Source organism: Phaenicophaeus curvirostris, chromosome 1 (genome assembly GCF_032191515.1).
Source record: "Phaenicophaeus curvirostris isolate KB17595 chromosome 1, BPBGC_Pcur_1.0, whole genome shotgun sequence".
Classification (NCBI taxonomy): Eukaryota; Metazoa; Chordata; class Aves; order Cuculiformes; family Cuculidae; genus Phaenicophaeus; species Phaenicophaeus curvirostris.
In genome coordinates, this window is record NC_091392.1 from 39,023,218 (window position 1) to 39,311,575 (window position 288,358).

Consider the following 288,358-nt stretch of genomic DNA (forward strand, 5'->3'; position numbering starts at 1 on the left):
AGCACTCAGATCTTGACAGGCTCAATATATTAACACAATTCTTCAGTGCTAACGCATGCTTCAGTGTGTTCATATATTTTAGATGCAACAATAAATTATGATTGCCAAGAAATCTGTCAGGTTCTTGAAGGAATCTACAGCCTGTGCACACAGTCCTTTCAAATGACATACTCATGACAAAATCTGGATTGTAACAGATTACTTATATGTCAGTGGAACCTGGTTATCAACTCAAGGGAACAGTTAGCCCTATTTTTCTGCAGGGATAAATGACCTGATGGATGTTACACAGAGACATGATGAGAGGCAGAGAAAGCAGATGACCCCAGGTGTTGAGATGTACAGCTTCTAAGACTGCCTTAAGGAAGACCATGCAAAAATTGCTTGTAGAAAATCTATTTGTTCAAAGTAGGATAAGAACTTGATTCAAAATATCCTGCTTAGATCATACCCATGTCTAATGTCAAGGGTGTAATTTCACAGTATACCACCTTTGCCAGCAATGCAGTAAGTGCTGATACAGCTATTTGGAGGTAAATGCTGTAAACTGCATCACTGCAATAAGAACAGAGAAAAATAACCCTTAAAAAGGGTAGAATTTTGATCCAAGTGGACTCGGTGACCTGGTTTATAGCATGGCCACAAAACCCAGCTGATGGGTGAAAATGCACAACAGATGGATGGAGTTTCATCACCAAGACCAGCGTATTGTAAGACTAGGTCTCGAGGGAGCTGCTGAAGTAGATTCTCCAGGTCTTATGCTAAGGACTGCAGCGGAAGAATAAACAACTGACAACTTTCATGTTAGATCTGGAACCTATTTTCATAGCAATGCAAAGCACTCTTGCCACTACTGACTTTATCCAAAACTGTGAGGAGAGTGATAATTCATATCCTAAATATGATCATTTTTCCAAGTTGATATCATAGCTATAAAAACTGTAAACTAAGATTTGGATCCCATGGGAAAATTTGAGGATTATCCGTTCTGGGATACACAATAACAGATCATGTGATTCTAATGGATGAGTTCATGGAAAAATATTAATGGAACGTACATTTAGGCAGTCAGAACAATTATCTAGGAACAAAAAATATCTGGGCACTTTGTGAACTCAAGGATCTCAGGTCAAGAATGAGGAAGACTTCTTTTTCTGAAGCACAGACAATGCTTCAAACATAATTCATCCAAAGCAGTTGTTCTAGATTTGATTAAAAAAATTGCTTACCACAGAGAAAATAAAAGTGTTTCACCATCTTAGTCTAACCTTTACGGGCTATAGAAGAATATACCACTAAGAGGAGGCTTAGCTTCTCAATATACTACGAGAACCATCTTTTTTAAAATGTTATAAAGTTCCCCAAGATTTACCCATTCACTTAAACAAAGTAAGGGCACAGAACTCAGTGTTACTCGTTAATGAAGAACGGCAAAACATTCTCTTCCCAAAATCTGTGTGTGAGGGACAAGACAGGCATTATGTTGTGAAAAGATAGTGGAAGTCATGTATTCCCTTCTCTATTGATTGGTATTTACTTCTTTATGGTCTGTGAAAAAGTCCACATATGCAGCAGTGTTCATACAAAATCACTGAATAGAAGAGTGGGAGGCTGAAAGAAAGCACTTGTGTTCTGACACATGGTCAAGAGTTCCACCCTAACTTGCTGAACTTTATTAGTTTCCCCAGTTCCCATGACAGTATCGTAGGGAAGATACCACTCCAAACCACTTGCATCTAACGCACCCTTTCTTCTACAGAATTAGCAAGAGACAATAAGTACCTTAAGTAATTGGCGAGGTGTTTTGTGACTAGAAGTGTACCCAGGTCCAAGTACAGCATTCCATACAAAGAGCAGCTCTCTTGCCATCAGAGACATGAGACATTTCCTTATTTTGTGTTAGAATGCAAAAGGAAGAGAAGGCAGTGAAACCCTCAACCAGCTCTTCTTCGAGGCGAGCATCAGTTTGCTGCTCCTCCTAATACCACCATAGAACAAAAACCAACTCACTTAATCTCATATTAAGCATCCAAACTTGAGTGTCAACTAAGTTACAAGATACATGTTAGAAAATACACAATTCTTGTTCTCTCGCGGATTCTTAATCACACAGTTGTGATCTAAGGAAAAATGAAAGAACAAGAGGGAAAAGCAAGTATGCTGTTTAAACAAAATACTGTCTGTTGTTAAGTAGTCAGATAATTTTGCTTTGAGAAAATTACTTCAGGACATTAACAGAAATATACAATCAATCATTAGATCAAATCAACAACTCTATTAAGGTTCAATTTACAAAAGGTTAACAAATAATTAATAGCTGTTTTAATAAATAGGTATTTACTTTTCATCTATTCTCAGTCCAACAGAGAGGTTCTATCTGTCTATAGTATTTTCTACTGATGCGCTTATAACCCCCCCCAACATATGCTACACACTTCTCTAACATGAATTACAACATCTAGAAATCATTTATTAACCCTTCATAAAATGCTAAATAAACCTTAATATGAAGCATAACTAACTTTATACTATTTCAGCCCCAGGACACATCAAATTCTAGCTCTTTCAAGTTTTTATTTAAAATTCTACGTTGTAGCTGAGAGCCACATCACCAGCCACAACTCACAAATGCCTGCAGCGGCTTTACCAACACATTGCAGACACAAGAAGTGAAACGAAAGCGGTGGGGGAAGATCACAGGGAAGAGTTCAGGTTCTTCCAAAAGAAATAGTCTGGTTTTCTTTGATGGAACAAACATTGATATCACAACAACAGAATCAAAAAGCAAAACCCAAAGTTTGTTGTAATTCAGTACATTGTTTTTCCTTATTTTTAGAAAAAAACCCCAACACAATACATTCATAATACAAATAAATAAAACAGAAAGCACAAAGGTAAATTTCAAACCACACCGCTAGGATCTTAAAAAGGCAACACCCAAATATTTCTTGGATGCAGACTAAACTTCTCTTACCTGCAAATTTTCAATTTATTTAGAAGTCCTATTCAGTGTGTCAGACTTAGGGAACAAGATCAATTATATTTAGGTGTCTTTTTTTCTTTCCCCATCCAGTATTCTCCTCTACCTCATTTTTTTTTCCATCAAATTGTCTGCTGTTGGTTTAACAAAGTTCAGCTCAGATTTAAGCTTTTCCTTCACTTTCAGAACCTCTATCTTCATTCTCACAGTCCTCCACAAGGTCTTCACACTCCTGCGTGTTCTCTTCCTCCTCCTCCTCCTCATCTCCAAAAGTCTCTTCTTGCATTGTGGTAAAAGTGAAAGACCTGGCAGCAACCTGTGCAGCCAGACCAGATGTGAAGTTTAAATCAGTTGATATGCGGAGCTGGGCCAGCCTCTGCTTGATTTTTGAATGTAATGCATCCTTAGAAGGAGACTGCAAAACCCCTACTCCATCCTTATTGCTTGGCTCAAGTTCTTCCACTTCTCCTCCGTGCTGATAATAAATTCTTTCTTCAGCCCCTGTAGAAATATCTTCATCAGTAGTACTGTCTTTGTTTTTCTCCATCTCAGGATCTTCATACGAATACTTCGTCCTGCTTCTATCAGCAGCATCTACTTTTGGATTAGAGTCTCTCTCTTCAGATTTATCACAACTTTGGCTGCAGTCCTCCTTTTCTGTATCTGAATTCATATGTGATTCCAAATTATTTAGTAGCTTCAGTGGTTCTACAGGAGACAAGGGTTTCACTGCAGCTTAAAAAGGGGAAAAAATTAAATGATAACTAAAAGCAAGCTGCTATATGTAAATAATTTATTTGTGTTTGAAAATATGCAAGATTGTAAGGGTCAAAATAGATTAAAAAACCGACAAAACAACAGAAACAAAACCCAAAATCAAAGAAAACTTAAAATAAACCAGTGTTTTCTAACCACAGAGACTGAAGTGCAACATCACAGCTACTTGTTGTGATTACTCCTTAAAATCTGTGATGTAAAGAGACAGCATGACATTAATGATGTTTAAAAACAGCATCAGACACAGATGATGCATTCAGTGTTAATGTATAAAACAAGTAAAACTACTGCACTGTATACAGATTTGAACTATCTTTGTTTTAAATAACAGTTTACCTAATCCAGTAAAGACAGCTGTGACAGGAAAAAGTACTTATAAGCAATATCTAGTCTCATAGAACACAACATATAAATGCAACACATATTCATACAGTCAGGTAAGGTGTCCTCACAAATAAAGTGTGGTTTAATTTAGCCTCTCTTGAAGTTAGTAGCAGCAGCGAGCCCCATTGCCAGCAACGGGATGCTTGCCAGGAAGTCTCTCCTCCCAGTGTTAAGGGTTAGTATAACTCGGTACAATCCCTTCTTGAAGAACAGACGTCTTTCTTTTTAAGAAAACGATATAATGTCCATTTCCAAGTAACAGATTCCCTAAACTGCAGTAGCTCCATTAGAGTAGCAGCACGAACATAAATGAGAGCGGCAACAGCAGATTCCCAAGTGGCATTTCCCTTTCTAATTCCATTCTGACTTTACCCCTGTAAGCAGAGATGAAAATAACTCTGGGAAACACACAAACTTTTCACGGGAAACAAAATTTATTGTATGAGGCTTTTTCCATCGCATCCTATTTCAGTAACATTTACTTTAGCTAGCTGAAGGCAGGCACATCATTATGGTTGTCACATGGATAATTACTGTCATTAGCACACTGAAAGACTGTGGCTTTGAATTGTATTTTATTGTTTGTTTTAAAACCTTATATACCAAGGGAGCACTGCACTAGACTCAACTCAATTGTTAATGGGATACTTCTTTTCCCATCTTGTAAAAAACCCTGTTGCTGCTTATTTCTGCCCATTTCATAGAATCATAGAATCATAGAATAACCAGGTTGGAAGAGACCCACCAGATCATCGAGTCCAACCATTCCTATCAAACACTAAACCGTGCCCCTTAGCACCTCAAGGCAGGTTGAAGAGGCAGGAATATACACAGTAATACTATCATTTGGGAGCAAACTTGTTGCCTGCTTCCTCCAAAGAACACTTCCAAAGCCAAAATTTCTGGAAAAATAGATACTTCAGTTTGGTAGCTGGCCAATCTGCCTAGTTGATTAGTTACTAAGCAAGGTGCAATTCATCAACATTCAGAGTGTAGCTTTCCAAATCTGAGAAGCAGGTGTAAAGAACTGTTGCATGGACAAGGTGGAGGAAGGGAAAACAGCTGGGAATAATGCAACCACCGACAATGAACTTCTTTTAGGGGGAGAGCTTAGGGGAAAAGCTAGAAGTGAATTTGCACCAGAAGAAAGTTATTTTACAATGTTTGACAAATGAAAATGAAACCACTAACAACTTCACAGACCTCTACAAAAGCACTTCCATTTTACTGGCTCAACAAGATGCCAAAAGGCTCAAAATACAAGCTGATCTACACTCCCAATAAACTAATTACTGCCCAGGCTGTAAGTTGTATTGCCATGCTGCTGGGCCTGGGCAATACTGGTGCCCTGCTAAGATGATGCTTTACTTCTGGGATCCACCCTATCATCTTCAGTTGTCATGCTGTGTTCTTTAGACATATCAGCTTGTTTGGAGATGACCTCTTTTATGTGGAAACCCTCACCAGCCTCTCCTTCAATGAATCAAACCCCCTAACAAATCAGAATGGCTTGCTTGGGTGCCTTAATTGGCAGATCATAGAATCATAGAATAGCTCGGGTTGGAAAGGACCTTAAATATCATCCAGTTCCAACCCCCCTGCCATGGGCAGGGACACCTCCCACTAGATCAGGTTGCCCAAAGTCCCATCCAACCTGGCCTTGAACACCTCCAGGGATGGGGCAGCCACAGCTCCCCTGGGCAACCTGTGCCAGTGCCTCACCACTCTCATAGTGAAGAAATTCTTCCTTATGTCTAGTCTAAATCTACTCCTCTCCAGTTTATAGACGTTGTCCCTAGTCCTGTCACTACAAGCATTTGTGAACAGTCCCTCCCCAGCTTTCTTGTAGCCCCTTCAGGGACTGGAAGGTCGCTATGAGGTCTCCTCAGAGCCTCCTCTTCTCCAGGCTGAACAACCCTAACTCTCTCAGCCTGTCCTCATATGAGAGCTGCTCCAGCCCTCTGATCATCTTTGTAGCCCTCCTCTGGACATGTTCCAACAGCTCCTTATCCTTCTTATGTTGAGGATTCCAGAACTGGACACAATACTCCAGATGATGTCTCACAAGAGAGGAAAAAAGCCTTTGAGTATTTTGGGATCTTTATTCACAATAATCACAAGCTAGGAGAAAGCAGAATTACTGAAACAGTATCATCCTGTGAAAGCAAGATTAAAGAGGGCTATGGAAGTGTGATATCATGGCTATCCATTGGCTTGGGCCAACGAAGACAAGAAAATGAACCTTTCTGGGTTTAAATCTTCAAGGTAAAGCAAGCCAGAAATGTGGAAAGCACAGCTCACAAAAATGTTTCTTTAAGGAATGACTCGTGTGCAAGGATAAATTAAAGTCTGCAGCAGTAACGTGCCAGGGTCCATCATGTGTTTAACAACTTGTGTTGCTTTTGAAGAAATAATGAAGAAATTCCTTAAAAACCCGTAGAAGATGTCACGTCTGCTGTCCATAAGAGTCTTTCAGATTAGACACACACAGTATCTGAGCCAAAAGGAGACAACATTAATTACTTCAATGAACAACCTGCCCCTCACATTTTCCAGTTTTGTGCAGGATGGAAGTAATCAATGATTTGTCCTGAGCAACTGGAGGAAATCAGAGTTTCCTCCCTCCCCACCACTGAATCTCTAATCCTAAACCAATGTGATATCTATACATGGAAAGGAAAGCAACCAACATGAGCCACAAGGGCTTCCAGGTGAGCAGTTACCGAAGAATCCAGGAACCGGATGACTCTTTCCAGCTATGGCCACAAATGGCCTGAGGATATACCCATGTGGACAGGTATCATCCGCTAACCTAGATATGGAAATATCCTATCCAAGCTCTCCTGACAAGAACTCTTTCTGCCGCAGCCACTAGATCTGTCAAAACCTGAACTGGAGGTTAGGACTCTTTGTCCTCCCTTCAATGGGCAGGAAAGGAAGACCTGAACATATTTCTGTGAAAAGCTGTGTGGTGTCACATCAAGCACCACAAGGACAATACAGAAATCCAACTCTTGAGCAGACTCTGATGCAATCTCATGTCTTAAGTTGTTTTAACTTAACTAGAAGAGAAGTCAAGCCCAATGGCCAAGTGATTTTTTTACTGTAGTTGTAGCTAAATGGGCATAAAGAAGAAAGTTGTGAAGTACAAATACTTTTGTCAAATGTTTTGTTTGATGCCAGAAAAAACAGTCTCATTAATAGATATGGTGTGTTACTGTGTCTTCCCTCTAAATTACAGAAAGACACAATCCATGGTCTTTTTTTTTTGGTCGACACTGGCAGAGGCAGAATTCTGGGATATGTTGCCAGACTTGAGGTTGTTTTTCATACCACAGAACATGAAGTGTTTCAGAAGGCTTTTCCTAACCTGTCTTTAAGACGAAGAAATGAAAATGGGAAAAAGAAGGGGAAAAGGAAAAGACAAACTACTGCCAATTTTAAAGATAAAAAAATCAAACAACTGAAGGAGTGAAAGGAATCAAGTTATATCCAGTCTTGTTGCTGGAACAGACACAGGCTGTCTTGTTGAGACAAGAGAAATTTTCATATCCCTGCCTTCAAGCACAAGAGGATGGAGCTACCTAGCAGTCCTCAGAGCTAGTAAAAGCTGGTTTGGAAGAACTCAGCGCTAGTTTTTTGGGGTTCTTTTTGTTGTTTTGTTTTGTTAAAATCATATTCTGTATACTCACTTCCATGGAAACAAGAACTAGTCTTGCTTTTTATGAGCCTTTAATATTTTGAAGTCTAGCTCTTCACTTTAACCTATATATTTCTGTCAGTCTGGAATAATTTCTGATAGTTTCTTTAAATTCAAAAAAGTAACTTATTTATGCACCCTAATTAGAATTCAGATTTACTGCAAAGCCATGAAAGAAAGTCAGTTCAGTTTGCATCATTTACAGTCTGACAGCTCTCTTTGTGCTGTCTTCATATTTTGTGTGTTTAATATTTTAGCTCAATATTTTCTTTAGAGCCACATTCTAATTTCTCTGAGTTCTCAATATATAGTAAAATAATTGCTACAAGTAATACAAAGACATGGAATAGCAAACCAAGGCCACACAGCTCTATCAAAGACACTACTACAGCTAAGCACTGTCCTGATTCTAACATAGTCAGAAGTTGATGGCAAACAGACACCTACCCTTTCTTAGAAAGGTATTAATTTTCAAAAGCAATACTTACCATGGTCACTGAATAGCAGCTGTTTCCATTTCTGTCTTTCTATTTCTGAAGCTTTAAACCCCAGTACAGATTTCAGTTCTTGTAACACCCTTTTAGATTCCTGTCTCTCTCGCTCTTGTCTCTCTCTTTCTTCCTGGGAAAAGCAGTAAAAATCTTCCCTTTTGTAATCATTCTCTGTATCTGAATAATCAACATATGCTTCCAATTCCTATAGAAAGAAAGAAAGGAAAAAAACCAACTTTGACCTTCACCATCAGTGTAAACCCTGTGCTATGATCTCACGCAAAATCAAGTGATCTCAAGACAAGCCAATCTCAGCAACAGGATGGAGCCCTGTTTGAGCAGAGCCAGTGGATTTAGCACTGCACTCAGTTATATTTGTATAATTTTGGAGGAAATTCACTCATTGACTGCAGTCACCTGAGATTTACTTTCATATGCAAGTATGGTCAAGCAATATACCTTGAAATTGGAAGTCCCTTTCCCCACAATCACAGGTGGAAGTTGGCAACATCGATGTGTGTTTTCTTTTTTCTTTAATTCACACTATAAGCAAATCTTCCTCAGTCAGGCACCTTGCTAATTTAACTTCTATAAATTCACACTAAGAGAATATTGAGAATAGCAAACTCCTCCTCCAATTTTGACTATATTGGCTTACAAGCACAAAAATAGAACTCCATTTATGTTCTAACAGAGAGCCAGTAGAGTTATTAGTCCCAGCTCTCTGATATGGACAAAAATCTATAGAGAGAATACATGTGGGGTAGGCTTGGGAGAAGGTGAAGGAGGGACAGAGCGGACTGTGGGTATTCAGTCTGCTTTCAGAATCCATCTACCACTCAGTTCTGGGTGGCCTTCAGTCTCTCTTCAAGACAGCTCAACCATCACATATGAGTTCCCCAAACAACACAAAACTGTTCAGTGTCAGTCTGTTTTAGGTATCCAAAAATGCAGAGATTACTCAAACCACAGACAGGCTGGCTTGTTCTGGCACTTGTCACTTTTGCAGTTGTCTCAGTTTATCTAACAATATGCGAGTAGGGCCTTTTAGCAATTTAAATTGTCTTCTGTATTGTGTTGTTGCTCTATTTTTTGTCACTTATTTCTAATGAAATGTATGAGAATGAGTGAATGCTACTGTTCTTTTTTCCCAGAATGGAGAGTAGCTCTCCATGGAACAGCAAATGGAATATACACAATTTTTTACTATAAGTCCATTATGAAATGGCAGTGGCTACCTACTTGATCTGTCTTGGCAAGGCAAGAAGGACACAAGCAACTGGAAAAAGGAATGGATACAGAAAGCAAGCCCCGACTGTTAATTTTAAATGGTCCTATTATTTTTTACCTGCTCTTCAGGGATTGGGTCTTTGTTTTCTATGTATATGGCAGGTTGTGTTAAAGGTACTGCAGTACGCTGTAGGTTGTCATGGGAAACTTCAAGTTTGCCTTTAGGGGAAAGAAGAAAAGGGATTAAAAAAAAACAAAAAAAATTTTGAGTGTTGTGTGATGGTTTTGACTCACTCTGGCAGGGTCCAGGCATTTTCATTAGGCATGACTGGCACTCACAAAAAAAACTGTTGAGAAGGCTGGTTAGAATACATTGAAATACTGTGTTAGAGTGCATTTAAATAACTTAGCTATTTTGATTTTAGTTGGGTCTGATGAAACTCATCTTGAAACACCTCCGCTTACAAATCTCAACATTTTTATAGACTTTGAAACCTACAAGAAAAACTGGTAAAACCAGAAAAGAGACTGGGTACCTAATTTTAAAAATAGAAGCAAAATAGTAAGATGATAGGCAAATCAGCTTCAAGTCATTGGAAAATACTGGAAGAAATAACCAAGCAATATTTACAGGAAGCTACTTGGAAGGTAGCAAGGAGATAAATGACACACAGTGGTTACCATTTTCAGACAGGAACAATATATTAAGTGAGGATTTGTCCCAAGTCCAATGCACTTTAATATTTCCAATGAGTCAAAGAAAAGTGTTTAAGCTCATTAGATCTGCTGACATTCGGATTATCTACAAGGATACTGAAGGGCAGAATCAGAAGAGAAAATAATACTGGAAAATCAGAAATAAGGCCAAGGAAGAACTGGATTTCAGATACAGCAGCTTGGCAACAGTGCCTACAAATTCTTGTGCTTTGGAATAATCAGATGCACAAATACATGACAACTGATGGGCAGCACCACTGAGAAAAAGATGTGAGGAGCCTGGTAGTCAGCTATACCCCTCTGCAAGCAAGAAGCCAGACTACACACTAGAACATATAAACAGCAGTGACTGTTAGACACGTGAAATTACATTTCAACTCTGGCACAGATCAAGCTGTGGATGGAACACAGTGCCCAGTCTGGAGCTCCTTCATTCAATAATATTGTGGACCAGCTAGAGGGAGTCCAGAGGAAAGCAATGGAAATGTGGACAGAACTAGATAAAATATAGCCATCAGGAAAGAGCTGAAGGATACAAAGTCATGCAGGGAAGATAGAAAGAAATGTATTAGCTGTCTTCAAAAATATAAGAGTGATAAAGAGGAAATTAATTTCCATTGTGGTGGATCAAAAGTACCACTTTATAAATTGCAGCCACAGAGATAGATATCTATTCAGTAATAACTTCCTCTACTAGTAATGGAGTTAAGTGCTGGAAGAGATGCCTGGAAATACTGTAAAAAGCCTCTAAAGAGATGTTTTCGGGAACAGGCAAATACCATTTACTCATCAACAGTAACTTACCCTTGAGAAGGAAAATAGGCTAAATGACCTCACCTATGCCTATTTTCAATTTCTAACCTATATACCGAATACTTAGGGACGGCATTCTGAAAGTAGTAGTTCATAGGAGTAACAGCTTTAGTGGTGCTCAGTTACCTGCTTTTGCAAACAAGTGAAGTATGTAATTCCCTAGTTGCCTGGGCTGAACTACAGATCTGACATTCCAGAAGTATCTAAATGCAAAGTTTAAAAGAAAAGTGAAGTGTGTAATGAAATTTAAAGTTGAAAATTGATACAAGGTATTTATTTTATAAATATCACACTACTGCCTATGTCCATTGCACAACTCTGCTTTGGAATAAAATGATTTTAATAATAAAAACAGCATCAAAAGAAATAGGCTCGTGAAAGTATAAAGACAAATTTGGAAGAGTATATAGAAGTTACCAATTAAAAGCTTTCCTTCCCAAAACAGAGAAGTAAACCAGCTGCTCTAATGTGTACAGGCTGCTCTGTTTTGGGAAGGAAAGCTTTTAATTGGTAACTTCTATATACTCTTCCAAATTTGTCTTCAAAAGACAGTTTAAAAGGAAAAAGAATGGAATTCAAACAGTTTGAGGAATATTATTTCAAAGATCATTAAAACAACACTGTAACTAGCCATCAAGGGTATTCAGTTCTGTAAAATTAGAAGCAGATTACTACATGCTTAAATTGACAAGGCCTTAAGAGTTAAATCAGTTTTACCCATGGCAGAAAAAGGTGAAAGAATAAATGAAGATGGCTGAAAGTCCAAAATCAATTTGCAAGTGAGCAAAGATCTACATGCAGATCAATGATAGGTAAGTTTATCGTTGACCAATGAGTTGAAGTAGAGATGAATCCCCCTCAAGGTGCTGAAGCCCTACTTGCTCTCAGGCTCTGTCTGGATCTGACAGGATTAGTGACTAATGGCACTGGTCTAGAAATACACCGAGTCTTCTAAACAAAGCAGTCAAATGGCACTCACTATAGTAACCATATACTATAACATATAGAGTATCACCCCCCACGGAAGGCTGATGAGAGTATATGAATATTCAATCAGCTAAACTTCAAAGACTTCATTTTGACAGTTTTACACAATGAAATATTTAATGTAGCTGTAAGAATTCCACTTTGATGCAGAATGATTCAGGGCAAGAAGCATGCAGTGCCTGCTGAAGGAGATCCACCTGTTTATACAGAAAAGAATTAAAGATAAACAAAACTGCTCTGAAAATAAGTGATAGGCAGCTACAGAGGTTGTCACAACAAGGACAGCCCACAGTTCAAAACAGCTCTTTGGTGTCTGGAAACTTTCACTCTCTGATTGAACCACAGCACTTGATGATGGATGGAGCAATGAGTTCCCAGTTTCTTTCTCTCCATAGAGCAACATGAGCCCTTTGCTGCAACTGCTGAGCTGACTTCTGCTTCTCATGGCACGAAACCTTCCCAGGCTGAGGGTAGTAGGAACCAAGAGGGACAAGCAAAGCTACATTTTTGCTCAGTATACAAACATGGCAAGAATGAAACCCAGACAAACAGTAAATTTAAATACTGGATACATTTTGCATTTATAGGTGAAGAAGCAGAAAAGGCATTTTGTTTCAATACTAAGCACAATTATGAGATTCTGCTAGAAAAATTTAGCAAATACATACAGCTTTTATGTAATGAAATATTTGTTCTGAAAACTGGATCCACCAGAAACCGCTGTCTCTTCAACAGTGTCCATAACTGATATTGAAAATGGTATTCTCGTTGCTCTAATGGTTGAATGAGTTAGCTGAACTAAACACCTATTGCAGCAGAAGTGCTGGGCATCCACTTAGACACAATGTTCGACTACCGTGGGAATTCTTGCTATTGCCAAAAGATTCATTTGGTTTTGGATAATAACGTATAAAGATAAAAGAAAGATGTGCTTAGCTGTTACATTATTTCAGCAGAAAGGTATCTTCTTCCAAAGAGCTTTCAGGGAGCATTGAAAAAATTCTGAGATAATTTAATGAAGTAATTCAGATAATCATGATCGAGAGCCCAGCTGTTAAGATTTGTAGAAAGACAGCAGAAGAAGACTTGTTTTCACACACAGCTTGAAAAGGCCAACTCACAGGAGCTGGACTGCTCAGAAATACATCATGAAAGTCAAATATAGTCAGATAAAAATAGTTTTCAATGACGAACTTAATTTAAATGTAGCTCCTGTGGAGTAATTCAGTAAACTTGTTGCAAAATAGAGATTCAAGCCCAGCACATTTCCAGGAAAGTCACTGGGCAAAAGTGAAAGTGAAGGATTTCCAGTTTCCCGTGCAATCCCTCCCTTCTAGATCATACAATATGTTATTTTTGTACTGAACTTTAAATGGAAGCAAGTTATAATAAAGTGCCTGCTGAGAATTTTATATACAAAGTAAAAATAAAACTAAAACGACTAAAAATACTATGGGATGCAGTCTAGAATGAACAGTAAAGGGAAGAGGACACAAAAAAGATGAGTGCGACTGTGGGTTGTGGACCAACAAAACACAACAGGCTGGCACACGCAAATGGATCAGGCTACATCTCATAACCTCACAGGCTGTTTTATGCAGCACTGAGAGGGAAGCTGTAAGACTGACCTATCAGGCAAAGTACACACAATTTTGGTTATACGGTGTCTGGACCTGCACAGAGCCTGCTATAGGCCTCTCAGTGCTCCCAGCTTTGATTTAAACATGAACAAGGTCAGCTTGCACACCTCTAGGCCCAAAACACTATTTGGCCATCTAATGGATAAGCCATTAAAATCTTAGTTCACTACAGATTCAGATTTCTGTATGTAACTCGCTGATATCCCAAGTCATGATTTCCCTAATGCAGTTTCCATTACCAGCATCATTCAGATGCTAGGCTGTGCCTTTCTAGGACAGCAAACAAGCTCCTACAAAAAAGAAACATTAGAAAATATAGGTCTGACTTCATGGCAAGAGAGTCTAAGTTCACTTCCATTGTTCACAAAGAGAATGGCATGGGCACTACAGGTCACTAAGGAGAGGGATACAAGGAAAAACTTCGGGATATGTGGCTCAGTAAGACCCAGAAGATTAGCCTATTCTCTCTGGAAGAGCAGATGACAGTTATTACTTGCTCAATACATCCTCTACAATTTAAAATGTTCCAGAAAATGTCATTGTCAAGAAAGTTTCATGACAACACCACTTTCATTTCAATTAACCATGTAATTTTTATGCAGTAAATAAATAAAAATCTTGGGGTCAATTCATCAGAATCCTACTCCTTCACATATGATTCACCAACTTAAGGCAAAAAGCCACTATTGGTCTACGCCTGGAAATGTAGCAACCTGAATCCACAGGTCTAATAGACTGAATTAATGCTTAGATTTTTTTTCTGAAACAAAAACTTCAAGTTCATCACAATGAAAAAGTCTGACATATGCACATAGTTTTCCAAAGTGTGTGCCTGTAAGAGCTTCTTCAGCTAAAATTTTGACACATGGGCTGAGTGCTGTCCTTGATCCATTTGTCCATTCCATCTCTAATGGACATCCCATTAGTTTCTAAATTAATCCATCACACTTACCTTTTTTATTTGGGTTTCTTCCACTCATTTTTTCCACCTGAGAAATGGCTTCTTCCCAGCAGCTGTTGCTTGCCTGGATATGAGGCTGAATAAACTTTAGTTTTTGTTCCAGAACCTGATGGGCTTCTGTTGTCAACTCCGGTGTCTCCTTAGTGCTAACAAGTTTTTCAAGTTCATCCTCAAGAATTATTACCCTAAGTGATGAGGAGATGAACAGAAATGAGTAATAAATATTTGACTTCACCACTCCTTCAAGTATTTCATTTAATATCCTGTTATTTTCTTCAACTTTTAAGGAACTAATTCAGTTGACTCCTCAAAGATACCTCAAAACTGTAAACATAAGGTCCTTCTTTCCACATCAAAATACATTGCTCAGTTACATTAATTATAGTAATTCTTACACGTAAGATTAAAGGAGAAGGACAGATTCAACTGTTTCAACAAGGCAGTGATGAATCTTTAAAAATACTTACTAGGCAGTTACCTCAAGCTGAACTTTCTTACAAAGCATTTAGTATGTGGCAAAATCAATGAAAAACAGGTACTTTTCAAAATTTTTTCAAGGAGTGACAAAATTGAGGTGCTATATTAATGCACTGCTTAGCTTTGATTTTTCACCAGATACTTGTAGAATAACCAGAAAAAAAAACCAGATTCCATACTGAAGCAAGGATCTTTGACCCTATACTGTGTGAAGATTTGCCTATGATTGCAATGACTACACGTATCTGCCTTTTTTGTTTTTAATCTGGGATACAAGATGACAACCCAAAGAAGTCAAGTCTGAAGCCTTCTTCCTACAGGCATATTCTCTTAATTCATGTGTAAACTTACTCATTGAGCAGTGCCTTGAGATGAAGCTGCAAGCTGCGTACCGCTGTCTGAAGACTGTTCAGCTCTCTTGACTTCTGCTTTGTTCTGGTTGACCGTTCAAAACCCGACTGATGCTGAGTTTCAAAGTACCGATAAAACTCATAGCTTCGCTTAAGCTCCTCTAAGCAGGCAGCGTGTGTGTGAGGTAGGCCCTGAGTCACATCAGACAAGATATGATGAGGCAGCCGTTCGGGGGAGACCAAGGTCTTAGGGGATGCATTGGCTGGGGAGAGGAGCAGCACCAGCCTCCTGAAGAACTCTGAACTCTGCCCTACCCAGAGCTGAAAGAGGACCTGCAAAACAGGGTAGAGTTAGCTCTGTGCACCTGGGAAGACAGCCAGCCTCTCCAAAGTAAACAGATACATCATGATAAAACCCTCTTTGGCCAGCCACAGAACTTTGAAACGCTGAGAAAATCCGCTGAATGTTTTTGAAAGGTATTCCAAACCTTGCGAGTTTCAGATCTTGTGAACCTTAGGTGACTGCTAATTCTTCTGTAAAGGATTTTATTTGCAATTAGGCTCAGAGGGTTGTCAGAAGCCTAAAACCTCATATTCTCATCAGGAAATCTCATTATTTGTTATAATCTCCACATACCCTACAGCTCATAAAGGGCTGCCAAAATTCCAGTGGCAGCAAAGGCATTTTTTCCTTTATAACACCAAGCTATCATTTCTGCAATCTACTAACTACCATACTGCCTCACACTCAACTTGAAACACAAGTTAATTGTCCTGTACTTCAACAAAAAACACTCCACATCTGAAAAAAAGCTGAACTGCTGACAATTCTTTTCAGCTGAAGTAAGAAACTTCACCAATGCCACAAAGGAGGAAAGACTTGAAAGAAATGAATCAATTGACAATGTTACACAGGGTACAAAAGAGGTCAGTCCATCTCAGAGCAAGGAAACCCACAATTTCGATTTCTCAAGAACTTCCACTTTCAATGAAATGAAAAGAACTGTTTTCTTAGTGTAAAGAAGACTGTTGGCTCAGTAGATCATGACAGAACTGAAGTATCTTATATTTCTAAAATGAAAAGGAAAGGTTATGGCACTTTTCTCTGCAATATTAGTCCTTATAAAAAGAATCAACTGCAGGTGAGTATGAAGTGTAGTCTGAAATCTATTCTCAAGTATTCCAGAGTGAGAAAGACAAAGTAATTATTCATAATGCATTTTTCTGCCCTCCTCAGCTACAGAATAAAGCTAACAATTTACTTATTCTGACCTTTTGGAACTATAGGATTTATAACAATATATTTACATCATCGTACTCATGCTACTAAGGACAAGTAACATTTTTTTCCAACGTGCAAACAGTCAAGACCAAGATATTAAAAATATTAACACAAAAAATTAAATTACTTCAGACAGACGTGGTGCAATATACCCAAGGGTATATAAAAAATACTCGGATGCAAACTTATAAAATATTCCAAAAAAGAAAAACTATTCTCAATTTAAAAAAGATGGCTATGAGAAGCAAGAACACAGAATGCTAATAAATTAATTTGGGGAACGTGTGCAAGAGAGTGATTTGGCTGGGTGCTAAAATAAAAAACAAACAAACGGGCAATAATCACCCAAGTGTCCCTTAGGGTGTGGCATCCTGGACAGAAAGCTAAAAGCTCACGCTACAATAACCACAAAAGAAAACCAATCCGTTCCACCAGACATAAGACAAAAGCAGTGAAAAAGTAGCACATGAAAGCAGTGAACTTGAAGAACAGATAATAACAATCCAAAACCTACCTGAAACAAGGCGCAATGATGAGAGAAAAAGAAATTCTGAATCTATTAAGGGTTGCAAACAGCTTGTTCTGCTAATGACTTTTGATGATTTATACTGGTATTTAAACTTCACCCAAAGCATCCAACTGGCTCTCTTCAGCTTGGATTAGTATTTAATTTCGAACCAAAAATTTTCACTCTTTAAAGCGGTTTAGTTCAAGGACAGGGTATCCAAAACACACAGGCTGTATTTGTCATATGGTCAAGACAGAGCTTGAATGAAAATTAATATATTAACTAGATCTGGATACATGTGTTCTACCTGCATTTTAAAATAACTGCAAGATCTCTCAAATTAAAAAAAAAAACACAAACCCTGAAGAGGACTGCACATAAAGCCAGGGTTCACAACACAAGTATGTCCCAAGAATATCGAAGTATATCTATTTTGTTATCTAAGCAGGAATCTGCTTAGGATTGATTTATGTTCCTTTAGCTTGGTTCAACTACACCACACACAGCCCACATTACCATCTGTTACCAGTTAAGGTAAACTGAGATTTAGTAGTTGTGAGCTTAGCTTTACCCAGAAAGCATCCCAACCAGTCTAACTAAATCAGATTTCAGTGAAATTATTGTAAATTGTAGGTAAACAAAGATTTAGCTTACAAGCCTGGGCAACTCTGACTGGCTTCTTGTGCTTAAAAAGAAGTGGGTAAGTAAGTGGGCTTGCATGGTTGCAATTAGAACTTCAGCTAATGAAAAGACAAGAAAAAAAAGTCCCAAAAACTTACATATGATGTAGCTCTTAGCTTGCAACTAATTACACAAACCCTCAAAGCTTAGCAACTACTATTACTGGTAACATTTACTGTTAGAACAAATGTAGTCAAGGTCTAGGAATTAAGTGAATAAAATGCAACAAAAGCCAACCCTGTAAAAACACAGAAGTCACACAATAATGGAATTTTCCATTCAAAATAAAATTAAAAGGGAACTGACTCAGTAGAGAACCATTAGAGTGTAGAAGGCTTGCATTCAAATTAGATCTTTCCAACAGCAAACATTTACTCATGCAAATTAAAAATACATAATATCTCAAACCAAACTAGATAAAAAGGCCATTATATGCTTGTCATTCTGTTCGGTTAAATGCTTTTCAAAGATCAAAGGACCACACTTTTTCATGTCAGCAGGGGTCCAAGCTTATGATTTCCACTCCTCCATGTAATTAAATGCAGCTATTCCCTTTGGTAATTACAACTAATTTATATCTTCAGATGTCCTCTTTTCATTCAAGTAAGAGATTAGCTGAAAAAGACAAGATTAGCTAAAAAAGATGTAACTACAAACCTGGAAATTGTTTTATTCAGTTGGGATCAAGTGAAATCAGAGAGCAAAAAATCACGTTTCAGAAGGAGATTGATCAAGCCGATTATAAAACACTGACTTGAATTCCCATGATTTGCGGAAAAAACCCTAATGCTGCATTGTGTGACTTCTCTGCAACTATATGCAAAAAGAAATCACCTAAATGCCAATAAATGTAGAAACACATGATATGATACTGACTACATCTCCCCCTCAGGTGACTGCATTACTATTGGCTGGTTTGTACAAGACATAGGGCTTCACGACAACTGAAAGACATTTTCACCAGGATGTGTATGTCCTTCTAGGAGAGATTACCTTGAGTGCAGGCAAGCTGAAGCCATCAGTTAGGTTATGTGCCTCTTCTTCAGAGACCTGCTCTTCACTCAGTCCCAGACCCAGCTCCTTAAAGGGGACCACGCAGATGTAGCTGGTCACGTTGTCACTCTCTGAGTTTAGAGGGTAGGTTTAGCTGGAGTTAAGGTGGTTAACAAAGCAACTTTTGCATTAAATACACAGAAAAGGAAAAAAATACACCTAATAAGGTTTCTTATTTCTGGCAATTTGTATGAAAGCACATACATTCCACCGACATCCACCTGAATCCTGTTTAAGCAAATGTTTTGCTGTGTTTTTTCAGAGCACAAGTTTTAAAGCCTTTTAGAAGGATGAGAGAGAAGACGTTGACAAAACACCCTCATCTAAATACAAACACATAAAAAGAAACAAAGCAGACTTACGAGAAATCCTTGTATCCCTTTCGAGTGAGGAAAATATTTTACCTTTAAATAGTAAAGATAAGAGAGACCAGGGAGACCTTACAGCAGCTTTCCAGTATTTGAAGGGGACCTCTGGGAAAGCTGGGAAGTTTTATCAGGGAGTGCAGTGACAGGATGAGGGGAACAGTTTTAAGCTGAAAAAGAAGATATAGCTTATTATGCCTATTAGGAAGGCATTTTTTACTCTGAGGGTGGTGAGGCACAGGAACAGGTTGCCAGAGAAGTCATGGATACCCCACCCCTGGAAGCGTTCAAGGCCAGGTTGGATGAGGCTATGAGCAACCTGCTCTGGTGGAAGGTGTCCCTGCTCATGGCAGGGGGGTTGGAACTGGATGACCTTCGAGGTCCCTTCCAACCCAAAGCATTCTATGATTAAGTTTGCAAGAAGTAGCTCATGTCAATCTTAAGCCAGAAATTATATATTTAACAGAGGTTAAGAGGAGAACAATTGTGCAATTTTAAGTTTCAGAGGTAGCCTATGTTATAGACCAAACTTGGGATGATGTGAATTCCCTGTGAGTTCTGTCTGTGGAGCGACCACTCAGAGATCTGTGCAATAACTGCTCTTTGACTTTTCAGATAGTACTGTAAAGAACAGTAGCTCCCAGACTGTCACACCATTTTATTGATTATATTGCGGTAAAGACTCCATGGTCTTGGCAGAAACAGTGGCAAACTGTTATCTACCAACACTACTCAGCACATTTAAATTCTGAGTATGAAAATGTACATTACCAGTCCCAGAAACGCTGAAAAAGTAGGAAGCAAGTACAATATAACTGATATCAGAAGACAGATAAAAATAATTCACAGACTAGGCAGAATTTATTTTAAGATAGCACTAATTTAAGCTACCCTTATGCTGGAGAAGTGGGGAGAGGAACAGTTCAAGATTTCTGCACATTCTGAATTGTTAACCAATCACAAAACGATGATCGGAGGGCTGAATCACTTCCCATATGAGGGCAGGTTGAGAGTTGGGCTTGTTTAGCCTAGAAAAGAGAAGGCTCTATGGAGAACTTACAGCAGCCTTTCAGTGCTCAAAGGGAAACAAGAAAGCTGAGGAAGGGCTCTTTATCAGGGAGTGCAACCATAGGACAAGAGGTAATGATTAAAGGCTGAAAGTGGGGAGATTTAGGTTAGATATTAGGAAGAAATTTTTTACAGTGAAAGTGGTGGAACACACTAGAACAGGTTGCCCGGAGAGGCATCCCTTGGAGGAGTTCAAGGCCAGGCTGCATGAAGCTTTGAGCAACCTCATCGAGTGGAATTTGTCCCTGCCCATGACAGAACTAGGTGATCCTTAAGGTCCCTTCCAACCCAAACCATTCTGTGATTCTAGGAAGACAAGAAACTTTGCTTACAAAGTTATGGTCATAAGCACTTTTGTTCTACAGAAATATATAAATATATATAAATAGAAATATTTTCCCCTTCAATGTTTTGATTTACAAACTGACCAATCTAATGTCTTGGGGCACATAAAGCTGATCAAAAGCACCTGTCTCCTGTCCAACTGCTGTGTTTTCTGACGAAGTTACAAGTTCCACCCACCTTCGCTCCTAAATTTTCCACCTGCTAAGTTCTCACAGGATTGAACTTGTAACAGTGATTTACCCAAGAAAATTTTTACCACTTGAGTCAAAGAACACTGCATAAAATAAAGAAACAGCAACACTGGATGCCCAGGCTCTAATCAAATAACTATATTTCTCCTTAATTTCTCCCAGGCTCAGGAAGAAAGGAGCCTAGTAAGGGTTCTCCAAAAGTACGAATGCAGACAAAAACCTGCAATGCAAAGCACTCTGAAACACAACACGTTGCCACCAGCTGCTGCCTCACATAAATGTGGTGTCTATTCTAAATTAACCTGATAGCATGCCCAGCAGATGGAGCACATGGAATGAACATGGTAACACCATCAGGGATTGAAAAGTTAGGTCAAAACCCTTCAGGACCAGTTATCTCGGAGCTAATTATATTCCTTGTCACTCTTTTCCCACAATAAGACATTTCCAACAGCATGAACACCATAAGAAGCAGTTTGGACACATGAATTTCTAAGTCATGCTAAAAAAAAATTCCAGGGAATGTGTAGTTTGACAAAAGGGGCTCTTATCTATGTTATGTCTTAGCTAGGTATTCCCAGTGGACTCCCGCGTGTCCTGCCTTGCCCTCCTCTTTTGTAGCCCTTCCATTCCCAATTCTGTGTTAGATAAAAAAGAGAATTGACCGCATGCCTCTATTAGCTTCCTAAGGAGTACGCCTTTAGAAAGTTTAAACACATAGATCATATACACAAGCACATCTCCTCCATGTGCTTTGTTCAAAAATGCAAGTGTTTTTAAAGCTAATGTTTTCTGTTAAAGCCTCCATTGGTTAAATTTTTCTATGTCTCCATGAAAACACTTTTATCATCTGTTTAACTTACATTCCTTATTAGCTTGGAAGAAGAGGCAAAGCTATTTAATAATAAACTGTCCCATCCATAATAAAATATCTGTACAGTGAATATCTAATCTCTGCCAGAAGACCAGTTTTATTTACCTACAGAAAAGCAAGAACAGTAATGCGCCTCTGTATTTAACAACTTAGTATTAGCAGCTTGCTCTTTAAAGCACATTCCCATCTAAAGATCTAACAGGAAGGCCTCACAATAAATACCCCTGAGAAATCCAAGCTGCTCTTTTATAATTCTCACCTGCTCAAAAGCCAGGATGGGATGAACAAAGCTGGTGATGAACCGGCTGGACAGCAAAGAATCACAGAATCATAGAATGGTTTGAGTTGGAAGGGACCTTAAAGCCCAGCCAGTACCCATCCCCCTGCCATAGCCAGGGACACCTCCCACCAGACCAGGCTGCTCATCCAAGCTGGGCTTGAACACCTCCAAGGGTGGGGCATCCACCCAACTTCTCTGGGCAACCAGTTTCAGTGCTTCACTGCCCTTGCAGTAAAACATTTCTTCCTAATATCTAATCTAAACCTTCATTCTTTCAGCTTAAAACCGTTACCCCTCATCCTATCACTACAGTCCCTGAAAAAGAGCTCATTCCCATCTTTCCTCATCACACTAAAAGCACCTTTAGTTAGACCTTCCAGCAACCCTGATTTCTCATTTGGACTTTTATGACCCAAAGAGGGTACTGCTTTTTGTTTAGTTTACTGTTTTCTTGTGTGAGCTTTCTCTTTGCCAAGTTTAAAGTTATGTATTCTTCTAACATTTCATGATGCAATAACTACATTTTTAGAGCAGAAGGAAAAAAAAATTACTAGAGGAAATTTGATAGTTTCCCTGAGCTCAGTACATCTCAAAGATGCAGAATGTATTTTACATGCATTCCACCTTTATGAGGTAAGATATCATTCCATTTTAAATACTGCTATGTCACGTCTGTTCATGCCTTTCACGTCTGTTCGTGCCTTGCCATCAGAGAATGACATGTTGCAACAAAACTAATGCTGCTTAAGTTCATATGTTCCAACCCCCAGGTCCTGGCTATCAATACAGCTCAATGGAAATGGAGTATCACACCATCTTGCAGCAGCTAGATTATTAACATCATCCACTAACATAAGCTACAAAATTTCCTCCATCCAGCTAGAATACCATTAAATCAGTGAATAAATCATAGAATCCTGTGATGATCAATCCATGAGGCTCTTAAGTATAAAATATTAGGCAACTAGAACGCTGACTGAATTATTTACTTGTTACAGAATTTGATGGGGTATAGTGCAGAAATCTGTTGAGCTAGATGTGACTGGTCTGCACAATATCCTGTAAATATCTAACCCAAAATGTCTAATTTCTAGCTTAAGCTTTCAGCCCTTGTATCCTGCTGTATCAGATCATAAGAAAAATATTCGTTTCTTTTCTCCCCTTTGCTTGTCCTTCTATGAGGCTGAGCAATGGACTCTTCTTGACACAAACAAATCAGAGTAAGAACAGCAGGAGAAAATGTGGAATTATTTCTGTGAGCACCTGACTGTCATTTCACATTAAATGTAAGGAATATGACTTTCCATCTCATGAAATGTTACTGGTCCAAGAAATTTGATACAGATATCTGGTGTTAGGCAAAGTATAATTGTGCATTTTTTCTGTTTTACATGGGAACAAATTATAATTAGGGCAGCACTAATTTGTTCTACTTGCTGAAGCAGCTGCCTAGCTACAAAGGAGCACACTAGCAGCAAGCAAATATTGCTGAACGCCTAGCCTTATTGAAGTGAGCGATGACAACATTCATCTGTATTGCCATAAAAAAAATGTAAATTAAGATTTTTAATTCTTTATAACAGGTTCACCAGACAGATTTCTTTCTAACACATTTGAGATCTACATTATGAGAAAAGCCTAATTTCCTGCAGATATTTTGGTGGGAGAAATAATACTGATGGTTAGATCATCTACTTTTAATGGATTAGCATGGATTAGCATAGATCAATATATCCCTTAACATTTAAGGTGTATTTACTATTTTTTTTTTTACTTAGTCACTCATTTATGTCTATGATTAAGATTAATACTTAGGTTGCTCAGTTTTTAAGACAGCCCAACAGTTACCAGCTCAGCCCTTCAAGTACATTTCTTCCTTGTTTCTCTTGAAGGTACACATAGACCAAATAGCTAAGTTCAAAGCAGCTTCTCTTTGGCTTCCAGCAGGATTAGTCTTACTGATTCAAAATATGAATTTCATGCTTATCTCAGAAAGAATCAAATACATTAATGTATATGTTTAGCAACGTACTTAAGATTACTAACAAAAAACCCTCTCAAGGCAGTATAAAATAAAGCAACAATAAGCTCTGTAGTTTGCATTTGTTGACAAAATGCAATACAAATTCATAAATGTTTTTAAGATAGAACATTTCTCAACTTTACTGAACAGTTTTAAAGGTCTAGATTTAAAACAATTTAAGCATGAAAATTCACAGCAGAATTTAGCCTAAACCTATGCCTGTACAGCACCATTCACCGAAATTACTTTCTCTGGAATAAAAATACCCCATTGAAATAGATTTTTGCTTATATCTGAACATTTTTGACTAAACATTACATACATGCAATCTGTCTTAGGAAACAGTTCCTGTAAGAGGATGTTTAGCTGATTGTGTTAAGTACATATAAATGCAGCACAGATAAAATTATCATCCCTTATTAAGCCATAAACAAGTAAATTGATCTTATTGCAAATTCATTTTGTAAGGGATATTCTGACATAGTAAGCTGGAAGAATAGTTCAGCTACAGATATTTCTATTTAGTTCTCAATACAGAACAATATTTTAAATGGAAGGTTAACTTAAATCAAAGTATACCTTTTACTATGTTAGTTAATTTAATACCATTTTCTATATTACTTTAACTATTATATATAATAATAGACATGTCTTGGTTCAAGACGTTTCCTGTACCATTAAGGCAACAATTAACTTTGCTGCATTATGAATTTCAGTCTCGGATCTCTAGGTTTATTATAAAAATAAAAAACACAAGGATGAAGGAAAGCAGGGCATACTTCACATTATCACCCCTGTGTACCCACTATACCATTCAGGAGACCCAGTCACAGACTAGGACCTTATTTTGATCACCAGACATCATACAGAAACAACCTCTGGAATCAACAGCTCACGAGTTTTGTTGAATGACAGGCATCAAGCCCAGCTAGCAGTACCAAATGAATGCTGCCAACCAAGGAAAGCAAACTGTAATGTGGAAGTTCATTCCCTATTTATACATGCATGTAAATGTTCCCACGAAACGCATACTCCGCAGTTCAAAGCAGCGCCCGTCCTATGTATTTGCTCACACTCTTAAGAAATTATTACTTCCTTATTCTTCAGAGAGAAAAATGTCCCGAAAGAAGGATCAGTTAAAATGAAACTAAGCTTTGATCCTCAGTGTATTAGATGGGAAGATCCAAGGTTTGTTGCCCTTGAGACTAGGAGTTGATTCACATACTAAATTCCTACTGAAAATTGTTCTAAGCAAAAATACTAAAGTTTTTCACTTGTGTAAATAAAGAGATACATCGTCTCTGCTACAAAAATACAGAGCGATATCCAGTAAAACAATAATGCTTATTTAGACAGTATTATGACTAACCAGGGAACATAGATTTTGCTATTTAATGTCATTTCTAACATTAATGTCATTTGTAATTTTAAATATTTGGAATGTTTCTCTACTATCTTTTTCTCTAATTAAAGCATTTTGGTTTGATGTGGGCAGCGTAAATCACTATTAGTGCTACTGGATTCAAGTCTCTCATAATGCTCAGAAAAAGCAAATTTCAAATAGCAATTCATTAGTTTATTCTCAGATAGAGGAGTTAAAGTAGAGAAAATCTGATTTTGTGCAAAGAAGAGCTTACTAAAAAGAACTGTAAAAGTCAGAATTGAGATCTCATTTCATGACTCTGGCTGGAAGTTCCCTTCCTTTAACTTATCAACATTCCTTTCCTTCAATTTATCACCTCATTCCTCTGTTCAGTCTCTCCAGTTTCTCTTTCTCCTTGCTGTAGGCCAGATTTGAGCTAATAATCTGATGACGGATAAGGGCATTAAAGTTGTCACAAGTCGCAGCTGTGAATGCTTTTGACATGAAGGAATCTTTGGCCCCTCCATCATACAAGTACTATTTAACTGCACAAGGCATTGGAACCTGTCTGAAAGATGCTCCTTGCCATCAATGTCCAAATAGTATATGTAACATTTTCAGGCATTCATGATATGAGGGAAAAAATTCAAACTAAGGCAACTTGGAAATACCTTAAAGCTGCTCTTAACTATCCTGGTGGGGAGAAGGAATCTTTCACTCACCTTCCTTACATTTAAATTCCTTACTTTTAGTTTCCACGCACTGCAGAGCTGACCTAGCTTGCATCTCAGCTCACATGCTGCCACTGTTTTTGCCACTGCACTCTGCACAAAGACAATGTTTCTCTTTCCCTTTGTCAAGAACCTATACACATGCAACTTCAATACATTTTTGGCCATTTCATTCTGCTGGCCCTTATTGCTGTGATATCTGTGTGATAATTTGGTACAATGGAACTTTCATCCTAAATATCTTCCAAAGACAGATTTAAATGTCAAATAATCCCATGTAAACAAAAGACTTTCTTCTCTCCAGTTCCTTAGTTTAAAATCCATTCCTTCAATTTAGTGGTTACAAAAATAGTGGACAGTCTAATACACACCAGTATCCCTTGCACCTCTAATATCCCCAGCCACAGCAAGAATTTATATACCCTTCATAACCACTGCTGGACTTATTTGGGAAGGCCATGTTAACTGATCCCATTTTCAGATCTCTACCCATTTCCTTAGAACCAATTCTTGATTATTTCCAGGTGAGGTTATTAGTTGCTCTTACGAACATGTCTGGACCAGTCAAAGCATTATCTTCTTTCTTTACACAGCAAATGCACCTTATTCCTCAGAGCTAAGAATGAAGTCTTGAGCCCAGAATGAGGATGCCTATCCCTACACAAGTGATTATTTTGCAAACAAATACTCATTTCCTTCAAAGCGAATGCATGAACCTGTAGATTTGTGTGTGCCTCTGTGTTTGTATGTGTCATCACTCGAAACACCCATCCACTTTCCAGGCAAGTTATATTAGTCAAATATTATGGTTCCAGGAAGACAAAACAAGTCACATCAGATTTTCAACACTCGTATTACTACCAGCTTTTGTTTCCTTGCATGTTTTTCTTCACATCAGGAATATATGTTTTATTTTTTGCTATAACACAAGATGAAGACATTGTTATTATCTACATAGTACAATACAAATAGGCAAAACCCTTGAAATGCTAATGCCATTAAAGGAAATAAACAATTCGCTGAAAAAATACAGGTGGCACTTCACAAAATGGAATCTAAACAGAGTGTTCTGCTTTGAATCAGAGTAGAAACTCCTTGCTCTTAAATGTGCCTTTTTACTAATTAGTGTAATCAGGAGTTTCACGCAGCTTGTCTGAAACAGGAAACCAACTTACCTTTGAACGTGGGGCTGTCAAGTGAAAGGCCATCCTGTTCAGACAAGAGGGTATTTTGGTGCAAAGGAAAAAGAAAAGGTGGCTCAGAGGAATTATAAAACAAAATCCTGAAGGGATCCGATATGAGTTCTCAGTACTTATACCAAAAGTGTGGGTATGAGCAACTGGGACAAAGTTTTCTGTGCAAAGAATCATACCTCACATTGCACAGTGCACAAAACCACAAAAATTTTAAGACTGTTTGAAACCAATTTACTATACTATCTTTCCTTTATCTTGTTTAGACATGCAATTACATAGTATATGTTTCTAGACATGCCAACCCTAAACACTGCCCCAATTACAGGTAGGTAACATGGAATATTTGAACACAAGGGTTTTTACAAAAAGGATATTTTTTCAGCATGTATAGAGTAGCCAGTCTTGAAGCTCGAAAGTTGGCTCTGACAGATCGATACACAGCTTTCCGGAGACCAATGAGATGCTGACTAGGATGCTGTCCAGCTTTATTAAATGGGCAAGCGGCACTGACCCTGTCAAGCAAACTTGAAAAGTAAAATGTGATACAACTGTACAGATGTCCTAAAGTATTTTTAAAAGACAGTACATCAGATTTTGTATTCTATTACTTAGAAAACTTTTTCAAACCACTCAGTAACTATGAGAGCACAATTCCACCCCCCCCAGCCCCAATCACGTCAATGATATATTTAATCAAGATTTTAGATAAGTAGCCAGGATTCCTCACCAGACAGCTTGATTCTGTTCTTATCTGAGCCATGGTAAAACTCCTAAGGGTGTTTGTTTTTACCAGAGTTTTCCAAAATGATACACTAAGAGTAGACAGGTCATAACATTACCTCTGCTACAAAACTATAGCAACACCACTCTAAGCTTTGGATGTTTTAACATACAGATATTCAACATATACCTCTTCATATGCAAATTTGTTCTTTGAATGCGGTTTGTTGTTTTTTTTCAGAAAATAAGCGCGACTACAGTGCACAACTATAGTGCTTTTTTGCGCAAAGCACTATATTCTTTCAACCTTCTTCATGCAGAATCTTCCTATTTCTTCAACAGAAATATTATTTGAGTGGTGACCCAGATTTTTATCAGTCAGGCAATGAATGACAGCTGTTTGTGGGAATCTGACAGGAAAACACATAAAATGTATGCAACTAAGCTATCATATTTGAAAATATATTTTGGTGTCCACATGAATACATCATTTAAAAGGAAATGTGCCATTTGCCTACTAAAAAACTGGAACAGGTTGCCCAGAGAAGTTGTGGATGCCCCATCCCTGGAGGTGTTCATGACCAGGCTGGACAAAGCTTTGAGCAGCCTGACCTAGTGGAAGGTGTTCCTGCCCATGGCAGGGGTGTTGGAACTGGATGATCTTTAATGTCCCTTCCAACCCAAACCATGCTATGATCCTATGACAATGTGCTTCAGAATGGCTTTAGAACTGTAAGAAACTGTCTCATCTGGAAAGAAACTGAATTGTGAACATTAAACACGTCTGTGTAACATTAAACTGTAGAAAAGGAAAGAAAAAAAGATTAATTTTCAGTTATATCTATTCATATACAGTCTGACGCCAAATCTATGAATAAGACACTGAAAACAGCCTAGGTGGACAGTTCATCCATTCCACTTGCTGGGATTGCTTTTACTGGAATCAGCTCAGGAATGGACACAGTGCAGACAACAGGACAATGAATTGCAATGAACTTTTTGGGTAGTGGGAGCCTGCTTCTGCTCCCACCTTTCCCAGGGCACACTGAGGAGCCGATTTCAGGTCAGAACGCACTTGAAAAGGAAAAGCACACAGCGTGCCTGGCAAGATTGGGGTGGTTGCTGCACTGGTAACTATTTTTTAGCCCACTGACTAAACCAGCAGACCTGACCCTGCTAGAAAAGTATCAGTTCTACTGCATATGCCCAGCCAGACTGTGCTGCACATTGATTGGGAGGGGAAATAGCTCACCACCTCCACTGTCAAATGCAAAAAGCAATGCAGCCTATAAAGTAAGCAAGGCTGGACACATAGCAGTATGTTAAACGCAGTTAACACAGGGAGATTCACATCCAATACAACAGACTGAATACGCTAAGTAGAATACCATATTAAAATAATTGCATATCACATTAAATTATATGACTGACATTAAAATGGTTTACATAACAACCCATAAAGTACTTTAAAACTCATATAAAATAAAACCAAACTGTGTTAATTTCAATTTCTAAATTTAAATTTAAAATGCTAGGCTTGCCATACATTTCACTAGAGAACACAGCATGTAATGTAGTACATGCCAGTCTCTAATGTTTTCCTAGATTTTGAAGGTAACAACTGGAAATGCTTATGGATAAACTCTCACATCAGTTTGTAGACTCAAGCCCTTGGTGAACTGTCAGAAGCAGGCTCAAAGAAAAGGCATAAAATTCTTCTACCATAAAGAGAGAAAAAGATCTATTTCTGCTACAGCGAGGTAACCATTTCCAGCTCCAATAAAGAAGAAATATAGCACAGCTCCTGCACAGCATGTACTGCCAGTATTCAGTAAAGCTATTTGCTTTCCTTCTGGGATGACTTGTTTCAGTGTTTTTTATAAAATAATTCTTCTTTATTCCTGTAATTTTAAATTAGTATAATTTGCTTAAATGTCTATGTGCCAGACATTCCATATCCCTAAATTCTTAATGTTCCATTTATCTTCTACATTTTTCAATTGGACTTACAAAATGTTATCAGCTTTGTGTATCAGTCACAAACAGCAAGAAGAAAGAAAGGTTAAGGGTGAATTTCCTCTTTCCTACTGCTCCAAATATTTTACTTCTAAAGAAGAGTGACTTATTTCTCCATTATCTCACAACCCAGATTTTAAATGGGCTCTCAACTTTTAACAAACTCATACAGGTACAGTAATAAAAACCTTAATAAACATTAATAAACACCAATATGTGTTTGTAGAGTTTGATTCTAATTTAAAATACAGTAAAAAGGGATAATTTTGGAGAAAAGCTAATTATTTCAGTGACAGACAAGGAAATAACAACTTGCTGCTTATTGCTGCAGCCTCTCATTATCTATTCCTACAGCTTTCATTCTATAATGTGCAAGACAATGGACATACTTTCATTACCCAGTGGAAATTCCAGCTGCAACCTGTAATCAGGTTTCATTTGGCTAATTGCAAATGAAGCAATTAGACAGGAACACTGCCATTCTGCCCGAGTGGAGCACTGCCCTACCTCAGCTACACAATTTCTGTAATCCAAATTGCCCTGGTGAGGTCTTGGCACATCTCTGCGTCACAAAGCTTGTAGCATGCAGACATACCTGAAATGCCAACAGCAGCGTTAAACACTTCTGAAGGCCACTCTGAAATCAGAATATCCAGTTGCTTTTGAGAGCAGCTAATGTAAGAGAGGCTTGACAGGGCCCTTAGTTCCTTTTCTAAGTAGCTGTCGTGGGTTTCTTTTTGGGTGGGAGGGGAATGAAGGCAAAACAATGTCTGAACTGGTTAAACATATAGCAGTCACTACCACACAGTAGAAAACCAGTGAACCAGTGGGGAACTGACCAAAACCTCATCAAGAATAATCTAACATTTACTGAGACAGTCAAATATCGTTAGCAAGGGACAAATAGCATAGAATAAAGCAAAACCATAGATATTATAAAGCATACATAAATCAGCCTGTGAGAACAGAGCAATGGATGGCGCAACGGGGAGACAAAAAGAGAAGTGGAACACAACAAACTTCAGGTCAAAGCTGCAGACCTGGGCTTGCCATATCAGAGTTTAGCTAAGTATAGCTAGCCAAAATCTGAACTCAGTCCTATTTAAATGTCAGCTTCAGCACCTTTCCATTCACAACATGGTTAATGCACAAACCAACCCATGCTCATCTTGCAGTATATTAAAACAGCAGTAAACATATCACTGAACAGCATGCTGTGCTACCTGGTTGAAATCCCATCCCTTCAAGGATGTAAAATGACACAACAAGACACTCATTAACTTTTCAGGTGCAACCACTTCTATTGCCACATAACTCTTTCTGAACAAGACTTTGACAAGGTTACTACAGGAGAACATACTAAACCTTGTTCTGCTAAGGTTTATTTTAGCAAATTTCTGGAAGAAAAAAAGAGGTGGCTAGTTTTTCGGATTACATGTGAAGTGATGAATTCCATGGTGTCCCATGCAGAAACATTTCTTGCACATGCAGATGCAAAAAAGGACACACTGGAGTTGCAACTTCCTTCAGTATAAACCAACCCAAAACCTACCTATCAGGTTACCTTGGGTAACTTGATCTAGTGGGATGTCCCTGCCCATGGCAGGGGAGTTGGAACTAGATGATCTTTAAGATGATTCTATGGTTCTATACAGCACTGACTTCCTCGTACTGGACAGTTGTTCCAATGAGGATGTTGGAACAGCCAGATTTCTATCACTCCATCCATACTCTCAAGTCTTTTGAAAAGCTTGCCAAAGTTTTAAGTAAAGAGGCTATTAGACCAAGCATCAGCTTAAAGACTAATCTGTTTTTTGTTAATCTGTTATCTAAGACACATAGTAAAAGAACAAGGCACCAGCAATTTAGACATTGACCACAAGTTCATTTGCTTAAACCTAGGAAAAAATCCAAATGTTTTTCTCATCTGTAATTTGGACAAGCCCTAACAATAATTTCTTTTAAGAACCCGTTCACAAAGATAAGGCTGTTTATTGCTTAACTATATGCTTCCTCAGCGAAAAAACAGACCAAAACAAACCACATAGCTAGGCAGACTGAAGACACGCTTACGCATTCCAAAGGGAGAATGCAACATTTCTTCAACGAAGCACACAGAAGGTATCTCAAGCTAGAAAATTAATTCAAAATGTTAAGTCTACAGTTTCAAGATTGCATGTAAAAACATGTACCTGAGTGCAGAATAGTTGGTCTGGCACAAACATTTTCTTGGCCCACACAAGGGATTTTTTTATTGTTATTAGAAAGAAGTCAACTGGATTTTAGCTGTCAGTGTTTCCTACCTCCTTTAACCCTAGGCACAGGTACATATCTAACCATAGGCTGTTGCAAGGCAAAAGCACAGATGGCAATAAGAGTGCACAGAAGCGGGTCTGTTGGCTTTGGGATCATTGCATGCACTGAACATACTCTAATGTCCTCTCACACGGCAAATAAGCAAAAGTTACCAAATAACTACAAGAGCTAAATAACCAGGAACATTTCCATATCCCTTAAGCCGATCGGAGGTAAATCCAGCAGTAAATAACTTGAGAATCAAAACATCTCAGCAACTGTATGCAAGAAAAAAAGGGCAATGTAAACTTTATTTGAGGTGGGAAATGATCTTTGATGGTCTTTGCTCATTACTACATTCTCATCTCTTCAGACTGTTACTTATTAAATAAAATGGTTTTCTTGTCATCATGTTTTCAAAAATATGAATGATTATCTGCAAGTCAGGTCCATTTATTTGCATAATAATAAGATACAAAACCCCCTCAAACAAACAATCCTCTAAATGACTTCTCAAAATCATTAAGTAAATTGGTTCAAAATCCATTTCTTCATGTATTTCATTCCAAAGCAGGAGATTTCAAAGGCATACAAGCGTAGTGAAACTTAATTCTTTATGCTACAGGGGCTTAACACTGAGTTGTTAGAATTCATACTTCTAGTATGAATGGTAATTATACTATTTTATGTAAATGAAAAGTTTTAAGTATTATGGTTTTCAGTAATTCCACTTGTTATGGAAGACTGTAACAAGACAATTTTAGAAGACATATGGCTTGAATGGGTCTCTATTAAATAAAATGAAATGCAGACTCACAGGGTAAATCCTCTGGAAATTACTTCAGTCTCTTGAATGAGTCGTAGAGCTTTCCTCACAAGATTAGTAAAAGCTCGGCTATTTGCCACTGTTTCTTCCAGCTGGATACAGTAGCTTCGCAGGGACATTTGCAGCTTGGCTGTCTTCCATGTGCCCCACACTCGAAAGACTGCATAGACAAGCAGAACAAGTCCCCACAGCTGCCACGACGATTCCTTCCACCACGAAGGAAGTATAAGCAGCGCACTTACAAAGGCAAGCAACAGAGAGACGTCCCTGCAAATGGAGAAAGTATCATCAACCACAAATTCCTGAGGTCAAACAAGTGGGAAAATCACGAAGCTTTTGGTTACATTTGAGATTAGGTCGTCTTATTACAGGGCTTTAATGTAGGTCCTGAAGGGAGCTGTAAACACCAAAAACTACTCCTAGTGGCAGATTTAGATGTATGTGTACATGATATTACATGGTCTGTATACTCTAAGGAAACATTATTTGGCTTTTTTATGGCACGAGTAAAAGGATAATGTATGCCTTTGAAAGGTCAACTTCTCTTACACATATAACTTGGAAAAAAAAAAAGAAAAGAAAATAGAAAAAGAAAAAATCCTGACTACTCAGCATTATGAGCCAGGGTGGGTAGGAACTGGAATAGCTGTACTTCCAGGTTCAAGAGTACAGTAGGGAAGGGCATGTTTCTTTTGGTAACAAAACCCTCAAGTAATGCCAGCTTTATTGTTTCCAGATTCTGACTCATTTAACTTGGACACAAACACATCACTATTTTTTAACATGTTTTTATAAAGATGGCTTGAATAATAGTTTTAAATAATTCGGCAGCTTTCAAAAATCCTTAAAGAAGAGAGTTACTGGTATCTCAGTTCAGCTGTTTCTCAAGGACATTTCAAAAACTTCATAAAGCTGTTATTTTCATACAGAAAAATTCAATAAAAATACATAACTGCTAGAAAATACAGTGATTCATATGTAGTCTAATAGTTGTGGTTTTGTAAAATTATGACAGTCTCATGGAGATGGATGGGACATGGCCTTCATGGATTGGATATGGGCGTCAAGGTACATGACAACTTTTTTCAGAATTTCCTGAAAGAAAAATATTTGCCTTCTTCACCTCTTAAATCTGTGTATCTTGTATTTAGTTTTGGAAGTACTCACAAGAAGTATTTTCCCATTTCTAAAATAAGACATATCTTGGCTTGGTTTTCTACAAGCTTTACAACTGTTAAGTCTTCAGGGCTACTGGAAGGTTTCAACAAAGATCCAGGGTTAAAATATTCCAGCTATGTAATTAACTTTAAAATGGGCAGACATGAAGTCTATAACCTCCTTGGTACATTTAATAAAAAAAAATGCACACACACGAAGAACTACTTACAACAAAAAGTCTAGAAGGTATTTAAGAGCTCACTTTGTCCATTTTCAGTTTCTGGTTATTCTAGATCATCATGGACAGACTGAAGAAGGAGCTGGAGACCCCATAACCCACCCAGGTAGCTAAGTATCTTCAGAATTCAAAAGATTTTGCCTAAGTTCAATCTGAATCATTGGCAAATGTATTGCATTATTTTTCCTCATATCTCTCCCTTTTCTGAACAGAATAAATGATAACTGATCACTACCTTCTTATCTACCTTCTACTTATTGTAACACTGTTCCATCCCACTTTAATTTTCTCCATTTTGGCCAAACAACCCTAGCACACTCTAATGTTTCCAAAAAATTACATTTTCTAAATTAATTCTTCTTTAGAAGTTCATAAATTAATCAAACATGTTAGTTCTTCCTTACAGCATATATTAGGGTTAGGAAGTATCTGTTCATGTAGGTATCTCAGTTTAAAACTCACTCTTTCAATAAAATGCCCAAAGGGAAAAAAACATGTGTTTACAAACATGTGGGGATTAGTGAACGAAAGACTCAAAGACCTGAAGAAAACGTAGTTAACACACAACATATTTTTTGCTTGTTTCTCAGTGAATACAGTGGGAGATACTCTCTGTACAATACCAAATATTAGGAGTTGCTAGGGAGCGTAGCGTTGGAAGCTGTCCATTTTCCTGTTGCTTACACTGCCCTGCAGACAGGATACTGGGGTCAAGGAACTCAATCAGTTCCACATCCTCCTGTAGCAGAACTTCCTGTTGCAGGATGGTACGGAGCGTGTCAAACCGAAATCCAACATCCTTACCACGAATGGGCAGGAGAAAAAACAGGCATTAATAAAGAATATGCAAATTCTTAAAATTAAGTTGCAGAATAAGGAAAACACCCAGGCATTCTACACTTCACTGACAGCAATCTGTTCCCAAAGACTACTGGAATGTTTCAGATAAATCATAAGTAGCTTCTTCATTTTTATTAAAATTGCTTAACTTCAAAAACTCACATTTCCTAACAGTTCAGACTTGCAGGATGCATCGGACTGACTTTGTGATCTGACCTAGATAGTAACAATACCTGGAAACATGCCACAGATTATGCCAACATATTTGCGCAAGAACCAGAGGGGGACTATTATCTATTAGAAGATCATTAATAGAACAGCAAACAGTAAAAGTATTTGCTACCTTTTTTTTCCCTAGGGCTATAGTTCTTCAAGACAAATACACAGATCTTGAAGATAAATATATTCACTAGAGAAGCCCCCTGAAATTTTAGTTTGCATACTGAACCAAACTATAATTACAAACCACTTCAAGAATGTCATAATAAACCCCAACAAACACAGAACACGAGCATCTTCGCATCTAGTGAGATTACAGGAGGGAAGGAGAATCTTTCTGTAAAACCCGCTAATAGAAGTTGTTAAAAGAAGTTTGACATTTCATAGCACAAAATCTGTTTTGTTCTGTCACAGATAGAATGCAACTGTACTTATGCAGCCACAAGAGAGCCAATCAAAAGTTTAATTCCATACAGTGATTTCACTCATGATGACTTGCATTCTGCCTCTAATGGAAAATGTTTGTTTCATGACTGTGTGCTAGAGGAAACTGCCCTCCTCCAATGCATCCTGAGTTACTTCAGTACCCTACTGCAGCATGCAGGAGAAACATGTTTTCACAGAATCACAGAATCACAGAATCACAGAATAACCAGGTTGGAAGAGACCCACCGGATCACCGAGTCCAACCGTTCCTACCAAACACTAAACCATATCCCTCAGCACCTCGTCCACCCGTGCCTTAAACACCTCCAGGGAAGGTGACTCAACCACCTCCCTGGGCAGCCTGTTCCAGTGCCCAATGACCCTTTCTGTAAAGAATTTTTTCCTAACGTCTAGCCTAAACCTCCCCTGTCGGAGCTTGAGGCCATTCCCTCTTGTCCTGTCCCCTGTCACTTGGGAGAAGAGGCCAGCACCCTCCTCTCTACAACGTCCTTTCAGGTAGTTGTAGAGAGCAATGAGGTCACCCCTCAGCCTCCTCTTCTCCAGGCTAAACAACCCCAGCTCTCTCAGCCGCTCCTCATAAGGCCTGTTCTCCAGCCCTTTCACCAGCTTTGTTGCTCTTCTCTGTACTCTCTCCAGAGCCTCAACATCCTTCTTGTGGTGAGGGGCCCAGAACTGAACACAGTATTCGAGGAGCGGTCTCACCAGTGCCGAGTACAGAGGGAGGATAACCTCCCTGGACCTGCTGGTCACGCCGTTTCTGATACAAGCCAAGATGCCATTGGCCTTCTTGGCCACCTGGGCACACTGCTGGCTCATATTCAGTCGGCTGTCAACCAACACCCCCAGGTCCCTCTCCTCCAGGCAGCTTTCTAGACAGACTTCTCCCAGTCTGTAGCACTGCATAGGGTTGTTGTGCCCCAAGTGCAGGACCCGGCATTTGCCTTGTTAAACCTCATGCCATTGGACTCTGCCCAGCGGTCCAGCCTGTTCAGATCCCTTTGCAGAGCCTCCCGACCCTCCAGCAGATCGACACTTCCACCCAGCTTAGTGTCATCCGCAAACTTGCTAAGGGTGCATTCGATGCCTTCATCCAGGTCATTGATGAAGACATTGAACAGGGCTGGACCCAGCACTGAGCCCTGGGGAACCCCACTTGTCACTGGCCTCCAGCTGGATTTCACACCATTTCCCACCACTCTCTGGGCCCGGCCATCCAACCAGTTTTCCACCCAGGAGAGTGTGCGCCTGTCCAGCCCAGAGGCTGACAGTTTCTCAAGCAGAACGCTGTGAGAAACTGTGTCAAAGGCTTTGCTGAAGTCCAGGAAGACCACATCCACAGCCTTTCCCTCATCCAGTAGCCGGGTCACTTTGTCATAGAAGGCGATCAGGTTAGTCTGGCAAGACCTGCCTTTTGTGAACCCATGTTGACTGGGCCTGATCACCCGGTTCTCTTGCATGTGCTTCATGATAGCACTCAAGATCACCTGTTCCATGACTTTCCCTGGCACTGAGGTCAGACTGACAGGCCTGTAGTTTCCTGGGTCCTCCCTGCGGCCCTTTTTGTAGATGGGCACAACATCAGCCAGCCTCCAGTCCAGTGGGACTTCCCCAGTCTTCCAGGACTGTTGGAAGATGATGGAAAGGGGTTTGGCCAGCACATCCGCCAGCTCCTTCAGTACCCTAGGGTGAATCCCGTCCGGCCCCATAGACTTGTGACTGTCCAGTCGGGCTAGCAAGGCTCTGACCACCTCCTCTTGGATCATGGGAGCCTCATTTTGCTCCTCTAGCTCCTGGGTTTGTACACAGGCGGAACGACCCTCCTTACGACTAAAGACTGAGGCAAAGAAGGCATTAAGTACCTCAGCCTTTTCCTCATCCCCTGTTACTGTTGTCCCTTCTGTGTCCAATAGGGACTGTATGGTCTCCCTAGTCCGCCTTTTATTATTTATATATTTGTAGAAAGATTTTTTGTTATCTTTCACTGACTTGGCCAATCCAATTTCTAGCTGAGCCTTAGCCCTTCTGATTTTTTCCCTACACAATCTCACTTCCCTCCTGTAGTCCACCCAAGAGGCCTGTCCCTTCTTCCAGAGGCCATAAACATTTCTTTTCTTCTTGATATCCCTCAAGATCTCTCTATTCAACCAAGCTGGCTTTCTCCCCTGCCGGCTTTTTTTCCGGACCACGGGGATGGCTTTCTCCTGAGCTGCTAGGACCACCCCTTTGAAGAGCTCCCAGCCCTCCTGGGCTCCCTTGCCCTTGAGTACTGTCTCCCATGAGACTTCACCAACCAGCCTGCTGAAGAGATCAAAGTCTGCCCTCTGGAAATTTAATGTTACCGTCTTGCTAACCACTCTCTTCACTTCACCTAGAACAGAAAATTTTATAATCTCATGGTCGCTTAGTCCTAGGCGTCCACCTACCGCCACATCCCCTACAAGGCCTTCTCTGTTCACCAACAGGAGGTCCAGGAGGGCACCTTCCCTGGTTGGTTCATTCACCAACTGTGCAAGGAAGTTATCTCCCACGCACTCCAGGAACCTCCTAGACTGCTTCCTTTCTGCTGTGTTGTACACCCAGCAGATATCAGGCAGATTGAAGTCTCCCACCAGAACGAGAGGCATCGATCTAGAGATTAACCCCAGCTGTTTATAGAAGAGCTCATCAGCTGCTTCTCCTTGGTTGGGTGGTCTGTAACAGACTCCCATCACAAAATCTACCTTCTGGTGGGCTCCTCTGATTTTGACCCACAGGCACTCAACCTCCTCATCTCCACAATCCATCTCAGTGATGTCCAAGTCCTCCCTTACAAAGAGGGCTACCCCACCTCCTCTCCTACCCTTCCTGTCCTGCCTGAAAAGCTTATACCCCACCATAGTCGTACTCCAGTTATATGAGTCGTCCCACCACGTTTCCGTGATGGCAACAACATCATAGGCCCCTTGCCCTACGACAGCTTCCAGCTCTTCCTTCTTATTTCCCATGCTGCGTGCATTGGTGTAAATGCACTTCAGCTGAGCTGCCGAGCCTTCAGCCCTCCTAGAGGGAACAGGGTTCGTTCCCAACTGCCTGGTAACTGGATCAGTTGACACCAGAGTGCCTGCATCTCCCTTAACACCCCGAGGTGTGTTCTCCCCCACTTTTTGTGCGGTGAGGTACTGGTGGTCCTCGCCCGCGCACCCTCTCCCAATCACCAATTCCCCACATCCAGGCTCATTCCTGTCTAGCCTGGGCTCAACCCCCTCCCCCTTCACATCTAGTTTAAAGCTCGATTTATGAGCTTGGCTAGGTTTCTGGCAAGGGCTTTAGCCCCCCTAGGAGACCCATGTGTCCCGCCCTTAGCGAGAAAGCCTGGGGGTGCATGAGCCCCCCCATGATCAAAAAAACCAAAGCCCCTCTCCTCGCACCAGGCTCGGAGCCAGGTATTAATCGAATTCTTCCTCCTGGCTTCCCCCTCCTCTCTATTTAGCATTGGGATGGAGCAGAATACTACTTGTGCCCCAGAGCCCTCCATCACTTTCCCAATTGCCCTGAAGCCATTCTTGATGGCTTTGGCCTTTTTGTTTGTTAGGTCATCATTACCAGTTTGGACTACTATCAAAGGATAGTAGTCCGTCTCGTGAACCAGGGAAGGAAGTTTTCTAGCTACCTCCTTCCCTGATGCACCTGGCAAGCAGCAGACCTCTCTGTGGAGCGGGTCCGGTCTGCAGATGGGTCCCTCCGTTCCTTTTAGGAGGGAGTCCCCTACAACAATCACCCTCCTCTTTCCATATTCTTTGGTAGTGTATCCATCTCAAGAAGGTAAGGCTAAAAAAAGCTGTGAAGATAATACCTTTGATTCATAGGGGAAGAGGGAGGAAAAACAGAAAAAGACAATCAAAGATTAGTAACAAGATGTTTTGGAGGAAATTTTGTCCTCTTGAGATAAGGGAGAAGAAATAGCAATTGGACTTAGCAGAACTCCCTGAGAAATGGAAAACTCTAACTTCTCATGTTTCTCAACATTTTTTTTAAGCTACATTTGAAGACATCATCTGTATACCACAGTAGAAAAAAAAAAATCCGAATTCTAACTTTCAGATTGTGGAACAGCATTTGCAAGCCAGACTAGGAACCTGAAGCAGCTCGGTGCGAGTTAAAGCAGATCTCAGACCAGCCCAGGCTAGAGACTGAACAGGCTAGAAAGTGGCATTGCAGAGAACAGGTGTAAAGGCAGCATAAAACTTGTTTTTAACTACCCGGGGGAGAGCTACTACCCTTCAGGTCTATCCCACACAGGCTGACCTGGGCCCTAGAAGTTCCTGCAAGCTCCAGGATAAGAATAATACAACTTCTGCTGAGGCAGATGGATACCAAACCTGTAAACCATTGAGATAAGAGCACATAGGTAGTATAGAGTACTGGTTTTGGCCCTCCCTACAGCCCAACTACTATACAGATACAATCTGCTCCTAATGCGTAACACTGTTCTGACACATTATAACAGAGATGCCTTAATTTGCTTCACTTTTCCCAATTGCAAAAGCACTGTGGAGACCAGTGAAGAAACAAATAGGCTAGGACGGGTCAAGGGGTAGTACAGCTGCACTGTGTTTCTGCTATGTCTGAACTAACAAGCTGAAACAGAGGGGGAAGCAATACTCAGATGAAGCTCTAGAGCCTTGAGCTGTGTCTGCAAGGTGCTAGGTTGCACCATATGGACATTCTCAGTCAGTGCCTCCAGACTGCCTTCCACCAAATGAGGTAGCTACACTGCAAGTTAACTCCCTTCAGCTTTCAGGAATTTGTTTTATTTCTTCAACATTTTATTTTAAATTCTCTTCCACATTTTTAACATCTTCAAGCTGGCTACCAATATTTTTCCTGTCCTTGTGTGCCAAATGTGCCTGGCACAGTAAGTCTGAAAACCCAAATCAATATTATCTGAAGAAGTAAAACTCTTAGAGACAAAACCAACAGTACAGACCAAAGATGGTGCTAAGAGGATGAGGTACAGAGGAGAGGAAGTCTTGTGGATTAGGAAAGGAAATGGGGAAAAAAAGAAAGTGATCACTTACCAGTCGGTGAAGTATGTCATCGTTTTTCTTATATTGCGGAAAAGGAAACCAACTTCTAAAGAACCCAACTAGTTTTGACAGGATGCTTTGCTGAAGGGAACAGAAATTACTCCAATTAAAAAAAAAACACAACAAAACAAGACAAAAATAAATAACAACAGGCAATTCTTTTATTTCTGCCCTTGTTAAGTCAGACCCAAGTACCTGTAAGGAAGTTTCGCTTACTGTATCTGGCCTAACTTCAGAGTAACTAAGGGAACATCTGCTTCCCGTCAGTTTGCCTGGTCACAAGAGCCTGAAATAGAGCTTTTGGTAACCCCACCTATTAGGAGCATAATGAATTGTTATGTTGTACTGTTAAAAATAACTACAGTTAGAAGTAGCTTGATCTCAAGTTGGCAGCTATTGATACGAAAGACTTTCTCTCTCCTTGAGGATAAAAAAAAAGCAGCGAAGTTAAAGGGATGACAAAGACTGAAGAAAAGTAAAAGATCAGAAGAGGAACACCCTCTCTTTGATAGACCACTGCAGCTTGAGGACAACACTCTGGAGAAGCTGTGAACAAGGAAGGGTGACTGTAAGAATAGGAACTGTACCAGAAACTCCCTGTCCCAACCAGCTGTGCTGTCAGGTATTTGTCTCCGTGCTGCTTCCTGTGCAACCTAAATCCCCTCTTTCATCTAAACTGTAAACAGAACTTCAATCACCATTAATCAGAGGGACTCGCTCTTGGTCATCACACATTTCACTCATGTATCTTCCTAAAACAAGATACATAAAGATTGTCATTAAATAGATGCATCATTTTGCTTGACTCTGCAGCTGCTAAATGAAATAAATGGAGTTTTTGACACACGCTGCATATCCGCTTTCCTCAGACTGAGCTGACAGGAAGTTTTTTTCAAAACATTTACTTACGCATATTTCATGAATTCTGAGGCCCTTCTTCTTAATCTTCAAACTGCTGACATGTCATGCAATCAAATTAAATGCATGCCAAATACAATTAATGTGAGGTGCTTACATTTTGTGGCAAACTGTTTCAAAATAAAATAAAAAAAACCCCAAAAGATTACAATTGCTTACTGCATAAAGGGTGTCTATATTAAATCAGCTTCTGATTTTCTGTTGAAAAAGACGTTTAAGATCACCTGGTCCAACCACCGCTCCAGCCCTGCTAAGTCCGCCACTAGACCATGTCCTAGGTACGACATCTACTTGTCTTTTAAACACCTCCAGGGATGGTGACTCAACTACCTCCCAGGGAAGCCTCTTCCAATGCTCAACAACCCTTTCAGTAAAGAAATGCCTCCAAATATCCAGCCAAAATCTCCCCTGGCCCATCTTGAGGCCATTTCCCCTTGTCCTGTCACTCGCTACCAGTGAGAAGAGACCAGCCCCCACCTCACTACAGCCTCCTTTTAGGTAGTTGTAGAGAGTGATAAGGTCTTCCTTCAGTCTCCTTTTCTCTAGACAAAATAACCCCAGTAAAACCAAGCAATAGGAGCTTTGCAGTTAGCCCTATGATCAGCCCAACAGCTCTCTGAAAGGCAGCATGACTCAAGTTTGAAACAGCGAGCCAGGGCAGAAAGGCTTTCAGTAATTGTCACCTTAAAGCCCTTATGCTTCACAGAACAATTTTTGAAATAACTTACTTCTGCATCCATTTAGGTAAACTAACTCAAATTCTTCTTTATGTATGCCTCATCCTTCTATGTACAGATAGAATTGCAGATCTATGTCAAAAGGAAGAGTTTTTAGGTCAGTGGAGAGACAAACCATTAATAGGGGTTTCATAACGATAGCTCTTCCTGACACACAGAAATCACTGTGGCTTATTAGGAGGAGCTCTCCCAGCAATCAACACTTCTTACATTATGGAATAAATCCAAGCAATTGCATTTTGATGTTGCTTAAGGGCACTGACATAAGTTAGAAGATGAGTAGGGGGCAGCACTAGATTATCCTCCAAAAGTCTTGTAAAGTGCAAAATAAAACAAAATTTTCCTATTACAATTTGTAGAAAACTGAGATGAACTAAACAAATGCCCTTGCTCTGTATTTGAGTTGCAGACAGATACTTCACAGAATCATAGAATAACCAGGTTCATAATAACCAACTTCATTCAGAAGTACTTTTCCCAGTACTTTGAAAGTGAAGTACAGAGTTTACTACTTTACCATTTTCTAATTAAAATTACGCCTCTTGGAGCCTACTGACCACTTCATAAGTCCTTGGGTTTCTATCCTGAACATTTAAATCCACACCAAGGTTAATTTTAAACTGCTGCCAGCTGACTAAACTAGGCTGGAATTACTGAAAAAAAACCCCCATTCTAGTGTGCTATGTAAGTGTCTTTTGGTTTATTTTCCCTGGTCTAGTTTAAAAACAAAAATCTGAGTTTGCATAAACACTCAACAGGCATGTCAGTGCTTGAAAACGCAAAACATGACAACCCACTGTCTTGGGCTGTGACCCAGTAGAGTACAGTAACACATTAGATTATTCAGATCCTTGGAGCAGTGCCTCACAGTTTGCATTCCCACTGGGAGTGTTACTGACAAGTAAAACAACTTGCATCAACACACAAGTCGGGTCATGTCGCCAATACTTCTGGAGTATTCTTCCTGCAACTTTAGAACACTGCTGAGACAAATTCTCTGTAAACTGAGTGAAAAAGATGTATAACTCCTTACATTTTTTACAAATAGCATAGGACATGCACATTTTAGCTACATTCATTGGAATCTAAAATATAAGAACTTCTATAGGACTTCTAAGGACTTTCTCGGTTATCCAGGATGAACTTGAAAGAGCAAATTAGCAGGTATCTAAAATATATCATCATTCACACTGACACCTTTCAATTCTGTGCACTTCAGAAAGAAGATAATGCTACAGTTGTTCAAGGCCAGGTTGGATGGGGCGTTGGGCAGCCTGATCTGGTGGGAGGTGTCCCTGCCCATGACAGGGGGGCTGAAACTGGATGATCTTTAAGGTCCCTTCCAACCCAAGCCATTCTATGATTCTATGATTTAGCACAGTAATTATAGATATAGTGGTCCTGGCATCACTCAGCACTGAACATCATCAAATCCCTGTGATCATATTCTGCATTACACTAAGCCTAAACTAAGATAATTGTATACTAGGACTGTGGATAGGTACATGTTCAGAACTCAGAAACCATTTGTTTCCCAGACATTTATCATTTCAGTAGACTCAGCCAGCAAAGTCTGAGAGAAGGGAAGTGCTAACAGTCTCAAGTAAAAATGAGGAAATGATTGGATTGGAACACAAACGATTTGCCTGTACATCACAGAGAAGATGCAACAAAGCCTCAGATCCTCCAAAATCCAGTGTGGCCAGCTGCCTCTCCATCACTCTCTTTCCTTTCGAATCATCCTACCAACATGAGACACAGAAATTAAATGACAAAAACCAGACTTTCTGACCTCAGATTACTAAAGAAAAGCATTAACGTGCCCAAACTGGTACTGGAACAGCAGCAGAAAGAACCTATAACATTTTATCATCAGTACACAGAGGTTTCTTCCTTATTTTCACTATGTATCCCTGTCTAGACAGAGATGAGACAATGTGAATGTCATCCTAGTATTTGTAAGAAATGGGCAGGTCATTTTTACACACCACACCCTTCAAGCTGAAAGGCAAACCATGACAAATTACTTCTACATCTGACACAATACTAGAGGGCTTGCTCCCAACACAATAAAATCAAGTGTAAAATGCTTCAGGGGAATAGAAAAAAACCCAGAATGCTTGAGGCTTTTAAAAGCAGTGTATCTTCATACTTTTGAGGTCCTTAACCACCCAGTGCTTCTGTATTAAATTCACACAAGAAATTGAAATTACACACAAGAACACAGCATCAAACTGCTTTACTGACTTCCACAAAAGTAACGATGCAGAATGAAGTAATGCAGCTAATAAGCGATAGGCCATGCATTTCTTCATAGTAAAGAACTCTCAGCAGCTGATGACATTTGTCACCTTAATTTTCAATTAACAGTGGTTTAATTAAAGTCTTCCTGCACTAAGTCAGAACAGATATCTTCAGTGTAAATGTACCACAAAACTGCCAATAGCTTTAAAGAGAAAATATATTTTCAGGTGTTTTCTTGAGAGTTATTGCGAGCCAGCTGACAATTCTGAAAAGTTAGGGTAGTGGGCTTAATATTTCCATGAATACTTTTAAAGGTAGTTTAAATCAAAGTAGAAAAACTCTGAATTAAACCCTGAATTAAACACAGCCTTGCCTTTCAACCACTGATAGAAGCAATCATTTTTACAAATGCAATAGCTACCCACATCAACAGTAACAGTACTCAATTTATTCATTACATTTGAAATAATCTTGCATTACAGAAGCCAGCCAAGGAAGCATGGAAACACTGCAAGAACCACTTCTCCTCCTCCCCTCAGCTAGTCTGTTTCTTGGGCTCACAAATCCTCAGCACACAAGACGGGAGTTCTGTACAAGGCTCCGTCATAGTTTTTTTCTACAAGATTGCCAAATATTTTGAAAAGCTGAAAACCCTACAAGAACAGTACTAAACACAGGGATTCTTATTATTGTATGATTATTTTTACAGACTCTGTCTAATCCAGATGCTGGCCACATGGTGGTACTTAACAGGTCTGCTCAATGGACACACACCCTGTATCTTATCTTTGTGGTCTTCTTTGATCAGAAGTGGGGTGTGAGAGAAGGGAGACAGCACACTCCCAGAGGATTACACTTCTCAGAAAGTGGGGATCAAAGCTGTGAAGCAAAGTGTGCAGTTCACCTGCCCAACAGATGAACACAAACTATGACTGATCTATCCATGAAGAAAGACTTCAAGGGGAATGAAAACCAAAGCAAATTGTTTCATGTTTTATTACGCTGCCTTTTCAAATGGACTAAAGAGTGTGTGAGGAAGTTTACAGTCTATGCAGAGTCGCTGAAACCAGTATCACTATATGAAAATATGACCTACCCACACTTCTCTGAATACTGCCAGATGAATAAGATTCACACTGCATCTTCTAAATTTCAGTTTCAAAGTCTGCATGTCAATCCTGGCAAGCACACCATACTATTCTAAACATTTTAAACCCCACACATTCTTCCCCCACATCAGAAAAAAATTGATTGTTGTTATTCAATTCATACACCTCCGAATTCTACCTCACCTAAGATCCTACATAGAACAGATTAAAAATACCACAAGAAAAAAAGTGTTCTGACCAAAAACAAAGGAGAAACAAGAGGAACATGCATGAAAGTGGAAAGAACACTTGAAATAAAGCCTAACTAACAACAACTTTTACCTGCACAATTCCTTGAAGCACCTTGGGAATTGAGTAGTGGATATACGTTAAGATAGTATTATTTGTGAAAAGATCCTAAGAAAAGCATCAGTTCTCCTCGTTCGCCACACCTACCATTTGCCATATCTCCCATCCACCACAATCTGCAGAGAGACCTTACAGAGATCACAGGGCCACTCATGTACTGCCCGTGTTTAGGAAAAATAGGATGCGTCCCCAGCTCACTGTCAGCTAATTAGGAGGGTGGAACATTGTGGAAGAGGGAAGCAGCAGAGCTTACAAATGATAGAAGAGGTTGTGAACTTCTGATTTGAAGATAGCTGCAGAGGTACAAACCAGGAATGGACAACAGGCAAACTGAAGGTTAAAAGCCACAATGGGCAAGAATCAGATGACCTAAGGTGCACAAAGATGGAAGATACTATGGACGGTGGTGAGAGAGGAGAAAGAAAATCCTCAGAGGCCATGTGTCAACCCGTGAATGCTTGGTTTGTATTCTCACCTGCGAGGCAACACACACCTCAGCCTGCAGTGGCCAGGACAAAGAAGTCTGCTTAGAAGACAGATTGACTACTGAATTTTCAATATACTTGTTGCAAAGAGATTGCTACATTAGCTGCCTCAGTAGGGGAATTTCTTCACCCACACTACAGCCCCTCATCTCAGTTACATGGCCTTTATGCTACCAGTAACAGAAAAATACCATTTATTTTTAATAAGGAAACCAAAAAATGTGTAGGCCATATTAGGTGTTAAATGGCTGAATTCTCAAGCATCATTTTAATACCAAAATGATTTTAAAAAATCCACGTGCCTTCACTCAACAGTAGAGAAATAAGAAGTCTGAGCTAATCAAGTTGATGATCTCTGTCAGCCATTACTGTTAGAAAACTGCCATAACTTAAGCACAGTTCTACTATCTTATTATGATTGGTTACTGTATTCACACTTCCCAGAAATCCTCTTTCTTAATATGTTTTGTCACAGAGTAAGCAATATTTAGCAACTAAATGCCTGAGAAGGGCTGGGAACTATAAAATTTGTTGTTCCAACAAATTACAGGTTTTGTTCCCAGAATGTCACACTAAGATAACACAGTGATATCTAGTAAATAAGATAATTTAGAACACTCAAAAAATTTCACTATCAAGGTCTCTTGCTTTCTTAGCTTACGTAAGTGGAATGAAACACTTCAAATTATGCTGGCAAACCATGCATTTCCAAACACATTTGTAGACAAGGCATGACAACTCGTTGGGTTTTTTTTGTTTGTTTGTTTGTTTTCTTTCTTTTTTTTTAACTACAGTAAGATATTTATTTTTTTATCCCCTCTGATTTTCCCTTTTTGTGAAGTAATGCCATTCTTTTTTGAGAAGGTAAATACTCAGGAACAGGAGAGCGCTCACTTTCTGGGGAGCATGCACAGTCCGCTCTTTTTGGCTTTCTGCTGCTGCACATTGTTCTGCCTTCTGCGACACTGAGGAGCATACTTCAAAATCTGTGTGTCCCAAATCCTGCAGATACTGGTAGAGTGGGGAATTCTGAAAGAGAGTTAAAAAAGAAAAATGAGATAAAACAATGTTAAAAACCATTCCCCATTTCCCACAAAACAAAACTGTGAATATAGCAGCCACACAACTAGCAATGAATGGATTGAGAGCAGCTGTGCAGAGGAGGACTTCAGGATAACGGTGGATGAAGACTTGGACATGAGCTGGCAATGTGCAATTGCATCCCACAAGGCCAACTGTACCCTAGGCTGGATCAAACGAAGCGTGTCCAGCGTGTCCTTTACTCTATTGTCTTGTGAGACCTCACTTAGAATCCTCCATCCCACTCTGGAGTCCTCAGTGCAGGAAAAACACGGATCTGTCAGAGCAGGTCAAGAAGAGGCCATGAAAATAATCACAGGGACGGAACACTTCTCAAATGGTGAAAGGCTGAGATAACTGCAGTTAATCAACCTGGAGAAGGCTCCAGGGAGACCTTGTGGTCTTTCAATAATTAAAGGATGCTTAAAAGAAAGACAGACTTTTTACCAAGGTCTGTAGTGAGGACAAGGCGTAATGGGTTTAAACTAATAGAGGGGAGATTCAGATTAGATACAAGGAAGAACTTTTTTTTCAGTGAGGGTGGTGAGGCACTGGAACAGGTTGCCCAGAGAGGCTGTAGATCCCTGGAGGTGTTCAAGGCCAGGCTGGATGAGGCTTTGAGCAACCTGATCTAGTGGAAGTTGTCCCTGCTTAAGGGAGGTGGCTGAAACTATGTGGTCTTTAAGGTCCCTTCCAACCCAAACCATTCTGTGATTCTATGCAACAGGAAAAAACCTAACAGAGTTAAGCAAGAAAGCCAAATTTTTCCTTTGAATACCTTCCTTAAGTTTTACTCTGACCATAAGGAAAGAGGCTGCAGGAGAGACAACATACCAAACCATGTGATAAGAAACAAGCATGCAATCAACCAACTTTTCCCATAGGACTATTTTTTTCTAGGTTACCTGATAGGGTTCTTTATCTTATAACTTACACGTTTTCAATAGATAAATTATTTTTCTGTTAATATATTTAAAAATATTATTGTGTGACTCTGAAGCACTTAATGGTTTCCTAAAGTTTATAAAAATTGAACAGATTATACTTTGAATCACTTCTATGGAAACAAACTTTAAAACTAGAGCACTTTTCCAGCTTCAATAAATACAGCCTCAGTGTAACCTGATTAGGTACCTACAGAATATTTTACAGAAATGGAAAATCAAATTAGAAAAAGGTTTCTCCTCTTTCCGAGGATGGTACTAGCACTTCTGGCAAAGGAGTATTGCATTTAAAAAAAAAAAAAGATAACAACAAAAACATTCAACTTTTTAAAGCTGCTGGTAAAATTACTAATTTACAAAAAGTCCTTAATTTAACTTCAAGAAAGTATAGGATTGCCATTGCCAGAGAGTGGGGTTTTGCATGTTTAGATGTTTATCTATATAGACATCAGAAATTTCTTGTTATCATCTGCATCAGGTATCTAGATTTACTTAACTCTCATTTTTCTATTTACATCCACATATGTGGTAGTACATAGGACAGACTGGACGGAAAGAACATTTACACTAACTCCAGTTCTTCTTGGGACACATGAAGAGACTGCTTTTTTAATAAAACCTGTCAGCAATCAATCTGAAATATCCTGGTTAGTCAGGGATTCATTTTGACGTCTGAAAATTCTTATCAACATCCCACACCAGCATGCGAACAAACACAAGCAAACTGCACAGGAAGAACACGAACCATTGTAAGAATTATAATGTAGGACCAGTGAGATAACAAAAATACTGTACAGAAAAAGGAAAAACTTTACAGGCAACGCACGGTTTTGAAGGTCTGCAGAAACTACCATCAACAGAACACCTACTGCAACTTGTTATATTAACTATTAACCTGCTGGTGCAAGTTGTGAAGGTGGCCCAGCTACTGTGACCATGTAACAACATGGGCAAATCTCATATGACTGCTTGCCATACAATAAAACCTGGAAGTAATCATTCATACCAGCTGAACAAACCTACTTGTTACCTCTAGGGATTTTTTAACTCCATCACCACAGTGCTATTTTGATCACTCTTACCTATTTAAAGCATGCAAATTCATACTTTTGCACACTCCCCCTGAGTTACTCACAACAGATTCAGTACCCAGTCATGACCTGAAACTCAAACACTCGTACCAATTCATAGCTCTGTGCACATACAAACAATCTTCCTTATCCACAATGACGATCGTGCAAAACGCTAGGATAGGTTAATGACTCATTTCCTTGTGGGAATTCTTCCAGTGTGACAACCCTATTCTCTTTTTTTTTTTTTCAAGTACCCCTCCTCCATGGTTGAGTACTGGTTCAAATGCATCTAGCTGTACTTAAACAATGTTCTAGATCGCCTGGAAAGAAGGTATGTTTTTTTTCCTAAGTAGAACATGTTGGTTTACCAGAACTACTTAATTAAAATGGAAATGAAAACATAAATAAATTGGAATACTTCTCTTATTTAAGACACTGTTAAATTCCCTTAATAATTTAAGGGCAAAATTCAGAAAATGAATTGATATGCATAACCTTGTCTTCTGAAAATGGCCTTCACAGAGTCAGGTTGTGCGCTGTGGGCACACCCGGAGCAACCTGAACACCCCCACACAAGAGGCGTTAGGGTAGCATGGGGGTTTCAGACAGAACCAGCCAGAATTTTCCCCATGCAGATAAAGATGTATAGGCAAAACAGTGGGTGAACATAATGTTTTATTCAGAATCATAGTTTTGATGCTTGTTCCAGGCAGGACTCCAAGGAAATCACATCCAGGCTCTTGAAAGTCCTGTCCATTGTCTTGACCACACTTGTCCATCACCTTGACCACACTTGTCCATCACCTTGATCATACTCGTCACAAGCAAGGCCAGTCATCATTTGACACAACCATTCTTGTATTTTATTGGTACACACAGAGACCTGGCAAAAGAATCCAAATATACCAAGCAGTTTTTCAAGCAGGATCTCAGGGTGCACCTAGCCTGGGGTCCATGATAAGTTATTTTTTCAAAAGCTGATCAAGAAAGCTGCTCTGATGATGTTTAGATTGGTTCCATTTCCTCATAAAAATGCATGAAGAAAGGCAAAGAGAGAGACGGAGACACTGTGCACTGAAGACAGAGAAAATTAGCTGAAATCCTGAATACCGCATCAAGTAAATCTATCACACAGATTTAAGAATGCCTGATTATTCTCTCTTACTGGGTATTTGGCAGCACCAAAACTTTCCATCTAACTGTAAACAGTGTATTTCCTACTCTATAGAAATAGTAAAAAACACATCATCTCTCCAAACATTAATGAAGCTTTAGCCCCCAGCTAGGATGAATAATTTTATTTGTTCTTGTAATAAAAGTAGAACATGGGCACCTTACTAGGTTTTACATAAATTCCTTCCCATTAAACTTTTTGAAGGCTTTTACAGGGTCTCATTATGGACAGATTTACAATTTTTTACCACTGCTTGGAACCAGAAATGAGTTTTCTGATTGTTGAGTTAGCAAATGATAACTGAATAAAATTTAACTTGAATGTTTACCACATATTCCTCCAAGTACTTCCTCCTCTTTCAGTTTCTCAGAAAGTACTCAGGCTATGACAATCCTCCTCTGGCACATTTCTCTGGCTCACATGCTTTCTCTTCCCCACTCTTTTTTAAAAGATTATTAGTATAACTTAAGTGCACATTGGAAACCCTCATTTTTTATTAGTTTAAATGGCCATGAACTATTCTGTGCCTAAAATCCCTTATGCTGTAAGTAAACCCACCATTGTTTCCTTTCTGTATCCATTAGTAGAGTGTAGGATGTGAGTAAAGAAAGTGCTGAACAAGAAGTGAGTTAAGGCCTTTGTGAAATTAGATTACAAAGAACCTTAATTACAAAGAACCAGAGAATTCTTCCATTAAGCGTGAGTTCTCTTACATAGCATACTCAGCTTAACATTTTGCTCCAAAATTTTGAAGATGACACTCCTCTTCTATCAGAAATATCACTGATGGCATACACACATTAGCCTACATTAAGACAAAATGCACACATTATTTATTTGTTACATTTAATGTCCTAGATATTGCTCAACTTTAAATTACACTGATAAGCCTGTCACTTGTAAAGCTGTGTGGCCTGTATAACACCCTAAGGATGTCTCCAATCATCTATAGCAAATTTTTCCCATGACACCTATAAGTAATGGCTAGAAAATCCAGTAAAGGAATTTTAAAAGTTTAAGAGTAGATTTTATGGATGTGAATATTCACATAAAAGTTCCAACATTGTCAAAGAATCAAAATTATTAATAACGCAACTACAGAATTACAATATGATAGTATTAAAAAACCCTACTCTATATACTGCCAATTTCAACACAAGATAGAGAAGTATTACACTTAAGACTTACAAAGCCTATTTTCATCTTCAGCTATATAAACAATAACTAAATCTCATAATGTGTCTGATGTCCCACAAATTATAGCTCTGTATTTCTAGGTTACATATAAGCCTCTCACTCCTAAATGCCTTCTTTCCCATCACAAAAGATCACAGATATACACATATTCTTGCACAAGCACTTCTAACTGTGAGAAAAGATTCCTGGTTTCAATTCCTGCTGTCATCAACAGCACTGTCAGGCACAGCAGGTTCCACCTGCAAATGCCAGGATAACATTAAAAAAAAATCTGTTTCTTCATTGGACAAAATAGGAGGGATCTGCCTTTTCTCCTCCTAATCTTGTTTGCCAAAAATTCAGGCATTCATTTTTTCAACAGTCCAATGCTGAAAAATAAAACAACAATTTAAAAAAGAACAACTGATTTTACATTTCTACATAGGTTGTAGATACTATGCTTTTAGTTTAAGAAATTCAGGACATACCAGAAAGTTTATCCCTCCAAGCAGTAATAGGTTTTAATTAAAAAAAACCCCAACAAAACCATAATTTAAACTCGAGAGAAAGCTTTTATGCTAGAATATGAGGTAAAGGGACAACAAAGTTGTTTCAGTAGACAGCATGAAAAGGAAATTTAAAATGTAAAATATCACCTTCCTATTAATATAGCACCATATTACTCTAGAGGGTTCTATTTCCATATATTTTTGAACCTTTACTTTCAACCGCTCAACTTCGATACTAACTAGACTAGTTAGTACCACTCATGTCCGAGAGTCAAGTTCATTTGTTTATTTCTAGTTTTCTCTGGCAGAACGACACAGTAATGAATCATTTACAAAGTAGAGAAATAAAAAAATAATTCATTTTATTGTTATGTTACCATTGTACTGCCAATTACTGATGGGAAATCGAATCTAAAGTAAGTGAGGATACCAAGACAGCGTTTTTCAGCAATATGCTGTATTTATTTCTGAAGCTTTTTCTATGTTTCTTCTTTTAAGTCACTTTCTGAGACCACCTAGATACAAGAGACAGGCAATACATTTACAGCCAGGCCATTTGTTTATTATGCTACTTGTCCAAAATGTGTGCTGGAAATAGAAACAGTTTCAGAACAAACAGAAGACAAAATGTCATTATTCTTTGGTGCACTTTGTACAGATCATACACAGAAAATCTTGTTAGTAAGGGAAGCAAGAAACTGTCGATGCACGGAGTAGGAATATACTTTTTGAAAATGTTAAGAATTAGGTTTTCAGGGGACTCAGCGGAGACTGACAATGAAAAAACACATATATTTCTACGATTTTTCTAATTCACTAGAATCAGTTACACTGCAAAGCCACTGAGTTGTAACTAGCTATTTACAGAATAGTACAGTATAGGTTTACATAAGCTCCAGTTTCAAGAATCAATACAGAAAAACCTTTCCCCCTCATTCATAACTCCTAGAGCTTATTTATTTTAGATTCACACTACTAAGAACTATCTCACTCACATATGTATGTTAATTACAGTTCTCCTTTTTTCATTTTTAGAACTGGTCGAGTCTCATTCTAAACCCAGGATACATTCTGCAGGATTAAAGAATAGTCTACTCAACTTGTTTTGTTCTTAACCCCTTCCCAATTCTTATTTTAATGCCACTTGGCATACAGCACTGACTTGGTTAGAAAAAATCACACCTAAACCGAAGACCAAACACTGTATTTGCAACTCGCAGCCTACAGTAAAAATAAATACAAAAAATCCAAGCCAACCATCAAAAGATAAATCATGCATATATAGCATTGTGTATTGCCATCCTGTGGAAAGGTGGTCACAGAAGAAAATTCCCCAGCCTCAGAAAAGAGCTCACTTATTATAGATATCTACTCAAATACTTAAATCTATTGTAGCCTTGCACGCAGAGATATTGCATTTTAGTAAGTGGGTCATTTTGTGCATATTCTGAGAAAAACCTTTTGCAATCACAAATTTGGTTAAGACACTTCTAGCTTTCAGTCTTGTTACAGTAGCAGTTGGAAATCAAAGCCACACCCAAATTATTTTTGCTGATGCATCATGAAGTAAATGACTCAGGATTTCTCCATTAGAGACAGACAGGGGCTTCCCATACCCAGCGTTCTTTACTACCATAAAATTTAATACCTCCTAAATCCCTGATCTAGCTTCCAACCATAGCTAATGGGGCAGATTAACTTTAGAAGCGATATTTAATGCCATTGCACAACACAAGAGGTTCATAGATCTCTACTTAAAATATGGACGTGTTTATCTAAAGCTGATGTTTCTAATATGCCAAAAACACTGTGGGAGCTTAAATTACCTCCAAAATAACAGCAAGTTATGAATTATCATTTGAAAAAAGAACAACAAACAGATTAAACATTTCTACCACAGCGACAGCAAAGGCTAAGATGTGCTGAACAGGGAGCTAAACTCAGAACAAAATAAACAGTATTGAAAGCTCCCCTTTCTCCTCAAAGCACAGATTCAACGAAGTTAAGCTAACACTCACAGACAGCGCGATCTTTGTCTCCTGGAAGAGGGCATTCCATTTTTCTCTTCGGTACTGCTCCCATGCACCTGACAGAATCTCGCCTGCCTCCCCGTTTCTTTCTGTTTGTCCCTCCAGGATGACCTGAGCAGAGGATGTGAAGGAGCCGTCACTGTAATCGCACCTGTGCCCCTGCACAGTAGCATTTTCCTGATGGCATCAGCAGATGCAGTTTGAAACTTCCCAGGACCGTGTGATTTCTCCTGACTAATGTGGCTTTCTAACTAGGGGGGGAGGGAGACAAGGATGACAGATTGCTAAAGGCTTTTAAAAAGATACTGCTTGAAAGAATTATTGCACATCGATCTCCTATGCAGCCATTAATAAGGCTTTCCAAGCAACAGTATTTAAAAGCCTTGGTCATATTCTCCTGGCTGGTTACCACCTCCTCCTGTGCTCTGACTGACAAAGAGCCAGGCGCTAACAGAGCTGATTTTAGACAATGACTTCAAGGCAGGAAAGAGTAATTCAAATTTCCTATTCTGCTTTCACCTCGCCTCCCCAGGAGCATAGCTTTGGTATCTCCAGTGCTACTGTATCATCTGATTTAGAAGCAGGCTCCCAGAACTACTGTGAAACCATTCGTTTATTACTGCTCCTGGATATCTTCTCCATGCACCCACGTGTCCTGAAGGGTTAGGAAAGTTTTACAGCCTGTGTATAGCTCCATATCACTGGATCAGTGCAAGGGAAAGCTCTTTTCTTTGCATTTTCAACAGGTGGTTGCCCTCGTGGAGAAGTCTTAGAAAGAAATATTACTGGACAAAGCCCAGAAACTCATCTGCAAAGGGATCCCTGGATTATTTACCTGTTCAAACGTGGACATGCAAATATAGGTGAAAAGCTGAGCGGGACCTTTCTGACAAGAACAGAGATGAAAAATGCTTGAAAAACTACAAGTGGTAAACTTTACCTTCCCTGGAGGACAGGGTAACAGGCCAGTCAGACTCTGTAGCCAGAGCTTTGGGTGGGAAGTCACTGATCATGCAGGTCATCAGACTAGGCTGATGGAGGAAAAATGATCTGGTTTATGCCAGTCACTAACAACTCACAGATTCTACCCTTCACTTACATTCAAAACTGAATTAATGAAATTAATGCATCTGCCTGGTAAACTAGTGGCGTATTTCCAAAACATTTCAGAAACCTCTTTAAAACACCATCTCCAAAGAATTAACTTGTTTATCCATTATAAGTCATGTTAATTTTGACTCCTAATGATAAGGCAAACATCTTTACTGAAGTGCAAAGTGTCCAAATAACAAGAGGCAGTCACATTATAAGGACCAAAAGAATTAAAAAAAGTGATTCACTACACTTTTCAAGTGTCTCAAGGAAGATGATTCATGACTTAAAGTTGTGAAAGCAGTACTAAGGTTGTAAGTCCCACAGACATGACCCCAGAGTAATTAATAAAAAGGAGGATTAAAAATTGTTTGGACCAACAGACCTAAACTTTTACTATGGATCAGCAAGTACTTTCATCTTCAAATTTTCTATTAAAAACAATAAAGGGAATATGGGTTCACACACCACGTAATCTTGTTCTCTATCTACACCACCAGTGTTATCCAAAAATGCCTGATGAGCTTACTTGGCCTCCACAACACCCAGACAGCTCTTTACACAGTTTTAAACCTGCAGTTTCTTTTATTTTCTCTCCGGTATCGTCTGCCTCCTGGTAATGGGATGAGAAAGAGCACAGCCTGTCCACCCCTTCCTCTTAGCAGACTGCTGAGAAACAGGATATCCAAAATAGTCCTTTCGTCACTATTCCAGGTGCCTCCCCAGCGCGCTGCAATTTGTAGCAGAGAGATCTCCCCAGGCTGCAGTTACACGGTCAATTTAATCTGCCGTTCCCAGTGGGTGAAGATGAAAGCTGCAGTACCATTTTAAAACACTAATGGTAACATTTACATAGCCAAACGGTGAGAGGGAGAAAGGAACTTATTTGATTGTAAAATAAAAAATAAAACCCATCTCTCCTGTTTCTTTCTTAGCCAGGTTAGTTTATCATCAAATCAGTCTCCTGAGCCAGCTTACAGCATCACCCACAAATCCAGGTGCCACCATAGGGAAGAAGATGGGAATACGCAGGAAAAGAAGAATGAAGTCCCAACACCTCTTCTGCCAACAGCCGACACTTCAGGCAGACAAAGTGCAGTCTCAGAACCAGCTCGGAAAACCGTTCTTTTGGCAGAACTGTGTAATTCAAACCGGCTTTCTTTCATGCATAGGTATAAAATGAAAGTACTGCATCTTTAGTCCACCCAATATCTGGTGAAAAAGGCCTGTTGAGGGAGCATTACTGACACTACCATTGAACATGTAAGTATTCTTTTTTCATCTTCTTCTTTTTCCTAATTTGTAATGTGTGAGACATTAATTTTTAGAATACAACACATTTATAAGCCTGATGCTTGGCAAAAATCACACTACCTTGCGAGTCCTAAAGTTTTCAGTTTTTTTAAGAAAATGTGACTTAAAATTTGCATCACAACAGAAAGTTTCTGAGGTCAGAATTCCTGGGGTTTTCATTTGGGTTTGTTTCTTTTCTTTTTTTCTTTTTTAAGTAATTCTAGAACAGCTCAATTTGGGTGAAGAAAGCATACGTGAAAATAAACATCACTGAGTGTTTGGATAAAAGCTACCTTTGTTTTGAAAGGGTTCATATGAGGATTTGAACACCTCAACTTAGTGATGCACTATTATTTTAAGCAAAGAAACACCATAATTTAGACATGTTTTGAATATAGCTGTGTTATGCTGGGAAATGGTGACACCTCTTGCTGGAATCTCTTAAATCTTACAGAAATCTGTACATTAGAACATCACATGTAGACATCATCCATGCCCTTCAGCACCAAGAAGCATCTTGGCTGGTTTTGTAAACGCACAACGAGAGTTGTCTTGCTGAACCTGCCATTTGAACACATCATGATGTTGGCCAGTACTTCCCAAGCACCTCTGTCCCACATCCCTCCTAAAAAGACTCCAGCATTCCTACCTCCTCCCCACACAGGGCAGACCCACTGGCTGGTGGGTTGCCAACTGTGCTGAGCCCTGGTGCTTCCTATTTCTCTCTGATGGTATGTTGCTAGTAAAGTACTTCTCCCACTGCCTTCAGGGCCTGTTTTTCCTCTTAGCTTCTTCCACTACAGCAAGAAGACAAAGAACGCAGACCTGCCCTCTCCAAGCTCTGGAAAGGGTAATTCCATTTCTGTGCATCTTTTCCCCCAGTGATGGGAAGATGACCACCTGGGTGAGGGCTGGCTGTGAAATGAGAGCACCTGATATACGTCAAAATCTTTGTTCTGAGTTTGTGGATTCTAATTCTAGGTTCAGCAGATCTGTGTTCAATATTTTACTCAGAAGCAAACTTCTGAATTTGGACATGAGATTTTTTACTCTCTTTGCACTCATCCCCAGTTTGTTTTCTTTTCAACGACAGATCAGTATGGATTTTGAGATTGATGCAGGTAGGCGAGCCAAAGAAAGTCTCACTTTATTAATTTGGTATTCTCTAATTTGCACAACATAAAAACTGAAGTCAGGAAAGATCACATACACGACATAAATTCTATTTTTCAGTCTGAGATTTGTACCGAGACAAATAATAAATCCCAGATTTAAATGTCTAGATTCATACTAATGATCAAATACCCTCGATCTAGAATAAAGATTAGATTCAACAGTGACACCACCACCATGACACAGCCGGCCTTTAGGTGGGGCTGTTCTTCAGTGTGTATTTCCAGTATTTACCAAAATAGCTAGGGAACAGCTATTTTGGTAAATAGTATGTAAATAATATGGACAGATCTGGTTGTAGGTATGTCACAAGACTCATGAGTTAATGACGGAGATGTCTCAAGTGACAAAAGCTTTCTGTTCCTAATTGAAATTTTAAGAAATGGAGAGAAAGGTTTGTGACAATGATAGTAAATCGGTACAATATTTTACACAATTCTATATGCAGAGCTTTATATTTCAAATGTGTGAAAAACCCTTAAACATCTAAAGTGGTGGCAGTTTGACACCATGGGTGTCAAAATCTGATTGTTTTTTGCACAACCTGGTGAAAAATCTTGCATGGATTAACTTTATTCAGCAAACCCAGCATTAAAATGGAAACCAACAAAAGTCATCTCCAATCCTTCTGTCAGAACCATACAGCAGACAAAGTCAGGAATGTTTTCTGGGATCAGATTCCAACAACTGTCTGGATGAACGTGAAGGAAGGAGCATCACACACATGAGGAATAGCTGAGAGAGCTGGGACTGAGAAGGCTCAGAGAGAATCTCATCAGTGTATGTAAGTACTTGAAGGGAGAGTACATAGAGGATGGAGCCAGGGTCTCTTCAGCAGTGCTCAGTGACAGGACCAGAGGCAATAAGCACAAACTGAAGCACTGGAGGTTCTTTATGCACATCAGGGAACATTTTACTGTGAGGATGACCAAGGGTTGCCCAGAGAGGCTGTGGATTCTCCACCTTTGGAGATATTCAACCACCACCTGGACATGGTCCTGGGCAACAGGCTTGAACAGGGGGGTTGGAGCAGATGACCTCCACAGGTCCTTCCCAGGCTCAACCATTCTGTGATTCTGTGAGTACAGCTTTAATATCTATCAAAAAAAAAAAAAAAGAACTTGCACAAGCTCATTAAAATATAGGACAAATGACTTAGCTGGAAGCAGAACTCAGGAGCTGAAAATGCACTTAAAGAGCAATGTTTGCATCACCTTCATCCCAGTGCTCTGAAAGAACAGGCACAAGAGATCAAAGATCCAACAGAAAGGATTTTTAATAAACCTATAAACTCACAAGTGGAAAAAAGCGAACACAGTGCCTATATTATAAAAAGGAGAAAAAAAGCAATCAGGAACATCTCAGATCTATAATTCTGATCAAAAGCCAGCATGCCACTGAGAGTAAGTACTTCCTTGCAAAATTCAAAGACAAAGAAGAAAACAGATGATCATCAAAGAAGATATCATACAGGTTCACCAGAGGTAGATTGTGCCAAACTCACTTGACATCTTTCTTTGGTAAGACAGTGAATTTTTCTAGATAAAGGAAATGCAGCAAGTTTATAGGGACTTTTTATACTGTGCCATATTGGGTATGGGCTTTTGATACTGTGCCATATCAGTTAAGATGGAGAAGATGGGAAAGGAACCAAACATGTAGATGGCAGAGACAACTGTGAGTTATGCTGAATGGAAAGCCATCAGATCAGAAGAAGGTTACGTGTGGAGTTCCTAAAGAATCAGTCCTAAGCTTTTGCATTTTCCTTAATTATCCTTATACCAAAAAAGCAGGCTAAGGAAATTTCCAGTTAACACTGTATATGCAGAAAAGGATTTAAACATCATACAAAAAGAACAGGATGACATTGAGTAGGTACTGAAAATGGCATGCAATTTGACAACACACAGAGGGAATAATGAAACCAAATTCTCCAATAATGTGGAAGCCATTGACAAAAATAAGGACAGACATAAGTGGTTAACTGATCGCATAACAATCAAGTTAAACAGTAGTAAGACTTGAAAAATGTGTTTGTAGGCCTAGGATACAAGAAACAAAGTGTTCCCAGCAGAAGCAAGTGAAGACAATTGTACAAGACAAGATACTAGCAAGAACTAGGTAGCATGCTGCAAGGTCAGGTGGAGAAAGATGAACTCAAACTGAAGTAGATGTAAAAAACCAAACTGAACCACGACACCAAAAATGAAGAACAGGAAAACCCCTTTTGTAAAAGGATGCAAAAATACACTGGATTATTCAGTTCAGCAAAATCCTTAGCCAGGAGAAGACTGCTTTCTATTAATACATTTGGAGAGGTAAATTCCAGAGAAATATAAGAACTAGGTAAGCTAACGGGCAATATTAGCAAAAGTGCAAGTAGGTATAAAGTGGTCATAAAGAAATTTCAATACAGAAATTAGATGGCAGTTATTAACAATCAAACCAATGATGTTCTGACAATCTCCTCGCTGGAGTATTAATACAGAAATGTAGCCAGTTTGAACAAGGAGCTTCTTTAATTTATATATTAAAGAAAAAAAAACCAAACAAGAGGCAGATGCCATTGTCCAAGCAAAATAAATACCAATGCAATTCCAGTCTCATATCAAAATACACAAAACTGCCATTTTCCAGAGGACTCTGGGATACAATAGCTTGCACAGTAAATTCTCTTAAACAGAAACTACTGCAGCACACTGCATACTATGCTATAACGACACCATCCTGTCTTCTAGCCCACCATGGGTGGTAAAACTCATCTCAAGTAACTTAGCATCAAATTTCCTCTATTCTATCTCGTGATTTTCCTTAATAAAATAAGAAAGTATTAATAAAGAATGTTATTCATTGTTTCTTCTTTTTTTTTCCTATAATGTGCTCTACACATTATAGGAAATTTTTAATTTGACACAGTGCTAGCACATGAACCCATGTCAAAGGTATCAGGGGCACCTCTGTGCCTCTTGGGTTCTGTAACTTCTCCCCACAGTATTTGCACCATTTTAATTACAAGATCAACTGATTGTAAAGCAGAACAAATGCAAGAACTGAAGTGCTGAGGACTATGTGATCAGCGACTGAAAATCGCTGGCTGCTGTAGGAATTCATGTACGAACTGGGTGGAGTATAGGATCACTTACTGGACAGAGTAGAATGACCATTATTCATTATTATTTTACCACAGTGATATGCAATGGCTTTTCAACTTCTGATGGAAAATACTGCTTTCCTGGAGCAGTGGTACCACCTTGCGCTTCTCCTTCTTCAGAGATACATTCATGTTAAAGATTGGTAATGAGAAAAATTATAGGTCCTTGGAAGCTCATAAATATCTATCCATGGGCTATCATCTATTCGATGCTGCAAAATTTGTAATGCAGGCAGCTGTCATTCATATATTCAGGGCCTGTTGGACAGAGCTCTGACTTGAAAGATGTGCAGAAAATAACCCTGTGCATAATTGTGATGTGGGACAGGTGAAGCATATCGTGCCTCTCTTGTCTCTCCTACCCATTCTGTCAGGCATGAAAAACATGAAGGAGCACTTCCTTCTTGATTATGCATTTGTTAGTGCACCACTTGGCTTATAATACTGACAAATATCCTGTTTGCAAGAGCTCCAACAGTACAGAGCGCTGCTCACAGTAAACTGGGTCTGTACGCTGAAGGCCTCCTTGCAACTGTAACTGCTAAATAACAACACTGTAAGTGATCTGCTGAGGTACAGGAGGAACGTAGCTGCTTCCCAGAAACCACAGATAATTAATGGAAGTCTGGGGCCCAAGAAAGAAATTAAAACAGTAACTAAAACACAAATATGTTGAAGCATGAACTATCCAGATGCTTTTCCGCTCCCTGCCAACTCCCACCGCTGGCTCATCTGTGTGCAGGATGTATATAATTCTCTGTGGAGCCTTCATTTTACAGTAGCAGGAACAGTCCTCAGCCCTTATGAAGACAACTTGCATGGTATTGCAAGGTACTCATTATTATCAGTGGGTATCTTTCCCAGATCTGCTCCCCAACCAACCAACAAGGCAAAATAACTTGAATTTTCTTACTGTTGCTTATCTGATGTTATAGCTTTCGCTCGAGGAGAGGCTGAGAGTTGGGCTTGTTAAGCCTAGAGAAGAGAAGGCTCCAGGAAGACCTTACAGCAGCCTTCCAGCACTTAAAGGGAGCCTACAGGAAAGATGGGGAGGGGCTCTTCATCAGGGAGCGCAGGGATAGGAGAAGGAGTAATGGTTTTAAGCTGAAAGAGGGGAGATTCAGATTAGATAGTGGAAATAATGTTTTATTGTGAAGGTGCTAAGGCACTGGAACAGCTTGCCTGGAGAAGTTGTGTATGCCCCATCCCTGGAAGCATTCAAAGCTGGGTCGGATGGGGCTTTGAGGTCTGGTGGGAGGTGTCCCTGCTGTGGCAAGGGGAGTTGGAACTGGATGATCTTTAAGGTCCCTTCCAACCCAAACCATTCCACAATTCTATGACAGTTACACTCTAATACATGAAAGATACGTTACTAGTCACGCAGTATACACACAAGTGTGTGTATATATACACAGAGACACTGCATATAGTAATGAACCAAACAGCCTTTACTAGTGATGGAAATCCATTCCCAAAACACAAAGAAAATAGCAAAGTGTGTATTGCATATGCGGGGAGATCTGTTACTCCCAGTGCAGCAGAACTTTTTCAATCAAAACAGTAACGGCTGAATGAACTGTGGAACTGTAAAATTAACGCTATTTTTACTACACAAAAAAATGCAGAGAGCAGGCATTGTACCTGCAAAGTAAGGATTACCACGATGGATTTATGTCATTAAAGAAAGTGTTTTAACATAGCAGAAATACCAATAACGAACTTCATTGTTAGGATTCAAAGTTGGTTGTGGATAAACAGGAAACACTGTGGTACAGACCAAAGCCATGAACACCTAGCACTTCCACAGCTAAGAAAAAAACATTCCTCATGGAAGGAGCTTTTTGTGCACTGGTAAAAGCAATGTAATAGTATTGCAACAATTAATCATTTTAAGGATGGTATTTCTCTATAACCACTTTCTCTGTACCCCTGCAAAACCAGGCATATCCTGCACGAAGACACAATTACATTCACCCACTGCAAACTCATCTGATTTTGTCACTGAACTGCCACAGCAGATATATTTAACCATTGTGTTAAATAAGGCTGACATGGACAGGCTGAGAGAGTTGAGGTTGTTCAGCCTGGAGAAAAGAAGGCTTCAGGGAGACCTTATAGCGGCCTCCCAGTACCTGAAGGGGACCTACAGGAAAGCTGGGGAGGGACTTCTTACAAGGGCATGTAGTGATAAGGATGATATGGATGTTTTCAAATTGGAAGGGGAAAGATTTAGACCAGACATTAGGAAGAAATTTTTAACTATCAGGATGGTGAGGCACTGGCACAGGTTGTCCAAGGAAGTTGTAGATGCCCCATCCCTGGAGATGTTCAAAGCCAGGTTGGTTGGAGCTTTGAGCAGCCTGATCTGGTAAGAGATATCCCTCCCCATGGCAGGGGGGTTGGAACTGTATGGGCTTTAAGGTCCCTTCTAATCCAAACTGTTCTATGAATATATGATAGTGTAGCCTTGCAACATTCTAGAATAGTTTAGTTTGGGTTGGAAGGGATCTTAAAGATCATAGAGTTCCAACACCCCCACCATGGACAGGGACACGGTCAGTATATCAGGCTGCTCAAAGCCCCATCCAACCTGGCCTTGAACACCTCCAGGGATGGGGCAGCCACAGCTTCCCTGGGCAACCTGTGCCGGTGCCTCACCACTCTCATGGTGAAGAAATTCTTCCTTATGTCTAGTCTAAACCTGCCCCTCTCCAGTTTATACCCGCATCTATTGAAAAGCAACAATGTATTCTCTACCTCCTACTCTAACCTACGACCTATGGAATCTCAGAAGACTTGGTACAGCTGTCAGGGTTTTACCCAAACCCCTCCAGCACCGCGCACTCTGGGGAGACGAGGCAGCCCCAGCACCTCACAGATGTAGCAGCGGGGTTCATCACCCCCTTCCCCGCCGCCCCCCTCACACCGGGGCCGGGCACGCGCCGCTGCCCCCCGCCAGAGCCCCAGAGCGGGATCCCCGCCGGGAGGCGGAGCCGCCGCACAAAGGATCGTCCCGTCCCTTCGCCCCCTCCCGCCGCCTCCCGCCCAGCGGCCGCCCCAGGGGGCACCACCTCCGGCCGCCCCCGCCGAGGGGCGGAGAGACGGGGAAGCCCGGCCCGGCGGGTCGCCCCCGCGCCCACCTCAAACACCACTTCTTCGTCAAACTCCGGTGTCATCCTCGTCCGCCATGCCACCCCCCGCGGGCACGCTGGGAAACCGAGTCCGCCGCGCCGCCGGCCGCCCGGCCCGGCCCCGCGCCTCGCGGAACTACAGCTCCCACAAGGCACCGCGCTCGACCGCTTCCGGGCGGCCGCGTGGGGACGGCGCCGGTTGGCGGGGCGGGGGTGGTGGGCGGGGCCGCCGTCTGCGGGCGGGGGCTGGGATTGGCGAGGACGCCGATCGGTGGGCGGGGTTACAAGTGGTGGGCGGCGCTGATTGGCGGGCGCGGTGATTGTGGGCAGAGCTGATTGGTGGGCGGGGCTGGGATTGGTGGGCAGGGCTGCGCTGCTTGGTGGGCGGTGCGGATTGAGGGGGTCGGTGGGCGGGGCCTCGATGGGTGGGCGGAGCTGATTGGCGGTGCTGTGCGTGGTGGGCGGGGCATCAGCTGGTGGACGGCGCTGATTGGCGGGTCTTCGGCCGGTGAGCGGGGCCTGAGCCGGTGGGCGGTGCTGATTGGTGGGGCGGAGTGTGGTGGGCGGGGCCTGGGCCGGTGGGCGGTGCTGATTGGCGGTCGGGGCGGTGCCGCTCGGCCGGGCCGGCAGGGGGCGCTGGGGGCGCCGGGCGCTCAGAGCGCTTAGCGCGCCGGCAGCCGCGGGGCGGGATGCGGCGGCGGGCGGGGGGTGTCGGTACCGCTGCCGGGGGAACAATGGGCTCCTTCTCCTCGGCCCTCCGAGGGGCCGTGGCGTAAGGGAGGAGGAGGAGGAGGAGGAGGAGGAGGGGGAGGACGGCGCGTGGAGCACCATGAGCTCCGCCGGTGAGTTCCCGGGGAGCGGGCGGCGCCGGGGCTGGGGTGGTCGCTCTGTTCCAAAGTTCGCGAGCGGCTCCGAAAGCGCCGGCGAAGGAGCCGCGAGACTCGTTTCGGGGTCTCGGAGCCGGGGAAACGCGAGGGAGCGGGACGAGAGCCAGGACGGGCTGCGTCCCCCGGTTAGCTGCACGTGTATGAGTTTTCCCGGGAATCTTACGCGTGTTCTGTTGCTTTGCAAGGTCTGATTTTAGTGTCGTGATGAGCTTGGCGAGTCAAACCTCTTGGTTCGAGGGCTCCAGCCCTGTTTCGGCTCAGGAGGGGCTGGGAAGCGTTGCCCTCGGGCTTTCCAGCTGCCGTGACCTTCCGTGCTCTCCTTCCCTTTCATCTCCCTCACCCGCTGCCAGTTCTGCGGCTAAAACAGCTGTAAGGCGAAGGGTTAGAACCACTGAATCATAAAATAGTTTGGGTTGGAAGGGACCTTAAAGCCCATCCAGTTCCAGCCCCCCTGCCATGGGCAGGGACACCTCCCACTAGATCAGGCTGCCCAAGGTCCCATCCAGCCTGGCCTTGAACACCCTGGAATGGTTGGTGGGAAGCAAGAGCTCCACGTGTGAAAGGAGTTGTTGGTGTTCGCTCGGAGCATACACGGTGCTGGCTGTTTGCGCTGCTGCTCGCCCAGCTGTCAGATTAGCAGATTCCTTCCAGTCTGCTTGCAGGCAAGAGTAGGAGTCATAGAATAACCAGGTTGGAAGAGACCCACTGGATCATCGAGTCCAACCATTCCTATCAAACACTAAACCATGCCCCTTAGCACCTCGTCCACCCGTGCTTTAAACACCTCCAGGGAAGGTGAATCAACCACCTCCCTGGGCAGCCTGTTCCAGTGCCCAATGACCCTTTCTGTGAAGAATTTTTTCCTAATGTCCAGCCTAAACCTCCCCTGGCGGAGCTTGAGGCCATTCCCTCTTGTCCTGTCCCCTGTCACTTGGGAGAAGAGGCCAGCACCCTCCTCTCTACAACCTCCTTTCAGGTAGTTGTAGAGAGCAATGAGGTCTCCCCTCAGCCTCCTCTTCTCCAGGCTAAACAACCCCAGCTCTCTCAGCCGCTCCTCATAAGTCCTTTCTGCACTGAAAAGATGTCATCTGTAAGTTATGATGAATTGGGTGGAAACACGATTAATTACACAGTAAACCTGAAGTGGCCAAGTGCTTCCTCTGAGGATTTGGGGGGAGGATGTTCAAAAGAAGAAGCAACACAGGCACCAAGCAAAAGCGTCATCTAATTCTCAGTGTTTTCCTCTTAAATATGTCAAACTGCTACCGAGTCCAGCATTAATTATCTTGGCTCTCTTAGCTACTGGAAAATAAAAAGCTATTTAATGCCGCTTTCTGCTTCATTTCATATATTTTCACTTTAATATCATAAAATCATAGAATAATTTGGGTTGGAAGGGACTTTAAAGATCATCCAGTTCCAGCCCACCCTGCCATGGGCAGGGACACCTCCCAACCTCCCACTAGATCAGGTTGCCCAATACCTATATGACAGAACTCATTTAGATCTCAAAAACATGTTAATGAAGCAGGATATCATCTCTGCTTAACAGCTGCATTCTATATCTACGTTTTTTAGTAGTGCTGCTGATAGTGCAATTCACTGCTGCTCTTTTAAGAGTTAAACAGCTGTGCAAATAAAAGATGTGTTAGGGGGTGCTCAAGAGCTTAGAGCTGGGCTGTTAAAATTTGATATGGTACTAAGTTTCAGAAACTTGGGCACATTTTCAGCACTAAACAGTTATTTCTGGACTTCTAGAGCTGAGGTTGTGTGACTGAGTCTTGTTTTAGTTTTTGTTTGGTGTTTGTGGGGAGGGAAAGGAGGAAGGTGTTTTGGTGAACAAAGTCACTTAGAAAGCAAAAGAGAAAGGGATGCTGAGGAGTATCAGTAAGAAGAAAGTGGGTTGGTTTCATGGAAAGTGTGAATTTTAGCGAGGGATTTGAAGGGGAAGGTGTCAATGGAGTCCTAGTGGGCAGGAAGACGTAAGCCGAAGGGTATGTGAAGAAGGCTATTGAAGAAGAGCTGAAGATTATTTTATGTGTGACGGATTATGTAAGGATAAAAAAAATATATGAGGAACAGGTGAAACAGGATCAGAGATACACGGTCCTGCTGACAGCGTCATGACAGCTTTTGAAATTTCTGTTAAGGATCTCGTAGGCAGGGTATGAGAAGACAGGACTGCCAGAAAACTATTCCAAAGGTTTAACATCCATCTCTTTGTATAGCTGGAGAATAGCTCCTGAAACGTACAGATATGCTTTATAAAGACTTACCAACTCCTATATTTTAATTTCACTCCCGTGTTCTATAGGATCTGTTTTCTATATTAAAATAATTAAACAGTGAATTCAGTTGTTGCTCCAGCTTTTGCTGTGTAAGCTAGCTTTCTGACAACTAATTGGTAATGCAGCATTTCAGTAAAAATGTTTGAAGGCTTCAGATGGAACTTGAAATGCCTGGAAATCCTTCTGCTCTTGATCCAGTATAGCTCGAAGCGCTTGCTTTGAGTGTGTCTCTCTTGTGTCTTCTTTTAACGTACCTTTAGAACAGAGCGATCTGGGACATCATCGTCAGTATTGATTTAATTTTTTAAACTAGGATTTGCATATATGAGTGACTTCAGCCTGATATGCAGAATGCTGTGAGAGTTACTGGGCTCCTTGAGGGGACCATGGTATGGAGAGAAATACCAAACACAGTTTCTGTCCATGGACAGAAGTTGTGAAAGGTTCAGCATTGATAACCCAGCCTTAATTCCATGCCAGTCTGCTTTCTGCCTTTCTAAATAATGCAGTGCATACTTGGTTTCTCTCTATACATCTTTCCTAGATCCTCTACCAAATTGTCTTGGTGCAGAGCTGGACATAATTCAGTGACAGGTGAAGGAGTTCTGCCATAGCTGTTGCTTTCATATTTGAGGATGTGTATGTAAATCTGGACTTGTTAGAACTAAGGAACAATAACACTTACTTAAAATTCTTTCAGGTAATTTAAAAAATGTTTTAGCAATCAACTCGTGTGTTGTTTTTCAACCTTCATAGCTATTCTCTCGCTGCTTTTTCATGTAGTGCATGTTCTATATATACGATACTGATGAATGTGCATTTACTCATTTACTGCCTGGAACTGTTGTGCTGCCTTCAAGTAAGTGCTTTGGCTTTAAAAGGGAAAAACAAAAACTCAGAGTTATGAGTTTGACGTTTATTGTTTCTTGCTGAAAAAACAGTCCTTGTATGTGAATCTATACAGCTTATTTAATGTGGGCAGAAAGTACAGCTTAGATTTGAAATCTGATCTGACAACAGCAATGAGAAATATGTGGTGTATTTTAATGTCAAAAAATGTAATTCAAAGGGAAAAAAAACATTGCATGAACAGAATAAACAAATTCAACATGACTTTTCCTATCAAACTTCATTGCTTTCAAGGATTGAAAACATGAGGCCTTACAGGGTTTAGTGTCCCTTTAACCCTCTAATATGTCAAGTCTCATTAGAGTTACTCACCTCTATCTCTGCATGCAGTCTTCAATGGTTGTTTATTCTCTTGCCTTTACTCTAAAGTTATACCCAACTTTCCTGAACAACTTGAGATTTTGAAACTGTTTTCCCTTTGCAGTTTATTTAGTGTGTTTTGGCTTGGAAGCCATCATTTTTCCTTGTATTTTAAAAACTGCACGTGTTATCTTCCGGGATGTCATGACTCATTCCTTTTTTTGTTTTCTTATGGTCACTCTGGCACCTGAGAAAATCAGAGCCTCTGCATAACGAGAAAATAAATACACATTCGCAGGAAAGAAATGAATGATCTCAGAATACCTTTTCTGAGGTGTTTACCTAATGAACTTTTCTTTGTGTAACTGAAGGCAAAGTAATTAACTGAAAAGCCTTGTTGTGAGTCATTAAAGCTTAAGTTGCATACTCCAAATACTTTATCTGTGTAGTGTATTAACTGCCATCGCGATAATCTCTGAGTGTATCCCAAACATAGCAATAATTATCTCTCTCTCCACACACCCTTTAGAAGCTGGATGGGCTTTGCTGTTTTGTGTCTGAGTTGTGGTGTTTTATGCCAGAAGCAGTCCTGGGAACAGTAAGTTGGCTGTAGGAGCAAGCTCTTCCTTCACAGAACAAGTAACAGCACATCAGTCCCTGGCTAGATACCTTCTGGGTATCGTATTATTTGCATACACAGCCCGCAGATGTGATTTCCTAATTCTAAGAATACAGTATGCATAGGTAAACAAAGTGCCATGGGAAAGCCAATATGTACATTGATAGCAGGCCAGCTGCTAAGCGGCTGCTGTTTCAAGCCCTTTTCTTTTCAGAATACATTTGAACTAGGTATATGGAGTAGTTTGTGAAATAGATTTCACCGCATAGGTGAAAAGGAATAAACCACCTTGTATACTGTGTGGTATATGACCCAGCAGTGTGCTCAGGTGGCCAAAAAGGCCAGCAGGATCCTGGCTTGTATCAAAGATGGTGTGACCAGCAGGACCAGGGAAGTCATTCTGACTCTGTGCTCAGCACTGGTGAGGATGCACCTCAAATCCTGTGTTAAGTTTTCGGCCCCTCACTACAAGAAGGACATTGAGATGCTGGAGCGTGTGCAGAGAAGCTGGTGAAGGGGCTGGAGAACAAGTCTTATGAGGAGCGGCTGAGGGAACTGGGATTATTTACCCTGGAGTAGAGGAGGCTGAGGGGAGACCTTATGACTCTCTGTAACTATCTGAAAGGTCTCTTCTCCCAAGTGAGCAGCCACAGGACCAGAGGAAATGGCCTCAAGTTGCACCAGGGGAAGTTTGGATTGGGTATTAGAGAAAACTTCTTTACCAAAAGAGTAGTCAGACATTGGAACAGACTGCTCAGGGAAGCAGTGGAGTCTCCTTCCCTGGAGGTGTTCAGAAAGTGGCATCATGACATTGTTTAGCCATGTCACCACACATGGTGGTGTTGGGTTGATGGTTGGACTTGATGATCTTAGGGGTCTTTTCCAACTTTAATGATTCTGTGATAACAGTATACACATGGCCAGCCTCCATAGAGTAGCTAATGTGTTAAATTCACACCTTGGCTTACCCCATAGTACATTGATCGTGTACTTGTACTGTAAATTTAGGTCCAGCTGCTGTCAAAACCTTGATAGTTTTACTGTCTTTCTACTGTTTTGTGGTTCAAAAAGGATCCTGCCACGGGGATACTGCTTGTTTGGCTAGAGACAGTCCTAGAGGGGACCCTGAACAGCAGAGGAGAGGCCTCTGTTTGTGTGGAGCATTGCAAGGAAAGAAATATCAAGATAGGTTTGCATGACGGTGTCCAGAACCTTTTGTGCCTGTTTCTTGGACAGATGCAGGGGAACATAACTTGTTCCTGTTCTTTTGCTGTTCTCAAATGTAGAAGTTATTAACATAATCTCAAAAGTATGGGCATAAACATAACCTGGGAAAATGTTTCTTTAGCAATAATCAGGTTTATTGCAAAGAGATAGAGCAACTTGATTTTTTTTATTTTATTTTTGCCTCACTTCAACTTCATCTGTCTTCTTTTCTTCCTATTCCTATGCTGGGCAGGCCAAGATAGCAAGGGGTAAAAATTTGAGAAGATTTGAAGCTATGTAATAATAGTGCTTAAGACTACACCGTCTCATTGGCTTTTCTGCTCATTCATGATATAGTATAGAAGACAGATGAGCATTTTTAAGTAAGGTCCTCTGTTGCTGAATCCTATCATCTGAAGAACAGCAATGGACACTTTAAGGCCAAATAATTGAGAGAAGTTTCTCCAGGGTGTTCCCATCTTCCTCTAAGACAACTTGAAGGTAGGACAGGAAGGTGCACTAGTCAAGCAAGAATGAGCATCAGTCACAGAGGAGCTGAGCAGGATTCGAATTGGTATTGCTTTTTCCTCAGCACACTGGAGGAGGCGATTCACCAAACGGACAAATGTCTATTCTCTGTGGTATGACCTGAAGTCAACAAAAAGTATATGCAGTGACCTGCATAGGTGGTGCTAAAGGCTACTTATTGTTAGAAAAATAATGCCCTTTTAATCCACTATTTTGAAGGGTGTTGGGTGTGTTGGTATTTTTAAGCATGTTTTTTTCTCCAGCACTGAACACGATGTTGCTATTCCTAGATGAGCAGCAGATTTCCTGTTGGTGAGGGCAGCTTTGTTAGTCACTTTGTTTATGGATTTCTTCCTTTGTCTAGGGAAGCAAGTCATAGGATATCTCTGTCTGCTTCTCTGGCTCCTAATCATTTAATCTGTTTATGCAAATAAAACTTTGTTTCTGTTCTTATGTTTGGGTTTGTTACTGGTAACCCATTCCTGCTAGTCTGAATGCAGGGATCCTCTCTGAGGAATGCGGTAAGGTTGGAAGGAGGAGCAGGGGAAATCATAGTGATTCTGTCGTCTAATCTCCTGGGTAAGAAAAGCCAGAGAATTCAATGTCCAGTCCAAAATTTCCTCTGAAACTTCTACACTTCTCAGAAAGTGACTTTAGGTTGACTGTAAATGCTGGTGACTCCAACACAACCCTAGATGAGATGTTCCTGTAGTTAGTTGTCCTTTGGGTTTAATAACCATTGTGAAGCTTTGTTTCTAGTTTGTAGGACTTTAGTGGTCAACTGTGACATCTTGTTGCACCTCTTTTTTTTTTTTTTCCTCATTAAAGTCATCTGTTACAAAAAGTCTTTCACATATGTGTAATTATATGTTACCATCTTCTTAAATACCTGGTTAAATTAAGTAGGATGAGGTTTCTTGGGATCTGAGGCATGATTTTTAGACCTTGAGTAGTTCTGCAGTTATTTCTTGCATTCGTCACAAGTTTTCATCTAAGAATTCCAGAAGGTGACATAACATGTCACAAAGTCTGGCAGGTGCTGTGTACAGAAATATTTTAAGCTCCCTTCATGTTTTTATATACATCTCCTTGTCATTCAGAGGATGATTTACCACTTAGTTGCAGACCTACATGAACCTCATGGAAAATAACTGTCTACAGTGACATCCAAATTCTCTTCAGTTTTTATTCTCCTAAGGGTAACCAGACATCTCTGTTCTTAAGTGAACAGTTCCATTTGGCACCAGGAAAAAGCCTGTAGTCCAAACAATTTACCACTCCATGCATTTGTTGTGTAATGTTTCCTTGATTATATTTATTGTTTTTCACCAGAGTGGCTTGCTTATGCTTGTCATTTAACAAAAAAGTCATTCTCATATGACTTCCAGTCATTCCTTACATCTTTATATATAACAGTTGCTTCCTACTTAGTTTTCTTTCTGTTCAGGATGGAAGATCATCCCTTTTAAAGCACTGTTAAGTGGAAACTCTTTCTCCACATATGGTGAACTAAATTAGCTGATCAACTGAACTTCAGTTGATTTCTCATGGCAATCTAACGTTCTTTTACCCTTGCCTAGCTGCTTTTATTTTTTCTAAGAAGCTAATCACTTGTATTTTTTCAGCAACTTAAAGATATCTTGTTGAGGGAAACTATTGGTATGCATTCCCTTCCTGAAGCCTTTCTTCTCACGTCATACTTATGTTTGAAAGGGCTGCTCGTCGCATTCCTTCTTGATTGAGCATTTTACTGCAGATCCGTTTTGATACTGAGACTGTAATGTGATTGTTAATACATTGACCCATATCTATCTACTCTAGATGAAATGAGCAATTACTTTAAAGCAGATAGTGGTGTCTTTATTACACCACACAACTTGCTCTTCTGTCTATCCTGATGCTTTTCAACGTTGAAGTAATTTGAAAAATTCTAGTATTGAATTGCACTTATTATCTGAAGGGAATTTTTCTGCCTCTGTTCATGATTCACGTTTCCACAGTTGGCATACAAACAACTGCTTTGTTTTCTTTGCATCCCTTTACATTTTTGTGGTTTGGTTTTGAATCTTCTGTTCAGGCAGTGGTATTATATCATACCTTCTGGGTGTCCTCCTAAATGAATACTATTTGAAAGTCCTGTTGAGTAACCTATCCAAATGTTTTGCTATCCAAAATGTTAGGCAGTCTCAATAGAAAGGGAGAAACTTCCAAGGTTTATGGACTTAAATTTGTGGAGTGGAACAAATAATCCACAGGGTATCACTTACCTAGCCAATGTTTAATCTCCTGTATCTTTTGCAGTCTGTTTCTCTCATTTGGGCATCAGGAGGGGTTCCCAAGCAGACTGTCTCTCTTCTGTTTTCAGGGAGCTTTAACATCTTAATAAATATACCTGAACACTGTCCAGGTATACTACTGTGTTGTGTTCTGTGACAAGCTGGGCATCCCTTTCTTGTTTTTCACTGTAGGAAACAGACTCTTTTATTGCTATCACTTCATTCTCCAACTGAATAGGCAGTTGCCTTGTCTGAAAGTGAGTGTACAACTCTCTTTTGCTCTTCAGGATTGCTGGTTGCCAATCCAAAGGGTTAATTTTTTTTTTTTTCCTAGCAAACTATTGACTCTTCATTGTGTGGGAAACCTTAGTAGTTGAAGGTGCTTCATTCTTTACAGTAGCTGGTAGTTGAGTTATTCTTTGCTGTTATTGGTGGCTATAGGAAGCTGTACCTTTGGAAAGAAATTCTGCATTCCTATGTGAAAAAGGTCTCAAAAATTGTCTCTGCCATTGGGTTTACCTCTTTACTAATGTAATTGCAGTGAGGGCAGCTATTCTAAGTGTGAGTGGAGACAGTCTAGATACTATTTAATGATTCATGTCCTAGGAAAACATGGTTTTCCTGTTTCTATAGTAGAGACATTGTTTCTGGCCATCTGCTTAGAGCAGTGGCTTGCTGTTTGGGAAATGTTCGCAGCTGAGGACACCTACTTATGGTTTTTTTTACTCTCTAGATTTCTTTCAAACAAACAAAAAAATCCAAAACAAAAATTCCCCCAAGCCTGAAACTTTATTTTCGTCTTTCTAGGCTAAAGATTAGGATATAGCTGCACATCTATAGCAATAATGGTGATCAGAAACAAACACCAAACCAAGAGTTCACACGCAATAATAAATCAATGGCTTACCCAATCTCTTTGCATGTGAACCGTTAATTAGCATGTTTTCTTGAGAGTTTTATTTAACATGTGTATGATTTCCTGAAAGTATACAAAGATATTATTCAAAACCAAAGTAATAAATACAGGGGTAGTACATAAAAAATAAGAGCAGAATGAGAAACTTGTTTACTTCATAAATTAGTTTTCATATGTTAAAAAAAAAAAATCACTCAAAGCGCTTAGAAATCTGAAATTATTTCAGCATATGGAAACAAACTGGTCATAAAGGATCTGCAATATTAAAATACTTCAGGACACTTCCCCCCCCTTCCCCAATAAAACCCCAAATAAATAAACTCCAAACACAGTCAAAACTCCGTAATTTCTAAGTTCCTTGTGTGGTCCTTTTCCTGCTGTCCACTCTCCCCAGAGTTTGTTGTCTTGTGCTGTCAAGTGGGTCATAAGTTTTGGCAGTGGTGACTGTTTCTAGGTCACACAGTAAGATGTTGGGAAGAGTAATTTTATAAGATGCACAGAAATCTTATTTTACTTTTACAGTAGGAAAGTACTGACTTGGTATAAATTAAATTACTGTGTTAACCTCACACCACAGACTTGTTTCACTGAACTGAAGGTAGTGATGTGTCAGTTTTACAGCTAGTGCGGTAAACTCTCTCTCTATTGTTTGAAAAGAGGAAGGGAAAGAGGAATTTTGGGTTACACATTTCCAGAGGTTGTAGGGGAAGGAACCGAACTGTTATCTTTGTGGCTTATTATACTCAAGACACTTGGCACGTTTGCATTTGCATCACTTTTAAAAGGTATTATAGTAGTTCGAACTGCAAAACCAGGCTAATCCGCTTTGGTTTTATTAGTGTCATACTTCAGCATCTGAGCAAGAGCATGCGCTTTTATAAAGTTAAACTGTCTTTTAACAAACAAGTTACCCTTGACTTTTCCACCCCCTCCTTGATTGTGCTTGTTAAAGAAAGTCAGCTAGTGGAAAAGCGGTTGTAAGGAAGGGAAGAATGCTTATAAGAGAAAAATGTATGCATATACACGCTGAGATCCTGTAGATTGTGAGTTAGATGTTACAAAACCTCTAATAATACTGTGATGCAGGTGAAGTTATTCTATAGGCTGATGGTGACTAAAGTCTTTGTTTTCCATTCTTCCTAGAGATTAAGAAGCCACCGGTGGCCCCCAAACCAAAATTTGTGGTAGGACACAAGGCGACGCCTCCCCCTGTTGCACCGAAGCCTGACATTGTACTTTCTGGTGTTATACAAGCAGCAAGGAAAACCAAACCAGCAATTGCACCAAAACCGAAGGTTCTCAAGAGCTCATCTGTTCCAGAAGTTAAACCTCCATTGTCTACAAGAAAAAACACAAAAAGTTTTGAGGAGCACAGGGGAGATTCTTCTCAAACACTAGACCACTTGAACTATAAAAATGAAGCCTCAGAAGGGAGTACTGATAACACAGCATATATACTACCAATGTCGTCTTGCAAATTTGAATGCCTTCATAAGCTTGGAAATGGGGAGAACAGCTGTAAAACTCAGATCCTTTTTGAGCACTTTGAAAACTTAGAGAACATCAAAGTCAGTGAAAAAAACATGCTGGCTCTGGGCGATGGTCACAATGAAAAACTGGCAAACACAAGTCAGGTGGTTTTGAAAGCCAGCATTTTGGAAGAGAAACTTAAGGATGTTCTAACTCATAGTGTGTTTCCTAACAGCAGTCCTGGGAGGCACAGGTATGCAGACAAACTTGACACAGGTATTAGCAGCAGTTCCAAGAACAATGTTAAAATAGAGTTTATGGAACTTGTACAGTCTTCGTCATCTTCCGAGGTGGCTAATGGGAAGCAACAAAATACGGACAGTAAGCTCACTGCTGATGAGTCTCAGATGTCTGAAATTTTTCCTAGTTTGACTGAAAAAACCCACAGTTGCTCTTGCCCATTGGACCAGGAAATCCTGGAAAATGAAAATTCAAGTAGCAATAGCACATTTTCACATGAACTGGGTATGAAAGCAGATGCTGATAAAACCTCCACTGAAATGTCTTCAGTCCTGAGCTCAAAAGTGCTTCCTGTCCCTAAGCCGAGGAAACCACGTGCTGCGTGTCTAGTCCGTCAGGATGGCATAGACACCACAGGAGAAGGAACAAAAGAACCATGTACTTCGGAGAAAGATTCCTTTGGGCTAGTGGAACAAAACTTTAAGAAGCCAGCAAAAATTAATATCCTTGGTCAAAGTGTTTGTTACAACAATAATACGGAAGTGCTTCATCCTGAAAAATGTGAGATAACTCAAAGCAGTGCAGAAAAAATGCATCAGGTGAAGGAACTCGCTAAGGAGGAGTCAACTTCACAAAACCTTTTGCCTCAGTCACACAAAACTTCTGATTTGGTGGAAGATGGTGAATGTTTTTTAGATGCAGGCCATAACTTAGTTAACTCTATGGATGAGATGACAGATGATAACAGTGTGCTAGATACTGTGGACAAAAGGACTAACTTTGTCAGGTGTGATACTTTGTCCATGAGTTTGCCAAAGCAACTCAAATTAACTAGCGTTCAGCACTTATCTACTTCCAGTAGCCTCCATGTTTCCCCTCAAAAGTTGGAAGACAAAGAAGTTAAAATAAAGGATGAAAGTTCTCCAAAACCAGTTCCTAAGAAACCACAGAGGCACAGCCTACCAGCTGCTGGCGTGCTGAAAAAAGCTGCATCAGCAGAGCTTGTGGAGAAAAGTTCTTACACCTCCAGTGAGGACAAATCAAACAGTGTTCTGGAAGGATGTCACTTCACGCGTCCACCAGCCAAGGAGCAAGGCACACTGTCGTCCTGTGACATACCCAAACGTTCCTCTGAAAAACCTGTTTGGAAGTTACCTCATCCTATTCTTCCGTTTTCAGGAAATTCTGAATCATTAAAAACTGCTAACTGTGCTACCAGCTTCAACCACCTGACTGTTGTGACAAAACCTAGGGCTAAATCTCTTTCTTCTGTGGACATGGAAAGGACAGACAAGCCTTGCAAAGACCATCAGAAAAAAAATAGCTTGAAAAAGTTTCTCAACATGAAACTGTCGGTTTGCTTAATGAAAAGTGACTTCCAAAAATTTCTATCTAAAGGCAGCCAGTCGATGGATAGTGCTATTTCCAACCTTTCCACTGGTGATGGGTATGGAAGTGGTAGCAACCGGAATATAGCATCTGTAGGCAGTGAAAGGAAAGCTAAATCTGCCAAGGCGTATTCTGTAGAAATAAGTAGTCCGGCATTGCAGAAGAAGAGGCAGAGGAACAGAAGTCAACCTGATATGCGAAGTAACCAAAGGTTGGAGTTTTTAGATGGGCATGTACTTTCAGGAGTGAATTTGTCACAAATACATTTGAATTCTGTAACCAGAACTTGCACTCCGGAGTATGAGAACGTGCGTCACTATGAGGAAATACCTGAATATGAAAACTTGCCTTTTGCTATGGGTGCTGGGAGAAATCACTGTTTTGAATGGCAGAACTCCAGCAGCGTGGAAAACCAGAGCCCTGGCTTCTATGAGGTCGAGGAGCCTTGTGAAACTACAAACAGACGTTTGAGACTTGACAGGTAAACTAAAGAGAAAGGGAAGTTAAACAGCTCTGTTGTGACTCTGTTGATCGTAAACATGTTTAGATGATGACTTGAGAGGCCGTACCCATTTTGTTGAATGTCAGCTGGCCAGTTGTTGCTGTCTAAATGCTTTTGCTGTTTTGAAAACTGCACTTGGTAGAGTGTCAAGAGGAAAAATAAGCCACTTATTCCTCATATGATAAACTGGAAACTAACATCTGTGCTTTTCTAGATTTAAAGCAAATCGGGTACAATTATATACTTGTATCCAATAATGCTGTGGAGGAAAGAGCCTTGCCACAGACTCAGGATGAACTTGAATAAGCGTCCTTAGAGTGTGTACTTGCTAGGTTTGTTGGGGGAATGAATATACTTTTAGATCAACTGATAGAGCTGGGAAAAGCAGACAAGCTTTTGAGTATGCAAATTCTTCATCAGGTCTTGTAAGCTTTTTGGGTATAACAAAAGATGTTGTCTCTCCCTGAATATAGCAAGTCTTCTGTATCTTTCTGTGCTCTCAAATGCAATGAAGGTGGTAGTAGTGAACAAGTTCTGGCTGACTTGCGCTTACTGAAGGGCAGGATTTGGTGACTGCAGATTGCTGCTGTGTTTCCTTATCTCAGGAGGTGGTGGAGACAGAGAATACCAGCAGATTCAAAAAGGATTCACACTGATTCACAGATATGTCCAAAACAGATGCATGATGGAATAGGCAGGAGCAGATCTTTTAATATCTGTAATACTGTAATTGTGAGTTCCAAGAAGAGGAATGGGCCATAAAGAGTGGCCGTGCTCATGTGTTCTCACTAAATGGAATCACTTACTATGTCTGTCACAGTGTGATAACAGCTGAAGCATTGTTTTGACCCAGAATGGTACTATTTAGCTTACTAGCCTCAGCTAATCGCTTGGTCTAAGATTTATCTTAAACCAGCAGTAAGGATTGGAATGAAATACACATCTTGTAGATTTCCCTGATGAATGGGAGAGTTAGATTTATAACCACTGTCAAAGGCATCAGTAAATTTCATATGATGTCGTAAAAGTGCAACTTAACAAAGATTGGCGAAGTTCATTCTATTTATTACTGCATGGAAAAACATGCAAAGGAAAACAGAGTTAAAATTGAGTTCACAGAGAAATCAGAGACACAAAAGAGTAAGGAAAACCCATTGAGTCATGAGGTTCAGGGCAAACCTTGTTTTCTAGGCTTCTCAGAGGGGAGTCTAGGTGCAGCTAGGTTCAAACTTAGTATCAGACTTTGTCAATGGTTTATGTTTAATGAAAGAAATACAAAGAGTAAGGGAGACCCTCCTGTTGAGTCATGAGGTTCAGGATGGGACCCCCTTGCTTTCTAAACTCCCCAGAGAGGAGTCTAGGTCCAGAGTTAGGCATAGAATTGGTCAGTGGTTTATGTGTAAAGGATTATATATGCAAACTTTATAATAATTAATACTGAGTAGCTGCATGGTTTAGTAATGTTTCATTAGCATATATTCAGCATGCAATCAAAGTTACCAAGGCAAAATGAAAGTTACTGTACTACAAGGTTACACGCAATATTGATTGCTTACCAAAGATCCGCTATTGTTTAAAGGTCTCTCTGCCTGGAGGAGCAACATTGAGAGGTGTCTCAGCTCAAGGGGAGTTCACCACCTTGCTGCCTAGCTCAAAGAAGGCTCACTTAGGCAATCTTATTTATGGAGTAAAGAGAATGGCTCGTAGTCAAGCTACATGCAACAGGGAGAGGTATTCATGAGACTCCTTGTACCCACAACTTTATTTGTTCCTTGATAATTGAGTCTTGGAAAAGCCACCAGTTATTCATGTGTTAATTGCATGATCTGTGTTCCAAGCTCATTTGCATCAATGCTTGCTTTGCACAGGCATTTACCTCCTCTGGAGCCTGCACCAAACCACCAGCCTGGTCGAGGGATCGAGCACACCCCTTGCAACTGCATAGTCCCCAGGAAACTTCTTTCCGCTGTTGAGAGTGCATGCATATTGACAAGAATAAATGATCTAGCTTGTAGATAGTCGCATTTAACTTAATTTTCCACTGAGAATTACTAAGCTTCATTTCCTCTTGGATGTGCGTGTAGCAGTTGTGCACTCCAGCGCATCTGAGAGCTGGCCATTCTTTAGAGGAGTATGTCCTCTTCTGTGTGAGAGACAAATATTATAAGTGGTGTCTTGTGTTAATGATTGTTTATAGAGTTGATATTTTCAGCTCTGGGCTATTTGATAGAAAGCATGAAACCTTATCATAGGAAGTAGGACTTCTGGTTATGGACTTGGTATATTCATTCATGTGGTTGTGGAGTATTTTTGTTTACAGTAGGGTGCTTCTTGGTTTTGTCTTAGTACAGTTTAAGTTCTTGACTAAGTGTATGCTTTTTGTTTAAATCTAATATTTATGTATCTTTGAGGGGTTTTGACCACACTTGCTTGGTGTTCCCTTGAATTGGTTTACCTAAGAAGGGTGAGACCAAACATAAATAACTATATGTTTTATGTGTTCATGTGATCTATTTTGGATTGTGTTGTGGTTCTGCGTCTGGTGAGTGTATGTCTCTGCTTTAGAAAAAGAAAAGGACTGTTTTGCTATACGAAGCATGGTAGGCATGAGACTGCAGTTGCTTCTTGAGTGAAATTCTGTAGTTTTCTTACCTCATGGAGTAAAAGAAGTTTGTAGTTATTCCCTCTCCACACAAACCTTCCCTAGTAGCAGTGCTGTTTGAAAGGGTTTAAATGATCCTTTGGCCCTTGGCACATTTGCAACAGCAGCTGCTCCCTAAACTGGATGTTCCTGACATAACTGGCTTTGTGTTGTGGTTTTCTTTTAACAGCACACCATAGAAACCCATATCCAGAACCCTTTGTGTGTTTATTTTAATTGGATTACACAGTCAGAAACTACCTTAGGAAACAATGTATGCAGTTACTTCAGATCTCAGAGAAATCCGTAGGAGAAAAAGGGACACAACAGGGCAGCGGAGACCTGACTGTGATCAGCAGCCACTAGAAGAGCAGGTACAGGTACTCATTTTGGTTCTGGCTTGGGAGGTGCAAAGGTCCTCGCCTGGCAAGCAGCTGCCTCAGTTTTCCCATCCGTTATTATCTCAAATCCTTTGAAGCTTCATTATCAATGTTGTCTTACCTTTTCTGCATAGTTCTTTAAGAGCCTTTTATCATTTCCTGGGCAGGTGGTATTATAAAACCGGTTAGAGAAACAGTGCTGATGTTATTGAAATAATTACCCTTCGCATTTTCCCCAGCCTGTCAGAACACGCACTTAGCTCTTTTTCATACATCGTGGCACATAAAACTCCTGTAATGTGCTGCTAATGGGGATCTCAAAGCAAATTATCTTTTGATTAAAGCCAGTGTACATATGAGATTGTTCTTCTGAGAAACTCATAGGCTGATTGCCTAAGCTTCTAGTCATACCAGCACATCTGTGGTATATTAAGCCTAAATGCCAGGCAGAAGAGTTCAGTGGTGTCTTTACTCCAGGTTACATTTCTTTCTGGAGGAAGAAATAAAATTTTCATAACATACCCAGGGTTTCAGTGGTTACTGAGAAATTTCCTCCCAGTCCCATCTGGTGAAACCAGTATGCTTTAATGGAGAATGGTAATAGCTTCTGACACTCTTGTCCTAACTACTTATATCTTATTAAATTCAGGTACATTTTGTTTGCTTGGAACTTCCCTCAGGGATTTAAATGCAAACGCCAGACCCACTAAAAACCTGGGCAGTTAATAGAGGGTATCAGTTGTCACTTAGCACTTGATTTTTGAATTATTTGATGTCAACCTCCCTTCTACTGAAGGTGGGATTGACTTTGAAAGGAGGAAAACAAGGATCCTGATATGGTATGTGAACCACTGAGGTGGGACAGGTGCTGCTGCTGACGGATTTTGCTGATGGGTTTTGCTTGTGCTAAGTGGTTCAATGAAATATTTTCAATGAAGAAAGTAATGACAGTTCCTTGGGAGGAGATAATCCATATTTTCTTTACACTGTTGAAAAAAGTCTCTTAAATGTTTTCTAAGGATTGTTTATTTGTTCTAGTCTACCTGATTGCCTACCAATTAAAATGGATAATAGAGGTGAATGTGTTATTATGAAGACCTGGTAAACAAAGTGAGTGAAGAATAGATGCTGTGAAATAGAATATGTACTGCTAAATGTAAAATGTTTTAAATATCATTATCCAATTGTACATAACAACAGGGAAAGCAGCTCTCTGGTTTTGTTTTTTTGAGAAATGAATGGTTCAGGCCTGAAAAGTGAGGTGAAAAGTCACTGCTGCTGGTACTGCCACAATTCATTTTAATGTCGTCAGAAACCAGTGGTTGAAATGGTTCTGTTCTGAAGCAGCACGGTTTTTTTAAAACCTCCTAATGAAGGAGAAATTATGCATTTGTTGTCCTCTTTTTTAATGGATAAACCTTTCTTCTGAGGAGGAGAGCAAAATCTTCCTTAAAACCAAAAGTAAAATTGAATGTACATTTGTCCAGTAATTTAAGGATGCAAAGGAACAGTGTATATGCCTTAGAACATCTGTCATGCTGCAGAAAACAGAAACTTGAACTTTTCTGGATCTCTCTTTTGATATTTGGTATGTTGTTCGAGGCAAGAGAATTATACTCAGGTTGAGTGAGTCTGCTCCTTTACCCTTCAGGGAACAGTGCACTGTATTTACTGACTACTTTTGACAGTGTTCCTTCAAGATGTTGCAATTGCACATGACTGCTAATTGATTTTGGAGAAATTTATAGCTATGTCATTGTGTTTCTGGCTAGGATTTTCCTTTGGAAAGGGCTGGGTGTGGAGTACCATGTGACAACAATCCTTTGAGCCCTTAATGCTGGTTTAATTAAATACTGCTTCCTATTTTTCCCACCCCTGCTGATTTAGAATAATCCATTGGTTTTCCAGAAATGAACAACTCGATGCAAAAAAAAAGTTTAGTTTTCTGGGCTAAATTCTACTTTGGTGACTGAGTCCCCAGAGGTCAGTTACATGTCCATGAAAGTCTTCCTGGAATATTGAATTTAGGCTTGAAATCTGTGTGGCTAAACACTTTGATACATATTCCTCTTTGATTTACTAAACTTTGTTAGGGTTGAGACATGCCTCTGATGAGCGGTATTGCACCAGATAAATGTGATGTTGTTTAGGGATTGGCTATGTTAGGGAAGGTTGTTTTTGCAATTGCAAAATTCCCATTCAAAAACATTTTAAGAGAAAAACTAAATTCATAAAATATTGCCGGGTCTAAATGGCAGTTTTCAAGTATTACACTGAGATTTGAATGCACCAAAATATACTCTAGATACTGAAGGTGTTATACATTAAAAAACACATTTTATTGAAATTTATTGAAGCACATATAATAATTTCCTAATATGTAGAGGTCAGAAATGTAGATTTTTTTTTTTGTAGTTTGTCTGCTTCTTAAAGATGGTAATGGATTAGTATGTAATCTAAAGAAGGGAAGTTCTTTTTCCTCCATCGGCTCTGCAGTCTTATCCTGTCTTCTGATCTTCTCCTGTTTTCCTAATTGGCTTTTACCCCCCTTGGTTGTACATTAAATTCTTTCTTTACAATTATACCTCAGGTTTTCATGGAATAGCTTTGATAATGTGCTATTTAGGTTTCCTGTCAGGCTTCATTATCTTTTGTCATGTGTTATTCACTGGTTCGCTTTTTTTATTCTGCTTCCTTGAGCCTGCCTTTTCAGTTTCCCCTCCCTACCTCGCTTTCTCATGTTATGCATGGCAACCTTCTGCCAACTCCAAGGGCTTGTCAGTAAAGGGTGAGCCAGATGGCTCCGATCTCCACTTCCCATCCCCGGTGAGGCTGGATGTGAAGCCTTTTTGGCAGTCCCAACTATGGTGCTCAGGAGCAAGGAGGTGGACAAACCAGTCCTTGGCTTCCAGACATATAAGGAAGATGCCGTCTTGCTGACTTCTCCTGTTTCGCTATTTTATGGTTTACGGGGTGTCTAATGAGGTTCCAAATCAGAGAGAAATGGAAATATTGGTAGCACCGTTGCTTGGGAGTATTGATGTTCTGACACAAGGAATGGGGAAGAACTGGGTGCATGCAGCTGGTGGGACCCTCATCCTGGGGCTGTACACTGCTCTTGGAGCAACTTTTCTTTCTGAGGATCAGTCAAATGTGAAACTACATGAAAGACTTGCAGTGAATTTTTTTGCTCAGGAAAGCATATGGGGCGATGCTTTTGTTTTGGTTTTTTTTTTTCTTTTTCGTCACAAGAATTTTTAAGTGAGTCGGTGCTCTGCTTTTGTAGTAAAAGAAGGAGTTTCCTTTAATATTGGGGTGGCTTTCAATTGTACAGCTTTGTAGTTTGGCCTGATACACAACCTGAGATAAAAAGTTTTAAGAAGATACACACTCTGGGAAAATACTTAAATTTTCTAAAGCAATCTGGGAGAAGTACACCAAACACCACCCCAATCGCTCCCCACCCCTCCCCATTCCCACCCTCTTTTTTTAGAAAACAGAATAAATAGTAATTTACTTTAGAAGAATCTTGATGCACATTTGTGCATGTGAGATGTGCTGATTTCATATGGTTTCATGTTGGGGAAGATTCTGAGGTCCAATACTCTCCCTCTCCAATGAGTGAGAGAAAGTTGTTAGAGGACTGCATTTTTCCAATACCAAGTCCATTATTCCAGTATAGAATCCGGTCTTGGTAAAGTTTGAAAGGTCTTAGGAAATGAAAACAATTGTGAAGATTGTCATGAAAGAGAATTTTTATCTTTGGCATTTCTTTCGTCCCTCTTTTCAAGGGCTCTCTGCTGATTTTGCTGAAAGAAAGAGGTAGGTGAAGCAAGTTGATGTGGACACAGCACAAAGGGAAACTTTTCACAGAGTTGGAAATGCAATAATTAAAGCCTTCATATATATCAGAGGCTATTACAAGTACTGCCTAAAGATAGATGTGTTTTAAGTTTTTGACATTATCTTTTTAGTGTAGCTGGGGCTGGGGGTGTGTGTGAGTATGAAAGGGAGCAAGTTGAGAGTGGTGAGACACATGCTGCTGAGGTGTGCTGCTTGGCTGCTGGGTGAATCCCTCTACCATTCTCCAAAACATTTGGGGGTTACTTTTATCACATTAACTTTGGAGCACGTACAGTCCATATGCATTAAAAGAATCGTTTTGAAGGTAAACTGCTATCCTTTGTTTCCCACTGAAGAAGTGCTCGCCACACATGGCAAAAATGTCGTAACTGTGCTGTTCCCATCGATACCTCTGGTACAATACAAGGATGTTCTCGTCCTTCCTCCCGGTGACGTCGCCTCAGCTCAGCATTTTGGCTCTCGCCTTCAGCTGAAGGGCAGCTTAGCGAGACGTGGGGAGAGCCTGAAGGAAGCAAGCAGCACATGAAAACTCTGCATCCTTTATCCTGCTCCCTAACCCCCTTGTTTATGGATAACAGGAACTTGGGTGTCGCGCGTTTTCATAAATTAATCTCCAATACTTTATCTTTTTCTTTCCTCTTTTATTCAGTGGGGTTTTTTTTCCTAGTTTTGGCATTCTTCTTGTGTATTTCCTTTTCCTTAAGATGGGGGAAACATAAGTTAACCCTGCATATTTGTCACTGGATGTTGGCCTGTCTCCACACCTACAACACACATGTTCTGCCTCTTGTTGCCAACCGCGGTTTAAATTGCGGGTTAACAAAATGTAGCTCCAGAGAGCATCTCAGATGTAGAATGGAGAGTCAAATGTGACATGAGAATTGATGAAGGACCCATTTATATGTTCAACAACAGCCTTTTCCTGTGGGTTATTTTCAGCATCAGCTCAGGAAATGTGTTTGTGAAGCTCTGTAGTTTGGTTTGTATGGTGATATTTTAACTGCAGCAAGGTCTAATATTATTGTAAATGTAGAACAGTTAAGATATTTGGGGCGTAAAGTAAGTGTTGGGAAAGAAAGCAATCAAAATATTAACTTCAGTTTTTATTTCAATGCCAACAGTGATATTGCCTGCTTTACTTATTTATATTATTATTTATACTTGATCCTGTTAAAAATATTTTTATGCATAGACTTACAAAACCATGCAGCTGTGTTGTTTCAGTGGACTAGACAAAACTTAGGCTAGGGACAGCACAGGAAGGATGTAGCTCTGTTAGAGCAAGTCCAGAGCAGGGCTACAAAGATAATCTGAGGGCTGAAGCACCTTCCCTGGAGGACAGGCTGAGAAAGCCAGGGTTTTTCAGCCTAGAGGAGGCTCCAGGTAGACCTTATAGCAGCCTTTCAGTGCTTAACGGGGGCCTACGTGAAAGCCGGGAGGAGCTCTTTATCAGTGTGCAGCCTGGTCAGGTGGATGATCTTTAAGGTCCCTTCTAACCCAAACCGTTCTATAATTCTGTGATTCTGTGAATGCAGGCTTTGTTTTAAATGTTAGAATCCAAGAAGTTTCTTTTAAAAATAGTAAGTTTATACAAGTTTTTTTCCTTATCGTATCTTTGTGCTTAAGAAAAGCGGCTCCACTTCAGTGAACTGAAAAAAATGGATGTAAATAAATAAAAGGAATTTTTATCAAAACTGCCATTTTGATAATGACAAGCTGAGCCTTAGGGCTCAGTGATTTCAACTGTGCAGAGTTCAGTTGATTTTTCTGTTTTGCTTTGTGTTTTTTCCCCTCCCAGTAGTGTTCCTAGGGGCTGGTTGTTGAGATGAGCTGAGAAGTTTAGAGTAAGTGTCTAAATCCCATTCTTCTAATCTGTGCAAAAGATGAGAGGGAGAACACAAGCTCGATCTTGCAAATAGCTCAACTATTCTTTACAGCTAGTGAGTGTTGGTTTCAAGCAAACTATTTCAGCCTGTTTTTCACCAGACTACCCAGACAGCTACATCAGCTCCCGTGCACGCAGTCATGTGTTTAAAAGTTAAGTCTCTCCATGTTTATTTTAAATCTAAATGACTACTTTTTGAGTACTCTGCTATTAAAATAGCTAGAAGATGACAGAAAAAAATGACATGTAAAAATGGAATGTGGTAGGTTGTGTGTTGTTTCTAGATTGAACAACTTTTTTAGGAGAGGTGTTGCAGCTTTGATTTCAGGGACGAACTCCCCCCAAAAGGCATACAAATAATGATAAGTCAATATAGAAGGTATTTAGGGCCCTTGATTTTAATGGAGCTGAAGCAATTGAGCATTGGAATGTTATGGTAGCTCTGTCAAGGTAAAGTTAGGGGTTTTTCTGACATGAGTATTAATAGGAGATTTGTTTCTCACTTGATCTGAGGCATTTGGTTTGAGATTTTTGTCACATTTTTATTATAGTTTTCTAGAAGTCTGTTCAGTATGTACTGGAGTTGTTGGAGGGCTTTCTTTTTCATGTGACTGGAAAATAAAGTGTTATTTTTCTTCTTATCCTGCTGTCCTTTTCCAATAAATGTTTTCCCACTAGGGTCTGTGTTGTGAAGTGAGAGAAGTTAGAATAGCAGGTCCTGGCTGTAAAGGAGTACTGTGTATTGGTGGTCCTGTTTTGTATTGTTTGTTTTCACTTCCATGCCAGGAATTTTTCCCAAAAGTCTTGGCTGCGAGTATTGTTGATGTGCAGCTCTCCCTCTGAAGTAGGGCTGGAAACAAGAATTAATAAGAGAGGGCAAGATGCTGTAAATTCTGCAAAGATTTCCCTCTTTTACCTACACTGGGAGGCAGATGATTTCTCATTGCTTTGAGCGGATGATGGAAAGAATTGATGCAGTGACTGCTCCCCTTGTACAAGTCTCCAGGCAGGGGTTTAAACCCTTGTGTTTCGTAGCAGGCTTTCATTTTCCGTTATCAATGCCCAGGGCTGTTCCCTTGTATCCTCTTGGACTGTGTTGTGCTACGTGGGCTTAATCTCCTTTGGTATTTTTTCTGGGACAGGGCAACACGACCCTCTCTCCTGCTTGTCTCAGTGTCATCTGGGCAACGCTGTGCAGGAGCTGAACTGTGGGTACCAGTTTTCTTGAAGGCATTTAAAACTGAGACCTATTTATTTATTTATTTATTTTTAATGTGACTTTTCTATGGCAAGTGTGGAAACATCTGAAGCACGCATGTGTGTTTATGTTGAACTTTCCAAGGAACTGAGGAATTGTCAACAAATGGTCTCGTTGCTCCTGTGAGCATGGGAGGCTGCCTGCAGTGAACGTGGTCCTTGGGTGCCTCTGGCCACGGGAGCTCATGTTTTCAAATTGCAGCTAAATGTGGAGATAATTTGAGAGCTCTTTGCACCTTTTTTTTTTTAAATTGTGTTTTTTAAAATCGTGCAACAAAGTGTGTGCGTGACTGGATTGATCATAGTGTGCCTGACTGAATGGATTTCTTAAAATAAAGGTACAAAACTTATTAAGCGTGAAACACATGACAAATGCCTTGCTTATTTTTTTTTTGCTTAGGATGCAAGTCAGACATTATTTTTCTTCTTGTTGAGGAGAGAAATAAGTGCTGTCTTGGCCTGAGGATAACAAATGCTGAACTAAGTGCTGCTGGCTGCAAACATCAGGATAACTTGGTTCTAGCAAGTCAAGTGTTGCGGTTTGCAGCACACTCAGCCAAGTAGAGGAGGAGCTGCCAATGGCATGATCTAACAGGCTGAATGTGGTGGCAGCTCTCAGGGGTATTGGTGATATCCTCCTTGCACAGAGAACCCAGGTGTGGGCAGGGAGCACCAGAGGTAAAGACCGAGACAAAGAAGGTGTTTCTTGGTGTTTCTCTTGGCAGGAGCAAACTCCTAGTGTTCCCCCCAAGCCTCTCTCTGCAGCCAGCCCTTTGCTTGGGAGGCAGCAGACAGCTTGGGAAGTGCAAGCATCTGTGTACCAAAATCCAATTCAAATAGATTGTCTTGAGCTTGTCTTTTGACAGTGTATGCTGCCATCAAGGGTCCTGACTTCCTATAAAAAATGTAGGCACTTAGGCAAGCATGCAGTACATATGATTCTGTTTTCAAGAATTGAAGAATTATTTTAGTCTTTAAATTGCAAGTTGAAAAAGTAACCTGATAAACATAAGGTATTTTCTGTTCAAGTTGCTCAGCTGGATGCAGGTTGTTTCTGTTTTCTAGCTGTGATTCTTGAGGAGCGCTTATGTTTGTAATTGTATCCTCAAAGTTCTCTAAATAGCACAGAGAGGATGTAACGCAACAGTTATAAGGGATGCAAATAACCATGTATTCATTGTTTTAGTTTGTTTGCCTCTTGTTTTGTGGTGCTTTTTTTTAAAGGCTGTTGTAGAGGCCTATTTCATTCCTTGGCCATGTCACCTGTGGAAGGATAGCTTGCAGAAGGAGCTAATGAATCTCACAGGTGCCATCTATTCAGGTAGTCTTAAAAAGATAGATAAAAGGAAGGTCAAAATTAATACCTGCCATATTCCTTAGCATGAGACCAATAAAAACTACTAAATGTTACTTTTTTTTTGTTTTTATTAGCTCTAGTAATACAAAGAGCTTATTAAAATTGAGTTGTTGCTGCAGAAGAATGAATTGTGTAACTCTCAAGCTATCGTGTAAAATACTGTTTGAGAGGACATCTTGCTATCTCACTTTCTCGCTGTGAAAAAGCACCATTTTTGGCTGAGAAGCTGAAGCCCAAGCAGCTTGGCTGGAATAAGGCAACCAGTCCCGGGCGCTGGCAGACAAACCAGCATTGCGAGAGCCGCAGCGGTATCCACCAGCCTTTCTCTCACTGTCTGCTGTACCCAGAGAGGAGAGACAGGATCTCAGCTTCAGCTCTTTCCATCATTGCATCTGTCATTAAAGCAAAGAGGTGACTGATGCTGTAGGAATAACTCAGATAAGTAAGCCACCTGGTCCAGGCTGCGTTTCATTCTCATTTGCTGCTTAATGGTCCAGTAAACCTGAAGGAGAAATGAAAAGGCAGGGGGACATGAAGGGGACGATAAGGGAGAGAATTTTTTAGCTGTAATGGTAGACAGTCGCTGCTGTTCTGAGAATCTGAAGTTTAAATGATGAGATGAATATAATGGGTTAGGGTCCAGTTGCATCTGGAGTGATATGAACTTGATCTTTGTGCTTTCCAGACTGGTTTGCAAAAGGAAACATGTGCCTATGTTGGCTTCTTCAGGCTGTTTGTGGAGGTGAGGTGTTGCAGCATAATGTAACTCATCCAAAAAGTACATTAATTGATGTCTTTATTAATCTTGCTGATCACTAGTTCTATCATGTGTTTTCTTAAAACTTCCATAGCAGCTCACTAATGCTCTTCGTTACTATTCATTATTATTTTTGTGCTTTGCCAAGTATGCTTGCTTTCTATAACTGACTTCCTTCTTTCCAAAAACCTGCAGTAAATGAATATCAGATCAAGACATAGAACTGTCTTCGATAAAAAGTAATAAAGCAAAAGGAGATTCAGTAAGCAAACCCAAGCAATTATTAACCAAGCAGTAGTTTCACTTTTGCTTTGGCTTTCCAAGAGCATTTTCTGTTGTCTTGAGCACTCGAATCAGATAATTGCTTCCTAACTTATTTCAGGATCTTAACTTGATTTCTATATTTACAGCTTTTCTTTGTACCTCAAAAGGGACATTCTGAATTTAGACCTAACAGAAAAGATGCCCTAGACCTTTTCTTTTTTTCTTTTCTTTTTTTTTTTTCCCCTTTAAATCTTTTATCCTCGGGGTTTTCCGGAAGCATACAGCTAGGTTCCTTTGAGGGAATTGGTCGATGAGGCATGCTGCCTTACCCATGGCTATTACAAGTATAAGGCACTATGAGAAAATGTAGTGGCTTTATCAGCATTTGCCTCCACAGAGGGCCAGTGTGCTTTTAGGTCTTGAAAACAAAGCAACTGAACATGCCTTAATTATTGAAATTGATTGCAGAGACTGGTGATACTGAAAATGAAAATGGATGAACAGCAATAGTAATTTGAGATGAAGTATTATAGCAGGGCATGCTTACTGGCTGTTTGCCAGTTTGGTGTGTGATTTGATAGTGGGTCAAGAACTTGAGTTTGTGTACTTTTGCCTGTATGTTGAAGGCTTTCTTTAAAAACAAACAAAAACATCCACCAAAACCCACAATGATATATTGGAGGAAGAGACAGAAGGATAAAGATGCTGGGGCACTCCTACAAAAAGCTGAGTAGAGTGGACACTTTAAAATAACAAAAGGATGAGAAAAAAAGAATTTAGCAGTATTGTATGCAAGGTTCTGTTCATTCAGCATCCCTACATACTTTTGATTACTTATTGGAAATAGAAAAACATCTAAATCTAAAAATAATGAAGATTGTAAGGAAACGTGTGTAAAAGTAGCAGCATGGATGAATGTATTTTAAAAAATTATTTGGAGCTGTGGAAACTTGCCTTTTAGTAGTTATGGTGATGCGAACACTTGAAGTAATTCCAGTATACTCTAAAATACTTAAAGTTGGGGCATTCCATGGCAGAGAATCTCTCTGAATCATCTCAGTCAAGCTTAAAATACACTTTGCCTTCTAAATGATTTGGAACTGAGACTGAAATGTTAATTGTGACTTCAGGCCATAGTGTCCTATCCAGTGCCTAAATCAACGGTGCCTGAAAGTGAAACCTCTGGTGTATTTGAAGTTTTTGTAATAATACAAATAAGCTAGTCTGAAGTAGTCTTGGTCATCTTTTAAAGACAGTAAGAGGTTTTTATGCTGATTAGAATTTATTTTTCTGGCTGTAATAGCTTGATGGCTGTTCTTGAGTTTTGACAGTTTCTCTTGCCGTATGTCTTACAAGGACTGACATGTTTTCATCAATGTTATACTATCGCAGTATGAAAATAGAACACAATGTATGTGTTTCATCCCATAAACTGCTCATTCTAAGGCAAACTAACTATCCCTTCATTTTTCTGTGTCAAATAAAAAAGCCCCGTGTCTATATTTAGATAACTTGCTCACAAGATACAGCAAGTTATTCTTACTCAGCGGGCAGCACAGTGAGTTGGCGGTGATAGTGTTTCACATGACTGATAATGCAGAAGTTTCTCTTGGTAGTTCTGTGGGTAGGACAAAGAGTCGTGATGAAGAGGGAACAAGATAGAGATACGACACAATATCCCCAAAATACTTATCAGAAGAGCTGCTTAAAAATAGCCACTACTGCATGCCTGTGGTATTATTTCCAAATTCATTTAAAGGCTACCAGGGATTTTGCTTTGTCCAGAGATAACTTTAAGGGAACTATATATACACTCAGGTTAGAGATGACTTCAGAGGTAAAAGTGCAGAAAGAGTAATCAGTAAATAAAAAACTGCTTTCTGTTTTGACAGAAACCCCCTAGTATTTATGATGAAAGGTTAAGGCACAAGGTACAAGGAGAGTCACATATTCTCGAGCACATGGCTGATAAAGGGAGATCAACACAGTGACTTCGTCACCATCTCTTCTGAAGAAGAGGACCTTACGGCTGATACCACCAGACACACCAGAAGTGTGTCTACCCGTGGCTATGGTATCACATCCTATCCTTGAACTTGTTTTATTCTGGAAAATGGCTGGGTGTGAACTGACTTTTGATCACTAATCATGTCAACGTCCACTATGGTTTTAAAACCCAAAAGAATAATAATAAATGAGAGAGAGGAGAGAAGAGGAGAGAGAGATGAGACGAGAAGAGAAGAGAAGAGGGAAAAGAGAGGAGAGAAGAGAGAGATGAGACGAGGAGAGAAGAGAAGAGGGAAAAGAGAAGAGAGAAGAGAGGAGAAGAGAGAAGAAGAGAGAGATGAGACGAGGAGAGAAGAGAAGAGAGAGATGAGACGAGGAGAGAAGAGAAGAGGGAAAAGAGAAGAGAGAAGAGAGGAGAAGAGAGAAGAAGAGAGAGATGAGATGAGGAGAGAAGAGAAGAGAGAGATGAGACGAGGAGAGAAGAGGGAAGAGAGGAGAAGAGGAGAGAGGAGAAGAGAAGCGAGGAGAGAGGAGAAGAGAAGAGAAGCGAGGAGAGAGGAGAAGAGAAGAGAAGCGAGGAGAGAGGAGAAGAGAGACGAGAAGAGAAGCGAAGAGAAGCGAGGAGAGAGGAGAAGAGAGACGAGAAGAGAAGCGAAGAGAAGCGAGGAGAGAGGAGAAGAGAAGAGAAGCGAGGAGAGAGGAGAAGAGAGACGAGAAGAGAAGCGAAGAGAAGCGAGGAGAGAAGCGAGGAGAGAGGAGAAGAGAAGCGAGGAGAGAGGAGAAGAGAAGCGAGGAGAGAGGAGAGAGGAGAAGAGAGACGAGGAGAGAGGAGAAGAGAGGTGAGAACAGAGGAAGAGGAGAGGAAGAGAAGAGAGAACAAGGTCCCCAGAAACCTCTCAACAAAATATACTAGGCGGTAGAACCTCAATGCCATGTCAGGCTGTGAGCTGAGTGCATACAGGATAAAGGTGCATAGGGATTACTCTGAGGTGGTTTGGCTGGTGGGGCAGACACTGCAGTAGGCAAGATTTGGTAGATGTTTCTCTTGGCTCTCATCGTTTCTGTTACATGAATAGTAGGTGCATACACACCAGAAAGGCAAGAAAAGGAGCTAACTCCTTAAACATCGCTGTGATTCACAGAAGTAAAAAACCATATATATTGGGTGGCTGTCATCTGTGGACACTTACTAAGCATCCTAAATAACCAGTGGTTAATAATTAAAAACTTTAAGGGTTTTTTTACTGGGAATTTATTAAATAAGCTGAATCTTCACCCAGCACTGGCCAACTAGTGTGACCTTCATCCTTCAGTGGTGGAATGGTTATATTTGTGCAAGCAGAATACAGCCTCACCTAGAAATATGCTTGCTTCTCACTTTAGAAAAGGGGCAGGTTTTCTAAAATTTTAGGTGTTAGTACAGTTGCCCTGAAACAATTAAATCGAAAATTATAGCAAAATTTGGGAGCGGGCATCCTGTAGAACATGCTTAGGCAAAAGAACTGTGATTTTGCAAGTGTGGAGAATAATGGTTTTTTTGGTGGGAAGGAATCCTAGTTAAAGGATAGAAACAAGGGCAAGAACATGTACCTTGACATAAGAAAAGGTTACCGAATAAAGGACTTTAGAAGTGAATTCCAGTTTGATTAGAGATAAAGCACTTAATACATTTTCAAGCGGGGGGAAAAAAAAAATCCCAGATCAGGTGTAGATTCAGTGACAGATGTGGATAGCAAAATTGTAAATAATATAGTTAAGGAAAGAGTAGTAGTAGTAATTTCTGTTGCACATTTTGATTAAAGTAGGGGGGATATATACACTTCATCTAGTATTACAGGTGAGATAAAGAGGGTTGTCATCTATGTGATAAGAAGATATGAAATGGCATCTGCTAAAATAGATCTTCTCAGGCCAACAGGTCATTGACTGGGAAGTAGGTAGACTAGACAAGGACTTTTCTGAAATGCTTAAGTTAACAAGTAACTGAAGAAGCCTTGGTGTTCTGCTAGTGCAGTTCCAGGGGAAGCTGCAGTGAAAAGCCACTTCTTTTGCATTTCTGAAGCTCGTGGAGGCTCCATGCACTGTTGTCATCAGTGCTTGTCTCCCTGGTAGACACACTCTTTCTGCATGCAGTTGGTAATTTCTAAGCTGAGATAACCGAGTGTCTCTGTGCATGCTGGTTGCGGCTGTCTTGGCTCAGGGTCTCGCTTGAACTCAGTGATGAGCTTGCAATCTCCTTCCTCTTCCACCCCATTCAGTTCTGGGAGGCAGCAACATTTCGGGTGTCTCCCGAGTCCTTCCTATGTTGTCTTAGTAGAACCAAGCTATTTTAATCCTTTGTACGTCTTCGTGGCTGACCAAGTTTGTCCACAGGCCAACTTACCTTGTCTTCATCTCTAAATGTATTTCTACTTGTGATCAACAATTGTATGCTGTTTTGTTTGTAATTTTTTTATTTTAACTCCAGCTTGAGCACTGAATAATCAACACCTTGTGGCTGCTTGAGCAACTTCACATAGCCAGTGTTCCTTACTTCTGCTGTTCTTCTCACTGGCAGCCACTTCCCATGGGATCCATGCTGACAGGTTTTCTTGCTAGTAACTACTGGAGGTGGTGAATCTGAAGAGTTGCCCTCCATCCCTGCTTTCTTGTGATTCGGAGTTAGGAAAAGATCAGTCGTGACCATCCCTTGCGTAGGGAAGCAGAGGGCAGCTGTACGGAGCAGGGTGCAGCCCTGATGTGTTGCCTGCACGAAATGAGGTGTTGATCAGCACGACGAGATCTCTGCTGGCTGCAACAGCTTGGGGGCAAGGGCTTCTGCATTTGTTTTTTGGTTTGTAGGGTAGTAACCACTTCTGGCTCATATCATAATAAGCCTGTGACCGCCTAGGATCTTTTTGTAGGTTTTGAACACAGATTATGTGAATTTTGACACGGCTTTAGTGTAATTGGTAATTATCAGATATTTTTAGGGATTAGAAGTAGGAGCCCAGGGATTTGCTATGTTTCTGTGTAACTTTACCAAAACCTCAGGCTCCATTTCCTCTAGTCTCTTTATTCTTCTTATCTTTCCCTACCCCCTTTTTTTATTTTCTTCTAGAATTGCGTTTCTTAAATCTACTGAAGTTGTCAAGACTAGTTAGATGAAGAAGTTGTGTGGCTGTCTCTTGCAATTTCTGTGTTGCAAATACAGATGAAACTAATGCAGAGAGACCTCTATAATCACTGTACAGGAGCAGAACAAGGTTATATTTTACAGGCTTGACAACTACCTGGAAGGTGTATATCTCCAGGGCATGGGAGATTTAACCATAAAAGGTTCTGCTTTATTGTTTTTAAGAAGAATTATTGAACAGGATGGTTGTGATATTGCCCTCACCAATGCAGTTGTTCAGTGTAGGCATGGAGAAACAACCCTCTATATATAAAATTTCAGCCATAAGGCTGCAGTCTGAGTGCCATATCTGGAACAAGTTCTGGTGCTGTCAGACAGGAGAGCAAAATGGCTATGATCTATCTTTATCATTCAGACTTACAGTTCAAATGTTGCACTATAGATGCCGACAGCAATAAGGGAACAGATTTATCAAACTTTGTTTTTGGACAAGAATAATGTAAATAGTTGAAAGGTACTGTGGCATTTGCTTGCTGTGAGCAAGCAGTGTATCAATACTAGCTAGATAAAACATTAGAGTTATGAGTCCATTGTGGGAAAGCCTAGCACTGTCGCCGTCATCTTCAGATTACCCAGTACTGTTTTCAATGCTTTGGATACACAGTAGACTACTTATTGCTCTTGACATAAATAAAGTATGGTATGTTTTTTGATTTTACGTGTTTTAATTTTAGGTCGTTAGAAGAATACCATGATCATCCTAACGTAGTAATGGGAGATCTTCAATCAGACGAAGAAGATATCATGAACAGTTCTGATGAAGATGATGACACAAATTCCGATTCTAGCAAAGGGGAGCCAGATCTTCAAGAAGATAAGCAGGTATCTTCTTATCGTTGTCTTCTGAAACTATTCCTCACTCTTGCACTATTTTGTAAGTAGAAACCTTTTGGGATATTTTCAAATAAAAGACATTGAATCAACGTAACTTTACTTCTTTTTGTCATTCTTATTGTTTAATTTTTTTTTCTCTAAAATTTTTATTTAATATGCCTTGTGCCAAGAGGTCAAGTTTAGAAATATCCCACTAGAAAGTGTGTATTGCTTGGCATATTTGTTCATAACGTTTCACTGAGTCATGGAGCCATAGATCCTGCCTGCCATGCCCCTGTAATAGAGCTAAGTGCACAGATCAATGTTTAGAGATCTCCTGTTTTGAGGCTTCCAGATATCTTATAATGAGGCTGTCTCTGCGTCGCAGACCCTAGAGTGCACGGTGTCTCTTGTGCACTGAACATTTAAAGTCAACCTTTGATTTGTCAGCCTCGGTGAAGCCTGAGGAAAGGTGCTGGATGAAAGCTGCAAGGTCTGAGAAGGTCCTTCTGAAAAATCTCTTGGAAGCTGTAGTTTTGCCTGGATGTTCCTATTTCAGGGGTCCTGGCCATGAGCAAAAGCTATGTTCCAGTAACCACCACTGCTTGGTGCACGGGGGACAGATCAGAGAATCATAGAATAGTTTGGGTTGGAAGGGGCCTTAAAAGATCATCCAGTTCCAACCTCCCTGCCATGGGCAGGGACATCCCACTAGATCAGGCTGCCCGAGGCCCCATCCAGCCTAGCCTTGACTGAAACAGTTTTTAATTCTTCCTTTCCAACGGCATAAAACACAAAAGGCTCAACCTGCCTTTCAGCATTTAAGTTCTTTAATTCACTCCTTTGGTGCTGAGTGGAGACTATTGGTGTGTGTGTGTGAGACCTGTTGTTGTAGGTTTGCAGAGCCACCTCTATGGCTCTTGGAGGACTGTAAGCCACACTTGACTGTTGTGGTTGAGGTCTGACCTTCTGCTAGCTTCTGCGTGTGCCAGCTTGGAATGATTTCCCCTATTTTTAACCTTATTTCTTCTTCAAATGAGGAGCAGGAAGGCAGTGCTAGCTACTTAGAATGAAATTAAGTCTAAGTGTTCCTATCCCTCTTCTTGGGGATACCCGCTTTCTTACTTCTCAGTCCTGGACACTCTGACACCAGCCTGTCTGTAGACCAGTGGCTCTCCTCACCATCAGTCCTTGCAGCTCCGTTTCCTCTGATAGTAATTATATTCACTTCCATTTCCTAAAAATGAATAATTAAAAAAAAAAATTAAAAAAAGAATGAAACTTTTTTAGTGCTGGAATTGATGAAAACATGTCAGAGCTGAATGTCATTTAACTAAATCTTCTGAGAGGAATAGTAAATTGGAGGAGGGAAAGTAAATCGTGGAAAAAGCTAGTTCCTGTGAAACTAAGCAGGACTTTGCCTGTGTAGAAGCTAACTTAACTTTCTTTGCCTCTAGAAATGCCCTCAGCTTTTCATGATGCAGTTTTACAGGAAAACATCCCTATTATGAGGCTTCTCAGGCAGGTTCCGCAAAGTAAATCAGTGCTTGTTGTGCAGCATCTGCTCGTCTGTTTGCTTCAGCTGCCTGCGGCACGTGTGGCTGGCAGCTGGGGATTAACAGCCCACATCCTAATGGGGAGAGCAGCTGCGAAGGAGAATGAAGCCAGTCTCTGCATTGGTCATCAGCTGGGCTTGTTTTTATTTTTCCTTACCACAAGCATCTGGCTGATTTGATACTTTTTATCTCTTAGAGCAGGTACAAGGTTCCTTTCCAATGCCAAGCCTGAAAGCCCCATTTGTATCTCTTCGGTTCTACCATTAGAAACTCTTTTAAGCCCAGCGTCTCTTTGCCTGAGCAAACGCAAAGTGGCCTTTTCAGCGCCAGCTGGTATGGGAAAGCCTTTCAAATGGAGTTGAAAACAGACTCTGATATTTCGTTTTGTAATTGTTTTGTGTTAGCATCTTGTTCTCAAAATATTAATTTTTCTCATTTGCTAGTGTCACATCTCCAGTGATGGGGAATGCCTTGCTCTGCGTAATTGAGTTAGTTGTAAATTCAGTCTTGTAAGGAGTGTCAGCTGTGCTTCGTATAAAGGCATTGAGATCTGAGGATGGGTGTTAGTCTGGCCCGAGTCTGACCCTCACAGATTTAAGAGGGTTTTTTTGGAAATAAGTTTAATTTTAGAAGTAAAATCCCAGCTCTTTGTGAAGGTGTCTATGTAGTATAGAACATAAGTAATGGATTTTGCTTATATGCGATGCAACAATGAATTATCAAATTTAGAAATAAATTTTAATTTATTAATTTGGCACTGTGTCAATTACATTAAAAAATAGATTTTTTTTTTATTATGACTTTGAATATAACAATAAATAAAATAAAATAAAACCAACCTGTGGATATAATTGGTTCCATGATTTGATTTCCAGCACTTGAGACTTGTTTCTAGGTTCAGAGAAGACCTAAAACTCCAGATGAGTCTTGCAGCATTAGTGCTTATGGACCAAAGGTTCATATGTGCAATGCCACAGATACCTGCTTTTCTAGATAAGCTGTTCAAAGCCATGATAAACATTTTCTAGATAAACTGTTCAAAGCCTATATTATGCTGCCATGCTCCATACAGCTTCCCCAGGACTTCCATCACACTTGTGTTGTATCTCCTGTGATGTTTTAGTGCTCCTCATCCACGGTCTTTCTTTGCAGCCCATTGAAATGAAAGCCTGAATATCTAATAGCTGTGGTGACAGGTGGCAGCAGAGAAGCATATGGCAAACCATGAGAGCTGTTGTGGAGAAAGGTGTTTTGTCTTAGGGAAATTGCATACGGGAGTCACACTGGGTGGAAACACGCTTGCATCCTACCACCCACCCCCCTTTGCTTTCTTATACCTGTTCCTTCTATCTGATGTTCGACTGGAGCATTGATTTTTTTTTTTTTATTTTGTAAGCCAGATGTGTGTGCATAAAAACCAACATCATCTCCACAGTGTCTCAGGTAGATGATGAGACTCACACTTCTACATCTTTGTAGTATGGTTGCTCTGTATTCAAGCAGCTGCTTTAGTAGATAGTCAGAAGCTGACTTTTCTTTGTGATTTTCTTTCTTTCTTTCTTTCTCTCCTTTCATTTTCTTTTTCAGTAAAGAAAAATGTGTATTTCTTTTAAGATGTTCCTGAAACCCATATTAGTTTACTGCAAATATTACTGTTAATTAGTAAAAAACATCAAATATCTGTACTTTACTATTTTGGCTAAACAATAATTGTCACTTGGTAGGGCTTTATTCCTTATGGGCTTGAGTGCTTCCTGTAATAATTAAAGAGAAAGGCTGATGGTGTTATAAAAACTACTCTTAGCTAATATTGTTGTTTCTAGCTGCAGGCTAAATTGATTTTCTCACAGGTCCTGGGAAGCTGGAAGATTTCAAAGCCAAGAGATTTCGAAGTAGTATAAAAAGTTTTTATTAAAAATAACTGTTGAATAATTATATTGGATTTGAGGAACTACTAGCAGGAAATGGTTCTTTACAAGTTTTAGTAGATGCATGTAATTTTGTATAACATGTAATTTTATTTGCAGAGTAAGGCAGCTGGAAAGAAAACAAAGGTTTACCATATTGCCAAGGAGATCATGAGCTCAGAGAAAGTGTAAGTGTCAATGCTAAACTTAACAGCTACTGAATTTCTTTGAATTGGGCAATTAAGATGTGACTGTTTGCTTTTCTTGCTTTTTTGATAGGTTTGTGGATGTGCTAAAGCTCTTGCACATTGTAAGTACCAAAAAAAAGTTGTTTCCTCTTTTATTTGTTTAATCTGTTAAAGTTCTATGTTTAGGCTTTGTTGTAGTGAATGTGATTTTTTTCTGCTGTATCTACATATTCAAAATATAAAAACAAATTAATTAAGCAGAACTTTCAAGTTTTGGATTTCATAAGATGGATAAATATTTTGGTGGTTCCTTCTGCATTTCTTTAATTAATGCATGCAGTCTTCCAGCTGAATGGGGGTATTGCTTGGATATTGAAAATGAGATATACATCCATTTATGTTAATCAGCCATGTATCTATAAGCCAGCTTGTACCATAGCAACTAAAATAAAAATCTTCAGTTAGAATACCTTTTAAAGTAGAGAGGGGGGCAGTATCAATTTAGCTTTAGAAATGGTAATGGAAACACACATTCTCTGCGTAATCTAACTAATTAGCTCTAGTGGTGCATCTATCACCATGGCAGCATATTTTGGGGGGCTGCAATTCTTTGACAGATGCTTGATTTCTGATAACAGCTGTGATGTGCAATGTGTTGTCCACAACCAGGTTTAAGTATTTAATCCATGCTTATGCAGACCAGTCATCTGTTAAACATGCTGTGTTGAAGGTGATAATAGTAAATTACAGAATAATTTAGCTTTCTCTATCTCCGTTTTATGTGTTTTCTGTCGACTTCTAAGTGAAATGTGTTGGTACCATTTTGTCACTCTATTAAATGCAAGCATAGTGATTTTTTTTTTTTCCTTGAGCAATAGAAGTGGTTATATTGCAAACAGATGCGTTGGTCTCTCTCGGTCTCTTGAGAAACATGTTCTGTGAAACTGGGAACAAAGGCTCTTACAGATGGATGTATACAGTCCTGTAATATGGAGATCTTTCAGGGAACAAAAAACTGGCCACACCACTTGCTGATTCCTTTTTGCCTTCCATTTTAGTAACTGATTTTCTTATTCTGTTCAAGCTTGGTTTTTAAAAGCTGGGCCAGGCAGTTGCAGCCAGCGTATAGTTTGTTTTTGACATGGCTTTTAGTCCAGAACTCAAGCTTCAGTACTGGTTAAAGGAAGAGCATTGTCCTAATGAGCATGGACAAGTTTTAAGCTATATGATTTTTAATTTTCATATTCTTCAGGCGTATAGCTTATCCCTTAAAGGTCTCTTCACTTTACAGTGTACCAGTTCTTCAGGAACTTCTACTGGAAGAAGAGGCTGTTAGTGAGGAGGATGCAGTCAAGCAAAGGAACAATGGGGGAGAGGGAAAATAGGGAGTTTACAAAGTTTCTGGGATAAACTTAAGGTTGTCCATGCAGTGGTATTGTGCGGTGCTGTAGGATGTGTTTTGTTTTGTTTCAATGAATAACTCACAACTCTGTTCATGACAGGACACTAGTTTCTAGCTGCCAAATTGAAACCATTAGAAATGTTTTTGTTGGCTAGCAATAACAATCAACATGTACTTAGCCTGCTGTAACAGAGAGGATGTTAGGCTAGGAGTCAAGGCAATACTTTGTCCTCAGCATGTCTCTTGGCTTGCAGCAGGACCCTTGGTGAGTGTCCTTGTCAGAGTGGGCACCAGCTTTGAGGCTCTGTGTGTGCATTCTTCATTGAATAAAAATTGCCATACCTGAGAACGGTTGCAGAAACATTTTTTTTTGTATGTCCACAGAGTGGTATGCCTGAGGATTTGTGTGTGTTCACCACAGACATTATTGGATCTGTTTGGTTAATCATGTATTTTTTATGGCTAATATTTAAACATTGATAAAATGATCCTTTCGATTTCACCTGCCCTTTGGCTCACTAGTTTCAGTTTCAGGATTATCAACTGCTAGTCAAGCAGCCTCTGACAGATCTCTGGAATGAAAAGTTAGATTCTCCCTAGGCTGGGCTGTTTTACCCATAAAAAGGTTGGGCTAGTCAGGGAAGGCTCTGTTACACCTTCTGAACTATCTGTTAGTGGTTTTCCAAAGACTAAATACTCAAAATTTAGTGACTAATTCCATTAGCAACGATCTAAGATTAATAATGTTCTCCTCAGTCTGTCTTACCAATTCCAGTTAACACAGCCCACGGCACTTAGCACAGCCAGGGAACAGGACTGTTGATGTCAGAAAAAGATTTTTAAGTTGCTACTGCCTAGAGCATTTGAAGTGGAGTCTACAGCAACTGAGAAGGTGGGAATGTGATTGAAAAGTGGTTACAAGTACCACTGAATATTTTTCTTTTAGCATTCTTTTCTTTTATATTTACAAAGTCAAGTTAGGTGGAGCAACTCTTCCAAGATACCAGGGTGCCAGTCTATTTGGACACTCGCACTTGACTGCTTCTGTTGAAGACAGAGTACAAAATTTCTCTGGAAAATTATAAACACTTGGAGACACTTCTGTAAGATGACATAAGCTGGTCATAACAGAGATAAGGTACTTAACTGGCTTTGCACACTGATGCTCTCTCAAATGTATTCAGCGAATAGGGTTGCTTGAGGGAGTATCAAACATGAGATGTAATTTTGAATTCTCTGTATTTCTGTGACTGTCCTAACGCTTTTTTAGAGGACAAGATTCCAGTAAAATGCTGTTAGAAGCTCCTGAAAACAAACGGGCTTAAATTAAACCAGCTCATCTACATGCGTCTTTGTGAGGTGGCTCATGCAGGGCTTCCAGAGGATAAACAAGGGTTGAGAAGATGGAGAAGTGCTGTTTCTTCCCTAAGGGCACCCACAGTGAAAAAGGAGCAGTGAACTGGATGTAAAACATAAGTGACAGTAGGAGAAACAAGCTTGTCACTGCTGTCTGAGATGCTCTGTGCCTGAAAAACACCTTATTTTCCTGGAGGAGTAAGGCAGGATTGCTGCCATTTGTACTTCTTTGGTGTGGCATTCTTTGGAAATTGTTTGCTTTGCACGAAGTGAGAGGAGCTCTTCAGCAGCACCCTGGTGCCATAAGGGTAAAGTGCCTGGCTTATTTCCTGTCATTTCTATTGTCCTCTCCTTTCTAAATTTTGTTCTTTTGCCAAAACTCACCACCCTGTTTGTTCTCCTGTCTTTTTGAACTTTGTTCATTGATACTTCTGGTCCAGCAGAAAAACGTACTTATTGGAATGGCCTCTTCCACTGCAAGACTTTGTGTATAACTTTTGTGTTGTGTGAGCAAAGAAAAACTTGGGCCTGTGGGCTTTTGCCTGAGCCTGTAGATCTGCACTTCTGACTTAGACCCTTGTTCTGTCCTTATTAGGACTCTGAGGGCAAGTAGGAAGTTGTCAGGAGGCACTTCTAACTTTTCTGCAGCCACAAGATCAGCCTTTTATTGAAGAAAGCAGATAAGAGGTCAGACATCTTTCTTCATTTGTTCTGTGTCCTTCCAGAGACACTTGTAAGAGTCAGAAAATCTGGTTTAATATGTTTCTGTTTTCAGAAGACAATTGCAGAATCACATATACATTTATAAAACCTTAGCCTTTTTGTATAGTAGAGCCAAATATTAAGAAAAATGGGAGATTTGAAAAAAGAATATAGTGTGCACACTAAGAAATAAAATACCTATGGGTTTTGAAGCAAAGGAAGTCACAACCTCTGGTCCTGGCTTACAACACTGATCTACTGTTTGGCTGTGAAAAATTCTCTCAGTTTCCAAGTCCTTTTTCTCCAACTGTAAAACTTCAGTATTTTACTGGTCTGAGGTAAATATGTTGATAATTTTTTAGTCTGTGCAGTGCTTTAGAATTGCCGATTGAGGCATTTGACAATGAATTGCAGCTGTAGTTGGCTTAATTGGAAAACTAATGAAATAGTTTTGGTTTGGAAGGAAATGTTGTTCTGCTACCCAGACTATTCCTTGAAGTAAGACTCTGGGAATATGCCACTGTTAAATCATTGGTTATTGTACAAAATTAACTGTCTTGTATTGTTAAACACTTACAAATGATAGTTCCTAAGAGAAAAAAAGTTGTGTAACTACGTGGCAGCTTTCCAGAAGCAATCTCATATGTTTGAAAAATGTCATGATCCATGCTTACTCATAGTCCTTATTAACTGTTGTTGCTATAGTTTAGCTTAACAGTTTATGGGTAATAGTCTAACTGCCTATTTATATTTTAAATAATGCATTTGTGAAATCTTCTGTAGCTGTATTCCTAGCAGTCGTGTTTACAGTTTGTCTTGTAACAGCCTGGATGTTCCCTAGAGCGTGAAATTTCCCTTCCCTCCTCCCCCTGTAGGGTGTGTGTGTTCCTTGAAAAGCATCCAACCACAAGCATACTTTCTTACTTAAATTAAACTGATATTTGAGCTGTCTGCAGGTGTATTTAGCTGGGAGTTGTACCTCAGCGGAAGGGATTATGGCTTAATTTTGCTTTGCTGATGGTATGTTCTTGGATAACAGATCCAAGATGAATATTGGTTGAAGCTTTAGGAGCAAAATACGTGACCACGTTTAGATCACACAGTTCTTTCTTTTCCAGTTAAATTTACAAGATGTTTTAATTTAACCCACTTCAAATCATGGTCAGTCAGCTATGAGATAACTGAAGGTGCATTTAACCCAGCGTGCAGCTGAGAAAGGATGTAGTGTGTTCAGTACCTATTTTGGTTTACAACTAGACTTGTTCCTTTACTCCTTAGACTGACACGGGCAGGTCCCTTTGCTGCGCGCTGGGAATCCCTGGATGGAAAGAACTGAGAGAGATTGTGAGTCAGGGCCTTTGCAGAGGGGAAGTGCATGGGCTGATCACAGATGATTCATGACAGGGTCAGAAATATTTCAGATATTATGGCCCTTTGCTTATTTAAGGAAGCTGAATTGAAGGAGAGGTGGGAGGGAAAAAAGAAGCAGCAATGGTAGTATCCTCCTGAAATTCTGTTTAAAAACCGCACAGCTCTAGGGGGAATGTGTGCTAATAGGATAAGTAAAATTCTGTAAACACTTTCAAGTTGGGAATGTTTTATCAGGCAGAAATTCAGCAACAATATGTTCTCAGAAGCCTTTAAAAGTGCTTAAACTAAATTTTCATATGGACACCCAGTGGGATGCTGTCTTAGTCTAGAATGAATTAAGATAGTTTATGGTTTAGAAAGAATGTGCTTTCCAGGGACAGCGAGTGCCATCCTCTTAAAGTAGCTGTGTGAGGACAACTGCCTTCATTTAAGCAGTAAAAGGTGGTATCAGAAGATTATTATTGGACCAGAATATAATGTATAACTAGAAACTGTAAATCAGTGCTTCAGAAAGAGCATGATAGCTTCCCCCTTCTGAAAGGAAAAAAATACCCTGGTAAGGAGCTGAGTCGATTCAGTATGACTGGCATGATCTTCTGTTTTCTGTTGTGCAGCATAGGAAGCTTTAGACTAGAGTTGCAAATGGTGCTTTTCAGTAAAATAAGCAGGTTAATTCCAAAGCATGGAAAGGGTTTTTTAGTAAGTAAGATTGTAATGCTTGAAAGGCTCACTTTTAATTAGAAAATCTCCCTCTTTAAAATTGACTGTAATGGATTGCTGCATTGCTTCACACCGAATAATTTCTAGGACAACTCAGGTGTCTGTAGAGAATGATGAAAGCAGTGCTTTTCAGCAGTGTTATATAGTACCATTATGCTAAATTTGTGATATGAAGAACTTCTTACAGGTATATATAGATATCACAGAAATGTATATATTATTTGCAACAGTGATTCTGTTTTTATTTAGTAGAGAACCAATTTAGTTTTAGAAGAAATTAGTTTCTGGTGCATTAAATGACTAATACTGCAATTTCTAATTCCTAAGTCATTCCCACAGTTGTATAAAAAGTTGTCCTCGTCTGAATACCTTCTACCCTCTGGAGTGAAATTTTAGGGTTTACTTTTTAAGCTAAATATTTTACATTTGCTAATTAAAACAGACTTTTTCTATGTTTTGTCCTTTTGGATAAGAAATTACTTTCTCAGAAGGCCAGTACCTTCAAATGTAAACACTGTTAACTTGTAGCCTTACATTTGTTTGACTTCTCCTACCCCTACTCCTCAGGCATGTGATCTCAGCCTTCAACTCTTAAGTTTATCTCAAGATGAACTTGGCATGACAGTTGCTTCACACCCACTGCCAGGTTAAAAATAAATCTTAATATGATTACAGTGACAAACGTATTGTACTGCTTCTGTAGGGAAGACTTGATAATTTGGGGAAAGAAAAAGCGAAAAAAAAAGCATTGAAGTTTAGTTCTTTTGTTGTTAGCAGGCTGGTTTATATCATTTGAAAGCTTTGTGTTATCTATATTCCCTGTGTTTCCTCTCAGCAGGGCTTCTTCCATTTACTGAGTTGTGGAAGAAGGAGATGGAGAGGGTGATGAAACAATTTTGGTTGGCTGTTTTAATGATAGTCTTTCATGGTGTGATCCAAAGCCTGCCAAAGCTGATGGACTTTGGATTGAGCTAGTTGAAAACCCAAATCTGTATTTGGAAAACATCCTGCAGGCTTTTTGAGTGCTGTATCTACAAGTTAAATAAATGCTCTTTGACTACAAATAACATTCCTGTCTTATCTACTGGTGCTTAAACCTGGCTCCCTGCTCTCCTTTTATTGTTTGGTTGGGCTGTTGATTATACCTCAGACAAAACTGCTTTTCTTTTCATCGTGCAAGTAACCTTATAACATTCAGACAAAATTCTTGTTTCATCCCATGGCAGTGTACATAGAGTATATTGTGCATGCACGTGATTTGGGAAGGGGAGAGAGTATTATTGTAATATGAAGATGCATTTTGCATGAAGCTCTCCAGAATGCCTCATTTGAGCTTTTGCCATTGTAATTCCATGTATCATATCAGTGTTAAGCAATGCCCTAGGGTCAGGAAAATCCATAAGATGCAGCTGGTAGTTAACCTATGTGTCACTAGCCTGCACAGAGGATGTAAAACAGAGCATTTCCATATGAATAACGCCATCTGTTTTTTAACTCTCTTGCATTTAATTCTCAGCCTTCCCCCATCACAGCTATTGCCCTGTATCTCCTTTCAGTTTCTTGTCATAACTCTGCCCAGTCACAGCCTTGGTGACCCAGAGGGTCACAAAGCAAGAAGTGTGTCTGGAGCTCATGCTGCCCAGAGCTGATGTAATGAGGAGAGAGGGCAGGGGAAAATTGAGACTTCAGTTCCAGAGACCCTAAATAGTGCCAGATGCTGGACTGATTAGATAGCTAGGAAGTCCTGTAGTAGTAGACTGGGAAAGGGGTAGGGAAGGGGGCAGGTGTAGACCCCATGCACATTTAAAATACAACACATCTTTGTACTTAGGAACATGTTTGATCACCTCTTTCAGTCCACCTGTAAATTGTGCATATGTGACCAGATATCAGCAGACCACAACCTCAAAAAGTGCTATTGGGGATTGTCTTTTTTTCCACGGTTGCCCAAATTGAACTGAGAGACGGTAATACAGCACACCACCCAACTTGAATTTTCTGTCAGTTCAGACAGTGTTACTTTTCAACTGAAATGCTAAATTGCCAGCCTTTTCTGAAAACTGGGCTTGCATGTGACTAGGGAAAGTACCTAGCCTAATGGATGCTGAGTTATGGATACAATCCTGGCTATACTGACTTGTATGGGGCCAAGATTTTAATTCTAAATAGTTTATTGAGGAGCAATATGCTTTAGCTCTGTCCTGCGGAGCGCAGCTCGTAACATAAGAATGCTACAAGAAGATCCTTAAAATGTAGGTGGGGTTTTCCTCCTCCCTGTAAATGTAAATGCTTTGAAGGTACAGCTGTTGATTTTGACATTTATTAACACTTGGAATCTCATGGTTCCTGTGTGTTGTTACAATCTGGTTTTGTTAGATGTTAATTTTCCTGAATGTGGAAGAGCTATGTATGGTAACTTTGTGATGCTACACTTTAATTGGAGTGGCACATCTTCCAAAATGGCTTTCATAAATGACTTATGAAAGCTAGTATGATTTTAAAATAAGTATGATTTTATTAGCTGATATAACATTTTTGGGTGTTTTTTCCAAATCTTAGCAAGAAGATACTCAGGGCTACCAGTACCTTTGAAGAAAGAAGCTTCCCCCCACCCAGCAGTGCATTTATATGTAGTACCAGCATGTTTCTTAAGGGCACGTTATAAAAATAATTAACAACCTCTATGGTATGCATACAGGAGCAAAAAAGTAAAGCTTCTGCATCAAACCGAAGGGATTAAGACAGTCCCAGGAGAGTAGGTTGAGGCTACAGAGAAACATGACCCAGATGGTGCACACGTTGCCTTCAGTAATAGGGAGAAGCTATTAGGAGCAGCGCCTGGAATGTCTGCAGAGAAAACTCAGTTGTCTGTGTTGCTGCTTTGAAGGCTGTTCGCTCATGGGAAGGGGGTTTCTGTCCTTTGTACTCCGGCAGGATTTCCGGGACGCTGTGGCACATGCCTCCAGGCAGCTTGGAAAGCCAGTGATTGAGGACAGAATCCTGAATCAGATCCTGTACTACCTACCTCAGCTCTACCAACTCAATCGGGACCTCCTGAGGGAACTGGAAGAGCGATTATCGCACTGGTGACTATCAATGAGGGGACACCGCTCCTTTGATGTTGTTGAAATTATGTGGGGCTTATGTGATTCCATGTGACCATGGTTCAACTTTTATTTGTGTTTCATGTGACAGGATTGACTGTGAAGGTACAGGAGATAATCGTGCATTTAGGTGTACTTTCTGCCATTTAGATTTAACTGGGAATGTTCAGAAGGCACACAGCTACACGTTCTTTATTTCAAATTTTGTTTTCAATTGTAAATTCTGGTGCCTGCATGGGGGACCACACAGGTTCTCCATGATAAATGGACTGGTGGGTGGGCCTAAATCAGCCATACAAACCCTGCTGATAAAGGCACTGAAATGGGTGAGGACTGCGATGCCGCGCTTCCTAATTAAGGGATGGAGATGGAGACAGTCTTAAGATCTGTCTCCTAAGAAATCTAGCTTGTACTAAAGCATTCAAACAGTTCAAGACCATTTTAAATAGACTCTTTATTATTAAGTGGTTCTCATCTAACACTAAACTAGCGTATTGAGGTGTGCCTGGTAAGGTTTTCCAGAGTAGCTGCTGAGATGGATGCTTATCTGCTAAATTATAAACTTTTTGTTCAGAACATAAACAAACATCTTACTGTGAAAAAGATCAATGTTTTGCTTAGGATTGAGATGCACATTCTTCTTAGCTCTTTCTAACTGCTCTATTTTTTTTTGGTTTTAGGCTTGAAAATCAAAGAATTGCTGATATATTTGTTAAAAAGGGTCCCTACTTAAAGATGTATTCAACTTACATCAAAGAATTTGATAAAAATATTGCACTATTAGATGAACAGTGTAAGAAGAATGCAGGTTTTGCTTCAGTAGTCAAAGACTTCGAGGTACTGTAGTCTTTTGTAAGATATATGCTGTTCTGTGGCTTTTCAGCAGTTGTGATCCTCCATAAGGCTTTAGAGACTATCCTCCAATCTTTTTTTTTTTTTTTTTGCCTTGAGGCTTCGTAAAGTGGAGGTGGAAAGAAGTAAATTCACATTTTGTGAAGCAATTAGTGATTTTGGCTGCCACTGTCAGAAATGGTTAAGGACCTTGATTTTCAGAAAATGCAGCACTTGCTACAAATTGTATCAAAGAAATATTTACAAGATCTCTAGCAACGTTCTATTTTTTTTAGTTTTATCTCCTGATCATACAATGTACTGGTTAACTGTCCTGTTTTAATCAGGTTGATTTCTCTACCATATCGTAGAGCAGTAGGTCACTCATGGGAATGATTTTTCATTTCAGTTAGAAATATTAAAAAGTGATTTTTCTCATTTGCATGTTTCTAGAAGTTTCAGGCCCAGCACATGCAGCAGTCAGATGAAAGCTGATTCATGTCTCTAAAAGCATTGCCAGATTTTTACATAACTCCCTTAAAACAAATCAGAGAAGAGATGCAAGCTCCCTAAGCACACGATCCATACCAACTGTGAATTTACCTCCCCTTAAGTGGGCTTCTCCTTGGGTGATCCCTGCTCTCATTGCTTAAGAGTGGTTCCAAAGGCAACTTACAGTGGGGAGAGGAAGAGCTTGAGGTGGAGTCAGCAGAGACAGGAAGATGAGAGCCCTTTTAAAGGTCTCTTGTTTCCGATGCACGTATTTTTGAATGCAGTCTCAAGATAGTTAATATTTTTGATGCATGGATCTTTTAATTCTGTATTGTCTTTAGAGGTGTGGATTAATTAAAACTTTTGCAGTCAGCACTGTTGTCTTCTCTTCCTTTCTGCCTAAAGGACACTCACAGCAATTACAAAGGAGGGTGTTGCCCTTGCCAGTGGTGTTTCCTTTATTTCTGGGAAGCTTCACCTCTCTTCCCCATAAGCCAAAAGACCTATTCTGAATTTGTGGAGAGTAGGAGTGCTTACTGATGGCTTTTAACTCGTGATTAATTTTGCATTCAGCCTTCCACACAGGAAAATACTTGCTCTATAGTGCATTTAACACTGTGGTAGTCACTGCTTTTAAAGATAAACCTCATCCAATGTAATCAGTATTTGTTTGTAGGTGTGCTTTCTTGTGCTGGAACCTTTGGCTACAAGAGAATACTTACTTCTTTTGGGTGTTTCTTTCAGATGAGCCCCCGCTGTGCTAGTCTGGCGCTCAAGCACTATCTGCTCAAGCCAGTTCAGAGGATTCCCCAGTACAGGCTCCTGTTGACAGGTACAGTCAAGCTCTTTCGCAGGCTTCAGAAGCCAGTCTTCACACGTCCCAGGAAACTTGTTTTCAGGCGGTTGTATCCATCTGTAAAATGTGTTAATCTGACTTGAGATGCAAAGCCTTTTTAAAAACATGAGATCTGAAAAACATGGGTTTAGAGGCTTTCCTTTGTTAATGTTGATTGTAATACGATACATAAACGAGGTGCTAATATTCCCAATGTTGTGGTGTGTTCTCTGATGTACTTGGAAAATATGAAACCTGTGGTGGTTTATGTTTGTTTCTGTGGTAATAAAAGCCTGTAATTTCCTTGGAGGGTTGGAATGCTCATGTTTTGATTTGGGGTTTGGTTTTTTTGGGTTTGTTTGTTGGGTTTGTTTTCATACGAAGGAAAAAGGTGGTATGGAAATTTGGAACTAGAAGAAGGAAGTGAAAGATGTCTATGCAACTGTGAACTTCTCCAAGTAGCTTCTCCATTTCTCCCCCACCCAGGTGTTTGTCTGCAAAACCCATTCTCTTTTAAAGGCAAACCCTGTGTTCTTAGCATACATCACTAGTAAGTGCGTAAGACTTGTTACAGGGGCAATGTAAGCTGAAGAGTTGGCTTGGGACTAGGAAATCTGGGCTCTATACCACTGGCACTGGCATGTTAGGGTGACCTTGAGCAAGTCATCTCCATGATACTTTCTTTTCTGTAAATGGAGGACAATGGTAGAGGCCTCCCTTGTGAAGTATTTTGAGATGTGTTTGTTGTAAAAGGGGGATGGCTCCTGTAAGGATTTGGAAATACTTAAGGTATTGTTTTTGAAAGCGGTTGCTTCTTGATGAGCAGTTTAAAAATAGCCTCTGTTTATGTACTAACTGAAAAATGAAATGCTCTGTGACCTTTTTTTTTGGCTCTGTAGCAGCTTGTTGGCGTTTCCCCAGCAAATGCTTAGACTAGCGATGCTGTGGGAGATACAGACTTAAGTATTATACAGCAGTTACCAAGTTATTAATGTTGGCTGTTTTCATTTTAATAATTTCATTAAAGTCACAAGTGTTAAAAAGGAGAAAAAGCTCTTATTAAATGAGCTACTTTGTAGGCGAAAACATTAGTAACTCTTAATTGATAAAACCAAACCACAGAAAGGCATTTGAGGAGTTGCTTTATTTTGAAAGGACACTGACTTAGGACATAGCGTAGTCTTGTCATACACTCCAAAATCAGCATAGGTTTGGATAAGTCCAAAGGTTTTAATTAAAAACGTTGAACAGCAGATCAGGATGGAGTAAATGCTTTTGTCAAGGTACAAAGTGAGAGATGTCAGGGTTGAGTGGCACTGAAACAAAACTCAAATGTTGAAGGAGAATTCCTCGTGACTACTAACTGTCATTGTGGCTGGGACAAGCTGTTTTAGACCTGAAAAAATTCATTCCATGGAAGTGGGGGTTTCTGTGGGTGTTCCCAGTCTGCAGACCTTACTGTGGCTGTCTGGCTTTAAATACATTTCTAAATGCAAATGCTGTTGACAGGAATGGGATTGCAATGCTGGCTGCTGATTTATAAAAATAATTTTTTATTATTCTATGGGAGCAATAAAAGAGATTGGACAAAGAATTTAATTATGCTGGGTCTATGGGGTGTTATTCTGGATCTATTTCATTTCCAGTCTATTCCATTTATCATGCATTTCTGTTTTCCTTGGGATTCCTCTTCCATATCTCTGTGAATGACCCATCTGCTTTGTTATCTTACAGCAGCTCTGTGTAATACTGAGTCATCTCTGTGTAAACTTATGCTTCAAAAACCTCTGGAGGACACACAAAATATTTGAATCTGTTGTTGCAGTGAGTGAGATGCAGTGATGCAGCAGCTGCCCAGGCTGAAAAGGGCGGGGGGATCTGCTCACAACGGAGGAGGGGGCAGCGGGATAAGAGCAGAGGAGCAAAAATAATCCAGGAAACGAAGCCTGAGTCAGCAGGGATTTCTTCCTATTTAGATGTTCTGTGTCAGTGGAACAGCTTTGTACTGGTAACCTGCTGCTACATGGTCACATCACAAGAAAGTTGCCTTGCTTTGAAGTGGAGTTACTTTTGTGCTAACAAAGCGGGAGCAGGTGGACTCATAAATCAGCCAAGGAGGGGCACAGCTCAGCTGTGTTTCTGTTTAATTATACAGCTCTCCAGTCCAGCAAGGGAACTTCCACTTCTTCACATACTGGCCCTGAGCCCTTCACAGCACATATTAGAAGGGATTTTTGGGGAGGTTAATTAGAGGCCTATGATTTCTAATAGAAGTGAAAGAGAGGTGAATCTCACCACCTGAGAACTTGTGATTTGAGTAGATAACTTGACACTGTACAGTATGAACAAGCTCTTCGTTGTCATAGGATAAGCCTCTCTCTCTTTCTCGACATAAGGTTTGCAGAGTGTCTTTTACTCTCCCGAACTGAGTTATAGTGAGGGGAGGCTGAGTGACAAATAAGCCTCTGAGCACGCTGCTCTTTTGCAGGCTGGAAATAAAGTTGTCAGACTTGAGGCCAATTATGTGTTGGGGAATGACTGCTTTGAATTTAACATAATTAAATTAGACAACCTGAGACAAAAAGTAGTTAATGAAGCAGAAGAGAATTTTTAGCAGGAGCAGTGGTAGTCGCTGCCTCCCAGCAAAAAGGAAGAGAGAATTGCTGGCTGCTGTCAGGTAGAAGCTCAAGGCATTAAGAAATCGTTTGTCACAGAAACATTACATGTGTGCTTTTGTGTTGATTTTTTTTTGTTGTGTTTTGGGGTATCCGTCAGAGTTATGAATTTTAATTTCCCAGTCTGCCTTTCTGAAGGTATTCTTCAGTCTGTTTCATTTTCAGTTGGTTCAATCTGTCACATTTGTTTTTCTTGGGATTCTCACTCTTCCATATCTGTTTGGATGACCAGTCTGCTCTGTTACCTTCCAGCTCTGTATCATATTGAATGGTCAGACTAGATCCTCTTAGTCTGAACAACTGAAGCACATTTCAGAGGGCAAATTTTTTTTGGCAAAAGCAGTAGATGCCATTCCACCTTAATATCTAACTCCTGTATTTATTTTATGTAGGAATATTTTTGCTAAATTTTTACTGTAGTGTTATTCATGTCAGTCAAATCCACTTGTCTTTATATTCTAAGTCAGTACCTCCAGAAAGTAGTTGCAAGTACAGAATTTCCAGTGTGTATTGACAGAAGAAACTAAGAAGATCTGTTCTGATGTTTCTGTAAAGCTGTTTTGGCTATGAACAGAGGTCCACTTACTGGATATATATAGAGAGAGTGTTAAGATAAAAATTATGTGTTTATCACTTTCAGGATTTTGCAGTTCCATGTTTTATTGGTAGCTTCAGTCTAACAGTGCAAAAGCAGCCTTCCTTTTTAAATACAGAACTTTAGAGTAATGCAGTTATGTTAAACTCTCTAGTTTTCTCTCTTCTATTCAATGATGATATAATTTTAAATGCTAGAGTATACCCATCCAAAAATGTTTTTGAGCAATGTGAAGTGGTGATGTTTTGGCGAACATGTCAGAAAGCATGAATGTGCCAAGAAAAAATCAGTTCCCATGTTGGGTCTGTGGTTTTAAGTATCCACTTTGAATATTAAATTGGATGTCTCCATGTACAAAGGACACTTTTTTCAGAGTGCCAGCAGTACATTTGCAGATGAATGAATTATACCCACCTCACCTCTTGTTCCCAGCCTGTAGAGGTGAGTGTGTGGATGGAGCTTTAAGCAGCTGGAATGTCTGTATAAGCTGTAAGGACTCATTCTGGGGTTCTGGGAGAACATCATGAGGTTCATCAAGGCCAAGTGCAAGGTCCTACACCTGGGTTGGGGCAATCCTCACTTTAAATACAGGATGGGGGGGTGATGTGATTGAGAGCAGCCCTGCAGAGAAGGACTTGGGGGTGCTGGTCAATGAGAAGCTTGACATGAGCTGGCAATGAGCCAATTGTGTCCCAGGCTGCACCAAAAGAAGCATGGCCAGCAAGGTGAGGGAGGTTATTCTGCCCCTCCATTCCTCTCTGGTGAGGCCTCATCTGGAGTATTGTGTCCAATTCTGGAATCCTCAACACAAGAAGGATATGGAACTGCTGGAACAGGTCCACAGGAGGGCTACAGAGATGATCAGAGGGCTGAAGCACCTCCCATATGAGGACAGGCTGAGAGCGTTGGGGTTGTTCAGCCTGGAGAAGAGAAGGCTCTGAGGAGATCTTATAGCAACCTTCCGATACCTGAACGGGCTACAAGAAAGCTAGGTGGGAGTGTTCACAAAGGCTTGTAGTGATAGCACTAGGGGCAATGGGTATAAACTGGAGAGGGGCAGATTTAGACTAGGCATTAGGAAGAATTTCTTCAGCATGAGAGTGGTGAGGCACTGGCACAGGTTGCCCAGGGAAGCTGTGGCTGCCCCATCCCTGGGGGTGTTAAAGACCAAGTTGGATGGGGCCTTGGGCAGCCTGGTCTGGGGGAGGTGTCCCTGCCCATGGCAGGGGTGTTGGAACTGGATGATCTTTAAGGTCCCTTCCAACCCAAACTATACTGTGGTTCTATGATCCCTCCTGGAATCCTTTGTGCTGGCCCTGATGAAGATTGCATTGCAGTTATAAAGCTTTCACTTATTTGCTTTGTGGCGGAGTTCTGAGAGTGCTCTGGCTGGGCAGTGTGGCACAGCTCGAACTCGAGAAAGCACCCGCGTGCAGGCTGGGCACGGCGGGCGGCTCTGGGAGTGTGTGAGGCATAGGTTCCTCCAGGTTAAACCAAGTTAAAAACAGTGTGAATTCTTCTCAGCTCCTTTCAGAATACCTTCTATTGATACTGTTTCTTCTCTTATTTCAGCTTCTTAGCAGTATAACCTGAGGCTGAGGCAAGATAAACTTTGCTTTTAATGGAATATGTGTCAACCTAAATATTGCACCAGAATGTCTGGTAGTTTCTGCAGCACAAGATCTTGAGGGACATGAAGGATGCAATGTTTATGGAGCATAGCCGGAGAGATTTTGATGCCATGTCAGACTTGTCTTAAGAGATCACACGTAGACCAGCGCCTGCTAACGCTCAGACCAAACGAGGAGAGCAGAAAGCTGTGGGTGTTCCCTTGGCCCAGCCAGCCAGACCTCCCAGTGCTCCCTCCCTGCTTTCCTGCAGGAGACCCCAGCTGGTTCCTCTTCCTTCACCCTAAACTGCTCTTCATGCTTCTCTCTTGGATCCTCCCTTAGGTCTTTGCCAAAAAATAAATTTTCAGTGCCAAATCTTTCTCTTCCTGTGATTCTGTTTTCCTCAAAGGTTTCATTAACTGTGACCAAGATTTCTCACTTTTTGTAGCATTTCTGCTGCAGAATCATGTTTCATAATTCCCCCTCCCCTTTTTTTTGTTTGCATAAGGAAAAGATTACAATATACTGAGTGGTCTCTGAGGGGCATGAATGAAGCAAGACATCTGATGAAGGCAGGAACAATTTGCTTCTGATCATTCTTGAGTAGAAGGATGAATTTGGGTTGGGCGAGCATATGGGAGTTGAATTGTTTGACTCCTACGTATGACTGTGAAGCTAAAACTGAATGCTCGCCAGATCTCATAGGATTAGTTTTGAGTAGATCTGTGACAACATTAGTACTGCATTTAAAAGGTAGTTACAAGTCTCTATTTGTTGATACTGTCAGTCTAATGTATATTTTAGAAGTTTCTAATTTGTTTTTTTTTTTAATTTTAAGCAGTTCAAAGCTGCAGCTTGCAAAGTAGATGGTTGACATTTTACTGAGGGCATTATATTAATTTTTGACAGGATGCTATACTTTTTGGTGAACTAGATGCTCGACCAGAGAATGGAAACTCAAGGGGGTGTTTCCTTGTATAGTCATACTTTTGGAGTTAATGTTAGCTAAATAAAATATATTTTAAAACTACCAAGACTTTAATGGATCGATGGTGCCATCTTGTGGTTGAGGAACTGAATTTATAATTGAAAGCCAAAAATGCCTTCTTGACCATTGTGGAGGTTGGTGTTTGATATTTTATTGTTAAAAAATATTAATCACAAACAGATCTTCTGTAATGACTACTTTTTTTTTCCTTAGCTCCTATAGACAAGTTAGGTGCGCAGGCAAATGTCTGTAATCTCGAAACTTTTTGCATCAGCTTAAATGTAAATGATTGCGAGTATATACTCATTTTTCACTTGCTTGTTTTGTTCTGGGTAATTTATACAACATATCATTTGTCTTTGGAGAAGGCTTCAATAACTTTCTCCAAGCAAGATATGATATACTTTAATTATAGAAACACTATTTTTCCTTTTGTTACTACTTTAACAGATTTGAAAGATTAAGTAGTACAGCTTTGTGGCATAGATCAGTCTGAAAAAGCACATTTCCAGGAAAAAGATGGTTTTTGCTACTTTCTGGTTCTGTTTATTTCTTTAACAAAACTATCTCTATTTTTTTTTCTTTATACAGATTATTTAAAGAATCTTGTAGAAGAATCTGCAGACTATAGGGATACCCAAGGTAAATTCCATTTTAGATTAAAGAAATAACAGCTTATATACATATGATAAAGGATTCTGCATTTTAAATGCATGCAAAATGCTAAGCCAGTAATAGAAATGTGTTCTTTTTAGTTCTAAATTTCTAAGGCAGAGATACTGAAAGACTGCAAATGAGTAGTTTCAAAAGGGTTTGGAGATGGCTGTTGTATTGGCTCACCCTTGAGTTGAAACTAAGAGATAAGAGTGAAGTTCCACAGGCATCTTAAGCAGATATTTTGGGCACTGCTGTTGAAGGAAACAGCCCTTGTATCTGTAGACCTTTCATGATAGGCAGTCTGGTCTACCAGCTGCTCTCCGTGAGCCAAGAGCCTTTCTGGATTTATCTCTCTTTGTGCCAGGATATAAGTGTTTCTGTGGTGGGAGTGAACAAGATCAAGGAGACACTCTGGCTTATGTTTAACCTGAGGAGTTCTCCAGTTTGACTTGTCAGAAGTTGCACAAACAGAAGTGATTTCCATAAGTTTGTTCACATGTCAGGGAGAAGGAGAAGAGATAGCTGGTGATGGAAGAGGACAGGACTATGTATTTCATTTGGGATTAAGCTGGTTTAACTCAAGTGTAGCAATGCAATGCACATTCATACTGTTTTATTCCACGTGTGCCTCATCAGTACTAAAAATGCTCCCGGTTGATGTTTCCATTTCATTTGTATGAGCCCCTGTGATTTATTTGTCTCTTTAGTGACATTTGTGCAGATGTGGTTGATTGGACCGCAATAAATGCTCTGAGCCAAGTTTGCTTTCTTATAGCTTTGTCTGCTGATACAGTACCATAATATTTATTAGTAAATATTTTTCTTTAGGCATTTAGACGTATTTGTTTGAGTATGTTGAAAATATAAGACAAATACATTTTAAATTATGACTTTTTAAGAGAGAGAAGGATTTGTCTTGCACTTCCTATGGCTGTGAACAAACTAATGCTTGCATTGTATATTGAATAATTAATCATTTGAAAAGTAAGCAGGTTAAATATGTATTTTACTTTACGGTTTCTTGTGACTTTTCCATCTTCTGTGTTTTTCGTAGTTGCCTCTTCCACAGTATTTTTCTCTCCCATCGTACATCAAAGATAAAAGGAAAAACTTAGTTGTAACAATAATGGTGTTAATTTTAGGCATTTGACACGTTTGATAGTCTATCTTTGAAACCACTTAAGAAGGGAAGATCTAATCTTTACTTGTCAAAACTCTTTCCTTGTGATAATTAAGCTTAACTTAGTTGTGACTTTGCTTATGTGTTTAATTCCATTGGAGGGCAGGATGCAGGGAAGACTATATTTGGTTTTGGTTCTTGGGAAAAAAAACCCGAACAATACAATTCTTCCTGATGTCCTTCATTGGAATACGTTCCTCTAGCTAAGTATTATGGGAAATGGAATGGTCTTCCATGCCAAAACCCACTTTGTTTATGGACTTTGACCCTATGGAATATTTTGTGTTGTTGAGATTTGTTTAGACTTGGCTATATAAGTAGCTCTGAGATCCTTGAACTTTTCCCTTCAATAACCTGCATGTTTTCTCTAATGTTCTTCAATTTTCTTTGAAGTCAAGGAGTAAAATTTTAAGTTTTTAATAGATATAATAGCTGATAGATGAAGCAAGGTATATATCAAATATATCAAACCTGGGTACTCATTCCTGTCTTCGTGAGTTTAGCTGAGCTTCCCTTCCTTTTCTTTCAAGCAGATTGGAGCTGGGGAGTGTTTTGGCTGGAGCAGCTCTGTTTCCTACTAGGAGACCACCAGCTATTTTTCAGCAGGCTCAGTTGACATCATGACATCTATATCTAAACTTAAATTTTGTTCAAATGCTTGTTGTGCCTTTTAACTGTTTGACTCCTGTCCTTGCTTTGCTTTGCTTTGCTTCATGAAAACCTTGAATAAAATTCTCATTAGATTCACTTAGAGGAGCTTCATGTTAGCACCTCAGTTTAGTTGCTTACGTTGTTTCATGACCTTCTGAACCTTCCAGTTCAGAAAGCTGTATCTTGTAACATGCTTTCTTTCTGAATATGAACTCAGCAGTAAAGGAAGTATATACATTCTACAGTACTAATACACTAATGGTTACCTGGAAAAAAGAGACCCAAGGCTTTGGTCTTACCTGGTTTGATAGCCTTCTCTGTGGGCTTTTAAGCAAATGTAGCTCCTTTATTTAGAGTATGTGACAGCGCTTCAGTTACTCAGAAGGTGCTAAATATTTTATAGACTACATTTTATCAGAGTAGCTGTTTTAGCTTTCGATTAAATGAGTCTTTTTTCTACTTAAAGAAATTACAGGTTTTGGATAAGATCCTGTCTCATATGCACTCACTATTCAGTAATTTAAATAATGCTTTTATGTAACCCCTTTTGGCAGTTACACCTTAGCATGTATTACTGTGGACTTGCTGGTTATTAAATATCAGTACTTAATAAAATCTCTCACCTTTAACTCTTCTCTTTCAGAGATTTTTTTTTCTCCTGGTATTGAAAGATTAAAATCTAGAAATTTGATCTTTATACTGTTATCTTGAGGTGCAGCAAAGCTAAGGGCAGGAGAAAGAAATCACAAAGGTTTGGATAATCCTTCTTAGTAGTCTTCCATGTTTGGCACTGGAGGCAGTTGTTTTAAACAGAAAAAACTTAACATCTACGTAGTCTCAGTTAAAATGTTGTAAGTAGAGACATTGAAATTAAAGTAATTCTTTGTGCGGGAAACTAGAATTTAATTTTGCTTGGGGACTGTTTTGATTAGCTGTCAGAAGTCATTGACACCATTGGCTGAAGGATTGTCTCGCTAGGGCACAGTTATTAAACCATGATCCAAAGACTCTGGGATCTATGGGAAGTGCTCCTGAATGCAGTGGGTGTGTTTTATGTAAGAGCAATGCTAACTAATCTGTATAACAAAAGCATCATTTCTTCAATCCTTCAGATGCTCTGGCTGTTGTCATAGAAGTTGCAAACCATGCCAATGACATCATGAAGCAGGGAGTAAGTATTTTGACTTCTGAAGTTGGCTGAGTAAAGCTTTTCTTCTTTTTCTTTTTTAATAAAAAAAAATCCCACGCATGGATGCAAGGGCAATTACTTACCTTTTGCTTTTTCTCCCTGTAGGATAACTTTCAGAAACTCATGCAAATTCAGTACAGTTTAAATGGACACCATGAGATTGTGCAGCCAGGAAGGGTAGGTCCTCCAGATGGCATTCAGTAGATTGCAGTAAAAATGCAGCACAGATAATATGCAAGCAAAGTACTGAAGCTGGCATATACTGAGAAGAAACATGGTCCATTGCTTATTTACTGAGTTCTAACAGTCACATGAATGCTGCCTCTCCATACGTGTGATTTTGGTTTTAGACATCTATCTAATGAAAAGTTACTGTTTTTAGAATATGATTCCTTGCCAGATCTTGCAGGCAAGTTTTTTTCCTCAAATTTAACCTTGTATTTGTCATGGTTTCAAGTGCAGTGTGGAAAACTAATACAGCCATTCACACTTGCTTTTAGAGAAATGTGAGAAAGGGAACCTTGAATCCCAAAACTTCACTGCAAGTATAGTGGTAGCAGCAGTGGTAATGATGGAGAAGTCAACTTTTTTGTACAGCTTGTGCCCTGAAAAGCTGGGTTTTGAATTGGTTGTTTTCATTTGCTAGGTCTTTCTGAAAGAGGGAACGCTCATGAAGCTGTCCCGGAAGGTCATGCAGCCACGAATGTTTTTTCTGGTAGGATGCTCTGTATGTTGTTGTGTGTCTAGCACTAGTGTAATTTAAGCAGTTGAAACATTATACCATAAACAGAAGTAACAAGTAACTTCAGGTAGTGGAAAAAATGACCAATTATTACTGTTCTACTTTCTCAGCTCTACTTTAGCGAGATCATCTGTTGGATATGCACTAATTTTAATGGAAAACCAGTTCCTTCTCTGCCCCTCTCCCTTTCCTTCTCCCCCCTCTCCTCATGCCTGCTTGCATCCTGAGTGGAGCACTGGGCTTGAAGTTGAGTGCTGGTTTCTCTTTCTGTCTCTGCTGCTGTTTTGTTTTGAAACTTCTGTGCATCTCTGTTTCTGCTTGAACCTTTTTTCTCTCTGCTATTTAGATAGCAACTGTTGCTGAGTGTAATTTGTGGCATTACTGGTCCACAGTCCTGGCTGAAATCTGTCTTTTAGTTACTGTAGTATGAATAAGTATTTTCCTAGGTAGTCATGGAGAATGTATTCTAAGCTTCCAAATGCCTGACTTATGCTCTTGATTTGACTTTGTAGCGTATAAAGCACAGAGATAACTGCAAATGGTATCAGATAACCCTCTCAAAAAAACGGTGCTGTCTCAAGCTGGACTTCGCAAATTGGATGTTCCTAATTTGAGCGTCTCTAGTTTGGATTTTCTTTGTTTTGGTTTTTATTTCTTTGGAGTCGTGATTTAGCTTGGGGATTTTTTTTTGATATAAGAGTGTTTATACCTTTAGACACTTACGCAGTGGTTTTTCCATTGGTCATGTTGTGCGGATTTAGGAAGGCTTGTGAAATGGCTATTTTGCAGAGAACCTTACAGCTAAGACTTAAGAGACAGTTCTGCTTCCTGGTCTCTGTTTATCTACAGTAAATTTAGTTTGGAGCCGTGTGTTGAGCAACACAGAAAAATAAATGTAAAAAAATCTTAATAGCTGATTGGCGAGTGCACTGAATGAAGCCAAGTCTGGTAGAATAGGAAATAAACAGAAGCTGCATGTTTAAACTGGTAAAATTCACATGGTACATATGGAAAAGTTTGTCTTATAATCATAAATTGCTAATTTTAATTCTGCTCTTTCTGAGTTTCTGGAAAGCTTTGCTTTATTTGAGTGATTAATTCTAATGTCCTTTTAAAGTAATTTGTCACACAATATAGCCGTGTACGCGAGAAACATTTTTGTCCTTTTTGACAGCCTTTTCTTTGACATCCATGCACCGTTTACTCGTGTCAAATGTATGTTTACCAAGGATGATATAAATAGACACCTATTGTTATCTGAATTCATACATGAAATGTTTCTTGGGTTCCAAGTGGAATAATAGGAAGTAGAAGATGCCCTTCTGGACCACTGATCTCAGTGCTATATGAGTTCTGCACTTCCATAAAATTCATCTGAAATTATCTGTTTCTAAATAGTCTTCAATCATTAAAGTGTTGCTTCTGTATTACAGTTCAATGATGCCCTGTTGTATACTACTCCAGTTCAGTCTGGGATGTATAAACTCAACAACATGCTGTCATTGGCTGGAATGAAGGTGAGTCACTTGCTAAAGTGAGTCTTTCTCCAAATCTGTTTAAATTCAGGCCTTTACTTGTCAAAATACAGCTATGTTTATAATTGGAAAGAGGAACTAAAGATGCTTATGTGGCAGAGGAATCCTACAGGCTTAACATTTCTTGCATTATATGATCTAAGTTTCTCTAAGAAACTGTGTCCCAGGATCATCTCACCTGTATCTCATCCAGTACTGGCCTTCTCTGAGGTAGCCTGCATATTTATTTTTGTGTTGTATTTTTGCTTAAACTACCTCACTGTTGCCTTTGTAACTGCTTTTTATTGCCCACACCCAGAGATCTCTGCCTGATGAGTGTATATGGTGGATCAAATCTGCTAACTGTGAAAGAAGATATGGCTTTTGTTTCTGAGCCTTTGTGAAAAGCATCAAAGTTAAGCCCTGAAGCCCTCTGGGTTGTGATAGGGGACGTACGTGCCATATATTGACTTGGTCTCTGACATGACAGTTAGTGAGAGCAGCAAACCATTGCCTTGGGAATCGAGTAACACATCTCTGGTCCAGTCAGAGAAAAGCACCAAGTCTAGCTGCAGCACAGATCTGGTGCCCTGGCCCACGCTTTCGCAGGCACAGCTGCAAAATCTCTTCTGCCAGCAGATGTCTCGTGGTAGCTCAGAACCATTCTTAACTTTTAAATTTCCTTGTGTTTGAAAGTTGGTAGCTCAGGAGGATCAGCAGGGACATTGGGCAGATGCCCACTCTGGGGAACATCAGCTACATCTTGTCCTTCAGCAGTGCCTTTCTTTGCCCAGTTCCAGGAGGTGCTTAGAGGGCGGTGGGCCTGGGCGTGTTGAAGCTCGGTGGGAAGGTGCCTCACAGCTCTTGAGCTTCATTCCCCAGCACATCTCCAGTGAAATAAAATGCTGGGCTGCATGTAATCTTAGTGTAGCTGGGCCTTCTGGACTGGTATATGATCTCCTGGTTTTGAGATTTTTATGTCCAATGTACCTCTTCTACAATAAAAATATAAGAGATTTTACAATAAGTAAAACTAAAGCAACTATAAAAGTACCATTTCTGTTTCAATGTAAAGTTTTTTCTCTTGACCGAAGGTTAAAAAGCCAACCCAGGAAGCATATCAGAATGAACTGAACATTGAAAGCGTAGAGAGATCCTTCATTCTTTCAGCAAGGTAAGTCTTACAAATTAATAATAATTTAAAAACAGGGTGAATTCAGATAGTCTGTGTAAGCTTTTTATAGCTTATTTTGCACTTGATGTAATGAAAAATTACCCTTGACTAGAGTAATTACAGAATAGAGGGAATGACAGATGAGTTTCTGGAAACAAGGTAGGCTTTGTTCTAATTTAGTTTTGTTCACATTTAAGGCTGCCCAGGGAGGTGATTGAGTCACCTTCCCTGGAGGTGTTTAAAAGACGGGTGGATATGGTGCTGAGGGACGTGGTTTAGTGACTGATAGGAATGGGTGGACTCGATGATCCAGTGCGTCCTTTCCAACCTAGTGATTCTATGATTCTAAGATCTGGACTTGAAAATTTAAATTAACTTTTAAATGGATTGGCAGAACAAATGCCTGGTCAGAGGTAGTGAGTTTCACAGGTACCATATGAATTTGTAGTCGAACACAGTTCACCCGGACTTTTACAAGTCAGAAGGCTGCTGATGGTAAAGTGATGGATACAGTCATAAAAGCTGTGGTTTAGTGGCAGATAGGAATGGTTGGACTCAATGAGCTAAGAAGTCTTTTCTAACCTAGTGATTCTATGATTCTAAATGCGGCTGGTATTTGAGCAATTTGGGCTTAAGGCTGCAGCAGGGATTCTGCTGTCCGCAAGACAATTAACTGTTAATCAGATTGAACAAAACTCTTGCTTGGTTCCTCCTTTTCAGCTTAGCTACACCTTTGGAAACTTTAAGGAAACTGAAATATTATCCTCTCACTGCCTTTCTTAAGGGGAACAAGAATTAAAATTGTTTCACTTTGATAAATGTTAGGCTTTGCTTTTCAGTACACTTTCTGTTATTCCAAAGTTACCGATATGCTCTGTTAGTGCATTGATAGGACAGGATATGAAGCATGAAAATACGTTTCAATATTATTATAGGTAACAAATAAATTGGAAGAAGTCATCTTGGTCTTCCAGCTAAAATAATGGTGTAATTGAAACAAGAAATGAATCTCAGTGAACCTGAAACTATGGAAATGGCAGAAATTACTGGAATGGTTCTTGTCTTTACCAGAAAACCAAATTCTCCATGTAGCAGCAAATGGGTACACGGCTACTAAACCAGGCAGCTCTGGTCTGCCTGCCTTCATGGAGATGCCTTCAGCAAAGACCTGGTTTTGTGGATTGTTGTTTTGCTGTGTCTGAGTTGGAGTTTTATGTGTTCTGACATTTGTGACAGTGCTAATACCAATGAATGCGGACGTGTTTTCCCTTCTGTTTAGCAAATCTGAGCAAGGGTAGACTGCTTCTTTTTTGTGTGACCTTGTAAATACTGACATGAGGATGTCTGCACAGAGACAGCAGCAGCTTTCGCTGAGGGGTAGACTAAGGTTAACCTTGTCAAGGAAGTAGCTCAATTGTCTGAGCAGTAGTTATTTATAACAACAGGCTTGAAAGGAGTATTTTTGTTATATTTTCAACAAATGTAAATGTTTCTTGTGGTTCTTTTGCATACTGGTAAAAAAAAAAGATGCACTTGACAGTTTAGCGTATGATTGTGCTGCAGTAAAATATAAGCAGGTCTGTGCTGCTCAGGTGCTTTGGTGACTGGGTGTCACACAGTTATATGAAGAGAGCTGTGGGATGGCAGTAGGCATTGTGGGTTTATCTCTGCTTGACTTGAAACAGCATTTCACCTTTAATTCAGTTTTTTTAATAATTATGTAAAAATCACCGGAACTTGTGAAAAGATTATGATCTGGAAATACAACCCACCCATTTTCCAGAAAACAGGATAGACTTGTCTTTTTTGAGGAACTGATTAAGTGGTAGATTAAAAGCGACTACTGTGAAATATATGCTGGCTTGTAAGGGACGAAAACCCACATATATAACATTCTCATCAAATTATGCAAAGTTTCTACATGCATTTATCTTGACTTTGAAATTACTGGAGTTACCCTCATATTACCAACTAAAGCTGCTCTGATTTGCTCTTTCTTTTTTAGTATTGTTGTTATCTTACTTATTTAGAGAGCACTCAGCTCTGTTATTTTTGCTGGAACCTATATGTGTGCAAGAGCCCTAAGCTACACAACAGTGACAGAAAGAAGTTGCATTTTCTTGGGATGAAGGAATGCTGGTGGCCCTAGGTGTAAAAGAAGGTTTTCAGATTGTTACCTGTCTGTAAGCGAGACCTGTGTCTGTTGTGGTGTAGTAGGGAAATAAGCAGAAAGCTACCAGCAACGAGTGCTTGCATATATTTTTTTTCCCCAATTAATTTTATCATTGCTATTGATAAATATCGTGGCTGTGAAGACAATTGGTATCTTGCCAATACTGACTGCTTCTTTCTTTTCATGATACCTCATTCTAACGGCTACTTGGCTCCTCTGTGGAAAAATCTCAATTACAGAACTGTTCAAATTAATCCTACAGACACTGGAGACAAATTTCACTTCTGTTTTTTTTCAAATAATAAGCATTATGTGGAGTGTACACCAAAGAAGAGATTCTGAAATCATCCTGGGGGCAGAGATAACAAGGGAGCAATTTAAGCTGGTGAAAAATTGCTAGTAATAAAAAGTAAACCAGTTAATAATAGCAGTACAGATTAATGTCTAGACAAGAGTCTTTGTCACTTCAGGCTTAGTTTTACCGACTGCTTTGCCTAGTCTGGGTTGGGGTTTCAGTTTGCCTTGGATATCTGTTGGAATGTGTATTGTTTTACATGGTACAATGCAGTATTATACCAGAAATCTCTTAATCAGAGAAACCAGTTAGCGCCTCTGCGCCATCCAGCACTGTAAAGAAGTAAAGCTTTGATCCTGGAAACAATTGTCCTGCCAGCCTGATGTGGCGTGAGGCCAGCGTCCCACTCACTGAGGCTCACGAAGAGCTACCCCAGGCAGACACAGCTGTGTCCTCTGCCCTAAGGTAAGGGTAGCTCATGCAAGACTAGCTCAGCTGGCAGAGGTGCCCTCAGGCCCTGAGCCTGGAAAGAAGATGAGTCTACGTCTGTGAGCCCTACTGGGGCCACCAAACCTCTCAGCTTCATTGGGCAGCTGCGACCAGTGCCTCTAGCACACACATTTGCCAGTAATGACGATGGGCTTTCTGCAGTCCATCTACAGTTTTCTATCATTTTGTTAACTCTTAAAGGAATAAATAACAATTTTTTTTTAAAACTGTAATAAACCCCTGCAATTGTAGTAAACAAATAACTTCTGAAAGGATGTAACAAGTACTGGACCTGCAGGGAGGGAAGTGGTAGGTCTGTGCAGCTGTGGGGCAGGACAGCAGAAGAGACACTGCCTGTTTTGCTGCAGAAAACCATTACATCAACTCAATTGCCAAGGGCACCGCCTTTGCTTTTAGGGCTGTTTACAGTCTTTCGGACCTTAAAGGCCAGCACTAGCAAACCTACGAAGTGCGGGATCCCTTGTGAAATGTTAGGACATAAGCCGTGTAGCTCATGGTGTGAGCAGCCCTATATGTAGCAATCTCCACATGATGGAGGATGCTTAGATCTCCAGACACTGGGTCAACTTCAATTTAATTATTTAATATGGTTTTAGGAACCTAATTAAGCACTGTCAGATTTTTGAAAAGCCAAAGGAGTTATTAGTTATGACTGTTATATCACTAATGCAAACTAGTTCTTACTGGATGAGGAAGCAGAGGTAAATGAACTGAACAAAATGTTCCACTCCGAGTGGGAGATTTTGGGACAGACAATTGTACATTGCTTTGCCTTGCTTCTATTTTATTTCTTCTCTCTTTGTTCTGATTTTCTTGCTCTGTGCACTAGATACTCTTCCCCCTCATGCCTTTCACCTATGCTTACCTTACCAGATTTGATCTCCGATTCTGTATAGTACCCAATTCCTTCCAGTTGAAAACAGCTCAAACTATTAAAGCTTTGAGATTGATAAAAGCAACTAAATTCACTTACGAAAGCCATAGCTGGTGTTGCAGACCTAACTTGTGTAAATGATTGCTTTCATCTTCCCTAACTCTCCTTTTTCTATAGTCATCGTGTTCGATTCCTTAATTTAAAAAAAATAATTTATTTGATACTAATTAAGAAGTGGGAAAGTAAAAAATGTTGGTAGTAGATACCGGTTTAAATGTTAGCAGCCCTTTCTAAGCTGCCATGGCAACTTAAACAAGCCAGTCTAGCTGCTCCTTTGCCACAAAAATGCTCCTTCTTTCCTCGGAGCATCCTCCCTGGTGCTGGCAGGAGAGTTGTTCAGCGGTGTGATGGACCCAGTCTGCAAACTGATCCAGACGAAGGAAAGATCAATGGTGGCTTTAATACAGATTTGTTCCCCAGCCCAGTGCAGTGCACTGCATAGTTGTGGAAAATAAGACCTAGTGGCTGAGAAGGAGTACAACAGCCTGCCCTTTGTGGCAGCAGCAGCATGGATTTCTATTCTATGAAAGCAGTGGTGTGCCCGTGGCCTCTGGAAGTGCTTTGGCATTGCACATAATCCAGTATAGATGTAGGCTTCTGCTGTGCCAGGCACTCCTTGTTCTCCCCACTCCCCGTGCCGTGCCACTTCAGCCTGATGTTTTCCTTGCACTTGACTCATGATCCACCAGCTGTGGGATAAAGAGATACAGTAATCTCCTCTGTTTTTCTCTTTGGGTTCACTGATCCAATGGAAATATTGGAAAAAAAAAGAACTGTTTCAAAGCAACCTGACCTGGTAGGAGCAAACAGTTGCGAGCACGAGGCTGGGGAAGAGACAGCACGTTTTTCCTGATAGAAGCTCAGGCTTTCACTGGGCCGAGTATAACAAACTGCACCCTGAGACAGAAGGAATTGAGGGGGGAGAAAGCCTTGCTGAAATGTCCGAGTCTTCCTCAAGAGGGAGGGCCCATGCATTTTTCTGGGAGCACCGTTTACACCAGCGTTACTCAAGGTATTCAAGGGTCCGGTGAAAAGTGGGAAGTGATGACATCCAAACCTTGAATCAGTCATGGAATATCTTGGATGGAGGAAAGGAAGGGAGGGAATCCACATTATAACAGCCACAGGAATCTTTGTATTAACAGAAGTAACTGACACCATGCAGACAGTTAAAACCATAATGCCGGTTTCAATAGGAACTGGAAACGGTCTGTAAAACTGAAAGGTCAAGATAGTTAAGTCAATGTGTAATAAAGCTATTGGAATTCTAATCAACACTTGCTGCCTGGAGGAGAAGAACCGGGGGGATGTTGGTTGACAGCGACTGAACATGAGCCAGCAGTGTGCCCAGGTGGCCAAGAAGGCCAATGGCATCTTGGCTTGTATCAGAAACGGCGTGACCAGCAGGTCCAGGGAGGTTATTCTCCCTCTGTACTCGGCACTGGTGAGACCGCACCTCGAATCCTGTGTTCAGTTCTGGGCCCCTCACCACAAGAAGGATGTTGAGGCTCTGGAGCGAGTCCAGAGAAGAGCAACAAAGCTGGTGAAGGGGCTGGAGAACAAGCCTTATGAGGAGCAGCTGAGAGAGCTGGGGTTGTTTAGCCTGGAGAAGAGGAGGCTGAGGGGAGACCTCATTGCTCTCTACAACTACCTGAAAGGAGGTTGTAGAGAGGAGGATGTGGCCTCTTCTTCCAAGTGACAAGGGACAGTGGCCTCAAGCTGCACCAGGGGTCGGTCAGACTGGATATCAGGAAAAAAATTTTCACAGAAGGGGTCATTGGGCACTGGAACAGGCTGCCCAGGGAAGTGGTTGAGTCATCATCCCTGGAGGTATTTAAAAAACACATAGATGAGGTGCTCAGGGACATGGTTTAGTGGCAGATAGGAATGGTTGGACTCGATCATCCAAGAGGTCTTTTCCAACCTGGTGATTCTATGGTTCTACGATTCTTAGCTCTAGATATGGGTAATAATAAATGGATTTATTTTTTTTTGCTTCAACAGTTCTGCTACAGAAAGAGATGAGTGGTTAGAAGCTATCTCCAAGTCAATTGAAGAATATACAAAAAAGAGAATCACATTTAATCCTAGCAAAAGTCTTGAAGAGGTATATTGCACCCTTATTGTTGTTTTGTTCCCTTTTTGAATATAAAGTTTCTTTGCAGGTGTTTAGAGAAACAAGAGGCATTGCATGATGAAAAATAAAATGAGATGATAAATATTGTAAGTGAACAGAACAGAATGTGACAGAACAGAATGATATTTCATAATGTTATCTACTTCATAAATGTAAACTATTTTCTTCCAAAAAAAACAAAGCAGCTTTCTCAGTTCTCTTAGTTGTCTTGCAAACATAAAGATGTTAAGGTTTTAAAATATAGCAGCTATTGATATAAATAAGCTGGTAAAGCTTGAAATCACACTCTTTTTTTTTTTAACTAATTAAATGCAGCTCTGTCTTCAGGCTTGCATTATAGTTGTCACTGATGAACCAGTAGATAACTTTTAAGACCATGACAAGTTATCTGAGAAGGCTTTCCAACATAATTAGAATTAACCTATAATAACTAACAGATATTAATCTTATTTCTCATCACTGAATGGAATGTTATTCTGCCTCTGTTCTCTCAGGCAGATGCAGAGAAACAGGAAGAAGATAGTCCACTGGGATCAAAGGCACCGATCTGGATCCCTGATACCAGAGCCACTATGTGTATGATCTGTACAAGCGAATTCACGTTGACATGGAGAAGACATCACTGCAGGGCATGTGGAAAGGTTGGGCAATTTTGTAATTACCTTTTCCGTTAGTCATTCCGGTTTCTTGTGTGACAAATAAAGCCTGATTGTACCTCAACACCTCTTTTAAGAAAGATAAAACTATGTGGATTAAACCCAACCTGTTGGGGAGGGGGTTTGGTTGATTTTGTTTTTCTTTTTTTTGTTTCTTACTTTGCACTTTGGACTGCTGTTTATGGTTGTTTTCTGCAATTACACGGTACAAACAATGGATGTTAGCTCAAATGAGAAAAATGCCTTCCTCGCTCATTTTAGAAGATAAATAATAATTTTGCTTTTAAGCTAGTACCAGCTTATTTTATATTTAACATTTATGAAAAGTATATATAATAAACCCTTCTTTTCCTTTTTTTAATCAAATGAGAATACAGAATTCAGTGCAGTTGAGACATCTGTGTTGTGGAGAAATTGTCAAGAAAGCAATGACTACTTTTAGTTATTTCTTTAAAAGCTTATGATTTGAACGGTTCATGGATTGTTAAGATTGGCTTATTGAATTGCATAATTCAATGATTTTTTATATTTAAATCTTTAGAGGAGGAAAGAGCAGCATGTTGAACATAAGGACATAGGGAAAAACAAAGATCTTATACTATGTTCAATATAAAATAGTGCCTATTTCAGATTCTGTTACGGATTTAACAGCACTGCAGTCTTTGAGCGTTTGGTGATTTACAATAGGTGCATATCATTTACCATAACACTTCTATCTGTTTCCAGATTGTCTGTCAAGCTTGTTCATCAAATAAACATGGTTTAGACTATATGAAAAACCAGCCAGCAAGAGTATGTGATCATTGCTTCAGGGAGCTACAGAAACAAGGTAAAGAAAATTGTCACAAATTGTGTGTCTTATTTTTGTGGCCCTTATTAACATGGTCTGTCTGTGGCTCGTCTTTACTGCTGCGTTCAAGAGCTTCATTCTGCTAGTGCCTGGAAAGCAAGGGGCATCTGAGGTTATGAAAGCCCAAACAAGTTTCTGTGGAGTAAGCTAGAAGTGAATTTGCAATATGTTGGCTCTTCCTTCCAGAAGCAAACATGTGTTTGCCTTCTGGTAGTGACAAGTAGATTATGCTGCTTTAACTAGTGTTACATTGCCTTTCTTAATCACAGGGAACAAGTATACATTGAAGTCCTTGCAGCTTATCATGACCTCCCAGTGGGTTCATGTGTACTTTTATGCTCTGTAACCTGTTTGTGCCCGTAAACTTCATTTTTTGCCAGCTAAGCTGCTGAGAGCTGAAGTTCTGGGGCTCTTTAAAGACAGGCCTTCATCTTAGTGAAGCTGAGGCTCTTCAGCCTCAAGTCTCAGCTCATCGGGAATTCAAGAAGTTGGCATACCTGCCTCACTTCTGAGGGCAAACTCCTAACTGTTGCCTGCTGCACGCTGGCAACGTGGACTTCAATGTAAAACACCATGACTAGAGCTATTTTCACTGAAACACTTTGTGAGAATGTGGTGTTACTGATGCCTGCTGGAAAGCAAGGGTTAGATAGGCTCACGGTAATAACATTTGCTTAGAGAGGAGGTCTTGGGTTAGTTTCCTTCTCGTCCTGGGAGAACTCACATCTCTCTGTTTAAAGGAGCTCATAACATTATTCAGAAACAAATGTAAAATCAATGGAGGCACCTCCTGGTGCGGTGGGAATCCAGTCTTATATTAGAAGCCTTGCTTTGAATTCTGTCCAAAGACTCTAGTATAAAATACGAAAATGAGCCGTAAGCAGGGACTGAAACAATTTGCTTCCCCTCCCTCTGGCAGAGGCTCCAGTTTGACACAAGCTCTCTAGGGTATCAGGAAACCTGTGATGCCCCAGTGCAATAATCGAGCCATAGCTTCCAGCACGCTGGGGGTAACATTTGTCATGGGGTTGTGAAAAGCAGCATCCACAAGCCTTGAAGTGGTGGTGGTAGCTTGTGGTGATGGGGAAGGGCAGGCTGGATGGGGCTTTGGGCAGCCTGGTCTACTGGGAGGTGTCCCTGCCCATGGCAGCGGGGTTGGAGCTGGATGATCTTTAAGGTCCCTTCCAACCCAAACTATTCTATGATTCTAAGGTGGTGTCCCGACCACCTGCAGGTCTCTGCGTTGGGCACTAGAGGCTGCTGTGCTGCAGGCAATTGCAAGGACTTTTAGCTGAGAAAAGAGCTACAGATTAGGTGCAGCACAGCCGGCAGTTCAGTCACTGTCTTGCTCTGCTCATTATTTCAGAGCCTCACCGTGCTCAGGGACAACTCTAGAAGTAGACTTAATGAAGCTACTCATTCCAGGCTGGGCTGTAGAATAGTGGTGAGTGTTGCTAGAAAAGGGGGTTTTAAAGGAAAGGAGTGTTGCAGAAGTCTACCAAGAGAGATGAAGGAACTGCCTGCAGTAGTGGAACTGCAGCATGTTCTCCGGAGATGGTGAAGAAACTTCTTTTTACTGAAAAAATCTGAGAAGATAACAGATGTGCAGAACTAAAGGACAGAGTTGGAGAACAGAGGTAAAGCACAGACTGGACTGCAGAGGACACTGCTAAAAACTTGATGTGTTTTTTAAAAGCTGAATTTTCCCCCTGTGTATGGGCAAAGGTAGTTCAACATCAAAAAAAAACAACCCAGATTTGGAAACAAACTAGACCAATCCATATAGTTGTTAATTTCTTGTGGTTTTTCTTTTTTTTTATTTTGCCTAATTTGATTTAGGAGATTCTATTTCACGATGTTGATGATAATACTGACAAGTTAATTCAACACTGAATTTAGTTTGACCAGGTGTCAATGTGAAGTTCTGTAATCAGAATAAAAAATATCAGCTGCTTTTTAGAAAAGAAGTCCACGAAAGCCTGTGTTTAGTCATCTGTGATATGAAATATGAAAGCAATATATTCATCCTATGCATTTTAGATAACCAGTGCACTCCTAAGAGCGGATCCCCAGTCAACCATAAATCTCCATCAAGTGCCTTGTCTACAGTATTACATAGTATTCCCTCTGGAAGAAAGCAGAAGAAAATACCTGCAGCCCTCAAGGAAGTAAGTGCTTTATTGGTCTAAAGTAATGCCTTGCTGGTATTGTATCATAGAGATTAGCAATGGAAAAAAATCCATATTTTAGCCATCTTTTCTAGAATCAAAAGTTGAAATTCACCTGTAACTGTGGTTTTGGCCTTATTTTTATACAGGCAGGGACCTGAACTGTGAAGCAGTACGTGAACTGCATAAACCCCTCTGAGACTGATTCAGAGAGATAGTTGGAATTGTAATTTCTTTCTTGCTTCTCTGTGTTTCAAGGAATTGTGATTTACCTCTGCACCAACAGTCAGGGAGAAGACTCCTACACCAACTCATCTCTTGCTTTACGATTAGGAAAGGTAGAGCTGAATTCTGCCTACCTACACTGGGGGTCTTGGGAACAGGAGGAAGTTATTTTTCTTCTTAATCAGGAATTTGTATTCTCCAGCTGTACAAGGTCCTCAGTGTTTCAGCCCTCTCTTGTCCTGTTGCATCCAATTTAAGTTCCAACCCTTAGTGTCTGCAGAAACCTTTCTTCCAGATCACACAGATGGTGGTAACAGAGAAAATTTTTTCTTTAAGCCGTTTGAGTTAGTTAACAACAATAACTTGAGATCAGGAAAGAATGTGAGTTTTAGACAGGACAAGTTTCTGGAGGTCTGTTTTAAAAAAAGCTGTACTGCAGAAACCTGGCCGGATGCTGAACTCTTGGGTGTTGTTTTTTTTTTCCACTTCAGGTTTCAGCAAATACAGAAGACTCTACAATGAGTGGCTACCTACACAGATCTAAGGGGAGTAAGAAACCATGGAAACACCTGTGGTTTGTTATAAAAAATAAGGTGCTATACACATATGCTGCTAGCGAGGTAAGAGCCTACATATTAGAAAACAAATATCCAATGATAATACTGTAATATAATAAAATTGTTTATTTTTATGATCTAGAAACAAGCTGTAAAATTAGATCACCTTAAAGTAATGGATCGGGTTGCGATGTAGTATTTTGAAAAGGCCCAGGGACCTTGGTACCATAATACGCTGATACAGCTATGCTGTTTCTGATTCCAGATGTAGCTTTGAGTATCTCTGCTCTGCACACCCTTGCACAGTTGTAGGTATGTTCTGAGTCAGTTGAATACATGGGGGTCTCTAGCTGCACCGCACTTGACCAGTGGCAAAGCCAACATTATAAAAGCATCTTGAAATGTTTTGTTCTGCAGTTCCGTAAGGTATCTTGAATGCTTTGAAAATGAGCAAACTAAATCTCCTGACTTCTTCTCAGTCTTCTCCAGCCTGGAGTTATTATACAGTGCTGCAGTAGAAAATAAGAGAAATGCATCTTGTCTAACAGCATTTGCTTTTGTATTTAGAATGTGTAGTCCTATTGCAGTGTGGAATAACCACTACATATATATAAGCTCTGCACATCCCAGCGTGGGATAAGGATGTAGTTTTATCGCATCTTATAATGTTTTGCAACATACATGCATGCATTGTAGCACTGGAAGATCTTGGGGGTTGCTTTTTTTTTGTTATATGTTATAGTTAGCTTTCAAGAGCAAAATATTCAAAGGGTCTGTTTAAAGGTATTGTCACCCCTCACCTTCTTTAAAAAATACTAAGAATCATAGAATCATGGAATGGTTTGGGTTGGAAGGGACCTTAAAGCCCATCCAGTTCCAACACCCCTGCCACGGTCAGGGACACCTCCCACCAGCCCAGGCTGCCCAAGGCCCCATCCAACCTGGCCTTGAACACCTCCAGGGATGGGGCAGCCACAGCTTCCCTGGGCAACCTGTGCCAGTGCCTCACAACTCTCATGGTGAAGAAATTCTGCCTTATGTCTAGTCTAAATCTGCCCCTCTCCAGTTTATGCCCATTCCCCCTCATCCTATCACTACAAGCCATTGTGAGGCCCAACCTCTCCTGGCTGTAGACTGACTTAAGACTTCTTTACCCCCGTGCCACCCCACTCTGGTTATTTCTCAGACTGTGCTCAGTTTTGCTCCTAGGCCGTTCCTGCTGTAGTGCCAACCTTTATTTTAGAACTTCCGAATTACATCTAGAACCCGTGATGTTATTTCTACCACAGCATTGGCAGTAGTAAAAGAACCCAAGCAGTTCTAAAATTACCGTAAATAATTATGTACTTTTGCAAAGATCTGGAGAGTATTTTAGAATACTGTGTCTCTCCCGGCACTTGTAAAAGAGACTTTGAAAATTGTAAAAAAAGGCATATTAGTCAGTGACTCTCACCTTAAATTTCCTTTTGCTTGGCTTCCTCCAATGTATCAGCCTTCCAGAGTAGCTTCAGTTTACAGCTCACAATCACAAAACTAACTCTTTCCCATTTTCTTTAAACTAAGGAATCTCTGTCCTTATTTTTCATCTTGATGAGCCATTGCAGCCAACGCAGGTTAGAAAGTCTTCAGGGAAGGCTATGATGGCTGATCCAGTGTGGTCTTAGCCAGGAAACTCTACTTAAAAAATTATTGTTTGCTCCTAGTGGTAAAAAGATTAGTGGTAAAAAGACCACTTCTTAGGTCTTTGTGCTTCTAATACAGTGAAATAGATTGCTAAGCCTTACTTGACTGTTTTCCACTTTCAAGGAATGCCGCTTTCACATGTTATTCCTGTTTCAATGTAGAGGCAGTTCCCAAAGTCGTCACCTGATGCGTCAGTGTTTCTGCACACTCTTTGTTTATTTTTTTCTATCCAGAAGCATTGTAGGACCCTGACTAGTTACAAAACTGTCTTGGAATTGGCAAAAGATGAAAAAACTGCTTTTTTCTTTCAAAAAACGCTGATTGTTTTATTTATTAGAGACAAAGAGTACAGAAAAAAGAAGTAATTGAGATGAATGAGGAAGGGAAAAGGTTACCTTTTTAGACAGATTTTGAAATTAAATGAAGAGAAGGTAAAAAGGTGCAGCTTCTCTTGCTGCTTTTTTCTAGCCAACCACTTGTGAACACTCCACGAGTTTTTTTTTTTCCTTATCCTGTTAATTCTCAAGTAACAGAAAGAAAAATAAGTTTAGTCATCAAATGTATTTGGAGCATGACTCTAGTGCTTCAGAACATCCATAACTCCTTCTTTTAGCATACTCAGTGCAGCTGAGAGCATCCTATACCACTTAGAATGATAGAATCATCAGGTTGGAAGAGACCCACCAGACCATTGAGTCCAACCATTCCTATCAATCACTAAACCACTAAACTTCTAAGGCATGAAATTTCACTGCTGAAGTGGTTGGAGATAGTCCTGGGTGAGATGCAGCATTAACCTGCTGCCAGGTGGCGGTTGATCCTACTTATAGAAGCAGTTCTTAGCAGACAGAGTGATGAGAACATACAAAGGCGAGGTGGATATCAGGGGAATCGAAAGAGGAACAGCAAGGTGGAAAGGTGGAAGTGTATGTGGTTTTGTTATTTCCCATTCGCTGATTCATGCATGGAGACTATAAAAAGCAGCATTTTGTGCATGACTATGCGTAACAACTTTTGTTATATTATCTGTTGTAATGGTATGGTGCATGAATAAAGTCTAAATGCGTTCCTTAGTATGTCTTACAAGCTCTAACTTTGCCTTGTTTTCTTTTCCTTTTTTTCCCGTAAAATAGGATGTGGCAGCATTAGAGAGCCAGCCTTTACTTGGATTCACAGTCAGTGAAGTAAAAGATGAAAACTCAGAGACTAGAGTGTTCCATCTACTGCACAAAAACACTTTATTTTACATATTCAAAGCAGATGATCCCCATTCAGCTCAAAAGTAAGAAATTGTTTGAATTCATTTGTTAGTTCTTTCTAGAATGCTTCAGGAGTTATGAATGTTAATATTTGCAGACTAAGCATATGTACAAAAGATTCATATTACATAATATATAAATAAAACTTTAAAATTACTTAAACACAAGGTCCTGGTTTCACTAGGACTTCTGAAATGCTTTAATTGAAGAAGCACTTTGTCCTGCAAAAGAATGAAGGCAGGATAATGGAAAATTGTAAGATAAAATAAGAAATCTTTCATTTTCCTAGCTCATCCCTTTATCCTTGGTTGGCTCAAGTGGAGAAATCCAGAAGATGTCTTAAAAGCTACCTGGCGTCCCTTTCTTTGTTCCTAGCTGTAAATTTTAGTTATTTTTAATGAATATATGGCAGTGAAAAGTAAAGCAAGCCCTAAAAAGTAAGGGACAGAAGTTTCAAGTGTGTGTGCAGAGCACCTAGGCATGCTTACTGTGTTCAGACCATAAGCTGGAGTTCAAAGAACACTCACGCAAGATGTTTCATTTCAAGTCCTTCTGATGTATCTGAGTTCAGAGTCATGTTTATCGATTTATATTATGTGTTTTACATAAAACAACTGAGAAGCTTGGTCATTAATCAGTAGAACACATTTGATATATGAGTCATGGAGTAAACTAGAAATGAGCATGGAAGCAATACCTTAAAATTATCTAGCCTGTGTGCCTAGCTTATCTGACTGGTTCCACTGCATCCTTCCCGAGTGAATTTTACATTAATAAAATAGATTTCATATGCTAATTAGTCTGTCATTAATACTTAAGTTTTTATAGAATCATAGAATCACCAGGTTAGAAAGGACCCACCAGATCATCGAGTCCAACCATTCCCATCAATCACTAAACCATGTCCCTGAGCACCTCATCCACCTGTCTTTTAAACACCTCACGGGATGGTGACTCAACCACCTCCCTGGGCAGCCTGTTCCAGTGCCCAATGACCCTTTCCATGAAATATTTTTTCCTGATGTCAAGCCTGAACTTTGTATAGTTTTGTGCAAATAAGGATATTCTAGAAAACTAAGTACAAAAGGGCAACTAAAATTGTGAACAGCTGATGCTTTTCCACACATGAAAATCTGGGAGGCTTTGTTTGATTTTGAGGGGTATTTTGCCTTGCAGAAGTACAGACGTGTTTCCTTGTTAGTTAAGATAGCATTCTTTTGTTTCCACTGTGTCCTCATTCATACCTAAAAAAATCCAAAGCATTCAATAGTTTTGTTTTCCTATTCAGACAGTGGCTTTTGTCATCAGTAGGAAAACTTGAAACTGAATGTACCGTCTTCTACTGAGGCCAGTAATAATGTTAAGTACATTAAAGTGCAAACTTTCTCCAAGTATTTAATATCATTAGGAGATTTATGCTGCATCTCTAGCATAAATGCTGCTTTGATAGCAATAAAAGAAAAAACAAAGAACATGCTGTTGGCCTGTTTGCATCAGTGAACCCTATATTTTTCCTGTTAGGGCCAAAGCGATATCTGATGTTTTTAAGTGCAATGATATATTTTAACAGATGTTTACTTTTTGATGAGCTTTTAAATTTATTAATCCAGTACTATGTTCAGTGCTTAAGCTGTTTATGTGTTGGTTGTATTTGCATTCCATTTTAGTTACTTTTAATTAGTATGTAGCAGTGGAAAATACAGCAAGCCCAGAGGAAGAAGGGATAGAAGTTTGAGTTGTGTGTGTGCTGGTTATATATAATACATGCTTAATATGTTCATAGCAAAAGCTGGAATTCAAAGGACATGTACATTTATAAAGGTAAGTGCTCACGGCAAGGAAGAGCCAACATTTTTGACTAACATTTAGATAATCTGTGGATACTAAGGCAGGTTTGAATTTCCACGATAAAGATAACTTTACAGTCTGTCTCATTCAGTTCTTGCAAGAGTTTCACTCAGGAAAGAACATCATCTCTATGTGGGTCCCTTAACTCTAAATGCACACGAGTCAGCCCTCACTTGAAGGAGAGAATTAATCCACTTTTTACTGTATTTTACTGTCCATAAAGAATCGGAGTGCTTCAGAAACAGTAGTTTTTGTAGCATCATTGAGAAGGTGAGGATGTTTATCACCCTCATAATCAAATCGCAACAGAAACCACAGTTACAGGGAGTAAAAGTATCTGAACATTAACTGTGGATTTTCAGTTTGAGACACCTTGGGTCAGTTGTTTGGGACTTCCTCTTCTTACATGTATTTTCACAGAAATAACGTGCATGGCATCTGTTAAAATGTGATTCAGCAGTAGCACATGTTGTGTGTGTGTGAATATGGGGATATTCTGTCATTGTGTAAAGGCACCGTTCTCCAATTCAATGATCTGTAACTAGTCACAGCAGCACGATTTGTACTTATATCAGCAGCTTCCTAACAGTGTTTCATTTTCTAATAGGTGGATAGAAGCTTTTCAAGAAGGCACCATATTGTAGCAGTGTCAGCAGTGTGTCTGCGAGCCTAGAGGAAAATGTCCAAGGATGGTGGTTAAACAGCGTCCCACAGCTGTTCAAAGAAACGAAATCCTGCCGTCTCAACCTACACAAAATTGTATATTTGTCAGGATTAGGAGTTGTTGCATTTTTAGTGTAAGGTAATATTTTTTTAAAGAATTGTGTGTATTTCTGTGTTGATACAAAATGTGTTATTTATTAAATTCCAATGTTTACTTTAATGGTCAGAATTATTTGTGAGGTCTGCATTGAAGTCCAAAGTGCCCACGTCTTCAGAATGGCAGGTCCTTGGCCAACGTAGTCATAAAGTTTGTGCGTTTTTAAAATAAAAAACAAAACATACAATAAATCTACTCCAATCATACAGTTCCTCATGACTTGAGCTGCTGATGCTTTCTTTGCAGTTAAGCGGGAACAGATGAGAATAGGAATTTCAAAGTTCTGGAATATTTGTTGGCTATGTAAACTCCTTTAGGAGACGTTATATAATAATGCTGCTCCCTTCCTTGAATGGCAGTTGAAATCTTGCATATCAGTACATTAAAACAGCACAACAAATTCTGTATCACAGAAGCAATTGCAAAGTAGGGTTCAATTATAACAAAGGGGAAATAGAGTTTAAAACAGACCTTGCAATTAGAGAAATAAGGCACTAGAGCTCTCACAGTCCTACAAATGCCAAAGAGACTAAATAAATTACTTTCAAACAATTGCAGGATATGTGTTCTTTTATGTTTCCAGTAGTAATTTAAAGCAGAGTAGAAAATACAGTTTTGATCCACAGGGAAAAGATGAAATATCTTACTTGTTTCAAAACTTGGTGTCAAATGAGTTCTGTACGCAGTATGAAGCACTGTATAAACTATTGTTCAAAGAACATTAAACAAATATATGCACCTCCTTCCCCCTAAAATTTTAAACTATTTTATATTTAAATATTATGTTTAAACTGGAATTGCTGAACCAAGAAAACCCAGCCTTTTTAATGCAGATGCTATTGAAAATGTGTATAATCCTTTGAAATACCTTTTGTTTACATTGTGATTTGTTCTGTTTGACACTTTAAAACACAATTCAGTTTTAGGTGTTGGGTTTTGGGTTTTTTTTCGTTAAGAAAATTGTCGGTATACCTCATTAGGAAATACTTACTGATGATTCTGGTGCATTTATTCTATTTAACTTGTGAAAAAAAAATTTAATACTGTAATAGCATCAATGGAACTAGAACTATGAAAAACACATGAAAGGAAGCCATTTTTATGTCAAATGCGATGCATGTGTAGCTAGTTTATTTTACTGTATGAAACACTTCTCAGTAGTCCTCTGAATCAAGCAATTCACTTTTAATTACTAGTTTGAAACCACGTTAACAGCCATTCTATAGCCTCACAAAGGAAACAGCATAGATGATAGAATAGTCAGTAGTCATCGCAGAAAGGCCGAGAATCAAAATGCAAACTGAAATTTTCCTCTTGCCTCAAATACCTTAAGATCAGGGCTAAGATACTAACAAAGCTCTGAAGAAGCCTGATTTCCCAGAGCTTCTGTTAAGTTAGCACCAGCACTGGAAGCCTAATGCATAGTATTAAGTATACAAGTAATTTCATTGACTTCAAGCATTTCAGTGGAGTACCTTTCTGAATCAGGGACTTCAGGCTGTAGATCTGGCTTCCCTTATGAACACTAGAGACTGAACCAGATAGTGTTTGAAATTCAGTGGGAGTCTGATCAAAGCCTTTATTCTTTTAATACAAATGCGATAAATTAATATTTTTCTCATGTCATATAAAGAGCTTTTACTTAGTTTTCAAAAACAGCTGCTGACTGAAGCCACATAAGCTATTAGCATGTCTCTTCAGGGTGATTTCTGACATGGTTTTACTGTATCCAAAATGAAACTGATAGCAAAGTAACATAAATGTGGCTCTTCCAGTTAATATTATCAAAGGGAAGATCTGTTTAATATTTTTATAGGGATGGCACAGCAACTAAGATGGAAAGCCGTGAACTGGCAAATGAATCAGAAGTTTGGCTGGGAGCAAGATAATTTAAATTCAACTTATAGTTTGATATATATGTCCTTGCTACAAAACAGAGCAATAAAAGTCAAAACACGTACTGAATAAGGAGCCCAAGTTCTGCCATGTGTGTGGTGTCAAACTACCTCTTAAGGATTTGGTGCAGGGCGAGGAAACAGTGTTCTGTAAGAGGCAGAGGACTTACCCAGAACCAGCTGATCAATCAAAAAAATCTTTGTGTGACAGAAATAGATTAAAACAGAGCCTTAAAAACAACAGTACACGTGTCACAGTCCAATCCTGTGTGAAATAAATTGTCTTTGTAAACATGTTTAAACATTTCTTTTCCTCTTTCTTCAGTGCTAGTGCTTTGTGTCATACAAAGAACCCACAACGTAAGCATTTCTATAACATTTCCAGATGGCTGCTTTTCAAATTTACCCTATTTCTCCAGCTCGCCTCCTATTTGATTCGTTACTGTCAAAAGTAAAGTATTCACTTTTTGATTAGTCTAAATGCTAAAACAAGACCAGAAGTTTTTAAACACCTGGCTACCTCTTCTTATAAGAACCTGTAGTTAATAATTACTTTAAGATTGGTTAATAGAGTATGAGACAAACATTACCATTAAATACTAGTTCTAGCATCTTTATTCCTAGATAAATGAAACCTTCTAGCGTCCCAAATTCTCTTTAGCTTAAAACTACTATTTTTTTTTCTGCCCAAAGGACTTAAATCAAATGGATAGCTGAGCAGTTGTGGAACACATTCTACTAAATATTTTTTGTGTGTGGAAATTTGATTACATTACGTCAGAGCATAAAGAGATCTTTGGAAAGACACATGCAATGCATTTGTTTGCCATAACTGCTGTCCCCTGTATTTACCATCCAAATAGGCTGTTATTTGGAGCAGTCCTAAATTGTACTGTCTAAATGAAAGAATAGAATCTTTATTTTGTAAATGAAAACAGTTTAAAGTTGTAAATATTCCTGTGGATATGTATCATTTTTGTATAAATAAATTCTGATTAGTTGAGTCTGCATGGGTATTTTTTTAACATTTTCAGGATTTTATGTATTTTGTAATTTGTATATTCATTGATTTTCAAATGGCAAAATTTGCTGTCATTATCCTGCACATCAGTCTTGCTTTAAAATCCCAACTCTCTTTTGCCCTTATGAAGAACAAAAGGCCTGAAAAGGCAGGCAGTGTGCACAGGCTGACACCGCTGCTGGATCTAACTGCCTGAAGCATTAGTTTTAAGTGAATTATCTTGCTTTTGGCAGTCAAGACGCTACCCACTCTCATTACCAAAATTGATGTCTGTGCTACAAAAACTATTACCATCTTCCTGCCCTCCGGTCTTTCTTTAACTGCGTTGTGCTTTCTTGTTCTTTGTTTTCTGTTCCCTCTTCCCCAGCCCCCCCGAACAAAAAGCCTGTGCTTTCTTGGGTTCGTGGTGTTTGTTTTCTGCAAAGTCCTTCCACAACCAGGTGTGGAACTGAAACACAGCTTGCAGACAGAGTGCAGCAACCCAAAAAATTGCTCCTGAGCCAGTCCCACCAAGATGGAACACACCAGGCAGCGGGGGTTTGATCTCCTGAAGCTATTACCAAGCCCAGGGGAATGACAGTCCGTCTGAGCTTCAGCCCAGGAATAATCTAGATTCCCTAAGCCAGTGTAATATTTTTGTGAGGATTTTTACTCACTTCCCCCTCTTCAGCCACAAATACGTGAATTTACTTATCCCAGTGCTGTGGTCCTTTTCTGTCTTTTGAAAAAAAAAGAAACCCCATCATCCTACTCCTCTTAATTATCCCAGTATTCAAGCCTGTTTTTTAAAATACATCCTTCAGCTCATGGTTACGGATAGATGTACCCGTGGCAAGGAAAGCATCCTAAGAAACCATCATTCTGAAGAATTAAAGGAGTAGGTCTGTGTGAAGGTCAAACGAAGGGTGTTTCATTAATAAATTCTTTTGCAAAATCCAGTTCTGCTGTACCTATTGAAGTATGCCTGAATCATACAGTTTCTGTTGACCTAAGTATTTTAGCAGCGCCTGTAAGGGAGAGATTTGTCTGTCACGTTAGTTATGCTGCCTCCTTGTACTTCTCTGACAGATACTTGAAAGCAGGTTTTTTGATAACTTGCAGTAACAGCATAAAGAGTTTTGCTTCTTTGCATGTTTTTGATGGGGATGCGTCTCCTAATCCTGGCTGACACAGCAACATGGACGTGCCTTTGTAACACAGATCCAGTATGAATTGGGTCACTTACTAAGAAAAAGAATCAGAACAGGTTTTATTGGTTAAAATGACATTTCTGCTTTATTGAGAACGCCAGAATACTGGTCTGAAAGAAGCTTTGGTGCAAACTCCTTGGTATTTGTTAAATTAAACTGCAATAAGCTCCTTCATCTGGAAGATGGATGTGCAGCTCAGGCTAGTTTGGGAAGTGACAAAAACTGCAAATTGAGAGTGCTGTACCATTTGACACCTTAAGAAAATGCTTAGCAAGTTAATTGCTCCAATTTAAAATCCTTCATAAGGTTCATTTGCATCTGGCTTTTGGAAATGTGTTTGATCAAACACTAGAATACGATGCTTTCAAGTACTGACTGAACTAGAAATCGTGAGCTAGGGTAGAGAGATGCAAGCGCAGCTGTGGGACAGGGTGGGAAGAAAAGAAGTAAAGATAAGACAAGATAAGAGCATGAATGATTTTATTAATGTTAACACGTACATTGCTTGTGTTCCTCGGGTTTTTTCCTCATCTCTGCTTCTCAGATGTTGATGCTTATGTTATCGGGTTCAGTAGAAATTGCATAAAATGATCTAAATGAATTTCAGATGATGAAATTCCAGTACATAAAGGGTGTCTACCAAGAGGATGGAGTCTTCCTTTTTTACAAGGAGTCCCATGGAAAAGACAAGGGGTAATGGGTCTAAGTTGCTCCTGGGGAGATTCCAATTGGATTCCAGAAGAAAATTTTTCACCATAAGAACAGTTTAACAGTGGAATAATCTCCCCAGGGAAGTGGTAGGTTCCTCTACACTGGGCACTTTTAAGGCCCAGGTTGATAGGGTGCTGGGCATCTCATTTAAACTATAGATCATCTAAACAGGCCGGACCAGGTGATCCTTGAGGTCCCTTCCAACCTAGCATTCTATGAAATTGTGAATACAGACCCGGTGGCCTAAATGATCTTGAAGTTCCTGCTGATCTCTAGCTGCAGCTATACAATCTTCACTAAATGAATGGAAGAGGAGAGGAAATAAAGGGACATATTTAAAGTATAAAACTATTAAAATTGAAGTCACTAGAATAACTAGCATAAACTACGTAATTAGCTAACACGACTTTTGTCCAAACAGGTGTCGAGACACAGCCAGAACAGCAATAAGTTGTTCCTTTGACACTTTTCTGGAAGTCCTACTCCAGCCAGGAGTGCACTCCTTAGCAGCCAGGCTTCCCATGGCCTTTCCAAACCCTGCTCAGAGCTGTGTTGACATTTAACAAAGTCATTTGCTGCTGCCACACTGGCAGTGACAGCCTGCTGTTTCCCACAGCACTGGCTGAATTGTTGTGGTGAGTGTAACCCAGAGTGCACAGTGGTGTTTGTGACTCCATCATGCTGGATATTTCCAACCCTGGAGCAAGTCTCATCCACGCATTTGCCTCAGAGTAAACACTTTACCAAACCATCCAAAGCCAAAAGCCGACGGTTGGAATCACAGAATTGTTTGGTTGGAAAAGACCATTGAGACCACAGAGTCCAACCAGACCTGTCCACTACTAAACCACATCCCTGAGCACCTCATCTACTCATCTTTTAAATACCTCCAGGGATGGGGACTCAACCACCTCCCTGGACAGCCTGTGCCACTGCCTGAGAACCCTTGTGGCAAACACGCTTTTCCTGTTATTTAATCCGAACATCCCCTGGTGCACCTTGAGGCCATTTCTTCTCAAAAGCTTTTGTGCTTGTGATGTTGGAAGGTGACACATTCCCATTTCCTTGTGGAGAACAGCAGCAGGTGTTTGGAGGCTCGCATTCTGCTCTGGATGGACATGGGCTTGTTGTGTCCTGAGTCCTGCACTTGGGACACAACAACCCAGTGCAGTGCTACAGGCTTGGGAAGAGTGGCTAGAAAGTTGCCTGGAGGAGAAAGACCTGTGGGTGTTGGTTGACAGCGACTGAACATGAGCCAGCAGTGTGCCCAGGTGGCCAAGAAGGCCAATGGCATCTTGGCTTGTATCAGAAACGGTGTGACCAGCAGGTCCAGGGAGGTTATTCTCCCTCTGTACTCGGCACTGGTGAGACCGCTCCTCGAATCCTGTGTTCAGTTCTGGGCCCCTCACCACAAGAAGGATGTTGAGGCTCTGGAGCGAGTCCAGAGAAGAGCAACGAAGCTGGTGAAGGGGCTGGAGAACAGGCCTTATGAGGAGCGGCTGAGAGAGCTGGGGTTGTTTAGCCTGGAGAATAGGAGGCTGAGGGGAGACCTCATTGCTCTCTACAACTACCTGAAAGGAGGTTTTGGAGAGGAGGGTGCTGGCCTCTTCTCCCAAGTGACAGGGGACAGGACAAGAGGGAATGGCTTCAAGCTCCGCCAGGGGAGGTTCAGGCTGGACATTAGGAAAAAATTCTTCACAGAAAGGGTCATTGGGCACTGGAACAGGCTGCCCAGGGAGGTGGTTGAGTCTCCATCCCTGGAGGCGTTTAAAAGGCGGGTGGATGCGGTGCTCGGGGATCTGGTTCACGGTCACGGTGCGGCTCGTTGATCTCCAGGCCCTTTCGAGCCCCGCGCTGCCTCCACGGACAGAGCCCCGCCCCCCCGGCCCCGCCCCTATAGGCCCCGCCCCTCTCGCTCCGTGTCGCGCGCAGGCGCCGGGGCGGGGCCGAGCGCAGGGGGCGGGGTCGCGAACTCTGACCTCCGGGAACCGCCGCCTCCGCCGCCAAATAAACCCCGCCGGACAGGGCCCCGCCAGGTGAGTGACTCCCCCGGCCGCGCCCTTGGCTCCGCGGGCCCCGTCCCGGCGCTCCCTCTCCCCCTGTTCTTTCTTCCCTTCCACCGCCCCCCGCAGCGCCGCCCCGGCGCCCCCCGACCTTTCACCCACAGGAACCGCTTGGCGCCTCGCGCCGCTTCCCGTGAAGGAAGGAGGACGGAGCGGGTGGGGGTGGGGGGCGGCCCCTCCCCTCCCGCTGCGCGCGGGGCCGCGGGCGCGAGGCGGCGGGCGGGGCCGCGCGCGTGCCGGGAGCGCACCCCCCCCCCCCCCCCTCCCCCGGGCAGCCATTTTGTGTCGGGGGGGATTGAGGGGGGCGCTGCGAATCCCACCCCCAGTCCCCGCTCTGGGCTGGAGGTGTGCGCTGTGTGACAGCTGAGCGGCTCCCTGCTTTTCGTGGAATCACAGGAAGGTTCGGGTCGGAAGGGACCTGAAAGATCATCCAATTCCTGATCCCGAAATTGCTAGTCAATAAACTCTCTAAGGCTCATTTTGGGGTTTTAGAAAACAAGCGTCCTTCCTCAGGCCTAGGCAACACCAGGGAGAGAGCTCCATCAGTCCTGCAGTGACACAAGAGCTTGTTACAGAATGTATTTCCCACTTGCTTGTATCTGCATTAATTTTCTAAGAAGTCTTATGCATTTTCTGTTACTTTCCAAGCACTACTTTTAATGTTGTTGTGAACTTAACAGTAGTGAAACCTCTTGTTGATTTGGAGCTGGCTCCAGCTCTGCCTGACCTTGTGTTTGAGACAGGGAAAGACTGCGAACAGGCGATTACAGAGTAAGAGGCATCTGCTCAGCACAGATCATAGTTCACATAAGATGTTACCTTCTTCGAAGAATGAACGGTGTCTGGAAAAACACTGCTTTAAAGAGAACACACTATCAGAGGGATTCTTTCCAACTTTTTTAAAAAAATGCAATCACTTAGATGGAGCTTAACTCTAGCTTAAAACAAAGATATTCAGCCTTTTCTAATAATAACTACTTCTTCCATCATTCCACCACACCCCACCCCCTGCCATTAGCAGGGACACCTCTGACCAGATCTGGTTGCTTAAAGCCTCATCCAACCTGGGCTGTGAACATTTCCAGGGATGGGGCATTGACAACTTCCCTGGGCAACCTGTGCCCTTGCAATAAAACATTTCATAGAATCACTAGGTTGAAAAAGACCTCTTAGATTATCGAGTCCAACCATTCCTATCCACCAGTAAACCATGGCCCTGAGCACCTGGTCTCTTAAATACCTCCAGGGATGGTGACTCAACCACTTCCCTGGGCAGCCTGTTCAGTGCTCAATGGCCCTTTGTGTGAAAATTTTTTTCCTGATATCCAGTCTGAACCTCCCCTGGCGAACCTTGAGGCCATTGCCCCTTGTCCTGTCACCTGGGAGAAGAGGCCAGCTCCCTCCTCTCTACAACCTCCTTTCAGCTAGTTGTAGAGAGCAATGAGGTCTCCCCTCACCCTCCTCTTCCCCAGGCTAAACAACCCCCGCTCTCTCAGCCGCTCCTCGCAAGGCTTGTTCTCCAGCTCCTTCACTGCTTCATTGCTCTTCTCTGGACACGCTCCAAAGCCTCAACATCCTTGTAGTGAGGGGCCCAGAACTGAACACAGTACTCGAGGTGTGGTCTCACCAGTACCAAGTACAGGGGCAGGTTAACCTTAACTTCTTCCTAGCTGAGTGAGGTTTGTGAGTTCCTTCTTTTCTCTGCTGGAGTATGTTGTCTGATGTGTGAAAAGCACAGGCCTGTATTGCAGGATGAACTTGGATTTGCAGGTTATGGAGGGAAGAGAAAAAATGGCATGTATTGTGTAAATAAACTTGCGCTACGAGAGGAAAAAGTCTTGATACTGGTTTTACTGCAGGTGGCGAGCAATTCAGATAGTTTTCTGTAGGACAGTTTCCTGGTTTTGAAATCAGCATTGTATAAGTAAAAATAGCAGTATTAATGGGGAGGCAAAACATCACATTACTGTGCAGGTTGATGCAGTATTCATCTGGTAACTCTTCTGTGCTTTGTAATTTTGGAAGGCTTTTTCTATAACAGCGTTTCTATCTGAAAATAGGTTTATAAATATTCCTCCCCTTTAGTCCACGGTAACCGGTTGTGACATGAGATGTCCAACAAAGCATTGAGCCCACAGCTTACTCCTTGCTGTACAGCTTTCCTCAGGTATGCTTGTTTGAGGGAAATCATAAGGTCTGTGAAATGCTTGACTGCTTCTGCCTGTAGCTCTTTCTCCAGAGACATTGCAGACCCTCTCTTATGACAGGACCAGGTATTTTTGTGTATTTTCAGCTGTCTGTGCTCACATGCACGATATGTGAGGAACATAACTGGTGTCCCCTGGTGGGATGCATGATCCCGAAATGCCTTTGCAGTTAGCGCCGACTGCTCTGGCTGGATGATTGCGCACTGCTTGCTGAGTCTCTTGCATTCTCCCATGGATCAAGTTGCTTATCACAGAAGAGAGCTTCCTTAAACTAGCTTTAGCTTTTCCCCTCAATTCTTATTAATATTTCTGTTTCTCTTGCTGGCTGTATTTTCTTGTGAGATGTTTCCTTGAAGGGAACAAGTTTGATAGGAGTTTTGATGTCCTGAAGAATAGCCATAGCCCAGATTGTGGGAAGGGAAGGAGGACTGCTCTTTTTCTAAAGCCTGCCTTGATTTTTCTGGTGGAGTTTCTTGGCCTCTGTTGACAAAGCCCTAAGTAATGTGTGTAAATCTGAAGCTGGCTTTGCTATAGGGGAAAAGGGATTGGATCACATGACCTCCAGAAGTATCTTTCGACACAAATCGTTTCGTGATTGTATTCTGTTATTAAAGGTGAATGGGGGGAGGGACACATGGGGAACCAAAACCAAACAAAACCCCACTGATGCTGTAGCATCTATTTAAATAGTTGACACGCACAATATAATTACAGAGCGCTTAAAGTTGATGTGCTTGTCCAGTGAAAACTGTCTTTTGTCTGTAATGTGAAATCTAAATACTTACACAGGTAAGATCAGTTTATGTGTTCCCTATGCTGATACTCAATTTTCCCTTTGATATATTGTGTGCTCATTGTGTTATAAAATTGAAGTTTGTGCAGCCAGTGAAATTGCTGGAGTTCCCTTAACGTTCATGAAGGCAAGCAGTCTCCCTAAATAAAGGAACCTGTGTCAAATGCCTGGGCCAAAATATGTGAAAAAACCCAGCATCCTTTGCTTGAGGTAGAGAGTTTAACTGTGGAGAAGGAATAGAGCAGTGTCAAATCTTTAGCTTGTACATGTTTGTTCTGTTGGCAGACAAAGCATGGGTCTCAGCTGGCAGTGCTGCAGCTAGCTGAGGGTTTGTGTGCCTTTCCTGCTGCAGCCACCACCCTGGCTTAGGCAGATTTAATAGTAAGCTTTGCTAACTCGAATTATTTTGGTTGCTAAAGCTCAGGGAGCTTTCATGTTAGTGTCTGCTTTCCCAGACCTGTGAGGGTGTTGCCATCACTGCGAGGAAGTGGTGAGTAGCTGGGGCGGGTGTGGGGGCTGCAGGCCCTGGCTGGCACAGCTGTCTGTGGATGCTCTTTTGTCACATTCAGGCTGCGGCAGGCAACCCAACAGTGACCCTTGGGGAAAACTAAACAAATCTAAGTCACTTTGTGGTAATTTTTTAAAATAATTTTTTTCTCAGTGCTGTTTCGAGCTGCTTGTAGCACTAAACTTCTGCCTGCACATTATTGGCATAAGGTAAGCTGTTCAAACAGTAATTCATCAGTGTGAGAATGATGGATAAAACTGCAAAGGTACAGTTAATCAAATTCTTGCTCTTGTGCATGCAGACTTGTCCATATTTTTACCCTTCAGTCAGCAGCTTTTGATTCCAGAGATTACTGTGTTAGATACTACTTGCCAAACCCTTAAAGGAATAAAGGACTTATTTTCTGAAGAATCAAACTCTTACTTTCTAATTTTATGAGACTGCAAGGTTGCTTGTGCTTTCTGAGCAAGTCCTATGTATCTTATGATGCAGTGCTGCAGACTTTGTAAGGAAGCACATTCCTTGCTGAAGAATCATTGTCTGAGAACTACCTTTCTGTATCAATATTTAGATTAAATTTGTTGGTTTGTCTGTGTCTCCTCTGAAAGGCTATTCAAATTTGTTTAACTTGAGTTAATTTTGTTCCACTTGTAGTGGGACAGGCTGGACCAAGCTAAGTATTTGACTGCCTTTGTAGGAAATGAAACTAGAAACTTAAAAAATATAAGCTACCAAAAACTAAAGCCAAACCCTCTGCTATTGTCATATTAGTTATAATTAATAGTTATTTCATTCCAAATAAGTTGTTGCTATTTATAGCTTAGCAGTAACTTCATGGCATGAAAACTATTTGTTTTGGTAATATGTTTCCTTTGAAGTAGTAGCAGGACAGTGTAAGTGTCAACGTGACGAGTGCTTTCACTCCTCAATGACTTAATCTGAATATTTTTTCCAAGAGTGCTTCACAGACCTGTTTATGGGAATTTATAGGGAAAAAAACAAAACCCAAACCAAAAAACCCCACAAACCAAAATGCACAAACACCCCCTCTAACAAAGTCTAATCTTGTGGAGTTGATTTAAAAAAAAACAACCAAGAACCAAAACTAACCCAGGGAAGAGGAAGGTGATGCCATTTATAAGGGGATGTTTTTATCTGAAGCAATGTCAACACCGATTTACAGGAAGGATCTTTGTGAAACTCAGGGTTTTTTTTCTGGAGGAAGTTTCTGTGTATATGAATATGTGCAAGTAGTAAGGGGAGAGTTGTTAGGATTACTGTTGAATTGGTCTGAAAGTCCTTTCCACAGTGTATCTTCATGTATCACCGACCTTGTCCGTGGCTGTAGTTTGGTGAACGCTCCAAGCAGTCATGTCACACCGCACTTATATGGGCAGTTTGGTGTTGTGCATGAGCTGGTGTGACAATGCAGGCTTTTTCCAAAAGAAATGGTTGTATTTTTGCTACTACCTGCTTTTTTTGTTACATATGCCAATTGTTAGCTGCAGGGTCAGTTAATTCAGAAGATGAGCTTACCTCACAGCTGTACAACCATGAGGTCAATTGCAGAGGGGACAAAGATGTCAACCAGGAGTGGAGCTACTACTCCTCTTCGTGAGGTGCTGTAGTTGTACTGTAGTGGGTGTAGTGCCTCATTGTGTTTGGAGAGAAGGGTTCACACTCGCTATGCTGTTTTAGGGTAGTGTATGTGCGCAGGGTAGGAGAATGGACCCAGCTGATTCTAATCCAGCAAAGGGGGAAGTCTTCAACCAGATGAACTTCCTGGTGGGTTCATTGTGCATCTTCAGCTCTGGCACAGGGAACAAGTTTGCGTTTTTTCCTTCCTGTACTGACGCAGACTCTGGCTGACATTACAGAGGGCAGCTTGACCTGATTAAGAGACTGTCTGTAGCTAGCTCTGGCATGTAGCCAGAAATGGTGTGAGTGGACTCAGCTTGCAGGCAGCCCCCTTGCCTTCCCTCGTCGTTCTTGTCCCCTGTTGTTTGTAGGGCTTGTGAGCTGAGTCAGCTCTCTAGCTGCTCAGTCATGTTCTAGAGGTGGTGTGATAAAAGCAACAGGATTCCAGGCCTAAAGGCGAGACTGTCCCTTTGGTGGCCCAAACTGTAGGCATGACGCGACAGTCTTTTCAAAATACATCCTGGCAATTCCGTTCTCTCACCTCTCCTGCCGCTGTGGCACTCGCTTACATGAAAGTGCAGCGAGAGTGATGCTGCTAAATTAATTGTACAGGCATGCCCACAAATGCTTTTCTTTGTTTATTGCTGTGTGCCTTTTAATTACTCCCTTATGCTTTTACAAGCGTGTCATCTTCCCATGCTTGCCTGCAGGTTTAGCTGCTTTAGTTTCCTGTGGTTACCTGTCTGTTACATATTACTCTATAAATCCTGAAGTCATGCAAATTTAATAAACAGTATCTAACTGGGTGTAGAGTCACATAAATATTCCCTAGTTCATTGATAAAGAACATGTTACTTTTTTAAATCTGCCAGCTGTTCTACCATCTTGAGCAATATGGCTCATAGAATGATAAATCCATGGTTACCTCATTTAGCTTGCCACATTCATTGAGCTTTTCTTATATGAAGCATTGAACAGAGTAGCGTTATTTGTTTCGCTAATGTGTTTGGATTCCTTGTTTTAACTCACTGTCTATAAAGCTTTGCAGAACATTGTTCTGAAGACTAAAGAAATCTTAGAGTTAGGAGTTCTGTTACTTGTTTTAAGTACTGGCACTTCTAATCATAGAGAGATTGTTAAGTACTTTCTATTTTATGTGTAGATATTTATTAAACAAGTTTGGCACAGGTTATGCTGAATTCTTAGTTAGTACACGATGAGTTTGAGAATGGAAATGAGGTCTAGTTTCCATTTTAAGGTACAGAACAGCTGTAAGCCCAGTAAGATGACCTGAGCTAAAATAGCACATCCTTAGCTTATTTTCTGAGATGTGCTGAAAATAATTTATTATTGAAGCAGTATGACTAAAGAGATAAGTACAGTTTCGGCTAAGAGGAAATACTTTTCCAGTTAGCTTTCCATTGTATTACCTTTTGAGCTTTCCTAAAATGTCATGTTAATCTTCCTGTATTTCTCTTTACTGTGTTATAAGAACAGAAAGTAAGGTTCACAGTAACTTCTGCAGTCATACGTAGTTAACGTGTCTGTACCTCACCTCAGTAGTATCTAGAAAGTTCTAGTTTAACTTTATTAGTTTAAATGTGCATCTGACTTTTCTATAGGTAAATTTATTCCAGGAAAGACCCCTGTGTCAACACACATTCCATACATACACGCAGTCATTACCAGAATGCGTTCCATACATACAGAGTCAAACTTGTTTGACAGTCCCAACAGAGTAAGGTAAACGACTCAAATTTTACAAGCATAATTTTTGTAACAGTAAAACAACACTGGCCAGAGTTTTTTAAAGGTAAACCAAAGATCTCTGGGGTGGACAGAATTTTCTCACGTTTTATCATCATACTAATGTGGTTTGTTCTTACTCGTTTCAAGGTTGTTAAATTAGAATCAAGGTACTCTGTGGTGGGGCAGCTATTCCAGCAGTGCAGTGTAATACAACAAGAGATGTTACCATTTATATTAAATGATGAGTCCAAACATAAATATTTTTCCGGCTGCTGCTGTTGACATCCTTAGTCTACACTGGTATAATATTTTGAAATATTATTAGTAGGGACTTCTTACAATTAAGTTGTGTAGCTTTTGTCTCTGGAGAAGGGTGCAAGTTAAAAGTTGATGTCTTCTGGGTATAGCTGTACTTTAGGAGATGTTTGTGCTTCTGATTACTGACCCTCAAATCTGCTGGCTGCTCTTGTGGGAATGTTTCCTAACCCATTTCAATGAAGTGAGCCAAGAATAATTTTAAAAGTAAGTCTTTCCTAAGTTATTTTGACTAAAACATTGAAAAAAATCTTGGAAAATGAAAAGTGATGAAGAAGTAAAGAGTGGTCAAATTGGTGCGAGCTAGTGAAAATTTTTTCTATCAAATTGGATTGGAGGGCTGCGGTTTTGAAAGGAACAGGTGGATATATAATTCTGTCTCTCCACGTGTTAGTTTATTTTTCAAAGTTTTTTGAAAGAGCTTTATCTTTTAATTTAATTATGGGGAAAGTAATACTGTGAAGCGTGCAAGAAATAATTTTGGAAACAAATGTCAGTGATTATACTTGTAAAGCAGGTTTAATTAATATAAATACAGATGCTAAAATTTGTGTTATTCTTTACCTAGAGCAACATAAGAAAAGCCTTACTGTGTTGGCTATCTTCTAAGAAAGTGATGTTTCCCTGGCCCCAGAAATTTAACACTAATGAGAATACACAAAAGAATCATCACAGTCTGAGAGAATACAAGGGAACAAAAGTAGAATATATCAGATGGTTGGAGTGGCGGTGGATCTAATCATTTGGCAGTCTGAATTCTGTCAGTTTTGACATTGCTGTCAGCCACACACCTCCATTAAGACAAGTTGAGGGAAGGTTATGTATTTGTTCTGTAGAGTTTTAGGAAAAGTATCTCTACTCTTAATGTCAGATCTGCAGAAAGTTGTATAAGGAAGTAAAAGCTGAAGCAGCGAACAGTATCATTAGCTAAGTGGTCATGGTACGTAGCATTTCTTATTGCTACATTTTTCAGAACCTTCATGGTAAAAGGACAGGCAAGGATCTTAAGCTGATGTGAAAAAGGGAAACCAATACAGCAGTTAAGCAGTAATTGCTGTAAGCAACTATAGACTCACTGGATGAAACAGTGAGCAAAGAAAATAATTTTTGCAGGAGTATTCAAAGTGAGATATGAATGAGGTGAAATTTAATTGGACACTGTTAGCAGACACCTTAGTGCTTCATGTATTCGTGGGAGCCTTGGCTCTTCTTCCCCCTCATGAAGCAATAACAGAACTGTAATACTATTACAGTTCTTTTAATTGTGAGACATTACAAAGAAGATCCTAAAAGTACATGCAGTTTTTTTCATGTTGTTTTCTCTGGTCTCTTTTTTAATTTCAGCTCTTATAATTTCGTCATTCTAGATTACTTTAGAAAGGAAATATAAATGTGGTTAGCAGTCTTTAACAAACATCTGGATAAAGTTTGGTTTATCTCGATTTGTCTCATTCCCTTGGAAAGGAGAACAAAGCATTCTGAAGCAAGAAACCTTCAATTATTTGACTCTATCTACTACTTGCCTATACCGGCAATAAAAATATTTCTTCTATGTTACCTGATGTGTCCTTTGAAGATGTGTGGCATAGTTTGGACAAGTGTCAAAAAAAGAAGCGTTTCTGAAATCAGAAAGTTTCACATTAGATGAGAACACCTTGAAGATTACTTCCAGTTGTTGAAGATGAAAACTTGGACTGTGACAATAGTCATTTAAGTCTTTTTCTTTACTAGGAAATGAAGTTTTGTTCTAAAGTGTTCAATTTATATTTCCCCCTTTCAGATAACTCCAAGTTTAGAATATATTTATCGTTTCACATGAAACAATTCAGCCTTTGGGAATATTGCCTGGAGTAGCTTGAGAAAAGAAGCTTTTAAGAACATGAAAAACACACTAAATTTGTAAGTTTACATAACAGAACTAATAATAGCGACACACTTTTTCCACTTAATTCTTTGCAGGGATCTCTAAAGATCAAACTAAAGGGTAAGAAGGAAATGTGCAGGCAGTGGAAGCAGAGACAGGTGTCCTGGGAAGAGTACCTGTTGTGTAAGGTTGACATCAGAAAGGCCAAGGCACAGCTAGAGCTAAAGTTGTCAAGGGATGCAAAGAATAATAATGAGGGCTTCTACAGGTCTGCCAGCCAGAAAAGGAAGGTCAGAGAAAGCATAGCCCTTGTGGTTAACACAGAAAGCTGGACATGAGCTGGCAATGTGGGCTTGCAGCCCACAAGGCCAGCTGGGCTGCATCAAAAGAACTGTGGCCAGCAGGTCAAGGGAGATGATTCTTCCTCTCTACCTTGCTCTGGTGAGACCCCAGCTGGAATACTGTGTCCAGTTCTGGAATCCGCAGCACAGGAAAGACATAGACCTGTTGGAGCAGGTCCAGAGGAGGGACACAGAAATGATTACAGGGGTGGACTGCCTCTCCTGTGAAGATGAGGCTGAGAGAGCTGGGGTTGGTCAGCTTGGGGAAGGCTCCAGGGGGACCTTATTGCAGCCTTTCAATACTTAAAAGGGACTTAAAAGAAAGATGGGGACAAACTTTTTAGCTGAGCCTGTTGTGACAGTACAAGGGGCAATGATTTTAAACTAAAAGGAGGTAGATTTGAACTAAATACAAGGAGGAAATTTTTTACAATGAGGGTAGTGAAACAACAGGACAGGTTGTGCAAAGAAGTCTTGGATGCTCCATCCCTGGAAACATTCAAAGTGAGGTTGGATGGAGCTCTGAGCAACCCCCTCTAGTTGAAGATGTCCCTGCTTGTTGCAGGGGGGTTGGAGCAGGTGACCTTTAAAGGTCCCTTCCACCCGAACCATTCTATGATTAATTCAGTAGGGTGTTTGAGCAATGCTGACTTTTCTTATGACCACTGTTAAAGCCTCACCAGTGTTTCAGACTGGTTTTCTGCTTCTAAGAATTTGAATCGGTGTTTAAGAGCTGTAATGGGTTGACTGCTAAGAAGTATTAATTTGCCAGTTGTTCTTCTGTACACAAAGGAATTTCAGCTGCTGAAATGAAGCCAGCATAAGACCATATCCTGGTAATTAGTATAACAGCATAGATCAGGCCTGATGTACATCAGTCTTAAGAAGTCACTGTGTTAAAAAACAAAATTACCAAAGAGATATATTGGTATTCGTCTATTTTAAACAACCAGTTTAGTTTTGTTTACAGGCTTGTTTCACTACAGAAGACTGAAAATGCAATATTGCAACAGTGTAAAAGCACCAGTACATTTTATGCCTAAAATAGGACCTAACAGTTGGCAAGTCAAAGCAATTAAAGTTTCACAGCTTCTACTTAAATGTGTTAATCACCATTTATAAGTCAACGACTTTACACCTCTGCCATGTATCCTCAAAAACATGTAATCACAAGCTCAATACCCTGAAAAACTGAATTTGCAATGGAATAAATAAGTAGGGTTTTACCAGAACGATGGTGCTTCATGCAAAAAAACCTCAACTATATGTATTTTTTATTATTATTTAGTGATGCCTTTGAATGACAAAATCTTCCAACAGAAAAATGTGAAGAGCTAATACCCACTTGCTTTTGTTCAAGTGATAGCTTTTCTAAAAAGACTCCAGTAGAATGATTAATGTCACATCAAAGGAGGACTCAAATCACCAAGTTCTAATGCCTGCATGAAAATGCAGAAAAACCGAGGACACTTTTCTAATGCATCAATCACTGTTATAAACACTAAAAAACCACTACTTTTGTAGCTCTTCCTTAATGCAGCAGTTTTCTGTTGGTCGTGATATGAATTATATCTGGGAAAGAGCCTCATTATTGTGTTAGTCAGAGATTTTTGTAATGATTGTAAGGGTTTACTAAAAAATTCTGTCTCTTCAGTTATCCCACTTAAGTTCCAGAAATTGATTTTTTTCTAACATATGTACACACACATGCCTACCCACTTCATGCTATCACAATGCTTTCATTGTGATATTTTTCTACACAATTGATTTCTGCATACAGGTTATAATACTTCCCTGTCAAAGGTAGTTTGCTTAGTATTTTTCTTGATTACCAACATGATTTTCAGGGCTATGTTCTAAGTTATCAAGAGCTGTTGTGTACAGCATTTCTACCAGCTTCTCTCCAGAAATTATCTATTGCTGCTAGTAACACTGTAATAGTAATGCAGTTGTAGCAATAAGTGAGAGTGTTAAGGTTTTTATTTAAGTAGTGGTCTGAGTTAAGGAAACAACATGTTAATAGTCTGTGCAAACGATTAAAATATTCTGTTGGTTTTACATGGCAACTCTTTATTGTGGTCTGACCACAGTAGTTGCAGATTCTTACTGAAGTGACTATATTCCTTCTCTGTTGTGTGTGCCCCATGTGCTCATGCTCAGATGATTTGTCTGGCTTTGACAGTTAGTTCTGTATCCACGGACAGAAGAGTTTCTTGTGCTTATTCCAGGCAGTGTGGAGAGGTAGGAGAGCCTCAACCAATTCTCCACATTCTTCTTCATCACAAGAGTTCAGTTTTGTTTGCATGCTTGAAGTACTTTGTTCACACAAGTCTAGTTCAAATAAGCAGATGGCTCTTTTACATAAACCTTCAAAAAGTCACTTCTAATGGCTTATGCATCTCTGAAAGTTGGTTTTCCTATGGCTGGAGCATCATAGTTTAATACATGTCTATTCCTTTACTGCTTTACTGCAAGATAAAACATGTTAGTTTAAATTGCTTTCCGTTTCTAAGGTAACTTGTTTTACTAAAACATCTTGGCTGTGAGGGCAGTCACAAATGGTTTCAGAGAAGTAACTATCAGGTGCAAAGAAATTCCTTAAAACACACACCTCTTGGTTCTGAAGGTCCATCTTTGCACTGCAGAAGTGCACCCTCAATGATGGACACTTAAGTGTTTGTTGAGGACTTTTTTTTTTTCCTGAGAGCTGTGCCATTTACAACTCATACTCTAAAGACTGCAGTTGTGGAGAAAAAACCTTGCAGGTGCTTTGAAGGGAAAGAAGATATTCTTCAAGACCAGAAATATCTGGGTTTGAAGCTCTAGTGAGCACAGATTTCTCTTTCTTGGATTTGAGAAGCATGTTTCCAAGAAAATCTTTTTAACGAGTAGAATTCTTCTGACTAGGGAAGGAGAGGAGTATTGCTTGTTTAGGGAATACTGATCTAGTTAGGCTTTCAGAGTCCATTGTAATTTCATTAGGTTTTTATTTAGCTATCATCACCTTTAAAGCATTTTGATTCTAAACTGTCAGAGAATTTACTTACCCCACTGCCCTTTGAGTTTTCTTTAATTTTGCTTATTTTGGGAACATTTAGACTGCGTTGCCACAACTTAGTACATCTTGGAGGTTGTGGTCAAGTAACCCTCTATTCTGTTCCAATTTCCTTCCTACTTTTTTCTCATTGCAAAAATTCCTTCAAAAATAATACATCATCAAGACAAGGAATCTTTTTTAAAGATAACCTCTTCCACTGCTCTTAAATGTAAAACAGAGAATACTTACATTGCTTCTAACAAGAATAAAGGATGCCTATGGCTAATTCTGGATTTGAGGGAGCTGAGTGTTTTCAATATTTTATTATCTCTGTTTGATAACACTGAATTAATAATCCACTCAATTAATAATGTAAAAATTCCTGTTCTCTCTCCTAGCCATTCATCGTGCTCACAAGAAAGAGATCTTGTTACAGACAGGTGTTAGCACCAATACTGAATTCCTCTGTAACCAGCAAATTCTCCCCGTTCTGTTGGTGAGGACTTGGCAGTATGGCAGAGAACACAAAAGCCCGACATCTTAAAGATGAGACACTATTTAGTTCTGTGGCGGGACTTGAAAAGGTCAGTATCTGTTGACTGGAGGACTAAAATTTACTGAGAGGTTGAAATACTTGTGCTGAAGAGTATTTCTAGTAGAGAATAGAGGGTTAAGCTATACATGAGCTCATGTGCGTGCAGCTTTTATAACTGCACTGCTTTCCTTGCATGGATTTTAAGTGTGGCTTTGGCTATTAAGGTTCTCATAATTAGAAAATAATTCCTTCCTAGAAATAGAGGGTGAGGCAATAAGATAGATCCTTGTCAATCTCCTAATTGTACAATACTTTGACTTAGGACCAGAGGTCTCTACTAGGCTACTTGACCATTGCAAGCATTGCCTGCTTTGTTCTGTGGCTGTATGTTGCTTTTTGTCATCCTCCGTTTCTTGTTTCTTCACCAGGTTAGTCTGTAAGATCGAAAATAAGTGTATTTAAGCTCCAAGGCTCATCTCACAACAATTTATAGAGCTGTGGGAAAGTAGTAAAGGAGACTTCAGATGACTTAAACCAATTTAAATTTCAGCTGCTGCTGAGGAGAGGTCTGATCTGCTGTTCCGCTCCACCATTGGTACAGCACTAGTGTTTGCATGGTAATAAAGCAGATGCAAATCATTCCTTGGGCTGAGAACTGACATGGACAAAAATAAAACTTTGCTGCTGTCTGTGAAGTCACAGATGTACCAGTGCTGGCAGCACAGAGCAAGGTTCAAACTCAGGCCAAGAGATAAATTATGCCTAGCCCTTTTGGTGACAGAATTGTTTTGAGTAAGGTAGTAATGAATCTACTACATTAAAAAGAGAAAACATTTCTTCCTTGTTAAGGCTATGGACAAAGTACTCATAGAGGCTTGGAGTAATCAGAGCTCTCTGTCTTACATGTATTGAGTCTGTGGCAAAAATATTAGTGTGTCGATATGTTAATTTAAAGTAATTGCATGAGAGAGAACATTAGAAGTAATCTTTAATTATAACTTTGCAGTGCCTCAGGCGTGATAGGTGAGAAATTTTTTTATTCTTCCTGTCTGAGTCAATTTCTGCAAAAGGTATTTTCTGCATTTTGCCTTCTGTGGAAGTTCAGTATTTGGCTTCAGGCTTTTACTAGATGAACAATAAATTAAGCTTTTCTATTTACTGTACTGTATTGTTTGTTTCCATGTGCTGCTGAGTTGGTGCAACAAAGCTATGGCAGTAATAATTAGTATTCAGTATTCTTGTTGGAACATGCTAATTCTGCAGGCAAAACCACTAGAGTTTTAGAAAAGCATAAAATAAAGTTAAAGTAGCCATAGGCTCCATTGGTAATTATCACTAACATTGAGAAGGTCATAAATATACTTTTTTTATGGGCAGGATTATAGAGGTGGCTTTTCTGATGGGAAAATAATACTGCTGTGGTCTAGTTTCTTTTGGTAAAATAATGTAGAAGATGCTAGAGATGGTGATTGCGGAGTGGCAGATGTCACTACTGTCTCAAAAGGATGACACAGGGGAACATGTATTCTCCTGGTTTGAACTGCTCAAAATAAGGTTTCTGATGCATAGCTCTTGAAACTAGATGCTTAGTGAAGTAAGGCTTTAAAATTAGATACTCATTTATTGTGTCCTTGATAATATTTGCACAGTAGACCTATGTGGAAGATTTTACAAGTCAAACTACTTGCAGAATATTGGGGATTTTTAGTAATTCCGAGCAACTCTTGTTTGTATGGCATGGAAAACAGTACATATTTGAGTAATGAAATATTCCAGGTAGGAAGGGATGTCAGGAAGTCTCTAGCCCAAAACCCACTCAAAGTAGCATCAGCTCTGAGATCAGACTAGAATTTCAGCATTTTCCTTAGTTTACTTGTAAGTTTTTGCAAATGCTTATCATACACACGCTAGGTCTGGTATATCAGATTGCCACAAAGCAGAAGGTCTTTTTCTGAAATAACTCTGCAAGAAGTATCTTTCTAACCCAGAAGTGTCTGTTTTATTAAATAGTTCTCTAATTTGCTTTGAAGATGTCACACTCTTTTTTTTTAATGAAGTATTATTAATTCCTGGCACCATGTGTGTAAGCAATGCAATGTATTAGAAACATACAGTGGTTTGGGTTGGAAGAGCTCTAAAGATCATCCAGTTCCAGCTCCCCTGCCATGGGCAGGGACACCTTCCCCTAAACCTGGTTGCTCGAAGCCTCATCCAACCTGGCCTTGAACATCTCCATGGGTGGAGCTTCCACAGCTTCACTGGGCAGCTTGTTCCAGTACCTCACCACCTCACAGTAAAAAATTTCTTCCTGATATCTATTTTAAATCTGCCCTCTTTCAGCTTAGAACTGTTACCACTCATCCTTTCCCTGCACTCCCTGATAAAAAGCCCCTCCCCAGCTTTCCTGTAGGCCCCTTTGAGTACTGAAAGGCCAGGCTCTTCTGTATTCTCATTTGTTGCTGATATTTTATTAAAAAAAAAACAACAAAACATCTGATAAAGTACAATGGCTGTCTTGAAAATTTAAGTGCTCTCTCAATAGTGCTTGTGCTGCAGCTTACTGTGTGCAGAAGTCAGTTAATAGAGTGCTCCATTTATTAGATCTTCTAAGGAGATGATGCTTTACTGCTAAGCTTCATTCTCATATGTTTTATTTGTATGCCTGTCATCTTTTGTCTGAATTTAACTAATAGTGCAGCGTGCTGGTGAGTGATTAAGAACGGTCTATAGCACCCAAATATTTCTATAGTCTTCCCTTCCACACATTGATCAGTCTTTAGCGTACTGCTATGCATACTTCCGAGGTCTGCAGTTCTTGCTCCAGTCAAAAAAGATCGCTCCTTCCAATTTTAAGAGCAGAGTGAGCTTCAAAATTAGTTAGTTTTTTCTTTGCGTAGTTGAAAGTTTAGAGGTCTCTGGGGCAGGAGATAGTTCCTAGAAGTTCTAGCTAAATTAAAAGAGTATAAACCACCTAGCTTTTATATACAGCTTATCTACATATTTAACTACTTGCATTAGCATTCTAACTTTTTATGTGGTTATGCAGCCTTGTTCCTGTTTCTGAAATTAATTAATCAATCTTTGGTAATGTATAAAAAATCTTTTAGACTGACAACATTTATTCATGCGTTCATACAGGAAAATGTGTGATGGTATTAAACTTCCTTATAACTTTGACTGCAAAGGCAAGGCTGCATAACTCCAGTTGAAATAAAGCAAATCTAGTTAATGGAGAAATCCTGTAATGTCAGAGTACTGTCTTGTTCATAGAAGAAGTAGCTACTACAGTATTTTTAACAGATTTTGTCAGGAAAATTGTTTATAGTGCTTCTTAATTAGTGTATGTACCTTTTAAGTGCTGCTTAGTGAATATTTATAAATTGATATCAAGACAAACAAGGTGCGCATCTGAATACTTCATGCTGCTCTAGTGTAGCAGTGTCTGCTAAATCCTACAAAATTCTTCCTAAGAAGATTTGGACTTCTTATGGTGTAACTACAATACTGATGGCAAAACAGCATCTTTTTTTAAACTTGTGTATTTTCTGCCTCCCAAATAATGTCTCTTAATAGTTACAAAAATTACCTTCAGGCACTCCTGTTAATATTAAAAAAATGAGTATGGGTTCAGAAGAAGTTATACTTAACCCCCTTTAATTCACATTAACAAAATTAGCTCTGTTCCAGTGTTTAAGATGTTAATTCTGTCCCTACTGATGTCATGGTCAGTAATACACTTCTGTTCTCCCAGGGAGCTTATTATATTTTTGCTCTTTGTGACAGCAGAGGACAAAAAATAGGAAGTCTCAGGGTGAGTCATTTGAATAAAAAAATATATAAGTTTACAAATAAAAAATAAGTTATTACTTCTGTAGTATAATCAAACTTTATATTCTGAAGGGATGTCACCTTCAGACAACCATGAACATACTTCAATTTTGTATATTATATTTTCCCCAAGATATATTTACTATTGAGGCTATAGATCTTAAGCATCTTCTTTCCTTTCTTTGACAGGAAATTCTGGTGGTTAAAGATCATGGCAACCATAGAGGAACTGGCCCATCAAATTATTGAACAGCAAGTGGGAGAGGTACATAAATTTTGAGTCCTGTTTAAGAGTCAGTGGATAATTAAATGTACAGACTGATATGCAAAGGCCAAAATCACAAGGGAATATACGTTTTAGTACACGCAAAGCTTCTGGAGACTCTCCCATAGAAGGCTAGAATAACTTATTATGTTTGTTTTAAAGTTATGATGCAGAGTCTTTTTTTGCCAAAGTTTGCCCCACAGAAGTGAAGCTAAGGAAAATCTAGCAGAGTTTCCAGTAAGTGGCTAACTGTTCAGCTCTGCTTTGTGGGTCTGTAGTGGTCTTCAGAGAGCTGTCTGGTTATATAATTACTTTTGTTCACTTGCAGTTACAAAATTTACAATCAAGAGAGTTACCAGCAGATAGGTATTACTTTCCAATTAAGCAATTGCTTCGGTTGTTATTTTTGTTATTGCTAGTAAATTTTGTTATTGCAATGTGCGATCGCAGCCCAGGCGGACAACCGTGTGGCCAGCAGGTTGTGGGAGGTGATTCTGCCCGTCTGTTCCTCTCTTGTGAGACCTCATCTGGAGTATTGTGTTCTGTTCTGGAGTCCTCAACACAAGGATATGGAGCTGTTGGAGCGGGTCCGGAGGAGGCTACAGGGATGATCAGCGGGCTGGAGCACCTTCCCTGTGAGGACAGGCTGAGAGAGTTGGGGTTGTTAAGCCTGGAAAAAAGAAGGCTCCACAGAGACCTTATAGCGACCTTCCAGTACATGAAGGGGCTACAAGAAAGCTGGGGAGGGACTATTCACAAAGGCTTGTGGTGATAGGACAAGGGCAATGGGTATAAACTGGAGATGGACAGATTTAGACTAGACATAAGGCAGAATTTCTTCACCATGAGAGTGTTGAGGCCTGGCCCAGGTTGCCCCGGGAAGCTGTGGCTGCCCCATCCCTGGAGGTGTTCAAGGCCAGGTTGGATGGGGCCTTGGGCAGCCTTATCTAGTGGGAGGTGTCCCTGCCCATTGCAGGGGGGTGGAACTGGATGATCTTTAAGGTCCCTTCCAACCCAAACTATTCTATGATTCTGAGGAGAAAGGAAAGTGCTCCTGTGTTTCATTGAAACAATGGTCAGAGGTGACATAGGTTTTGCTTTCTTATGATACTTTTTCTTGTTCATGAAGCATTTTAAAACACAAAATTATTATTTATTATGATGTTCACAAATGTGTTTTTGTTAATGTAGGATTTTTTTTGCATAAAGGCAAAACTTCTTTTAAAAAGAGAATGTATAGTCTTGCCTATATGTTTCTCTTTTCAAATTCTGCCAACTGCTGATCATCTTGTGCTGAGTGTCAGACAATTCATGTGTCTACTTCAAGATCCCATTCCTTTGTTTATGTAGGGAAGTCGTCTATCTAGAGCTCGCAGCAATCTTTCTTTAATCTGTGGTTGGGTACACCAGGGACCTGGTGATTTGGCTTTACAGTCCTGCCAGGTAACAGTAACAGAGGAAAGCTACGCAGTTATTGAAGCAGAGTCTGTCATACATATACAAAATGTAACTTTTAACAAATATCGTGGTTGTTCTTATCAGTACTTTTTTCTTAACTGCATTTAAAAAACTGTATTCTGTATAGAAGTAAAACTGTCAAGCTGACATTTTGTGGCATCTAAGAGCAGTTTTATCTTACGCAGCACGTTGATCATGATGTTTTAAGGGAGCAGAGGTAGAACAGGGCTGGAATATGTAGCTTATTTTGTAAAGCAAAGATAATTCACGTAAAACACTGATTGCTTATGCGTCATCACGTGTACATGTCACTTGAAAGGCTGATGCAGAATTTTACTGCTTGAAAGTATCTCTTTCAAACTGTAAATGTTGCTGTATAAGAAATGCTTCGTTTACTTAACCAAAGAAGTGGGTAAATTGTTTAAATACGCACAGTATTCAAACTCATGGAAAACCAGACATTTTTAAACAGCAGTGTTTGAAAATGTTGGGCAGTAGTTTGACAAGCATTTCTTTTGATGCTGCTGGCAGCTTAAGCAATCCCGCATTAGCTTAATCCCACTCTCGTTTGCTCTGATGTGCCTGCTTCTGAGCGTTGTGGAGATCTGGATTGAAGGTTTGATGCATGCTAAGAATATTCCTTGTTTGTCTGTCTGTCTGCTAGGCTGCTATTTAAACTGTATCAGTGTCCTATTCCAGATTACTGAATGATGAGCCCACCAGTTTTACCTGCCAAGCTGAAGGGATAGGAGCAAGTAGGTTATAAGAGCCAAGACTGCTACCAGAAGTAATGCCTTTTTGGGTTAAATTTCAGTATCAATTTAGGCTGATGAGAGTTTGTATTTCTGCAGCTCATCAAGTCTTACTCATCACTCCTTTCCCTTCTCATACCTCCAGCTGTTTGTTCTTGCCTCCATTCTTCTGCTGATACTGGTGTTTATGTGGTGTTGTGGCTGCAAGATCAGGAAGCTGATGCAGGAGGAATGAAAAAGCTTCTCAACCTGTAACAAAACAAAACCTTTACTACAAATAGATAGATATTCTCTAAATTAATTCTTGGGGTGGGAAGGAGGAGCAGTTGAAGAGGAACATTTTTATAATCATCTAAATATTGGGATGGTTTTGTCAGGATTCAAAAAGTTGTAGTGGGTGATTCCACTTGCTGATCACTCAACAGTGACCAAAACCTTCTTTTGATGCAGCTTCAGTTTGGCAAAGTGTTTTGGTGCTTCACCTCAGTTCAGCCACTGCACGGAACACGGTCAGTTCTCATACAGAATCTTATTTTTCATCACATGTTACAATGCAATCAGAAACGGATTGGGTTTGTTGCACAAAAGTGCAGGGCAGGCTTTGTAGGGGCAATTTTTTTTATTTTCATCCAGCTTATGCGGCACCCAATTGTCAAGCTTATTTGATTTTCCAGTCTGGTGCAAATGTCAAACAACTATTGAATCATCAGTGTTTAGTTCTTCTGGAACTTCTCAAGTTACTTTGCCTGGGTCTCCCTCAACACTGGCCCTCAATTGATTGTTGTCTATTGCAGAAGGATGTCCGCAACCCTCTTCTTCTTCAAGGCTCTCATTTCTGTTACAAAACTTTTGGAACCAATGTTGAGCTGTACATCATTGATGGTCCCCTGGCCAAATGCTTGGTTGATATTGCTAGCAGTTCCTACTCCTTTACATCCTCTTTTGAAATAATACAACACAATTGCTCAAATCTCTGTTTTTCCCATCATTAATTTGACTGCATAATATGGAAAAGAATAAACAGTGAAAACAAAATCAGTACCAAATTTTGTGGTTTAAAATTACATACAACATGAACACAGTTAAATAAAAGTTTAATCCACAGTAGGCAGCACAGTTTACAGTGACAAAACCAACAATTATTTTTGCACCAACCTAATATATCCATTGTCTTTTATTACATATGTTTCTTCTTTCTAGATTTCCCATTCCCAGGGAGCTGTTACACAGACACTAATGGATGGGACGGCACAACGAATACAGATAGTCCCTGCAGATTCAGGCCTCTCTTTACCACAACGTATCCAGGTACGCTTCATCTGATACATTTTAAAAGCAGAGCTTCTTCCAGTTTTCTTATGTGATTATTTTTATTTGTGTCATATTATTTGCTGAAATGTAAATGTTCTGCCCTTGGTGGCAGATAACATCTCTATATAAAAAGGAATAAAACATCATTCCAATACTTCTCCTTTTTTTTTTTTTATTTCTCATAAGGACTTTAAGATTTACAAAAAATATTAACCACGGAACAGAAAAAGACTTCTCCCAATACTGCAATGATTTGTCTCTTTAAAAGCTAGTAATTTTTAGATTTGGTAATTCAACTGATTTGTAGAAACATTTTGGAGCAGGGAGGAAGGAATGTACACCATTATATTGTTGATACAAGTCATGAAAAAATGCAGGGCAACCTAATGTCTCTATCCTTCTAGTGTCTGAGAAGGATACTGGATTATGATTGTCCCAGCCAGTGTTACCTGTCCCAATATACTAATTCATAATCTGGCCAAGTCATAATCTCCAGTTCAAGAAGAAGTTCTCGCCAATGTATGTAGTTAGATGTCTGTATATGGAGATTAGGAAGATTTGGGGAATAGAATTTTATATTTTATCCCAAAAAAGTCAGTGCAAGTCCTTGCAAACATTTTATTTTTAAATGTTATGCTAGAGAAAAATATCAAGTGCAGAATAAATTAAAAAAATATTCTCAAATACATGTTGTTGCATACAGAAACGCTCTAATTTAAGTGAGCCGGCTGCTAGTATAATGTTGACTGCTTTTTCTTTCGCTGGCTTAACTCTGCAGTATTTTCCACTGTTTTTTCCTGTTTTGGTGCATTGTGTTCAAGCTTTGTCCTGCCTTCCAAGACTCTTCACAACTGACCCCTCCCTACATGATCTTTTGTTTTGTTTTATCCCCCTCCCACCCCCATCGATGCTCTGGTCACAGTATGGGTCTTATCTATCCAGTAGAATTTTACTCTTTCAGCTGCCTCCACTCCTTTTCTGCACTTTGGTACAGCTGTAGCTTTTATTCCGTTAATCAATTAACCACCTTCACTTTACCCTGTGTGTTCCTTGTTCACACCTGTATGCTGTCATGTCCACGTGTGAAGCTATTTAATGTGCTTTCAGCACCAAGGTCTGAATGTGAGACGATGACACATAAACCTCTGAGCTTTTATTGTTGAATAGCTGGACAGTCCTGCTGGTTCAAAAGCAGAGGCAGACTTCTCACCCTTCTGTGTCGGCTTTTTGGGGGAGAGAGGAGAACTACACTTGCTTAGGCATCAATTACTGCAAATATACTGAACACAGAAGGATTGTATCTTTAGGACCTTTATATAGTTAGTCGTTATCTCGTGTTGCTGGAAAATCACTTGTTTCTAACCCAGCTACTTTGTCCCTTGTCTTTTATCACCATGCTCATTGATTCTTGTTTCAAAATGGATGGTAAGCGCTTTGGGGCGGTTGTTCTCTCTTCATATGTGTGGAACGGCACTCAGTGGAATGACATTCTTCCTGTAACAGGCACCTACAAACATGTCACCAATATAAAAAATAAACTAGATTTGAAATAGAACTTAGTAATGAAAGCTTTCCTCAAAGCAGAATTGAAGCGATGAGTAAAGTAGCTTGTAGGAGCAAATACAACTCAGTGAAATGTTCAAAACAGATGTTAAATTTATTCATTTTTAGTTTATATTTTCAATCAATATTTTTCCTTTTTTTTAAATGAACATAAGTAATTATTTGAAATCTCGAAATACAAAATCCTCAGTAAAATGTACTTCAAATCATATTTCATTAGTCACTCTTTGTAGAGTTGAATTTGTTGTTAAACAGACATTTCTTTTCAAAACTAGCTCTGTTATAAACAGGTGGTTGAGTCCTCTGTGTGTAGACGTTGGTTTTTTTTCTAAAATAGAAGCACAGAATTACTGAGGTATTTTCTTTATTGAAATGATGTTCAAATGGAAGTCAAAATTTGTTAACGGGTAAGGTTTAAAAGCAATAAAGGAAAATACCATCCTTCATTATCATTAGGTGCTTAAATGAAATACGTGGGGTAAAATGTATTAATTAAGCAGACAATCCTGAATATATTCCTGGTTTATAATATTATCCCTTTAGTGATACTGAGTTTCAGATTATTAAGAAACATAATGTGTTGTCACTGAGCCCTGAATGGATTCCCTTGAGAAGATAAATGATTTTATTTTTGATTACTTTTTCCTCTTACGTAAACACCTAGGTACTGCAAGTTGTTAAACTTTGGTGAACTGCTCCACTTTTCAGAGGCCCATTGCGATGTAGGTGGAGTTTTTGCAGGTGTATGGCCATAAGTGGTCAGCTGCAGACAGACTCTGCCAGTTTGTTGAAACTGCTCTTAGGCCTCTGTCAGCTGCAGAAACGGTTTGTGCAGATTGAATAGCTTTGTAGGGGTGTTATTGTAGCACTGTACCTACTATCTCGTGTAGTGAAAGCTACATGGACATCCTCCTAGAACTGCAGGAAGCCATGTAAAGAATTGGAACACTGTTAAATAGGTGTGAAGTGAATTGTGTGAAGTAGCAATGGTTCTTCTACTGGTTGTCCTTCCATATTTATCTACAAATACATACCTTTTTTAAAATATGGAGCTGGACTGCAATAAGGAAAAAGATAAATTAGCATATATATAAAAATCATTTCAACTGTAGTTCAAATTTGTATGTTCGCTATTGGAATATGCTGGTTTTTGAGTTAGTTTTATTCTATACTTCGTATAAACCTACCTAGATCAAGTATATGCCTTTTTGGTGTACGCATAGTTGTACTTTTAAATTATAATAGGGAAAGAAGAAACAACATCGTATTCATTATTTATCATTATTGATGACAACATGCATTGAATTTCTCCTAATCCAAATAAAGTAGATGTGTTTGGAGAGAAGGGGAAGCTACTTTGGAAATAGCCAGGAAAGACACAAGAGAAATAAAGATTGTATGTAAAGAAAAGTGGAAGGAAGTTTAGCAAAGAAGGGAATTAAAAGGGCAAGGACGTTTGCCTTCTAAAGAATATAGAACCAACATAAAGGAATTAAAAGGAGAAATAAGGGAATATTGTAGTCATTTGTAGTCCCAGATTTGTGGATATCTGAGAAAACTGAGTGGGAAACCCTGTATTAATCATGTTGATAACCATTGTGGGGGTTTTGTATTGTCTTCCCACCTTACACCCCAAATCTAACGATAATTTACCTCCTTTCCTTATATCTTTAGCATCTGAAATTATCGTTTTACCTCAACTTCTCCCTTAAATAAGCTTTTATTATTCTTCTGCAGAGAAAAAAGAATAAATTTGATCCATTAAAATGTTAACAGCAAAAGATCATCTGAAAGAAACATACTCCTTTTGTATATTTCTGAATATTTGAAAGTGGTATTATTGATGTATAACTGTTCAAATTAGATACTCTACAATTTCTATCTCTCACTGCTTATCACTTTAAAAAATAAGCTATATACAGGTTTTTGATGCAAATTTAAGTATACTCAACACTTAGAGAAAGTAATAAGCTGGTTGTGAAGGTCCAGTAGCAACACTGGTAAAGGCTTGTGTGAAATTATGCCTCATTCAGCTTCCTTGTGCCCCTGTTCTTCACCTAAAAAATATAATTAATAGTGCTGCTCTAATTACATGAAACTAGTTATGATAAGTGTTAGAGCATGAAATAAATAATTTCATGAGTAATAAGGACTATATAAATGTTAGCTATGGACAGATAGATGTAAATGTTTGGTTGTAGTTAAAAAAAAAAAAAAAGATTTATTTTATTGACCTGTAATTCAAAAATTGCGGGAAACAATGTGTGTAGGATGATTCTCCTCAGTCTCAAGAATAAACCAGGCAGTTATCTTATTGGCATTTTGATGGAGAAAGGCAGGAAGTGGCTAAAAGTGAGGTTTGTAATGGAAGATACATGGAATCTTGATTATTTTCTCTGAGGTTTATAATCTTCTGACAACGTTGGCAGAAAATAGAGGTTAGTGGAGGATTATTCAGTGAAGTTCCTCTGTATTTGTGCTGAAAAATAGAGGTTAGTGGAGGATTATTCAGTGAAGTTCCTCTGTATTTGTGCTGAAAATAGAGATAAAATGGAAAAAACAGTCTGCTGGTCTGTTCTTAATTATGAAATGAAACATGAAACAAGCTTTTCCTTTAAAAACAGAAAATAAATGGCAGGGACAGAAATTCTGTTTGACTTATTATATATGTAATAAAAAGACCTCTCCAAAATGAGGCCTAGAATGTATATACAGATGCAACAAGATCATTTGTTTTCTTGCTGTTCGATGCTTACTTTTTTCTCTTGGAAGTCTTCATTTGTGTTTTTAAAAAGTTTTTTGGATGTGTCCTAGTGCTGAGTTACAGGCGTACCTCGAATTCCAGGTGCAAAAATTGTCAAGAGTTTCAGCAGTACTGCAACAGCATGTGCCAGTTGTAAAACTTGAGTATGAACTCGGGTTTTGACTTCAAGCACCCTGGATTGAAATGCATTTCAAATACAGTGAAAGTCTGAGGTTTGGCCTGGGTTTACTTCACTTTTGTGTGACAGAGGGGAAGACAATCTTGCTTCACAAATGTCAAACGCAAACTTCCTGTTTTCTTCAAGTGCCCAGATTGGGGCCCAAAGGTGAACTTAAATTACCATAACAATTTGAGATAAATGTATTATTAGATTGTCACAGATCAGCAGACGGGCCAGAAGATTCAGATTGTTACAGCACTTGATCAGAGCTCAGCAGGAAAGCAGTTCATCTTAACAAATCATGATGGCTCTACCCCAAGCAAGGTGATCCTTGCCAGACAAGATTCCACTCCAGGAAAAGTTATCCTAGCAACTCCAGATGCTGCAGGTGTCAACCAACTGTTTTTTGCATCCCCTGATATATCTGCACAACACATCCAGGTAGATAATCCACTTTATTTTGTAATTTTGGTTCAAATGGCATAAAGAAGAGATGTTTTGTTTCCAAATATGTCTGTCTGGGTTCTCCTTTTTTGATTTTTTTTAACAATCTGCTTTTCCTTGCATTAGGACTCAGTGTGGATACTTAGAAATTATGAAGAAACCTCTTTTTTTTTGTAAATTTATTGCTTTTAAAATGTATACGCTGACTTGTGACATCAGAAAGAATACTGTTATTTATATTGTCATTTCTAGCTCCTGCCATACCAACTGTCTTTTTTTACTTCTCATTCATTGACTCTACATCTCTTTTCATGTGTTATTGAAAAACATACTCTTTTCTCCATTGTCTTTATCACTTAACATTTCCTTATGCTTGTTTTCCTTTTTTGTACACTGTTGTAACTACTGTTCAGCTGTGTGAATTGTACTCGCAGGTAGTTTCTCAGGGAGACTATTTAGTAGGGAAGTGAATTACTTAGTGGAGGTGGGAAAGTAATAAATACTACAGGTGTTGAGTTAACTAACCTCCGACTACAACCAGGCAGGGTTGTAAATTCCCAAACTGGTCCCCAATGCACCTTACTCCCATGCACATTTTATATGCTGCTTCCTTAGTCCTCACTTTCCAACTTCCAGGCGTTCTGCACCATATCCTCCTGTGGCCAGGATGGGATAGCACTGATGTGAGTAGCATGAAGAACATGCACAGAAGACGTGGGAGATGTGCGCTCCTTCGGCATAAAGGAGATCAGTGTGCTCCAGCTGAAGTGTAGTTATTGTGCATTGTTTACCCACGTACATTTATGCTGCTGTTAAAATACATCAGTGTGGCAGGCCAGGAAACATTGGGGTAGCTACAGCCCATGGAGCCCAGGAGCTGAGACTTAAATAATGGCCAGAAACGGTTGCTTAACGAAAAATACTGAAAACTAGACAAGTAAATAATGATCCTTCTGAGCATAGCCTTTCAATTCCATTAAGCTGATGATTTAGAGCAATGCCCTGATTTGAAGATTGCAGTGAAACTGTCGTATTTGATAGCTGCTGCTAAACTTCACAACCATTTTTGTTATTGATATAGACCATATATGCTTTGGTCTGTATAACATCCTGTAGTATAATCGCATGTTCTGCAAAGAATACTTTAGATGATTTGATTGAGAGAGCTGTTCAGTAGTGTCTCTTACACTATAATAAACAGCTGTAAAAGATTCTGATGTTTTTATAAATCGCTATGACATCCTCTTTCAAGTATTTGAACTGAAGACCCCCTGATCTTTTTAGTTTGTGCTCTTCTGGAAGCCAGTCCACTACTGTGATTCACTGCAAGCCTGAAACATACCTCTGCGTTATATATTACATATTTTTTTTCTGAAACTCACAAATTTTTGCAAATGGCAAATTTGCTCCAAAGAATTTGATTGTTATGAACAGGGGAGCAGTAACAAAAGTCAGTCCTGTGGAGAGGCATTCAAGCATATATAATGGTATCATACATTTTGTATTTTAAGTAATCCTCAGCAAAAGTGTAAAACAGATGTGAAGTTTGCCACACTGGTTTAGAGAGCAAAATTCAGGTATAGGGAAAGTCTGGGCAACAAATTAAAAGCTCTAGTTCTGGTTGTGCTGTTTGCGCAAAATGTTGTCAGTCAATATGTATGGGTAGAGATTTTTTTTCTCTACTTAAAGTAGGTGAAATAGAGAGTACCATTAATTTGTTGTTCAACTGCATCCTCTTTGGGATCTTTCATATTTTCTCCCCTAAATGATCTTCTCACCTGCAGTTTTGCCTTTTCTGTTGTTCTTCCATAGCCTTCACCTGTGTTGCTCATTCAGTTGCTCTGAAAAAAACCCTCTCCTTTATTGTACATTGTCTTTACTTTGACTCATTTGGCAAGGCCCTTTTTCCCATCATCTGATTTACTTTCAGTGATTCTTCTTCATCTTAATAATCAGTTTTATTCTTTGTGTTGATGAGTTCTCTGATTCTGGGATTTTTATCTCTGCATGGGCCAAATTCTGTGGTCCTTCCTTATGTGGAACTCCGTGTTTCACTGCAGGTTTCATTTATGGAAGGACTTGTTTATATCTGTTCTATATAATATCATGAAAATACATGATGTTAATAATTGAAGTTAGGAAGGAATGAAAGGTTAGGAAGGAGTGAAAGGTTAGTATTCTTTTAATTCATTGTTATTATTTTTCTTTAAAAGATGTTATATTAAAAGATAACTTAATAGTTGAATTTTTGTGACAGTATTGTTAGCAAAGGCTAACTGGAAAGAAGTATTCTCATGCATATCATATATACTATCTTGCAGACTTTCAAAAAAACAGTGATTTTTTCGTTTCCTCTGTAGAAGATAGGGTATTTTTTCTTGTATCAGAGGTCCTGTTTTGAATATGCAAAGAGAGAGTATCTGACTTCCTAGTAAGATGCAGGAGAAGTTAGAAATTCTTAAAGCTTGTAAACTGTGATCTGTTTTTAATGGGAAGAATAATTTTTTCTTTTCTGGTTTTTGTAATTGTCAAGATGATCTTTAGTTGGTAACTGTGATATGCGTGTTCCTTTTTTTAAACTGAATTTTTGCTGTGCTTTATTTATGGAAGGCTGCAGCGCCCACCCTGCAGTGCTGGGGCTCTAATATGTGCTTAGTGCAGCTTTACAGGTACCAGAGATAAATAAATGAATGATGTCAAACTGTTACTGAAAGCCAAACTATAAACCACTTAATGGTAGCATCCAGACGACATTTTCTATTGGTCCGCCACTTGTGTGTATTATGAAAAAAGGAATTAACGAATCTGGCTGTAGCTATTGTAGCCTTTACATGAGGTTTTTTTGTTCCATCTATTCAATGCTTCAGTTTCTTTTGTACTATGAACTAGTCATTAGGGGATACAAAAGGTAAGATAAAAGTATGAGAGTGCTGAATGTTTTTCAAAATCTCAGTCCGTTCTGCAGTGGTAACATTTAAATAAATGAGATCTTTAAATCTTTTTGGAAGTATTGAAGTTCTTGTTCCATCCTGAAAAGGAGCTCAGTAGCATGGCAGGTAGCTCCTTTGTGCCTACGAAGACTGTAAAATGTAGCGAAGAAACCTTGTACTTTGTAGATATGATCCCCTATCTGAGAGCGAAAACAAGCATGAGATTTATTTTAGTCTTTCTTGATGGTAAGAAAAATAAAATTATATCACACTTTTTTCCAGATCTTAACAGACAGCTCTCCCAATGAACAGAGCCTAAATAAAGTGTTCGATCTGTGTGTTGTATGTGGAGACAAGGCATCAGGTATTTTTTTCTTTTTTTTTGTGTAAATTGGTGCAATTTTATAAAAACACTTCAAAATTCTTCTGAAGCTGTGTAACAGTTTGCATGCATCTACATCTATATATATACATGCAAAACCAGAAAGGATACACTACTCTTTAAATGGAGAATTACTCTAAGTATTGCTCTAGTGTCCATGGGTGGACTTATTTATTGTTGGTTTACATATAGGACAGGACAGTATAGGATATTTCAGTATTTTCTACCAAATAGGTTTTGCCTTTTCTTCTTAGGCTCATACATCTTATTTTCCATGATAAAAATTTGGATGATAAAATTACTTAAGCAACACTGTTGAAAGATTTTTCTTCCTTAAAATTATGTCACGCAGTGAACTATGCTATTGACTGGTTCTCTCTTAAAATATATGAGAAACCTGTTAATAATTTTAAACATGAAACCAGTAGTTAAGAAGGACTTATAAGTACATGGAAGTAGTGCTAACCTGGTATTTGTGCACTAGAGTTAGTTATTTGAAGAATTAAAATTGTAAAAATGCATTAGAATTCCAATAAAAAGTGTGCTTTAAAACTGTATGCTCATATATTGTGTCCAAAATGGAGTGCTGTGGTAGAAAAGAAAGATGTTTCATGCACTAAATTTTGTGTATTGATATTAAGAGACTGGAAAGAATTCTAGTGGGAGCAGTGGGCTGGTGTCTCCCACATTGCCTTTGCATGTGCACCTGCCATCAGGTGTTCCAGATCTGTCAGAGGTGGAATTACTGAGAAGCATCTTGTCTTTTTATTAGAGAGAGAAATAAGGACTGTTCCTCGACATGGTTTAGGTGAAAGCTCTTTTTTTTTGTGTGCTTTCTTTGTTACAGAAGATAATGGGGTGTGAGAGATAAGACATTTAACTTTGCTCTGTATTTAGCTAAAATTAGACTGCTAGGGAAATCATTGCTCCATCAGAAAATTTTTAGGATTTGTCAGTGACGACTGTGTGGTGGACTTCCAGTAATATCAAAATGTGACAGCTGCAGCTAAATGCTCCTTTGGGGAAGCAGAAGAAATAAAAGTGGGGGCCCAGGGGCAGGAGTGGTTAAAGATAGGATATAATCATAAGAAGTAGTAAGATGTAGAACAAACTGCTTAGAAAATAAAAACATTTAAAGATTTTCTATGGCAGCAAAGTTTTGCATAAAAATTATAGTTCCTAGAGCTCTTAGTACGTGTTAGGTCTCACCCATCTCAAAGGAAAATTCCGCCAAACGTAAGGCAAAGATCTGGATATTCTGCTCCAAGAGGCCCTGAGCAGCTGCGCGTTCTGGGGAACCTCTTGTGTGACTAGCAGTGTCTTGCACACTGCTTTGCAGTCACCTCCAAATCCAAGTAGCTATGTCAAAGAGCAGGTGGAGAAGCAGCCGAGGCATTTCATGGGATGAAAATTAAATATTCGCAATCCAGCTGCTGTTAAAATGTTTTCTGAGTTACATTCTTTTAATATAAAATACATTTTCATAAATTTGAAATTTTAATAGAGTGTTAATATGGTTGTGACAGAGTGAGTTAGAAAGCCTGTCAGATTTCCTAGAAACTTCAGGCAGGCAAGATGGATGTATCTAAAAAATGTTTGTGAGGACTGAGGAAAGAATTTTAAAATATCTTTTCCCTTAAATGAGTTCATGTTTGAGATTTATTTTTGTAATATGCCCTACTTAGTTCAAAGAGCACCCACAGCAGCTCCGCAGTTTATATTTCAAGTGTTTGTCATTGGTCTTTGGTTTTAGAATTTTTTTTTTCCTCAGAATCCTAGAGTTAAAATTGTTGGAGTGCCAAGCATGCCTTAATCAAAACTAGTACTTTTTAGTAATGTTTGTATTTTGTGCTATAGCAGAATTGAAACAATTCACTTCTGAAAAATAACTTTTAAACTTTTTTCTGTAGTATATCCTAGACATTTTTAAATGTTAGTATTACATATTAGAAAATTCACAGAACTGATTTTTTTGAAAAAAACCTATTTAGCTATTTTAGATTATTCTCTCATTGAAGAGCTGAAAGAGCTTAAGGATGTACCATTACCCTGTGAGGAAAATGAAAGGTGAAGGTAAAACTTTGAAGTGAATTACCTACTGCTGTCATGTGCCGTGTTTGCGCTTTCCACCACTCCATTAGATTTAATGCGTATAATTTCAGCAGCTGAGTTTGTAATGAGCAACAACAGGGCTTGACAGTAGGGGTAGTAAAAAAAAATCCTAATGAATATATAAATAAAACGAGTTTCTTCTATGTTCTTGCTAACTATTTTCTTAGGGTCTTTTAACATCTCTGTCAACAAATTCAGCAAGAATTTAGTAACCAGCTTGCCCATTTGCAAAATTTGTCCTGTTGAAGTGCTTTGAACTAGAAAAAACGGTTCACTTGCTTTTTAATGTTGTTCTATAGCCAGGATATATTTTGAGAACTGTAACAGCTGGGGAATAAATGTTCTTTTTCTGGGTAAAATAGCAAACGTTCTGTTTTTAATAAATATAAACTCTAAAAAAATATAACAGTGTAAAATTAATATCATGGTTTGTGTTGTTCTGTAACTAGGGCGTCACTATGGAGCGGTAACTTGTGAAGGATGCAAAGGATTCTTTAAAAGGAGCATACGGAAGAATTTGGTTTATTCGTGCCGAGGAACAAAAGACTGTGTCATTAACAAACACCACCGGAATCGATGTCAGTACTGTAGGCTGCAGAGATGCATTGCATTTGGGATGAAACAAGATTGTAAGTGTCAATAAGCGGAAATTATTTTGGCTGGCAGCTGTGCTAAAGTTCATAGTGCAAAAGATCTGCTTTGTAGTAATACAGATAGGTTTCTTTTTCTATGTGCAAATTAAGCTACTGAATGTTTCAGATCTTTGCACCACCTTGCCACTTTTTCCAAGACTGAGGCTGCTGGCAATTGCTGTTCACTCTTGGCAGAGTTCTGCAGAGACAGTTTTTCACAAAACACAGATCAGTAGTGATCTAGAGTTCAGTTCTTAGCGATTCTTGCAGATTTCAAGTTCCTTTTTAGGTTTCCGTATATTGGATGTAGCGATATTGCAATGCCACAGCAATATTGGAATGCTAAATATGCAGAAAAGAAAGCAATAGATTAATTCTCCAGCCTTGATACTGCCACACTGTTACTGTTCCCCGTAAGGTATAACGCTGTAAGTCTCATTTTAACATTCTCTAATCCATCCAAAGCAAGGTGGTGTCTGTGTGCTGAAGACTGGATTCATTCCACCTAGTTTCACTGAATTATTCAAATTACAAATCTGCGGCTTCTCTGAAGTCGGTGATTGTGAGTCAGGATGTTGCCCAGATGTTAAGTGGTCTGAACTGATCTTTGTGAGTGTCCCCTTCCCTCTGTATTGTGTAAGCTCCTAACTTAGGAAGCTTCTTTAAGGGCTTTAAGTTATGAGGGTTCAACCCAGGCCCACAGTTAATGGAAAAGGGTACCATGAGTCCTTTACAAATGAGCTGAGAGTGTGAGATAGTGAAATTGATAGAAAGGGAAGCTGTAAGCCTCCACATCTTCATCCAAATTAAAAGTAAGGTTTAAGGAGATTTCTCTTTAATTGTAACTTGAAAAATTAAGTGTCTGTGTGTTTGGTCTCAAACTGTGACTACTGCATCATTTCATTAAGAACAAATCCAATCGATGCATTGTCTTTTACCCAAATTTATGGGTTATATGGTAATTTTTTTTAGCTATATTCAGAGTAATTATTAAAATTGCATATTAAATAGAGGGAAAAAAGGATCATTTCATAGTCTGTAATTTTGGATATTGCTTCATAGTTGCATATTGTTTTGTTAGCTGTGCAGTGTGAGAGAAAACCTATTGAAGTGTCACGAGAAAAATCTTCAAACTGTGCAGCTTCTACAGAAAAGATCTACATTCGGAAAGATCTTCGTAGCCCATTAGCTGCGACTCCAACTTTTGTAACAGACAATGAAACAGCAAGGTATGTAAATTCAACTCAGAAGTAGTTATCTCTGTTTCCTGAAATAGGAAAAAAATAATCCTAACATTAATAAAAATTAATATGTGTGCTGTTTTGTGTTAGATCAACAGGTCTGCTGGAATCGGGAATGTTTGTTAACATTCATCAGTCTGCAATAAAAAGTGAGCCTACTGTGCAATTGACTCCAGATAAGGTACATGGTGATATGGCTGATAGATGAAGCAGAGCTCATTGCTGTAATTGTTTATGTAGGGGGAAGGGTGCTCCGTTTAGTTGTACCCCTGTTTTGTTAAATTCATTTTAAAACTCTCCTTTACAGCATTAGCCAGTGTTGCAAATGCCTATTCTTCACAAGAATGCTTTTAGCCTCACATAGTGAAAATGCTGAAAACTTTACAAAGTAAATGCCTTCCTCCGCATTTTTCAAGGGCTTTAAGGGGTGCATTATTTTTCTTTGTATTAGGCAATCTTGACACTTGGATATTTCTTTTGTACCAATAGAGTGAGGTGTTTGAAAAACCTCACATGGCATGATCACAATGCATTTCATAATTACGGCTAGGGTTTTTTCCCCTGAATTGCTAACTTTTTTGCAAAAGTATCTCAGCAACCATCTTATTTCTGTGCTGGTTTTCCTTTGTTTCCATTTTGTTACACTTACTGATCCACTAAAGCCATGTGATAACTTCCTTACCTGTGCGCAGTAGGAAGCTTTTCTGTTTTTCTATCTGATATTAAATTACCTCATACTGGTTTCATGCATTTTGCCTCCCTTGCTCAGTCTGCAAAGGGCTCCATCAAAAGTTGTTTATTCCATTTCACTTTTCCGGCTCTGTCTGCAGGGCATGACGACACAAGCTAAATTACTTGTAGCACGCTGGTGTTAGCAGCAGCATACGTGTCTGCAATCATGCACTTCCCTTATTGATTTCTTTTGTGGGGCAAGGTGGGAAATGTGTCATTCTGCCTCTGAGTTGCTTGTCGCTACTGAATCACCTTGTGCCCTGGCAGTTAAATGAAGACATAAAAACCAAAAAAAGGCTGCAGCAGGGTTCTTTTTCTGCTGGCTTTTGAAGGTGACTTTTTATCCATTCCTTCTTTTCAAACATTCTCCTACCCTTTTACTACTGACTCATTTACATGATAAAGGAGGGAAGATACTAAAAAATATCATCTAGTCCAGTCTTACAGTCCTGGTGACTGACTAGTGAGTGGAGATGATAAATACTCTTTCTGCACTTGCTTACCTTCTGCAACTTCCTTTCTGAAAGTAGTAGATAGCTATTACTTGTAAAAGTCTAAATATTTCATATTTTGAAGCACTGCAGTGTCTAATTGCTGCATTATGATTACTCATTTACTGAAACCAATAATTTTCTTACAGACCTATTCACACACTTAGTTTTTCATTTATGTAAAAGTTGGATTTGTCTGCTGCAAGTTAACTGCTGCCAATACGAGAGAATAAAAAACTCTGGTTTTCCCCTAGGTTGAAGCCTGTCAGGGAGATTTAAGTACATTGGCAAATGTGGTGACTTCATTAGCAAGTCTCAGTAAATGCAAAGACATGTCACAGAGCAGTACAGAGCTGTCTATGATCGAGAGTTTAAGTAACGGAGATGCATCGTTATCTGAACTCCAGCAAGAAGAACAAGCTAGTAGTGACGTTACAAGGTAAGGCATGTTACACTTGAAAATACAGGTAATTTAACTGCATTAAAAATAACAGCCTGAGCTCATGTGGAAGATAATCTTGTAAGATTCATCCAAGTGAAATCATCATGAAATTTCATTTGAGAGGTAAATACGCTCAGTTGTTCGTACTTGAAATGAACTTCAATGTCAATCTCACAGCTGATTTTCTTACCTTTTGGATGTCCTTAACACATCTTAGATCTTGTACTGTAGTCAATACTTTGTATTGTCCTAGAAAAACGTTCATTAGAGATCTCACGTAAGTAGTTTAATGCCTGTAACTGTTAATTACCTTAAAAGCTTGAAAAGCGTAACTGTCAATATAAATGCATTCATTGAGTATCTTACAGACTTTTGTCTTTCACTAGGCTTAACTGAGCCATTTTGGCGAGCATGTGTGCAAGATTCTGTGTAGTACGTACTCAGTTATTCTGTCAGTCACAGCCGTACTGCCCTTGATTGTCATCTCATGGAAGCTGCTGACAGCTGTGCCAGTGATATTCCTTTATACATCATCTAGACTGTGTATGCTGCTTTGAAAATGTGTATGTGGAATAAATCCACCAAGGAAGAAAAGATTTGGTGTATAGTTAAGTGGTTTGTACTGACTGAACTACATTGTTTCCCCTATAGTCTCTCGTATAATTGCAAGCAAAATGCATTTGTTTTGTTCCTTTCCTTATACGCTTCTTAGAAAGTCAATGTAACTGTATATAGGTGCGGATTTAGGCTTTTACTATTAGGTAAAGCATATAAGAATATGCTGTGTAAAATGTATTGCTACATGCACTGGTAAACTTCAGTCAATACTTTGGCTGTTCAAAAAGACATAATAATAAAGTTGCATGATAACCTTCCATTTCTTTATTTCCAGGCACTTCAAGATGTTTGGTTTTGCCAACTCCAGTGTTTCTATTAAGTTTTAAAAATCTGACAATGAGAAAGCAGCAGGTTCTTTTAGTCAGAGAGCCTGAAGGAGCTCTGACCCAGCTTAATGGGTACTCGTGTCCTAGAGATTTTTTAGTCTAAATCTTTAATTTCCTTGCCAGCCTTATGCCAGTTTGATCTAACAGACCCAGATGTTTACTGAAGAAAAGAGTATAAGGGATTTCAGGAAGCAAGTCTTACCCATCCGTGTTTTTCATGTATTTTATTATATTCCATTGCTTGCAGCTACAGTAATTAAGCTTTCACTTTTGCTCACAGAAATTTAGTGCACAACTTTGTTGCTACCATGGTTTTATATTGTAATGTTTTGTGCCTTGTCCTGTAATGGCTTTGTTATCTATGCTCATTTTCTACCGTTTATGAGCAGTCCTGTATATCTGTTAGTGACTGGGCCCAACAAAAAGAGACACAAAGTTGTTTCTACCAAGTAATACCAATGTGTATTATTAATAATATTTGTTCTCAGTATTTTAATGTTGATTAGATCTTTTTTTTCCCCCTCTCTTGGTTTCCATAGCTTCCAGGCAAGCTTTGTTCTGTCTTGGTGTTTTGCCTCACAGTCATTGCTCATCTTGGGGCTCCGTGTATGAAAAGGACCTGCAGTGCTGAGCCCTGAGGAAGCAAGTTCCTACTTAATCCTGCTGGCTTGCTACTCTCAGTTTATGAGATAGTAGGGACGAGATTTCTTTGAAAGCAAACATTCAAGAATAAGTTGGAAACAAAGGATCATGGGCAGCCATGGTTAACCAATGTACCTGCATGCTCTGTTTAGAAGGGACTCTTCGGCCTGTACTGGAATAAATCCAGGATCGTGGCAGATGTGTGTGATGCTTGCATTTTGGGGAAAGGAGAGATCTTGTTTCTCTCATACATGTCTGTCCCTGCTGCTTGAAGAATCCTGCAGAGATCCTATTCTTCCTAAGAAGCAGCTGCTGCTGAGCTGCTGGCTTTGCCTCTTCCACCTACAGCTGCCAAGAGGGAGCCTGCAGGGCCTGAAACTCAGATCTCCTGGCAGGAACGCAATAATATAATTTACAGAGCTTCCCCATGAATGCATTCCCTTCTGCCGGCTTTCTGTATACCTGGGACAGAGAATGTCCCAGTTGTACCTGTGAAGTCCACTTGTGCATGACCCGGTCACACTCACGGGTACATGTCAAGGTGTACTGGCTAGTGTAGGTCTAAAAACTAGTTCATTTACCATCTCAAGCCTGAACCAGTGTCAGCAAATCTTTTATTGTGCTGTTCCACTTGGTTGTAAATGATTATGTCAAACATAAAAAACATTTAATTTTTTTAGCATGTTAGTTAATTTAGATAGCATGGGAGCATGGAGGAAGAGAAGATGGCAAGAGCTCTACACCAGACTTAGGCATTAAATGGGTGGTTTTAGATTCTTTGGTAATAAACAGCTCTATAAATTGAGAATCAGCTCTACGTACAAGCTGATCATCAACTTTTGTAAAGTTTTTAGGCATTGGTCCGTAAATTTTTCATACAACACTAAACAAATGATAATGCTCTCAGAATATGTCACATAGGCAGTGATCAAGCCTGTATATTTTTGATTGAAGATACATCAGTTGTGCTTCTTTGGTGTATTCATGAACAAGTAAAACAACAGATCTATTATCAAGCAGCAAAGCAGTGAGTAATACATCTGTGCTTGTCCTGACGTCTCCCCCATGATGCTTGCGCATATGACAGGAGTTGCTGTGCCACATCAAAGGGTACTAAGGATGGTATTGAAAGCATCAGAGTGGTTTCTTATATGTATTTCAAACCCATCTTTTCAAATTCAGTTGAATACCAGAACTACAACTCATTACTTTTTTAAAAAAAAATATTGTTTGTGCTTCATAGCAGCAAAAAAATGTAAAATTTATACATGCCTTAAGTTGCTTTAAGAGTATTCTGATGAGCACGTCTGTGCTCAAAACGCTCACACCGCGCTCTCAGTAAACATCACTAAAGATATCCTGAAAGGCAAACTGTGATTCAGCAGCACAATCAAAGTGTCAAAACTGTGAATTTGTTGGCAGCCAGTGTGAACAGGATCTGCTGTTAATTTTTGTTTCAGAGCCACTGTTAGTTGGAGTTATCAGGGATTTTGTAACAGACGTCTAAGTACAAGTTAGGCACATGTGCAGGTTCCTCCTAAATTGAAACAGTCTCTAAAATGAAATTTTATTTTCTCCTTTGTTTGTTGTGATCTTACAGGGCATTTGATACTCTTGCAAAAGCATTAAATCCAGGAGAGAGCGCAACGTGCCAGAACTCTGACAGCATTGAAGCCGGCGTACAGCTGATGGGTGGGGAAACAAGCATGAATATTGTTGAAATAGAGGGGCCACTACTCAGTGATGCACACATAGCATTCAGGGTACTTAATACTTCTTTGCTGTTGACTATTCATAGCCATTTTAACATGCTACTGTAAAAGAATGATCTGATAAAATCTTATTTTTAATTTCTTATTAGAATATTCGTTCAGGTATTTGCATTCATTGCTGATGAATGCATTGCTTTTGTTCATTGATTCTTTCTAATTTTTTTATTCTTACTTTCCTTTTCATTGCAATTAATTCTTGTTATTATTTTCTTTTATTTCCATTATTTAACTGTTTTTATCTCAACCCACAAGTTGTCTCACTTTTACCCTTCTGATTCTTTCCTTCTATCCCATTGTAGGGGAATGAGCAAGCAGCTGTGTGGTGCTTTGTCACCAGCTGGTGTTAAACCTTGCACCCTCTCATCAGCACATGTTTTGATCACTCAAATAAACTTCTCTCTAATGATGATGTCAGGGTTGGGCTTTTTAGACTGTGTTACCCAAACCATTATATCAAGAAGTATTGATTTCTGAAAATAAAACTACAACGCTGTGTTTAGTTTTGAGTCAAACAGCACTTTCTTCACATATGCAGGTAACGCCACTGATACTACTCATGTAAGTTGAAAAAGGTGGAGCTGATCCTTTCCGAATGATATTGATTATATTTTTAGAACTTGGGAGCAGCTGTATATTATGTATTTTACTCACAGGCCAAAAGATTTCCCATGTATTTATTTGTAAAATACTAATTGAAAGTACAAAAAAGATTTTTGTGTAGAATTCCCACACACGCTTCTTTCCAGACATTGTGGTAACTCCTCTAATTCTTCCAGGCTGCTTATTATACTCCTCTGGGGGAAGCATTAGAAAGTAATTATGGCTCTATGTTTGCATTTTTTATGTATTCTTCTATATATAAATGTATGCAACTTCTTTCTAATTACAGTGATTCTTCTAAAACTTTTATTCTTTGAGAGTGTCTGTAAAGTTGGGTTTTATTTGGGGTTTTCCATCCCCAGGTATCCCAGATATGAATTTTTATCTAAGAGAAAGATGAAGATTTTTGTCACTTTGCAGTTACTACAGGGTATAACAGTGTGGTTAGTAATGAAAAAGGCAGTCATTCAATCTTATTTCAGGATTACCTCATGTTTATTTATAAAATAATTTTTCACTTAGAAGAAAATCTAAGACTGAATTTTTTTTCTTACCGTGTTTGTTTATGAAGAAAGTAAAATAACTGACCTGCACTTTTTTTTTTGTGGTTGCCAGCTCACCATGCCTTCTCCTATGCCTGAATATCTTAACGTTCACTATATCTGCGAGTCTGCCTCCAGGTTGCTTTTCTTGTCCATGCACTGGGCACGTTCCATTCCATCTTTCCAAGCTTTAGGGTAAGTGGTCAGTTACTCTATTCACTCATCCTGTGAATATGCGCTTTTTAATTTTTTGTTTTCACTGTCTTCTTCAGGGACATTTTAAAATATAGATCTACTTATTAAAACTGGTTTATGCATCTTCATCATGAAGGTAAATATTCTGAATCAAAGCTACTCCCAACTTCAGAACAATTCAGGTACTTTGTTTGGGTTTTGAAGGAAAAAGGAGTAGGTTTATGGCAATAAAATAACTGCACGCTGCTACTTCTTCAATAAATTTTTAGTAAATAGGACTTCCTATCCTGTTTTGATAGCTACATCCCAAACTAAGATGTTTATTGGGCAGTTACCAAAGTAAGTTCCTCTCTGCATCCCCAAATACTGTTATTTTCATAGATGAACTAGTAGTAATAATTTTGCCTTTAATAACCTGTGGGAAGAAAATGCTTAGCTAGATTCAGGTAAGCATTCAGGATTAAATAGTTTAATTTCAGGGGGGTTTCAAAAAACAAATGGTTGCTGTAACCAGAATGTAATTCTTATTTTTCTTTTTAGAATTTTTTAACATCCTGCTTTTCCTGCAGAATTCAGTGTGTCACTTCAAATTGTTAAGCTTAGTGTAGTAGTGCATCACAGATCCTTATGAGAAAATATCTCAGAATAGCTTGAGGAAAAGTAATTTGTTATTTTCAGAAGTAATTTTATGAATACACATCAAAGATACTGCATCAGCTCTGACACAAATGGAGTACATCGTGTTTGTCTGTTGTCATCTGTGGTGTTTTTCTTTAATCCAATATCAAAATATCCTGTGGCTGTGGCAGCAGAGAGATTTCCTTTTTGAAGTGAAGGATTGTCCCCTTTTCCAGGAAGCTTGTCAAAAGCAGGATAATCTGTGATTACTGGTTCCATTTACCTCTATATTTAAGCCAAATGATTCTATATAGTTTCAGGAAAGATACTGTATTGTGTGTACTTGAAGCCTGTGTTTTGGAGAAGGAAAAAGTAAAATTCTATAAATAATAGCAAGGGTAAATAATGATGCTTTGTTTTAGGAGAAGGTGTTGCCCTGCAGAATATCAAAATATGTAGCCAATTAACATTATATCCTTGTACATTTTTATAAGTTTTTGTAGCATAGAGATGCTGCTAATTAGTGTAATAATGGCAAAAGGGAATTGCTTTTTAAAAATCAAATGTACAGAAGCCCTCTTTCTCTGAGAAGATGAAACAAGAAATGCTTGTAGAAAATTTGCATTTGTTTTAAGTATGTTACTTCCCAATATATTTTTCTGTTTGAATAAAAAAATGGAGGAGTAGCTGTCTTAATAGTGCTAATATTTACCTGTGCTAGCATTTACAGTCCCAGACAAGAATTATATTATATTTAAATACCATTTACATAAATATTCAGCTTTCCTTTTGAAGAGCTTAGAATGCTAACTTTTCTCAAGTGGAAATTTATTTGAAATTAATGCAGCTCTTTTAGTTTGAGCACATTACGTGCTATAGTTCTGACTTTTAGAGGGGTGACTCATTTCACTTTTAAAATGAAGAGAAATTCATGGTGCTGGTAATTGACAGGAGTTGAGGAGCCAAACCAAAATGATAGTAATGGTTTTGTAAGGAAGATAATTGTATCCAGGTGGTTCCCTCTTCAGGCAATGCTTTCCTTAGTCTCAGCAAGATAGTCGACTTTGGCATGCTGATTTCATTAATGATACCAAGTTACCGCTTAGTTCATCTTCCTGCATGAGGATCACTGTAGGCAAGAGATTCCTCCTGAAACGTTCATCAAGCTGCTTGCAGCCTCTTAGCTTTTTGAGGCTGCTTAAGGTTGATCAGCTGGTTCTGGTCTAAGTTTAATCAGCCATGAAGTTGTTTTAGATGATACATTAATTAAACACACATGCCAGCAGAGTAGTCATAGAATCATAGAATGGTTTGGGTTGAAAGAGACCTTAAAGATCATCTAGTTCCAACCCTGCTGCCATGGGCAGGGACACCTCCCACCAGTCCAGGCTGCCCAAGGCCCCATCCAACCCAGCTTTGAACACCTCCAGGGATGAGGCAGCCACAGCTTCCCTGGGCAACCTGTGCCAGCACCTCACCGCCCTCATAGTGAAGAATTTCTTCCTAATGTCTAGTCTAAATCTGCCCCTCTCCAGTTTATACTCATTGCCCCTCGTCCTATCACTGCAAGCCCTTATTAAAAGTCCCTCCCCAGCTTTCTTGTAGCCCCCTTCAGGTACTGGAAGGCAGCTCTAAGGTCTGCCCGCAGCCTTCTCCAGGCTGAACAACCCCAAATCTCTCAGCCTGTCAGCACACCCTGTTTTCCCTTTCCTCAGCACAGTCCCTTTGACAGGAGGATATGACAAAGACATGTAGAAGCTGCGTGCACAGTATCATGTCTACCAGAACAAGAGCTGGATTGCAGTAAAAAGTGCTGTGCTAAGTTCTCTGATGCAGTAGAGGACAAGTCTACATGGATCTGCCATTTGGCATATTAGTGTTGCAATAAATCATCAGAAATATTCTTGAAGATTACATCAGTGTTCCTACAAATATCCATTCCGTTGAATTTCGTAGTTGAAGTCCTAGCTTTAATGCGCTTTTCTTCTTTGATAGGACTTGTGCTTCTTTTAAATTTCCATTATTTGTATTTACTGGCTAAAACTGTGAAACATGGTACCTGAAATGGACTCCTCACTGGTAGGATTTCCTTTTTAAGGTACTGAGCTCTTGTTAAGCTCTATGAGTTAGAGATGCTTGCAGTACTGAAATTTAGGTTACTAATACAGAAGTGCCTGAATCTGGATTAATACACTTAATGTTAAGCTTCGGCATTAAAAAAAAAATAATGACTGCACATGAAACTTAATTTAAGAACTAATTATTACAGCACAGAAATTCTCATTACTTCTGTTTATACTCTGAAATCTGTATTTCAAACCTTATTCCAAACATGAAGGGGGTACAAAAGTAGCAGTCAGGAAGCTCAGGAACTTGATTTCATATGTTCCATATTGTACAACCCCAGCAGATTTCAAGTGAAAAAAACCAGAACTTTGAGTCTATTCTACGTACACAATACGAGAACAATGCAATTTTTTTTTGTCTGTGCATGTGTTATGCAAAAATTCGCATAAATCCTCAGAAAACTACCATGATCGAGTCTGCTCAGACAGTTTTACTGTAACTTCAGCTTACTTCTGTGATAGAAATCCATCTCCTTTTAGATCATTAAAACAAAAATTAGTTCTTTATAAAAGTAATTCTAAAGCCATTATTTTAATCCTGGCATGCGAATAAAAATATTTTTGATGCAGGGCTTCATTTTGGTATTTGTTGCACTGTTGAATTAGATGGATGTTTTATGATGTGTTCTTCAAGTTAAAAAAATAAGTTATGTGAATGCAAATGGCATGTTTTATTAAGTGAAATTATTGTATTTTTTAATAGACAGGATAACAGCATATCGTTAGTAAAGGCTTGCTGGAACGAACTTTTTACACTTGGTCTTGCACAATGTTCACAAGTTATGAATGTGGCAACTATATTAACTGCATTCGTTAATCACCTTCACGGCAGTTTACAGCAAGGTAAGGTGTATACCAGGCACATTGCCAGGCTTGGGGAATTGTTTCATGTGTTTTAAGCTTTGGACTGCACTGTTGTTAATCCTTGAGTCATTAATGAAAATTTACTGTCTATAGAGTTTTGTGGTTAGCATTGGAACAAAATAATACTAGAAAATGCAGTTCACAAGGTGGAATTCAGCAATTTCACAAAAGTCTACTATGCTAATACTTACCCCAAATTAAGCATAGAAAGTAAAATCTACTGATCCATCTGTCTGGTATAGGTTACCATTTTTACTGGGGTTGATTTTGTTATGTGTCTGTGTAATGTCTAGTAGTGCTCTGCTGTTCTGTTAATAAATGTCAGCTCAAATTAGGAACATTCCAGGCAGCATCAGCATGACCAACACAAGTGTCCTGTGAATATGATTATTCTGTATCAGGGGTATAAAGTAAAGAAGACCCACCTGCCCTTGCTGTTCTTAGTTATGAAAGAAAGAATCCAAATGACAAGGTGATCTACTTCCTTTACCTAACTTGGCTTGTTGACTTCTGTGCCGGAGTTTCAGACTACGTGCAAGTCTTCAACAGATTTTTCACTCTGTGTACTTTGTTCCTTATTCATCCTACATGCTGCACCTTTTGCATATTTTTCATGCAAATGAAAGAGATGTCAGTTAGCTGCCTCTTTCATATACTCTCCAGTGAAGGAAGGGTTCTTCTGAGTGATAGAGGAGTCTTTTATCTAATCTTTGTGTGCTTGTGAGAGCTCACAAGGTTGTAAGCACGAAAAGCTAACCAATCAAAAATAGTAGAGTCTTCATCTTTCAGAGTTTTAATGCATTTTTAATAAGGAAAATGTACATAAAAAATTGTTGGCCACTCTAGGTTTATTTGCTGTTATGTAGGTGAAAATCCACTGTCATTAATGCTATGCAACACCAGATTGTTAAGCTGTAGAAAAACAGCCCACAAAATTATAGACTTTTTTCCTCTTTTTTTATGGTAAAGGAATTAAAGAATTATTTTTGAGATGTTTTTGTGTTTTAAAAATATCCACACGGTCCTCCGATAAATAACAAAACAAATTGATTAAACCACTAAATGTAATAGATCAGCTAAAGATATTCACAGATAAATCTGTGAATGTCTTTAGGAATGGTACAAATGGAATTTGGGAATTTAAGTTGCTCTACATAATTTTTAAGCACATTCACCACAAAGAATATTGTAGTAATTAATTGCGGTTTTATCATTTGTAGTATAATAATATTTTTTTGCCATTTAACTTGGGAATTGTTTGAATGTGTAAATTAGAAATTTATATCCAGTGTCTTCTGGCTGTAGTATGCTGGCTGCAGCATCTCCAAGAGATACCAAGTTTGTGGAGCCCAGGGACACTAGTTTATGGATTGTGGAGGAAATGAGATTTTAGGGCTGTGTAGCTATTGCTGCCCCAAAAGAATAGCTCTGCACCAACCACATTTCCCTAGAAGCAAATCAGGAAAGGTGCATAGTGCATCTTCTTTCTCGGCAGTGGTATGGGCTTTGACCCCATGAAATGGTGCCATAACGTACCTCATGGCACCAGGTTCCTAGATGTAGAGTGTAGAACTGCAGTAGCAGTTTATTCTTTATTTAGAATACTCTTTCCTTTTGATCTTTTCAAGCTGCAGTCTGCCTGTTATTATTGGAAGCCTTAGTGGCTAGAAAAGGCCTAATTGTACAGCATAAAAAAGGTGTGTGTGGAGATTGTTATAGTACGTGAATTTGTACATGACATGGATTTCCCACTGTTTGAATCTAATACAAATTGTTATTATTAAAAATCCAGCGTGACCACACTTTTTGTATGTGTTGACATGGGTGTTTCATGTCTTATGTGTGTGCTGACTTAGATAAGCTGCCAACAGACAGAGGAAAATTAGTAATGGAGCACATCTTCAAATTGCAAGAGTTCTGTAACAGCATGGTTAAGCTTTGCCTCGATGGATATGAATATGCATATTTGAAAGCCATCGTCCTCTTCAGTCCTGGTATGTAATTATTCCAAATGTAAAACTTTAATCTGTGCAAATTTTTGCCATCTAAAATCTACTTGTTTCGTCATATGGCAGTTCCCATCACCTGTGGAATTACTGCCTGTATTGCTGAGGAGTCTGGGAGGGTGTGTATGAGGACTGTAGGAAGAGAAGGGTTCGTGTTTTGATGTAAATAGTTTAATGCTGCTTCGGAGACTTACGTTTTACTCTTGCCTCTGCCATTGATTTTTTTATTATTATTTTGTTTTATTGCTTTTAATTTTGTGTTTACTTTCTGGGCTACATTTTCTGAAGACTTGCACTTTAATTTTCAGAAACATTGCTTTTGCACACCCAGCTGAGCTGGATCGAAGTTGTGTTCTTAATGTACGAAAGGCACTCTCTGGGCATCAGTTCTCACATTCAGAATTACAGAAATGTAGCGCCTGGCTTCATGGGGCTATTTTGAAAATAAATACGAGAAACAGCATTTCTCAGGAAACAATCACCACAAACAGTCCTTTATATTATTTTTTCAGCCTTCTGAACAGTATTTGCCTGGTGTACTCCAAGTAACACTAATGGACATACATTAGATGGTGAAGATAAAATAATGATTACTTTTTCCATCTGGGAGATTAGTCTGCAGTATGAGGGAAGAAGGGTCCTCTGGTTGTAACAGACAGTGACCAAGCAGTTAGGTTATGTAGCACCTATGTCTGATCTAGAGAATATGACTTTATTTGAAAATTGTAGAATTCTTTTCACCAAAGGCATTCAGATACTGTATCATTATACTGCAGGTCTGAGAGTCATCATTCAGAATTTAGGAACTTGATATAAAACCAAAGCCAAATCTTTTGATAAAAGAAAATGTATAAACCTCAAATACCTTCTGTGTCTCCATGAATTTTTCACTGTCACATTTAGAAAGTAAATTTTCAGTCACTCCTTTTGACATTAGGAAGTTTTAAAGGCATCAACAGCTTCCTTAGTCCTCACTGCCGCCTTTTTTAGATTCTGATGTCCCTTAGGAAATATCTGAGAAAATTTTAAAAAGCTGCCTGAATCGTAGTGTCCTGCCCATGTCCGTCGTCGTGGTGCAGGACATGGAGGAGAACAGGGCGGGTGTCTGGCTCTTGTCAGTTCAGTAGATTTATTAGGTCTGAGAAGAACTTTCCTTTTTCATTCAGTTGCAGCTTACCTTTCCACAGAGAAATTAGTTGAGGTGAGAAAATTTGCAACTTGGACACTTCAAAAATGTAAATTTTAAGCAAGTTTTCTAATATATATAACAATATAAAGGAATTATGGGGTTCTTGCTTTGCAGTTTCCCTCATATTATGGGTATGTATGTGGTATCTTCAAAGAGTATCCACTTTGCATGATAAAGCATCGTCAGGAATTCATGGAACCCATCTACGTGCATAACAAAACACTGCATGCCTTCCTTTCTTTTTTTTTTTTTTTTGATATTGCATTAATGGAAGACTTCTGAGATGAAAGACCTTCTTGCGAATAAAAAGTAGTACAAGTAATGTCAGAACCCTCCAGTAAAGAGAGATGTTCCAGAAGTAATCTTCTATTTTGGGTCACTAAGGAAAATCAGATCCTCAGTGTTTTCACTATAGAACATAATCCTGCACTTGGTCTTCATGACTAGTCTTGTGTGGTTTTATGCGTTTGCTTCTGCAGTCCACTGGAGCACAGCAACTAATTCAGCTTTTGGATAAGCTGTATCTACTACTGATCTAATTGAAATATTAAGAGTGCCTGAAGTTGTTTGCAATTTTAGTTTTCCACTGAGGACTGGAGAGCTGCCTGGAGTTTTCACTGTTATTTTAGAAGAGCTGGGGACTTCCTTTAACTAGGGGTGGAAGGGTGTTTGCTTGTTTAATTTTAGTAGCTCATGCTTGCAGGAGACTTAATTCTCCATTAAGTTTTCCTTACCCCAAAATAGTCCTTCCTTGTCAGTCCCATATTCAGAACAGAATGATGGAAGACCACCTCAAAGCCCATTTTTCTAGCACTGTGTCTGCTAGAAGTTAAAGCAGATTCTGTTGCCCTGTCTGAAAGAAATGAGTCCTGTTAGAGACTAGAAAATACTTCTCTAGAAAGCTTACACTTGCAAAGCCATATTATTTGTTTAGTCTGAAGTTAATTTCTCTCTGTCCGATTATATTTTACAACAGAGAAGGTAGAAGGAAAAATATATTGGAAAAAGACTATATCCAGTCACATCATGAGGTGAATTTTCTTTAACTCACGTGCTTTCAGGATCATATTCCTGATGACGTGTAGCTGCTTTTGTGGCAATGGGTTGTCAATATTCTTGATCCTGTGAGCCATATAACAAAATTTTCATGTACCTGAAAGTCATTGTCAGTACCTTGAACAGAAGGGATGCTCAGAAGGCCAGAAATTACAGTTTGAGGGATTTTACTACTGTGCTACAGGATGGGGCAGGGCTGTGCGTGCAGCAGAGTTCCAAGGTAAGAACATCTGCCTTGGTAGGTCCTGCTGATTTGCTGCTTTCCATAGCTGGAGACTTGAAGATTACTGAAAATCTTGTGAGCCAAGTCAGCTGTTTGACTGTCACAGGACAGCTTTGAGCAATGAGATGAGTGGAAAGGGAGTGCCTAGAAGACTTTGCATCTTTATAAACGGCTGCTAGTGTACTAGCGGAGGTCTTTAAACTAGCGTGTTCGGAAGTTGACTTCTATCTGTGTTTCTGAAGTTGCCCTAAAAGCAGCATCATGAAGCGAGGCATTTTGCTTGTCAACAACTCCTCTTCAAAATGTGTTGCTTCTTTACAAACTGGTTAACATTTTGTCCTCCATGTAGATTTGCATTCATGCTTTCGGAATTACTGAATTATATTATATGACAAAGTATTCCTTTGTGAAAAGTCCCTCGTTCAGGGGACTCCAATGTATCACATAAATGCTAAATTGCTCTGAAAGCTTCTGTGTCTGTAGAGCCAGACCAGGAATTCTTGGTTTTGTGGACAGAAGGCTATGTATTTAGAGAGCGACTGTTAGAAATAATGTTTTATCTGACATAATGTGGCAGCTCATTTATGATCCCATTTCTGAAAAATAAAATCTTCATCATTTGTCATGCTACTATGACAGTAAAATATTTACGTTAAGCTAGATGGATAATAAAATTTATAGACCGTGTAAAGTGTTCGGAATTACTGGATGATAGTTTCTGGATGTGACTTGGCAGTTACGTTAATATTCTTTCATTTTAGCAAGATCTAGATTTCAGTTGTTTAAATTACTGCTAAAAATCATGATTAGCATACTTGAAAGTTTTGTACCAAACAGTTGAAAAAGAACGATCTGCTACATGTCTTCTGCAGTTTTTAGGAAGCAAATGGTTGACAGCCTTTTATTCAGCTTTTTTCCACTGATCTTAATTTTATCCTTCACTTCCCACCAAAATGCTGCTTGTGCATAAAATATACCAATAAATGTCAGTGTGTTGAAATAATGTTGCTCTGCTGCTGCACAGAGAACAGAGCTGTATCAAGCCTGATGTAAACATTGCAAGTACTGCATTTATTTTATTTATTTGTATTGTTATGTATTTTATTTGTTATTTATATCAAAATGTCTAGTTGTATTTATAAAAATCTAAGTAAAACATAAAGACAGAGAAAAAGAAATATAAGGAAGAAAGAAGTGTCCTCTATGAAAAACGTGAAGTTGTTAGAGCTACCAAATAATGATTTTGGTAGGCTGACAATTAGATAATCTGTACAGATTTTAGTGCATCGTATACAGAGCAGGTGTAACAATGTAGAGTGGGTTTTTTTCAGATCATCCGGGTCTAGAAAATGTGGTACAGATTGAAAAGTTTCAAGAAAAGGCTTACATGGAATTTCAAGACTATGTAACAAAAGCATATCCGGATGACACTTACAGGTCTGTAAACTTACATGCTTATGCGATTGACTTTTCCGAGCATCAGTGTTAGTTACTTGTACAGTATTTCTAGTAACAAATGTGTGCATTTTCTTCTTACCTCTGTAAAGGTAAGACATTACCATTAGAGCACTTCAGATATAATGCAGGTACTCATACATAGCCTATTATTTTATCTACTCATTTGTCATTAATTTCCAAAATGAAATATTGGAAATAACTATTTTTAATGTTTTCATTTTGAGTGGCACCTACTTGAAGTATTCCCTCATTTAGTCTGAGTCCAAACATTCATCGTGACTAATCATGACTTCAATACTCTACTGATTTAAATATGTAAGACTTTCATGAACTAATGCAGCTAATTTTGACGAGTATTGTCCCTTGTTAATTTTTCCTCTTCTCTTACTGATAATGTGATTGTGAATAACGCACGAGTAACATTTTTTACCCAACTTATTTTCCAGACTGTCTAGACTTCTTCTGCGATTGCCTGCTCTTAGGCTGATGAGTGCGGCCATCACCGAAGAGCTGTTCTTTGCAGGACTGATTGGAAATGTTCAGATTGATAGCATCATCCCATATATTCTGCGAATGGAGACGGCAGACTACAACTCTCAGATAATTGGTCATGCCATATAAAAGCAGCAGCTGAGGATTCTGTACCATGGCAGTCATGGTGATGTAAATGCATACCCTGTCTCCAAGAGATGGCAACGAGCCTCCCCATGCACCTTTCCGAAGAAGGCTAATGTTCCTCCTTTGCAGTACACTTGGGAAACATGGTGGAGTGTATTAAGGAATATAGAATCACTTCATATTTTTCCTCTTATCTTCAAGGACTTGTAAATTAACTTGATATCTGAAGAAAGTCAGGAACTGTCCATCCTATTTTTGTAGATAGATGAACTTGGAATATTTGTTCATGAAGTCCAGGCTTGTGAAAAAACTGAAGAAGCATTGACTGAACTAAGGTATCTCAACTTAGTTTGATGTTTTAGTTAAATAAATTAACTTTCCTCTCTGATTTGTGTTTTCAGTGTTTTGCTACTAGTGCTTTCTCAGTGATCAAATGGAAAATACATGATCAAACATCCTGAAAAGGCCAGTGTTTCCATGGAAACCAGACCATTATAACCAAACTTAGTTCTTCCTGTTGTTTTGAAAAGAGATTTGTTTCTTGTTGACTTAAACACTGGACACTGTTACAAGGGCAGGGAAAGTAGAAGTAGTTCACATTTTAACATGGTCTGGTGATAGGTTGATGCAGATGATCAAATGTGCAGCAGCAAAGGGTCCGTTCTGACCGTTTTGTGGATGGAAAGGAATACTGTGTTGCAGTATTATGTCTTGGTAGATGTGAGCCGCTTTATACTATGAAAAATGAACAGAGTAGCGGTATGCTGCAGGCATTCAAAGACAGCATTCTTCTGTTTTTTCAAGTCTTATATTTAAAGCTTTTTTCACACTGCTCCTCCCTCTTTCTTACTCAGTGCACAACAGTGGAGGCATTCTAGATGCCTCTTAACTTGTGTTCCTGTCTTTGTTTCTTTATTATTGTTAGCCTTTGCCTATGTATTTCTCTTTTCCAACCAATCTCATATGATATTTTTTTAAATTTGATTTTGTCAAATCGAGTGCCCCTCCCTGCAGGAGCCTGGTCTCTGCTGCTTTTCCTTTCCTTATTAGAGATGGGTCTGAGTACCTTATATACTTCACCTGAATCATACTCTGTAGCTCCATCTTAGGATGGGTTTACATGCTTTTCTGTGGTTTTTAGATGTTTTTCTGTCTTGAGGCACGTGCCTCGCTGACAAGTAACATTGACATGTGGTTGCTTCTTGCTTCCTTTTGCAACAGGAAGTGATGCATCCCTAGCACATTTATTACCTGTTGCTTTAAACTGAGAGAAGTGTCCTAGTAAAAGCAGCGGTCTACCTCTGACATTAGCATTTAGGATTATCTAAATATTGGATCAAGGCTGAATTCTATTTATCAGGAACCTTCTCTTTCTCTGTCAACACTGGATGAGGAAGAGCCTCACCCAGTCAAGGAACACGTGGTTGCGCCAGAAGTTGCTTAGCCAAAAGATGAGCTTAAACGGGGCCTTTGCCTACTCTGCACTAGCAGGTCCAAGACTACCCTAACATCGAGAGACTACAAGGTGAGGCTTGGGTGAGTTCCATAGATTTTCTCAGCACCTGAGGATCTCAACCAGCCAAAAAGAATCGGGGAACCGTCTAATTTCTGTGTTCTTTTCAATTCTGCTGAGGACCCCTGACAGGATGGAATCACCCCTCTGCTCTGCCTTGGCACTTGCTGGAGAGCAAGTGTTGGAGCTGGCCATGGCAGCTGAGATCTTCCCACATTCCACCTTTTGGAGGGTGCAAGATTCAAGCTCTTCATCCGTGTTCCTTGGAGAGCAGTATAAGGACTACTCTGGGTGTCAGGTGGCATGCATCTCATCAGCAGGGTTTATGGAAGTATGAAAGCCACCTGCTGCCAATCTGCTGTGCTTGGTCTCTCTGTTACAGGCCTATCTTGCCAGCTGTAAGTTGCAAATGGGAGGTGCATCGTCCTTCAGTTCAGCTCTCCTTAGAAATTCTGGCTCTGCTTTCTAGCCCTGCGCTATCCCTGACCCACTTCTAGCCCTAGAAGGCATGGGAGATTTACAGTCCTTTGCTAAACCTTTTAAAGAAGCTGACAGGAATATTTTGGAGGTGGTTTTCCAGGTATTTCAGTACTCTTGGAAGAGTTTTACTCCAATATTCTGCAAATTCATGTAACCCAGATAATAGTAGAATGGAAATAAAAGCTTACTCTCCTTCTAAATGCAATACATTGTGGAAATTTCTCTCACATCCTTGCAGAAATCTTTTACTCCATAGCTTGAGCCTCAGGTGTGATCTGCAGTTCTTTGCTTACAGCTGGTCACAAGATTCAGCTAATACAGCTTCTCACGTGGTACTGCTCAGCTTAAAAAGGTACCGGTGTTTCTACAGATGTAAGTCTCTAGCAATTGAATCTTTATCCTAGAACAGCCCGAGTTTGAAGGGACCTTGGAAGATCATCCAGTCCGACCCTTTGTGGGAAAGGGAGCCTAGATGAGATTATCTAGCACCTTGTCCAATTGCACCTTGAAACCCTCCAGTGATGGAGACTCCGCCACATCCCTGGGGAGGTCGCTGCACTGCTTGATTGTTCTCAGCATAAAAAGTTTCTTCATTACCATAGAATCATAGAATCACCAGGTAGGAAATAAACCTCTTGGATCATACAGTCCAACCTCCCAAGACTTCTCAAAGATCCTTGACAGTGGCTTTGCACAAATGTCAGCTACTTCTCTTAATACACTAGGGTGGATTTCCTCTGGGCACATGGAGTTATGTGGGTTGAGCCCTTGCCAGAGGCCCCAGACCAGCCCTTTCCTCCATTACTAGTGAGTCAACACGAACATTGTTGTAGCTGCTTGATCCTATGCTCTACGGTTGAGCTGAGCTGGTAAAGACACAGGCAAAGAAGATATTGAGAACCTCTGCCTTGTCAGCATTATTAGTGAGTAGTTTCCCTGCCCTACCTGGCAATAGGCCTGTCTCCCCTGTGTTTCTGCTGACTGCTCACTTATCTGAAGAATGCCTTCTTGTTTTTCTTCAGTTCTAGTTGAGCCTTCCCGACTGCATCTCTGCAGCCCCTAGCAAGGTTCTTGTAGTCCTTGATGGGTATTTAGCGGTCTTTTTGTGGTTGGTGTGCTGCTTTTTTTCCTGTTTTGGAGGAGGTGGCCTGAGCACCTTATTTTCTTTGTATTTCTCTTCTTGTTTCCTCTGTGTGTGCTGGTCTCTATGAATACAAGTCACCCTGCTCCAGTGATGTCTGAACTGCCATTGCCACTGACCACTGGGTCAAGACTACTTTCTTAGGATGTGTTAACTCAGAAACACAAAAACCTTGGTTGTGTTTCACATCAGGCTGTTTAAACTCAGGTGTTTGAAACACATCCTTGCTCTTCTTTTTGACACCCATCACCTCATCTGGGCAGCAGAAGATCCAGATCCCAATGGCTGACTTTTTCCATCCCATACCTTTTACTGTCTTTCCCTCTCAAATCCCTTGGACTTCATGTGGGATTTCTTAGAATCATAGAGTTCCTTGGTTGGAAAAGACCTTTGAGATCATTGAGTCCAGCAGGCATACTCATCTACTACTAAACCATATCCCTGAGCACCTCCTCTACCTGTCTTTTAAATACTCCAGGGATGGTGACTCAACCACATCCCTGGGCAGCCTCTGCCAGTGCCTGAGAACCCCTTTGGTGAAGAAATTTTTCCTGATGTCTACTCTGAAACATTTCCTGTTGTCCTATTGCCTGTCACCTGGGAGAAGAGACCAACAGCCACCTCACTACAACCTGCTTTCAGGCAGTTGTAGACAGTGATAAGGTCTCCCCTCACCCTCTTTTTCTCACGGCTAAACAGCCCCAGTTCTCTCAGCCACCTCTCATAAGGCTTTTGCTGCCAGATCACCAACTAAGGATAATCGCCCACACATGCTTTTTCCTTTTAAATCATGTATTTTCAGGCTTGAGATTTCCTTTCAGATGTTGGGTAGCAAGAGAATGTTGTCTTATTTGCATGGGACAGAGACTTTCAGATTATCTTTAATCTGGTTCTCTTGACCAGGTGAGAAATCAAACAGGATAACCACCTCCAGAATAGGTAACAGACTGTATTACCTCTCTTGAAAGCAGTATGGTTGAGTCACCATCAGTAATCAGGATATACTCCAGTAGTCCTTAGACTACATTTGAGGCCTTGTTTAATAACATCTTTATTTCATATCTTTGCAAAATGGACAATTAGTTCAAGAAATCTTCAATCAAAGAACCAAGAAGTCTCTGCTAGCCACCTTTGTCGGGGAATACTGGGAATCTTAGGTTATCCGTGCTGTGGTCATGTACAGGGATATACTCGTGAAGAAAAGTTGCATATCTCAAAGAGATTCTTGATCCTTGTGTGTTGCCCTTATGTGACAACCATATACCGTTCTCCCTTGCTATGTGTGGCTGACAGAATGCTGTGACTTTGTGCTTGATGTCAAGTCAAGGAAAAGGGAGAGAGATGAGAACACACCTACAGCACTGAAGGACCAAAAGCCCACATTTAATAATCTTGAATACCTCTGATGTTTACAGAGTAAACGTGCACACACACACCAATTTAAAAGCTCTGGCTACTGGTAAGTAACCTTCTTTCCGCAAAAGTTTTCTTTTATTTTTTCATAGTGATGCAGTAAATGCTGGCAAATGAACTCTCTAAGACGTGGAGTTTTAGAAAGCAAGCACCTTTTATTACGGCACCAGATGCATGAGGGATAATTCTGCTAGTCAGGCATAATGAGACGAGCTGGGTACAGAAGATATTTCCCATCTGTATGCATATGCATAACTTGTCCCAGAATTCTCATGCATGTTCTATTACTTTCCAAGGACTGATTTTAATGTTATTAGGAACTTCCACAACAACCAAATCTCCACTGACTGGGACAAGACCAATTCTCTGTCTGACCTGGGATTCTTCAGATAGAGAAAGACAGATGATTACAGAAGAAGACACATCTGTTCAGCACAGATCATACTGAACACAAGATGTTATCATTTCTCAAGAGAACAGTGTCTGGAAAAGCACTGTTTGAGAGAAAAAAAAAACCATGCCATCGGAGGGACATTCTGTCTGTAACGTTCAAAAACTACAGTTACTTTAAGGAGACTTAACTGAAGTTGGAAAACCAATTATACTTTAGCTTAAACCAGAATTTTCCACTTTCGCAGCAGTAAATACTTCTTGCATCAATAGCAGAAATATTTCATTGTAAGTTCAGTTTAAAGATCGGGTGCAGCTGGTCTGTGCTGCCTGGCAAGTCATCTCTCTTGTCTTCATGGTGATCTGGAAGCTGGATCCCATGGTGCAGGTTGTTGCTTCAGCGTTACTTTGCTAATCAAGATTTTTTATTAATCAATTAAAAATCAGTTTATTTACCATTCTTAAACTATAAATTCATACTTTTGGTAAGGAATGAGGCATAACTGATTTTTCTCAGGAAGGGGAGCATTAAAACAGGTAAACTAATTACAGGGATGAATATTTTTTTCTTATTTCTGCCTGTTAACCATTGCAGTTAACCTTAAGAATAATGCAACATGGAAGGGCTAAATAGAATCATAGAATCACAGAATAGTTTGAGTTGGAAGGGACCTTAAAGCCCATCCAGTTCCAGCCCCCCTGCCATGGGCAGGGGCACCTCCCACTAGATCAGGCTGCCCAAGGTCCCCATCCAACCTGTCCTTGAACACCTCCAGGGAAATAGTGAAGCTCTGACTTTGTTGTTTTTAAGATAACTGCCACTCCGTTAAACGGAGCACATGAAGTTATGTTCAACTCAGGCCCTTAGTGTTTCTAACAACTATTTTTCATTATGATGTGGTCTCACATCAGCCCCTGTGTGATTTATTGTCAGTTTTAGTCTTGTGAATAAATGTTCTTTGCTACTGAATGAAAGGCTGGTTAATATTCCTGGTTTCTCTTGTGCTGTTCAGAAACATTGTTAATCAGCTGGCAAAAGTGTGAACATGGATGCTAAAATATCTCATTATTTTTGTGACTTCTTCCTTTCACCTTTAATTTACTTTTCAACTTTTTGATCTTCAGCAGTCTGACAGTTTCACACCCAATCAGGATTTCACCAAACTGTGGCTTTTATTAGCCAGAAAGTAAGAAGTCTCCTTGCCAATGAAGGGACAAATTTAGTATCAACAGCTTTAATATTTTCAGTGTTAAAAGCAAGAAAAATAATTTCAATGTAAATCACATGAAAGGAAAATCAATGTTATACATTTTAGAATCCTGTCATTTAAAGATGGGAGCAATATTACACAGAATAAGCGTACTAGCTCAAACAGTTTTCATGAAAATATATTTTGTACGTATATATGTGGAGTTAGGTTGCTTGTTTCATTCTGGTAAAGTTCCTGGTGGTGCAAAGAATTATTACATTTAAAACTTTTTTTCAAAAGTGCATTCATTGCAACACCTTCTGCAGTTACAAACTTACCTGTCCATACAGTTAGTCTTTGTGTGATCTTCATTGTCACTGAAAGTCAGTCTGTTCCTTTTCATCAGCCTTTCTGGTTTGCCAGCACAGCAGCTGTGATGGAGGCATTACGGTGTTGCTGGAGCTGTCTTGCTGTTGTATGAAAAAAAAAATCACCACTGTAAATGTCTTAAAAGCTGGCTAGATTGGTAAATCATATTTTGACTTTTTTAAAATGAACTGTAACTCTTCTCTAGAAAACAATTGCAATAATCTATTACCTTTTTAGTGCTTTATATGAATTAACTTGCCCACCTAAACCAGTGTAGGTGATTACAAAGAGTTTATGGATCCTTTACACTTCTGTTATATAACATGATGTTGTCGATTATATTCAGTCTCTGGGATTTGATAGCTACGATATCTTGCTGTTTTCTAATTTTTGTTGCTATTAACTCTTTGTTTCCATACTTACGGCTTTCTGGCTGATGAATTTGAAAATGTAATAATTTATTGTAAAGTTTAATTTACCAGTTTTTTTTTCCTTTTAAAGCACTACATAGAAATATGTACTGTAGTGAACCCTGATCACAGATCTTCATGTCATAGAATGCAATAATGTGTATATGGAAATGATATTTGATTAATTATGGATCACTTGTAGGTTGGAAGTTAGAGTATGATTGGCCACTGTCATTTTTTTCTTTTGAAAGAAATACAGATTTCATATGTTCAGGTTTAATTATCTCAGTTTTAAGTATTACTGGATAAATAATGACTTTATTCATTTTTAAAGCTGTGAAATTATCACAAGTTTTTGTCCATTCTAGAACTGATTTCTCAATGAAAATTGGAAAACTGTAGGTTTTTTTAGTCTTTGTCTTCTTTTATACATTAATGTGGCATTTGCATCATGTACAGATAACCCAGAACAGCATCATAATGACAAATGAGCTACCAGTCTTTCTATGCTTAAATTCTGAAATGGTTTTATCATGAAGTATACTAATTGCCCACTGACACACTGCAGAGAAAATGTAAGGTGCACTGATAAAAGATGAAGTTTGGATGATGCAATAAGTTTAGTAACTATGAGAATTGAAAATAGGCATTTAGAGTCTCTTCCCCATCAATATGTACTCCAGGCTCTCTCTTGCCTCTGTTTTAAAAACTTACCTTTCTCAGTACTTAGAATCACAGGATGGAATCACAGGGTTGGAAGGGACCTTCCAAGATCATCTAGTCTAACCCCTGCCCTGGGCAGGGACATCTCTCACTAGACCAAGTTCTTTAAAGGCCCATCCAGTCTGACCTTGAACATGTCCAGGGACAGGGCATCCACAACTTCTCTGGACCACCTGTCCCAGTTCCTCATCACCCTCATACAGAACTTATTCCTTACAGCTAACCTAAATCTACCTTTTTTGCAGCTTAAAACCATTGCCCCTGTCCTGTCACCACAGCCTCTGGTAAGAAGTCTGTCTCCATCTTTCTTTTAAGCCCCCTTTAATTACTGAAAGGCAGCAATAAGGTCTCCCTGGAGCGTTCTCCAGGTTGAATAACCTCAACTCGCTCAGCCCTTCTTCAACAGAGAGGTGTCCCAGCCCATTCACCATTTTTGTGGCCCTCCTCTGGACCCACTCTTAACTTCTGCAGAGCCCTGTTCCCCAGCTGAGACTGCTAGTCAAGTACCCTCTCATGCCAGTAACTTTTCACCACCTTTTGGTCACCTCTGAAGAGAAGAAGAGCTCTCCCGAAATACAAGTGCTTTTCTGGTGAATAGTAAAAAATTGTCTGGGCACTCTCCAACTCAGTTTCCCTGTGGCATCTGTCTTTCTCTTTACTCAGCACACACTCCTGCCTTTCCTCCTCACGCTTCTGTATCAGGTAACCCTAAAGAACACTTGGACTTCATCATATGAACCCTTCTCTCATGAGCTCCTCTGTTTTTCTTCATATACTATATATTTCTACAGTAAAGCCCTACCCTCATTCTGATACACAACAGTTTATACAGAATACAGTTTTCTACTACGTGGATCTTTATCAGAAGCCAGGATTGTGCTTTTTGGCTTGAGTGTAGGAATCGAGTGTGTGCTCTGAGTCACCGCATTGGAGATGAAAGCAAGTAATTTGGACCACTGGAATATCACTGTCTTCAAGTATCAACATCTGGATGCTTAGGGGGTTTGTGACTTTTGATAATGGCTAAACTAATGCATTCCCTGATGATTTTTTAGTAACTGGATCCTGTAGTAATGCTTGCTAAAATGTATTTTAAAGTTAACTCAGCTTGAATTAGAGGAAGGTGTGTGGGGTGCTAGTAAAGAGAGAAGAGTATTTTGTGTGGAGAGGTGGGGAAAAGGGACAGCACTAAAGCAAGGTTCTGGGGTCCCTTTTAACTAAACTTCTGTGCTGGAGTTGCCTGCAATAGGAGAGAAACCAAATGGAACCACTCCACCATGCATCCTTCTGAATGAATACTGTGCATTTCCCTCAGCAGAACTGTCCCCTGGACATCCAACCTGCCATGCTTTGTGCCTCCTGGCAATACCAGCTTCCTAAACAAGACAGTTGGTTGGCAAGAGACCGATCAGCAGCCAACCCAGTGGTTTGGTCCTGGAGATTTCTGCCCTGCCAACCTGTGGTCTAATCCCTTCTGAGAAGCTGTTCATGAGGTGTCTAAGCTCCTTTACAATGACTTCAATTCTGCTTCCTCTTAAGAGTTTTACTAGGCAGCAAACTGAACAGTGACACACTTTGGTTAACGAAGGCTCGCCAAGGAACAACTACAAAATGAGGGGTTTTTTCACCCTGTAACCAATGGAGTTTTGCCACTGGGAAATGCAAGATAAGATGGAGTTAGCACTTGAGACGTAACTCAAACAGCTCCCGTGAAGTGGCAGGTGTTTTCTGAAAATGCCAATGAAGTTGTTATCTTGGAGTTTTATAGTCTTTTTACAGTTGTCACAGAGGCAGACACACATTGGAGTGGTTTTTGAAAACTTTAAAGTACATGGCATTTCAGTTCCAGGCTATGAATTTACCTTTTAACCTTTTAAAGCAGTTGAAGCCAAGTGACTTAAACTTCTTCATTGTGCTTTTATAGGACTGGCTAAAAATCCATTCATGAAAGCATTGTTTAGCCTAGAGACAGAGAAAATGTGTTGAGAGACTGGACTTGAGTATTACAGGGCACTGAATTATGAAGACTGAATTGTGTTGTGGATTGGACTGTGCTTCTGGAACTCTGCAGTTTTAAAAGGATGGGATAGAAAGTGGTAAACATTTGGACCAGATGATCCTTGAGGTCCCTTCCAATCTGGTATTCTATGATTCTACAAATCTGCGATTTTCAAAATATACACAGTTTTGGGTTTTTTGTTAGTCTTTCTTCTCTTGGATTGGTTTCTTAGTTTAATTAACAACAGGAATTCCAATTAATGTTGCAAATGTAAGTTCTACAGTTGTGAACCACTGCATAATACATTTACGTGGCTCTGAATAGAAGGGACAGGAGTGGAAGAGACAAACGTGATAAAAATATTTCTTCTAAGGTAAAATGTAAATACTGAATTACTCTGTAGATAGGTTAATTTTTGTACTTGCGAAGAATACATGAACTTAGGTTTTTCAAGATCAGTTGTAACACTGAATAAAGCTCTTTAAATAAAAATGAAAATACGTAGGATTCAGTGATACTGTTATGTGCTGTCGAAGTCAAGGGGAGTTCATGTCATCCTTGGGGTCCCAGGAAACAGATTTGCTTATCTTTGAAGTATATATTCTTGTTGTTACACTCTGTGTCTGGATTGGAAAAGAAGCAACTAACTTTTGTGTTTCAGAATTAAGAGGGTATTTTAGGCCTGAAAAGAGTTCTGTCAGTAATTCTGTGCCATGTATTTTGACCACAGGAGAAAAACAAGGCAGCATTAAATCCATGTAGCAAGAGTTTTTGAGGCAGTGAGGTTCAGTGAACTAACCTTTTGGGGAACAAAAGCAACATCTAACAGAGCCTTCAATTTTAACAACTCAGAATTAAAAGTTTCTTATGGGTGCATTAGTTTTTTATAAGTTACTTGAGTGACGAGACATTTCAATGCTGTCAATTCAATGGGGTGAGAGTCTCACTTTAGGAGTCAGCATTCCAATGCTGTCTGCTAAAGATGGCACAATAAGTTCTTAGGAAGAGGCTATCTTTGCATTTGTACCTACTGTATTTGAACAAGACGTTTGTACTGAGTTGGAGAGAGAATTTTGAACATATTAGTAAGATTTGGTTTTCAGGCTCAGTGGCCAAACGCATTAACAAATGTAGTTTAAGCAGATGTGATGGGACTTGAGCAGTTATGAGCTAACAAAATTATCAGTGATCATACTTGACCCAATTAATGGAGAAAAATAGTACAAAGAAAAATCAAAATGTAATCCGAAGATGCTGTAAAATGTTCCTGCTATCAAGAATGTATTTCCACAACACCATCTGTAGGATCAAAGCCACATTAAGACATTAATACCTTCCCCCAGCTTTGTGTTATGGCACCCATATTAGTCTCAGTCTAACTAAGAACCACAGTGCCACATGGATCAGTTAAGTGGTCATTTGAACCCTTGGGGGAGAAAAAATTATTAATCTTATTTCACTGCCAGCAGAGGAAATGCTCATGGGATTATACTCTCAGTTAATGAAAATTATCTCAGTTATATGAATCAGGAATGGGCTTAGAAATTGGTGCAAGATTTCTATCCAGCGCTTCAAAAGTTGCCTGACCTAATTTAAACTATATTTCTTGTATATTTTAAGCCCCATCATCAGTAGTTACATGAAAAAAATGTTTTCTATGTATGATGTTAGAGACAACAAGTGAATTCTGACTGTAGATGTTCTTCCCTTTTTGCCTGCTTGCTAATGTACAATTATCTAATTTAAATATATATAATAAATTTTGTGAGTGTTTTGATTGTGAATATGCAAATAACATACCACAAGTGTACTGAGGCTTGAGACTTACCATGAAACAGGTGCTGGGGTTACAGGACAGAGCATGGAATCAGCAGGGCTTGATTTTGTGTTTGTACACAAAATCACTTGGGTTCAAATTAAAAAAATTTGAATGGGAAGCTTAAACTACTAGACTTCACGCTGAGATGGGGATTGTACGTGAACTTGGCTGACAAGCTTTTTTCCCCCAGTCTCATTTTCCTTTCAGGTTAAACACTCCATACATTTATCTTGTTTTGCCACCAAATGCCTAGTTCCTACAGTGCCGACACCAAAACTCGGTCTCTCCACTCTGACTTATGGTTGGGTTCCACTGACTGGCCAATGCCAGTTGTGACACTGATGATGCGTTTACTGGGGGCTTTTCCAAGTCCTGCCTGCTCCGACGAGGTACCGAGGATCCATCTGTGGCTGATGTGCGTAGTCCTTGTGAAGGTCTGGGAAGTATTGGTTGGATTGATTCGTCGAATGGTTGGACTCGATGATCCGGTGGGTCTCTTCCAACCTGGTTATTCTATGATTCTATGATTTTCTGCACCGTGCCTGATCAGCCTCGCAGCGACAGCCTGGTCTGCTGGGAGGTGTCCCTGCCCACGGCGCGGGGGTTGGAACCGGATGATCTTTATGGTCCCTTCTAACCCAAACCATTCTATGATTTTATGACCCACAGCTCTGTATCTCCACGGCTCTAGGAAGCGCCTCCCAGCCGAGGGCGCTGAGGGCGGTGCTGAGGGCGGAGCTGAGGGCGGACCCTCCCCAAAATGGCGGCGCGGAGGGCGGGCCCATGCTGGCCCCTCCTCAAAATGGCGGCGCCGGGGGGCGGGTCCCACTGGGCTCCGCCCCAAGATGGCGGAGCTGGTTCAAGTGCTGCGGCGAGCGCTCAAGCACCTGGGCGGGCACGGAGGTGTCCGCGGCGCCTTGTGGCAGCTGCTGCGGTAACGCGACTACGGCGGCGGCGGGAGGGGGCGAGGGGGGAAGGAGGGGAGGATGGCGGCTCCCTGCCTGCTTCCCCGCCGCCCCGCGGGGTGACCTTGGGGCGGGGTCTGGGGGCGGGGCCGGGGGCAGAGGACTTCCCGCAGATGGTAGCAGGACAGGCTGAGGGAGAGGTGCGCTTGTTCAGCCTGGAGGAGATCTTGGAGCAGCCTTCAGTGCGCACAGCGGGCTGTGGGTGAACTGGGAGGGGCCCCTGATCGGGGAGCGCAGGGGTAGGATGAGGGGTGACGGTTTTAAGCTGAAAGAGGGGAGATTTAGATGAGCTCTTAGGAAGAAATGTTCTCCTGTGAGGGTGGTGAGGCACTGGAACGGGTTGTCCAGGGAAGTTGTGGATGCCCCATCGCTGGAAGTGTTCAAAGCCAGGCTGGATGAGGCTTTGAGCAGCCAGGTCTGGTGGGAGGTGTTATCCTGGTGGTTCTTGAGAAAAAAAGGAGCTGGGGAAATAAAAGCATAGAAGAATTTAAGTATTCAGTTTCACCTGAGTGCTCCTTCCTAAGCACATCTTAATTGACCTGTCTGGTCAAGGAATCGTAGAATCATAGAATAACCAGGTTGGAAGAGACCCACCGGATCATCGAGTCCAACCATTCCTATCAAACACTAAACCATGCCCCTCAGCACCTTGTCCACCCGTGCCTTAAACACCTCCAGGGAAGGTGACTCAACCACCTCCCTGGGCAGCCTGTGCCAGTGCCCAATGACCCTTTCTGTGGAAATTTTTTCCTAATGTCCAGCCTAAACCTCCCCTGGCGGAGCTTGAGGCCATTCCCTCTTGTCCTGTCCCCTGTCACTTGGGAGAAGAGGCCAGCACCCTCCTCTCTACAACCTCCTTTCAGGTAGTTACAGAGAGCAATGAGGTCTCCCCTCAGCCTCCTCTTCTCCAGGCTAAACAACCCCAGCTCTCTCAGCCGCTCCTCATAAGGCCTGTTCTCCAGCCCCCTCACCAGCTTTGTTGCTCTTCTCTGGACTCTCTCCAGAGCCTCAACATCCTTCTTGTGGTGAGGGGCCCAGAACTGAACACAGGATTCGAGGAGCGGTCTCACCAGTGCCGAGTACAGAGGGAGAATAACCTCCCTGGACCTGCTGGTCACGCTGTGTCTGATCCAAGCCAAGATGCCATTGGCCTTCTTGGCCACCTGGGCACACTGCTGGCTCATGTTCAGTCGCTGTCAACCAACACCCCCAGGTCCCTCTCCTCCAGGTAGCTTTCTAGCCAGACTTCTCCTAGTCTGTAGCACTGCACAGGGTTGTTGTGCCCCAAGTGCAGGACCCGGCATTTGGCCTTGTTAAACCTCATGGCATTGGACTCTGCCCAGCGGTCCAGCCTGTTCAGATCCCTTTGCAGGGAGCTTCTGTGAATCGAAGATCACATTGATACAATTCTGCTGTGCAGGAAAAGAGAGCGAGGTTGGAGGCAGCGTTCTTTTTCACTCGGAAGCCAAAAGTCAGAAGAGAGGTGTGCTAGATGGAGAATCACACCTCATCCTCGTAAGCTTACAAGCGCCAAACGTGGTTGATGCCACCCATTCACTTTTCAAGGCAATCCTGTGTCTTAGCTCAAGGCATAGGCTTGGCTCTTACAGGAAGAGTAGTCTAGATGTATTTTTCTTGTAACAATTGGTGTGTTGAAGAAATAACTGCTGGTAACTTGCAAAAATTATTTCCTCAAGGCAGGGGACTTTCTCTGCAAGGGTTTTATTTGGAATTTCCCTACTTTTCCCTACATGGCTCCCAATAAGGAGGCTGTAACAGGTTTTATACAGTAGAAGTCAAATTATTGAGGGCCAGTGTGCCTGGAAACATTCAGATTCAGCAAAATTGGCTGGAAAATGTCCCCTGGAAGCCACGAATACATCTTAGTGTTTGATGTCAGTACTCAGGGCGTGAAGTCAGGGCAAAGGCACAAGAAACCTTACAGGAAAGGGAGGGGAAGAAAGAAGGGAGCGTAGCAGTTAAAGAATAGCTTCAGCTTAGAGCTCAGGTTTGAATAGCTAAGCCAGAGATCCTTGAATGTTTCTTTGGCAGAGGAGAGCTGTGTCAGAATCTTTTTGCTTGGAACCACAGAGGTTTGAAATCGAGTACTTGGTGGAGTGATTATTGCCTTCATGCACACGTGGACAAAAGAAAATCTTTATCTGTGGTTTCCCAGTGGAGGGAGTGTGGATGTGCGCATTCTTTCTGTCACTTGGGACTGAGCTGAGAGTCTAATACTACAGACAACTGAAACCTTTGAGAGTAAACTTTTCCTTACATAAGTCTGCCTGGTAGAAAGGAAAGCAAAGACACAGATCTGGGAGCGGTGGGGGGAAAAAATTACTTCAGTAATTTTAAGGTTTTGTCATTAGAACGTAAATCATTGGTTCGGTTCAATTATTGGTATGTACAGTAATGGTAAAATACGTTCTGTATAAAGAGTTGAAACTGGTACATACCTTATCTAGGTCGCTGTAATTCTCTCAGTGGCAGGGTAAATGCTTGCATCTTTCACAGTTACACAAAAGCTAGAAAGTAACAATTGTAATTTGGGGTTTAGCATGCATTTCCTTGGCAAGCAGCCACCTTGGCTGATGAATGTTACTGTTCCAGTTCTGGAGGTTAGTGCCCACAGGAACGTGTGAGATCTCTTAAGCTGCTTTAGTTCTGACCACTTTCATGGCAATTCAAGCTGAAATGGTAGTGACAAGTAGTTGAGAAGAATGGTAAAGACTTCAACTAAGTGAATAAACATGTGTCTCTGGGACTCTTTTGCACAGTATTTAAGGTTTTGTGGGTGTTAGCAACTCAACACAATTTTTATCTTCTGCTATAAAGAGCTTTTAACTAAATAATCACTCTGGAAAGCCTTTTTATTATCCTATCAGTGGGGCAGTACAGGCACACTGACTTCAGTTGCACAAATTGGTGATTATGTTTTGCAATCTTTAAGATAGAATAGTGGGGTTTTTTTTTTAATAGCTTTACATATCTGTGTTTAAGAGTTTTCATTACAGATTTTTACTAACCCCTAAGAAATCTCTCTTACAACTTCATTCTAAGATGATGTTATTGAAACTGTTTTGAAAATTCACAGGGTCAATGATTTGAAGACTGGAACGCTGGTCGGGATTGACAAATATGGAAACAAATACTATGAAGACAAAAGAAACTTCTTTGGTATGTGTGCTAATGTGAACACCTTCTGACTGACTGTCCAACTTTGTATAGATTGTGTAGTTTCTGCTAGCGAAATTGAACTTGTTGCCTTCCCAACTTCCTTGCATTTGACTCTTGTGAGTCTTAGAGAAGGGGCTCATAGAAATGCTTTGATAGCCTCTGCCTCTCTACTTCTTCCCTCATTTCGTTTGCAAACTTATTCAATCTGATGTAATAAATACAGGATAAATCTAAACCAGACAGGTGCTTTTCCATGTAATCTGAAAGCTGATAGCTAAACAGGTGGGGGGGAAAAGAGAACTGCCTTTAGAATTGCCTCACAGCTGTACTTACTTACATGATCACTTCAGGGCAAAGAAACCTGGGTTAGCTTAAACTTCCTATTACATACCTGAGAATCATTAAGTTTGGAAAAGACCTCTAAAGTCATCAAGTCCAACCGCCAGCCCAACACCACCATGCCTACTAAACGATGTCCCAAAGTTTTCTAATCTACCAAGCAATGTTACTAATGCCAGTGTTCTTTAGGAAAAGAATTCTCCTGAGAGGGGAGGCTGGGCTGGGGTGGGAATGACCAAACCTGTTTCTCTGCCTGCAAACTTGGTCAGTACTTGCTTCCTTTTGAGAGCGTTAGCCATATGAAAATACAGTAACAGTGGAAATACAGAAGACTTGGGGAAAATAAAAGCTATATTGATTTTGAAATGAGTGCCAATAATGGTAGATACCTTTAATCAAAATACTTTTCTTTGTATTTTCAAGAATTGTCTCCTTTATATGAAAAGAATTTGTTTTCTTGAGATAATACAATCTTTGTTTAATTAAGGTCGACACCGATGGGTCATCTATACTGATGAAATGAACGGAAAAAATACATTTTGGGAAGTTGATGCAAGTATGGTGCCCCCTGAATGGTAAATCATTTAACTTAGTAATATGGACCAATTGCTTGTATATTTTTTTGTATTACAAAGCAGAAGATTAGAAAAAAAACCCCATGCATACAAATTTTATGGTAATAAAGTTTAATTGGATACAGCTATCCTATATATGACCAGAAGATTTCAGACCAGTTACTTTCAGTTTTGAACTGAATTCATAATGTTTTATTGCTCACTATCCTTACAGTAGCACTCGCTAAGAAAAGCATTTTGCCAACCGAATTAACATGTCAAGCCAGTATTCCAGTTTTCCTTATTAGCTGTGATACCATCTTAATGGTTTGGCAAAGCCTACAATAGTACTGAGCAGTCACAGGTAGAAAGAGGATTTTTGTTATCCATCCTAGACAAGAACCTAAAGAACATAAGGTAGCAATGGAACAACTTTCGTTAATCTATAGCCATTAACAGCATAATTGTTTCAGTTGATGTACACAGACACTCTAAAAAGTCACAAGCAACAAAGAGCCAGGATGCTGCGTATGTTGACTGCCACTTGACTATAATTTTTCTCAAGGTTTTATTTTCTGTTTGTGCATTTCAGTAATAATTCGGTACATCTGTGAGTTTCAGAAGGTCTCTGGCCACACAGCTGTTGGGAACTTTTTTGTCTTCCTAAGTAACTCAGGAGAAACACCCACCAAATGAAATAACAATATGTGCAAAAACAATCTCTACCCGATTCTCGAGGATTATGAATAGCACTTCAGTGAAAGGTGATATGAAATAAGAGGTGCTCGGTTAGAGTGAGCATAGCTGAACACTATTTTTTATTGTTCCTGTGATAGATGTTCTGAGCAAAGGCAGAGATTGGTTATCTGAGCTCCTAAACTGTGGCTCTCATCAAAAGTGCATGAGTAGACTGTCTAGGTAGTCAGTTTTGTTTCAATCTCTCTCAGCCTCAAAATGAAATTTAATGCACTTAATGATTTTTTACCTCTCTTCTCCAGTAAGACCTCAATGGCATTGTTTTCTAGAAGTGACATTAGAATTTCCAACACTAGCATGTTGCTGCTGTTGTGGAGCTGCTCGTTTTTATCTGCAATAACTCATTTGATTCTAGTTTTTATCCTTTCGCTGTTAGAATATGCCAGTTTTTGAGATTTTCCTTTATTTTGAATCACTTCTTTTGCCTTTTTTTTCCTTTTTTTTTTTTTTAATTTGCCTGTGTTTGTGCCGTTTACTTTGTATCCTTACAAATTTTGGGAAAGGGTTTTTTTTCCTGAGTATCAAAGTGATGTTTCTAGGATTAAGTAGCTTGTTTAGATCACATAAATTAGTGAGGTAGAAAAACCTGTTTTCCTATCAGTGCACAAAAAGTTGCCCTAGAAGAAACAGTAAATGTTTCATTATTTTCAAGACTGCTCAGTGCAATGGGGCATGAAACAATCCTGTGTTCTAAGATGTTTTTGTCAGGAAACTTAGTTGTGCAATGCTGTTCAGTTCAGTTTGTTGTTTTGGGGTTTTCTTATTGCTGATAAATTTTTATGTCCCCTGGCAACTTTAGATGTTTATTCTTATATACAAATCCTATCTTTGTGACATTTAAATCACTGTCCTGTAATTCTGTACTGCTTAGGTACATCTTTAAAAGTAGAAGTATTTTGAGAGGAAGCAAGATCTTATCTTTTAAGACTGTTTTTTTTTTTAACACCTGATCATATACAGTCTTAAATTTTTAACAAGGCGTGGACTTCTGAATTGAGACTTAATATACTGTACAAGTTGCTGTCAACATAACAGTGGAGCTGTGCAACTACATAGGAAGTGAGTGGTTTTTTTGCACCTAGAAATTTGTTGGAAATAAATGAGAATGTGTGAAATCACTTCTGCTAAAAAAGAGATTCATTTGGACAGTTGGTACAATAGTCTCTGTTCTGTCACCTGTGAAAAATGTTTATTTCTTAATGCATTTGCCCTCTCTTCAACAGATGGAAAGTTGAGATAAGTTTGTCATTGCTGGATCAACTGGGGAGTACATTAAATGCCATTGTAACAGCTGGGTTATAATGGGTATAACACTTCTTCTAAAAAGTTATTTTTGACTCCGACTTTTAGTTAATTCATCTCAGTAGAGTATTTTGTGGGTTTGTTGCATTCCCCTCTGCAAGTGGAAGCAGGTTTTACTGCATTGTGTATGCTGTGTTACTTTCAGAAAATGTTTTGCAACTGTCATGCCTAAAGATGAAGCTTTAAACTAAATTGAGCTTTAAGATCGGAGCTAACCTTGAAATTTCAGAATTTCTTTTTTAATAGTAATGCTAGCTAGTTAGTAATGGTTTTGTAGTCCTCATAGAAATCCTGCTGTATCTAGGATTGCACTACTGATTACCCTTCTGGTTAAACTGTGTTCTTGGGAAGTGTAGCGAACACTAGCAGATGTGCAGGACTACCACTTTCTTTTCTTTTTAGTATAAGTCATACTACAGGTTGTTTTTTTCCCCATGTGTCTGATGGATACTGTGCATCAAGTGTAATTTTGTGGTCAGTCGTTTGCCTTCAGGATTGTAAAATATGAGTGGTTGTTCAAATACACTCAGGTGGACCCAGCTTTTTATGCATGGTGAATTGGAAGAAGACCTTTTGGTATACTGAAAAGTTCTGAAAACAACTGCCTGGAAAAAATAACATAGGAATTAATTTAGCTGTACTTTACCTTCTGTCAGATACTGGTGAAAAGGAAAAAGCAGCAAGGAAAAACATCTCATGTAGTAACATATTGTGATACTGTTTTTAGGAATTACTGAATATTTTCAGTATTCTGAAATAATTGGTGTAATGTCTTTTGACAACGGATGTACTGAAATCACAGTCTGAAGGAGATCAGAAGAGTTGTTTTGACATGTGTCTGCTATACAGGGAATTGAGACTGTTGCTTTTTTTAAAATGCTGCCATACCAGAATATGTAGGCTTGTGGTTTATTTTGATTTAGTTGTGTTATTTAACCTCTCTGTTACTCTGGGTTTTCTTTTCTTATCTTTCAAAGTCAAGATAATAGTTTCTACTTTGATGGAGACAAGTTAATTGTGATGTTTTATTTTAATTCCTTCAATACTTGCATTGGGAATTATTAGTATTGATCTTCTTGTAATGCTGTACAATATAACAGGCCTATTATTTTTCCTGCGTGAAGACATCGTTAACACTTTTAGACAATTTAGAAAGCCAAAATACTTGTTTCACCTATCATAGAATGGTTTGAGTTGTAAAGGACCTTAGAGATCGGCCAGTTCCCACTCCCTGCCATGGGCAGGGACACCTCCCACCAGGGTTCTTAAGAGGAAAATGTGACCCTTTCGGAATCCCTGGGTACAAAAAGTGTTTTAACAGGCGAAGAATTTTCACAGTAAAAACGAGCTGCCTTGAATGTATGCTCCTTGATAATAATGCAGTTTGCTCTCTTCCTAGCATAAGGGCTATAAGGGTTATGGTTCTCTCCCCCAGCCCTGGTAGAAGCTGATTTGGATCACGGGCAAGCTGAGACCTAGGTGTAACGTTCTGGTTTTTTTCCCCTTTAATCAAAGGCTGCACAGAGAAGTGAAATATTAGGGCTGCAAAAATATAGATAGATGAATTGGAACTCAGTACTGCTTTTTTTTTCATGGATGCCATTACCACTTGCAGGTTAGCTGCACTCATAAGATTGGCAACAGGCACTTTGCATTGTCTCGCTTTGCGATCACAAGAGGAAAAGGAGGAGTGGAAATGGCAGGGCTGGGTGTAGAGGCAGAGGGCAGGAACCCTGCTCTTGTGCACCAGCAGCCTGTTTGTGGTGTACAGGAGAGCAGCTAGCAGTGCTGCAAGGTGATCTGGGTTTATGAGGATGGCAAGCTGAGTAGTTCCACGTTGTACTACTCGGAAGAGTGTGTGCCATCTTGAGAAGTAGAAAGAATTACTGCCTGCGCTCATGCAAAGTGGCTAATCCTTTCCACTTATTGCTAGGAAAGCTTATAGAGAGTGTAGCGCTTGACCAGTGGAAGAAGCTTAGGGAAGAGCAGCAGGAACAGTCAGACCTGTTAAAAGAGTTGGAAAGATTTGATGTTGCTTAGAAAGGAGAGGAAATGACTATGGGTGTGATTTGAAGCATTTAATCTCTTAAGGAAGGGAAAAGCATAATCTGTCTTTCAGATAGGTGGTGGGTAGAATAGGAAGCAGCAGGTTTAAATTACAGAGGAGCTGTTGCAAATTGGACATTACTATCCTTACCACTAAAAAATTCTGCTCATCTTCACTGATGCAACCTGGTTTGGGAAGATGAGCAAGCCAGTATTAGAGCAGTTCCATAACAACTTAAGCAGTTGTCTGCTGGGAGAGACGTGACTTTAGCTGATGCTTCCTTGGGTCTGAAGCAAATGCAGAGTGTCTGAATCCCTTCCAGACTTGTATTTCTTCATTCATTGTTCCTTGCATCTCAGGGTTTTTTGGTTATTTCTACTGAAACAATGTGGATGGAGAGGACTGAGTATCTTACTGTCCTTAATTTTTTTGGGACCAGAGGAACGGATAGCAATTTTTCCCCCAGAATTTCCTATATCAGTCTTGATTTTCAGGTTATGTTTACACCTCATGATCCCCCTGTATCTTCTTATTCCTGTTGCGGGCTCCTATGTGCCAGGAAGGGATGGCTCTCCATGGACAGCCATTAGAGTTAGGGTCAGGCTTAGGGTCAGAGCTGTTCTTCCAGAGAGTTGTCCTAGACCCGCTATGTGCTATTCAGTGATCAGGATACTCCTGTAGCTGGAATTTGGAAGAGCACAACTATGTATTTGGAGGATTCTGGGAGGTTCAGCTTGAGCCCTTGGGGTGAGGGGTTCGGAACCCAATCTTCTGCTTTCAGGCAAGTTTGTGCTGTGGAATAAGGTCCTTTTGAGAATATATAAAGTCCACACAAGTCAAGGCCTTTTGTCCTGCTGGATGCTAGATGTGTGCTTCTCTTGCATCACATTCAAAGCCTTTTGAGGCTGCTTGCACACTATTCATTTATAATTTACCATCTGGTTTAATGTAATTTGGATTGTGTTTTAGTCAAATACTTTGCAAAAACAAATTGACAGAGGGTTAATCAGATGGTTTATGTATACAAACTAGTTAAAAATAATTTGTTCTTTCAATATGTTATGTCCTGTGGGGAAAGAACAACTTTAATTTCAGAATAGTTTTCTCCTTTTGCAGTGATGCTTCCTTTTGCCAGCATTGCCCTGTGTATGTACAATGTTTGCCCTACACTTTGATGCTTATTTCCTTATGTTGCAAATCTCACATCCTTGGAAGGAGCTTTGGGATTGCTAACTTCATACAGTGAAAAATTTCAGATGTAACATCAGTTTAATGGTCTGCATCCTCTTTGTTGGTTGATTTGACAGCTGAAGGAGGGAGAAATGTAGCATCTCTGACTTGAAGTGCCAGCTCACCAAGAAATTTGAGGAAATGTGCTGTTCTCCTGTAAAACTGCTGCTTTTCAAGTCTGCCTGTGAGAGGAAACTAAAAAGATAGAATTGAAAAGGAACGGGGGAGTAAGATTTCCATCCTTTCAGTAGCTTCATGATAAATTTGTGAGTTTTATAACTAGATTGAATGCTGGTGTGGTGTTTTCAAGTAAATAGAGTGCTGTCTCATTACTTTACAATGTTACCTTAGAAGCTTGCATGAGAAATCAAAGTTCTCTCCCATGTGTACACAAATAAAAATTTGTTTCTTCTTCTCCCTTTTTCCTTCTCTTCCCATACATAGACCTGGAAGAATAAGTGAAGATTATCTAAATTAAAAAAAAAAAAGCTTTTTTTTTCATGCCAATCACAGTTAAATTCCTGATTTCTTTTTCACCTGAAGTACTTGGGAAAGCACTGAAGTACTTTTTGCCCTTTCACTGTAACACACATCTTCACTTCTCTTTTGTCTTATTGCACCACAGTTAGCTTGTTGAGAAAACTGATGTTAGCAAGTTGGCAAACGTCCTGAACTTGACGTAGATGGTGCCTGAACCTTGCAGAGGCCCATATGGTGGTAGCTACAGAGTTGTGTAGCATCAGTTGTTTGAAAGCTTGTACATCATATAGTTGGCTCTGAGCTCTTATAGCTTCAGTTTGAAATCTCCCTGCTTTTAAATATTCATCTGACTTGGGAGAAAATTCTACATAGTTTGGAGAGCAGCTGAAGCTACTTTGAGGCGTGTGTCATCTCTTTACCCAAGGAAAAGTCCAGAGGCTTTGCTAGCCTCAGTCTGGTTGGTAGTGACTCTGCTCTATCATTCAGGAGCCTGCCTCAGCCTCTTCAGAGCTTCTGCTGTCTTGATTTTCTTTGCTCTGTGTAAGTTGTCTGCTGCTTTGTAGGTTTTAAGTCATTAATTGCTTTTTGAATCCCATTTTTCCATATCTGGATTTATAGGCAGAGTTTGTATAGAAATCTGGCCATCTGTAAAACATCAAAATCTCCTTTTTTCATGCTGTTCAATCTAGTGCAGGAAGGGCTTTTCTTGAGCATCTGGAAGTGAAATCTATGAGACATCAGGGCTTCAAAGGACTCTTTGAGTGATGTTGTCAAAATAAAGTTTTCATTTTTTTGTGTAAGTTGCATAAGTGGAGAGCTGGAGCTTTTGTTTAAGAGAACAGACTCTTTGCAAATCAAAATGCTTTTATAAACCACCACTTGAGTTTCCAAGGAGAATCTGTTGCAATGACACTTAAGCCCTGGAACTCTTAAGCTCTATTAAAGATACTTAATAGTGAACAGACTTTTAAACAAACTTCTGAAATTTCTTCAGGTACTTCAGTACCTGTGACTGTATTGACATGTCTCATAGGTGAGTAATTTTATTTCCATTTTTCAGTGAGAAAATGGGGTTCAAGGATTGGCTTTGATGATACGTTTAAATTTGAGCCCAGTTTCATATTGATAGTATAGAACATAAGAAAATCTTGAAGTAAATATGTTAATTACTCCAAATCACTGTTTTTTGCAAGACTTTATGGATTTAGTCTTAGAAAAGCAGCAAAAAAAGTTAGTTTAAATGACAGAACAACACTATTCCATCTTCTGTGTTAAATGAGTAAATAAGTTAATACTGTGATGATTTTTCTGATGTTTCAAGGAGTAAGTACATAAGTACACTTGTCTTGAAATAGGTGCCAGACGTCATGTGAGCTTGAAATCTAGTTGGTTTTAGCTGAGGTTTAAAACAGTTCTTGTGCTCCACCCATTTTTTAGTTTGTCCTGTTGGTTTGTGTAGCTTGGGGAAGGATGGTGGCAGGTGCATAAATAGGGTTTCATTTTCAGTATCCCTATCCACTGTTACCAGAAGCGTCACTAGATGAAAGTGGGTTTGTTTATGTTCCCTCTATATTTTATGGTAAGCAGGTTTGACAAACTGAGTCTGTTCTGATACTATGAGCATTTTGAATTGCGGTACTTAAGTCAGAATTGGTAGAGTGCTTGTGGGCACATGGACTGTTCTTTTTCCCTTCCTCCCATGCCACAAACTGTGTTTCTTTGTGTTAGCGATGGAGAACCAGCTTGTCGGGTATAAGCATGTGATTCCCAACCTTGTCATATATGCTGTTTTACAGCTTTTCTGCCGTCTTTGATACTGGCCATCGTAGGAAATGTGATTTCTCAGATAGTGTGAAGCCCACCTGTAGTACACAGAACTCTTCTAGTGGCTGTGAATTGAGAAAAGGAATTCACCTACGGTCGGAGCTTTGTGGGACATGCCCAGGGCATTTCAGAGGCTGGTTATACCAGCTTTAGAATCAACCAAGGCCTGACCTGTATCCTCAGACCACGATGTGATTAGTACTGCTGCATGGCCACCTTCTTCTAGATAGAAACATTACCCCAAATTTTTTTTTTTTTTAATAGAAGTAGTGGAAGATGTGTGCTTCAAATGATACTGGATTTCCAAAGCTGGGGGGGAGGGTGAGAGAAGGGGGTCTCCCTCCCATCTGCGTTGCTTTGGGTCATTTCATCTGAACCTGTGCATAACTTTCAGACTCATGAGGTGGATGATTTTTCCCACAGGAGGCCATTCCCTACCTCTAAACAAGCTTTTCCTTCTTATTTTGGAAACATCCTTATGGTGCCATCCAGTCTGGTATTCAACCAGTTTCCTGGCAGTCCTCAAGTCCTACAACTTGTGGCTTTTCTTTGGGCTTTTTGTTTGTTTTTTACTTGCAGAACATGAACATGTGGCTGACTTTTTTTATTTTATTATAAAGTGAGATTTTGTACTAAAGTTATATCCAAAGCTGTGAGTTTTTCTTTTCCTGAAATAAATGTCTAGAAGCTATTTAACTGAAAGGGTAATCAACCTTCTGTAGAGCTCTTCAGATTTAGAACTGACTTGTCAGTCTGTTTCTCTCTACTTTTATTGTGATTTTGTTTTGTTGTAGGCTGAAGATAATTTTTAAAATTTCTAATAACAACTGGATTAGAAGACTTCTAACTTTTAGGTCAAGTCTTTGGCAAAAGCTGTTTAGAGAAGCCTCTAATTCTACCTCAGTAAAAAATAAATAAGCTTGCTAAAAACCTCATAACCAAATTTCTGCTGTAACTGGGCAGACTGTGTGAAGTGCATGTAAACTGGCAGATAATTAAAATGTTATTCAGGTTTGAAAGTTGCTTTTGGGCACTGAAATAGAAATGGGATGAAATCAATTCAGTTGATCCCTGCTGTAGTGTTTCAGTAAATTGTTATGGAAAATACTTTACCTGATCATTAATGTTGTTTGCGCAGGGGACAAATGACATTTAGTTCATAGGTGAAGGATAATCACTGTAATCACTTGGTAATTACCCCATTACTGATTGGTATTAATCATTTTATTGTGCAGTCAGTAAACATTTAGGTGAACTTGCATCATTAATCTATATCCCAAGTGGTAGACTCATGAATGTTTTGGAGATGGTATTGAAGTTGTGTAGTCTTCGGTAATTAAAAACAAACAAACAAAAATAAACCACAACCCAAATGCAACAAAAAGAAAACCCAAACAACAACCCCAAACCTGGTAGTTTTGTCATTTATTTTACTTGCTTTGGCCTGGCTGACTAGTTAAGAACATACAAACATGCAACAATTAAATACTCTCAGCCCAAATACTCAGTGTACGAAGGAACAGGAAATTCAAACTCAGGTGCGTTTTCAGTTGCTTGGAAGCAGAACTGTTATTACACAAACATAACTGATAAATTACTCTAAATCAGTATCTGTAGTCTCATTTAAAGTCATGCTGGATTAAATTTTTTCCCCCTCCCTCTCAAAAGAAATACGTAGTGTCTCTATGGAGGAGAACCTTCGCGAATCAGGAGAAAGGCTTGTTACAGATCACATAATGTTTGTTGATAACAAGGTGTCTTTTTCCTCTTAAGGCATCGCTGGCTTCACTCAATGACAGATGACCCTCCAACTACTCATCCACCAGTTGCTCGGAAATTTATCTGGGAGAACCATAAATTCAACCTGAGTGGCACTCCTGGACAGTACGTACCTTACTCTACTACTCGCAAGAAGATACAGGAGTGGATCCCACCTACGACACCTAGCAAATAACAACAAAAAATGTGACTTGCCTCAGCTTTGGCTTTCAGTGTAAATTGTATTTTCACTGGTCTTCTTCAAATAAAAGCCTCCTATAACAGCTGTAGTTTACTTTATTGAATTGAGGGGGGAAACAAGTGAGAAAACATTTGAAAGAGCTAAGGGACAGAATACATGACAGGTCATAATCTCATCAAAATACTGGGCTTTCTGTCATTCTCTGTGGCTCTTGTCTTCACGTAAGCAGCTTTCAAACTCTTTGTAGTGTGACAACCATTCTTGTGACAGATGCTTCTCACATTTGTACCATTCATCCAAATACAAATACAAATTTGAAATACAGGATTCTCAATTTTAACATTATGCTATGATAATCTCTGCATGGCAAATAATGTACTGTTCATGTACTGGTTTAGGAATTCATCTCTTTAAATATTTATAAGACAAATTGGAATAAAACCAGTCAAGAATTATAGTTTTTACTCATAATTTCTTTGTGCATGAGTATGCATGCATTACTGTATTACAGTGTGGTATGATACATAATGTAAAACTTGTAAGGCTACAGTAATTGAATGACATCTTGCCCCCTAAGGGAACTCAGCCATAAGGAGTCACACAAATCTGTTTTCTGGCTTCTCTTTTGTTGCAGTTCATTAGACGATGTTCTCATAAGGGTTTGGGATGGTCTGTTTGCTCTGCTGTGACTTTAAATGTCCTTGGAAGTTTGCGAATGCGCACTTTTTGGGGAGCTAGAGTAGTAAAATGTACCAGAACCTATTCTCAAAAGTGTGAAGTTAGCAAGTTCACATTTGAAAGAGGGTTGGTTGGAGCTGTTGTTTTTTTCTGTATCTTGTGGTTGGTTGATTCTCATTGCAGCCTGCTAATATTCTGCCCTCTCCACAAGGCATCCTGTATCAGATGACCTAGTCTATAGATAAGGGACAGTGGTGAGATGCCCACTCAGCCCCTCACTGGCTCAACCACCTCAAGTGGAAGGGAGAGAAATTGGAAAGCTCATGAGATAAAGACAGGGAGAGTGCTCGCTGGAGGGCTCAGACTGGAGCTGCCTGGAACTGGCTGTGTCCCACACAGGACAGCCCCAGCCTCTGCTGCCAGCGCCTTGACAGTTGCATCCAATAGAGACTTATAATCATTAAATGTTTTGAATATATCACATGCTTGGAGTTGTGTGGCAAGAAGGGAAAACCTACTTTACTCCCTAATGGACGCCCCAGCAGCTGCACTGCTGCTCGGTGCCGGCTTCTTTTCCTTCTCATCCCTGCCTGACTGGGTCATTTAACCCACAGTTGCTTCCTTATTAAATCAAATTCCATATTAATTCATTATTTAAAGGTGGGATTTTTTTAGCTTTAATTGCTTTAAACTAGTTCTAGTCTTTAAATTAGTAGGAAGTAGCTCTTACTGAGATCTCCTAACCTACCTAATTGAAAAAGGACAATGTTTAATTTTCTTTAGGGTGACAAAAGTACTGAGCACAGCTTAAAAGCAATTTGAGCCACACTGAGCAGCGTGTTGTGGAGGGAACTCTTTCAACATTTTCATCTTGATAAATTGTTTGACCTTAACCAAGTTTCCCCCAGTGCTGTTGAAGATCTTCATTACTAACATTCATCTGTACTTGCCCTATGGGCACAAACCTGAGTAGAGCAATTAACTCTATTGATTTTAGCCTCTACTTCTTTTTAATGTGTTTTCTACCAATTTCATTTATCTTCCTTCTTTGTCCCATGGATTGTTTGGATTGCAGCCTAAACACCTGTCAGGAGGCACAGTTGGGAATGAGCCTCTGTATTCAGGGGACAGACAGGGATGCAATAACTCTTCATACACCTTCTGTGCTGAAGAGAGAGGCTTTGGAACCGATTTGTCCTTTTGTTGTCAGCCAGAACAGAAATGTTGAGGGAATAAGCAAGTTTTGAACAGTTTTGTGTGCAGCGCTGCTCCACAGAAGGGCAGGAAAATGGGCTCGTCCTCCTGCCCTGCTGGACTGGGGCAAACCTAGGACTCAGTAGCTTGTTTTGGAAACCGTAAGTTTCTGGAGAGGACAGAAACCTGCTCATCCTGCTTTAATCAGCAGGAACCACAAATGCTGGATTTTAAACACAGAATTTCACTGAAATGTCTTGTAACGTCGTTTCTCCAAGGTAGATTTTGAAAGGCATGTACAGGAGATAAAGCACATGCAGAAAAAATCAGCGGTCTTCCACAGGGCTCTGTGTAAATGATTCTGCAATTCAGTCTTTTTATCAATAACCTGATTCAACTCTGGCAATTCACCTTTGCTGATGACATCTGCCTCGGTATTCAGACTCCATTGCTTTCTGGTCTAAATGACATTTTAAATGCCAAGTTGTCCAAGTGTCACTACAGATGGTGTGTTCAACCAAGTGCAACTGAACCATTGAAAGGAATATTCCCCTTGTGCTAAATGTGACTTTTCAAAGAAAAGGAGACAATTACTTCTTCCAGGAACAATGGAGTTCTGAAATTTACTTTTATTTTAAAGTTGTAGCTTTCCATATCCCCTTGGTCCAGCGCAGCCCTTTGCTGTAGCTCCCTCCGGGGTATTGCTGTGCTGATGGCTCAGCTCAGCCCCATGCATTGGCGGAGAGCCCTTCCCACAAATGGGGCTCAGCACCCTCCATCGCTGCTGCCCGGGGCTGCACCTCTCTGCCCCATACTGCCAAAACTGGCCATGAGACATTAGGGTGGAGAATGATGGAGAAAGGAGTTTCAGGAGACCATCTCCCCGTGTGAGGATCCCAATAACAACAGGTGATTCTTCCCCTCTTCCTCTTTGTGAGATCCCAACTGGAGTGTTGTGTCCAGTTCTAGAATCCTCATCATAGGAAGGATACGGAGCTGTTGGAACAGGTCCAGAGGAGGCTACAAAGATGATCAGAGGGCTGGAGCACCTCCCATATGAGGACAGGCTGAAGAAGAGAAGTCTCCATGGAGATCTTATAGTGACCTTCCAGTGCCTGAAGGGGCTACAATAACCTGGAGAAGGACTGTTCACAAAGGCTGATAGTGATAGGACTAGGGGCAATGGGTATAATATGGAGAGGGGCAGATTTAGACTAGACATAAGGAAGAATTTCTTCACGATGAGAGTGATGAGGCACTGGCACAGGTTGCCCAGGGAAGCTGTGGCTGCCCCATCCCTGGAGGTGTTTGAGGTCAGGTTGGATGGGGCCTTGGGCAGCCTGATCTAGTGGGAGGTGTCCCTGCCCAGGGCAGGGGGGTTGGAACTGGATGATCTTTAAGGTGCCTTCCAACCCCAAATATTGTATAATTCTATGAATACTGGGGTGTGCAACGTGGCTCTGCAGCACAGGCCACATGGCAGCTGCACCGCTGGTCACGAGCACCTCCAGTGTGCCACATCCAACCCGCTTGCTGAGGAAGCCAGTCCCCATCACTGTGCGTGATTCTGCCAGCAGAGTTTATCAAGACTCTGATAGTCCAACAGCCCCAGTCAGCGTAACACAGCATTAAAGTAACAAGAGTGGGCTCCATCCACGGAAACCATCAGGGCACGCTGCTCAAAAAGCCTCCAGATTTTGACCTTAAGACCCAAAAATTGCCCTGGCTGCACAGGTCTGGAGCAGGTGGAAGCTGCCTTTCAGACAGAAGACCTATGCTGTTAGTGACTACAAATAACACTGTTCAATGCTCTCCAGACTTGATATTGGCTGTGATGTTGAAAGCAGCCAATGAGTCCAATGTAATTCCAAATGGCAAAATGTTACTTCACCAGATTGAGGGGAAAGGCAGCACTAGCATTGCACTGAAGAGCTTGCAGCAAAGGGTTAACATTTCTCAACCATTTCTGGCTATAGCAAGAGGTAAGGTATCTTTGGCAGGTAAGGGCATCCTGGGCAGTTTCAGAGAGCTGGAAGGAGAGGAGGCCTTGTCCTCTCCTGCCCAGCCTGTTCTGTACTACAGACTCCTCCATACTGTGCCCACCTCGGAGATGCACGTGGAGAGCATTCAGATACTGACAATCTCACATTTCCAGGTCATATAAGCTCAGGCTTCAAATTTTGCAATATTTCCTGCTAAGGGTGATGCTGGGAGGCAATCTGGAGTGGGGATTCTGGGGATAATTGTTTTGGATACAGTTGGAAGTCATCGGCCCAGCAAGGAGGGCTGTATTGTCCACAGCTGTGATGCATTTGGGATAAAACCTTTGAGTTACTAATTCTGTGAGGCTTGTTATCCTGCTGGCAACAAAGAGGGAGACAAGGGTTAGATCCTTGCTTTGCTAGAAGGTTCAACCAATGGCAAGTCTAAAGGTTCTCCCATCACATGATGTTTGCGAGGAGTGTAGAAAAGCAGATACTTCAAGGTAGGGGGACAGTGGCAGCCTTTAAATGGCACTTCAGGTTGCTCATGAAAATCCTACAGTAAATGCTGCATTATGCCGAGGGGAAAGCCTGTCTCGGTGGAAGAGATCAGAGCAACGCATGCCAGCTGAGAAGTGCCCAGCAGGGATTTCCTCCTGGAGACGTGGTAGGCTTTGAACACCACCTTCTAGTTCCCAAGTAGAGCAGCGCCCATGCACTGGAGCTAATGATGACTCTTCCTTCCAACCAAATTTCAGCATGAAGTCCAGGAACAAGTGTGTTTGCTGTTTGTGCCGTTCCCAGCTGGCAGCAGGAGCATGGACTCAGCCCACAGAGGATCTTGGAGCCCTTAGAGACTTCCCTTTGCTGAGGAGCCAAAACCAGGTCTGGCCTTCACTTGTATTTTTGAGTCACTTTAACCCATACAACATAATTTCTCAGACTGGTAAATTTTACAGGTGGTCTTACACATGATAAACACAAAGGGCAGAATCGAAGTAGGGTTTTGAGGAAAAAAAATTGGTTTTTTTGAAATTTGTGTGTGAAACAAGCCCCTATAAGATGGTTTTGTTTTTAAAATGCACTTTAAAAATTAGATTAATTATTTCCTCTATACATTTAACTTAGAAGTCTTGCATCATGATTCTTCTCTTATTAAATATCAAGAGTAAAAAAAAAATTAGATCATGAATACGTGTGCTAAGCAATATACCTGTACACAAATGTGCAGAGATACACTTTTAGTAGGAAAGAGAAATACCAAACCTAGCATAAAGACTATATTTAGTTGGATATTTGCATTACAAGATTTCCAATAAACAATGCTAAACTTTCTCTGTCAAATTATGAAAATATGTAAAACATGTTAGAAACTGGTATTCAAATCAAGTTTCTTGCTGGTTAATTAAAATAATGAGTCATTTTATTTAGATCTGTTTATTATGCACTACAAAACTGATAAGGCAGTTGAAATTCATTTTTATGTTGCAACCAAAATTTTTTGTTTGTGTGCAGTGGGTATTTAGAGCAGGAGTAATGATTAAAGGACAGCTTCGCAGATTGCTTCTGAAATCTAGAGCATTTTGGAATCTTTTTCTTTTTGTAAGTTACCCACCAAAGCCTACATATCTTAGTGTAATGTAGTTTATATAATAACAACAGCGGTTACAAAATCTGTTTAAATAATCCATACTACTTTTAGCATCACTAAAGCAAGTTGCAGCTCAAGAGACTTTTGTTTTACATGGATTTATATTACTAGAATATTGGATCTGTTTCTCTTTGTCTATGGTGTAATTTTTTTCCCACCCCTTCAATGTACTACTCTATTTTCCCCTGTGATATACATTTTAAATATTAGTTTTAGGGCAAATGGTTCATAGCCCAAAGGATTTTTAGTTGATGGAATAGCAATCCGTCAAAAAGCAGCCTGAATGTAGCAGATGAAGCCTCATGTGGTTAAGCATTCAGACACAGGCCTATTAATAGTCTGTTTTTTGAGGGTAATCATCCGTAAAAATTCAATGAGGCAAAACCAAATTCAGCAATATCTGTCTGTGTGGCACTTCCCTCGTGTCTTGCAGTGAAACAATGGCCAGAGAAAGCAAGAAAACCATTGCATGTTTTAATTTGAGAGGGCTGTGTTAGAAAAGGAAAGGATTTATTTACCCTGGCTGTTAGGGAATTCATGGAGCTGCTTTACTTTCCAAAGAAGAAAACTGAGTGTGAGGTTTTTACAGCATGTGTCTCAGGTTGCCCACAACAAAGCAGCAAGACCATTCGTTGTTAGCACAAATGAGATGGTTTTGATCGTTTGACACATCTTAACTTGATCTTGGCCATCTCCAGTCTGACCTTCACATCTCTCTGGGGGTGACTTGGGCCACTCAGCACAAAGCCACTCTGAGACAGAGATCCCCTCCACCTACAGCAGGAGAGACCATCTCTGAATCTCAATCATTATCACTGTGCATCTAAATTAGGTGCCAACCATTAGCAGCACTTTTGGCCTCCTGGGTATATCAAATCTAATTTCTAGATATCTGTGCCCCAGAAAGCCCATCAATAATGTGAACCAATGCAGAAAATCAAGTCTGAAAATCAAACCAGAAGCTGACAAGGGAGTTGTGCTACCTCCTTTTTCATGGATGGGAGGAGATGCAGGTGACTCCAAGAGCTCTGCCTGGCAGCTGGAAATCACGGTGACTTCAGAGGTTTCCCCAGATGGACTCTGGCCATGCAGTTGGAAAACAAGTTTCTCCATTCAAGAATTTGCTATTTGCTGTCAATAACTATTAAAATAGGGGTGGGAAACCTGCTGTAAAAATGGGCCTGTTATGAATCACAGAGAGGGAATGTATACTTAGACTAATCAACTTGCATTTTTGTGTTTAAAAAGTAGGGAATTAAATCATGAAGAGTAAGACAAGATTTAGATTTTTTTTTTTTATATTATAGTGTGAAAATCCAAACTTCTTAACTCATTTGAAAGCAGAAGGGTGAAAGGAATATCTGAGTTTATTTCTTCTGCCTTAGAAAAATCTTTCTTCACTAACTCAGTATCAGCTGTGACAGTTAAAGCCTGTGGGGGAAACATGGAGAGTTGACACAAACTCAGGCACAGGTTTGAGATAAAACCTATGGGCTGCAGGTCAGGGCAGAATCTTATGCTGTCTGAAAGAGTTTGTACTTCAGTTGGTTTTTTTAAATTATTTTTTAGCTATCAGATCAAAATCTTCCTGGCTTTCCTTTAACTCCTGCTATTTAATTTGCATTCCCCTCTAGTGGGAATGTTTTCATTTATATAAATAAGCTTTTGCAGTTTGGGTGTCTCTGTCCCACTGTGCTGTTGCTGTAAACACTAACAGGAAATGTTAATTTGTGTTTTATCAACTTCAAATGGTTTCTGGTGGACTTCAAAGGATGGACTTGAAATAATTTCTGATAGATTTCTTCTGATGGTTTTTTTTTCCTCAAAGAATTTCCTTACACATCTGTTAGTCTGTAGACTTTTAAGGCTTGATTTGGCTGTAAAAGTTTAGGTTCCGAAAAGCAGCAACAGAAGCCAATGTGTCCTGGCAGTATCACTTCAAACTGTGCAGTAAATAGTGACGTGTTTTGTGTCACACTTGAAAGTACACAGCTTGAGAGGGCAAAAATTAATTCAGCACCCAGCTATTACTTGCTGTAACCAACTGTCAGAGCTGAAAGTATTAAATTAAGCATGGCTTCTTTTTTGCATTCATCAAAGTGAGTTGAAAACCTTGTGGTAGGTACGCAGCACAAGGCTGGGGACCCAGAGCTGGCTCCAGGCAGCTGGGTGCATGTACTGGGATGGGGCTACTCAGGCAATATTGGCACCGGCCTCTGCTCAGCAGCATGTCTGGATGCTCTGCTGTCCTTCAGTAAAATATGGTTATTTACATCTGTGACAAACAAAACCAAGGGGTAGAAATTGATCTCAAACGTAACATCCATCTTCACTTAGTGGCTGGGGAACCATATTATCCACTGGACTTGGATCTGTTTGCACTGTCCCTGCTGTGTTCACACAAATCCACAGCAACAACTCCTCTGCAAGCACGCATGTGGTTGCGAAGTGGCTACCTGGCTCTCTTTGCCTTTCACCCCCAACAAATCTGTTCTCCTGGCAATGTGCCAGCCCCTCACTTGGATCCAAACAATAGTTAAAGGTTCTATCAGCTCTGCTAACAGGGAGGTGGTTGAGTCACCATCCCTGGAGGTTTCTAGAAGATGGGTAGACAAGACCCTCAAGGACACGGTTTAGTGGCAGATAGGAATGGTTAGACTTTGTGATCCAAGAGGTCTTTTCCAACCTAGTGATTCTATGATTCTAAGCTAATAACAGCCTTCATCCCTAGAGCTGAAAAACTTCTCTGAAGCTCAATCATCTCTGCTGCTTGCTACTTACCACCATAGCTTGCAAAGGGAAAGGTAGCAAGTCATTGCTGTGTAACCCGCATGGTAATGGGCACCTGACAGCTACAGCCTCACCACCACTGCAGGGGGCGGTTACCCGGTTCTACCTATGCTACAGCTGCAGGCCTGCTTCTGGCAGATGAAGAAAAGCACAAACCGGCTTCCAAAAAGCCAACACCAAAACAGTGAACACCTCCATCACCACCAAGACTTGTAGGTGCTGGTTGATGAGAAGCTCAGCGTGAACCGGTAATGTGCATTCGCAGCCCAGAAGGCCAACTGTGTCCTGGGCTGCACCAAAAGTAATGTGGCCAGCAAATCAAGGCTGTACAGCCTGGAGAAGAGAAGGCTAAAAGGAGACCTTAGAGCAGCCTTCGAGTACCTGAAGGACCTATAAGAAAGCTTAGGAGGGACTGTTTATAAAGGTTTATAGTGATAGGACAGGGGGCAATGGATGTAAACTGGAGAGGGGCAGATTCAGACTAGCCATAAGGAAGAATTTCTTCACTATGAGAGCGGTGAGACACTGGCACAGGTTGCCCAGGGAAGCTGTGGCTGCCCCATCCCTGGAGGTGTTCAAGGCCAGGTTGGATGGGGCCTTGGGCAGCCTGGGCTGGTGGGAGGTGTCCCTGCCCATTGAAGAGGGTTGGAACTGGATGATCATTAAGGTCCTTTCCAACCCAAACTATTCTATGATTAACTTCCTGCTTTGCGATTAAAAAATAGCATCTTGATACAGAAAGACATTTAAGAAACAAAGAACTTTTATCCCCCACCATATGCTGCCTAGAATCAAGCATTTAGAAGTTGCTGTAAACTAGCAGTTGTGTATTATAATTAATACAATTCTTTCAGATACAATGAAATTTCACAGGCATCTAGACAATATCTTTCCTGAGCAGCTTGCCAGTGTTGACAGGGAGCTGTGAGTGAATGTGTAGGACCATTTTGTCCTCCTTTCTGTTCTTCCCCCATGCCTCCATTCAAATAAAAGTTAACAATTAAAATAACAAACTCTCCAAAGAGAGACACCAACTCCCTAAACAGGATTAATAAACAGATGTACCTTTATACGTACATATGTTAATACAAGGAATATTCATGCTTATCACTTGAGTTGCTTGAGCCTTTAAATGTCTTTCGGCAGCTATTTAGCTTTGGTGTACATTTAGTCTATTCTCACCTCCATAATTGCCTGGAATTCTTCCTCAAAAGCTGTGCCACAGTGAGTCAGGAATGCCTGAGTTCGTGAGATACTTAAATGTTTTATCTCTGCATTTCAGTGGAGCCTTTAAGAGCACTGAAAAGCTTTTCGCTTGCTGTGCTGGATTGTTCAGATTTTTTCTGATAAGATTCTTGCTGTGAGAGCACTGTGGCAACAGCTGCTGAGATCCAGGAGCAAGCTCTTCCCTGCAGCTTGGCTTTGCCACAGCAGGACATCCTGCTTTTACAGCGATGACGGTAGCAGGCGAGGGGAGGTAGGTAGCTCTAACAGATTTTGTAGTTGTAATCGCTTCTGAGAGGAAAGCAGGGGGAGTCTTTCTGTACATAATAGTTTTGCTTCTCTTGAATAAGTCAATGGACTCACATGTTATTGCTCTGAGGTGCGTCTGCATCTTCCAACTTCCCTGCAGTTTTCTGTGTGCTATTGGCCACCTTCCCTCCTGTTCTAGGCAGCTTCCCTGCTGTGCTGCCTCGTTCCAGGGACTGGCACTGCAGGTCTGTGTGCTGCCTTCTGCCCACCTCCCCTCATCCACAGCCAAGAGATTCTGTGCCAACTCTGTCTTCCTGCGTCAGACTCTGCCCCCCCTTCTCATGCCAGTAAGCTGTCTGTCTTTCCCCTTCCCTGTCTAATCCTGCAAGGTTGCCCTTCTGGGTATTAATACTGTGCTCGTGACCGGTGGAGCCAAGGGTTTAATGTAATTTTATTAATTCAATCTCCAATCTAATTAAAGTTGGTCTTTTACATTCTTCTCCTGGACATCCTAACTAACAGGACAGTTGCATGATTACTTACCAATATGAAGGAACTGAACAAGAGTTGTAAGATTTCCAGATTGTCCTCCTAGCACATCATTCTTGGCCATTTTCCTTTCAAATATGAATGGCTCTTTTGTTAGCCTGCAGAGACTGGAAAGATCTCCCCTGGTTCTCCTAATCTGACAGACATCCATGAATTGAGAAAAATAGACTAAAAAGTAGGGTTTTTTAAGAGTAGGTTCTTGACCATTTAATCTTTCCTCTTAGAAATCACTAAATTGCATTTGTATTTCCCAGAGTTGAGTGAAACTTCTCAGTTTTGGCTAAAGAATATCTTCTTGCAAACCATCCTGTCTTGCTCTGTGGAACCATCTCTTCTTGGTCACGTGTCATAATAAGCAGTTGCCTCCACTGTCCTAAGGCTGAGCCGATTTTCTAATTGAATTTGTCTGGCTCCAGTTTTCAGACACTGGATCCTGTTGTTGCCTTTCTCTGCAAGCTGAGAGAAGTGATAACTACTTAGTATTTTCTGCCTGGGGAAGCACTTATATGCTGTAATTAAGTCACCTCTCACTTTTCTTGTTGACAAGCTAAACAGGTGGAACTCTCCATCTCTCTATGAAAAGCATTTTGCCCTTGTAATTTTTGTGCTTCTCTGCCCTCTTTGATTTTTCATCAGCTTTATCAGGATGAGGATTACCTACCATACCAATCCTGTGTACAATTTGTAAATACTGTCTTTCTTCTCCTGCTTACTTTATTCCTGTCAAGCCTGTACCTGTATCAAGAAGTCAAGGATATAGTAGACTTGTTTGTTTGTTTGCTGCAGGATTGCACAGGGAGCTCACTTTTGGTTGAAGGTAGGTCCCATCTGAGAAGTCTGGCTGTGGCTTAGCACTTTGTAGCAAACCCAGGCTCCCCCAGCTTCAGTGCCAAGTACTGCTTACCCTGTGTTTCAGACCTACCTTTTACTGTGCTGTTCCCATCTCACCCATGTTCTGCTGGATGTAGCTCCAGCTCCACTCTCAGGCACATCCTTCTAGTTCTAGAGCTACTGAATTCTATGTTAGAAAACACTGAGAGAGAGTACAGGCTAGGACATATACTTGAGATATAGGGGGAAGAGCTAACTAAAAAAAAATACGTATTAATGGGAACTGCTGAATTAGCCAGTTTTAAACCACTTAGCACGCACTTTTCTGACATGTTATACTGCTAAATTTTCATCAGGTTTTACACAGCACAAAATTAACCCCCTTGCAATCATCTAAGTGTGTTACATCTCCACGTTTACCTGTACAAACCTGTAATTCAAAATGGTGAAATAAGATTCCTTTGGCAAGTCTCAGAAAGCACACGACAACCGACACTCAGTGCCTACCATTAATTCTTGGAGTGCTCTCACCCCCTGTTGTCTCTACCAGTATGTTTTTTCCACACTTCTGGTCACTGCTAGAATAAATTTATCTCATTCAAGTCACTTCAACTTTTTATATCCTAGCAGAGCAGAAATGTTCTACCAGTCTCCTAGAATTTCCCCAGTACATTCAAAATCAAGGTCAGTTAGAAAGAAGGATCCTCAGCCGACTCTTCTACTGCTCCTGGTATTCACTGGCATCTAAACGTGCCGGCTTTGTGACGCTCATCCTACATGTTGTCCTCAGCTCCTGATGATCAAAACCCAAATTGATCTAATTTATATGAATTATATGAGTCCTATTATTTCCCAGATACAAAATAAAAATATTAAGATGTTCTGAATTATAATACTAACATTTTCACCATACAGTTCTGAACAGTCTGTTCTCCTGAGATATTTGGCTCTTTGTGTACTTAAGTATTAACCTCAGCCTCACAGCTGACATGAAATCCTCCTCAGCAGGAACTGCCTGATCTTTAGGGGCAATGGTAAGAAGATAAATGCTTGCACACTTTGCTTTTCCACGCAGGGAAGCCTGAGGCCAGGAGAATCTGGTCTCTCAGAGGTGGAATCAGGCTGATGACAGCTGTGGGGAAGAACAAGCCACTAAGCCATGTTTGTTCACCACCCCTCTTTGATGACTGTTAATAATTTCAGCTGATGATAACTTGCTCACAAGCTAATACAGGTTTTATAAAGACAGATGACTCGCACCACTCTATCTGATAAGGATAAATGTTTTTCCTTGGGGTAGGTGTAGTCAGGGCAGGAGGCTGTTAAGGAAAGATGGAAACTCCTGTTCTACCTTTAGTTTCCTGCTGTTCTCAGTTTTCTCAGTTTCTACAGACTCAAGAGCTATGCTGAGATTGTGTTCCCTGACCATCAGGGGTGCTTACTGCCACCCTGATCACCCTCAGTTCAAAATCATACAGACAAATGGGGAAATCAGAATTAAAATGAAATGAAAACAAAATCAAAGCCAGGAATCTCATTAGAATCTTCTTCCTGTGACTTCTGTAATGTTAGGTTTCATTTAAAAAGATAATTTCATCCAGAATATGTTTTGTGTTAGCTCTTTCAATATGTTTCCTTCTGGCATCAGAAAAACTTCAAGGGGTAGCGGTTCTATTTTTTTGCATTACAAGGCTTGTATCAAGGTCAGAATGTAAGATGCAGGTAATGCTAAAATTACACCTTGTTTATGTATTTAGTGAAAATTTATCCTGCAGAAGGCTTTGCTGACTGATAAGAGAGTGTGTGGACTCATTTGACAGATTAGACCAGGGCTGAAAATCCCATCAAGGCTGCTCCAAGCAGCCACTGAACAAGCTGCAATGTGGTGTCATCATAAAACTGACAGGGTGGCTTCGCACCAGCTGTAGCTGTTCTCTAAATTTAGAATTTGGTGGCCCTAAAAACATAGTACTTTATAGTTGCTTGTCAAAATCCCCAACTGCATTAATATACCATGTTCTGTGAGTCTCACCTGATGTGTTAGGCCTTACTTCTTCAGGGGCACAAGCTTTATTTTGATTCTGTTACTTTTGTTTCATCCTGTCATTCAGGAATCTCTAAAGGAAACCAAATTACGCTGCTCCTATTTCTGACTGTGATAACTGCTGTACATTAAGGAGTTTTATTAACACTGGTGCTTCCTGAACCGTTGACTTCCTAACGTGTGAGCCCCATGGAGAATTTAGCACCAGCATCATGCTGTTTTTAGCTTCGAAGGTAGGACATCTGGTGCCAACCATTTAACAGCAAACGAGTACAGTGCCGAGCAGAAAGCGAGAGGTGCCTGTACCAGGGATATCAAGTTCCTACAAGTTTTGGAAGTACTGACACTTGGCTAAAGGACAAAGAGTGAGTTATTCCTTCACTATGAGGCAAGCTTGTTGTGTGAGCTTCACAGTCACTGTGCTGTCTGGCCTGCCCCTACACACCAGCCTGCACAACCCAGGTAGCCAGTAAGTGCCAGGTGTGAACCAGTGTGATGGCAGGGAGGGAGGGGGATTTAGGGTGTGTGGAAGAAACACACCCTCATGGGGTCATGTAGGGAGGAAAACGCTGCAGTTATTTTGGTGGTAACATGGGGCCATGGGGTCTTCCCTAGTTCCAGCACTTTGTGCAACAGTGTTTGTGTTTACCTACGTTTAACAGCTGATGTATTGAAAATAATAAACTGAGCCATGACGTGAAGGGGGGTTGCCTCATCAGTTCTGGGCCCCTCACCACAAGAAGGATGTTGAGGCTCTGGAGCGAGTCCAGAGAAGAGCAACAAAGCTGGTGAAGGGGCCTTATGAGGAACGGCTGAGAGAGCTGGGGTTGTTTAGCCTGGAGAAGAGGAGGCTGAGGGGAGACCTCATTGCTCTCTGTAACTACCTGAAAGGAGGTTGTGGAGAGGAGGGTGCTGGCCTCTTCTCCCAAGTGACAGGGGACAGGACAAGATGGAACAGCTTCAAGCTCCGCCAGGGGAGATTGAGGCTGGACATCAGGAAAAAAATTTTTCACAGAAAGGGTCATTGGGTACTGGAACAGGCTACCCAGGGAGGTGGTTGATTCACCTTCCCTGGAGGTGTTTAAGGCACGGGTGGACGAGGTGCTGAGAGGCATGGTTTAGTGTTTGATAGGAGTGGTTGGACTTGATGATCCAGTGGGTCTCTTCCAACCTGGTGATTCTGTGATCAATACCAGTTCTGCGTGCTGTCCAAGTTCTCACCTGTTTTTTGTAATCAGAAAGTAATAGCCTTCTATGGCTTGACTGCATCCCAGTAGAGTAGGCACAGTAGAGTCTTTCCCTTCCCTTCTCCTATTATAGCTGAATCAGTTTAATACATGCTGCCACAGATGATTTATTTACACTTATTCAAAACAAAAATTCAGTCTGGTGTGTAGAGTAACTGCTAAAAACAAAACTAAAAAAATCCTAAGTCAAGACATTATATATTGAACTTGTGGTTCTGAAATTTGATTCACCATTCAGCAGCCAAAATACATAACAGCCGCCTCTGTGATGGGAATCCATTTTCTTATTATGGGTTTTATGAAGTAGTAAACGTTATGGTACTTGGCTAATTCAATGCAGCCATCCGTCGCTTTCCATTTTGCTCTGCACAGCCCATATAACACTCAAAGCACACTGTGTTAAAAGAAAGGAAAATGCCAACTAAATAAAAGTCTTCTTTTCAGTGTCTCACTTTTTTGTGCTTGCAGCCTTCAATCTGGTCACAGTTTATATCGCTGAGTTTTAAATGGAGATTATCTTGACGAAAGCCTTTTTAAGTCTGAGAGATTCCATTTTGCATTGAAATACCAGATGTCATCTTGAGTTTTAATATATTCTTTTATTCTAATTAATAGCAGACAAACTGATCTGACACCGTGTGCTGAAGTTACGTTTTTTTCCATGCTCTTTAAAAAACTGTCAGTAGATGCCTGACAGCTTCATTTGTATCTGGTAACTAAAGGGGCCCAACTTGATGTCCAAATGGTTCTGGAAATTTCTGCATTTTCTTTGCCAAATTTTTGCTTTATACTCATATCACTCCTATGTTTAAAATATTCTTTTCTCTGTTCTGTAGGAAGAGAACTGGCTGCAGTTATTGTCTTGGTGGGGATGTTGAGTGGACGGGATGTTCACGCTACCGATTGTAAGTAAATTTACTTCATTTGTCATATAAGGAGCCTCCCTATAAGCAAGATAGAATTAAACAACTTGCTGACAGCTGAGCTAAGCACTGAGCATCTAACATGAATACCTACCAGAAGTATACAAACTGGGAAAAGCAGAGTAATACCTCTCCATTCATTCAGAATTGCTGTGTTCCCAAGTCCTTGCTACTATCAAAAGTAGGTCATTTTTAGGATTCTGAAGTGGATTGTGGTGCTTTACCCACCCCAAGTTATGCCATATTTATAGTTTTTTGTGGATGTACACACCTGCTGGTACTGTTGAGAGCTATGTAATTTGTAATGAGGTGGTAGAGTCACCATCCCTGGAAGTAGTTAAAAGATGGGTAGATGATGTTCTTGAGGACATGGTTCAGTGGTAGATAGAAACGGTTGGACTTGATGATCTAAGAGGTCTTTTCCAACCTGGTGATTCTATGATTCTAGTGTCTACTCCTCAGAATACCCTTTGTGTGAGAAAGAGATTAGTAGTGGATTGGGGAAGAATACAGCGAAGGAATATTGCTAAATTGCATTTTGTCTGTGGAGGTGGTGGAAAGCAGTGCTAAGAAAGACAGAAAGTCATTTCAGGGCAGTCTAGGACTGTATGGTGTAAGTGCAAGAAGTCATTTAAACACACAAGAGATTCAAGGATATTATAAAATACTTCCTTGAGTCAGGACTGATATCTGGTGATTTAAATAAAGTTCTGAATTCTGTAAGCTTTGCCAAGATGCAAAACTGAAGTAAAAAACCCATTTTGATAAAAGATCTACAGCCTAGGCAGCCTTCCAGAGGGCAGATACTCTCAAATGTCAGTGTAGTTAAGAGATGCAAAATATTTCCTGGATGCACCAGCACTGTATCTGAGTTAGCCAGCTCAGGGAAAGGTTTGGCTTATTTTTGAGCACCTGGGGACAGAATTACTTTATCTGTAGAGCAGCTAAAGCCAAATACAAATGTATTCTTGTATCTTTTATAAAATCTACAGGCTTGAACCAGAACGGCAGCTATGGAAATTGTTACAAATGCAGCTTGGTGTGCTGAGTTCAGTGTAGTTGCATTTATATAATCTCAGAAGTAGCAGGGTAGCTATCTGCTACTGTGCCATGAAAATGTTTAAGGGGAGCATAAATTCTGGCTAAGCTTTTCCCTTTGGCCACAGGATAATATATTTCCATACATTCTGGTCTGTTCTACCCAACTGGAATATTTTTTTCCTTTCAGTAGGTTTTTACTCCTTGAACTTAGTCATGTGCTTCAAAATACATGCTTATGTAGCCTGCTTAGTCTATGTTTGCTTTACTAATAGCTGCTGGGTACTGATAGTGCCATGACTGTAATAATTTTGATCTCATGACTAGGGGATGTTGTTGAAATAGACATACTGAATGACTATATGTTTGCTATTACTTCATTGTCTTTTCTGGGGAAAGTTATCTTCTTCATATCAACTCTCTTACATTCCATTTGAGTTCTGCTACTAAGATCTGTCTATGTAGATCATATTTTCAAACCCTCTGCAACAACTGATGGAGGCAGAAAAGGGAAGGTAGTTTCAAAATCTTTGCTGGCCTGAAGGACTTAATTCCCAACTATGAGGCAGTTTGCTAACTCATCTCATTCAAATATGTGAAAGGGTGAGTAAGCAATAAAACATTTCAAATCAATCCATCTGGCAATAGGTAAAAGAGCTCTAATGAACAGCATGTTTACAGAGCACATTTCCTACCCAGTCTAGTCATTTGCAGGATTCGGGCTACAGATGTCACAGGTTGTCTGAGGAGCATTAGATGCAAGGAGATGAATGCATGTGAAAGGGGAGTTTGAGGGTAATTTATGATGATGGATGTTTGCTGTTTTTATGTGCACTTCATTAGCTAAGTCAGTCTGGCTAGCGCTCCTGGGATTTCTCTGCTTTCCCTACTGCTTGCTGATGGCCATTTACTCTGAGTTCATAGGTGAGTGAACACAAACATATGTTTTTGGATACACGATTTGCTTTATGATGACTAAGGAATGCAAGAAGCATCTGTTATGGAGCTGTTAGAAGCTGCTATGTCCTTCAGTACAGAAACTGGGAAGAATATATTGTGGTATTTCCTTTTTCTGCAGGCAGAGGAAAGACACAATCTGTTAAGTTTCTGTTTAAAATATGACAATTCTTTTTATGACTTGAGATGCTCTAGGATCTAACAAGATCCTAAATTGACTCCCAGCATGAGAAGTTTCGTATCTGCCACCAATGCTACTAGCATAATGTCTTGGTATTATGAATCTTTGGATTGTCTTCAGTGGGAATGCATGTGTGCATAAATAATAGCAGGATTTGGCCTTGTGTATGTAAAATTATTAGGCAAATCAGTAGCAGCAAGACCAATGGCGTAGCTGCCTGAAAAACAAGAGCATGAAGTGCTCTTTAATGACCCTGAATGCAGCTGCTAAATTCATAGCAGGTTAAAAGTCATACCAGTTGTAGCAGCATACTGTTTCACAAGGATGAGCCAAATCTTTTGCTTTGTGAATGAGGAATAACGCTAACATTTTAGAGTTATATTCAAATTCTTTGTGTCAATACATGTGGAAGCATTCCTACAGGCAGGAACTGGAATGGTTACTTGATCGACACCATGTACGTTCCAAATTTCTAGGAACAAAGGACACCATAAATAATTTTTTTTTTTTGTATCTGTATCTTCTTTTTTTCTGAATGACAGTTTCCAGGAAATAGTGACAAGGATGGTTCTGGGTACAGGATTCACTCAGGTTGCTTAATGCATCTTGAAAAGCACAGATAGAGTTGAAAATGTTACAGTAACATTCAGTACTGCAAATGATAAAATAAAACCCCTTAATAAATTCGATTTGCCATTATCATCAAGGCATCTCTTCAAGTGAGACCAGATGACCAGTATGCATCAGCAGTAACTGAGGCTGCATGTCCACCACATGAACATCTTGGTTGTAAAACTGCTTTAAAGATGTGGTCCCTCTTCCTTCCCAACTATCCTGCACCCTACATGCTTTTCCCTCCAGTTATGCTGCAGATATTACAGCAGGTGAACAAGCTCAGCATAACAACTGAGCTGACAAGGATAGGCACAATAGTAACAACTTATTATGCTGCTAATGGAAGTGCTTACAGTGGAAATACTTGTCCTTGGAACCAATATTCACTATCATGGTATAATTGTCTCATAGTATCCTTATTGTCACCATATTTTTTAAATTAGGGTAGCTGCAATGGTGAGTGCTCATACTCTTAACAGAGTTAACTAAGCCAATAAACTTGTGATGTGCAGAAAAGTCCTCAGGACCTTCTTTCCATTCTTCTTTTGAAACACCTCCCTTCTTTCTAAGGTATTATGACTCTCTGCAGTATTTGGCATCTCCTCAGATCAAGGTGAAATATGAGTAAGGCAGCAGCCCTGTTTGGTCCACTACAAGCCGAGCACTCCAGTGTCCATAGCCCTGCTAAGCCAGGTCTCTTCGTATCTACCCAAACTTGATGATATCGCTCTATTTTGGGCTAAAATCTGCTCAGGAATATCATCCATTTCTCTGGCTATTAATGCTGTGTGTATGAACAAAGATGTGAATCTCTCCTGTGTTGCCCATCCTCAGATTTTCACTTCCCACAGTGACAGGAGATCTTGAAAATTTCTGCAGAATGGACTGAGCCCAGAACCTGCCCTCTCGTTCAGAGTTAGCACCACATTTGACAACACTCTAACTCATGTGAGAAATGCTGAGGTCTTTTCATAACAGAGACCATCACAGTTTTCCTGCTTTAAAACTTACTATTGAATCTGTTTCAGCTGACTTAAAAAAACTGAGTTTAAATAATGCTTATAATATATCTGAATGTAGGCTGATCTGGAATTCAATAATTTATGTCAGTATAGTTTCCTATATACTTGTAAGAACCACAAGCACAGATCACTCTTCTACATTTGATATGCAGAAAATAATTAGGATGATTGCTCACATTTAATTCTGTATTTGTGCGTATTATTTTATTTTTATTATGGGCCTTATAAGCAGACAGCTACTCCCTTTCTTCTATGGACCATCTCATAGCTTTAAACTGCTTCTGGAGGAGAGCGACAGGATGTGACACATGTACAGAATCCAAGATTGATAAGGATATGTTTTCTCTCATTGTAATGTCTGAGAAGGAGTGAAGATTGACGGTTCAATCACTCATTAATAAAGACTTACTGTATTCCCATTCATGAAAGCATTAGTCAAATTCTAAAACATTATTAAAAGGCTGTTATTAAAGTCTGATTTAGCACTTTCCCTCATATGACAGTGTAGAAAAACCTCTATCAGTAAAGACAGTTTTAATTAGTCTGAAAACCACCCCAAAATTACTGATCTTTTTCCCTTTTTCAAAAAAAAAATATCGGGAAATATCTTTTCTGCCAGGAAAGAATCAGGACTTAAATATATGGTTACATTAGTTTAGCAGGTTGCTAAACCTCAGTGGTTCTAAAGGACTAATACATCGCTCCAGGCAAGAAAAGATCAAGTTAGGCTATGTTGTTTTTAATTTGCTGTGGACGGAGATCTCCGACTTACATTGACTCAATTAAAACATTAATGACAGAGTCCACCGTGAAAGACTTGGCAGAGCAGGGTATGAGCCTTGAGTCACAGAGCAGCTCTGTCCACAGCCTTTTCTCCTGGAGTAGCTGGTGCTTGATGGCTGGTCCGTGCTCCCATGGAGCAGCAGTGCACACCCATCACTGAGGGAAGACAATGTTGACGCCAGCTTCTGCAGGCTACCAGGCTGTATCTTGTGTGAGAGCAGCCTGGACACTCCTGTGGTGCAATTGACAGTGAGCTGCTGTTTGAGGGTACACAGTACCATCTCATGGAAAAGAACGTCACCACACCAGCCCAGTCTCAATGTGCATGCAGGGGAAAGGAAGCAACAACAAAATCATGTTAAGTCTTGTCTTCTGTTACAACTATTACTCTTGTAAATTCCTTGAGAACCTCTCAAGCTTTCTCTCCTTAAGCAAGATTTAGTTAGATTTGAGCAGATTCACACCCATTTCTTGCCTTGATTCCACTGTCAAATGGGATTGATTTGCCAGTTTGTTTTGTCTGTTCATGTTCTACAATAACATGTCAACCTCCCATCCCTAAGAGGCTTATAGGAGTTTTCTGGCAGTGAAAGAGTCATATTTTTCCACTGTTTGGCTGTGAAAATTATTGTTCTCTGTCTTGTGTTGACTGATTAGGTGAAGTGCAGATACAGACATCCTCGTTATTTAAAAAAAACGACACCTCTTTCTTCAGCTGATTGGGTGGAGAGAAGCTTTTGTTCCCATAGCAACATTTTGCATTCAAGCCTGCAGAAATGAGGCTGGCTGGAGGCATTTCAAATATGCTGCATTTGAAGAGTTGTGCTCTACAGTGTGTTTTCTTTTTTGCATCTGACACAATTATTTAGTAAACACCAGTGAAACAAAAAGAAAAAGCTTTGCATCCCCACACGTGAACCTTGAGCCTGCTGATATTAGTTATGCTACAGAGCATTGCTTGAACTGCTCTTGTAAAATGTGCACAGTGGAGCACCTGACCACATTGCTGTTAGTTGTTTAAGCAGACACCACAACTTCAAATAAAAATCAGTCCAAAGTTCAGGGGTCACTTTTGTAAGAGTTCTTCTCCTACCTCCAGCAGAGACAACACTGAGTATGGTGTTCAGAGGGAACTGCCTAATAGGCTGAGGAACAATAAAATCCATGCAGGAGATAGTTCTCTCAGAGATGTGGGGCAGTGGTAGGGGAGGGGCTGTTGAATTCTTGCAGAAGTGGCAGCTAGGTTGAAGGAAAAAAGTTTTTTTCCCAATACAAGAAGCTGCTGAAGTAAGACTCCACTGGAAAAAGAACAGAGGACAAGACCAATTTAGATTCTGGCTTTTGCACTTCACACTGTAAAGGTTGGTCATGTGGAAGCAGGGGTAATTTCTGTGGCTAAATAAGAAGAAATTGATCTTCAGTGACAGAGGGACAAGGCAAGAAGTGTCTTTCATTTCAGGACTTCTGGTTCATTTGTGAAATACTGGGAAAGAAGGACAGCGCAGAGGAAATCAGAGCAGTCTTTTAGGGAGATGATATCAACTGGCCCTTCATCTTTGGCTTCCGTCTATCTCTGTTTCACCAGACAAACCCTCCTACTCTGCATAAATCTAGTTCAGGCAGAACTAGAAGATTCCAACATATTTATCCAGGTTTTCACTTTGGGAGGTACACAACTCAGCAGCACAGAACACATATCAGAAGCACAGTGGTTTGGTCCAGGAAGAAACGATGGCAAGTCACCTAGGAGAATAGAACCACAAACAAAATGTGCCTATAGAGTCAATGTAAGAGTATTTTAGGAATCATATATTACATTAATTGACAGTGATTCTTTAACAGGAAATTGAGTCACCTTTTCTCCATGTTTGCCTTTGGACTCTGATAAGCAAATTAATAGTATTAAGAATAACAAAAATGGTGATGTTATTGGCAAATCCCTTAGTGGGAACAAGTTGAGAGAGCATTGCTGAATTGCAGCACCATTCAGCTGGTAATCCAAAACTGTAAAGTGGCCCCAATATAAGAAAGCAGTACATTGTTGGCTAAAGTTTTTTTTTGAGATAAGAAATACAGGCGGATCGATTTCAGAATTTTTGTGGAAGGAAGACACCCTATATTGAAAAATATGAGGGAAAGCCAGAGGAAATATGAAGCAGGCATGGTCAGGTGGAATGCCAGTTTCTCTCGTCATCCAAGGTTCATCTGGGCTGACCAGCATCGGGTGGAGTTCACATCTATCATATTCTGATTAAATGGCATTATTGCTTGTGAGTAAAGCTCTTTAAAGACCAGCAAACCAACACAGTTTTGTCAAAATGAGCTTGAAAATAATTGGACAATACTTGTCCTCTTGGAGGAGGAAGTAAGATTGTGTACAGGGGAACTGTTCAGTGGTCTGTTTCTGGAAATCATGGATCAATCCCACCAAGTCGTGCGTTGCTTCATACCCAGGCTTCCTCTGCCGGGCATTGCACAAGTATGGTAAGTGGACTAAGGCTGTAGGAGAAAAGGGGCACACAGGGTGATGTAAGAGTGAGAACACGGAGACAGCTTACAGCACCAGAAGGGCAGGAGAAATGGTGTGTACCAAGAGCCATCTAGAGTCACAACAGCTGATAAAGATCACAAAAAGCCCCAAACAGTGATGGAGTGGAAGAGTGGAAACACAAGCAGTCCTGATGCCCTGAAATGATATTATCTCGGATAAGACAAGACATGACAAGACAAGTCAGAAATCTTAATTATTTGCTGCTGATTGGCCAGTTGGTATTGGAGTTCTGTCAAAACTGCCCACCACGTTTCTTTGAGTCTGGATTCCAAAGTTTTCACCTACCTTTAAATGCTTATGTTTAAAAAATAAAAGGATGGACTCAAACTTTTATAGCTCCAGAAAAAAATGTAGGGGTCAATAGTGAAAGGAGGCTGCAGTATTTCTGCTGTTGTGAGAAAACAGGTGAAAAACATGCACTGGGGTGTTTTATCTAAGACAGCTTTTGAAAGATATGGATACCAGGATCTATTGCCAGGACAAATTGCTCAGCCCTGCCTTTTGAGAAGAAAAAACTTCTGGCCTTGAGTTGCAGAGCTAGATTTCCAACAGCCTGTCATTAGAGATCCTGAGGAAAACCACATTCAGCTGCTGACTTTCAATAGTTTCTGTGTTATCAGAAAGGAAAGATTCTTGTTCCAAGGTCTTGAACTCGCCTAAAGCATAAAATGCCAAGCTACAAAGCACTGAGATATGGGGCACTCTAGGAACCCCATGCCTGTAATTTAAACATTGCAACACCTGAATCTTAGGATTCCAACTCTGTTTTAATCATGTCTCTTCATGAGTGTAACTACAGAGGAAACAAACCCAGAGCAGATTCACATATGCCTATGGTCCAGGATTATTGCTAATATTCTGATTCCTCTTAATTATCCCATTTCACTTACAGGCAAACTACTGATTGTATAAAGGCTACACAATCAGCCTTCACACAAGAAGGACATGCATTTCAATGAGAAATATCTGAAAGAAAGAAAAAACACTCGAGAGTCTGTCATGATCTTAGCAGTGGACAAGAAGAGTCAATGACTGTAGCAGGTAGTATTCTTGGAAATGCCACTGATTTCTGTGAAATGTGACTGTAGAAACATCATATCATACTTGTAATACGGAAATTGTGACAAAAGGACAGAGTCTTCATTTTCAGAAGCATGACTGAGGCCTGTGTCATCAGACCTGAGAGAGGAAAAGCAACCAACAGCCAGCATTGTGAAACAAATTAACATGCTAATAGGAGCCCAGCAAAGCTGAGCCCAATAGTAGTCATTGGACCATGTAACAACCACTAGCTAAGTGCAACCAACGTAAAAAACCACTAATCATGCAGGTTCCAGTCAAGTGCCCCCTCTCCATTTTAGCACATTAATGAAACATTGGACTGAGTAATACCTTACACCACAAGATCAAAGGCAGCAGCACCTGGCTCAGTCTGCACACATTGCAAATGTGATGGCTGAGATTTGATGGCCAAGCACCATGGAGTGGCTCCATGCTCTCCACAACATAAGGTTATGAACTCCATATTAACATGCCGGCTAATATTCAGCCACTGCAGCTAAATTACTCCTTGTCAACTAATTCCCAGTGTAACTGTGATGACAGCTTGCTCTAATTTCTTTGTCTGCTTTTTACTTGCTGTCTTGCTTGAAATTAATTCACCATGGGTCACTATATGCTAACAGGACTGAAGCTGCATGAAAAGTTACCCGAGGACACAGGGAAAACATGAAATAACAGGTTGCCCTGAGATAAGCCACATCCTTCAAAATCTGAAACATGTGGTCCTGTCCTCGTGAGACAGGGGACAACCTGCTGCTCCGTTGTCTGTATTGGGACGCTGGGCACACAGGCTCAGCCAGGGGATGCATGTGTGCAGAAGTAACACACCGAGTGACAATTCACCTCCCCACACCAGGCAGCAGGAACCCCTGGTTCTTGCATTTACCGTTAATACAGAAAGTACTTTATAATTAGCACTAAATACCTTTTGAGATCGGATTCTATTTTAACTTGAGAACAGCTTGTAGCTCTGACAGCGCACTGTAGCTTGCAGGAAGAGTAAAACGCTCCTGGACCAGGTGTAATTTGCTTCGGGTGAGACTCGCTTCGTGAGCTGGACTGCTATGACCGTGCACGGAGCGTTCGAGCACCGGAGCCGCGTGGTCCGAGTGACTCCCCACGGCCCGGATCCCGGCGGGGCGATGAACCCGCCCTGCCTGGCATCTCGCCGGGGGTTGAGGGGAAGCAGCCTGGCCCAGAGCAGCCGGCAGCGAGCGGCTGCGGCGGGAAGGAGCCCTGCACGCTGCTTTTGGCGGGTCGCGATGGGCGCCCGGGCGGCGTGACCGGGAGCGGCGGCTCTCCCGGGCGGCGGGAGGGGAGGGGGCCGGGCGGCGGGGGCGGGTGGGCCCGGCCCCCCTCGCCGCTCAGCTTCGTGGCGGGCGGCAGCCGTCGCGACGCCGCTCAGTGTGGGCAGGCGGGCGGCGCGCACGGAGGGGCCGCGGGCTCCGGGCTCCGCGCCGAGCCCTCCGTGACGGGCGGGGAGAGCGCGCCGCCGCGGCGGGGAGCCCCGGCGCTGCCTGCCCGGCATGCTGCGGAAGGTAAGGACCCCGCCGCTGCCCCGCCGGCCGCGCACACCGGGGGTCGCCGCGGAGCCCTGGGGGCCGCGACCGAGGCAGCGACCGGGGCGGCAGCAGCGGAGCGTCTGCCGGGGCTCCGCCAGGGGGCGCCGCGACCGGCCCCGGGGTGGCGGCGGCTCCAGTCAGCGCGGCCGGACCGGGAGCAGCGCGGGCGCCGGGCGCTGTCCGTGGTGCTGGGCGAGCGCCGGGCGCTGTCCGTGGTGCTGCGGGTCTGGCGCCAAGTGTTGCCCGCGGCGCGGGACTGGCGCTGGGCGCTGTCCATGGTGCTGGGTGCAGACGCCGGGCGCTGTCCGTGGTGCTGAGCGAGCTCCAGGCGCTATCCTCTATGCGGGGCAGCGGGAGGGCACTGACGGGCAAACTTTGCTGCCCGCGGAGGGCGGGTTTCCCAGCGGGGCTGCGTTGGAGCTGGAGTTGCCATGGATGCCTGTGGCTGGTAGAGCAGGGTGCGAGGTCTCTCCAAAGGCCGCCAGTGCTGGTGGGGAAGGCTCAGGCAGCCGGCGCAGGGTGAGTGCTAAGTGCCCGGAGCCACCTGGGGCTGCTGTCGGGAGCAAATGCTGCTCTGTGCACCAATCGAGCCTGGGGACCGGCGGTCCATGGCTTGCCAGCCTGCCTGCTGCTATTGTTCCTGGCAAAGCAGCAGGCGGTCCCTTCACTGTAGAAGCTCAGGCAGGGAGAGACTTGGGTGAATGGAACAGCTCTTCATTTGTACCCTGGCAGCAGCAGTGTTTATTGTGTGTGAAGGCGAATGCAAGACTCTCATCACTGCTGAATGTGCTGCTAAAAGCAGACCTAGAGGTCTGAGCCAAAGAGAGGGTGGCTACAGAGCAGCACCAGACCCCACTTTGGAGCAGCAGCCAAAAACTATTAAAGTCAGTAGGAACCCTTTCCCTGGCATAAGAGAGTGTGCTTATATACCTTCCAGCTCCTATTACAGTTTTCAGCACTCCTTCCAAAAGGCAAGCTTTCCGCCTTGTTGGACCTGGGTTCCTTCCCATCATTGCTAGAAAAGGGGCTGTAAGAGGAAAGTGCCAGCATAGAAGGAGTGTTATCAAAAGAATGAATCACATAACTGTTCAGGCTTCTTGTCCTGATGTTGTTCCTGTCTTGTTCTTGTCTTGTGTTATCTTCTCAATTTTTGTTGTTGCAGTTTTAGGCCCAGTAGTGTAAGTGTGCAGTAGCTAAGACAACTGAAGTAGCAAGATATCCCTCAAAATTTGTGATAAAACAAAAATCACTAGCCTTGTTGTGTGGTGAGGTGGTTACAGATTGGGCTCCTCTTCTGTGCTTCTGAGCTGCTGATCTGGACTCCAGTGTCTGCACTTAGTTTGGCAGAGCCTGAGTGACACAGAACAAACAAGGTGATTTAGGATTTCCCTTTGTTTTGGAGAGGAACTCTCCTCTTAACCAGGCTCCTGAAGCCCGGCATCGCAAATCTCTTTTTACCAGTATCCCCAAATGAGTATTTTATACCATTAGTGGTAATTATTATGTAGCTATTGTACAGTTTGGACAGGCTGGGTAAGAGAAAGATGATTAATTCTAGTCTTGCAGTGGGAATAATGTGGAACAAATGCTTCATTTGAATTTCTCCTTCTTCCACTACACATCATACCCCTTTGCTTACTAGGACATGGAGTGCAGATATGGTCAAGATTTGAAATTAAGGGTTCATTAGAGGTCAATACAACCCTGGGGATTGTGGATACATTGTATCTGAGTCTTGTTTCTTTTTCATGTCTCATTCTGCCACTGCACAAGGTCTAAATCGGAGTTTGAGGGTTACTCTATGCTGGCAACTTATTCTGTGCTGCATGATCATAAGCCATCCATTGCAGACTGACCTCTGTGAATTATTGGCCTTTAGAACTAGAGTGGTACCAAGAGAAGTTAAACAAGGCTTATTTTAGCTTAGAAATGATAAAAGTGTTAATCCCTAATTCTTAGGCAACGTTTCAGGGCTAATTAAGGCTACATGGAGAACCTTCTGAGAAAGGGAAAAAGTTTTAGGAAAAAGTACCAAGAAATAAAACCCCACACAATTGCAGCCCTCACTTTGATTCATGAATGCCTAAATCCTACTTTAGGCATCCCATTGGAGAACCTTCCTCACTGAGTTCATGGATCAGGTCCTGATCAGGTCCTTGGCATGTCTTGGGAAAGCAGCAGTCATGGGGGTAACAAACAGCTAAAATTAATTTCATGCCCTGACTCTCTAGGCTGGAGTGTGAAATCTCAGTGTTGATTGCTTTGTCTCCTCTTTATTCTCTGCTGTTCCCAAGGAGTTTCTTCCATTTGTGCCTTAGCACTCCCTTTTTGCTTTTGGTATTTGTCAGGAAAGAAAGATAAAACAGGGAGAAACTCCTGGCTTTCTCTTGTTCTACCTGTTATATGATTTTATGGCCAAAAAGAGGAAGCTTAACATTTGGGACCTCTCTGACTTCGCTGTCCGTAAATATAGTTGATGTTTCATCAATTGCTTCAAAAATAAATTAAGCTGGAGATGACTTGGTCACTGAGATAGAAAGCTGAAAGGCTTGCACAAGGTTTAGTATGGGTCAGCAGCTCAGTGTTAAATCCACACTTTTCATTTGTATCAAGTTTTCCAATGCCATCTGCACTCATAAAGGAGCAGTAAGGGTTTGTTTTGGTTTGTTTTTTTTTTTTTTTTTGGTGTACTGTATTTCAACTCTAACATGGAGAAGATCAACCAAAGATGAATCAGTGAAATGTTAGTGTCTTGTTGGAACTGCTGTTGAGTTGTGTTTGGGGAGTGGGCTTTCACTAAGCTGAGCCCTTGGCTTCTCATGTGAGCTGATGTCTCCGAGGTGCCTGCCTGCTCCCGGTGTGCCAGTCACCAAAACATGATGAACTTCCTACAGGCAGTGGTGACCTGAAGTCAGCAGCAGGTGCTGGCAGTCTTGTGGCTTCAAGAGTGACACGGTGATGCTCTGTACAGCCTTCTCTGCACTTCTGCTCACCAGTGCAGAGGCACATCTTGGGCAGACAACCCTCTGTGTGTTCCTCATGTCCCTGCTATAGTCTGTGGAGGAAAGCGGAGCAGCCTGGGTCTGGCACTGCATGCATCAGAGCTGTGCAGTAAGGAAGAGAGACTGCCACAGGGGAGGACGGGCAGTAGCAAGACAGAGTTAACCGGCGCTTTCAGGGCTCTCTGCTGAATCTGGAGCCTAGCTCAGCAGTTTTTACTAAAAGCTCCTGCTAGGGAGCAGTTTAAACCTCTCTGCCTGCTGTTTAGACCTCTCTGCCTGCCACTCATTCCCTGCTTCTGCCCCCTCCAACTATGTATGTCCAACCTGTTCTTCACAAATGGAGTGCTTTCTAGAATCCTCTGAGTACTAGTGAGACCAAGGTTTCCTAATTATCCTAATGCCTTGTTTGAGATGCTTTATGGGAGTTTCATCCTTCCAGAGTCCGTGTTTCCCCTTTCTCATCTCTACACACTCTCTTTTCGGATTTGAGAAACACGATGGCTATATGTACAGAGTTTCCTGGCCACCACTGCTTTTCCTCCCTCTTGAAGCTGTTCAAAATAATTAAAGATGACAAAGGCATTTTCAAGTCCTTTCTTGCTTGCACAAATACATGTTTCTAAGAACACTGTTGTGTAGTACCTAGGTGCTACACCTGGATATAAGTTAATGTCAGCTGAGGCTGATTTCATTCCGGGTGAAAGATCTGATTATTTTTCTTCCATATGCCCCCCAGTTTTCACTTGGCTTCATACTAGTAAAAAAATACTAATGCATATATAAGCAGGACAAAGATCCCTGAATTTTTTTTTTAACATACCCCCCGCCTCCCCACTTCCTGGCCATTGAGATGAAATAGATTGGCATTCCAGTTAATAGAGACAAGCTGTCTATTAGACTTTGCAGGAAGGTGGTAACAGAGTTAAAAGAAGAGAGACTACATTTCCAGGCAACAGATGGAAAGCTGATTCTCCCAAGCTCAGCATTCTTGTCTCTTTGGACTTGCTTCTCTCAGCTTCTCTTGCCAGATGACCTACCTGTCTTAATTGACTGTATTAGGATCTAATTTATTCAACTTCAACAGCCTTGCACCAAATCACTGAAGTGCATATTAGATATAAACTCTCATTTGTATTTGCTTTTATTATCTTTTTGAATATCAGCTCTGTGTACCTTGTTCATTTTGCTAGGGAAAACAAATTCACGTGTCAAATACTGCAGGAGTTATTTCTTCAGACAGAATGTGCCCACACTTGGAAATGGACGGAAATCAGCAAGAAATATGTTTTTAGGGACAACAAAAAGAAGAAATTGGTATGGGAAGAACATACTGAAAATCAGGTTGGGCTAAACAAAGTATGTAATAAATTAAATTGTGTGCCACTTCTGTTTTCATTATACATTGTTTAATATTCTTAGATGTTTTCTAGCTCTAATTCTCAATAGTCAATAGCTACGCTTCTAGGTAAAAATAAAGAGGGAAAGGGAACAGCCTCGCTTGGTAATGCTTTGTTTAATTCATAAAGTAGTTAGGAGGGACATATACACCTTGACAGGTGCAGAGCAGTGCTGCATCTTGCTATAAATTTTATTCACCAGGTGTCTGAATGGAATGAAAGTTTTTTTAACCAAGTTGACATTGTCTGGTCTTTACAACTTGTTGGGCGAAGCTGCATGTACTGGGGCAATTTGGGCTAATGGGAGTGGGTGGCACCATAGGACTGCTGGGGAGATAAAAATGCCCTTTGGGTATTTTTAGTTGCTCAGAGATTGTCTTCAAATAGTATATAGCACTGACAGTCAAAGACTATAACTCTGCATTGTGGTAACAATGTGATTTTTCTTATTCAGCTATTTTAGAGGCTCTAGTATTTTGGCTACCCTTAGGGAATATAAAATGTGTTACCAGTTAAATCCATGACAACAATAACTTATTTAAGCATTAGTTTTAGCTGAGCTAATGTACAGGCAGTTTAACTGAGTAAGACACAGGCCACCCTGGCATGAGAGAGAACTCAATAAATACTTGCTCCAAACACAGCAGAGTGGGGGTTTGAATAGCAGTCTCTGGCCTTTGGGAGAAATGAGGCAGAGAGGCAGTGGGAAATTTCTGCTACAGCTTGTGTGCGATGTGACTAAGGCAGGGATGGGGTTTAGTGGAATTTTAGTGAATTCAGTGCCTAGAGGTCTTTAAGTGCCTATAAGTTTACATGATGTGCAAGTGAGGATTTTGGTGGGACATCAGCATCGGTGTTGAAGGATTAAAGGTAAGGGAATTTACTGCCTTCACCTCAAACACTCCTGTTTGATGAAGAGTTCATCTTTACCATCATTACTTCTGCAGGGTTATTTTTCTGTGACTCAATGGATTAGCAGTCTCTGCCAACAGTGTCTCTGATGCATATATGGACCAAAGCAATGCCAGAATTTCCCAAATACTTGAAAAGGCTTGAAACAGAAGCAATGGAATAAAGAGGACCAAGGCAATGAAGCTGAGGCTTCAGGTTCAGTGGCGGTGTGTGCTGTGGCAGGCAATAGGTGATGGAAGGGCAATTCATTTAGCTCTGTGACACAAACTGAGATGTTTAAAAGGTAGGCTGATGTTTCTGAGGTTTTTGGAGGTCTTAAGCTGGAAGGGTCTTGAGGTATAAATAAATTTTTGTGGGCTCTCTCAGATGTATCTACTAACGTTTTGAAGTTTCTATCTTTAAGAGGTTTTCTTAAGGTTCTAGAGTAAAATGTTTTGAAGTTGGGCAATAAGCAACCAAAATCTAATGGAAAGGCAATGAATCATAGAATCATAGAATCATAGAATAACCAGGTTGGAAGAGACCCACCAGATCATCGAGTCCAACCATTCCTATCAAACACTAAACCATGCCCCTTAGCATCTTGTCCACCCGTGCCTTAAACACCTCCAGGGAAGGTGACTCAACCACCTCCCTGGGTAGCCTGTTCCAGTGCCCAATGACCCTTTCTGTGAAATATTTTTTCCTAATGTCCAGCCTAAATCTTCCCTGGCGGAGCTTGAAGCCATTCCCTCTTGTCCTGTTCCCCGTCACTTGGGAGAAGAGGCCAGCACCCTCCTCTCTACAACCTCCTTTCAGGTAGTTGTAGAGAGCAATGAGGTCTCCCCTTAGCCTCCTCTTCTCCAAGCTAAACAACCCCAGCTCTCTCAGCCGTTCCTCATAAGGCGTGTTCTCCAGCCCCTTCATCAGCTTTATTGCTCTTCTCTGGACTCGCTCCAGAGCCTCAACGTCCTTCTTATGGTGAGGGGCCCAGAACTGAACACAGGATTCGAGGAGCGGTCTCACCAGTGCCGAGTACAGAGGGAAAATAACCTCCCTGGACCTGCTGGTCACGCCGTTTCTGATCCAAGCCAAGATGCCATTGGCCTTCTTGGCCACCTGGGCACACTGCTGGCTCATGTTCAGTCGGCTGTCAACCAACAACCCCAGGTCCCTCTCCTCCAGGCAGCTTTCTAGACAGATTTCTCCTAGTCTGTAGCACTGCATAGGGTTGTTGTGCCCCAAGTGCAGGACCCGGCACTTGGCCTTGTTAAACCTCATGCCATTGGACTCAGCCCAGTGTTCCAGCCACTGAGATTTAGGTAGTGAAGTCCCTGGGTTTGCTTTTGAAAATGGGATTGAACTGGCTAATGTGCTTTCAACTGCCTTTCTTACTGGTTGCATTTTTATCTGCCACTTCTGTCGGTAAGCAGAGAGAAGACAAAAGCCTAAGTGGCACAGGGAGGAAGAATTAAGGAGTGACTGATTGTTCACTGTCTCACTCAAGGCCTCAGATGAAACAGTCAGGCCCCATGTTCAGAGCAGAAAGATGTGCTAGTTGCTTAGCTGTGCCATTCCTTGCCATTGGGCATTGTGAAGGGTGTGAGTTTCTATGGGCTCAAAAAAACAAGCAGGGAAATTCAGGAAGAATACTTCAAAATTAACGTCACTGGCTTGGAGAAACATTGAATTGCAGAGCCTCAGCAGCTGGAAAGTGTTCTGGTGAGCAATATTACACCATTATTCTGATGAGTTTTCCCAAGGCATCTACAATTGGCCACTGTTTCAGCCAAGGTACAGGCACGAATTTAATGGAAGTCAATACGCTCCTTACAGTCCAGTACCACAAAATTAAGCTTTGTTTTCTCATGAGGTTGCTTCTGAGATATCGAGCCTATTAGAGTCATTGATTGAGCAGGTCAGCCAAGAAATACCGTATGAGTCTATGTCATCACAGAGAATGCGCACTTGGCTGAAGCAGTGGGAAACAAATGGAGGAAAACTAAGATTTCTTAAGCATGTTGTTTTCACCGAACTGAAACCAGAAGGATTGTTTAAAAGTAATTTCTCATGTTTGTGACTCCTGTTGAGGACAACAGTAGGTCAGAGTGGTAGTTACATTTTTCTTAACAGGTTGCTTGCACCAGGACCAACACTCCCCTGTCCTCATGTTCTGAGCTGGGGACAAAGCAGATTTTAGCACAAAAGATTTCATATGTTCTCCACCGGTGGAATGTTGTTCTGGTAAGAAGACAATAAAATCTTAACTTTCAAAAATATATATGTGGAAAAGAGAGGCAGGGACACTCCTCTTGCAAATAATTCACCTGAGATTGAGCAAAACTGGGCAACTGCTGGACCAACTAGATCATTTGATACTAGATTCGGCGTGGTTTGATCCTAATCCAGCTAACTCATGTGACATCTTGAATGCTTTGTGGTGGGACTTCTAGGCCAAACATCCAAAACATTTCAGACCGGCAGAATGTGGTGAACTATTAACCACAGTAAAACTACATTTATAGATTTTCAGTTGGAAACTCTTACAGTTGTCTGGTCTGTGCACCATTTTCTGAGACCTCATCAAGGATTTGCAAACAGCACCAAACAAGGATTTGCAAACAGCACCAAACAGTATCTCCTCCTTGCTGCCTGAGGAACGATTTCCATCTTCAGAGGACATATGTCACGAACCTGTAGTCCTTGGTATGATGATGCCTCCCCTAAAACAGGTCTTGTAGCTCAGCAGGTTGGGCTTTGGGCTTGGTTAAACAAGTCTGCTGTTTTCACTGGCTGTTAACCTGATGTGGAAATTTTTAAGCAAATTTGATCATTTTCTGCTACGGTCTGTGAAAAAAGCTTCTCTCTCATTGAAGAGTAAGTAAGACTTCTGAAAATCTTTGATAGTCTCCTGCTGAAAAGTGAAATGTCGCTAGGGCTCACCTCTTCTGCCCCATTACAACATCTTTGCATGCCCTGACAGTTCCCATGTGGCTTCAGGATCTATAAAATGAGGACACTGGCTCTTTGGTCACTGGTTTCCTGCTTCTGAATGATTGATCTTAAACTATTATATTTAATGTAGTGGAGCCTGACCTTGAATGTCAGAAACCATTATAAAAAGGAAGTGCTTCACTGGCTCTTTTTTTTTTATTTTCTGTCAAAACCATTTTTAAAATAAGGTTTTGATAAAAAACCAAACACAAACCTAACAAAATTATGTCTCTGAAAATATTAATTTTTCCCTTAAAAACTAACCTTTAATTGAAGAAACTGGCTTAAAGCTCTTTATTCTCAATGGGAAGTAAAAAACTCTTTTTTTTTTGTATATGAGTTAGTATTTACAACGGTTTTTTTCTATTTTTTTTTTAAATTTTACTAATCTTGGACATTTGGCAGCATATAATTATTTACACCAGTAACTGAATCTGCAAATTTCTCATTAGTTCTCCATCTTTTTCAGATGCTCTAAAAACTGTTTTATCACCTTCTCTTTGTCTTCTTGCCTTTTTCAGCTTATTTCTGGGCAGATGAATATAAACATGGTTTTTAATGCACTTCAATTATCTTCCTTTTGGTCAAGATATATTTTGAGGTAACACAATTAATTAAAACTCCATTAATGGTTTGAAAAGGATGTATTCCCTAATGGCAGGTCTTTGCTACTGGCCTACTTGAGTTAATGAGTGCAAATAGATGTACGATACATATTAACTTGCTCAGAAATAAAGGGGGATTTTTGTTCTTTTTCTTTTTTTTGTGTGTGTTTTTTTTCTTTTTTAAATGTGTAAAGGAAGCTGTTAGAAATACTCTTTCCGCTGCTTTTTTACCTTGCCCCATTCCCCATTCCCCCTTCCGTTTCTCCTTTACCTTCTTCCCTTCCCCTTCTCTCCTTCCCCTCCTCCCCTCCCTCTCCTCTTCACCCCTCCCCCTCCCTCTCCCCTCCCTTTCTCTTCTCTTTCCTTTTTCCTTTCTATTTTCTCTTCCCTCTTCCCTTTTTCCTTTCCATTTTCCCTTCCTCTTCCCTTTACTTCCTCTCTTCCTCATCCCTTCCTTCCCTCTTTTCCCTTCTCTTCCTTTTTCCTTTCTGTTTTGGTTTATTTTGTTGAAAGTAGGAATGGTTGTACAGACCTGGGATGTCTTCTCAGCAAACAAATTCCCTCTGACCTTTAGTAAGAAAGAATTCAGACAACTTTTCTAAGCCTTTTGCTGTTTGCATCCCCTTGCTGCAAAGGCACAACCATGCTCAGCCTCTCAGCTGAGAAGCTGTGTCGAGCCTCAGAGGCTTTTTTCCTACTGCTGCCAGATGAAACTCTTCCCTTCTCCTGCCATTCCCTTTCCACTGGAGCAGCCAGTTGCTGAACACGTTTGTCAGGGTTGTGGGAAAGATCAAGTAGACTGAGTTGTTTTTCCTAACTGCTTTGTAACACAAAGAAAACTTTTCAGAGAGGCTGCTTTCACCCCTGCTGCCCTGTCAACTACTGGTGTGGGCAAACTGGGCTTTTGTGGCTTGCAGAGCACCTGCACGGGAAGGCAGCTGAGTACAGAGACTACCTCAATGAAGGGAGAAAGCAGGATGAAAGTTCTGCAGAGTGGTGAGTGTTATATTACATGAATAAAGTTCGATTTTTTCTTATTATTGGGGAGAAGCATAACCAGAGAGAATGAGGCTGTGATGCTGAGTGCTGACATTGCAGAAACTATGTGGAACAAGTTGAGAGTGCGTAGAATAAAATGTCTTCTCTTTTGGGTGATAATAGAAGCCACAGTTCCCTGACAACTATTTATCGCCTCTCTTTTTTATATGTAATACAAAGGGGTTTTTGCCTAAGAGAGTTTTTTAAGTGAGCCTGACAACAGGTAACTTCTTTTAACTGCTCTTCAAATCCTAAAAATTGGGATTGCAGCTTTAGCAAGCAAGAATGTTTATCTACATACCTAATACTCTAGTAATTCACTCACAGTGGCTGAAAAATGACAGCTTTACATATGGACTGATGCACCTGTTCCAGAGGTGGGAGTGAGTAGCCAAGACTTTTGTACTTGGCACCTCTGCTGCCAGACTTTACAGAAATAGAAATAATTCAGGAAAAAAAATGAAGTTACTTTTATTCCATACATCTCTTACAGAAATAAGATGATGGTGAAGAATAAAGACATTTTGAATCACTGATAGTGGATAGTAATCTAATGTAAATCCTCAGGCAGGTTAAATTCATGTATTCTTGGCATGGTGCCCAGAATAGGGGAGGGAAGGGATGAATCAGCTCTCATGTTTTGCAAGATCCTGCCTTCTAGTTCAATATTGTCTTGTTTTCTTTGCCTAAATTTTTTCCTGACAGGTGGTGACAGAATGTTTTCATTAAAGAAAGGCGGATACTTTCCTAGCATCACAGAAACCATTTAAAGTCTCCTGTGGCAAACTAGTATTCAGACTTAAAAGTGGCTAGGTTCTCTTCACCAGTTTTTAAGGCTTTGAAATTCCTCATAACTGCCTAACATCCTTTTTTTTTTTTTTTTTTTTCTGGGCACCATTATCCAGCAACTCAGGGATGGGAGGACATGGACTAGATTGCTTACTGCTTGCCCCTGAGAACAGCTGCCTGCAGGAGGCTTGGTCAGCCACAGTGAAGCTGAGCCTTTTCTCTACACAGCCCTCATACAGCAGCTGTGCTGACCTCCAGCTGGACTTAGAGCGGTACCAGCACACATCCCAACGTACTTTAGCACTACTTCATGTTGCACTGCAGATCACCTATGATATTCTTCTGCTAGATCCTCAGAGGTTAGGGTATGGTTTTAAAACTATTGTCAAGAGAGGGTGAGCTGGTGCTTTGACAAGTTAGGCATAGGGAACTCTCCTGTAACAACCCCTCTGTAAGAATAATACGTGTTATTAGCACTTGCAAAGGCTGCTTGTGCCTCCTTTGTGAGCAGTTGGTGGAGCCTGGGTAGATCCTGTTTGCTCCTCAGGGAGCAAACACGTGAAGTTTGACTCTTGACCATCCAGGTGGAGTAGCTGTGCCACACCTCGTATATCTTTGAGGGCTGGTGGCTCAAGTGTTTTAGAGGCTATGCTGCTTGCCCTGGTTTCCCAGTTGTGGTGAATTTAAATGACGATGTGGATCATTGTCAGGCTGCAGCACCATGGGGACGGAGGAGAACATGAGCGTCTGTATCTGAGCAGGGTGGACACTTGACCAGATAGCCACTATTTCCAGCTTTGAGGGCTTGGACTGTGCGTGGACCAGATATCCATGTACAGAGCAGGAAAGGAGAGAGGAAGAGGAGTTGCCTGATGAACCAAGCACTGTCATCATGAGTCTTAGTAAAGCCAAACATGCTGGAGGCAGTTGTTAATTCCTGGTTCTGGTGTGCTGAACTGGCACCTCTAGAATAGCCTGCATCTAACAAGTACCCAGGTGTTCAATCTGGGTTTGCTGTTCTCTATGGGAGCTAAATTTGCTAGGAATATAATTTAGAAATTAAAGACACAAATCATCAAATCAGAAGGAAGCATGGCATTGGATCAAATGAGGAAAAAGTAACACTTTCCCCAAGCTAAGTAACAATCAGTTCATTTGTTCTTTGCTTCTGGGGCTCATTTTGATTTCATAAGCACATTTCTTCCCTTAGCACTGCTGCTGTAAGGATTTTTAAAGTACGTGTGTGTTCTCAAATTTTTTGCTGTGCCTGGGTTAACTTTACTCACCTCAGCGTTAGACTCAATCCCCTGGACCTATACAGTGAGCAGCTTTGGTTGTTCCTCAGGGCATGTTTTGGCAAACAGCTTTAGACATGCTAATACAGGGTGGTGGAAGGGGAGAGATACTCACTGTAGAGCTAAGCATGCATGAAAAAACTTCTCATCTTCACAGTGCTTGTAAGCAATAACAAATCCTCATGACAACATTATGAAATGATGTAGTTATACATTATCACTATATTACATGAGAAAGCAAGAGATAAAATTTTCTTCTGTAAGGTTCACCAAAGAAGCCAAGGGAAACCCAGTGGTTTTAAATTACTGTCTTTTCCAAGACAACTAGAATTTGTCTTTTTAAGACACTCTGTACACTTGTGTAGGCACATGCGTCAGCACTCACCTGAATAAAGAAACGTTCCTAAGCTAGCAACTGGGAAAGCAGTGCACCTTTGAAATAGCTGAATGATTCTGAAGAGAAGAGCTGTCAGGGTTTTATGTCTACTATTGAGCTTACTAAGGTTTTTCATTCCAGTAGGGTTTAAGATTGGAGCTTGTTTAGCAGTTTCAGACTTTCCTCATGTGATTTCTCCTTCCCAATACGTCAATTTGAAACGGAGCAGAGGGGAAGGGACAGCACCTGCAGAATACACGAGGAGAGGTGCTTGGGTCTCCTGGCAGCAGATGAGAGGAAAGAGAGCACCTGAAGGAGGTGGCTGGGGGCTGAGGATGCCTGGCAGGGCTGTGGTTGAGAGACTCCAGCTAGGGGGGGAGGTATTGCTGGGACCTTCAGGGACTGTTCTGCTAGTTCTGCTGGAGCATCCTTGGCTGGACGCTGTAGGTCCTGTGCTTTGTCTGCTCCTACCGCCTGTTGTTATTCTTTTGTAGCCAAAGCCTTTTCAGCATAGTTCCACCCTTACTGTATCCACCTCCTCCCATCTGTATTTGTTCTCTGCTCCTAGCAGCTCCTTGGCAACCTGCCTTATGAGATATAATATGCAGCCTTACTTAGAGAAGTGACCTCCTCTGTATTGCAGGCTACTTCTGCTTCATTGGGCTTAATCCTGCAAAAAGATAAACTCAGCTTAAACTTGGCACTCTGAGCTGAGACTGCCTTCCCGCAGGTGGGTTTATGGTGATAGTACATTAACTGCTCCAGGGTAGAAGTCAGTATGATGAATAAAATTTTTCAAGAGAAGTCTGTAAGCTAATTCTAGCTGTATAAAATCTCCTTTTCTGGGGGAAGAATCTTCTACCACAAATAAAAAGCTAGGGAAAAAATGAAAGCTTATTTCAATATTATTGATTTCAAAACACTCATGTATTTCCTTTATAGGTAGCAGTAATGTTTTCTGATCAGTGGTCACTGAACATCATTCAAGACTTATTTTATATATAGCATAAATCTAGAGATGCACTGGGATTAATATCTTGTAAGACAAATAAGTAGGTATAGAGAAGAAGTAGGACACAGATAATTATGTTTTTGATCAAATTAAGTTTCTGCATACTGAAATATCCATGAAACAACCCTTCTGAGGCATTTTAAAAGGCATAATGCTCACCAGCTGTATCACTGCTGATTCTAATCCCTGTTGCAACTCGTGTACTCTGAGCATGACAGCCTGACACTGTGACTTTTTCTCAGAAAGGCTCAAAATAACATTGTTTTAGGAGGTGTAAAGGCCATTGTTTTTCTGTACCTTGGGTTGCTCTATGATAACATCTTTATTTTCTGTCCTCCTTCAAGGGAGATGCTCCCACAAACGCTGCTTCCCATCTTCAATTGCTCCACTATCCTCTTGGGGTCCCTCTGCCAGCACCATCTCCTTTCAGGCTGCCTTGTCCTGCCCTGGAAGGCTCTGCAGCTCTGTCCTGCCTTGGCCCTGGTCCCTGTCTCCTGCTATGTGACCTTTGTGTAGCTGTTCCTGGTTCCCTCATGGCTACTCTGTTGTCCCCCTCTCCACCTCTTGGCATAGCTTCATCTTTTCTTCAGTCACTGGGCTGAGGTGGACACCAGATATTTTCCTTCTCCTCTCCTTTCTAAATCCCACTTCTTTTCTGAAAGCCACCTCAGAGCCAGCACCTTTGCATGGAATTGCCCTGTCACTAGGACTTTGTGTACAGGTCTCTTTCAGCTATCTTACACTGTTAGGAAATGGGCTCCTGTGATGCTTTGACACTTGTGGACCTCCATACACTTTCCATGGGCTTTTCCCAAGAAGACAGGCTGATTGAATAGCAAAGTGTTCTGTTCTCCCCTAGACTTTGATTCTCTGTCTTGAAGGTTTTGTTTCCTCTTTTAAGAACTCTGGACAGATACTGGTAGTAGTACTTCGTGAGTTTCATGCCTCGGTACTGTCCTATACTTCTGCATTTGAGATAAACACATGGGAATTAATTAGTTCTGAGGACTTCTGCAGAGTCCGACACCAGTATATAAAAAAGAGGTATGTGAAGTCATAGGCTGAGTTTGTTCTGTTTAAGTATCCTGCATTGCTACAACAGACTAAGAATTAGTATCTGCATGTCACATTTTTGTAGTACTAGTTTAAACTAATTAAGCTGTGTATGATTTACCTTCTGGACTCTCACTCCTATTAAAAACAACTGGTGATCAGGGCCAGTGTAAGTTAGACATGAGTAAAATGCAGTTCAGCTAAACAACTTGAATAACATAACAAATGGTGCCATTTTGCATGCCTATTCAGAGCACAGAAAATCAATCTGCTTCCAGAGCTGGAGCCCTGCCACTTCATTTGTAGCAGTTTCAGACTTAAAGCCCAGTTTACCTTACAGTTAGCATAATCACACTGTCCACTCATAAGCATATAAACTGCACAGATTATGTTTGGGAATTGTGTCGTGGAAAAACAGACGAGTCTGTTTAATGAGGTACAAACCCTGTTTTGCATGAAAAGTATAAACCTCAATTTTCCATACACCTCAAGGGACAAAGGAGTATTATGATAATCATGCTTTCAGAAAATGGCAGGAATATTCAATATGATAAGCGTTAAGAATCACAACCTCATCTGGGTAACACAAAGCTTGCATAATTGAACTGCTTCTGTACTTGATTCTAAGAGTGTAACAGTATTTAATGTTTGGACTCCAGTTAGGTAACTGCTACTAGTATCCAATTTAGAAAGGTTCATAAGAGCCAGGTAGGTCCAAGTGCTTCTTACTGCCTCTGGTAGTCTTCAGCTAGCAAGTACTGGGGACAGAAAAGAAGAGTTTGATAGCCTGCTTCTCAAAGAAATACAATGTGTTGTTGTCACACAGTTAGTGTATTTGCTGACTAAAAAAAGTATTAGTGGGTTTAATTTTCTCTGAATGTTGTATTTTAAAGGGAAACATTTTCCTTTCTTTTAAGATTTGGAGCTCAGAATGTTTTGGAATATTTTCTTGCTCATTTAGAATAAATCCCACTTCATGTGAATAAATTACTGCTCCTATGGTGATATTTGAAACATAGACAATCTTGGATACTCCAAAAGGGGGTGTGGGGAAGGCTAAAACTCATCATGTGAATCTTATTGAAAGAATCTTATTAACTCTGCATGCTGATGTTCATAAGTTCCTCCATTCTCCTGCCTCCCACTAGCACTGCCTTTTGGTTTTTAAATGTGTGAAGGTTTTATTTCAGAGAGCTCCAGTATAAGAACTCTTCATCTTACCTTACCAGAATAGTAGGGATCAACTCAAAATCATCTGAGTTTCTGCCCACTGCAGTGATCTGTATTTACATTCTTGGTACGAGCAAATATATTCTTATGCTTGAAATACCAGTAAGTTTATAGCAAGCAAGGATATCCTAGTGTTTATATGGGTGGACCATTTTGGTGGCTCTCCAGCTGATTTATTTGACTGCTTTGCATTCTACCAGACTCTGTGTGTGTCTTCTTCTCCACTGGCAGAACAACTAAATGAGTCTGAACAGATGCATGTATGAATGGATGTTGTTTGTCTGTTGAGATGCAGCACTGGCAGTTGCACGTTTGGAAGTCATTCTGTAGCTGACACTGCTTTGTTATTCCACTGTGCTTGAAAAGGATTCTGTGGCTCATTCATAGTCTCACTGTATTTTTGAACACTTTAATCCACTGGCTAAAAGGATGCCAGTGCAAGGTCACTACTGGAATCTAATTATAGATCAGAAGTACCTGTAAGAAAGAAAATGTCTAAGGTTAAGCTCAGGTAGTTCTGCTCTCTGCCCCTAATGTGTTCTTCTGCATAGCGAGTGGTAGCTGGAGGTGGGCAAGCCACATTTTGTGACAGAGACTGCAAAAATAGCAGTTGTTCACAACCTTGCATGTTCACAGTAAAGGGCTGCCTGAAAGCTGAGGGGTTCTTTGCAGTGCAGGAGAACAGCTGGATGCAGAAGATGAAGGGGGACCTGAACTCGTGGCCTTGCCCTTTTGAGTTGTATTCCTACATGACAACCCCACAGAAGTTTCTTCAGCTGGTGAGCATTTATCTTATGACCCATTTCTTTTCCCTGTGCTACGAATAACTGGCGCTGTACTCCGACACAGAACCGGTATCTCATTCTCTGTGTGTGCACAGGATATTTGGCAGATACGGGTTGTTCAGTATGGTGTTTAGGAAGATATGGTAAGAAACACAGTCTTGCAGTCTTCTGTCCCAGATTGTCATAATCTCCTGCCTTCTACTACCTGGCTTTAAGTCCCTCTTGCTATTCATTTAAAATGAGGCCTGCTCTACTGTGTTGTGTTCCAACATCGAATCAGTAGTCACAGGGAATATCTATAGTTCACTTTTCCATAACCACCATTCATTCTCTGTGACTGCACTTACTGTTTCCATGCTTGTAAACTTCCCTTTCTGATCACTCTGCCAGCCTTGTCCTGCACATTAGATGAGAAACAGAATATTACTTCTTGTAAGTGTCTTTGTGGCACAGAAAAAGAGCAGAATCTTTATGGTATTACATGCCAGTGGACAGCTTGTTGTACAAAGTGGGGGTGTGTTACACATGCAAACAAACATTTTGAAACAGGAGGTGCAGTGCTTGAACAAAGGTATCTGAGATATTTTGTTTTTCAGGACAAAATGTAGCAAGTTAAGAGTAAATAATGTGTGTGAAAGTATATATGCCAATGATGTTAACCCTCACAATGTCACTGAGATTTCTGTAGGATTACTTTATTCACTTGATATCAGTGGGAACTCTCTGCGTGCTTGTTGAGTACAAAAAATGTCAGGGAAAATACTCGTAGGTAATGTTTCAAAGCAGTGCCACCTTATGGTTCATTTCAGAATGGAACCGTGTGGCCTCCCACCCGTGCAAAACATCATGTGTACCTTGCTGGGCTCTTTAACTTTCTTTAATGGTCACTTTCTGTGCTTCCTGATGGCATGGGTTGGCGATGACCTATACCTATCACTAGCAGGACTGACTGCAGTGCAACAGCCTGCTACTTAGAGAATTGCCATTCCCTCTGTACTATTAACCATCCCATTGCTCATATGGGCAATAAAATCCTGCCCTGGATCTCTCCCTCCCAGACAGCTTGTAGAGGTGCATGTGCAATTTCTGTCTGGGGCTTCCATTTCAGCTGAGATGTTGCGCTCCATCCCAATGTCACAATCTGTAACCTCGGTAGCTGCAGCTCATATTCATCATACCTACCCCTATGGTCCTGTCATTCACAACAAGGTAAATGATTGCTGGCTGGCCAAAAGCAGAAGGAAAGGCTTTCAGCATCTGCATTGCTGTTGCTCACAATCCCTAAGCAGCATGGGTTTCATGGGTCTGGAAGTAACCCTGCATCCAGGGACGATGATCTCAGAAAAATCCTTGCAGAAGAAACTTGTCTTCTTGGTCTCTTCCCGCTCCTGTTCCAGTTTCTGGCAGGAATAGCTGCTGCCTGGATGCCAAAACCTTGTCAGAGCTGTGTGGCTGCACTGAATTCCCTGAGAAGTCAATTACATATTGATGTATACTCATGTGTTAATTACAGCTACTGATTCAGCTCAGAGACTTCTTTTGTCTGCAGTATCCATAACAGTTTACAAATAATTCTGCTTAGCTTGTGAGAGAAGAATCACTGACTTACAGGAGAAAAATCCTGGGGATACTTTAATTACATCCTAGGTTTAAGAGTAGCAATTTCTTCCTACAGCTGCAATGCTTAAATCCCAGAAGCAGAATTAAGGAAGATGGGATTCTTTGCTATCCCACTGAATGCAGAGGAAATCCATTTCTTGGGGAAATAGCTGTTTGAACTGGAATGAGAATTGGCACAGGGATGGGACTAATGTTAAACCATTATTGCACTGCTGCTCAGTGCAGTTTATACAACCGTCACCACTGCTATCCTCAGGATTGACTCTCCACCAGTTGCAACGGGGGTAAAATAAGATAGGAGCCATTAGCTACACTTTGACTCTTTCTATTATTTATATACAGCCCTTTCCTTTTTCTTTATGTACACAGAAACTACGGAACAGCTTTACTGAATATTGTGCAGAGATGGCCAGCCCAGCACGAGTGCTAAATTGCCTCAAATTCCAGTATCACTCCTATTTTTGTGGGAAACAGTAAAGCTCAGTAATGAAAATCTGATCATTAATATTGGCTTAAATATACCTGCTGCTATGAGTTTAGCTTGCTCGCAAGGGTGTATATGTTAAATCTCGTGGCTACAGTGAATACTGCAGTAACTCAGTTTCCTGTGGTCCTGAACCTTTTCATTCATAGAGTTTTAAAAATTAAATGGTACTATTATTTTCTGTTCTCACCTAGAAAGGTGAGATCCTATAGAATTCCCATCATTTCTCATAATCTTTCTTCTGCCAATTTTTTTCACAGTTACATGCAGGGTGCCTCTTTTGACAGATTTGACCACAAAATCAAAACTTTGACCTCCCCTCTCTCTGGTGTTACAAAACGCACAGAGAGGAGTGGGAAGAGAGGTTGCCAGAGAAGACCAAGGCAGAAAAGTTGTTGTGTACCTCAGCCTTCTCCTGACTGTTGTTACCAGTTTGTCAGTCATGTCAAGCAGGAGGGATACTCTTTCTCTGACCTTCCTTTTCTGGCTGATATACCTGTAGAAGCCCTTCCTATTACTCATTGCATCCCTTGTCAAATTCAGTTCCAAGTGCATCTTGGCCTTCCTGACGTCATCTCTACACAACCAGGCACTGTTCCTATACTCTTCCCAGGACACCTGACCCTGCTTCAGCTGCCTGTGCATTTCCTTCTTGACCTTTAAATTTGACCTGCATGTCTTGACTCATCCATGCCAGTCTCTCACCTTCCTTTCGTCATTACTTACACCTGGGGACAGAGAGCTCTTGTGCTCTATGGAAACCATCCTTAATGATCTGACAGCTTTGTTCTGCTCCCCTGTCCCTGAGGGCAGTTTCCCAGGAGGTCCTATTGACTAATTCCATGAACAGCTGGAACTTTGATTTCCTAACATTAAGGGTCCTGACTTCACTCTTTGCCTAACCCTTATCCTTCAGGACTGGGAGATCCACCAGTGCATGATGCCTGCATCCCAGGCTGCCTCAAATCTTGATGTCACTGGTTAGCTCAATTGCATGAGCTGTCTGGGTACAGCTGTCTATTCTCTGGCTTAAGTTATCCTTTATTCATTTCAGCAGTCTCCTGGAATACCTACAGCTCGCTGTGCTGCTTTTCCAGCAGATGTCACTGTGGTTGAAGTTCCCTAGCAGGACAAGAGCCTGCGAGTGTGATGCCTCCTGTAGCAGGAGGAAGAAGGCTTTGTCAATAGGCTCCTCTTGATCAGGCAGCCTGTAGCAGACATCAAATACAAGGTTCCCTGATTGGTCTCTGATTCTCACCCGTGGGCTTTCAGCCTGCATGTGGCTATTCTTTAGGGAAAGCTGTCTACACTCTATCCATTTCCTAATGCAGAGGGCAACGCCTCCACCTTTCTTTCCTCACCTGTCCCCTCTGAGCAGCATATAGCCACTGATAGCCACACCCCAGTCATGGGATTTGTCCCACTAAGTCTCAGTAATCCATCCTAAGTGGGAGAACTCACTGACAGGAAACTTACTGTGTTCCTCTGTGCCCTCTATATAATTTTACAGCAAGCATCATCTATTCATTGGTTGTATTCTCATTCCGGTGCATGATGGATTTATGGGTGTCACACAAACTGTTGGATATAAAAATTATATGTATCTGGGGTATTAAGTAACTCTGGTGTTCAAGCAGCTTCTGGTAAATAATTTCAGTCCAGATTCGGGTAAGTTGTAGGCACATTGAAAAATTCTGTATGGTGACCATGCATAGCTGGCTGTGACAACTTGGTATGCTGATTGCAAGGACTGGACATCAGAGCTCCTTGCTCATCAGTCTTCTCTTGATTTAAGTGGGAACCTTACTAAAGCCATACAGGACCCTGTGACACACAGGTGTATAGTACTGGTCATGTTCAGTAGCATGAATGTATTTGCATTTATGGACCCTCTCTCTGCATTATTAAATGAACCAAAGGGATTTATTCCATTCTTTTTAAGATAGGAGTCTAATTTTTAGGAGTAATATATATTCTTATTAGAAGTGTGGTACTACTGGAGTAAAAGTTATAGCTTTGTTTTAAAGTTTCATTTGACTTGTTAACATTTTAAGTGTGTACATTTTTTGTTATTGTATGTATTTTTGAGACAGCACTTACTGGTTTGAGGCTTTTTTTATAAACACGTTTTATGGAGACAGAAGTACTCGTAACTTTAACATTATGTTGTTGATTTTGAGAGACAAAGAAACAAGTTTTTCAAAGATTCTGCCCAGTTCTTTAGTGCTAGGTTTTCCAGTATAATTGAAAACATATAGAAAGGACTCAGGATTACATGAGTCAAGAAAGTGGGGTTTGGTTTGTTTCTGAAAAGAATTTCTGAGGATGTACAACCTCTCAAGTTCAAGAGGACTCATAGTTGTAGCGAGACTCGTGTTGGCAAGGCATTGCTGTTGAGTGTTCTTCCACAAAGAGCTTCTGCTTGTTTCCCTCTATCTTTCCTCTCTCTCCCTACTTTTCTTACCTCAGAAGGAGTAGTCTTTTGTCACTGTTGTTTGTTTAAACATTCCCTGGCATCTAACTATGGTTTCAGATATGAAGATGTGACACACTAGTTTTCCAACCCTCTCATTGGTATTCATGGCCAGATTTAAAGATGTGCTGATCTTTACTTGCCTACAACTGAATCCATGGGTTTATAGCATCTCTAATTGTCAGCCTTGGAGGTTTGCTCACAATTGCATACAAGACCTCACTGCTGTGTGTGTAGCTGAATGCTGTTTTCTCTACAGCTTTGTGCAAGATGAGGAGACTGAAAAACATGCCACGTCTTGCTAGTGGTTTTTTGCATCTGTCAGAGCACTGTAATTTGTGATGCCTAAACTGTGATCTTCTAATTGCTTCACCAGTAAATACTCATGGCTTATTTTTATGCAGTTTACTTTTTTAATGCATTTGAAACCTTTGTATTGTTTTAACAGATGATTAGGATTCAGAAAATGTTATCTGTGTCATAAAAAGAGTCAGGCTGTTTTTCTGACCCTTTTTACCTCAAAAGATGCACAGATGTACAAGGAGTAGTGCAAATTGATTAAGTATGCAACACAGAGAATGATGCACTACACGTACTTCTTTTGTGAGAGCATTTTGTTTCAGAGTTAAGCCTCTTGGTGTATCCCTTGGAAAATTACTATGGATGCTACAAGCTAGATGGACAAAGTAGGGCTGCTAAAGGGCATTGGATAATAAATGTTACATAGGACTTCATGCTAGCATGGATCCTGCTGCAGGATCAATATGTTATGTCAGTGTGATGTGGGTGAGAAACTCGGCCTGTGATGTGGAAGTGGCAGGCTAAGGGTCTAAAATGCAACATAATACTTTCTCTTCCGGTTTGTTTTCCTGAGCTCTACAGAATGCTCTCTTGGGTTTCCTCTTTCTTAGGCAGTATGGCCCTGCCATACTCAGCAGGAGTGTGTTAGAATGGTGAGCTTTGGGTAGCTGAGCTTTCAGCCTCCTGCTTTGTTGCATCCTTTCAATGCAGTTCTGCAAGAGAAAAAGGATTATTTATGAGAGAGATCATAGTAGGAGCTAGGGTCCTTGCAAGAGACAGATTAACCCCATCTGCTTGAAGAAACCAAGACTGACTTGTCCTGCAACCTAAATTCCTTGTATACAAAATGACATAAGGCTGTCACAAGCTTTGAATCTGCCAATACAATCAGTCCTGTTTATTCTTGTGCATTCAGTTTGCTGAGATTGAAGTTTTGTAGAGATGTTGCACTCCGAATCCAAAGCTTACAGACAGCCATGAAGTATTCTGACTTCAGTTGGCTCTGGGTTTGCTCCTAGATCCTGACTTCAAAGGACCGAATGATTACATGGAGTTTTGAAACAGGTAAATCAGCGGGATCTCATTACAAGGTACAATATACAAGTCCTTCTGCTTCACCTATTCTGAAAGTTATTGCTTCCCTTTAGATTAAGGGATGTGACTTTAATAGAATTTTCTACTTTATGTACATGTAATGTGTACACTTAGAATGGCAGTAAGACCTTGATTACTCAACAAGCCACAGAATTCAAATGGAGACATATTTCTGCCATCTCTAACGTGGTTTTGGATTAACTCCTTACAAGGGACAACAGCTTGTGGTGTTCCTATGGGCAGGTGTCTCATGGACCTTTAGAAGACTGGCTCACTGCATCCACTTTTCTGCAAACACTGCAGCTGGCAGTGATACAGATCTGCGTAGGGTTTAACTTGCTTAAAGGGCAAAATAAAGTTCAAATCTGCATGTAGGCTGCCAGAAGAGACTAGTGCCTTCAACTGCCAGGGCAGTGTGTAACTTCATCCACCATAACCATCTCGTTTTCAGAAGAGCTGGAGCATGAGTGAGCTGTAACTGTGTATAGCTTTGGCCTTGACACTGTATGATTGCAAATATTTCTTTTATTTTTGCTCAAAGACTTATGCCGTAGCACAGAATAAAACAGAGATTCTTATGGGGAAATGCAGTCCTGTTTTCTGGATTTAGCAGTGGGGTTTTATCGTATTCTTATGGTAATTTTAGCTCTAATCCGCTCAGATCCATATCAAGACTTCCAACACCAAGACTGCGTGACTAAGAAATTCAGATCCATCTCCTTACTAGCAGCAAAGACAGCAAGGTTTGAGCCTGGTTCTATGTTTTCCCAGTGTTTAGTGAAAGTTTAGGCTCTGGTTTTGTCTGATAGTCAGGTCTCACTGAAGACAATACCTAGGAGCTGAGCCTGCATTGCTCATCTAGCCATGGAGAAAGCTGAAGATCTGTAGGATGTTGTGCCCATGCCCACCAGCCCCAGGTGCACAGCACCATGTACTCACCATGTGTGCTGATTGACTCCAGAACCTGCCATGCCATACGGCTCATCCCTTCAATGTGGGGCTCCCCTGCCAAAGTGCACATGCCAAATGTTTCCGATGGGCTCTTCCACTCCCATGCCCCACCAGCCCCCAAGGCTAGGAGGAAGGCACCCAGGGAACACCAGCTGCCTAGGGCAGCGGGAAGAAGCTAGTATGAACTGTTTTTGGGAGGCATCTGTTAAATCTTAGCTTGCAAACCCTCACCAGCCACAAGCCTTCTTCATCAAAAGAAATAGGTTCCCCAGGCCTTGTCTATAGACCCTGAAGAGGGACTGGTGCTCTGGAGTCACAACAGCTCCATTCCACAGAGCAGCCTGGTAAGGAAGGCGCAGGGTTTACTGTGGGTCTTTTCAGAACATTACTGTTCTGTGACTTCCAGGGGGGTCATCACAGTTTTCTGTGCATCATTTGCTCCACCTTCCCTGCAAAAAGGAATGACATTTAATGGACTCTGCAGCATGTTTTGTCATCCTGAAGCATTAACCAATGCACAGAAATGAAAGAAGACCTCTTTACACTTAGCCAAAATGGAAAGCCTAACTAGTCCTTTGAGTTTCACTTTAGTGATGTAAAATTGCAGGACCGAAAGTATGACAAAACACATCTGCCAAGATCATCCAGTTCAAAGATTCATCTTATTTTGAACAGTATGTATCTTGTGAAAGATTTGTTGATTAAGGTTGTTTGTGAACCAGTCTCTTCAAGTTTTGCATCTAATCTCACTGTAAGAGCGTAGGGTTAAATAATCCTTCACACCTGCTCATGGAGTTCAAAACAGGCAGCTTCACAGATGCTCTTTGATCTGATTTCAAGGTCAGCCACAATGCAAACACCATTGGGTTTTTCCTATGTCTGCTGAAGTGTCATACCAGTTTTTTTAGCTACTGTTGCTTCGTTAGAACAAAACAACAACAAAACCTTCAGATCTAAAATTCCTTTGTGGGAAAATGTTCAAAGCCTACTAAGTTATCAAATAAATCAGCACCTAGCAACGAATTGCTAAGGATATGTATGGATGTGATGTGATTCAGTAATAAACAGCTCGGCATTATGTACGTTGCCAAATGTTTATTCCCATGCTACAGGACAGCTGGGCCAGCTTGGGATCTGAGCCTTTTTGATTTTTATTTGTTTGTTTGTTTGAGTCTTAGGTAGGCAGTGATTTTAATTTCAAGCTATTATTTTCTATAGCTAATGAGGTTTCTGCATGATCTGGAAAAAGGGGGATCCTGCCAAATCAAACCCTTTTTTCATAGAATCATAGAATCACCAGGTTGGAAAAGACCGCTTGGATTATTGAGTCCAACCATTCCTATCTACCTCTAAACCATGCGCCTGAGCATTTTGTCTACCCACCTTTTAAATACCTGCAGGGATGGTGACACAACCACCTCCCTGAGCAGCTTGTTCCAGTGCTCAATGACCCTTTCTGTGAAAAATTTCTTTCTGATATCCAGTCTGAACTTCCCCTGACACAGCTTGAGGCCATTGCCCCTTGTCCTGTACCCTGTCACTCGGGAGAAGAGGCCATCACCCTCCTCTCTACAACCTCCTTTCAGGTACTTATAGAGAGCAATAAGGTCAACCCTCAGCCTCCTCTTCTCCAGGCTAAACAACCCCAGCTCTCTCAGCTGTTCCTCATAAGGACTGTTCTCCAGCCCCTTCACCAGCTTCATTGCTCTTCTCTGGACTCACTCCAGATTCTTGTGGTGAGGGGCCCGGAAATGAACACACGATTCGAGGTGCAGTCTCACCAGTGCCAAGTACAGGGGCAGAATAATCTCCCTGGACCTGCTGGCCATGCTGTTTCTGATCCAAGCCAAGATGCCATTGGCCTTCTTGGCCACCTGGGCACACTGCTGGCTCATGTTCAGTCAGATGTCAACCAACACACCCAGGTCCTTCTCCTCCAGGCAGCTTTTTAACCACTGTTTGCCTGGTCTGTAGCGCTGCATAGGGTTGTTGTGCCCCAAGTGCAGGACCCGGCATTTGGCTTTTTTGAACCTCATGCCATTGGTCTCAGCCCAGCGGTCCAGCCTCTTCAGATCCCTTTGCAGAGCCTCCCTAACCTCCAGCAGATCGACACTTCCACCCAGCTTAGTGTCATCTGCAAACTTGCTAAGGGTGCACGCGATGCCTTCATCCAGGTCATTGATGAAGACATTGAACAGAGCTGGACCCAGCACTGAGCCCTGGGGACACCAGGGATCTGACAGCTGGGAGGGCACCAAATGCTGAGCTGAGCTTTGCCCCAGACTTCTTCCATGACCTTCAAGGCACTCACGGAGTTTCACAGTACCTCTTCTTCTGCAGCAGGAGAAGGAGCATCCTTCATCCTTGGAGGAGTGCTGGGAGGCTGCACTCATTAGTGTTGGGAAAAACCTATGAAGTGCACGTCAAAATACCATTTCTTGTCTTGCACTTTTGAAGAAATCACAGCAAATACTTCCTTTTGAAAAGGACAACAGTTTATTTAAAGATGCAGTTTGTACTCACGTTCCTAGCATGTTTTTGAAAGGATTTGCTTGTTCCTGTTGCAGTATTTCTATGAGTAATTTAGTGAATGAGAAAGTAGAAGCTCTGAGAGTGGCTGTATAAAAATTGCCATCAAAGGCACAAAATAAGTTGGAAGGCAGAGAGGCCATGCTATTATTTGCTAGCATCTTGTGCTCTGATAAACTTAAGAGTTGCTGCAACTATGCCAGGTAAAAATCAAACCATAAGTGTGACATTTGCTTGTTATTAACGTGGTTTCTTTCCAAAATGGTAGCTGTGTAATTGAAGCATTTTATTCCTCTGTAGTATATGACTTAAGTAGCCCTTTTTAATAGTAAAGGGATTAGCTTCCATTGGTGTGTTCATCTTGTGTTGGTTTATTGGCTTTGTTATATGAAATGATCTAGAAGTAAAGGCTCAAAACTCTGAAGATACAGCACGGTATTCAACACAAAAAAAAAAAGTAAAAATATAAAGTTGCAATATTTCCCTTAGCATTTTTTTTATACTTGATGAAATATTATTGTTATTTACAAATGCAGGAACTAATTTTACAAGACAGGCAACATTATCAGTCCACACAACAAGGCCAAAACCAAATGTAAGTTTGAGGGAAAGAGAATGGAAGGGAAATTGTGCAGTGGACTGGCATCCTTCTTCATAAGACCTAGGGTGGACATCAGCTCAAGTAATTCTGCTAAGAGTTGGTGCTGCCTTTGGTTTTCTGGTGTCACTTTACCTTAGTTTAATGCCTTCAGGTTAATAAAATTTTTAGGTTACCCAGAGAAGTCATGGTTTCCCCCTCCCTGGAGGTCTTCAAGGCCAGGTTGGATGAAGGTTTTTGCAACCTAGTCTAGTGGGAGGTGTCCCTGTCCATGGCAGGGTGGCTCAGAACTGAATAATCTTTAAGGTCCCTTCCAACTCAAACCATTCTATGATTCTATGATTTAAAGATATAAACATGCTTTTTTTTTTTAATGTGGAACAGATTTTCTCCTGAGAGAAAAAGCAGATTCAATGGCACGATCACGTTCTGTAAATATGAGATATTAGCAAGATTTTATTTCTTCTGAAAAATCAAGGTATCATTGCTTTTCTGTAAAATCACCATGTTCTTTTTAAGTAAAATTAAAACTTTAAAACAATGATGAATGATTTTGTGGAACCGCAAATATTTTGAATTTTTAATTTTGCTAGGATTTTGGAAAATAATTTGACTTTGTAACAGAGCCTATTAATCTTCTGAGGGTGGAAAGAACAGTATGAATCACTTTTTCATTTACCAGTGCAATCAAATGCTATGGGAGTGATAATTTTTTATTATCTTCTTCCAACAGAAAACACAGAAGCACAGGAACATGCTTCTCTTGTAAGACACCCAGCAGACAAATTTTAGGGGATTCTGTGACAAGTAAAATCTCTCCAGGATCGGTGCCCAGGGCTGAATTTTTTGGGAATCATCCCTGTAGAGCCTTTCTTTGACAACCTTAAACAAAGGCCACCTAAGAAAATAAAGGTGCATAGCATCCATGAGTTAAGTGTGTTATCTGTCCCTTGTTTGTTTATTTCCAGCTCTTCACATTGTGTTAGTGGTTTCATTTCCTTTTGGTGACGACTTTGCTCAGAAGCTACAGTTTCTGCTGTGCAAGTGACATTTCAATCAATTAAACCCACTTTTAAATTAGCATTTCACCTTCAAAGGAGAAACTTAGTGGAGATTTGAATGCCTGCTTTGGTCTTCCATCAATGCTTTAAATGCAGGTCTGAGAGTTTTGAGCATGCTCCTCTCCTTCATCCTGCAGAAATCAAGGAAACAAGAATTTCTATAGAAAAATCTCATAGCAAAACGTTCCCAGTTACTACAGTCTTGTGTTATTACTACTATGTATGCACACGTGAGACTTCATAAATAACATTTGCTGTACTGTAATGCTTAGCACAGCTGAGCACGCTGTAGTTGCAACACTGAAAGGGGAGAGGAGAAGGAAAGTGTAAACCATGTTGCCTTATCTGATAAGCTACATGCATTCTTCTTAGTGTCAAGACATCTACTTTCCTCTGGAATTATGTCCTTGTATTACTTTCCAGCCTGATTCTCTGCTTGGCATTAATTTGGCTGTCCTTTGGCAGTCAAAACAAGAACATATTTCTTCTGTTATTTTTGTGTCTGAGGTTTTTTTTTCTTCTCCAGGACAGCACATGAACAGAGATAAACTTCCTGAAAGTACTTTTGGAATGAAACACGCTTAAAACAGTGACTCAGTCACATAGCTTTTTCTTGTATTCATAGAGACCTTTCCCTTTAACACTTGGTCCTATGGCTTCAGGGGTAATGACTGCAGAATTGGATTCAGGTTTGAATTCATTGCAGGTTCATCACGGGATTATTAACAGCTGCCTCTTCTGGTTGAAAATTGTGTCACAGAGCTTCAGCATTCAGCCATAAAGTTGATGTTTTCTTCTGCTGCTGCTACCTGAGGGAGACACTGTTGGCTGGGAGAAAGGTGAAACTGGAACAACAGTGTGGGTGCATGTATGCTTACCCCAGCTCTTTGGTGGATTCCTCTGAAGAAGTGCAAAGCAGAACTAAAGCTGTGCTTGCTGCTCTGGGAAGACCCAAGGGTAAATTTGATGCTTGGTCTTTACTGAGAGAGGTGTTAGGGAATATAAGTTCTCTAGAAGCTGTTTTTTGTGTGTTCTGATTTCAGGTTGGAATAAATTTCTGTCTGGCCCACAGATAAGAAAAAACACTTGTCTGTAGTAGATGATACAATATGCAGTCCTTGACTGAAATGAGCATCTGGGGTCTGTTTGGGAAGATACAGGAATCAATAACTGCAAGACAAGCCCTAGTATGCATGCTTGGTAGTTCTAGACTGTATTTCTCTGTTTTAATAACAGCAGGAAGTAAAATCTAGCTATAAGCTTTAACGTGTTTACTCTGTGAAAGTTCTCGGAGATCAATCTTCAGATATTTATGATCCGATGAGAATTAAACCTTAGCAGAAGGTTTATGAACCATGAACGTACGCATAAGCAAATGCACATGCTTGGTTATGCATATCTGCACATCCTGCATTCAAATCTTGATTTTGTACTTGGGGGAAAAAAAATTGGCTCAGAATTAAACAACTGGATTTTGTTACTTGAAGTTACTAGGGCAGCATATATGGTTTGTAGAGTAGCCACAGCGGTGACGTTTGTGTGAAAAAGCTTCTAACTCATTAAATGATGAGGTGTATAAAGTGACTCCAATGTTTCAGTGGTCTCCAGGGAGTACGTACTGAAATATCTTGCTGAATGGGAGCTGCAACTGCTCCACAGTATGATAATGGTTCAAGAAAGCGTTCTTGAATGTTATTTACAGTCTATCAGCATACCAGCTACCTTGGAGATAATATACAGCTGTGAAAGAGGGGGCACGTTTTGCTCTGAAGAGGCCTGCATTGAATGGGATTTGAGGGGGCTAATAACATACGGTTCTGTTTTCACTAGTGTTTGTGTACTTTTTGCACAGAGAGAGAATGGTGTAATCCTTTGTGGTGATCTCTCATTTTGGAAATGCATAGGTTCATCATTATGCATGTCTCATATTTGCCTTCTCTCTTTTTTCACTTGTGGGGGTGTGTATGGTGTTAATCCATAATAACATCTGGGGAAAAAATCACAGTTTTAAAAGGTTGACTTTTACCATTTTTTATTAGCAATTTTCAGCTGTTTTGTAGCATACTGTGTAAAAGATGCTGTGTGTACAGTACATGGAGCTGTTAAAGAAGATAAACTGTTCTGGGGAAAGAAAGCAGACTTGGGAGACCTAGAAATACTAACACCACTTTAAGCTAAATTACTGATGTGCACTTTGTAGCAGACAAAAATTGTACTGGAGTAATTTCCTAGCATTGAAACATATATCTGAGCACACCTGCTATTATAATTCCACCTTTATGATTTGAGTGAATAAGATCTAATAAATGTTATGTTTCATTCTCATTTTCTGTATCCAGACTTCAGTTCCAATTTGCATAAGCCATATACTGTGGAGTATTTTTCTGCTTCCTCTGTCGACCATTCTGTATTTTTTCTTGTACACAGTAGCACTTTGAAAAATTTGTCTTCTTGAGGCATGCTCGTTGTGGAGATGTATTCCCCAGATTTAGTCTCCCACTGTTATTTGTCTTTGTAAATAAATCCAGCAAGCCTAAGCCAGAATATTTTATCTTATACTAAAGATCATGATAGCCAAGTGAACTTGGCAAAACATACAGAGCCTGTTTGTTCTGTGCTTGGTGGTACTTGTACTGCTATAGTGTTCTAGATTATCTGCCTTTGGTTAGCAAATCAAAATATCACAAAAATTCATTTAGCCCATGTTGTGCTTCTGAATGCTTTGATTCTAGCAATGTACAGAGAGCTTGGAAGGCTGTGAGTCCAAATCAGAGAATGTCTTGAGTTACACTACAGATGGATAAAATTATTTGGAAGTGGGTACCACTTCATTTGCTACTTTCCTGCCACTCTTATTGCTTGTGAACTGTGTTCTACTAATCCTTGGTAATGCAAGGTAATGGGTTTAATAACAACCGAGTGAGAAGTTTTAATTTGAATTGTAGTTTCTGTATTCACATCGTAATTCTGTTAGGTCTAATGTAGAGTTAGCTATGTAAACTTTTGATTATCATGTGCTTTAAAAGCAGGCATAATTAAATCATTGCTAACCAAGAAAACAAATTAGAAGTTATTTCACTAAAATACTTAATTTGCAGTGTTAATTTGAAAAACCCCAGGGGATAGTGGGGATAGATTCTGTGATGGGTGCTTAATTTGATGCTTCTGGTACATGCAGTGCTCTAATCCTAATGATTTTCAAATGATGGAAGAAATGAGTTGTGTTTGTCTGCTGTCACCCTAGAATCTTGCTTGCATAAATCAAATGCTGCAATCAGTTGAGGAGACTCATGGAAAATGACAGCATGTAATCTCATTCCAGTGAATCTTTTTGCTCCCAGCAGTTTATTACTGAGTTTTTCTTGATACTTGTAGATTTTGCATTTTTGTTTTTGTGTTTTGTAGCATTTCAGACCAAGCTTCTCATACCTATATCACCTATGCAGATACAGACTGGAGTCTGATTAATTTCTTACAGTTGGAGAGTCACAGAATGGTTTTTGCAGACGGTGAAAAGATCCAAAAAGGAGGGAGAGTCTCTGTTAATGTAGCTACTACACATGCCATAAGAGTGAGGAGGAAAGGTGGGCAGAAAAGGGGTAAAAAGCCCTCTTTCCTGTGCCCTGTGGAGCAAATATTCAACCTGTAGCCATAAAAAGATATTATGGCTGTGCATTATCCTGCAGAACTCCATTGGAAAGTGATTTCTTTTGATTTTGCTTGGTTTATAAGATTTACTGATGTCCCTTCTAGTTTTTGATTCATCTTTCATTTATCTTTAGAATGATCCTCCAAATAGAAAATCAGCAATGAATTAATTTTGTGTAGCTGATCAGAAGTTTACTGGTGTGTAGTCAATATGTGGTTTTATGATGAAGGTTGTGTCTTTTTTTATTTGGCCCCATGGCAAACTGAAGGAGAGATGGCTTGAGTTTGTCCTCCAGCCCAAGTAAGCATAAGTAAGGACTGAATGATGCGGATGACTTTGTAAGCACTGTCCATTCTCAAGGCTAAAATAGTTCTGCTTTCCTTATCAGGCAGCAGTATCTGAAGCAAACAAAAAAGGGCTTCTGAGCCAGCAGATATCTTGTATGACATGTATTCATGCAGAAATTGCTGTGGCCTCTGAGTTACCTTTGCTTATGTAAGGGAGGAGATGGCAGAGCAGGAGGAGGGAGGTGTGCGTGCAGCCCTGTGGTGCCGTGTGGGCAGAGCGTGTTCTATCTGCCTCCAGCACAGGGCAGGGGAGCTTGGGCACACGCATGAAGCTGAGCTGGTGGCAGTGGCTGGGTTTCAGGGGAGTGAGTAGCCAGAGGTCTTTCTTGGGATAGTGGTGGAGCTTTTCCTTGCCACAGCCCTGCCCTTGTTCTGGGAGCACTGCCAGCCCTGCTGCTGGGCTCTGATGAAGAGCAGGGGCGCGCTGCTGTGCAGATCTTGCCTGTGGTAAAAGAACTTCATGTTTTACAGAAAACAGTAAATAAAAAACACTTTGTGAGGCAGTGCAGGTGGCCTTAACTTCCTGCAGGCACTGGTGTTGAAATGATGATGGCTTATGCTATCTGGTCAGAGATAAACTTATCTTCTCCAGAGATAAACTTATCTTCTTTTCCATAACATTCCCTTAGGCTGAGAAGCGAAGATCCTGAACCAGCACTTACTTGTCTTCTCTTAAGTTATAGAATTTCCCAAGCATTTATTGAGCTGGAAACGTGGGTATCTGCAGCATCACAGAGTAGGATGATGGTCAAGGCTATTTGATGAATCTCTTACGTTTTTTACATACTAGTGAAGTACAGCAAACAAGCATGGGCCCCTGTGGATTCCCATGCTGCTTCTAAGACATCTGTCGCTTTTGATTTTTGTATGCTTCGTTGATATTAATTAATGTAAAAAGAAAAGAAATGCTTTTATATTTCTTCTTGTGCTTCGTTTGGTGCTAAAGCTGCCTGTGAACACATCTGGACTTTTAGGGGCTGTCAAAAGCAGGAATTTCTTCAATTAGGAGTGACTCTCTTCCCCCTGCCAGCTTTTTTTTGTTCTGTCTCTGTAAGCACACTGCTTTTGCTGCTTCTTTTCCTACTCATCCGAGTTTTTTTTTTTCCTCCCTGTCACTTTACAGTAGAAGCTGTAATGCTACTGAGCCACTTCAGTGCCTCCCTATCCTTTCTGTATGTATCAAGTCATCTGGGATAGAGAGAACAGCTTGAAGGTCATAGTATTATCTTTGCTCTGGCAAAATAAAGAGTGTAGGCAAGAAGATTAGCTGTGATTTTAGTGGGATATTATGAACCCAGGGCCTCAGTTCTAGTTTTGATGCTGGCTGTCCCACTGGTAACTTCCCAATGTATTTCCTTGGGAGACCAGTGCTATGGAATTGTTAAAGGAACTGGAATTTCTGTAGAACAAAATTTCTCATGCTGCAATATGGAAAACTTCATCTGACCACTCTGTGATGCAGGATGAGTAAAGGGAATGGCAGCCCTGTGGAAGGTAGAATATGGTCAGGTATCCTGAGTGGCAGCAAAGAACAGAAGGAGAAAAAGCCTGGACCAAATGTCACAATCCCAGTTACTTTTCTCATTATATTTAATTAGCTGGGTTCTTCTTTGGCCACCCTGTGGCAGTCCATGCTTTCTGAGAAGTGTTGTGCCCAGGCTGGATGCAATGTTCTTACTGAAGCATTTACATATACAGGTAAAACAAATGTTTATAGAATTTAAGCTGAAGTTTGTTTTAGGGTCATAATTTGTTTATCTGTCTGTTTTTGCAATAACATGACAGGTGTATATTTGTTACCCTAACTGATTTATAGACCCATCCGTTCTCCATGTTGCACTTGTGCAGCTGATAACTACTACTTCTTCTGTTCATGCTGTGTTACTATCTTATTTTAAGGCCTTTCCAAGCAAATTCTCAAGTCCTTTTAGTTTCTAATTCTGGCCTCTCACATACTTGCAGCCCCTTCCAGATGCTGTTTGTATGTGGAAAATGCATGTTTTCTGTTTCACCGAGTCAGGAACTGAGTGAATATCACACAGTATGGCCTCCCTGTTTGGCCACAGAGCACTGAGAGGCACTTTCTATATTTGTATTATGATAAAAAAATCCATATGTTAACTGAAGATACAGAGCATCTCCTATTTCTGCTGTGCCCAGAAAGGCCCTTTATCCTGTCATGGGAGGAAGAGTGGCATAGTCTGTCTCTGATAAATCTGCATTAGCTTTTCTGTGATGCTTTGCAGCCTTCTGGGTGCTTGCAAAGAGAGAGAGCTTATTTCCTCTCCTATTTCCTTGTTTCCCATGAACTGAAGTCCAGCAGGGCCAGGAAATTACTGATCAGACAGTGTATTTGTTGCTCCCAGAGAGACAGCAAATTTACCATTGAATGGAAGTTTCCAAACACAGTCCACGCTTTCTTTTATGTGAAGCTAACTGTAACCTATTTCATTTTGATTTTTGATGAATTTTTACAGAAATTGTCTTTTCTGTCAAAAGTATAGATATGAATTTTCTGTCAAACTTACTTTGAGTAATCTCTGCTGAACACCGTGTCCCTTATTTAGTGAATTACTGTGGCAGTGAAAATGGTGATAGTCTAATTTCCAAAATAGTGGGAAATCAGAAAGCAGAGTCCTGTATCTGATGTAAATGCATTGATCTGTCTGTAGTTATTACTGGTGGGAGATCTAGATACATCAGCCTAAATTCATTCCAAAGAATTTGAAGCTTTTGAATGACAATTCATTTCTCTTTGCAAAAAGTATAGAGTGTGCTTGGGTAGCAATTTAGGTACGGCAGTTGGAAGAAAGCAAGTTAGGTGTATGAACTCAGGCAACTGGGAACAAGTAAATACAGTTTGAAATCAATGATTTAGAGCATGAATTGGTGCAGTCACTTAACCTCCTGAAAAAAACATGTTGACCTTTCTAAAAGTGGAACAGCCTTGGAGAGATTCTTTGTCATCAATTTTGGCCATGACCGTGACTATTCAAAATGCTTAAACTAAAAAGACAGTATGAGTAGCCAACTAATTTAGGTCACGATCCAAATTGCACTAAAATTAATGTGTGGACTGTGGCCTCATGAGAACTGAACAGAGCTCTAATAGATAAAAGAACTCACTAAGCACAAGGCATTTAAGACTATTTTTCTTGCTGTTTTAAAGTTATATTTAGTTTAGAAGTTTCAAGCCTCTTTCTTAAAGTAGTATCTGCCTATGATGAACCATGAATGACTGTTCTGGGTTACAGCAGGGCAAGAGCTACTGAAACCTTTGTCTGTTTCTATCTTTCCTCAAAGCTTTCAGTATAAAATCTCTTCCATATCTTAATCATGCCAAATAAAACTCCTTTTACCTTCACTATCTTTCACGTTAACACCTTGCACAGTTTTTTCTTCCTAGTTTTAGGAGAGAGATGGATCACAGAACTGATCATTCAGGTAGATTAGATGGGACCTCTGGGTGCCTCTATTCCCACCTTCTGCTCTAAGCAGGCCTGGTGTGAGCATGTGTCTTGGGTATGTTGCTGTTGAGTTTCCAGTATCTCCAAGGATGAAGACTCTGTGTCTTCCTTGGGCAGCCTGTCCCATGGTCTGGCCAAAACAGAGCTCTGTTAACCAGATGGCATCCAAAACAGAGGTGTGTTTGTCCTTGGTTTGGTAGAAAGCCTGTTTGCGTGCAGGCAGGAAGGAGAGCATTAGTACTGATAATCTTCTAGCAAACACGAAGTCTGCCATGGTGCTGGCCTCTATCCGTGCTAAGCTGTGTAAATAAATTTGAGGGGATCGGAAAAGCCAAGAGGAACAGTAAGACCTAGGCATAAAATTGAAGGCAACTCTTTCATGCAAACCCAGGCCAGCGGACTCCAGGGCTTGCCTGTTACAACATGTAGCCTCCTCATTTGTTGAGATTGGGTACCACTTTGCCAAGGTGGAACTGCAGGCAGCTGCCCCCCCCCCTCTGTTAAGGTCTGGCAGTAATGCCACAGTTAACACTTGGAGACATGGAGGCTGGTGGGGTTTTTATTTTTTTTTTTTCCTTTTAAAGCCTTCTGGATATGCGAAAGTAAACCATGTGCATCGTGCTATGGGAAATATTAAATGCAATAACTTTATTGCAAGATTCAATTATTTCCCCTTGGCAAGCATTGTTGGAAGATTAAATAGAATATTAACTAAATGGGTTGCTTTTACTACTAGCAGCATGCACTCATAGGGACACCCACTACACTGCTGATTTTAGTATGATTTCTTGGGATGATTACAGTCAGTTCTCACCTTTAAATACCACTTCTAGTTTCTCCAGCTCTAGGAAAATAAGAATTTTAAGATCTGTAAACCAGAAGACAAAAGCCTTAAAAATATATAATCTAACATCTCCTTGGTTTTTTTCTGAAAACAAGGTCTTCAATCTCAGGGTTGTTCTCAGTATTCTAAAATACTGAAATTCTATTCTGACTGACTAGTCTTGCTCTGTAGCCTTATGCTGGCTAGGGTTGTTAAAACCAACCTCAGTTTGGGTCTTAGAACTCAGATGTCGACACCACTAATAAACTTCTGTCATGCTAAAATGCGAAGAATATTAAAATAAGTTTTCATTCTGTCCTTTTTTTGACTAATTGGATTGTTTGGATTTCATTAGACTATTTATTTATAGTAAGAATATGAGCGGTGGAAGTAATTTCTAGCTGCATGGCTTGAAGTCCAAATGTTAATTTTTGTTAGTGTTTAAATTAAATGAAAGCATCATTTTGTTCAATTTTTCAGTATCAAAATAAATTGATTAAACAAGTGCAATTAAGACAGCAAGCTTAATCTCTCCTTTTATTGTGTAAGTTGACTGTGCCAGGATTAGCCTGCAGTCTTCATTACTTGCTTATGAATATTGTACATTGCTTTTTAATCACTTAATAAAATTAAACTTCCTGAACTAAAGAAAAATAGTTCAATTATTTTTAGAATAACAGTCCAGATAATCATAGCATGGAGATAACAGCCATATTTTGGTAAGATACATCCTCAGTAGAAGAGACTTTGCAGAACATGTCTTAATGGAGACAGTGTTTCATCTCACTGTTGTCTCAATTTCATGTATGTAATTGGGTTCATGATTCAATGTTTAAGCCAGTGGTTATGCATGATACAGGGTCCTTAGACTGCAAAGCTTAACTTGTAATTAAAAGTAATGCTTTAAGGAATTAAAATATCCTCTCAGGAACACACACATATGTGCGTGCCCACCCTTTTCACCTCCCCCTCAAAACCCAAACCAACCCCTAAACAACCTCCCCTCAGTAAAAATAAATGCTTCCTGATAGTAAAAATAATTAGAAGCAATCCCTCCCTCCTAGCAGAGATCCTTATTACAGACCATACACGTTCTTCCTGCACCAGAACGCTATTAATGAACAACTTATTTCTTTTTCTTTTTAAAATGCCTAGAAAGACCTTAGTCTTGGAACTCTTGCCTCCTTCTCTTGACTCTGTTTTTTGGCTCTTCTCTCTCTTCCTCCCTTTCATCTATAGAAGAATAGCATTGTGATTTTTTTTTTTCTTTTTTTAACACCTTTGGAGTCCAGCTCAAGAAATTACCAATTTGTGTTGATTTTTTTTACCCCGCAAACTATGCACAAAGCTTGGGATCAGCTAGATAGTTTGGTTTTTTGGGTCATCCTGCCCTGGTTGGGTAGCAGTGGAGCCCTTCTAACCTCTAGATAGTTCCACCTCTAGAACCTTTGTATGGTCCTCACGACAGCAGCGTTTGAGAAGTGTTCTTTGGTTGCACAGCAGCCTGGGACTGAGGTAAGAACAGAATATCAGCCCCTGGAGTCTCATTTTGGTTTTGCATCTCTTATTTCCACCCTAGCAGCCATGGAACTTTCCAGCTCATGCCTGGAACTTTTCTTGTCCCTGGAATTTTCTGCTGGTCCAAGTCCAAAGTATATTTTAGGACTGGCTTGAAGCCAATGGGTGCTAAAACTGAGTAAATATTCCTGCGTGATTAGTGACTGAGGGAGGGGAATTGATCTTATGATTCTGGTTTGCTAGATGCATGGAAAAGTTATGACATCTTAGAAGTAAAAACTGGTTTATAAGTTTGGATGAGTTTTTTGAGTTGCATTTGTTATGGATGCCTTCAGGAACTAGATGGACATGCAGATGGAATCTCCACATAAATAAACCAAACCACACCGTGATGCTATCACCAAAGGTCTAAGCTTTAGTATTAACTGGCAGTTAGGTGTTCAGTGCTCAAGTGAGAGAGTGCTTTGCAATGTTAACATGCTTTGCACCCAAGTAGGTAGCATGATGGTGGGGAATAAATACTGTGCTTACTTCATTATATGCCTGTCACTGTAGAGTCAGTATCTGATTAAGATACCTGACAGGAAACAGGGCTGAGAACTTATTTACAGGGGTCATAAATAAAAATATTTCTAAAAATGGACATTTCATTGAGTAGGAAATGGGCTGAAAGTACTAGTGAGCTAAGTGCTACTGGTATGTTTTAGTTGTCCCTCAAATTTTCCTCTGTAAGGATTGTAGTTCGGTAGTGGTTTGTGGCCAGAATGCCAAGCAGTGTCATAGAAAGCAGATCAGGTCACTTATAAGTCTGCTAGTTTTGCAACATGCAGGGAAAGGCACTAAAAGTAACAGTTATGAGCAATGAAATCATATTCCTTTTTTATAAATGTAATAACAAAGCCAGAATAATGCTGGGTAATGGAAGGACTAAATGAATGCACTTAATGAATGTCTGTGTGTAGATTTAAAAATAATTCAGTAGAAGCAGAAGAGTCCTGAGGCTGTTTTGCAGATCAGACTGGCTGGTAAATACAATGATCTTGCTGGACTTAGTATCTATTAGTTCAAATCATGTCAGTCATTAACTGTTCTTTTTCCTCTTTTTTTTTTTTTTTTGATAAAGCGCTCACATATTTGATCCATTCTTAATGAGGTGGCTCCATTTGATTTCTCTGTGTAACTGCAATTCGTGCACATCTGCAAGAAGTGATTTTTGAGTTTTGCTTTGCATTTTTCTTGTTCCAGTAAATCAGTCACAGAAGAAAATGTGGAGATATCTGAGGGGAAGATGTAAGCAACCTGCCAGGCTGCCTTAAGATCAGACATCTAGCAGACTGGTCTAGTAAGAGCAATACCATCTGGACATGGAAAGAACTCTAAAGATGTTTTTTTGCATCGCATGGAGTTATTTACATGGTAAACGTGCAGTAATTGAGCCTGCCAGAAATGTAAGAACTGGTCCATGTGTTTGTCTGCAGCGGTGGGTGTTAAAACTCCATGGACAAGCAGCCCCCAGCTGTACTTTCATTAGGTCCATGTGAGTTGCAGCCCTCACTGAAATTCATTTCCTAGATAGCAGGACTACTTGAAATAAAAAGATCTCATTCAAATTATTATTTTTGATTCCCTGGAATGAATCTGTCCCAATGTTTTCATTGTCAACAGCTGAAACACTGTTTTATCCAACTGAAACACTATTTAGTGTTCAAGGTCTGTTCTTCAGTCATCTACAAAATCCAGCCATTTTAACTAAAACAGTTCTTGAAGTCTAAACACTAAAAATTCTTTTCTTGACCATTATCCAAACTTGTCCTTAGGTTAAAACCTCTTGGTTTTGTTACAAATAAGCATTTGAGATACATTCTTTCCATCATTTACCTAGCAGAAACGAAGTTGACCATTTAGTTGGCATGGCAAAGGCAGGTGGTTGTCAAGTTTAGCCAAGTTACTTATGAAGCATGGATAGCAATCGCCTACAGGGGAGGGCGCTTGGGCTTTGGGGTGCAACTGGAACAATGTGCTAGCTCTTGGCCAGCATGAGATACCCTATCAAGTCCATTACTGTCATCAGTGCTTGTTACTAACTTTAAGCTCTAAATCGATATTTTACCCTTGTACAGCTAGTGGGACTGTTTTTTTAGGAGCTCTCTCTCCATGTCAGGAAGAAACTATTTCATTTTATGCTTCTGATTTGAAGAAAGATGATAACGCATCCTACCATTCAGCTGCATGTTCCTGACATCCTTCAACAGCTGTCTCGGTGTTGGGGAATTATAAGTGATGTCTTCAGTGCTCTATTAAGCCAAACCCTTTCCAGGAGCTAATCCAACACAAATCAAAATGTGATGAAAGTGAAGTTGAAAGGAAAAAGGGCTTAAAAGCCAGCTTGTCATGTAATCACCCTGTGAACCTTTCTGTCCTCGATTGGGTTCATTATCCCACCTGAGTAAGCTTAAAATTGGACTGAGTGCAGATGTTATCAAATAAATCTCTATATTCTGTATGCAGAGTTCTGTGCTGCCTCCTGTCTCTGCTCCATTTTTAGGTTTGGACTAATGCAGTGCTCTCACAAAACATTCTGTCAGCAGAAAGGATCAAGAGTAGGTGGGGCCATTATAGCTGTTATCCAACTCCTTTTGAATGTTAGACAAAAAAAAGTCTTTTTTTTATGTGTGCTTGATGTTTTCCATTTTACATTGAAAAAGGAGTGGTCTAATAGCTTACTTTCCCTAAACAAGGTAAGATCCCAATGCTGGAAATCGAGGGCAAAAACTCCTAGTAACTTCAGAAGGGGCAGGCTTTTCATTCCCTCTTGTCATGCAGAAGAAGCTTCTCCTAGCTCTCTGCAAGGCAGCCTGGACATCTTCCCTCCTGTCTGCCAGCACAGCAGCTTTTGTAGGATGGAGCTAGTGATGAACAAACGCTTCCTCCTCCATCTCCTCCCAGTGGATGGCTTCCCCAGCAGAATCCTCTGAAACTACCTGGATCATGGCGCAAAGAAAGAAGGGGCAGATGGGGACAAACTCGTACCTAGTGGTAAGTCTCTTTGTAGGCTCCAGTGGATGAGAATCAGCTAAACATGGGAGTGT

The 288,358-nt window shown here is 40.3% G+C and overlaps 4 protein-coding genes and 1 long non-coding RNA gene across 14 annotated transcripts; 4 read left to right on the forward strand and 1 right to left on the reverse strand.

Annotated features, from left to right (window-relative positions):
• Positions 1 to 2,255: 2,255 nt before the first annotated feature.
• Positions 2,256 to 65,078, reverse strand: VEZT (vezatin, adherens junctions transmembrane protein). 4 transcript variants are annotated; one of them, XM_069853294.1, is made up of 12 exons: positions 64,969 to 65,078; positions 48,028 to 48,162; positions 41,284 to 41,373; positions 35,344 to 35,519; positions 33,316 to 33,591; positions 27,842 to 27,979; positions 18,972 to 19,119; positions 15,509 to 15,840; positions 14,672 to 14,865; positions 9,681 to 9,781; positions 8,330 to 8,537; positions 2,256 to 3,715 (listed from the first exon to the last, which is right to left on the reverse strand). In XM_069853294.1, exons 1-12 carry the CDS (start codon positions 65,002 to 65,004, stop codon positions 3,144 to 3,146), a joined length of 2,406 nt encoding a protein of 801 aa, XP_069709395.1. In that variant the 5' UTR covers positions 65,005 to 65,078; the 3' UTR covers positions 2,256 to 3,143. The 4 variants fall into 4 exon arrangements, with proteins under 4 accessions (XP_069709395.1, XP_069709386.1, XP_069709413.1 ...); XM_069853285.1 differs by having other exon boundaries at positions 27,842 to 27,991; XM_069853312.1 differs by lacking the exon at positions 2,256 to 3,715 and adding an exon at positions 3,727 to 4,515.
• A 545-nt stretch (positions 65,079 to 65,623) lies between these two features.
• On the forward strand, positions 65,624 to 141,391 carry FGD6 (FYVE, RhoGEF and PH domain containing 6). The gene is made up of 21 exons (XM_069853272.1): positions 65,624 to 65,801; positions 76,032 to 78,468; positions 96,751 to 96,898; positions 100,473 to 100,540; positions 100,632 to 100,662; positions 109,026 to 109,177; positions 109,876 to 110,032; positions 111,263 to 111,350; positions 117,813 to 117,863; positions 120,822 to 120,880; positions 121,004 to 121,075; positions 121,545 to 121,613; positions 123,074 to 123,157; positions 124,249 to 124,328; positions 130,245 to 130,347; positions 130,872 to 131,018; positions 131,760 to 131,862; positions 133,924 to 134,051; positions 134,768 to 134,896; positions 137,650 to 137,798; positions 140,231 to 141,391. The coding sequence occupies exons 1-21, from the start codon at positions 65,789 to 65,791 to the stop codon at positions 140,265 to 140,267; spliced, it is 4,305 nt and encodes a 1,434-aa protein (XP_069709373.1). The 5' UTR covers positions 65,624 to 65,788; the 3' UTR covers positions 140,268 to 141,391.
• A 5,800-nt stretch (positions 141,392 to 147,191) lies between these two features.
• NR2C1 (nuclear receptor subfamily 2 group C member 1) lies at positions 147,192 to 197,058 on the forward strand. 7 transcript variants are annotated; one of them, XM_069853373.1, is made up of 15 exons: positions 147,204 to 147,296; positions 164,328 to 164,403; positions 167,814 to 167,921; positions 172,622 to 172,852; positions 176,068 to 176,149; positions 178,729 to 178,908; positions 179,993 to 180,140; positions 180,243 to 180,333; positions 181,630 to 181,814; positions 185,004 to 185,166; positions 186,391 to 186,512; positions 189,960 to 190,099; positions 191,977 to 192,114; positions 195,926 to 196,031; positions 196,499 to 197,058. In XM_069853373.1, exons 2-15 carry the CDS (start codon positions 164,350 to 164,352, stop codon positions 196,671 to 196,673), a joined length of 1,923 nt encoding a protein of 640 aa, XP_069709474.1. In that variant the 5' UTR covers positions 147,204 to 147,296; positions 164,328 to 164,349; the 3' UTR covers positions 196,674 to 197,058. The 7 variants fall into 7 exon arrangements, with proteins under 7 accessions (XP_069709484.1, XP_069709474.1, XP_069709492.1 ...); XM_069853355.1 differs by lacking the exon at positions 147,204 to 147,296 and adding an exon at positions 160,179 to 160,359; XM_069853383.1 differs by lacking the exon at positions 164,328 to 164,403 and having other exon boundaries at positions 147,192 to 147,296.
• Positions 171,356 to 172,155, forward strand: LOC138718882 (uncharacterized). The gene is made up of 2 exons (XR_011337152.1): positions 171,356 to 171,979; positions 172,033 to 172,155. It is a non-coding gene; the product is annotated as an uncharacterized lncRNA (long non-coding RNA).
• An 11,882-nt stretch (positions 197,059 to 208,940) lies between the features above and the next one.
• On the forward strand, positions 208,941 to 222,836 carry NDUFA12 (NADH:ubiquinone oxidoreductase subunit A12). The gene is made up of 4 exons (XM_069853559.1): positions 208,941 to 209,051; positions 212,180 to 212,262; positions 213,089 to 213,176; positions 222,568 to 222,836. The coding sequence occupies exons 1-4, from the start codon at positions 208,963 to 208,965 to the stop codon at positions 222,746 to 222,748; spliced, it is 441 nt and encodes a 146-aa protein (XP_069709660.1). The 5' UTR covers positions 208,941 to 208,962; the 3' UTR covers positions 222,749 to 222,836.
• Positions 222,837 to 288,358: the final 65,522 nt, after the last annotated feature.

Coding starts and splice junctions, on each gene's coding strand:
- NR2C1 (XM_069853355.1), top strand. CDS start 160,322: ATGAGACACTATTTAGTTCTGTGGCGGGACTTGAAAAG. Junction 190,100..191,976: donor TCACGGCAGTTTACAGCAAG/GTAAGGTGTATA, acceptor GTGCTGACTTAG/ATAAGCTGCCAACAGACAGA. Junction 196,032..196,498: donor TATCCGGATGACACTTACAG/GTCTGTAAACTT, acceptor CTTATTTTCCAG/ACTGTCTAGACTTCTTCTGC.
- VEZT (XM_069853285.1), bottom strand. CDS start 65,004: ATGACACCGGAGTTTGACGAAGAAGTGGTGTTTGAG. Junction 35,520..41,283: donor ATGACATACTTCACCGACTG/GTAAGTGATCAC, acceptor ATTCGTGGTAAG/GATGTTGGATTTCGGTTTGA. Junction 33,592..35,343: donor CTAGCAACTCCTAATATTTG/GTATTGTACAGA, acceptor CTCCATTTGCAG/GGACGTCTCTCTGTTGCTTG.
- NDUFA12 (XM_069853559.1), top strand. CDS start 208,963: ATGGCGGAGCTGGTTCAAGTGCTGCGGCGAGCGCTCAAGCACCTGGGC. Junction 209,052..212,179: donor GCCTTGTGGCAGCTGCTGCG/GTAACGCGACTA, acceptor GAAAATTCACAG/GGTCAATGATTTGAAGACTG. Junction 212,263..213,088: donor AGACAAAAGAAACTTCTTTG/GTATGTGTGCTA, acceptor TGTTTAATTAAG/GTCGACACCGATGGGTCATC.
- FGD6 (XM_069853272.1), top strand. Junction 109,178..109,875: donor GAAGAGCGATTATCGCACTG/GTGACTATCAAT, acceptor TTTTGGTTTTAG/GCTTGAAAATCAAAGAATTG. Junction 124,329..130,244: donor TCCTTCATTCTTTCAGCAAG/GTAAGTCTTACA, acceptor TTGCTTCAACAG/TTCTGCTACAGAAAGAGATG.